The 213784-nt window shown below is 44.4% G+C and overlaps 12 protein-coding genes across 14 annotated transcripts; 4 read left to right on the top strand and 8 right to left on the bottom strand.

The window, feature by feature from the left end:
* Positions 1–402: 402 nt before the first annotated feature.
* Positions 403–20456, bottom strand: LOC118788918 (trafficking protein particle complex subunit 10-like). Its single transcript, XM_036545126.1, has 23 exons — positions 20295–20456; positions 16901–16982; positions 16022–16157; positions 14330–14526; positions 13658–13853; positions 12885–12996; positions 12350–12597; positions 11501–11647; positions 10952–11066; positions 10505–10581; positions 9153–9244; positions 8216–8356; positions 7175–7287; positions 6121–6647; positions 5549–5690; positions 4773–4931; positions 4068–4297; positions 3644–3744; positions 3267–3393; positions 2486–2650; positions 1654–1834; positions 1356–1550; positions 403–1084 (listed from the first exon to the last, which is right to left on the bottom strand). Exons 1-23 carry the CDS (start codon positions 20353–20355, stop codon positions 849–851), a joined length of 3780 nt encoding a protein of 1259 aa, XP_036401019.1. The 5' UTR covers positions 20356–20456; the 3' UTR covers positions 403–848.
* Positions 20457–28979: 8523 nt separating this feature from the next.
* LOC118788907 (1-acyl-sn-glycerol-3-phosphate acyltransferase gamma-like) lies at positions 28980–48467 on the bottom strand. 3 transcript variants are annotated; one of them, XM_036545104.1, is made up of 10 exons: positions 48249–48467; positions 34559–34616; positions 33957–34181; positions 32958–33127; positions 32635–32796; positions 31755–31908; positions 31544–31646; positions 30397–30472; positions 29558–29756; positions 28980–29294 (listed from the first exon to the last, which is right to left on the bottom strand). In XM_036545104.1, the coding sequence occupies exons 3-10, from the start codon at positions 34132–34134 to the stop codon at positions 29203–29205; spliced, it is 1134 nt and encodes a 377-aa protein (XP_036400997.1). In that variant the 5' UTR covers positions 34135–34181; positions 34559–34616; positions 48249–48467; the 3' UTR covers positions 28980–29202. The 3 variants fall into 3 exon arrangements, with proteins under 3 accessions (XP_036400997.1, XP_036400999.1, XP_036401000.1); XM_036545106.1 differs by lacking the exon at positions 48249–48467 and adding an exon at positions 37320–37375; XM_036545107.1 differs by lacking the exon at positions 48249–48467 and adding an exon at positions 35227–35650.
* Positions 48468–54057: 5590 nt separating this feature from the next.
* Positions 54058–79102, bottom strand: LOC118789363 (pyridoxal kinase-like). Its single transcript, XM_036545751.1, has 11 exons — positions 78850–79102; positions 76735–76789; positions 68924–69028; positions 63998–64081; positions 61763–61797; positions 59930–60015; positions 59661–59706; positions 58000–58111; positions 55508–55644; positions 54736–54802; positions 54058–54288 (listed from the first exon to the last, which is right to left on the bottom strand). The coding sequence occupies exons 1-11, from the start codon at positions 78937–78939 to the stop codon at positions 54176–54178; spliced, it is 930 nt and encodes a 309-aa protein (XP_036401644.1). The 5' UTR covers positions 78940–79102; the 3' UTR covers positions 54058–54175.
* A 5214-nt stretch (positions 79103–84316) lies between these two features.
* Positions 84317–93964, top strand: tmprss3a (transmembrane serine protease 3a). Its single transcript, XM_036545596.1, has 13 exons — positions 84317–84397; positions 85027–85285; positions 85887–86006; positions 86737–86853; positions 86982–87105; positions 87724–87852; positions 88410–88456; positions 89008–89173; positions 89900–90069; positions 90172–90267; positions 90964–91106; positions 91378–91527; positions 93920–93964. The coding sequence occupies exons 1-13, from the start codon at positions 84317–84319 to the stop codon at positions 93962–93964; spliced, it is 1647 nt and encodes a 548-aa protein (XP_036401489.1).
* A 3120-nt stretch (positions 93965–97084) lies between these two features.
* On the bottom strand, positions 97085–109316 carry pknox1.1 (pbx/knotted 1 homeobox 1.1). The gene is made up of 11 exons (XM_036545030.1): positions 109241–109316; positions 106355–106463; positions 103746–103876; positions 101678–101849; positions 101066–101236; positions 100173–100287; positions 99759–99856; positions 99413–99541; positions 98565–98641; positions 98022–98185; positions 97085–97513 (listed from the first exon to the last, which is right to left on the bottom strand). The coding sequence occupies exons 2-11, from the start codon at positions 106403–106405 to the stop codon at positions 97317–97319; spliced, it is 1305 nt and encodes a 434-aa protein (XP_036400923.1). The 5' UTR covers positions 106406–106463; positions 109241–109316; the 3' UTR covers positions 97085–97316.
* A 1052-nt stretch (positions 109317–110368) lies between these two features.
* ndufv3 (NADH:ubiquinone oxidoreductase subunit V3) lies at positions 110369–118161 on the bottom strand. The gene is made up of 3 exons (XM_036545485.1): positions 118069–118161; positions 117501–117612; positions 110369–110680 (listed from the first exon to the last, which is right to left on the bottom strand). Exons 1-3 carry the CDS (start codon positions 118111–118113, stop codon positions 110511–110513), a joined length of 327 nt encoding a protein of 108 aa, XP_036401378.1. The 5' UTR covers positions 118114–118161; the 3' UTR covers positions 110369–110510.
* A 2237-nt stretch (positions 118162–120398) lies between these two features.
* Positions 120399–130953, bottom strand: LOC118788871 (ATP synthase-coupling factor 6, mitochondrial-like). Its single transcript, XM_036545044.1, has 7 exons — positions 130867–130953; positions 130736–130779; positions 130098–130210; positions 129023–129125; positions 121514–121577; positions 120952–121076; positions 120399–120515 (listed from the first exon to the last, which is right to left on the bottom strand). Exons 3-7 carry the CDS (start codon positions 130140–130142, stop codon positions 120484–120486), a joined length of 369 nt encoding a protein of 122 aa, XP_036400937.1. The 5' UTR covers positions 130143–130210; positions 130736–130779; positions 130867–130953; the 3' UTR covers positions 120399–120483.
* Positions 130954–131547: 594 nt separating this feature from the next.
* On the top strand, positions 131548–137149 carry wdr4 (WD repeat domain 4). The gene is made up of 11 exons (XM_036545891.1): positions 131548–131630; positions 131793–131855; positions 132055–132201; positions 132296–132452; positions 132879–132991; positions 133132–133192; positions 133735–133839; positions 135443–135507; positions 136023–136209; positions 136322–136391; positions 136876–137149. The coding sequence occupies exons 1-11, from the start codon at positions 131548–131550 to the stop codon at positions 137085–137087; spliced, it is 1263 nt and encodes a 420-aa protein (XP_036401784.1). The 3' UTR covers positions 137088–137149.
* Positions 137150–138317: 1168 nt separating this feature from the next.
* Positions 138318–159063, bottom strand: LOC118789076 (high affinity cGMP-specific 3',5'-cyclic phosphodiesterase 9A-like). The gene is given in 20 exon segments (XM_036545381.1): positions 138318–138620; positions 138981–139042; positions 139213–139308; positions 141508–141636; positions 142043–142147; positions 142608–142721; positions 143286–143442; positions 143741–143823; positions 146795–146899; positions 147004–147090; positions 147830–147904; positions 148054–148114; positions 148490–148574; positions 149648–149718; positions 149866–149920; positions 151432–151439; positions 151484–151507; positions 153354–153440; positions 154081–154151; positions 159001–159063. Coding segments are annotated over 19 exon segments (1527 nt in total). The 3' UTR covers positions 138318–138620; positions 138981–138991.
* Positions 159064–163626: 4563 nt separating this feature from the next.
* Positions 163627–179580, bottom strand: slc37a1 (solute carrier family 37 member 1). Its single transcript, XM_036545431.1, has 20 exons — positions 179458–179580; positions 177818–178043; positions 176868–176949; positions 176038–176143; positions 175479–175557; positions 174716–174851; positions 174493–174569; positions 173441–173607; positions 172893–172945; positions 171993–172091; positions 171195–171320; positions 170573–170663; positions 169013–169075; positions 167903–167988; positions 166869–166917; positions 166401–166474; positions 165732–165810; positions 165184–165281; positions 164807–164871; positions 163627–163963 (listed from the first exon to the last, which is right to left on the bottom strand). Exons 2-20 carry the CDS (start codon positions 177871–177873, stop codon positions 163948–163950), a joined length of 1602 nt encoding a protein of 533 aa, XP_036401324.1. The 5' UTR covers positions 177874–178043; positions 179458–179580; the 3' UTR covers positions 163627–163947.
* A 633-nt stretch (positions 179581–180213) lies between these two features.
* rsph1 (radial spoke head component 1) lies at positions 180214–185968 on the top strand. The gene is made up of 8 exons (XM_036545933.1): positions 180214–180367; positions 180455–180568; positions 181451–181556; positions 181699–181789; positions 182229–182364; positions 182797–182868; positions 185216–185336; positions 185749–185968. Exons 1-8 carry the CDS (start codon positions 180317–180319, stop codon positions 185898–185900), a joined length of 843 nt encoding a protein of 280 aa, XP_036401826.1. The 5' UTR covers positions 180214–180316; the 3' UTR covers positions 185901–185968.
* A 197-nt stretch (positions 185969–186165) lies between these two features.
* Positions 186166–198530, top strand: LOC118788965 (ribosomal RNA processing protein 1 homolog A-like). Its single transcript, XM_036545195.1, has 16 exons — positions 186166–186340; positions 186881–186963; positions 187729–187786; positions 188223–188308; positions 188653–188714; positions 189242–189371; positions 189496–189560; positions 189784–189992; positions 190567–190682; positions 194128–194225; positions 194622–194641; positions 194758–194919; positions 195894–196882; positions 197363–197539; positions 198030–198096; positions 198192–198530. The coding sequence occupies exons 1-16, from the start codon at positions 186211–186213 to the stop codon at positions 198368–198370; spliced, it is 2631 nt and encodes an 876-aa protein (XP_036401088.1). The 5' UTR covers positions 186166–186210; the 3' UTR covers positions 198371–198530.
* The last annotated feature ends 15254 nt before the right edge of the window (positions 198531–213784 follow it).

Raw genomic sequence — 213784 nt, forward strand, 5'->3', positions numbered from 1 at the left:
AAACCTATACAGAGAGTACAGTGATTCCTTTTCTCAACTGTTTAAATAATATCTATGTATATAACAGTATGTACAGTGACCGGGGGGGGGGGGAGGTTTCACAGAAGGGCTTGGCGTGGAGGAGGGGTGATGGCGGGACAGGGGGGCCGCGCAGCAGTTGATTGCCTCCATCAGAGACTCTGAGGCGTTACAGCAGGACTGAAGCGTGCGGCCTGCTCCTGTCGCACGGTCACGGGCGTGTCCTCTCTCCCTCCGCCAATCAACAGGGCTTGCAGACAGGCGTCCGGTCTCGCCTTCACAAACATGCTCGCACACGCACACACTCGTCTGCAGGCGGTGTGATGCTTGTGAATGTGTGTGTGTGTGTGTGTGTGTGTGTGCGCACGTGCACACATTTCATACGGCACATGTCGGAAAAGACATCTGAATTTGACTTCTTTCCTCTCTGAAGGGGATCAAGCCGACCAGGGGGCAAGGAGGAAGGCGGCGCAGCAGCAGTGCATCCTGGGATAGGTAAGAGATGCTCTGTGTCCGTAGAAAGAGGGAGGCCGAGCGGGAAGAGCGCTACAGTCTGACGGACTCTCTCCCGTCCTTCCCCGTCACAAAGAAGGAGGCAACCAGGGAGCAGCATGGAGCAGAGGAATACAGAGAGGAGGAGAATGAATGAAGCGAGTGGAAAAATCAGGGGGAAAAAAAGAAAAACGACAGCGGGTGGGATCTCAGGCTCCAGCGACGTCCGCGGTGCGCCGGGGCCCGCCGAGCGACCGGAGCCCGACCCGCGAGCCCGGAGGGGAGATCCGCCCCCGCCCGGGGGCCAGGGCCCGGGCCGGGGGGCCGGCCCACGGGGGTCATGTGACGTTGACCTCCAGCACGTGATCGTCCGTGCTGGGCAGCACCAGCACCTGCCGGCCCAGGCCACTGTTGAAGACCTGGCCCGGGCCAAAGGGCTCCAGGCGGGGCATGGGGAGGCCGCGCTGCTGCTCGGCCCCGCCCAGCGAGTGCACGCTGCCGCGGCTGCGGATGCTGCTGCTGTCCGCCGCCTGCTCGTCCAGCAGCGAGATGCTGTCGTTCTCCAAACAGCTGTCTGTGAGGGAGAGGAGGGCAGCGTGAGCGGCACACCCACAGGCAGTCAGAAACAGCACTGAGCAAGTGGTTGCCACATGGTTGCCAGTTTGAATCTAAGTCGTAAGCTCACCTTTGCAAGGAAACAGATAAGACTACCTGAAATGTGGTGCAGTAGTACCAGATTCATAGGGATAGTGCAAGTGTATTATTAGTGTGTGGTGTGGAGTAATTTGGTCTACTGAGCAGAGATCAGCACTGTGTGCTGTGGCGTCAGTGGAACTCGGCCGCACCTGTGTCAGGCTGGATGGCGGGCGTGGCGTAGTGGGGCAGGTACTTGAAGAGCTTGATGCTGGGGAAAGGCAGGTTCCCTGCAAACAGGGGCATCACCTCCATTTTGACCTTGTGCGTTGCGCCGGCCGTCACGGGCATGGAGACGAGTCCCGAGCTCTTCCCGCACACAGCCCAGTTACTGCTGTTATCCACCACTGCAGAGAACACACCCGTTAAACACACACACACAAGGACACACACGCGCTCTCTCTCACGCTGTTAGCGACCGCACTGAAGCAGCCGGCGGCGTTTACTCACCCTCATACATGACCTTCGTGGTGTAGAGGCCCCCGCTCTCTGTGAGCGCCACATCCTCCCGCTCCACCTCGCCCAGCTCCGCCAGCCGCGTGATGGAGACCTCCAGCCCACAGAGGGCGCCGGTGTGACAGTGCTGCGCTCCAGACGAGGGCGTGATCTCTGCTCTCACGTAGTACAGCGTCTGTGTGTGAGAGGGGAGGGATATCAGCCAACAGTCGTTGCCCTACCGCAGAAAGCTGAAGGAGGACTGCGTGTGAGGACTTCCGATGAAGATGGTGATTAGAACCCCACTTGTTTCCACGCAGAACAGTGGTTAGAGAGATGTGCTTTGATGTAGAGTGGAGGTTTAAGAAGCTATTTAAAAAAAAGTTTTTGAACCTTTCATCTCATTCTCCTATTTTCAATCTGAGAGGTGGCACTGACTGATGAAACATTCATTGGTGTCACAATGTACCATAGTGAGTAGTGAGTGACAGGTGAGAGCAGTCTTATATTCTGCCCCATTAAGAAAAGGGGAAAAAAAACCCTAAATGTGTGACTGTGAAATGTGAGCAGCCATAGTGCGCTCTGGGTAGCCTGAAAGCAAATCGGTCAGGACCAGAGAGCACTCCGGTACCATGTGACTGAATATACACCCTTTCCCCGAGTTACTCCAAATAAAGCCGTCCTTTAAGATGAACTTAAAAGCCCAGCGACAGAAACTGAGCGCTCTGTAAGACTGTAAATGAAAGAAGGTGGCTGCACAGGTTTACCCTAACAGTGACGTGCCCTAAAACCCCCCGGACGATGTGTGTGACGGTGAGCTGGGGAGCACAGAGAGACTGCTACTCACAGACACATTCTCCAGCTGGAAGTCGTATCGGTACGGCTGGCAGACGGAGCTTTTTGCGCCCGGGGGCGAGAAGCTGACAGAGAACGCACACTGCAGGCAGGGCGGCGGGTCTTTGGTCCACTTCATCTCCCACACGCAGAAGAGGGACTGGTTACTGTACAGCAGCTAAGGAGAGGGGGACACAGTGTCACACACATCACACCCCCCCACGCATTCATATAGACTGCATACACCAGCGGCAGAGAACACGGCATGTTGTCCTATACATGCACCACAACTCCCACACATCCCATCTCCAAAACAACACATCTCCCACACATCCCATCTCCAAAACAACATACCCCCCACACATCCCATCTCCAAAACAACACATCTCCCACACATCCCATCTCCAAAACAACACATCTCCCACACATCCCACCTCCAAAACAACACATCTCCCACACATCCCATCTCCAAAACAACACAACTCCCACACATCCCATCTCCAAAACAACACAACTCCCACACATCACATCTCCAAAACAACACAACTCCCACACATCACATTTTCGACAAATCACATTTCTCGCACTGGCAGAGGCTTGGGAGAAACTTAGATTCCTCTACAGTTAGATGATACCTACTGGAACTGTAATGAGCAGGCCTGATGAGATTATCTGCTGCGTTCAGATCACGTCTCGATCACAAAGTGGTAATACTAGCAGCGGTGATATCGACAGGTACGAAGAGTGCGATCAGGTGTGAGGAGCGCAGTCGCCGTGCTTTGCCGTGTGCCCACCTGCCGTGATTTGGCGTTGAGGGACTGCAGCTCCAGCGAGGTCGCCTGCTGCCGCTCCGTCAGGCTCTGGTCCTCCAGGTGGAAGTTCATCTCCGACATATTCTGCACGCAAACCTGAATGAACTTCCTGTGGGTCGGAGGGGAGAAAACAGCACTGTGATTAATGGTCATATCCCTAGAGTGCAAATGATGGTCTTATATCCTTAAAATCAGGTGTAAAAGACTTTTTCCTAAAATAGATACTAAAGAAAAAAGGAGAAGGAAAGAGTACGTTTGTATACATTTCTACAGAGTTTCCTAAATGTATATGCTAGATTTTAAGGCATCACTATTATCCTTTAATGATTAGAGGACAAACAGAAGAACTCAGACCTCACCTCTTCCCAGCTGATAACAGTGAGTGTTTGGCTTTAAAGGGGATGTGGAACGTCAAGGCTATGAGAGTAGAGTAAATAGACCAGGGACAGTCTATGGAGATCTGAAAGCAGACATGAAGAACAACAGTAAGCCACACAGATACAACGTACACACCCATTAACCAAATCATTCAGTGTATATGTGTGTGAGTGTGTGTCTGTGTTTATTTTTATGTGTTTGTGTGTGCTTGTATTTGTGTCACTGTGTGTTTTATGTTTGCCTGTGCTGTATGGGTATGTGTGTGCCAGAGGGCAGAGGGTGTGTGTGTGTGTGTGTGTGTGTGTGTGTGTGTGTGTGTGTGTGTGTGTGTTTGTATTTGTACGTCATTGTGTGCTTTATGTTTGCCTGTGCTATATGGATATGTGTGTGTGCGTGTGAGCGGACCTTCTGATCGATGGCGGTCATGCCGCTGTCCACCCGCTTGCGGCTCTTGGCCCGGTGCCGGACCTCGCCGTTGGTCAGCCGCTCCGTTTCGGGCCGGGGCGGGGCCGCCGGGATGTGGCACAGAACCTCCAGCTGGAACTCGATGGTGTGGTAGGGAGGGGCGAGGGGCAGGGAGATGCTGGTCACCTTCTCAGAGGACTGGATCGAGAGAACGCTCTCCCCCACAGGCTCTAACAGAGAGAGAGAGAGTGGAGGGTTAGGCTCAGAGGAACCCATGTGCACTCAAAGCTACTGAAAACACAAACACCTAGGGGTGGGGGGAATAGGCGGGTTAGGATCAGAGTAATTTGTCTGCAACAAAAGCAGCTGCAAACACAAATAAATACCTAGGGTCAGCTCCAGCAATTGCCCTTCTGCGTACCATCTCCCAGGCTCCTGAGCAAGGACAATGTGACACATGCCTGGGAAATGATGGTACAGCAACACTGACCCCAGGATTTACACTGACCCCTGGACCTGGGGCCACAGTGTCCACAAGAGATAGCGTGACAATCTTTGCACTGACCTAGCTTGCTGGACTGCCCTCAGCTAGAGTGTCCGGCACAGCACAGTACACACACACACACACACATACACACACTTCCACTCGCTCACACACACACACACACACACACACACACACACACACACACAGTGCACACTGACCTCCGGTGCTGGAGAGGATGGAGGCGGAGCAGCTGGAGGGGTGCAGGATGGGCATGGCGTCTGCGTTGCTAAGCTGCAGGGCGTCCCCCTTCCTGACGCTGTAGTGACCCGTGACGACGGTGAACTTCACCCTCTGCGGGAGGCCCGCCAGCAGGTTGTCTAGGAAGCAAACAGGGTAGAGGTCGCGTAAGAGTGAGAGGTCGCAAGAGGGCACACAAGGTGAGCTGGTCGGCCAGTCACAGCATTAGCATCCACTCCCTTCACGCTGACCACAGTCTCACTCGTCTGATCTTGCAATTAACTGCAGAAAAGCAAGACGAGTGGCCCAGTTGGTCAAGGTGCTCGCACTGAGTGGAGTTATGCAAGTCACATAATGGCTTTGTTCTGCCAAGATAAGGGGGACATTTATTAGGTAGGGTTCCCCTGATCACCACTGTATCAATGCCTTCTGGCAGCTTGTCAGGCACGTGTAAATTACTTGGTTGTAGTCAGTGACAGATGTGCTGGTCCTCCAGCGGGCACTAGTTGTTCTGATGTTTGAGATGTGGATTGTTCAGTGATGAATGGGTACTGGCACTGTGTGTGAGTGCATGAAGGGAGTGCTTGTGCTTTACTTTAACAATGCCTATGTGGCCGTAGGAGGTAGAGGGGCAATTTGACAGGGTCATCAGTTATCCCCCAAAACAGGGAAAAGAAAGGGATGGGGGATGGGGCGTCACCCAGGCTCCATGGAATGAATGAGACAGACAGGCAGGCAGACAGACAGGCAGACAGACCTGCAAGGGGCTCAACGCTGAGCTGCGGCTCCTGGGAGTACACCTCGTACTGCACGATGGGGTAGATGTGGGGCAGGACGAACTGCATGTGGCCCACGGTGGCACACAGCTGCCGCAGGGTGTAGGTGCCCGGCTCCCGGCTCTGCGGGATGGAGGGAAGGACAGTGAGGGCCAAGTCACAGAAGCACATACTGCCCCCAACGCAAGAACAGAGCCAGGGGCTGTGGGCTCTTAGTCAATATGAGACGCTGCTGTCGTACCCCTGAACTAGGCCCTTTACTGCTCTGAAAACCCACTGTAGGAAAAAAAGGTTACACTTAAAGAGGATCAATAACAGCATTATAAATGATATTACATTACTTTCAGTCATTATAAGAGCTATGAGGTAATGTTAGGCCCTCTGTGCCCTGAAGTCCCATGATCCACCAGTGCCACTTAACCTAACACTCCAGTAAGTTTCCTTCTACAACACAGAGGCCAGGCCCTGTCAATATGCCAGGAAAGCACTCAGTCTGTAAAGGCAAATGAACCCATCAGGAATGCGACCGTGTGTTACTGCGCTGCAGTCTTACGGGAGCATTGAACAGGATGCTGTTGCTGCCGGGTGCCAGCGTCACGTCGCGGGTCTTCAGCAGCTGAGCGCCGTCCTCCACGGCGATGCCGGCGGAGCCGGGCGCCTCCAGCGAGGCGGAGCTGTCCTGCCTGCGCAGCAGCAGGTGCACGTTCTTGCAGACCACGCCCGCCGAGTTGAGCGCGTTGTCCGAGGGGCTGCGGTCCTGCATCTCGTACAGCTCCAGCGCCGGGGGCGAGGGCCGCGGGGGCCCCCCCGAGGGCATCTCCTCGCGGAAATGCACCGTCCCGCCGGGCCCCGCCTGCCGTTGAGCCCCGGCCCCGCCGGCCCTCCCCCGCGCCCCGCCCCGCTCCAGGCTGAAGTGCACGCTGGCGGCCAGCTGCTCCAGCCGCACGGGCACGGGCATCAGGCTGTGCAGGCGCAGCTCCAGCTGCAGGGCGGCGCCCACGTGCACCACCGCGGCCGCCGGCCGGAACTGCAGCTGCCGCAGCTGCGCGAACGCGCTCATGCTCAGCACCACTTTGGGGACTGCAGGGGGGAGGGAGGGGACAATCAGAGCAGCACTGCAGAGTGCGCGAACAACACGTCACGAAACTAATGGCGCTATACTGGGCAGCAGCGTAGCATAGCGGTGAGGAGCAGGGCTCGTAACTTTTAAAGGTTGCTGGTTTGATTCTCCACCGGAGCAAGGTATTTAAGGTAATTAACCCATAACTGTCACAGTAAATATCCACCTGTATAAATGGATTACATGTAAATGCTGTAACCTATGTAAGTTGCTCTGGATAAGAGCGTCTGCTAAAAAAAAGACAATAACGTAATGCAATATTGTGAAGACTTCCTCACAAGAACTGTTCGACAAACTGTTCAAAAAAAAGGTCACAGCAAAATTACCCTAGGGCTACCGACGTAATATTCTTGAAGCAGTAAAGGCAGCATGAGAAAACCTCCTTTCATGCAGGAGCACGTCTGCCCATCACTGTGCTGACAGCGTCACGCACTGCCCTACAGCACCACAGCCTGTGTGGCTCGGGAGGCGAAGAGCGACGCCTCACCCTGGCTGTCTTGCGCGTGGCTGGCGAAGGTGAGGATCTCCTGGCAAAAATGTTTCCTCTCCTCGTCTGTCAGGTTGGCATCGCCGGCCAGCAAGGCGCTTGTCTGCAGGTAGCTGGCGGAGGTTGTCAAGGAAACAGACACCAAAAAAGCCCCACCCTCTTATGTGACCCCATTTCTTCTGGCTGGTGTTGTCAGTAGCACATGCACAAGGAGGTGCCATTCACACATATTTGTCTACCATGATCAAAACACTCGCTCTCTCTTTCACAAACACACAGACAGACACACACACATACATACACATATATCTGCATCGTTTCGTTTGCTCTTATCTTGGCTACTTGTAAGATTTCAACTGCCGCTATTAATTTTGCAATCTTTCATTCGTGCTGCACAGTTTCCTGTACATTTCTTGCAAAATGATTTGTATAATTTGAGATGCAGATGCTCCTTATCTGTGAGCTCCAGCATCTCTTCAGAGGAAGTGGTATTATGTAGAGGATGCAGAAATATTGTGAAATACAGCACACTGGCATCACCTTTGAGTGATATCACTACAGTCAGCACTACATCTGCGCTTAAACAGTCCCAGAGAGGGTGGAGGCACAGCTTGTGTTCTAGGGCTGTTAAACTGTTAAACAGTTCTGGAGGAAAGACGGGAGTGTTAAATATGAGTCTGGGGATGTGAAGAGTCTCTGGGCTGTTTAAACAGTGGTGTGTGTGTGGAGAATGGCCAGGATGTGAAGAGTCTCTGGGCTGTTTAAGCAGTGATGTGTGTGTGGAGAATGGCCAGGATGTGAAGAGTCTCTGGGCTGTTAAAGCAGTGATGTGTGTGTGGAGAATGGCCAGGATGTGAAGAGTCTCTGGGCTGTTAAAGCAGTGATGTGTGTGTGGAGAATGGCCAGGATGTGAAGAGTCTCTGGGCTGTTTAAACAGTGGTGTGTATGGAGAATGTACAAGATATGAAGAGTCTCTGGGCTGTTTAAGCAGTGGTGTGTGTACAGAGAAAGGTTGGGGATGTGAAGCACAGTGAAGGATGCTCTTCTGTCTGATTCAGCCGCTTCTGACACTCAGCGATCTGCTTCCTGGTGTGGGTGACGGGCAGCGCCCAGCCCTCTGACACGAAGCTCTTCAGAGAGTCCTGCAGGAAGCCCTCTGCCTGCTGGGGGTCTCCTTTCCTCCTGCGCACACACACACACACACACACACACACACACAGTTACTCCATAATGCATTCACTCTCTGAGTTACTGTATGTCTCTACAGGGACTGTATCACTATCTGAGCTATCTAATGTCTGTCTTTAACTTACAAAATCATAAGTTGCTTCAAATGTGATATTCTATAATTGGCATAATAAATCTTAGCTATTAAACTGAATTATGCATGAAGACATGACTTTTTGAATCCGTAACACTATTTAGAAGCATAACTTAAGAAATAACTCTGAAGGTAAGCATAGTAATCTAATGTGAGCTGAGTGAATCATCGGGCACGCGAGTGTGTGGTGGTGCAGAGTGCAGAGCGTCAGGGCACACAGTGCACCTCTGCAGCCCTGAAACCAGGGCTAAACAAGGTCAACTGCACGGACAGCAAACAACCCACAACCCAAACACTCAAATGTCATGCATACGGATGGCCTTCTATACCGTCCCAGAGACACTGCTCCTCAAATACACACACTCCTGTGTCTGACACACACACACACACACACGCGCGCACACACACTCTCTCTCTCGCTCACCCACACGTGCACACACACACACACACACACACACACACGCACACACACACACTTTCTCTCTCTCTCTCTCTCTCTCTCACCCACACGTGCACACACACACACACACACACACACACACACACACACACACACACACTTTCTTTCTCTCTCTCTCTGTCTCTCTCTCCCTCCCTCTCTCTCTCTCTGAGAGGGGGGGACAGTGAGCTCTCCTCTTTCATTACAGAAGCTCTCACATGTAGAACTCAGCCAGGCTCTTCCCCACCAGCCGGGCCGACCGCATCCTGCCAATGGCTCTGTACATCTCCATGGCAGCGTAAGTGAGCTCCTGACAGAGGGAGGGAGAGAGGGAGGGATGGAGGGATGAAGGGAGCGAGAAAGAGAGACAGGGGGTTACAGGAAGCAAACTAGGTCTACAGAGTGTCTTTGCATAAGGACTGACTCAAACACCCAAACAGAACGTTTGGACTATGACATAACAGGGCAGTTATCATTGATTGGCTGCCAAATGGGCCAATGGTCAGTCAGTGTGGATATCTGGCTCCGCTTTCCTCTTGTGACTGCAGAGCAGACTGTGTAGCCCAGGGTGTGTGTGGGGGAAAGAGGAGGGGGGACGGTTAGGCTGAAAATGGGTCTGACACTGAAGGGCAGAATAGAGGCATTATCTCACAGTTATGTAACCTCATATCCAGTAATGACAAGACTTCCATAACCACTGAAAATAACATTCTGGCGCATCCAGATGAACCAGCTCCCACAGGACATGGTTCCCCAGTCTGTAGGTGCCTGTGTAAGTTTGGGGGTTTCCTGCATCCCTGCAGGTTTGCCAGCAATACAGACGTAAGCATAATTTGTCTTTTTTTTTTATTCTGGCTCCACTTCAGCACAAAGCGATACCTAGAGGGGAAAGTACTGGAATAGACTCTTATAGCCCTTTTTCACCATATAGCTGGAGCCCTGGCAAGCACAAGGTGGAGCCAAAACAGTCAGTCCAGCTACACTGCAGTTTCCTTTCTGTTGCATTGCCCGCAACCAAAGCTGCAGCATATGACATCACACTGGATTCTGATGTTCACCTCATTTTTAGCAAACTGCCTCGGCAACATCTGCAGCCCAAGGCTGTGGTTTTTCCCAAAGAAAACCTAAATTCCACATTCCTCTGGTTACTTGTAATCAATGATGGCAGCATTCTACGACTGTCTGTGTTTACCTCAGTTGTCAGTGTTGATAGATGGAAGTAACAGTTAGTTACACAGTTAGCCGATTCTGCCCACAGCTCACCTGCACACCTGACACCAGTAACAGTACACTACATTACATGTATTTAGCAGACGCTCTTATCCGGACCAACTTCCAGCACAACAGGACATAAGTGCATCCATTCAAGTTAAGTGAGCAACAGTAGCAGGCTGATCTAACATGGGTCATAATCACAAAAAGAAATCCAATGGGAAAACAATAACTAGATGAGTCAGTCGGGTTCCAGCTTTGCAGTGTAAAAGTGGTACTGACGAACAGCTCATCATTTGTACACATTGTGTAATTAGTGATGATGATACACTGTATGTCTGCTCCCTTTAGCTCTCACCAGATAGTGTTTTTCAAAGGCTTCCACGGAGGATAAGGCTTCCTTGAGTTTTTTGTAAGGACTCTGCAGGCTGCTGGCTGCAAGACAACAAAAGAAGCAGAATAAGATGAGATTTTTCCATTCACAGTTTGTGTTCCCACCCCAGAGACTGCAGGCTGCCCGGTCTAATGCAGCCTCTCTGACTGCAGACACACGGAGATGAGATTAATGACCGATCACACGGTCTGTTCATGACTCTTCTCTCTGTCTGTTGCATCTTGTTCTGTTTCTCTATCTCTCTCCCATCTCCATCTTATGCTTTCTGTTTCTCTCTCCATTTCATTTCTCTACATTATTCTCTTTCTCTCCCTCTCTGCATTTTATTCTATCTCCTTCTCCCTCCGTCTTATTCTCTTCATCTCTCTCTCTCACTCTCCATCTCACTCTCCCCCTCTCTTTCTCTCCCACCTGTTTCAGGTCTCTCGGCCCCGAGTCCAGCGAGCAGGTCCACAGTTCTGTTCAGATCCTCGGAGTCAGGCCCGCTCTCCGACACCAGGCCGCACAGGTAGCCCAGAGACTTCAGCTGCGAGAAAGAGCCGAGCACAGAGGGCTGTATGTGAGAAACGGGCATGCAAACTCCTCACAAGAGCAGCGAGCTCTGTGATGGAACAGATGCTGGGGCGAGTATCACTGCAGAAAGGGAAAGGGGACGTGACAACAGTGAGGGAGAAGAACATGGCATTACAAGCAGGAGTAACAACGAGGGGTGAGAGAGTAGCTGAAGGACTGCACTGGGGCATAACTGACGCACTGATACACATCTGATCTGTAACAACAACCTGCATGGACGGATAAGGTGTCAAATATCAACTATGCAAAGCACTGTTCTATTAGGGCATTTGCTCAGCATGTAAATAATGTCAGGTAGTGCAGACAGACAGTAGTGAACACGAGCAACAGAGAATAGAGGGTGAGTGGAGAGGTGTGAGTGAGAAGGGATATGACGCTGCACTTCACCTTCTCGGAGGCGTAGGTCCACAGCCCCACGGTGTGGGAGCAGTTAGCCTCCAGCTGGGCCCGATCACAGCACCCCTCGATTCTCTGCAGCACCTCCAGGCAGCTGAGGAACACCCAGCAGTCCAGAGCCCCCTGCAGCACGGACACCTGCAACAGGACTCAGGGGGTTCATATTTCAGCACTGAAAAGTACCGTGTACTGAAAATTGAATGGAACATTTTTAAATGTTCCTTTTAATCCCCTGCCCCAATGCACTTGGCATGCAGGGAGCAACAGCACAGATACTATCTGCAAAGCCAGTGAAAGACAGAGAGAGGACCCAGAAACCAGCAGCGTGACAGCAACACTGAGTGATGAGGGCTGAGGGATGAAAGAGAGGGAGAGGGAAAGAGACACAAAGAGCACGCGGAGGAGTGAAGGGGGAAGATATGGAGAAAGAGGAGAGACGGAGAGAAAGGTCATGCATTCAGAGAGAAGGATAGAGAGGAGAGACGGAGGGAAAGGCCAGGGACTAAGAGAGAAGGGGAGAAAGGAGAGAGGGAGAGAAAGGTCAGACATTCAGAGAGAAAGAGAGAGAGAGATGGAGGGAAAGGACAGGGATTATGAGAGAAGGAGAGGGGAGAGACAGATGGGAAGGTCAGGCATTAAGACAGAGAGCGAGAGAGGAGAGAGGGAGGGAAAGCTTGGATATTCAGAGAGACGAGAGAGGAAAGAAGGAGGGAAAGGTCAGGCATTAAGAGGGCAGGGGAGAGAGGAGAGAGGGCGAGAAAGGTCACACATTGAGAGAGGCAGAGACAGAGAGGAGAGACAGAAGGAGAGAGGAGCAGGGCTGAGGTAACTGGCCCTCACCTCCAGCAGGTGCAGCTCCTGGATGCAGTTGTGCAGCAGCTCCAGGGCGCGCTGCGTGACCTCCCAGGGCCGCTGCAGGAAGAGCAGCAGGGTGCACTGGCGGGAGAACAGGTAGCTGCGCAGGTCCAGCAGGCTGGCCTGGCCGCGCTGGATCAGGTCCCGCTTCTCCATGTCAATCGGTCTGCGCAGCACCAGCCCGTTCCAGCTGCGCACCGGCTGGCAGAACGAGCCCAGCCAGTTGGCCCCGTCTGCGCAGACACAAAAACGCACGAGGGCGCAGTGTGTGACATCAGCACCTGCGTCTGCCGCAGACTCCGTATGAGACCTGCACAGCTTCCATCTGGCATTATCTCCCCCGACCCCAGACCGATATTTGGCTCAAGTACCCTCCAAGCCTGACACCACCACTTGTAGCATCTAATGGTATGTAGGGTATGTAGCATCTAATGAACTGTCTGGGCTACAGGGCGTTAACACAGTCGGTCAGGGGCCTCCAACCCCAGAGCGCAGAGAGGAGAGACAGCAAATGCGTTACCTCCGGCCCCAAAGTTGAGGACGTACTGGGTGAAGAGAGCGTCCAGCTCGTCGTACTGGACCAGAGCGTCTTCGTACTGCTGCAGCATCTCGAACACAAAGGCCAGCTCCTCCTGAGCGCAGCACAGGGGCAGAGAGACGAATGAGACACTGCATGGGGTGGCAGTGTTGCATAGTGGTAAGGAGCAGGACTCGTAACCGATACGTCGCCAGTTTGATTCCCTGCTGGGGCATTGCTGCTGTACTCTTGGACAAGGTACTTAACCCAGAACTGCCTCGGTAAATATCCAGTTGCATAAATCGATACCATGTAAAAAATTATAACCTATGTAAGTCGCTCTGGATAAGAGCGTCTGCTAAATGCCAATAATATAATGTAACGTAATGCATGTGTTCAGGCACACCATACACGCACAGGCAAACAAAATTCACTCATAGGCCCCACCTATCACAGCTCTTCGAGGGGCTGACAGAAGGAATGGAACACTATGTGACTGACAGCAGTAATGATGTGTGGTCAAAGAGACTGAACGGACCACTTAATGACTGACATAAATGAGGCACAGTCTCAGACAAAATGGCCGGAACACTGAGTGACTGACAGCTCCAATGAGGCAGGGTCTCAGACAGAGAGTGACTGACACAAAATAAGACCTGCTCTGGAAGGCAGTGGCCATTTAAAGAATGAGCAGCACTCCGTCAGCTGATGAGAGGCGTGGTCACAGGGGCCAAGCGGGGAGGGAGATCAGCCCCCTCTGCTGCGCTCACACACACCTGCACCATGAAGTAGTCGCAGAAGCTCCAGCCGGGCTCGGTGCGTTTCTCCCGGAGCGTGCGCATGTCGTCCTCGAACTTGCCCAGGTTCTTAGTGAAAGACATGAGCAGCAGGGTGCGCAGCTTGGTCAGGAAGGAGCTCCAGGACTCCTGGGACCGCGATGACTCCTTCAGGGGGTCCGACAGAACCACACACCTGGGAAGGCGGGGACAGAGAGAGGCAGCGGGTCAGAACTACAGCATGGTGTCATTCAGGAGTACAAACCGAGTCAGGCAAACATTATTTTTAGGGTTGCTAGGATCATTATTTACAATACATAGATATATTAAGATCTGAAAAAGGCAAAAAGTTGAATCTCTGATGATGCAAAAATAAAAGCATCACATCAATCCTACCAGCATTATTCAAAATATTCTGTATGGTACAAAACTCACACACTTCCATTCTATACACAGCTGACTAACTAGCTAGTAAACAAAAATTATCTTATATTATTAGATATTACTCCCAAAATTAAACAAAGCCATCCAGCTCACTGCATACAGCAGCTGCAAGCAAGCTGTATGTTAGGTCTTTCTCACACTCACACACACACACACATACATGCACACACGGACACACCAAACCGTGAGGCCAGTAAAGACCGCGGACCGCAGACACCTTGAGCTCACCTGTCGCTCTGCTTGTTGCAGAAGTCGTTACGGATCTTGTCGACGATGGACGTGCGGGGCAGGATGTTGGTCTTGTTCTTCTTCTTGGTGTCGCTCTCCACCACCACGATGAGCCAGTCCACCGTGCCGTGGGCCCGCAGCAGACTCTGCCAGCGCATGATGTCCTCCTTCACCGATGCCTTGTACACCTCTGTGTCCTGGGGACAGACACAACAACACTGACACTAACACTCTGATACAGAGACCTTGTATATTCCTCTCTCCCAGGGACAGACACAACACTGAAACTCAAACACTATGACTATAACACTGACATTCTCTTACCCTTACACTAATGCTAACACTCTCATACTGTCACAGAGGCCTTTTACATTCCTCTGTCCTAGGGACAGACACAAGAACACTGACACTGTAAAATACTGAGGATGTCACACTGACACTCAAACACTATGACTATAACGATGACAATCTCTCACTCTACCTCTAATACTGACACTCTCATACTGATGCAGGGGACATTTCTCTGTCCTGACAACACACACAACACTGACACTTCAATGCCCTCGCTAAAACACTGACACTCTCATACTGACACGGAGGCCTTGCAAATCCCTTTACCTGGAAACAAACATCACAAACACTGACCCATAAACCAACAGTCTCCAACACTAATAGCCTCTCACACTGACACTGAGGCCTTGTCCGCTTCTGCACAGACGCAAAAACACTGACACTCGCTCTGATAATGAAGCCTCCGATATCTCAGAACCCTTCAGGCATAATGACATTGAAGCCCTGTTTAACTCTGTGTCCGATGGACACAGCACTGTGCTGAGAGCCCTGTAAACCTGAGCTCTGCTTCACCAGAAACACAACAATGGCCCCAACCCACTTACAAGGAAACTGTCACAGTTTGGATTTCTTGGGACAAGAACACAGAAGACAGAATTTCTTAGAACACATCTTCACTCGCAGATGGAGCTCCCTGGGAACGCTCTCTTACAATGGATTGAAAAAAATCAGTTCTTTGCGTGTCTGATCTACAATACCATAACACCCTTCTAATATGTCTAGCTGCAGGTTTTGTTTGCTTTCAACAATTTCTAAGAGGTCCCATTCAGTTCTCTAGGGAGCCACACTGCAGCTTGCCAAGCAAGAGCACATTCTCATATTTCAAAGCATACTGCATAGCAAATCTCAATGATCAGAGACTGCACGGGGTTCAACACCTGCTGCCTGAGCAGAGCAATTCTCAGCAACCTGAGAGATTTTTATCGATTTATTTTTGTCAAAAAATGAATAAATAAAAATAAATCCTTAAAGCTCATGCATCTTATGCAGTTTCATCAACATGGTCAAAAGGGAGGGACTATAATTCAGTGACACTACCTCACTCATCATGTCATGAAAAATAACTCTTCCCACTCTGACACTTTAGTATCACAAAATAAGATGCATTTTCATTCGCTTTAGCTGCAGGTCAGCTACACCTCATACAAGCCAGAGGCACCACCACAGCAAACTGGCCCAGGCTCACAGTGTGTCATCCAAACCAAGATACAACAGCAGGATGGCCTGGAGCAATAACTCTGCTTCTTTCCTGAGAGCACGATATTAAGTAGAGTTTGCCCAGCTAGCTGAATGGCTTGTGGAAGTGGAGGCGGGCGGCAGAGCATTGATTACAGCACTCACACAGCAGTCTGTCCAGTATATGTGCAGGAATGGGAATGTGAGGAGAGCTTTGTTTCCTTCCTTGGGAAGCAGCTCCTCTTTGAACTGGACGAAGTTGGCCTCTAGGTGAATCATCTTTGGTGCACGTCCGTATGACCTGAGGAGGAAAAGCAACAACGCCAGTCAGACAGGCAATGCCTCCACTAATGCTGTACACACACACACACACAAACATGCACACAGAGACAGCCCCCATTCACACACAGACACACCCCCATAGACATGCACATGCACACACACTCATACACATGCACTTATAGAGAGAGTCCCCATACACACACACAGACATACCCATGCACTCATACACATGCACACACAGAGACAGCCCCCCCCTACACACACACAGACACACCCCACATAGACTGGACATGCCCCCAACACGAGTGGAGCATCATTCAGTCTAGTCTCCTGGCTTTGCTTCATGAGATCTAAGAACTCTTAAATCAACAAAGTCCAGCTGAATGGGCCTTTGATTTTATATTCACAGAGCAGTGATTTTGCTGGGAGTGGCCTGGCTTTCATTTTTTATCCTTACAATGCAGCACTGTTCTTATCTGTTTGCACAGGAGGCAATGCAGGAGTAACTGTTACATTAACCACAATGGGATCATCTGAGAGACTTTCTAGACTTATGCAAAGCTATTCACATTGGGGTTAACACTACAAAGACCGAGTCAAAACCATATAAAGCCAAAACACTTTCTTTCAAATCAAAATAAATCACCCAAAATGAGTAAAACAAAAAAAATATATGCAAACAGGGAGATCGATTCTGTCTGTTTGGAATGAACTTTGCTCCGTGTGTACTTTGATTTCCCAGCATGCACTGAGGTGGCTCACCTCCTCCACTCCATGGCCTCCCGGGGCAGCTGCTGCGCCAAGGTGTTGTACAGAGACGTGAACAGCACCTGGTCCCCGGCACCTGAGAGAGAAACAAGGGCAGGCAGGGACATCAGCTCCGTCACCAGCAGAAATGCAGACCTCAGTGTGTGGACTGTCAGTACTGTCGTTGCAAACTGTCAGGACTACCTTAAACAGTTTGATTTTAAACTCAGTGATAGAGTTATTTAGACCACACAGCTCAAGCTGGTTGATTCAATTGCTCAAAAAATCTAACTTCAGCCAACCACAGGGTGTCAATCGAGGGCTGTCTATATTCTTAGAGGAATGCTGCAGTGGGCGGCAGTAGGGTGTAGTTGTAACGAGCAGGGCTTGTAATGAAAAGGTTGCTGGTTCAATTCCCCAAGGTAAGCACTGCTGTTGCACCCTTGGGGAAGGTACTAAAGGTACTAAACCCAAATGGCCTCCAGCTGTATGGACTGATAACATGTAAGATGTCAGCAGATGGAACAAATGTAAGGTAACAGCTAAGATACACAGCTTTCTGTTGTCTTGCTCGACTGTGTTGGTATAAGCAAATTTGCATACCGGTCATGAAACCCAAAAGTACCCTTCCTTACCCACCCCCAACACAAACACTCTCACCCTCACAGTACAGTATACCTGCCTAAACACCAGCTCTGAGCTTAAGATAACACTGCTCCCAAACCAGCGTTCACCTGCAAAAATTCATTTATGAAGGGCACCACCGTCACACTGTGCACCCATAGTGGGATCTCGTAGCTCCGTGAACGCTGATTAGATTTATACCCTAGCAGTGTACAAATCACAAATTGGTGTGACAGAAATCAAATGAGGCTGGGTTATTGCCTGGCAGAGGGAGAGTCTGTGACACCACTGGTGACGATGACATGCAACTTTTTTATTTTGGAGAAAATTGAGAAAATTGCTCCTCGGTGTGGATGGCACATCAGCCTGACTCATCTGGAACTCTACCATGCATGCAGAGGGGTTTTTATCTCCCTCCTCTCGCTAGTGAGGCCTGAGCTATAATTTCTGACAGCAGAGCCAAGAATTTAGACAGGTTGTGCAAACAGCCTTTTCCTCTCCTCCTTAATGGTGTGTCCCGCTGACTCAGGGAAGAGCCACACACAACAAGACATTCCTCATTAAATGAAGGCATAAAAACCGACCTCACAGAAATCATAGGCTAGGATCACAGATCTGCATGAAATGCTACGTTCTACAAAAATCGATGTGAATTCAGTTTGGTTTGGTCATATATCACACAGCTTGCAATGGTTTCCTGTTGTCTGTTTGAACTCTGACCCTGGTTTGCTGTTCCGGGGTTTAACTTTGGAGAATAAGGAGCCAGGCGTCTTATCGCAGGTGAGCGTAAGGCAGTTTTATTCATCGTGTTATCTTCACACAGTCCACCTTTGGATGAATTAGAGTACCCAGGTGGACAAACACTTCTGCAGATTCAACATTAACTGTCCCTTCTGAGAAGGCATCAGCAGATGATGACAAATATAGTGAAGGAGTGACTGAAAGGCATGAATGAAATAAGTGCATAAGAGGCATTAGGAACATGCTTCAATGTCTTGACTTCATGCGAGACAGGTGTCAAAGTTATAGAGCTGCTCAGTTCAGTGAATTTATGCCAAGAAGACAGTGAGAAAATGACAGATCATGTGTTTTGGAACAGTAAAGATAAAAAGTTCAGCTATAATTGGAGGTCACTGGAAATGGAAGAGTAAAAAAAGACTTCGACTGTTAAAAACAACATGTTTTGGCTAGAAACCTTGTTCAAGGTAATCTCTGTGTCAGTTAACTCTTATGAAGGCTTCTAGCCAGTTTTAATGTGAAAATATTTTTTTCTACTGCACTTCCATTGCCCTCCTAACACTGCTGTACTTATTTGTCCTTACTGTTCAACCTATTTTTATGCACCTTGATGGAACTGCGAGTCAGCGCCTGTATCCTTCCTTTTTTTACCTCAAGGTTTTGGAACACACTCTGGTGCTACTATAGGTCTGAGACACCTGTGCAGCTCACAGCTAATAAGCTTGTAAAAGCTTATTAAGCTGAATACTTTAAAAATATTCTTGAATCACTGTGTCATCACCTGATGGGGAAGTACTGTCTATTTCAGTTCAATACTGAGTAATAAGCGAATTACTTCGGAGGAAAATATAACAAGCCGACGTCTGAACAAAGATTTCGGAGGAAAAGCACGTGCTATACCTATTTAGCAAAAGGTTTCTGTTGTTCATTTTCATGAACTGTAGCCATATAATTGCTGCTTCTAGTTCCTTAGAGGCAATGAAAGGCATAAAATTGTCATTTCAACTGACAATGGTAAACACGAACGAAATAGTCTTTAAAAGACTGCCTGTGTATGGAAGGTTAACAAGCCATGTGAGTGTCCGTTGTACTGAAGCTCACTGCCATCATCGAGAGATTGTATCTCAAACAATGAAAGTTAGGCTGTGTAACTATATATACAGTTAAACATAAGTACGGGCAGATAAATAAGGGGATCATATCTTTCCCTTAATATGACGAGGGGGCCCGATGGTGATGGTCTGTCACGGTGAATCAAAGGCACCACCTGTGTCTAGCCAGTACACTGTCAACGGTTTACATTGTACTATGGCCTGCGCTTGGTCTGCAACTCAGTTGCTTTATTTGTAATTAAGGAAGTGACAAAATAATGTCTGGAAAAATGTTGGCCAACTGGATTTTGCATGTATTTCAGCCTGCTTGGTGTGAACCTGATTCATCAGGAACGGACATCACAAGCAAGATGAAACCAGCAAGCGTGCTGGGATGCAAGCTAAATCTAAACACCTAGTTAACATTAGAGTGCAAAATAAACAGCGAACAATGTTCTTCCCAACATCCCTGCGGGCTCTCTGCTTGCTCTCTACACGAATATTAATTGCAAACCTTATCGTGTAACAGTCATCGAAGGCCTTGATGTTTGTTTGGCACATCGATGTGCGAGTGGCATGTCTGCATGACAGCTGCAGGTTGCCGAATCTGCTGCGGGAGCACCCCAGCCGCGAGATCAGCAAGGGTCTCCAGCCTCGGCTATTTTGTTCCTGCAGCTACTAAGTAACAACCTCACCAGCTTCTAAGAGTCGCTGCATCCAGAACATGGATTTACCCCAATCTTCGCCGACTCTCATCATGCAACGCACTGTCTGCCCCCTTTTAACCCGAACCCGCCGCATTCCGTTAGTGTCAGTTATTGCTTTCAGTGCTAGCTTGGCTTTGCCCGCAACGTCCACTGCGCTGCTCGAAGCTCCGAGTGTCAGTACTGTGCTTTGCTAGCTAAAAAAAAAAAAAAAAACAGCCGCAGTATCAGACCTGAAAGAAAAAAACTCACATGTCACAATCGGTTTGTTTTCCATTGTGTAGATTATGGGCTTTTCCTCCTGGGGATCCATGGACTCCGGCTGTCAGCAACCACCCTCCATGTAAACGTCAACAAAATCACTCCTGTTATTATTAGAGCCCTAATGTATGCAGTAATGTACCACAAGGGCCCTTTTCCTCTCCGCTTCCGGTATGTCCCTTACACCATTACGACTTCCGGGAGCTTCGTTGTCCCTTAAAGGAAACGCGAGGCAAGGTTTATTTTTCATTGTTCGACATTAAAGAGCCCTGTGAGGGTAATGTTTCACTAGCCATATCAGCCATAATGTCCCCAGATGTGCTGGGATTCGCAATTGGATCGTCTCATGAGACGGGAAGGAACAGAGACAGAGAGCAGGAATAGACATGTATCTAATCAGCACGTGTAAAACTAATAAGGTTGAGGACTTATGAAGACTGTCATAAAAGACTGTCATAAAAGCCTTTTGCCTTTGTTCAAAAAGTCCAAAAATCTCACACTGGGAACATTAATAATAATTAACACCATGAGTAAAATTCTGCTTTAAGATTTTGAAACATGCTGACAGCAACAGACGCAGCAAATGAACCTTGAGGGGTGATAGGATGAGAGAGTACTCCAGTTTGTGGGGAGTGAACATGCTCAATGTTCAAAGCCACCACCTTGGCAGAATTTCAGTCCATTTAATGGGCTGGTAATACATTATCAAAGCAGCAGTGTTACCCTGATCATCACATTATTAAGGGTCTACGATATAGCATAACAGAAAATGACAGCTGTAGCAGTTCCAGAGATAAACAAAGAACCAAAGAAGGAATTCATTTTCAGCTACTCCAGAGATTTTATTTTATTCATTGAGAGACAAATGCAGGTACAATGCAGTTTGTGTTCCACAGCCCAGATAAACCTTTTGTTTTGCATCCATTTAGAAATGAATCCCTGAATGTCAGACTTTGTCAGTGTGAGACTGATACTGCACTCCATGCAAAGAAATAATAAAACAATAAAAAAATAACACGGCCCAGGTTATGGCCAGGCTATAATTGGTTACAAATGTACAATAGGCATTCATTTCTTTGTTAATTCTTCTTCAGGTAGGAACAAATGTGAATATACAGATTCATTTAGTCCCTTTTTTTTTTTTAGCTTAAACAGAGTAGAAATGTTCTGGCTGTATAATCTATTTACAGATATATTCTGTGCATAGAGGAGACAGACTCTCCTCCCTTTCTGTGAATAATTTAGTCACATTTCACTGGACTCATCAACTAATACACATATTTTCTTTCCCCTTTTCTCTTACGCTTGTGCATACACACGCTACGAAAAGGAGACAACTGCCGAATGCAGCCCTGTCTCAGCTGTGCATACGTACAGTATATAGTTACACTATGGGCGCTACTGCCAAATACAGCCCTATCTCATAAGTGAATACATACAGTATGTACATTTAATTCTACACAAGTGATTTATACATCGGACTGCACATTTGTGACAGATGGGTGCTCTGTGCCATGAATTCTGAGGGCAGAATGGGCATGGGCTACAGAGGAGGGAGGGGGGTGGTGTGATATAAGTGCACGATATTCATGTGCTGATCCAGTCTGATCTGGCATGCTTCAGATCCTCAGTTTCCTGCCAATGAAGAAGCCATTCAGGCTTCATACACCAACATGTGGCCATATTTGGTTTTGATCAGGGGTGTCTAACTCAGTGCCTGCAGGGATAATATTTTATGCTGATTTTTTTTTTGTTGCTCTATCAGCCTTGATGAGTCCAATCAGTTCATAATCTGTTTACATTTACTCTGGCACACAAACCCCAAAACATGGTGCACTGAAATATTTGAACATAGGGCACATGTGCAATCTTCTGATGTAATTTATCCCTTCATTGTAAAATGCAAAACTGGGTAAATGATTGGATTAATTAACATATTAAAAGCGAGAACTGAGTTTGACTTCTCTGGTTTAGAGCAACTGTCAGAGAAACCCCAGCAATTCAGTGGCATTTCTATCTTGTTTTTATCAAAGCTTGATTGTGAAAATTAGTTTTTACTTGTGAAGCTAAATAAATGCAGGTGACAGTATGCTCCAGGCACTCAGTCTTTCATCTTTCAGACAGAAAAGTAGCATTTTAGAGCATCATGGCACTCAAAAGTGTGCAAGATTCACTGATCATAAAATCATCCGGATGGCTTACCCAATTCACTATGCCCGTTTCAGCTGATCCGTGCATTATAAAGATCAGTCAGTCTGCACAGAATGCAGACCGCCCCTTCCCAGGGCTCATGTTTTCTGACCCATTTCACATGTTCTGAGGGATTATGTGTGAGGAATGAGGATGTGTTCATAAGAAAAGCAACGCTGTAGGTCACAACAGTCCCCCTGGTCTCTCTCAGCCTTGAGAAAGGAGGGGTGATACGGACAGGACAGGTCAGGGCTAAGAGATGGAAAGGTTTCAGAGCTGACAGGAACGTTAGTGTGACCTTTTAATCAGAGCCCAGGCCTCTGGTGCATCTGCAGAGTGGCACAATGAATTTTAACACCTGCTGTGTTTGTCCTTGTATTGGATGACAATGGGAATTCTGTGTGGCAGGTATACACATGTAAGGCCGCTGAAACTGTAACAAAACATAAACATCAGTTAAATGGGGTAATATTTCCAGTTTCACAGCACTCTTTGATGGTGAGTAATGTAACAGAATGTTACATTATTGTCATTTAGAGCAACTGACATCAGTTACAATTTTATCCCTTTATACAGCTGGATATTTTTTTCAATTACTTCAATTCAATTTTAGGGTAAGTACCTTGCCCAAAGGAACACCAGCAGTGCCCCAGCAGGGAATGGAACAGACAACCTTTCGGTTACATGTCGTGCTCCTCACTACGCCACACTGTTGCCTATGTACGATGCTGTTTGTACCCAGCTTTTCTGTATGTGACTGGGCAGTAGTGTGGAGAGGCTGGGCGGCTTGTCCTGTGACCCAAATGCAAATCTAGGTTAAGGCAGTACTCTTTACCAAGGTCCTTAACCTAAATTGCTTTAGCTGACGTACAATGAGTAACTGTATGCTATATAGGCTGCCATTGCGAATCAAAGGTGGGGTCAATTCCATTTCAATTCAGTCAATTCATGAAATGAACTGAAATTCAGATGATTTTCAGTTCATTGACTATCATTTTCTATGAAGATAGTTCAATTACCCTGAATTTCAATTCATTTTCAAATGTAATTGACCCCAGCTCTGTTAGGAATGGCAGTCCATCATTGGTTTGAAGAGGACAGAATGTGTGGTTAGCCTTGCTTCACAGTTCCAACCTGCTGACAACCATAAGCACACCTTCATTTAGCCCATCAGTATCTGGGCAAATAAGAAACAAGAGGGTAACATGCAATGGTCCTCCCAGCCTTTAGGGGGCCATGTATAACCAAATGCTTTTTTTTTCCCCATTTTCACACAGGGAAGCAAACTGACAATGAAAACACATAACCATAATATTTAACGGATGTTCGTGAACTTCTACTGGCATAATTGCAAAAACCATTATCCTCTAATATTTTAAATCTCTAATTTGAATTAGAAACAAGTTGATTTATGAACATACCAAACACAAATAAAATTGATGACAGTTCATTCTGTGTAGCAAACTGTATATGGAGCCATCATTTATTGATATTTTTCATTCCAAAAAATATATAACAAAAAAGCAAAATCTACATTAAGTGAGCACTCAATAAAGATTCCCTGCATAATAACAGTGGACAGTAATTTTCCTTCTGATTATATTCCGACCTGGATTCTGTCTCCAAATCATCAGAAGAATGCAAAGATGTCTGAGGGAGCTTGAATGGACCACTTCGGGGGACATGCAGTATCAGACTCCTGTAAGGGATGTGAGTCTTTACTGCCTGCAGTGTCTACAACTGTCACCCTACCCTGATAATTATTAGAGTTCAAACTGTGTAAATGTGTAAAAACACAAAACAAAGAACATGCATTCTCTGTTACAACTTCCATCACTCTGTCCTGTCTGAAGTGGTCATACCTCTGGGGGAAAAAAAAACATACATCATCCAAACAGGAAAAAAGGATGATGTCATTCCAACAAAGGCTGGTATCATCCAATTACTGTGGCTTTGAACTTGACAATATCAGGCAAGAGGGAACATCTGAGTGAAATTAAAATGTCTTCTCAATGCCGTTATGATGCTGTAACCAAGTGTAACACCATTTAAGTGTTTCCACAACATTTGAGGAAAGATTACGCACAGACCTACAGTTTGAGTATATCAATCTGTGTGACCTGATGTCACACTGCTGTGGCAACAGCCTGAACCCTCCCAAAGCAGTGTATTACTGCACCTGTCCAGCAGAGGGGGCACGTGAGTTCTTTGGGGATCTGACACTGCACTCAATCTCACTGATATGGCCTGTGATTAGGGAAAAGATGTTACACTGAAAGAGGGCTGTTCAGTTCACCGTTTACAGATGCTTAAAAAAAGTAGAGACTGCACATGGCTCTAATGCTCATAAGTACAAAGGCAATTAAATATATTTGCATATAAAAAGGACAAAGCTTGAAAGGGAATAAAGTGTTTCCCATTTGGTGCCAGTAAATCATTTTTAGGAGCATTAGAGAAGTGTGCAGATTACTTGTACTACATTTCATGCTAATCCACCCCCATATATAAATTGCCAATTTATCAAGCTCATCTCACTAAAGCATTCTCTGCACTAACGCAGGAGTGCTGGGCATACAGAACACAGTCCTCTGATTTACACGTTTGTATGCCAACAACAACCGCTTTTCACACTACAACTCCCACAGCGCACCACAACAGCAAAGGCCGAACAGAGGAGAGACGTCATCTGAGTGAGCCATAGGTGCCTGATGAATCGCAGGGTGACTAACAGGGTGACCGATGAACATCAACACCTACCCCCATGGAATGAAGGTAATTTGTTCCAGTAACTGTTGGATGATGACACAAACAGGTATAAACCCAGTCTGCAGGGCTCAGCCTGCCCTAAGAACGAGAGCCTTAGACTTATTTTCTCTTTTTCTCACACTGCACCTATTGTACAATTGTAAGTGAGCATGCATCCCTCTGTATTAGATAACAGACATTAGACAAAGCAGTTATACAACAGCCTATGTCATACCTCAGTCCTTGGCAAATTGCATAAATTACACAATGGCCTCTACATCCTAAAAAAATTGTTACGCAGGTGTGTGCTGCAGTGTCTGCGGCTACATGGCACTGCCTCCTACACCAGCAGGGAAAAGTCAGGGAGAGGAGGGGGTCCAGTCCCATAACCTATCCTCTCCCCCTGCACTCAACCAATCAGCAGTCTCAAGTCACATGACACACCTCCCAAATACGTGAATGGGACTAAGCAGCGCACATAGTGCATGTGCTTCTAAGCATATCATACCAAGTCTGACAAATAAATGAAAGAATGAATGAATGGATGGATGGATGGATGGATGGAGTGAGTGGATACAAAAGCAACAACAAAAACACCCACAAAAGAGTAAGCCTCTCACTTCTGAGCTGCCAGTAACTGGCGTTTTGTTCACAGAATTCACACAGCAGTCCGCTAAGCTACACAAACAAGGCTAGTCCAGTAATGAGAGACATTTATTCCACAGGTCAATACAGCCACAGTGGCATCATCTCAAGATCACCCACAATGCTTTGGGTGAGGTAATAAAGAAAGAGGGTACAACTGTGACAGAGTGGAGGGATGAGAGACAGGAGGGGGGGGAAGAGGATAGAGGGGAGGTAGATCTGAGACTTCCTTAACCCCATAAGAGGTAGATCGACTACCTACTGTCTACTTGTCTGAACCAATCAAAAAGCAAAAGACTCTTCACAGCAAAACACAATGACTGGTTCAAATATTCAGTCCTAAAGTAAGTGCGCCCTATCAGAGGTTGAGGAAGACTTCAGGCCTGGTTCTGTGGGAATGAGAAAGACAGAAACAATGGGAGCACCCGATTACGTTCTCGAAAATGGAGTGGCACTGGACAGAGAGCATTATTCGGACACTCTGAACAGCCATATAGTTAAAAATCATTCTGTTCTTTTCCAGACAAACACATATCGCCTACCACATAACCTCTCTGCTTGCTACTAGCGGCAAACTTTACGACACTGATACAATGTTACAAGAATGCCTGCACTCCGTATGTTTACCACCTGGAGTGACAGCAGAAAGAAACCTGCCTTGGTGACATAAGACACACCGTTTGGATCTTGGTCCTAGTGTAGGTCGGGGAGGAGCAGCTTTGTTTGGAGGGGCACCTACACTACCAAGCTCTTTACAACCTTTTGAACATTTAAGTAAGTCGTTTATGATAGCATTTTTTTCCCTATCATTTTGTTAGTAGGTATTAAATAGGATTATGGGGACACCCCCTACGGTTGTCCAAAAACTGCTGGTGGCCAACCATGCCCGGTAGTCACCTGGTGTTTTCTACATGTAATCTGTAGAGCCAATCAGAGCGTGGAAGATGACAGAATGTAGTTGAACAAGAACGAGTATGAGAAGGAGGGCTCACTTTCCTGTTCACTCAAGAGGAAGGATGAAGAAACTTTTAAACTGCAGGTATGGCATCAGTTTGGACTAGGACAATTTGACCAGCTTGGCTGCACAGAGCCTAGTGCTGTAAATTTGAACAGAAAAACTACACAGTAACTCAAGAAATCCAAACACTGGTGAGAGATTAAGGACCATATAGCTAGCACTGCTTAGTTAACTAAGCTATCTGTCCCACACTAGCTAGCTAGTTACATCATTTACCGAAACAATAAAAGGTCAGAGATGATGCTATTGTTTCTGAAGGCGAGAGTAGTATGGGTTGTTTACCAGCTAGTAAAGCAGAGGTGTCAGCCAGAGACTGGTCTATAGGTTCCAGAGTGTCTTTATCAGAGACTATTGGCCGACCCTGACAGACTATACTATTGGACCACTTTGACTGACTGTCAGGCATGTGTGACCATGCACACACACACTGCCAGTAGCAGGAGAAGCAATAAAATCCAAACCGAGAAGACATTTTGCTCTCCTGCACTAGTATTCATTAGGTTTGTTTCCCAACGATAAACTTCATGAGCACCAGGCAATGTCAGTACAAGGAGCAATGCCAGGACGCAGATGTTTTTTTAGTAACCAATACATTAATCGGAGGGCAAAACTGCACACAATATCAGCCAGGCTGTCACAAGTTTACGAGAAATTTTCGGCTTAAAAAAATGGCTGTGGTCCTCTAAGATGGAGAGTGCAGATGTTTATTCATTGCATCTGCTGGAGCTTTTGGTACTCAGCCTGTAGATAAGCAAACAGCTCTTCCCTTCTTTCTCTGGGGGAGAGGGGTGGAGTGGAGAAGACTGAAGTCAAACGGGAGTGCTAAAGAGTCAGAGGAACACAGCCAAGGGTTGAAGCTTCTAAGCTTTCCTGCAGCCGCATCTCACAGACCCATTTCAAATAATTCAAGTTCAATGCGTTCAACATCACCATACCGTCAAAAATAGTGCAAACTTCCATCAGTGTGGGGATAGGGGAAAGGGGGAGGGAGGAGGATGTGTGTGGTATTTAAAACTTTCACCTCAGACACTCATGAATGTGCCTATTCTTTCCTTTGTCGTGTGACCATTTCGGTCAAGACATGGAGGTCAGCGAGGCTTCCCAACTGTGTGAAAATATGTATGAAAATAAAACCATTTCTCAACAGATGTATTTAAAACCCTGTTCTCAGCAGGGAACAAACTTCTAGGTGTGGAAGGAGGATTGGCCATAGATCTGATCATACGACTACATTAGACACTCTAACCCTTCCCCCCTGACAGAAAATCAAAACCAAACAGAACATATACAAATTCTTTTTTTTTTTTTTCTCAAAACAGGAAACAGGAAATTAAACATGGGAGCTGCAGGCTACAGAGTCTCTCAACAGGGGAGTGTTTGTTCACTAGTGGGACGACACGCTCTGTCCCTGACTGGCCGAAGCCTTAAGATTTCCTGTGAAGACAGGTGCTCAGGAATACTGAGCAGCTGCGAGGCCATAATTTGTTTGGATTCTGAGGCAGTGATTAAGCTCAGAACCAAATACATTCCAGGCCTGGCTGCTCAGAATATTCATAGGAACATGGGGTAGTCTTCGCAGGAACTCTTTAGGGACAGGAAGGGGACAAGATGAAGAGGATTCACTGTGTTTGCCTTTATGGTTACCACTGGTGGAAACCAGCATGGGCTCTGACACTGGTTTCCTTCAGTTCTCTACAGAGCACCACCCACCCCTCCCAACAACAAATAAAAACCCTGCCACAATATAAAGGGCGCACTGGAGTGTGTATGTATGGTCAGTCCCGAGCCTTCCCCTTCAGAGGTGAGGGACACAGCGGAGCAACGTCTCATTGGTCAGCTGAAGAAAGTGGAGTAGGGCTGGGACAGGAAGTGGGCCAAAAGAGGTGAGCTCAAACAGGAAGTGGGGTCACTGAAATGTGTGGGTTAGCCTCATTATGTTTTGCCAAGGGACCCCCAGGGACTGTGGACTCAGGGACCGTGGGGTAACCCCCCTTGCCCCAGCGTTGGTTAGCCAGTCCTGGAGTCATCTCTCCTTTGGCCACCAGGGTGGAGAAACACGTTTGTGTCTCTGTTTGATCTCCTTCTTTTTTTTTTTTTTATTCTTTTTTATTTTGTCGTTGACGTCACCCCAATTAATACCTTTAATTTCCTTAAGAATGATCATTGTTTTCCGTATCAGCGTGCTTCCTTGCCCTCTGAGAGAGTAAAAAAGGGCCTGTGACCACACGGTGACCGCACAGTGACCGCACGGTGACCGTACTGTGACCACACGGTGACCGAGACGGCAACGCGCAGACACCTCTAGTTCTGCTTCTTGGCCTCCTGGTTGCCGTAGCTGGAGCCCGTCTTGTTGACCTCAGTAACACCAATCAGCCGCCGCACCGCTACGGAGGCTGCGGGAAAAGAGACGGGACGTTTCAGCAAAGCAGGACTGACCGAGACACACATTCAGAGGAACAGATAAACAGATTTACAAACGGGCTGCAGCTCGAAGAGATGCCAATGTACATCAACCATTTACCTCTACCCTAGTTCTAATATCTGAAACAGGAATGGGGGGGGTGGAATCTATGTTCGCATTTTGTGGTCAAGGGCATTAATCTACCATCGAAACACATCGGGTGATGACCAGAGCCAGATATGTAAGTGCGCTGACCTATGATGATGAAAAGGACGAAGCCTATAATGAGCAGCGGGGAGCCGCTGACGGCGACGTCCCAGGCGAAACTGATGAGGGGGGAGAGCAGGAGGGTGGCCCAGAAGAGGAAGTTGAGCAGCGTCCACGGCCGGCGGGGGGGCAAGATCGTGGGGCCGGGGTAGGAGCCCTCCTTCTTGTATTGCTCCTGCAGTGCGTCCTGACACACGGGGACAGAGAGAAACCCTTCAGCAAAAGACACACTCCCACACCTTTACAGGGAAAAGACTCGCGCACCATTTCAGCTACTAAATATGCAGGATGCCCACAACGTACATGATACATGAGACAGTACACTCAGCTCACAATACGTTTCAGGAAATTGAGCTCCAATACGGAAATTATCGCAAAATTATATTTCCTGATAAATACTGATTATAGGTAATAGCACACTATCAGCAAGAAAAATAGCTGCAAAAATGAACAGGGAATAATGGGCTGAATAGGTACAGCAGGTATTCTACTGACATGATATTTTTTGGAAAATATGTCTTTTACCTTCCAGCCAGTTTATATTCATGTTACGTGGTAATCTGATTTTGCGGCATGCTCTCAGGGCCGGCCACAAAACATTTTCTGATTTTGCAAAATTCGATATTACAATATTTCATTGCATTCCCGGTCCTGAGCAGTCATACCAGTAAAGCACATTTGAATTTGAATTTGAATTTGAGCAAGTGAGAGAGAGAATGGAAAGTGAGAGAAGGGCAGAACAGATGAGAAGCACAGGGGAGAGAAAGACAAAGAGAAGGAGCCAGATACTATCTATCCAAAGAATGGCTATAGCAAAGAGCACCGACCTTTTCCTGGTAGAGCTTGTGGAGCCAGTTTGCACACTCTGTCTCATCATCTGGGATGTCCTCCACAGGGAACCTCCTACGGGACAGACAATAGATTAAAGAGCACAATCAGCACCTTAGCAGCTAGGGGGCACTTAGCCTCACAACCACCAGGGGGCAGCGCAATCAACATACAAACCACCAAGGGCTACTACAGCAATGTGTTTAGATTCAAAGTTGGATTTCTGTAATAAGGCCCCAGAGATCAGTTCAGATTGTGGGACAACAGCAGTCCTAAAGCTACTTAATACAACGACATGCATAAAAATTTATTCTGTGGCACTGGCAGGATATTTTGGAATGACACAACCAGGGCTCCTGAAGATCTGTGCTATACGTACTGGTATTCGTTACATTACATTACATTCATGTAGCAGACGCTCTTATCCAGAACGACTTCTAGCAAACTAGAACATAATTGTATCCCTTCTTTCAAGATGAAAACCAGCCAACTGCACCAATTGTTGTTTAGGCAGCACAGATATATCTTCACTCGCCAGAACACATGCACTTCAGCCCCCAGAGTGTTATTAAGAATTTGGCAAAGCTTGCTAGACTGCAGCCGGCCTGGACCAGGTCTGAAGAGCCCTCTACCAAGCAAGTGAAGCTGGCAGCTGATCTCTTCATCTTATGTTTGCGTCTTCAGCAGAGACCCAGCTATAGGAAACCCAGAAGTGCAGAGGCCCAGAAGCTGTGCTGAAGCCGCCAGGGAATGAGAGCAATCCTACCTTGTGGACATGTCTGCTAATTACTTACTCTTAATAACACAATCACGAGGACATAAATAAAGGGCTCTGTCTGCAAAAAGTACAGATTTGAGATATCAAGTTTTAAAGGCTTCCAGTTCCATATCATGGCACTGTTTCCTGTTACATCACTGCAAGCTTTCACATGCTATAAAAAATAAATTTCAGGCATCTCACCTTTTGTAGAATGTTATCTTAATGACTCCTTTCTAAAATCCATAGTGAATCCTAAGCATCTGACATGTCTACCACACTCTGTCTTGTTCACTGCCTTATCTGACATATGTCTGCCATGCACTCTCTCTTGTTCATAACCTTACCTGATACATGTTTGCCACGCTCTCTTTTGTTCATGACCTTACCTGACACACATGTCTGCCTTGTACTTCTCCCCGTTAATGATTCCCAGCAGTGTTGGGTTCTTCTGGTCTTTGAAGTTCAGCGTGACGTCATACACCGCAGTCACTGGCAACCAGAGGAGAGAGAATTTTTCAGAAGAGCGCAGTGAGGTTCTGAAGCTCTTGGTGTGGGACAGCAGATGAGTGTGTGTGTGTGTGTGTGTGTGCCTCTCACCTGTTCCTTTGAGGCAGTGCAGTGTGGTGGTGAAGCCCTTGGTGCGGGGCAGCAGGTGGTACTTCAGTTTAGGCAGGCCTTTGCTCTCTGCCACCTGCATGCTGATTTGGTGCTTCTTCTCTGTGAAGCGTGTGCCTTCACAGTACAGCAGGAACTGGAGGCACAGGAAGCAAACGTTACATACATGAACATGAAAACACACTAAGCCACACAAACACACACACACACACACGGACACACACACACAAACATACAGACACACGCACGCAAAGATGAAACAAAGATGCAGGGAATGACAACTGGAACCCTTTCTAAGGGGCCTTGATTCAGTTGTTCTGCATGGAATTCTGGGAATTCTACTGTGGGGGCTCAGTATGCAGGCAGCCATTAATCCAGCATCACATTAATCTTTGCCTCAATCTGCAGGACTCATGGAGGCCTTCTGACCAAACCATGCAGTCAGGGCTTACAGACGGCTTACAAAGGCTGGGGCAAAAGTTGGAATAAAGCCTTGCTTGTATGTTAACACCCCAAAGGTGAGTTAGAGGGCAAGGTTTTCAGATATTTTATCCCCATCAACCCCAGTTATTACAAGCTGTACAAGCTGCTACTTGGTATGTAAGGTGGTGTGTGAGTCCAGCCAAGGGTGATTTTTCTTGTCAAGGTCCCCTTTTTGCTTTCAGTTGACATTTTGAAAGGGGAAATTCTTGAAGATAAATTATGATTCTTCAAGAACCTCACTGTTTTTTGCTGTGAAAAACTGAAGCACACTGACTATAAAACTGAAACTCGTGGCCTTTACCCATAAACCAAGATATAATGTACTGCAGTTGCCACGGCTCTGCATATGCACCTCTGTGTATCATCTCCACACACTCACCCACATGTACTCTGGGTAATCTCGCAGTCTCTCCAGGCCTCTGAAGACCGTTTCTCTGTCTACCTCCCACTTCCTCTTGCAGAAGACGATCTCCAGGAAGTACCAGGTCCAGCCAATCAGGGGCACTTTCAGCAGCTCATGTTTTGCCAGGACCTTGGAGCTCTGCGTGGGGTGAGAGAGTAGGGTGTACGATCAGAGAGTCTGTATGTGACACATGTACACAGAACCGCAAACACATACTCATGAATATGCATGGCCACACACGCACTCACACACACACACACACACACACACACACACACACACACACACAGTGTACTGACCCCCAGCACCCCGAAGCGTTCACACATGGTCCACCCGCACAGGAAGTCGATCTCGTAGTTGTGGTTGAGAATGATGATGACATGCTCCGTGCCAAATTTGTCCACCGTGGCCTGGTCAGTGTAGAGCGTGCATTCTGTACACGACCACCATTCCAACAGCATCACCAGCTCTGGGAGACAGACAGACAAGACAGAAAATCATCTACCCTATCAAAACGTAATGTCATTATAAAATACACTCCCATCACAAATTTACTGTCAATACAACATCCACTCTGTCACAACTTACTGTCACTATAAGACACACTCCCATCACAACTTACAATAAAACGGTTTTCTCAGCCACACCACAGAAGTAGCAGAACATTCACTTTATCACAACAGACCATCAACACATCAAAGCCACAGTTTGCAATGTGTATGAAAGCCACAGTCATAACACCTACAGCTCACTGACTCCACATCACAGCACCAAACCTGGACACAGAATTTACAGCATCTTGTGGAGCCTGACCAGCAAAACTCTGAGCGAGCGCTTCAGAAACCAGATAGACTATTCTGCCAAAAACAGCTATTATAATAATCATCCCTGTGTGAAACATATTATACACATATCCAAGAAATACCCTGACAAAGAAATGACTGAAAGATGTATGACACTAGAACAAAATCTAGATGTACAAAAACACTCCACTTCTTCTTGTATTAGCTGGCATGGCAATCTCATCCACATCTTTATGCAGTTCAGCAAAAGCTTACTTAGCCTCGGTAATTTCACAAGGTGAAAGTGCAAGGTTCCAACAGCTGTCTCTCCTCAGAAACAGAGGAGAAGCTAGGTAAGGACACACAGACACACAAGCATTCATTCAGGCACACTCACACACAACACACACACACTTGTACAGACACGCACACTGACACACAAGCACACACACATAGTCACGGACAGTGACCACACACACACTGTCTCACTCAGGGGAGAGTTAAAGAGGGACTCACGGCTCCAGAGAGAGTAGGCCAGCCGGCAGTTGATCCTGCGGTACAGCTGTTTGTTGAAGGGCCAGAGGATGCAGGTGCACAGCTGGATGAAGTTGATGATGAGGCCGCTCACCACAAACACGAAGCTGATCAGCAGCTGCAGGATGAACTGGGTCTTCAGGTAGGCAATGAGACCCATGGTAGGAGCCAAACGCGCGGGCAGGCCCCCTTCTTAGTGTGACTGACCTGGGGACAGAGCAGAGAGGCTCCTCAGTCAGTGTGACTGACCTGGGGACAGAGCAGAGAGGCCCCTCAGTCAGTGTGACTGACCTGGGGACAGAGCAGAGAGGCTCCTCAGTCAGCGTGACTGACCTGGGGACAGAGCAGAGAGGCTCCTCAGTCAGTGTGACTGACCTTGGAACAGAGGAGCGAAGAACTTCTGATTGGAATCAAAAGTGCTCCAAAAAACAGGAAACGGTACTTTCCGCCCGCAACCACGGTGGGCAGGAAGGTTTAGAGTAGCAGCAGACCTTATCGGCGCTAGCACGTAATAAATGTAAACGCTTGATAAGGGGGTAAAAGTGTGAAACCAGAGAGAGACACAGCAGAGGCAGCTTACTTACCACGGTGCTTCAGCTTTACAGGCCCCTCTTACACGGCCCCTCACTCAGCACCACTGACCTGGAGACGGAGGGAGACAGAGAGTGAGAGACGCTTCACAGCCTGCTAACTCATATCCACCAAACCGAATCCACCGAATTGGGGGGGCAGAGAGAGAGAGAGAGAGAGAGAAGGGGAGAGGGAAAGAGAATGAGAAAAGGGGAGGACTATATAGTCCACTATAGAGGACTATAATGTCTTTTGTTTTGTTTTTGTACATGCTTTGCCAATATGAGAATTAACTTGTAAAAATCCCAATAAAGCGGTCTGAACGGAATAATTGAATTGAAAATTGAGAGAGAGCAAAAGACTTCACAGCCTGCTAGCTTACATCCACTGGGTGTGGGCAAAGAGGACGAGAAGGAGAGAGAGACAGAGAGAGAGAGAGAGAAGACTTCACAGCCCAGTAACTCAGATCCACTGAACTACCAAAAGCAAGGGAGAGGCGGGGAAGGGGGGAGAGAGTGAGAGACAGAGCGGATCCGTTCACAGAGAGAGCCGAGCAGCGAGCCATTCCGCTCCATCCCACCCAGAATCTTTCGCTCCACTAACTCCCCCCTTCCGCGGCCTACACAGAATCTCCCTCACATAGCATTTCCCCGCCAGCGCGGCGATCTATCTCCGCGCTCACCAATCCATCTCTCGCCCATCTCCCTCCGTTTTTTTCCTCCTCTATCGGCAGGTTCGTGTCCATCCACTCATCCAGCCACCCGTCATCTCTTTTCCTCTCCTCCGTCTGCCATCAATCCCTCGCTCGGCCCCTCTTCAGTCCTCTCTCAGTGTAGCATTATTGATTTGCCTCTAATCCCCTGCAGTTGACTGCTTTACAGCCAATAACCTCTCCTGAGGATGGCCTGTGTACAGAGTACTGTGTGCTGGCCTGGGTGGCTTTGAATGTTCTGGGAGCCACACATCACACATTCCACTGTCCTCGCAGTGGGGAGCACATGTAACTATTGTGCAGCTGTAAAAAACAACGTCATCTTTCGTCGGGGTTAGCCTCCTTGCATAGAAAGCTGCGCTGTCTCTGAAAGACGGGGGGCGGAGCTGGATGCGGGTCAACCCGACACCGTCCCCACCCGCACGTACCCTTTCCCCCAGCTGGCACAGAGCCCCGGACCTCTTTTACTCGCAGCGGGGCTGTCACGCTTTTGCGCAGGCTCCTCCCTGCCCCTCCCCACGCCCTCCCAAAAGCCTCAGATCTCTGTCCTCTCTTTCACCCTTCACCACCACCCCCCCATAGGGACCTTTAAATACCCTGCTGGACTGAGGCTCAAAATGTCCGCCGCCCGTCCGATGAGAAGTGGCCAATGAGACTCAAGAATCCCCACGTAGCTTGTGACACTCTAGAGTAGTAGCAGGTGGAGTTCAGCAGCAAAAACTGGCAGACCTTCAGAGCAAGGGTACTACACATATATCTTGACACAATGAAAAACATGTGTGTGTGTGTGTGTGTGTGTGTGTGTGTGTGTGTGTGTGCGTATGTGCGTATGTGCGTATGTGTGCTCATCCACCTGTGAAAAGTTCTGAAAAAGTGGCTGAAGTTGGCCAGGGACTGACAGGCCTGACAAATGCACAGTCCATGGCTAAAACTAATACAAAGGTGAAAAGGCACTGCTATGTGACCCACTGATTCGCAGCTTCAGAGAAATCTGGGAAATGCTGTTGACAGTTATGCAATAACGTCTCAGACAGAATAGTTTTGAAGTCCCGCTAGATCCAATATGAGTTAGGCTGCTATTGCAGAGTTCAGATTCAATTTAGCTGAAGTCAGTTTAGCCAACACAGATGTACTCAGTTGAGCTTCTGTAAGTCTCTCTCACCACTCAAGTCTAGACTCCAGAGACACAGAGCGAGGTGTAACTCTGTGTATCCAGGTGCACCGGCACCCCGGGGATTCTCACCTGTGACAGAGTGACTTGGGTGACCCAATAACGTGGCGCGGTATGCGAAGGCAACTCTCCCTTCAGCAAGGCAGCTATCAAGCAAGGTGTCGGGTTACACACACCCAGGCATGCATGCACAAACACGGATCAGGACAGAAATGAACTCTGATAACCTCAGTGCAAACACTTTATACAAACTGTGCTGTCTAAGAACTGTATGCACACTGGAACAATTAATACAAAGAGCTTGTGCTCACAGAACTGACTGTCTATAACAAAGGCCAGGTGCACAACCACCTTCAGCATGTATTTCCTTAACAAATGCATAATACTGATCTAAACAGCTGGATAAATAAGCCATTCCAGCAGAGTACTGTGCATAAACAGCATCTACTAGTATAGGATTCAACCCTGTAACCTTTTGAATATAAGTGAAATTCCCCCTCCACCACAATGCCGCCTTTTCTGAAAACAGGAGTTGTAGCTAGACTGTAGCCATTGCCATACAGGTAAGACTGGCATCAAAGAGGACAGGTACACCTGCTCACCTGGAGCAGGCCATCACAACCTCCCTGGCCTCACCTGCCTCACATCTGAGCTCAAGGCTCTCTGAAACAAGTGCAGAAAGGACCTTTCAGTCTCAGTCCAGCCCAGCAATTACCTCCACAAACACAGTGCAGATCCACACTCACTCAGATCAAATGAATCAGTTCCCCTCAGAGACACACACTACCATGCTAAGAGGAGAGGCACAGCTGAAAACAAGAGTGGAATAATGTTTAGACAGAAACCTTTCCCTGCTGACACCTCAGTAGAAATGGAATGAAATACTACAGACCTTGAGTTGTAAGAAGAGCTCCCAAAAGTTCTGCTCCGACAGAGAAATGAGAGGACTGAGGGAAACAGGCTGAACTCTGACCTGGAGGTCACACCACATCCCCCCCCCCCCCCCCCCCAAGCTAAACTCGTGATTAACCGTGTCGTCTCAGAGTGAACTCTGCAGGGGTCTGGAAACTCCTTATAAGAGTCAGAGGCACTGAGGGGGAGAGAGAGGGGTTGCGAAGTGGAGAGACAGCGGCTCCAAGTCTGCCTGCCAAGAAGCGTCCCGGCCGGGCGAGTGTGAGCGTGTGCGAGGCAGCGTCAGGATCACCTGATCCACTCAGACGAAGGGCCAGCCCCCGGCGGAGCCAGCCAACCCGAGACCTTAGCGAGCTCCCCGCTGACGGGGGTTCAGGAGACTGAGCGTGTCGCGCACATGCCCACACACACAAGCAGCCACGCACACAGTAACAATGTGGAATCTGGTATTGTCTGTCTCGCCCTCATCCCTGACCCAGTGTGTGTGTGTGTGTATGTTTGCATTTGGGAGAGAGTGTGTGTGTGTGTGTGTGTGGCCTCTTTTCTCTATTCTCAGAAACACTGAATAGAAATCAGCAGTCTCTTCTAACACGGTCCACTCTCTCAACATGGCTGTGACCTTGCTGCAACTGCTAGAGACCAATTCAAAGCATGCGCTTTGAGGCGAGAGGGAGGGAGAGAGGGAGAGAGAAAACGCTGCCTTTCCACTGACCTTTGTTGCAGGCCGGCTATAATGAGGCAAGCCGGAGGCACTTTTGCAACAAACTGACAGTATGTTGAGCCACCATAGATAAGGTGAAACGTTAGCCCCAAGTACAAATTGAGTCATGTGGAAGTAGACAAGCTTTTCCTGTGTAAAATGCTATAACCAGGTCATCTTTTTCAACGACATCTCCTTGATACTGATTCACACTAGAAAATTAATGTTACTTTCAGCAGTAAGCCAGATCTGCACATCTAACAGTCAGCATCATCCAGCACCATCTTTGTGCTGCAGCCTTTTCATAGGCCACAATGACAACACAAGCATCATGATTTCTCCCTGTGTAGGCAGTACCAGAAGAGTTTGACACAGTCAGTGAGGGTTCACTAGCTTACATGCAAATCGCCATGCTGGGCTGCAATCAGCCACCGAGCAGCTATGGCAAGTCAGTCGAAACCTGGCTCCTGACTGCACCCATCTCTGCAAGCGCTTCCTGTGTTGCCCCGGGAGACAGAATGTGTCAGGTGATTGGGCGGTGCTGCACATCTTGCACCATCTGTGCATATATCTGCTGTTGGCACGCTGGTATGTGCCAGGTGGCATGCAGATGTCTGGGGGGGGTCAGCAGGACTGATCACAGATCAGCAGCAGGAGGTCAAAGGTAGAAGCAAATCCCATGGCTGTAAAGAGCCACGGGTTTTAGAGAACCCGTCTGGAGTTGGGGGGCAGCACCCACACGGGGGCTGGCATGGTAGCAAGGCCCACTGATGCTAGAGCGCATTATGCACATTTACATCTGAGTGAACTGTTGGACAATTTCAAACAAGGAAATTTTCAAAATAAAAAGCAAATGTGACAATATTTTGACTTTACCTAAAAGGCAGGTAAAATTTTTCCATTTTAAACTGAATTATTTCATTGACTGACTTTCATCGAGTTTTAACTCTGTTAATCTCCCAAGTAGTTCAGCTGGGTAAAGTGCTTGTTTCGCCCTACTGCTCGGGTCCGACTTCAAGTCTGAGGTATCACTTTCCAATTTTAACCACGAGTCTGTAGCAGCGAAACACAGCTGCCTTTGTTCCACTGGGGGTCTGGCTGCCGCTGAGGCACCTGCAAGTCACTTGGATGACATCAGTGGAGATGTGCCTATCCTCCAATTGACATTTGCTTTGCTGTGGTGCACTATGGGATTTGTAGTAAAAACAAACAGCCATTAGATGCCTTGAGGATTGCACTCATCTTGTGTCAGTGCTCCTGCAGAAGCACAGAGGTGTACTACGATTGGTGAGTCCATACTGGGTGAAAAAAGGAAAAAAGATAAATATTGAATAATAATAATAATAAAAAAAACCAGCCAAGAGACTGACAGACCCTGGCTCTGACAGAAACTGACAGTTTCACTGTAACTGAAACAGGGAGAGTCCAGTCAAAATGAAACTGATAAGAACTAACTCTGACACTAACTGATGCCACAGCTGACTTAGGCTGACATACACTAACACCGACTGAAACTGATGCAGAAGCTGAGAATGATGAAAAATGGCAAACACACACTTCAAGCTGTTTTTGGCAGCAAATGCTAATCCTTAATGGATTCTTGGTTGTGGGCATAGCACACAAAGAGGTAGGCAGTTTCTTTAACAATATCAGAAATCAAAGACCACTAGACTTGATAGCAAGTGATATGAATCTAGCCAGCTGGTTAGCAAGAAAGATTGATAGTACAAGATGACAAATACAAAAATGACAAATTAGCTTTAACCTACTTCACTTTTTAGACTCTTGTGATTTTCTATAGCCTTTTATAGACAGTGGGATAGTTAACCACTTTCCATGACATTTCCACAGCCTTCCTGGACGGCCCTTCTCTAGACACTCCACACAGCCCTCCTGCATCAGAACCGGTGCCTCAGATGCACAGGGTGCCGGCAGTCAGCCATGATCCAATCAGAGAGCTGTGGCCTCAGCGGGCTGGGCTGGAGAAAAAACGAATTTGCTGCTGGTGCTGTTTGAAGGATCAGAGAGTAAGAGCGGAAGGAAAAGCTGGGTGCTTTATGATGTCCAGGCCTTTACCCTACTCCTATGGGTGGAGGTTTTCAGACCAGAGAAGCTGAGAGCAGCAGTTTCCTCTTCCCGCATCCCACTTGTCTCTCTCTCTAACACACACACACACACACACACACACACACACACACACACACACACACCACACGTCGGCTTCAATGCACATCCATCTCACTCAATAAAGAATAATGCCGAAAAACCGCCCGCTTTCATTGTGAGGGGGAAGAAATCAATGTTTTAATGAGTTACTGCATCTCCCCAAAGAGCCCACAGAGTTGTGTCGGAGTTTAGCGAGGGAGTGTTGGGCTCCAGACAATGCATGGCATGCCACACAGAAACAGAACAACAGCAATAATTCATCACCTGTGTTCCGTACTGCCGATACCTTCCCGTATTTAAACGAGAAATTCTTATCACCACAACTCCAAGCAGCTTTGAAAAACAAACTTATCCTCCGAGTATGCTGCGTTGTACCCAAACACTGCTGATAATAATAATGATAATGATGTCACAACTTTCTAAAATAAATAAAAGCAGGCCTTCTTTTTTACTACAATGTACTACATGAAAGAGACACAATCATTGAATTACATTTACTGGAAGACACTCTTATCAAGGAAATTTTGGTGAAATACCTTGGCCAAGCACACAACAGCACCCTTTGCCCCCACCACCCTCGCATTAATGTGCAAATTAAAATGAACTGGAATCTTGTATGTGGTGGCCCACAAACAGTGTCCATGTGGAATGCATGTGTATGTGTGAAAGTGCATGACTAACTGATCAGAAAAAAAGAGAGAAATTCACCGAAATTTGGTCTGTACTGTTGTGATATCTCACACTGGACACATTGCACTCTGCCAATGAGCAGTTAAGATAACAGCACTGTCACAACAGGGTGTAGCCCCTGAACACACAACACACACACACACAAACACACACACACACACACACACACACACAATAAGATAATGGGAAACACGCAAGACATTTTGATCTCAACATTTTAAATGCTTGAAATTTGTTTCTTAGACAAATATAAATAGTGAAGTTGATGCCTATGTGTGGTTTTTTTTCCAAAAAAAATTAAATTAATAAAAAAAAACATTTGGCTATTTTAAAGAATCTTAAATATAGAATAGCTACAGAAAATAATCAAAACCTTTCTATGAGTAGTTGTGTCCAAACCATTGACTGGTGCTGCATATGCTAACACAAACACAGACAGACACTGCACTTCGACATACATATGTACATAAAGGTATGGATAAATATGTACATGCAAAAAGGCACAAATCCGTATTCATTATTTTGCACTTCCACCAACTCATATCCTCTTATGCACATACACAAACAGCCAATCCAGGGACATGTCTCACTCCAGATGGATCTTCTAATCTCAAAGACAAAATAAAACTGGACTGTCTGGAGCAAAAAGGCTGTGAATCACATTTTAAGACAGCTGTCAGTCACACACAAGGAGGTGAGGTAAAGAGAGGTATGCGGCCTTCTTCCAGGCTCTCGACTGATCCTGGAACAGCAACTCTGGTCCTAACTGCGACCTGGCTACTGGAGAAATGCACAGAGCTCGCCAACGGAGTCTGGCATTGAGTCAAAACTGAGGCTCACAGTTCTGCGCAAATCTCTCTATTCACGACCATGGCAACAGCGATCCATTGGTGATTCTGGTGAATCCTGCGATTCTGATTGGACAAACCCTACTGTGGCTGGTAAGTAGTAGTTACAGAAAAGTAAAACTGACTTTTGTTCTGAGAGGCAGGAGTATACTACAAGTACATGTTTTGGCTGCTAAGCTGGTTAAACACTCCAGCATAGAGGTATAGTGCAGGGGAGAGTAACTCATCCAACTCAGGAGGGTCCATGTGAGGACAGGCACAGAGGAACATACCTGCCCTCAGGACCTGATACTCTTAACTCCCATGTCACCAGGCAAGACCATGGATTTCCCCCTGCTTTTCCACTGTTTTTCCAACCAGGCCGAAGGAGAACCTAACAACGTAGAACTGTGCGACTTCCAGCCTCTAAGGGAGCTGGTCCTAGCCAAGCAGAGTGAGGGCCATGGGTAGAGCTGGACAACCAAACCACACTGTGCCACTGAAGCTAGTTTGACCAGAAAAAAGATCCACCTAGCTTGTTTTCAGGTAAGCCGGAACAGCTTGGACAAAGGGATGGTTTAAGCACTGCCAATGGAGGACAAATAGAGGGCAGTCTTTAACTGGCCTCAATGGCAAACAATAGCTAAGCCAAGCATTCTAGAAAATGGCCATTTTACCACTCTACCAAGTTGCATGTGTATTTTAGATGCTTATTTTGAATAAATACTTCATAATGTAAACATGCATTCAACAGAAACCCTAGAAACTACAGCTTTATTCTTTGCAACTGTCTTCCATCTTGTTTAAGAAATTTGACACTTCAGAATCACTCTGATTGGCTGGGCCTGATGAGAGGTGGGGCTGGTGCTGTGATAGAAAGCACAGACTGGAGCCTTTATGGCTTTTAGGGTTTATGGCAGATCCAGCTCTGTCTAGCTCTGGTTCTGAAGGTTGAAAATGAGCTATTGATGGCTCATAACCCGCCAAGCTTCAGCTCCTCCTGCCCAACCCTAAACTCAACTAAATACATGCCCAGCACCAAAAACAGACCATCACGCTGACCCCCGCACCCCCCCCCCCCCCCCCCCACACACACACATACACACACACATATAAACACACACACACACAAACAGTGAGGCTACCACACAAGTAAAACAGACACAGTACAAAAAAAGACACAGTAGAAAAATACCCAATATATCCCCACACTCTCACACAAAACTTGTACTGCGGTTGCTATGTATTGCTCTGTATTATATGGCGACTGAATAAAGATTAGAGAGGCAGGAATAAACCTGCTTAGAGAACTGCCAGGCCTGCTTAACCTGATCTGCACACACTCACATCACTCATACACACGCAAACGATCAGAAGCAAAAAGCCCTGACAGCACTCAAACGCCATCTTTGAGATGCCTTCCTACAACTGCCCGTCACACAAAGTGAGCCTCTAGAGGCTGGGAACCAAAAATCCACCCGAGTCTGGTACAACCCAGCCTGGCCTGGGCCGTCCCTAGAGACTCACCAGTAGGTGTAGTAGGCCACCGCAATGACGACCAGGGCTCCACAGATCCCTGTGAAGATCATCACACCACCCTGGGTCAACATTTTCAGTCCTGTCTGCTTCCTCTCCCTTGCCTAAAAAAACTACAACGACAACAAGTCTACTGGAGGCAGAATGGCAGAAGAGAAGGGCGTAGTCAGCATGTGTCCGCCTGGCAGGCCAAGCAAATCCCAGGGCCAAGTATGAAGACAGCAACAAGGACTCTAGAGACCGCTCGGTCGAGGATGAAGATGAAGAGGAAGAGGAGGAGGAGGAGGAGAAGGACTCCGCCCAACTTGCTGACTACGCGTAACAGGGGGATCGCGGTCCCAGAGCCACCGGGCAGAGGCCTGACAGGTCTCAGTCTGATGGGGACAGTGACGAGGACCGGCTTCACAGAAACTCCAGCTTCGTCTGAAAGCAGGCGACGTGATCGGCACGGGCAGGACAGCACCAGCGAGGTGCCCACAGGGTGCAGTCCGCTCCTGAGGAGGCGCAAAACCAGAGAGGAGACGTGGAGGCTCCGTCCAGCGTGCCACACTCTCCCGTAATCCCTACCCCCCTCACCAAGGTCAGATTAGCGCCGATTAGCTGTCCGGCAGCACCCTGGATTAGTCACTTCCCATTTCCATCAATGTTTAAGTGGTTGGGGAGGAGCCAGGGCGAGAGATGGAGAGGGCAGAAGAGCAGCTGCGATTCGGGGACCAGCCACTATTAGGTAATTCCAACTTTGTTCCCGACAACATTCCCCATGGGTTCACCCTGGCAACATTCATTAGGTTGTGGGATCAGTGTGCAAAAGTAGGAAAGCCCACCCAAGTGCAGGGAATGCAATCACACCTGGCAAATTCAAGGAACTGCATTACGTTACATTAATTTAGCAGACGCTGTTAACCAGACCGAATTCCAACACAAAACATGTTGAATGAGCAACAGTGTCAGAACAGACCAACACTCCGAAACCAGTGAATGTGAGCATACCTGCTCTAGAGCAACCTGACTAGACAAGGGGAGCCAAGTGTACTACCATACATCAGAATGCCATTTTACCTGGCTGAGCATAGCAAATACTTTGCAACACTACAGCAGATGCCTGTACAGTAGGTAATCCGCTGTAGCCAGTCATGAAGTAGTCACCCTTAAGAATATCAGGACAAATGGGGTAACCGCTCATCCACTCATATACATCAATCTCCATTAAAATAATAATGACCAAGGCTGCTGGATGACAAATGTATTAGCATACCTGCCTTGGGGTTGGTGGAGTATATATGAACTTTCACTGATGACAAGAAGACCCCTGTAACCCAGTTTTTTTCCAGAAATAAGCAGAAATCTGCAGAAACCTGACAGACTAAGAGAACAGATTTATGATGGTCATTAATTAGGAAAGCACTTTAGACCAATCAGAGAAGACACCTAAGTAATTCACATTTAACCACCCTACTGCAGTATTTTGACAGCTTTTTCTTAAGTCTGTGAGTTATAAGATGAATTTGACAAACTCTTGAGTATGCACTGGCCCAAAATGCATCTCTGAATGGAGGCCAATAACCCTGGGAATCAGACCAATGGAACACTCCAGGATTGGGGCATTCTGAGGCTCAGAGTCAAAAGACTCATTATGCAGTCAAGAGACTTCAGAATTTAAACAGTTATAAAGCTCTGGCATAGGTACCTGTAACTAAACACTGTATCTCTACCCTCCAGCGTAAGGAGGAGCCATTCATGTTTTGTGCCGCTCTTCCAAGAAGTCCCACATTGTTTACTTGAATCAACAAAGGCCCCATCTGGCTGAGGTAAGCAGAGAGATAAGTAAGGGCTGGGAGGAGCGCTTTTCCCCAGACTCTCTCTCTCTCTCTCTCTCTCACACACACACACACACACACACACGCACACATATATATATCAACTTCCCTTCTTCCACCTGCATCTGAGTCAATTATGAAGCAAATGTAGAGCTGTGTGTGTGTGTGTGTGTGTGTGTGTGTGTGTGTGTGTATGTATAAGAGAGAGAGAGAGAACGAGAGAATCACCATTTGTTGCATAAACACCCCTTTGCCTTGCTTTCTAATCCTTACAAAGTTCAGGACAAGTCGACCAGTCCCACTGTTTAACCTCATAAGGCCATCAACCAACCCTAGTGCGACCTCACCACAACGTGGTCGATAAAGAGAGTGAACACATGATGCTCTGTTTGTGTTGTAACTTGCTTTAGCTGGGGATTAAGGCCCCTGTTATCTACACTACAAGCAACACCACCAACATGCCCTAACAGCAGTACACTGCGTTACAGGAAGGAATGATGAAGGAGCAAGTCATGCCAACCCATCACCTGATGGCCTCTGTGACTGAAGAAAACTTCCCCTTTTTAAATGCTGGAACCTGAGACAGCAGGAACTAGAACCACAAACAGAGAACTTTCACCCAAAAAGCTAACAACCTCATTCCAGTTATTTCCACCTCTGCCAGCTGCCGTGCTCGACCAGTCATGGGAGATGCAAAGCTATCAAAATTCTTTGACAAGACAGGGGTCAATATCCCAGTAGAGAAACCAGAAGGGGTAAAAAGCCGTTCCGGGAGGAATGCCTACTTTAATGTTGCTTACAGCATGCAGTATTTATCTTTGAACTGCCCCAGGACTGCCCAGCTAAAATCTGTGCTCACAGCTTGCTACAACTGTAAAACAGAAATTCCCCCTGCCATCATTCCGCTTGCTGAAGTAGTCACTCGCAGCTGAGGTGCCTGCGTTTGCTGCTCCAGCTAAACTGAATGCCAGCTAAGCAACTACAGAAAGTAACGGTGAACTTTTGATCAATTCCAGCAAGCTATCAGCACATATTTAACCTGGCTAATCACTGGATAAATCAAAGAAAGCATACGCAAAGAGGAGACGTTTCTCAAACAGGCATTTGCTTATCGAACACTGCCAACATACTGTTAAGAAAGTTTAATGACTTTCAGTCTCCTGACTGGCTAAAACTGTTTCCCAGTTCCTGCTTGCCAGCACCAGCCATGCTATTAATTGCAATTATACTGTATCAGTTTGCTGACACATCCAAGATTACCTACAATGCACTTTGCATATCTTCAATGCAGAGATTCAGTGCATGAGTTATGGAATATAACAAATGTCAATGAAGGTTTCAACATGCTCTCCTGTCAATCAGTGGGAACATACGCCCCACCCAAAGAGAACACCCCCGAGCCGCAACAACTTAAGAAGGGGAATACAGCTACAGCAGGCGTTGACACCAAGAGGTGACCTTGGGGGAGTCAGGGTCAGGTGAGTCTCTGAGGAGGCTGGGGGACTGGCAGGCAATGAAGTAAGGGCCACAAAGAGGATTAGAATGAGTCAGATTCAGTCTTCCACCCCCCCACACAGCAAAACTCATCCAGAACAGCAAACTCAACTCAAAAAATAAAGACAGTCTAAAAACAAAACAATCATGAACTCCATACCAAATTCATGTGTCTTATAGGAGTTTATTTCATAATTATCACTTTGACAGAAGCGCGGCAAAGATGTCAGTCCTGCACAAGGCTTGTACAAATAGGAATTGACTTGCCAGAGCCTGGTTTCACCACAGTCACCATGTTAGAAAAGACACTGTTCGTGGTTGCGTGTGGTGGTCAGACAGTCACTAAGTAAGCCCACACAAGGTCACAAACTTCAAACGCAGGCTGCTTTCTGACTCTTCGCCTAATGAGTACAGCCTCAGTCGAGTGCGGCTCGTGTGCCTGTGCGTGTGTGTACAAGTGCAACAGAAGACGGCACGCACTCTGGCTGGATTAACCCAGCGGGAGCAGACACAGGGGGGTTTGGGGGTTTAAGGTTTCCACCTAGGTGTCCATATGGCCCCCAGAGCTCCAGATGGCTCAGGCTGGGTTCTCCCCATTCTGAATTAGATACACGAAACAGTGTTTTCAGACAAAAACTTTCCACAGCACACCCGAATAGAAACCGAAGATCTAATTTCCGTTTTGGACAATGTGGAACGCAGCGCGCTAATCCGTATACTCAACATTTCAGACGAGAACTAACAAGTTACCCAAGTTACGGGTATGCTTAGCACGGGTGAATATCTTTAAGCAACAAACAGAAATGCATGCCATATGCACTTCAATCGAGCGTCGAATGTAAATTTGGTATATGTTGCCTCAACAGAACATGGTTTCTGAGTGAAGTGGACAAAACAGCCCGGCACATCGCTGTGCCGCACGCATGCCCAAGATGCTGGGTGAAGTTTTTACGGCATGAAAATCATTAGACGCGATAAAGATCCACGGCGATTCTGCGGAAACGCATGTAACACGCGCAAAAGATCGCCTGCTCTGTTCTCCCGACATGGCACGTGCACTGCAGCACAACTAATGTTTGTAATCACAAAAAAACAAACAAACCATCAAACGGTTTCCGAGCCTTAAATGGATTGCACATTGCAAGGCAGTCCACTCACAAATTTGTAACAGCAACTGAGAACTTGTACTGCGGTACCCATGGTCCGGGATGATATCCGTGGCAATTTAGCGCGACAGGGAAGGCACACTTACAGACCCTCGCGCACAATAGCCCTCATCAGGTTCAGGTGCACAATAACAGCAACCCAGCTAGCACACTTATCACAATGCAATGTCACAATGCAAGCTCCGGCGAAATTAGCAAATATACAACGCTAAAAAGCTTCCTACACAAATGCATTTGTTCTCTAGGTAACCCTCCTAACTAACTCTAGTTAGGCAGTCTAGTCAACCTAACCAGACTCGCTAGACTTCACATCAGTGTTATTTGCTGCCTAACTGGTTCCAGCATCACCCGATCTAGCCGGTCAGTTAAATAGAACACACAAATGTCATTTGAAATATCATTACAAAGCCACGAAAACAGCTAATAATCCTACACGTACAATACAAAAATAGGTAGCAGCCACCACACTTCGCTACTGGCTATTAGTTAGCTAGCTATCGATCTGTTAAATACCTGCTTTTTGGTGTTGGTGTGTGAGGAGTGTCCAGGATGAACGTTGCACGCTTCGTATTTCAAGTCTGCAAATGTCACAAAATAAGGAGAAATGGTTACGTTTAAGACCAGAGCTGAAGTGTAGCCTCTGTTGTTCGATAGCCTTTGTCCAGCACGAGTGTATCCTTCCGATCATCGCACAGTGTAGGAGCAGCAGCCGCAGCTTCTTCAAGTCAGAAAGCTTCCGGTTCACCCTCCCTTACTATTCGTCAGGAAACAAGAGCATTAAACAGTTCCCGTTGCAAATTATATTGCCTTGGGGCATACAGTTTCACAGATGAAGAGAGTATTTTGAACAAAGAAATGTCATTTGACATGCTGTTGTTGTGGATGTCATCGGTAGTCTTTGTAAATCAGGCAGGGTAGCTAAACTTGTGATGATGATGATGATGATGATGCCACCTCATTACAGAGTTAGTCCTGCCGGGTTCTTGACCACATTTGGGTTTGTGCCATTCATACCACATCATCTACACCTAGTAAGGCGTATGTGGTTTATTCTGTGTGTGCGAGTTGCAGGTGTCTTGCATCTTGGGTACAAGTGATGCGAAAAACCTAGGAGAGTACTACAGGATCACACATGCACTTTTCCTAAATCTAAGGGCAAGCAACAATATCACTGAACAGCACCCAAATAAAGAACATGCAGTATGTGGTATCACAGAGGTGAAAACGAATAAGTTCACATGTCCTCAATATTTAACTGTCATGTAAACTACAACTGTGTCCTCAATTTAGTTTTGTTGAAATTCGTATATGTAGCCAAAGTTTATTTATGATTTCTTTCTGATTTCTTTCTTTCTCTATCTGCTTTTAATATAAATCAAAGCAAAATATCACACAGATATATAACTATCGTGTCAACATCAGTTAACATAATGTACAATGGCATGAGGCCACTCATTCCCTGTAATTGACTTTATACTCATATCATGATAAGAATACGGAAACCTGTATTGAAGACTGCTCAATAAGAGTTATGGGCAACCGAGGGGAATAAGCGCATAGAATATGGCCTTAAATTAGTTTAATTCGTAACGTCATCTGTAGATTTGTAGAAATGTATTGTAGCTATGCATGCTCAGTAGTGCTGCAAAGAGAGCTATTTTCCGAGCCTGTTGTGCCCTCTGCTGGTGAATGTTACTACATACAGTTTTCGGCATTTATCTGCTTTCCTTGCTGGAAGTGTGCTGTTAATTGTGCTTGTGTGTTAGGCGTTGTCATGCAGCACGGTTTGATTTCATTTGGTTCGGTTTGGTTTGGTTTTGTTTTATAAACAGAGGGCAGCTCCTCTTCGCTGGATTAAGGGGTTGAAAATCACACTTCAAAAAAGCTGATGAAAAAGAAACTTCTTCCACATATTTTATTAGAGGTTTAGATTCATATACCCTCTTACTCTAACTGAGGAAGGTCGATACATTCTGCATCCCCCCACCCCCAATAAAACGACTTTGTCTGTATCCACTGAATGCTTCTGTTTTGACTTGCACTTCTGTTTTGTTCAATGATTTCATGTCCTCTGTAAACCTCTTTTTTTAGAGCCACATTCAAAAGATAAATGTGCCAGGCAGTAAGAGATAAAGAGATAAAATGCTAAGCAGTGGTAACTACAACTGATTTACTTTGCATAGAGTGCACTTTAAGAGCACAGCAAAGCAAACTTTGCATTGCAAAGCACTAGCTGTTGAATTGGTTTAAGATAAATATCTTGATTCCCCCCCAGGTAACCCCAAGTGGCCTTGCCTTCAAAAATGCTCCAGTCCAGGACATGCTATTTGTGTGTGGGATAAATGATCTAGGGTATTATTTATGTCTTACTGTGACTGTCTATTTTAGCTGATAATAAGCAGCATGGTACTGTGTGAGATGTCATAGAAGAATATGCTCTGTCACCTCAAAGGCAGATGACAGGGGGCGGGGACAGCCACTCAGTGTATAAAACAAAAGGGGGTCAGAATAATATATAGCCCACCGAATTAATGGTGGCATAGCACAGCTAATAAGGGTAAGAGGCTGTCTCAATCAAAATGGCAGTGAGATATAACAGGCTGAACAGCACTGCTGTAGCAAAGATTTATGAGCAATTTTGTTTGCCATCTCACAAATGGTACATTAGCAGAGCTTGGCATGAGATATAATTTCAGGACAATGAGCTGATCATGCCTGGCAATGGAACAAGCTCTTGAAGAGCACTGGGAAACAAGCATGTTTTCCTTCAGGGTTAAAGACAGAAACCCAAGAGCTGAGGCAGCCCACTATGAGGTCATATCGGGTGATTATGACCCTCATTTGAACAGCTGCATGTACTATATTTGGTTTTCCTGTTATTTATTACTTTGCATTTCCTTGCTGACCAATTCAGACAGAGAACTTTACTGAATGGTGCCACTGTCACATCTCACACAGAATTCAAACTCTCAGCCCCAGAGTCCTCTGTGCTTCTTCAGACCAGCCCACAGACAATCCTCCCCCACCACTCACTACACCACACCACAACCGCCACCATCATCACCACCCTCTCCCAAATACACACAAACAACCCAGTGGGGTAGTATAATCATTACTTTATATTTATTGCATCATAACATACATATTATGTATTATAAATGTGGATTTGTACACTACAATCTTTGTTTTAACATGATATAAAATACTGAGACTAAAAAAACCAAATCACTAAAAACTTTACCAAACAGTCATACACTTTTTATTTTTGTTTTAATTCTCCCATTAAGGAAAGAAAATTGAAAAATAAACATCTTCAAATAAGAACTCTGGAAAAAAAAAACAGCCAAGCAAAGACTGGTCACTGTTAAACCGCTAAGGGACAGACACGAACACAAAGGCCAGGGGGGGTGGGGGGGCGCTCACGCGCTTTGGGTCACAGTTCGTTTCGTCTGCGCTGACATCATCGCGCGGAGGTTGTCCGCGTTTGGCCTTTCCATCCATTCCCTGCACATTGAGACACTTCACCACGGGGACCGGCAGGGCAGGAACGCAACATGTCTGCTAGCACAGTGGTCAAAATTAGAGGGGGGGGGGGGGGGGATACAGGTGTGGGCACTTTTTCTTCACTCTGCAAGACTATAAGGAGACCGTTTGGGTTTTCTTATTGCATTTAGCTCAGAAGCCTTCCAAACCTCTGTCATGCTCTTTTTGCCATGTCGAACTCTCCCACCTGACTGTAACTGGGAGGCTGGTTTTTAGTACAAAACTGTCCGGGCAGTTGGCCAGATTCCAGAGCTGGGTGAATTGGCTATTTTCTGTGCCAGGAGGTGCAATAGAGTAATTTGGTTAAGCACAGTAGTCTGGCTTGAGTTTTACTAATGCTCAACAACCATACCGGAGTTGGCATGTCGATCCACACAGTTTCACACTCCACACACAAATAATACTCCCCATTTACATATTTACACATATTTACACAACTTTTTTCAATACTGAAAACCTCCCTTTGCTTTTCCTCCCAGGGAAAGTCACACTGTGTAAACAGTGTCTGGAATGGTTGCCACAGTTTCCTGCAGGGCACGTGCTTGGGAGAGCCGAGCGAGTTTGGTCACATGATTAGGCTCCTGCTTTGCAGATCGTCACGACGCTAGTGGAGGTCTTGCACGTCTTGCCAGAAGACACACATCCACGCACGCACACGCCAACTCACACGCGCTTCACACACGCCGTCGCACAGCTAGCTGGCAGCTTTGGATGCTCCGGTTTGTGTAGGCCGCCTCTGGTTTTTTGGACTCAAAGGCTGGCATAGCCAGCAACCACACCCCCTGCCAGGTATGCTGATGCAGAGACACAGAGAAAAGGTCTCTGAGCTCTTGGGTGGTCCAATGAGAGGCAGAGCTGTTCTCCAAAGAAAACACTTGGGGAAAAAGAAAAATATTTCCTGTCTCTTTAAGTATGGATTTGCTCACTTTTCGTTCTTCTCTTAAGAAACCTTTTCTTCTTACAGCACTTTCTTCCCCCCCAAACCCCTTACATTTAACAGACACACATACACACATACACATACACACAGCTTGAACAGAGATTAAACAGTTCACAGGTTCATGGAAAGCTGAAGAGTCAGTATGTGTCGGTCAGAGCTGCGTTAACCTCTGATTGGTCCTGCACAAAGCCATACCCCCGCGCCCCTGTCTAAGCCCCAGAAATGCCCCATAGTCTAGGTGCAAATTGTGGAATTTTGAACTGAAAGTCATCATGATGATGGAATGGAAACAAGACTGCAGCCACTGGGTAAGCCACACTGAACTGCAATGGATTGTGGGAAGTGTATGCTGGTGAACAGCCAAGAACTACAGCTGACAATGATATGATGAACACTTTCTCCCCCTCTTTACCCAGTTCAGTTTTGACAGATCAATCAGAAACACTGATCATGATACAAAAACCAATCAGAAATATACATCATGGCAACCAATTATTAAATTTATTTACATAATTTAGGCCAATTGGACTTACTCCCCCATGTTACATGACTTAGATTCCCATCACACCCTGCAGCCAGCATCAAGGAATACCTGAACAAGTCTTCTTAACAGAACCAGATGGAAACAAGTTGGTTTGATAAAAAAGGTTCACAAGTTTTATTTGTAGTTTACATTACTATAACAAAGCAGCAAGAGGCAATGTGCCACTTTGACACTGTAAATAGTGACTAATTTGTTGGCAGAGATTTGCCAACTGTGTGCCATCTCTGTTCTTCTGTTCCATTAAACTACAGCAGTAGTTTGACCTTTCTTATATTAATGAACACTTCTCTCTTCCTACGATATGCAATGTGTGAAAAGGATTAAATTAAAACCAAAGAATGATGCTTAACTGTGTGCATTTGTGTGTGAGCCAGCAGTGTATGGCTATCACTGCAAATAGTTCAATCAAAATGAAATGTAAAATGTAAAAAAAACAACACTGTATGTCATCCTAAAGGGATTACAGTAAACAATTAAAATGAACACATCTAAAAATCTTACAGTTCAAACTTTGAAATGCTAGACTCACATTTCAAAGACAATAACAAAAATAAATAACCACATGTTGCTGGAAATGTGCAGGTTAAGAATTGCATATGACAGCCATGATTCAGATGAGTACAATGGACACATTTCCTAAAATCATCCCAGCAATGCTACCGAAAATGATTTCTGAATACTGATTACATTTGAAGATTAACCCAGATAAGAAGCATAAAGTCTGACTCGTCCAGTAATAAAAACTCCCCATGCTAATTGCATTTCATTTTTGTGCATTTGGATTGATTTGTATGAGGGTTATTGGGTACTTGGTGATTTATGGACGGGCCCATTTTTAAAATTCAAATTTCACTCTTGGTGAGTCACAGCCAGCCATTTCATAAATGCTCAGGGTCTTTGACTTTCACCCACATCTGGACCGCAATGGGGGCCTACCTGAAGAGAGCCAATCAGGTGCCGAGGAAGGAGCTACGTTGTCTAATGCAGTGGTTGCCTCTATTGCAAGCAGTCCAAAAAAAGCTCTGACCCATCGTAACCTTTGACCTCTGAACCCGAGGGGAGAACAAACCAGGAGCTGCAGGTATGCAGTCCGTCTGTACAGGCATCAGAGGCTCTCAGTCGAACCCTGTGCCAGGGCAGCCTGGGGCTGTGTGCAGGACACGCAGAGGTTAGAGGAGCTCAGAGAGGGAGTGAGCGAGTGAGGGAGCGAGAGAGAGAGAGATCTGGGAGAACCCCACCGCCCCACCCTTTCCCCCCCAAAGCCGCCGCCCTCCCCCACGCTCCTCTGTCGGTACCCTGCTGATCTCGGCTCATGGAAATGTTGTGCTCTGTTTCTAAGGCAATGTCACATTACAGGTCAAAATGTACAACATCTATACATTGTGCGGTTGTGTCGGGGGGGAAGGAGGGTGCCTATAGCACGGTGGCCTCCACGACTATGGCTGGATCCTCGATGTCCGCTTTGCTCTGCACCATCCGCAGCTCCAGCTGGGCAGGGCTGGGCCTTCGTCCCGGGCCTGCCATCTCTGACAGAGAGGGAGACAGGGGGTTAAAGGGAGGAAGAGGAAGAGGGACAGGGGTGGGGCTGAGAAAAGATCAATACACATACGGTACCAGTCAAAAGTTTGGACACACTACTCATAGAAGGGTTTTTCCTTTTCTCCACATTTTACAATACTCATAAAGAGATCAAAACTATGAAATAATACAAATGGAATTGTGCAGTGACCAAAAACTGTTCAACTTCATCAACTGAAGGCATCAACTCCACTATTTATATTTGTCTAATAATCAAATTTCAAGCGTTTAAGCATAAGTCTTTAGATCAAAATGTTTCTTATTATCTTCCTCAAATGTGTCCAAACTGATACTGTATGTGTATTCTAAAGTGTATAATCTTCTTCCATATGTCATTACTGATGATGAGAGCAATAACTCACACACACAGACACACAAAGACGCCAGCCTCTTACCATGGGCGTAGGAGATGGTTCTCTGTATAACGTGATGCATGACAGAGAACGTCTTCTCACATGCCGTCTGAGAGCAGGAAAGTCAGAGAGAAGAAAGGGAGAGAAGAGAGCTTTCTGGGACTCAGTTTTCTAAAAAATATTCTGGGACTGAGAAAATCTGTCTCTTAATGTTTCATTCTGTTACTTTTTAACTGTTTGTACTTACTATAGCAACACAAGATCACCTGCCATGCAGATAAAATATATCTTAATGTGGATTTGAATTTGAATTTGGGGAAACATATGGAGCTGTGACAGGGTTAGACTTTACTGAACAACAGTCTGTCTCACCTAATATGCTGAGTACACTACGTTACATTACTTTATTGGCATTCCGCAGCCGCTCTTATCCAGAGGAACTTCAATCGGTTACAAGTTATCCAGTTATACAGCTGGATATTTACTGAGGCAATTGTGGGTTAAGTACCTTGCCCAATTGTACAATGACAGTGCCCCAGTGGGGATCGAACCAGTTAAGTTAAGTTAAGAGTTAAGTTTCTTGCCCAAGGGTACAGAAGCAGTGTTCCAGTGGAGAATCGAACCAGTAACATATCGGTTAAGGGTCCTACTCCTTACCGCTATGCTACAACTGCTACCCACACTACTTATTTTGGAGGTGAAAATGATGTTCCTGCAACACCTCTCATGTTTTTATCTCCATTGCAGTAGCAGGGTCTTTCTGAACTGTCTCAGCCCCCACAGGCTGCTGCGGTGGTAGACGTTAGTGCCACACCTTGAGGTCGTTGGGGTGGTAGTGAGTCCAGGCCAGCATCATGGCAGCGAACAGGTCACCCGTCCCCACGAACACGGCGTCCACCTTCGGAATCTCCAGCCGGATCCTCTGCGTCAACCTGGTACCATCCGGTTTCACTGGAGGGGACAGGAACACACATTAACACAGTCACTGCGGAACTTGAGCGGAACCAGAACATATTGGAACTGGACCTCGGGGACCCCACAAGCGTGGAGATTCACACGCACACAAACAGCAACATACACACACACGTTTTCCATGCCGGCAGGGCTATCCTCCAAGACTTCATAATCCCACACGTCATCACTGTAAATGTCGCCCCTCTGAAAGCTGTCTTTCAACACTTAACCTGCAATAATCAAAAACTCACTTATGAGGCCGCAGAGCAGCTCACAGCATTTCAACTTTGATCAACTGCAGAAGAATGCATTTTTCAGACGGCTATCTCAAAAACTGCTTTTGGCTGTTAGGATTTTTGAGCCCAAAAATTTTGCAGTTTTTGGATGTAATAATTCTCCCATTAGATTCTATTCCTGGCTTTGATGAGGAATTAAACCCAAACTAGACAAATACAAACTACATGTAAAAAGAACACAGCAATGCAATGTCATTTAATGAAATTGGGAAAAACCTGAATCTATTCTGTATACAGATTCCTGCTGAACATTTTAATTTACGGCCGTGTTGCTAAGGGATGGGACTGAATCTGACACCTGATGGTGTCAACAGAAGTAAACATCTCTGTCAATCTTCGGGCCTATGTAATTAATCTCTGGTAATTAAAAGCTTAATTGGGATGACTGAGACACCGCGATGGGATAATTGTCTAACAAGTGGCTTCAAAATGAGGCTATATCGACCTCTTGGCACCAGGGAGCTGAAACAGACGCAGGAAAACAAGTTGAGGAAAAACTCCGGGCTCTACCTATGGGTAGCCCGGCCATAATTATGTCCTGAACAATGTCCAATGCAGTATTTTCCTATGACTATTTAAATCCAGGAATGGTACTCTGGGCAGGTACTGGGGATATATTTATCTTTAGCCCTGTATCTCACTGTACTATATCTACACAACATATTCCTTGTTTCTGGGTACACAGAAGTGAGGAGAAACTGAGTCTCCATGGACCACTGATTTTAACCAATTATAGCATTTTGCTGTGGGGTGTTAAGTTTTCTGATTGGTTCCTCACAAGTAACTGATTGACAGTGCATGGCAGCTCCACCCATTACATTTTCACAAAGCTTCAGTTTCCTACTAATAGTGTACGGAAAGGGCATCATCCTGAAGGGACTGCTCAAAGTTTTTAGGACGAGCTAAGATTGTCAGTGGATCTCATTCCAGCTGGACTATCTCGAGGCTGCTTCCGACAGTGTCATGACCAAAATCACAGAGGGCAAAAATAACTTCAGCATAAAGGTCGCACATTCAAGAAAGAAACTGAAGTTACCCTGGATCAATGAACACCTGTGTAACTTATGAAGTTGTGAATGAAACAGAGACTGTGTGTTAAAAACTGCACTTAAGTCAGGGATAAGGTACATTTCAGTGAGTACAAAACAAAGTGGTGAGTGAACTTCAAAAAGCTAAAGCAAACTTCTTTACTGGTATTATAAACAAGGCTAAAGAGAACAGCACATGAATTTGGGAAGATATCAAGAGTTATAAAGAAGGGCAACAAGACAGGAGGTAAAAGGTTTTGAATTACAGGTCCAAGGAAAATTAACACAAGATAAAGACCAAATTGTTACTGTGTTTAATAACATTGTATTGTGTAAAACCGAAGAAAATTATATCCCGCAGTTATGATCTTCCTGTTTTTGATGTCATAGATGTGTCAGAATCCTCTATAATGAAAATTATGGGCCAATTAAAGAAACCAAAAAGGCCAAAGATGTTTTTGAGTGTGACTCAAAGTAGTATAAAACCATCCTATGTCCTCTCATCCTCCACCTTGTTAACCTGTCATTCAAACAATCATATTTCCCCTCTATCTGGAAGTCAGCAGTCATAACCCCCATTTTCAATGCTGGAGACCCTACCAATGTAGCCATCTAGAGACCTATCAGTATTCTTCCAATCATTTCCAAGATAGCTCATAGGGTATCTAGTCTCAACAAGGATGATGCTGTTGATGCAGTATTTCTCAATTTTGAAAGGCTTTTGACATTGTAAACTGCAACACTGCACTTTTCTGTTAATGCACTAACATGGATGGAGTCATACTTATCTACGAATAAGCAGTATACGAGAATCAATGACAAGTGTTCATCTTTTGCTGAGTGTTCCATCGGTGTTCCACAGGGTTCACTTCTGGGATCTCTTTTATTTAGGTTATATATTAATGATGCCTTCAGTCTGACCAGGTGTTAACATCCAGATGTATGCAGATGACACAGCATGCAGATGGCACACACACACAGCTGTATGGCCTGTGCGCTGGTCCCAGAAGAAGTTCCCCTCATCTCACCTGTTCGCAGGCTCCCCAGGGCGACCAGGAAGCGGTCCCCCAGCCGGGAGGGCAGGTCAGAGCTGGTTATGACCACTGTGTCGGGGCCCATGTTGTGGAGGAGGTCCATCACCTGGGAGGGAGAGAACAGCAGGTGGAGCCAGGCCTCCTACAGCAGTGCAGAGTCATGCGCTTCTATCCTGTGTTCCATCCCCCTGTGAAGGAGAACCTTCACCCTTTCCCAAAAGTGTTTCTTAAATTGTGACTTGATGAATGTCTAAGGATTGCCGTGCTTCCATTTCCAATCATGTAAATAACTGAGCTCATTGATCGATTTCATTTCATACAGGGTTAACTGTCAAGTGATAACTGTATCTGTCTGTGTGGACCAGCCCACTGGTTAATGAGCCACACCTGCCTAACTGAAGGCCTATTAAATACAGGCGTGTGGCTGTAGAGCAGAGAGGCTCATTTTGTTCCTGCTTTCTCTTTGTTCAGGCTGGTCTCTTTTGCCAGTTTGTTGGTTTTTTAAAATAAATTATTGTTTATTTTATGTTCCCTCTTCTGTTCTGCTCATTTTTGTGAGAAGTGTTGGCCAGCTTCTCCACACCCCTGTCCACACTTCCATGGAGGTTCTGATTGGTAACGGGTAATTTTCTACGTTAGGTACACTGAGCCAAATATCTGTTCAGCAAACATTATACCAGTATCACTAATGCTTTCACCATGTGCACTGTGGCTTCAAATCCCTGGCGCTCCATCCCTGCTGATACACCCCTTGAATAATAAATAGGTTTATGATTTGTTGCAACAGTCGTTACTTTTTCCACAGATCTTTAAATCACCTGGATGGCTCATGCTATTCACTGAGTCTAAAGCTTTTCCAGTTACTGTGCAGATCAACCTCTACTGTGAATCTGTGCAGCATCCCCACATCATTAATCCAGCAAAAAAAGAAAAACAAGCCCATTGTGCTCAGCTCGTATCACTCCACTAAAGCTTGGAGAGATGGCTTAAAACACATGTAGTGGGCGTGGGACGATACAAATAGCCCTGTGAACAGCCCTGGAACCTGGCAACTACTCAGTGAATAAATTATGGAGGCCTGTGGGTAAATTGACACTGAACTGAACCCTGGACATGCACCTTCACCTGTTCTGCTCCAACAGGAATACAGCACTTCTTCATCTATTCTGGTGCAACTGGCACACAGCTTATATTCACTGCACCAATAGGAATGTGGAACCATTCTTGCGCCAACAGAGAATAAGCTCTTTTTCACCTTCTCTGCAGCAGCAGGGACATTACATTACATTACATTATTGTCATTTAGCAGACGCTCTTATCCAGAGTGACTTACATAGGTTACAATTTTACATATCATCCATTTACACAGCCAGATATTTACTGAGGCAATTGTGGGTTAAGTACCTTGCCCAATGGTACAATGACAGTGCCCCAGTGGGGATCGAACCAGCTAACTTTTGGTTACCAGCCCTACGCATTACCACTATGCTACACTGCCATCAATAGCAATAGAAATATCACTCCAGTAAGATCCTTACCTGTTCTGTACTGTACTGTAGACACAGATGTGAAGGTACATTAGACAGAGTGTATTCAGTGATGTGGACCAATGTGGAAACATATATATCACAAATGTGGTTGTAGTGTAGACCTACCTCTACAGCATCCTTCTCTGTGCTGACATTCTTCCCTGTTAGCAGCCTGAAACACACACACACACACACACACACACACACACACACACACACACACACACACACACACACGAGTTAAAAGCATATACAAAAAATGTACACGTACTTCACACAGACATCACAAAGCTACAATATGAAACCACGTACAGTGTTCCTGGTACATTTAGAAACTTGCACAGCATTCACAGAGACATGGACAGTGTTCCTTGTGCACACACGCTGTTACTTACTCTGCCTCGAACTGGTTGGGTGTGATGATGTCAGCCACTGGGACCACCTTGTTCTTGTAAACGGGATGGAGATTCTCAGGAACATACTGCAGATACAGGGGGAATCCCACACTCATCAATTATGCAAAAGCATACCTTAGTCACTACAGTTCAGAAAGTTTACCAAAATATAGGGTTTCCCAATCATCATATGAAACCACAATTCTTCCTGTGACCCTTCGGCTATACTTTGTTAATACTGATGAAAAGGAATCCAAGCCTTGTTAATATGCATTTGAGTGCTGATCTAAATAACCCATTAGTGTTCTTATGGTGTAATTAGAATGTTCCTTCTCTAATAAACACGTCAAAGCTCTTGCATACATGCAGTTCTCACAAGCACACAGTGCATGCCTGACTGAGGACACTGGGACATACTCCCCTCTGAGTCACAGTGCGCAAGGATCCCTTTTCCACACCGCTCACAGAGATGAGGAATACTCGGGCTATAATCTGGCTCTGTGAAATAAGACGCTGTGACACCCTCCCCCTTCCCCTTCTACGCAATATGTGACATCATAACATGCACTGATTAATCCGCCTCTATCAGCCGGAGGGGAGATCTGGGGAGGGAAAGAGAGGGGGCAAGAGAAAGCAAGAGAGCGAGAGAGAAGGAAAGGGGGCAAGAGAGAGGGAGAGGGAGAAAGAGACAGACCCAGAGGGAGATGGAGAGAGATAGAGATGAGAGAGAGAAAGAAAGAGAGAACAAGAAGGGGGGGAGAGAGAGAGAAAGAGAGAGAGAACAAGAAGGGGGGAGAGAGAGAAAGAATGAGAAAGAGGAAAGAGAGAGAGCAAGAAGGAGTGAGAAAGAGAGAGAACAAGAAGAAGAGAGCAAGAGAGAGATAGAGAGAGAGAATGAGAGGAGGAGAGAGAATGAGAGTAGGGGAGAGAGAGAGAACAAGAGGGGAGAGAGAGAGAGAATGAGAGAGAGAGAGAATGAGAGGAGGGGAGAGAGAGAACAAGAGGTGGAGAGGGAGAGAGAGAGAGAGAGAATAAGAGTAGGGGAGAGAGAGAGAACAAGAGGGGAGAGAGAGAGAGAATGAGAGAGAGAGAGAATGAGAGGAGGGGAGAGAGAGAACAAGAGGGGGAGAGAGAGAGCTGAAGTAAGAAGAGCAAAGAGCCTACGGTTTTGCAGGGTGCTTTCATCCCGACATGCCACATGGCTCTGCAGAGCGGCTTTACTACACGAATAACGCAGTGTGCGGCAGTACGGGGGGAGATGAACAGGGAGTATGGGCAGACATCCCCCCCATTATCACTGTGTGAGACCCACTGTCACCTACCTTACAGGGACATGTTGATTCTGATATTCATTCAGGGAGGATGTAAAAATAGCTTGTGTATGAGCCTATGGCGTTATGTCCATGTGCATGTGCGCGGACATATCTACATCTTTGTGTGTGTGCGTACGTGTGTGTGTGTGTGTGTGCGCGCTCATGTGCGCCTGTATGTTTGTGCATGTGTGTACGCGTGTATGCGTGCACATGAGTATGTGTGTGGGCGTCTCTTTCTTTCCACCTGAAAGCCTGTAATTTCTCTGCCTTGGTGTTGCCCTCACCTCAGTCTGCCTCTTCTGACAGCAGAGCGCTGCTGCGTTTGGCTGTCACGCTTACAGCAGCATCCCCCTCGCAGATTATCACCACATCACAAATTATCGCACGCCGCGTACGGCTCAGAGAGGAGTGGGGGCAGAGAGAGAAAGGCAAAGAGGGAGGAGGGGGAAACAAGGAAGGCACGGGGCTCGGAAGAGCCGGGAAGGGGAGCAGCACAAAGCAAATAAACAGTGGCACTCACCATGGAGCCATGGTCCCCCAGCACTGGATCACACACTGCGGAGGGGAGAGACACAGCACACAGGCTCTCAGCTGACAGCTCAATGCATACATCTAATCTCTCTCGGAGGAGCAGTCAAAATAGGAGAAACCTCACACACACACACACACACACACACACACACACACACACACACACACACACACACACACACACCCCAGCACAGAGAACAATTTGTACACGACGTTCTCTCCATTAAAAGCCGGCCTTATCTGAAGACGTCCTAATAAAGAAATCGTGAGTTCAGTTAGAAGGGTCCACCTTCATTTGGCAACAGGAGCATAGAGTAGAGAGTTTTTTGAATGCTTTTGCCCCTTTTTACACCCCTTTCTTTTCAGAATTGCCAACTGCATACTAGACCCCTTTCATACAGACAGCATCTGTTCTTGTGAAGGAGCACTGGGGATAGTGAAAGCAGTCCTTCGACACACAGACACACCTGTAGCTTCTATTTTTCACACTACGAGTCCCACAGCACACCACAAGGAATCGGACACCAATTGGAGGATAGGTGCATCTCCAACGACGTCATGTGACTGGCTCATGTCAGAGGGTGCCTGGGAGTAGTGAGGCGAGAAGACCCTGCTGACAAACCCACCCCACCCCGGCAGAATGAAGGCCGTTTGTTCCACTGCTGTGGGCTCCTGGTCAATGTGGGCGGAGGGCATGGTCAGGCTTAAACCCAGGCCATATGGAGTGAGGGCTTCCGCTGACTGAGCTATTCCGGAAACCTATAAGAGTGTTTTTTAATAGGTTGTTATGCCAACGGTGGAGGAAACACGCCTCTTATTCACAGATGCCTTTTCTTGCTCTAGTGGCTGTGGGAACTTGACAGCTGCCGGGGGCTTGTGCAGGGAGGGGCAGCGTGGGAGCCCGTGGCAGGCCAAGTGAGAGGATGTCACGGTCACCCTGCAGACAGTAAGGACTCTCAGCACGGTCCTTTGAGCTGCAACCCTGGAAATCCCAGCATGCCCTGCAGCGATCCCGGCCAAGACATCAGGGCCCAGGGAGACACAGGGAAGGAGAGAGAGGAAGGAGCGGAGAAGGCAAGTGAGAAGGAGAGAGTAAGAGAGAAAGGGGAAGAGGGAAGAAGAAAGAAGGGCGGAAAAGCATCATCCTTCCTTCCTTCCGTTTCCCCTTTGGCAGAGAGGGAGACAGCAAAATAGAGAGCAAGAGAAAAAGAGGGTAAGAGGCAAGAAGGCAGGAAGAAGGGTGGATGACAGCGAAAGAGAACGAGGAAGAGGAGGAAGCAGTAAGGAAGCTACAGCTTTATTTATACCCAAGGTAGCTGTTCCATATTGGGCAGACAGGGTGCTGACTCTAGGGGCCAGAGTCAAGATGGGGCTCCAGCGAGAGGGAGCGTGTGGGGTTTGGAGCCAGAAGCACCGGTGTGAAGGGAATGAAGGAACATCAGTGTTCTCGTAAAGCCCTCAATCATCAATGGCTGTTGGCCCCGAGAAGCTTTCAGTGGTTTCTCTGAGCTATCAACTCCAAATGAAATCCATCCAGCTTGACCATTCCAAGAAAACAACTCAATGACCTAGATTGATAATCAATGCCTTGGACGGGACAAAAACAAGACGTCCCTTTCCTGCTGACTGACATAGACGGACAGAGACAACATGCGCAGCACTGGAACAGACTTAACCACATCCACATCGCGATCTAGAACTGGGTCACGAGATGTCAATCACGATTATGTGACAGAATGCTCTTGCACATCATTTAGTGTGAATACATCCAGCAGGGCAGAAATGGCAGAATATTGAAAATAACCATGAACTACTGTCAAAATAACATTACGCCCTTGCTCTCTCTTATACAGAACCAGTCAAAAGTTTGGACACACCCGATTAAGATAATGGGAAACACATATTCACTTTTTTGGTCACTGCATAATTCCATTTGCGTTAGTTTTGATGTCTTTACAATTATTCTAAAATGTGGAAAATACTAAAAATAAAGAAAGAAAAGTGTCCAAACTTTTGACTGGTACTGTAAATCACCTCCAGATGAAGAGCTGAAACAATTGTTTAAAGGGTTAAAAGGGTATTATTCCATAAGGTACTGTGTGACAGTAATATACCTCAAAAGTAAAAATGTGTAAATTTTATAGGAAATAGCTAATGGTGTAGTGGTGGGTGTAAGGTAGTGGGTAAAACACACAGAGTGTAGATGTTAAGGACAGGGACCCACCATACACAAGGTTGGGATTTGCCCTCTTCAGCTCCTGCACAATGTCCACCACCATCTCCAGGAAGGACGTGTCTCTGGTGTACCCTGCGGAAAGAAGAGGATTCTGGGTAAAGACAAAAATTATCAGCAAAGACACGCTGCTCAGGGCTGCAACCACTGACATACATATCAGAGACTAGTGCACTGGCTCATCCGACTATCATTTCACATCTGGCCGACTGGGAAAGAGACCACTCGCTCATCTGAGTCATCATCAGTTAATAAAAACGTCCTTGTTATCGTCTTGTTGTAAAAACAAATCCCCAGAAGGAATATGTTCTTGTTCCCATAATCCCTGATAGGCCGCCTCGGACATAATCATTTGACTTCTACTTTCATAAAAACAATTGCAGTTTCCCACTCTATGGACAAGACTGGTTTTCGGGCCCAAGACGCCATGTTGTCATGGCAGCAGTTGGGTAATACGGCTCACCCAATGATTGCCAATCTAGATACTTGGAAATGTGTACGTCTCCCGCTGCCGCTGTAATAATGGGAGTGTAAGGTCTCACAAAAGCCACAATGGGTGGAGCTAGACATGACCTGTCAATAACTAACAAATACAAGCTTATCAAAATAGTTTCCTTTCCATTGCACATCGCTTCGACATATTAGTGAGTTGCTGATATGACATGATGGCTTCACCTAACTTGAGGTTCATGAAGCCTCACTTTTCCTTCACTACTTTGCTGGCTTTGTGCCATCTAGTGGTAGAATTAGGTACTGCCATTCACTGAGGGATCCATGTTGTCATCAGAGTCAAGCTGGAAAAACTGTATGTAGTTTGAATTCTATTCACCAAGATAATTTACAGTAAACCCAATCTGTGTGCCTTCAGGCACAATTACTGCAATGGCAAGATAATCTCAACATGCAGAATTTACAAAATCGACCAACCTAGACCTGCTTCCATTCAACTCGTTGCAGTTTTTTTTGCACGTCAGCTCTAGAGAGCTGAGATTGGTAGCTCTGGAGATCACTGAGGAGAGGGGAAACCCAGGCCTCCGTAGTGCGCCCGTCTCTGGGACCTGCTATGCTGACGCTGCTGTACGGCACACAGGTGGAAGAGGCAACGAGCAGAGATAAGGACTGGGAAAATTGCGAAAATTGGAGACAGCTGACTCCAGGGTTCCTTATCACTTCTCCTATGTGTGGGTGTGCTTTCAGCAGATACAGTTCACATAGGTTTCCCATTCCTCTTTGTTTTTTCATTTTTTTATTTTATTTTTAGTTTTAAAACAGCTGATATTTCAGAAAAAAGAATTGTTAGGACATAAGTTTAAATTTAGGGGATTTCACAAAAATCTGAAAAAAAGCCTGCTTGAGCTGTCTGAGACCATTATGGAGGAAGAGTGATGACACCGAAACTCGGCAGGCATGCTTGCAGGCATGTGTGTGTGTGTGTCTGCGTGTCTATGTGTGTATGTGTGTGAGGGAGACCGTTGGTCAAGGGATCACCCCAGAACGACTGCATTGCTGGGCAGTGTTTTTGACAGAATACCTCGGTGCTTCCGCTGATGGGAAATAAACACAGCAGCTGACAGATGTTGTGAATGTGGCTAACAATGCCAAAAACACTTTATTGCCTTGTTATATTACTAAAGTACAGCTATTACACAATTAGCAGACTCATTAGCTGATTACAGCTATTTAGCAATCACCACGCACATGATATTCCTATAGCACTGCTATTAAGCAATTAATAGGCTCACTACATTACTGCAGCACTGTTGTTAAATAATTAACGAGCGCATTATATTCCTATAGTATAATTTTTAACAGTGATCCAAGTAGTCAGGGGCTGTCGACTAACACAAACAGCACAGGCCCTTGTTCCAAGCACAGGCTGAGCCGGGCCCAGGTTTGTGTCATTTGCAGGCAGTGACTGGGGGATAACTGACAGAAAACACTGGCTTTTTTCTGACAGGGGCGTGTAGGTTGTGTCACCCAGGGTCATCTTGCTGGGTCACGCTGGGACACTCTTGGTGCCCCACAACACGACGGCTGCCTACAAGTGGATTGGATGACGTAGATATCACGTAGTGGCACACGTGCAAACCAGAATGGAAAACATTTTTTAGTGTCTTGCCAGCATTCATGAGCCACAAAGACGTCATATCCTCTGTCAAAAGAAGCCTCAAGCAGTGCCCCAATGCCCTCAAGGTCATGGCTATATGTATTAGTTTGTGTGATTATTTGCATTTTTCTATTTCATGCCACTCCTACAGCCATCACGTCTTACAAGGACAATCATAATGTGACATCGCATTGACACTCATTCGCATGGCGTAACAGCCGTGTCGCGTGTGACAGACACACACAGGTGTGCAAGCAAGCCGTTCCCTCTGGTCTGTGAATCATACAAGCCCCTTAGGTTGCGCGTGGATGACACACATATTCATACTGAAAAAACCACATTCTTTGATGTACTAATTGCACAGAACGGTAGTGCGAATGTACTACGGCATTAGGGTGCTCACAACCTCGAGTTATGATTAATATTGGATTTGTTACACTTCAGGATTTGTGTTTTAATTGTGTGTTATTGCTCTGCATGTTGGATTGCAATTGATTTGCTATTTTTATCCTCTGCTATAACACTTCAAGCTGCCCGACAATAATAAGGGTTTCTTTTAAATAAACAAATTATGATAATATAACATAGACAGGCACTTTGGACTCCTCCTTGAGGAGACCAAAGTTTAAAAGGTGAAACTGTCAACCAATTTAAGATTGGACTTTTAGCCATGTCACCCACGTGTCCTGTAGCAGGACTGTGGAGACACAGAGCAAGAGCTTCCCTCTCTGATAACTACCTCTCCTTCACTGTCACCTTGAGGATGAGAAAGTGACAGAGAAGGAAAGACAGAGAGAGGCTGAACACAGAGGGAGGAGTCTGTGAAAAGAGGGGGGAAAGATGGAGGCACAAAGGCGGGCGGGGGGAATGCAGATGGAGAGATAGAGGAGACCGGGGAGACAGACGGACGTGACGGATGAAGGGGGCCGAAGGCTGAGCGAGAGAGTGGGGAGGGAGCGAGAGAGCTTCCCCTGTGACATACAGATGTATCGGCTGTACCTATCTATACCCAGTATCTATAGAGCTCCTGTCACTTTCCCTCTTCCCTCCCTCCTGCTTGTCTTTATCCTCTTCCAGTCTCCTGTTCTGTGCCCCCCCCTCTTGTTCCTTTCCCATAACCACACCCCCCCCCCCCACCCACCCACCCCCGTCTCTCTGCTGACTCTAATCTGCGTCTTGCCACACTGAACACTTGACCAATCAGAGACAGATGGGGAGGCAGAGGAATTTAACTCACAGAAGTGACAGTTTTTCCAACCAATCATTTTCTTTGGGGGATAACCTTCAGTTTCCACTGGGGTTCTAGGAGGGGCAGGGAGGGTTGGTGAAGGGTAAAGGGAGCTTTGCTCGGCTCTTGCAGGTGCAGTGACCCAGATTTGAGGAGAGGACAGATTGGGGAAGAGTCACAATACAAACCGACCACAGACCCGTACATACCTGCATATGGCTCAGTTCTGCTCTCTGCACAGCTAGTTATACTCCTATTAATCCTACTGTAGCACCAGTGCTACCTTTCACCAGGACCGCTTGTTATCACTATTTTTCACCTTTTTTAACACTCAAATGCACATTGTACATTTCACCTCATCACAACCTCACCACAACAACTTCTGCACTCACTGCAGTGCAGGACAAGGCAAAGGAATCCTCCAATACACGTGCCGGGCAGCATGACAACTTTTCACACGACAAGTCCCATAATGCACTACAGTGAAGTGGGAGCTAATTGGAACCTAGACACATAGTAACTCCAATTACCATGCCAATTTTCATCCAGATAATTTTATGCAGAGCCGTGAGAAAAACCAGCAAAACAAAAAACTCAAGCCTGTTTTTATCAGCCAGGATGACCCCTTGACAGCCCTAGTGGACACAGGACAATCTAAAAAAAAAAAACCCGCATTTCCTTAAATGACCTTACGGTGACATCAGCTACAGAAGGGCATCAGACTTCTCCCCTTTTTACCTGGCTCTCAGACAGTAGCAAAATACTAGAACTGTCATGTATTTAACCACTTCGACATTCCTTTCATCTACAGTACAGCACTTTAATCACCAGAAAACCTATAACTATCTTCAGACCTCATTCGCTTCAACATATGCTACATTAAGCTTTTATAAAACTATTTCTCCTTCTGCCTCCCTCTGCCCCTTATCAGGACCTGTCTGGTCAATGTGTACAGGTAGCTGGGAGAGAATGGCAAATGTCAGGAGATTAAAACACCTGCCTACACGCAGAATCCGGAAGACTTATTGGGTATGTCTGAGACAATCAGAGATGTGAGTGACGCATGGGGTACCAGTGATGTGTATATTGGCGAAGGTGGGTCTCGAGACTAGTTAATTGCTTGAATGGGCCTAGAACACACAAGAGTGATGTGTAAAAAGAATAACAAAGGCGATACTGCACCTGACTGACACCCTGAGTTTACCACAGTGTTATTCAACATGAGGCGGATAAGTTATTTGAATACGAATTAGTGGTATCTGTCTTTGTCTGCTATTCAAAAATAAAATGAAGCAGCCATAAACTACATTCATAAGGTCAGTATGTAGTGTACTTTTTGTTCTTCTTGTGCAGGCTCAGTAGCAGGACCTTTCAGGACCGTGCAGATTGATGCCCTGAACATCCTCAAAATGCTAATTTGTCCCAATAAACTGGCAGGCAACCAGTATTCCATCAGCTGGTTGTCACCGGCTTGACGTAAAATGGGCTTTAAAGGACTTGGATGATGAGCAGGTATGTCAGCCTTTGGATGGCTCTGCACTCCATTACCCCTCACATACCCCAAATATGCTGTGGATCTCACCTGTCAGCACGTAGTCATAGTGGTTAACATTGTTGAGCTTGATCCCCTCATACAGAACATGTAGCTCATCTGCCGTCAGCACCTGGCCCCTCCAGCAGCCATAACCTGAAGATTTGACAGGAAGAGGTGAGAGGTTAAAGGTCGGCGCATGAAAGCCTGCACGTTGCACCACAGGCACTTTCAACAGACAAAGGCCCTGGTCATTGAAAGTCAGTATTTGATTATACACACACTGCTGGACAGGACCTTTGACTGCCTGCAAGTGTAACTTAATATGTTGAATAACTGTAACTTAAAGTGTAAGAACAATACCTTTGAAATGTGATGAGTGATTGATCTTTATTTAAATACATATTTTTGAGGATTCATTCGAAAAAAATTTTTTTGGAAAAAGGTGATTCTAACATCAAAAATACATAAAATGAAAGCTCACAGCTTATCCCAGAGAACGGATCTGACATTTACTCCCAGCATCCAAAAGACTATGACCTTTGTTACACTGTGTTACACACGCACACACACACGCACACGCACACGCACACGCACACGCACACGCACACGCACACGCACACGCACGCACACACACACGCACGCACGCACACACACACACACACACACACACACACACACACACACACACACACACACACACACACACACAAACACACATACATACACAGGGAGGGACATTTCACAAGAGTCATAGTGTCTACTCCATCACCACCGAGCCCACAGCAACTTGTCAGGTTCACATTTCCTACACTGGACAGATGTTTTTCTCAAGGATACATGGGCGCTCACAAACATAAGCACTGCCACATAAATAGAATTACATTTCAGGAAATGAGTAATCGCCATGCTCCCCCGGCAGTCGTTTTGCAGCGAGCGGACGAGGCTGCGCTATACAGCCTTCCTCCTCTCTGTCTTGCCTGCTCCTACCCCGTGTGTCCCTCGCCTCGCATGTGTTCTCCACTCTTACAGTTGTCAGCATTGTGCCGCCGGGTATTCAAACCAACGTCCCTCCCGCAGAAAGCCTGCCAACCCATTACACCATTGTATCTAAACCCTGGTTCTGTAGGCAAACTGCTGCATGCTGATTTTCATTCCAGCTCAGTTCTTAATTAGGCAGGCTTGAGTGAGCTGCTTGTTGAAAAGTGATTTATATCTTACATAACCTGGCAGGTGTGAGCTGTTAGTCCCTCAGTAAAGAGATGTGTAGGTAGTTGAGGCATTGGTCAGTTACGAGTAAGTTACAAGTAATTCATCTTAATGCTGGGCATTTTTGCAGAAATCACAGTCCTGATACAGATATGAATTCAGCATTTATCTGAATTACTTGTTAAATTAGCTGTTTTAGGGCTAAAAACAAATAGTATAACAACTTTTACATAAAAATAACATTTACACCTATAATTAAAACTATACAGAATACAAAATACAACCCTGACTTTAATAAAGACATGCTGAACAATACTTTTGATTGTATCTTCTCCCCATTAGAAACACATCTCAGAAACTGCATTTCTCTCTTCAAGAGCTTAACAGAGATGTCAAGTGATGTCAGTTCAGCAGTCAATCAGATGAGCAATCAGCTCAAACAAATCTAATTCTTTATAAGCACTTGGGGGAAAAAAAATCCAGTACCCCAAGATCACAGAAGGAAAACACTGAACTACAACACACTGGCTCCCAACAAACCAGGTGTGGAATGGGCAAAGGATCTGTCACCTCCAGAGACTGAGAGAAGGCCTACAAAAAGCCCCCAGCCACAGTGACAGGATCCCTGACTGAGGGGAGGGAGGGATGGGGACAAAGGCCGTGTGTGAGCTGTGAAGACCATTCCGTCAGCAGCTGCTGTCGTTGCCACTGGAAGCATGATGTCACAATCCAGGTGAGTCACCCAGCCAATCACACGGTATGGTACCCGTTGCTTAGTAACACAACAGAAGGAGGCCTGAGGGCCAAGAGCTATGAAGAGTGGCCCTCCCCCTGAATGAGTGTGTCGTGTGTGTGTGTATGTGTGTGAGTGTGTGTGTGTGTGTGTGTGTGTGTGTGTGTATGCCGGCTAGAGAGACTGCCTCAGTCATCATTCTATGCCTGTGCATGTGTGTGCATGTAAATACATGTGACTGTATATGTGTGTGAGTGACTGAATGCGAGGGTAATCTTTGTGATAAGCTTTTCCTCTGTCGTCACCACTTTATGCTGCCGCAAATCTAAAATGACTCTCTGCTTGAAAGAGCTTTTTCAGTTCTCCTGTCCACACGTGTACACACACACACACACACACACAGACACACACACATACACACATACCGCTCACACACAGGAAGAAAGCAAGACTGCAAGAATGAAACAGACAGGGATGGAGCTGGGAAAGAGAGAGAGAGAGAGAGAGAGAGAGAGAGGGAAAGAGAAAGACTTCTCACCCAATCTGGCTAAGAGCTGATTTTATTAAAAAGGCTATGCTGCCTCCTCAAACAGAAATTATCACAGACACACACACACACACAAACAGAATGACAATACATAAATATACATTAACCCTCAGACACCACCATCACAACTTACACCGGTCCTCTCATTCTCGTTAGGCGGACACAGAGAAAAGCCATAATCAAAGCCCCCAGTAGGCTGGAAGAGTGACTAATCAGATTCTCATGAATTTGTTTGTAATCCTGGCTCAAGCACGAGCCAAAATAACTGCACTGTGATGAATGGCAATAAAGCAGTGCTTTAAATCACAAACAGACTGTGAATGACCTTCACCTGGCGGAATAACTGATGCAGGTACCTGCGTTCACTGGGCACCAGCCTGCCTAGCAGTGTAACAGGCACAATTTTCACAGCTTTAGAAACAATGAAGCCTTGTTAAGCGTAACCGTGGCTGACTACCCCACTTATCACTTGTGTATGATTGAATGTATATTCAATTGGAGATCAGGTAAGGTTTCTGATAGACAAATTAAGCATATGAAAATGAACCTCTAATTTTCAGCCTGACATACAAAGTGCATGAGAAGTAACGGAAATTTCAAGGCAAATATGTTTGCTGTGTCCAGCCACAAACCCTCCTTGAATTTTATTTTCTCAAACTGCCCTTTCACTTGGTTCAGCACCAAAATGACCCTTCTCCTGCACTGGTGCAGAGTATGAGGTAGAGGTTAGAGTGGTGGACTTGTAAACACAGTGCTGGAGGTTCAAGCTTCAGTAATATCCAAATGTAGACATGGATAATATGTCCAATAAGGGCATCTGCTAAGCATATTATCTTAACTAGAGCGCCAGTTGGAACATCACATTCTTTGCCTGCTTCACAGTCGTTGCCTTAGCTTTCAAATCAGTCAGTTCACCAAACATTTCACATGGACATTCACATAATTACCTCTCTACCAACTGTCCATTTTAATCATGATTTACTGACGTGATTTCCTCAAATGAGCAACAAGGAATTCGAATTTGAAAATCACCTGGAACAGAGAGATCATTTAAGTGTTTGTTTTTGGCAGACATTGGTGCGTATTTGTGCCTAACATCCAATCAGAAAAAAGCAAATTGAGACACTTGTGCTTAGAGGTGTATTTGCACAGCTACAGGCAGAATAAATATGATATTCAATAAAAATTAAAATTTGAGGGGACTTGGTAGACTGTGCATTTCGGGCAGTGAGAACAGATCAGTAGCCTGCAGTGATGTGAGAAATAGTGGTGATCATTTGTAACTCTGGAACTCGTGGTCCTCTCTTGGTGAAAACAAGAAGACTACATTTATGTGATGAAAGTTGTAGGGACCTGTATACGCCAGAATAAAACTGTCAGGTTCTGTTGTCACGGCTCCCTCTATTCTTTTATGTAAGCATATTTAGCATCTAAACACAATGTGCTTTCCCCAGTGCTTTGTGCGCTAAGCTAAGCAGCGAATGTTACAATGACCACAATGATTACTCACTGGTCTGGTTAAAAGCAAAACCCTTAGATGGAATTTGGTGGCCATAGTATCACATCCACACAATATCTGCATGTAATTAGTAATCCCCACTACATTTTGCAAAATGCTAAAATGAGTGGATGTAGCTATCGGCTGAATAAGATGTGTAAGCATGAGCTAAATAAGTCTGTAATGTGTAGCTACAGGCTAGAGGATGGTCATTTACTGTGTGGCCTGTACAGAAGTGAATGGTCGTAAGGAGCCAGAACTCAGGCTGGGTGTTTTTATTTCTGTAGGACAACCAAAAAAGGGCATAACTCCCTCTGTTAAGTCTAAAATTTACGTGTAAAATGTTAGACAGAGCCTTGTGGTGGGGGAGAAATGTTATTAAGATAATTAACAATGACATCAAATTCCTGTCATTGGTAGATATTAACTGAGCCCTTCTCACTCACTCAAAAAGACAGCGCATCCAAATCAGGGCAAGAAATGAGATGACTGCTGTCTAAAACGAGCAATTTTTAATTAACTACAGGCAGGGCGAGGAGGCCGGATTAGCTCGGAATAAAAGGAAAATCTATGTGGAATGTGCTTTTTTTTCTCCGTTGGAATTTAAAGAAGGAGACATTTCAATAGAGCAATACATAAATCGTTGGGAGAACGTGCCAAGAAAGCGATTTGGCAGAGGTGTGTGGAGGGAAACGGACGCAGCAAGATCAGCAGCGAGTGGCAATTTTCAACAGCTGTTGGCCCCCTTCGTCTGAATCGTCTGCTGATCACATAATGGCATCTTTAGCAAGCCACTAAAGAGAGCTCATAAAACATTAGTGTCCTAGCCCTATGTCTGTACTTAACACCTGCACATATTTGGCTTAAACCGAAAAAGTTCATGAGCGAAGTCAAACAGAAAGGTAATAAGGTTTGTACAGCCGCTGTGTGATTATCTGCAGTGATCTAGCCACAGAAATGCAGGGGACACCACGTCCACCGTGTGGCACTAACTGGATCCCTCCATGTGCCATACAGTGCATTTCCATCCTCAGATTTACTTTATTGTTAAGAGAAGAACTGATTTAAAATCTGAATCAAAACCAATATATTCTGGCAAATAAGCACCTGTTGTAATTTCTGTAATTTTTGATTTATGTATGCATTCTACTTGCGTTCAATCAGGGCTTTCTTTAAAAACATGAAAAAGCTGTAATGATACTTTTAACAAGGTTCACATTGAGTCCACAAGAAAATCTGTCAAGCTACATCAGTAGCCCAGCGGTCTTTCCCTGACCATCACAGAGCAGCACCTGCTTCTCCAATGCCATTACTTTAACATCTCTGCTGACATCTATACTGATGTCTCTACAGGCACTCTGATACAGACAACACTGCCCCAACACCAGCCATTCCGCGAGTCGTTTTAGGCACTGAGAGATCATTTTCACCATGTGTCATCTCCACTGTGGATCCTTGCTCCCCACCTCTCCTTCTCTCTCTCTCAATTTTCTTTCCCTACAGAAATATCAAATATGTCACCGTCACACTTGAAGAACCAAAACTAGGTAGGTGCTCAGCCCTCAGGCAAATGCGAAATATGGCTGAGAAACAAGGAGGGGGAAGCAGCGCTCATAAAAACCAGCCAATCTGAGTTAGCGATTTTACTCTCTTTTGTCCTTCATCCTGATTTTTGAAGGGTCAAGTGAGCATGCAGATGACCAGCATTTCAGTGGTCAGCATCTGTCAAAGGTGTTCATGCGTGTGAATGCACAGGTGTGCAACTAAAATGACAGCCGAATGGAAGAAAGGCTGGAAGAATAACTCACTAAATAAGACTTTCAGTTTTACAGACACCAGTTTGCCTTCCTTTGTAGGCCAAGGCTGTACATGACTTCATCACATCTGCTATTAAACTATTCACAGGATGACTGGAAATTACCAAGGTGGACTAACAAAGGAGTATTTGGAACTACAGTGGATGATTTTTGCTTTAAGATCAATAGAGCAATATCTTTGTCCGTTTTCTTTTATCCTGCATACAGTCTGAACCTGCCAATCATTTACTGTGTGCTCCCAATCTGTTTTGACTTGAACAATTAGGCTAAATGTCCATTACACCAAGGCTCTGAGACAGAACCACAGTTTCAAAAAAAGGGGCCTGGTAAGGCCATCATATCCCACAGGCCAGAACATTTACTCCTGAATTAAACTGGTTCACAGACACGTTCACACCAGCTCAGACCATTTTAAACTAGTTCATCACAGAATGCAGAAATGTGCGGGGATATCAACATGATCAATGAGGCAGGAATAACACTGTTGTCCTATAAGACATGTATTGTAATGCAGGGTAACATTCCCTTTGGAACACTCTTAGCAGAAAACAGGCTGTTTACTAGAATGGGATTCATTCATATGTTAAAAAAAAACAAACTGTGCATTGACTTGGGATTTTCAGTATACATGGTGATGAGCTATGACTTGTGACAGCCACACAGAGTGACAGTGCTGTAGCCTAAGTAAAGAACACATAGCCCCTCCACTCTCCCCACAATCTCATCCCACATACCGAACAAATGGCTTTGGACCCCCTGCCGATTGAAAAATCAGTTCCACTTTCCAACAGGAAGATTGTACATTAAAAAAAGATCTAGGACAAACACAAAGTGGCCGAACATCCTCAGAGAGGAACTAGGACAGGAAGCCAAGCTACGAGGCTGAAAGGTGAAAACCTTTGAGGTGAGCATATACTGATGATATCACAGCCCATCAGCCCGTTTCCAGAAGCCCAAAATAAGAACCAGGCTGAACTAGAACCACAAACGACAAAGAAAAAAAAAAAGATGGCAGGGATCCGTTTCATGTTCTGTTGTATTTCCTTTTGCAGCACTGCTCCCACCCACCACCAAGCCAAAACCAATCAGAGGAGACAAAGCAGTATCTAAATATAAATTGGCAGAGAATACATAGGTACAAAAAGCAGAAAATAAAGTGAAAATGTAAGGGAAATGTATTAGAGAAATGTATTAGTCTTAGATTTGATACCAGTATGAAGTATTGTATCTTTTTATATTCTGAAATTTGTCAGGGAAAATATATGTTTACAGCTTGCTACAAAAATACCACTGAATTAGAAAAGTAGCTATGATCACTGCTTACTATCGATAAAATAAAAGATCTACCCTCTGTGAAGCTTCCCATGAAAGTGTCTGAGTCCTATAATAGTTTCTTCCACTCTTTATTTTACAAGCGCAACTAAGTAATACTTGGAATGTCAAATTTCAGATTGCAACAAAAAAAATGGTAATTTTACTTCACAACTACACATCTGCAAAGAACTGAATGAACACAACTAGGCTACTCCTTCAACCACTTATCAAATAAGAGTAGAACAACGAGACATTCTTCTGGCATCTTTTACACCTTCACTTTCACTGATTTTTGTCCTTAAAAATGCAGAATTCATATATTAAGAGGGGGTCAACAAAAATGGGGCAGCCTGAAAGCAGAAGTGTTTTGTAGCATTTGGAAGACTTGTCCCTAAAGTATTTTAGAAATACTTATATTTATACAGGGATTAAAATTGAGTGCAGGGTGACTTTTCTAGTCAAGGTCATATTTCATTTTTTGGCTGGTTTTCACCCTGTCACAACTACAAGGTGAAACTTTCTACTTTTCAAACTTCTAAGTTTTAACTTATTATTATTATAAGTGACTCACTAAAAAAAAGTATCTCTGTAAAATCTGACACACACAGGCTACCAACCTTGCATACTTGAAATGGAATTATCCAACTGTACTTTTAAACTAGCTTCACGAAGCTGGACTGGAGATGAATGTGGACAGGGTTCTGTGGAAAGACACAGTGTCACCACAATTGTCCTGTCCCATACCTGTATGATTGGAGAACTGCACAGAGTTAATGGAGTCCACCTCGAACCCCAACACCTGTGTGACAGATGGACAGGAGGGAGGAGAGGGTTAGAAAGCAGAAAGAGAAAATACGTGTGTGGTCTCTGACAGAGCAAAGCGCTTTTGATTACTAATGGCAGAGACAGAATCATGCTCTAGCGTGTACTGACAAAAGCAGCGATGCCACTGAACCAATTTTGTCACCAGATCTAAAGACTTTTAGAGCAATCATGTGACATCCATAATCAGAGCACACTTAATTTTCACTAACTGCAGTTTAGGTCCTTTTTAGATGACAGTGTCCAGAAACGTGAGACATGCAGAAAGCAAGCTGCAGTTCTCTCTGTCTAACCCCATGCCCTGGGTGTAGCACCTTCTGCCCACTAAAAGCAACTTCTGGAGGGCAGTCTGGCAACTGTCAGTTGTGAAACTTTGGCACTGGCAACACAAGACCCAAACTCAGAGCACCCATATGTGCGGATGTGTCTGCATCATTGTGTTAAGGCTCAGTGTCTGTGCACTGAAAATTTCACTGAGGGGAGATGAGCACAGAGGGGAGAAAGGACACAGAAGTGCACGGTAGATGGAAGCAATATGGAGTCCGTTATTTATTTATTTTGCTGTCTGGGATGTGGGTGGACTTCTGTCAATGTCTGGTCAGTTATTTCAGTCACAGCAGACATCAACAGTGCGAAGGCATTGCTAAGAATCTGGCTGTACATAATGCAGTGGATAAGGAACCATCCTGTACCAGGGCAGCCTCCACTTCAAGCTAGCATGGTTCCAGCTCTAAAGTGGGGTATGTGTGACACCTGTTCCGGACCTTCATATCTGTCTAGCAGCTCCACTAAAATCCCTCTGGGTCTTCACTCCTAACTGAACTGACGAAGGCGGTTCTGCCCCCAAAAAAGAACACCACAATACCTTGCTTTGTTTTTAAAAATCATATGCTTTCAAACTTGCTCGGCAGCATGAAGGCAGGGTATGACATAGCATGCATGATACTCCATCATCAGTATTTCATACACGACCCAAGAACGAACAGAATCCTCAATTTCCCCCCTCCCCCGGCCAACCCCCGGTTGTGACGTCAAGTCTAGCAAATAATCAGCCATTTACATTATGGCTAGGCATACGGGCAGCATACCCATGGATGATGCCCAGAGATCTAGCTAGCCACTCGTCTGTCTCTCTCGTCTTCTTGTCGCTGTCTGTAACAGTCGGAGTATTAACTGCCCCCCAAATTAACCAAAATAAATGCAGCGGACAAAATAAATGCAGCCTTCAAACATTCTCCTATCCTCTGCCAATTAGCTCACTAGCTGCCAAACTAACATGTTTGAGAAAATAACACAGCTGCCTACAACCTATAACAGTAATTTTGAGTGATATTCTGCGAGCCAGTAGCCGGTTTGCTTTATATGACGATGACGATGATGATGATGATGATGATGATGGTCATGATGACGATGATGACGATTTTTGCAGTAGCTATGGATGTTGGAATTCTCTTAAGTGAAAAGATGCCCGGGTATCTGGATAGACAGATAGTGAGTTTGCCAGGCAAACAAGCAGCTGGCTAGCGAGTCACACACACACATAAGCTAGTTTGAGAAATGCTGACAATACCCGAGTGTCATTCATTAAATCGAGGCAAAATCCCGCGTTAAATGGTTCTTGCTATAAACGGATAATTAGCAATATAGATAGCTACCTGTTACCCTCTAGCTAAGAGCAGTAGTTGCAAGCAATCGTTCTGAATCACATGGTCAATCTAGCTGGTTTACTAGCTACGTTAGGACAGTAACGATTGTCATCGCAGACACCCCCATACAAATTCGCAATGAAATTCCATTTTGCTAAGATCCTAACACACCGTGACATTAAGATCTCAAATGTCATAATCGTAATAAGGCTATGTTCATTTACACATTCATCACTATGCGATAGCTGAAACGATATTTCTAGCTACCATGTGACCTTTAGCTAGCTGCTAGTTGCTATCTTCTGCTCCGTCAAATCATGCAAACTGCTTCCTCCACGAAAATGACAGCTAGCTAGCTAGCTAAGATGGTATATAAATGATGTGTTCTTACCTGCAAAGGGAAAGATGCCGATTTATTTCCAACGTATCCCCTGACAACATGACTCTGGATTGATAACACTCTGCATTCCATTTCGTGCATACAGTTTTGTATCAGATGTCGGTAACGATAGCTGACGCGAGTGTAACGTTTGCTCTGTGTTGCTAGCTGCAAAGAGAGCAAACTCAAGCCGTACAGTCTGGAAAGCAGCTAACCTGCGATGATGAAAACAGAACCGAGAGACAGGACTGAAGGACACCCAACACACGCACAGAAACACACATTGATGAGACAGACCGAAATTCTTCAGGCAATTTAGACAGATACCTAAGTGCGCTGACATCACAAGGATAATTACGAACTGGCGTGACAGCGGTGTTCAGATTGCTATTTTAAACTCTATTCATTTCTGTCTTCGCTGTGTATATCGTGTAATCGTTTGTATTCTGGATGAAATATGATGTGTTTAAGTGACAGTGAAACAGCTTGTCATTTTGTTTTTGGACAGCCATCAACTAATACAAGTTGGTCAGAAAGGATAATTAGATAACTAGACTGTTTACTAGGAACTTGCTAGTTATTAGCAAAGTAACGTTATGCTAGCAAAATAATCATTGAAACATTTGTAAAACGCCTAAAAACAAGTCCCTGAAAAGCATCTCTTACTTTATTATTTATCATTCTACTGATCTGTCCCTTTACATTCTTTGACTTCCTTAACTGCCCATTCACCTGAAAAATTTGTAATTAGAACTGTAAAGCCACGCAATATATAATAGGAATGAAGAAATCACAACTGTATTACAATTTGGAGCCAGCAATCCCTCAGCGACAAATTTGTAGTGAAGGTTGCGGTGTCGAAGAGGGGTCCTTCCTTGCTAGAATTTGTCGCGCTGTGGAAATCCTCTATCTACATGAAAGCGGCAGCGGCTGACTCAAAGGAGCTGTTTGACGTATTCTGATGAATGAGAGGTTCGTGACGTTATCGGTATTAGGCAGCAGCACGTGTCTCATCAAGACCCTTGTCAATGGAAGGCAAGACAGATGATTTATTTACCTGAAAGACGCTCCAACGCGTTTTACAGTTAATTTGGTGATACATTAAATATGTTAAACAGGAGCAACAAGAACAACAATATTATAGGTATATGACAGCTGGAATGACAGAAATTGGCGTCAAGATGAAAAACAGTGCCGAAAATTAAAGCATATAACCCACAGTAAAAACACAGTACCTTATAATATCTTGCTGGATGTGTACAAATGTCCATAATGGTGTTCGATAATAAGGATATTGGATAATTCCTATAAGTCCTATTTGCAAAAGTAGCCTGGCATTATGCTGAGTATTATGGCCTTTAAATGTATAATCTGTATTAGAATCTGGCCAGGCTGTGATTTGAATTAACTGCTTATTTAATAGCTGTAAATCCACCATGTATTCATTTTTTTTCAGTATGTTTACACTGGTCTGGACGGATATGAGTGTTGAATGCAGAGGTCAGATGTGTGACTCAGGAGTCTCTCCCCATTAGCCCTCGCTGCAGTGACTCACGCAGTCTCTGAGCTGTTTCAGTGGCCTGTTCCAGCAGCATGGCCTAGTAACCTCTCTGAGCATCCAGGTAGTGTTCGTTAGCCAGTGCCCGAATGTTTTCTCTTGGTAGCCATTCACTAAAGTGGAGTCAGTTGTTCCAATTAATTTTCCAATAAATAACATTACACGAAAAAAAAGCATGAATATCAGCACAGATTTGGGGCTGCATGTTGGAGCCCCAGCTGTGCTAATGTACTTGATAATTATAGATATCATCACATGATTTATTAATGTATGACCTTATTGTTGTATTTTAATACATTTTATTCATTAAATTCATTCATTAAATTGCCTGATAAATTGAAAAGAGGAGGTGCATTACATTTTTAACAAGATATATATTGTAAAAACATCGAATTGCTATCACAAAACTAGAGCAGACATCTTAAACAGAATACTGTGATTAATTAGCTAATTAGCTAATTGGTGAACAGGGTGTGCATTGTGAATCTTGCTAGCTGTCATATTTATGGGTCTTAATAGCTAGTCAGCTTATATAGCATGAAGACCTGATGTACACCTTACACATCCACCTACTTTTATTGCACAACTTGCTAAAAACCATGAATAAACCGTGAATCAGTTCAAAAAGTTAAAAAGTAACTAATATCAATGAGCCCCTCACCCATTGTTAGGGAGTTGTTCTAACTGACCAATTCTGGTTGCCATGCTGGTGATGTCAGGTCAGAGAAGTTAATGAGGTGAAGTCTGCCACTTCGTCATTTGCTGTCACGATGAGGTGAGCAGTTCAGATATGTGTTTGCTGTGATGAACACACAGTGAAATAGTCCATCTGTAGTCTTCTCTTTATATAACCTAGAATTAAATTCCTAGCGATCTGTGGGTATGTTGACTTTTGATTCAATCTCTGTGCTCTTAAGAACTTAGTCCAACCATTACTTGTACTGTTTTTGGAAATGTTATAAGTTGGTGAGGAGCAGTGATGCTTTTCAAGTGAGACACAAAGTGCTCTTTTTTGTTGGCTAATGCTCTCTTCCTGCTTCTAACCCTTTAAATGAATGTTGGACACGAAGGAAACACGAGTATGATTCTGAGTGGCAGTGAAGGTTATTTCCCGAGCCCCAGCGTAAGAGATTATAATAATTTCACATGAGGCGCTCAGAGACACTTTCAGGGTGAGAGACAGCAAGGATCTGCCCATTCATCAGTGGGTCGCCATCGGTCCCGAGTTCGCCGTGCAGAGAGCAGACGAGGATGAAATGGGATTGGATGATTCGTTCTGCTCACAGCTGCTGAGTCACTGAATCCTCTTTATCTCCGTAGTCGTGACTGAGAATGGAAGAGGAGGAGGAGGAGGAGGTGGAGGAGGAGGGGATTAAGAGAGAACATGTGCTTGGTTTACTCTACCAAATCGTCCCGGGAATGAGTCATTGTGACCAATTGCCCAAACTTCAGCTCCATCAACTCTCAGCATTCCCTGATTTCTGGGCTAGGTGTGCGCTCTATATTAAAGAGGAAAAAAAACAATCACACAGACACATACAAAAAAATGGATCATAGTGAAGGCTTTACTGTCATTTGGAACAGCGTGCGATCCGGGTGTTTTTTTTCTGTATTTATGAGTTGTGAAACTCACCCTATGGTGATTATTGCAAAAGCATGGTTTGGAAGTAGCTAATGCAGATTGTTGTTGCACGTCTCTGAAACATTGCAGTGATTCTCGGTAGAGCACAGCAATGGCACAGCATCATTGTGAAATTCCGATGAGCTAGATATGGCAATAGAATCAAAACTATACTGCAGAGTCTAATCTCTGTCTTTATTTGCAAGAAATTCTAAACACTTACTATAAGACTCTAGAGTTTACCTATCTGAATTTTCACTGAACTTGAATAGGGTGTTGTGGAGTGACACAATAAATCATAAAAATGCAGTGTTTTATGATTCTTTTGTTTATTTGACTTGTGATGATGACTTAAATCTTTTGATATCAAGCTTGGCTTTCATCAAAAACTCCAAGCCACATTATTCATTCCCTCATTTGAACCAACTTGAACTACAAAGTTTCCAATAAATATTTAGAGACCACATAACATGTTTGAACATTTAAAGGTCTTATATATAGAAATGCATATGGATATATGTGTGCATCCTCTTTGAGCAATTTAACATGTACCTTTTCAGACATTCTGAGACACTCTTAGGCTTCTGGATAACTGCCAGTCTTTATCCCTGGTGGGTTACTAATGGCCCTTCTGTGTTATCCAATGGTCCACTCTGAGAAAACTCCACCTTGTCTCTACCCCGATTCACACCACAAACTCATACTGTCAGTAGGGAGGAGATGAACAGTGATGACAGGGTTTGGGTTTATGTGTTCTTACCTTCTAAAAACCAACCTGCGTTATTTCCTCAGATGGCCAATGAAATGCAGTAATAGAAGGTGTTGCTGACACCTTCTGGCAGGATAGTGTCATTGCATGAAATTGGACTGGAGACTTCAACCCCCCTTGAACTCATTTCTATGTCAGAATCAGAATCAGACTTTACTGACCAAGCATGCTTTTACACATACAATGAATTTGGTTCCAATGTCTCTCTTAGTGCATTCATACAATGATTTTCAAGGTGACAACAACAAATATCATCCAACAAACAACAAGAGTAGTGTAGGACACACACCTGGAATGGCATAAGGATGGAATAAATGAGGTATATAAAAATTAAATATGGTCAGACCCTGTACAATAAGTTACCAGCTACTGCACAATAAGTTAAAGAGTACAGGAGTGCAGGCTGTGGGTCTGTACAACAATTTGTTATAGATAGCTATTGCACTGTGTTATATACAATGCTTGAACTCAGGTGGGATATCATAATGTGGAAGTACTTATTATCTAAAACATACAACACTGCTGTCATCACTGCTGTACCTTCTCATTTCCCCCGAAAGCAATCTGAAGTAATTCAAGAACAAACTGCATGGACGTTACCTGACCTGGGAAGATTACAAACAAGTGCACAGATAACATTCAGGAGCATGCACGCAAACATTCACACACACACACACACACACACACACACACACACACACACACACACACACACACACACACACACACACACACACACACACACACACACACACACACACACACACACACACACACACACACACAAACACATACACATACACATACACATACATACATATTAAATAAGCCATGAATCTCGGTCAGCATGACTCAGGTTAAGAGGAAACAGCACTGATACTGGTTTCTTTTGCACAATCAGTGATGCTCCCAGTACATTGAAAGGGATGTCTTCTGAGCAGATAATGTGGAATACAATAATAATAATAATAATAATAATAATTTTATATAATATAACATGGAATATAAACCTGTATGAAGTATTTTAACCATTTGAGTGGCTTTGGCAGTAAGGGCTAGCCCCCGCTGTGTGGCACCTAGGGCCCCTGTCCAAGCCCCTGTTCAGCTCTGTAACTCTACCTGGGAGATTGGAGGCATGTGGTCACTTGATCTCCCCTTGGAGTGGTGCAGCTCTTCAGCGGTCACCTGCTCAGGTGTCTCTTTGTACCTGAGCGGAGCCGTGACAGCCGCGCAGTCCTGGAGACTCGGCCGGCTTGGTCTGCAGACTCTGCGTGTGTGTGCGAGCACCTCTCCTCTCCTGTCCTGTTCTACAGCAAGCTCTCTCCTCTCCCTCTCCCTCTCCTCTCTTTCCTCTGGTCTCTGTCCGAACCTTCCCCAGAGTCTCCGGTCTGTCTGTGGGGCTTGCCGTGAGGCTGTCGGGGCCCTCTGTCTGCTCCCTCTCCTCCTCTCTCCTGCCTCTCTCGCTCTGATGGCTCAGGACACTGTCTGCCCCTCAGTAATGAGGTTGAAATGAGCACCTGCGGACTGAGCCATGGCGGAGCCTGAGCCGAGCCCTCCCAACACCGAAGAGGAGGCAGCGGCTGCTGAAGTCAGCTCGCCCGCAGAGGAGCAGGTGTGTACACCAGATAACTTGCTGTGGCTGTTTTTAGTTTGGACAGGAATGAGTTTTGCCGTTAATGTATAGTCAACTTAAATGGATACATATTCCATTTCAATGGATGCACTTATGTTCTATTGTGCTGGACGTTGCCCTGGATAAGAGCATCTGCTAAATACATATAATGTAATGTACATATTAAGTACTGTTTAAAAATATAAAATTTAAGGTTGTATATCTTGGGTATGAAACTGCGTATTACTTTGTCTTGTTTTAAAGTGATTTCTTGATTTTCTGATCCTGGTGAGGTACCACTGAAATTTATTTCATACTTGTGTCATTATTGTAATATTTATTTTACTGTAACATATGACTCAGTAAATGTCAGGAATGGGGGCAGGGTTGTAAATGGGTGAACTGGCTAGGGTCACAGCGGTCTATGGACCAGTTTCAAGGACCAGCGATAAGGTGTCAAATATCTCCAGACGAATGTAATTTATTTAAACTCTACTCAGGGTGTAACTAACTCACATATGTAACATCTTCAAGGAATTTAGGAGCCATTTTACGATTCATATCCAGATGGAATGGGTCTGAAGTGGAGACAGTCAGGTTGAAGTCAGTTGTAAACCCTCTCCCTATAGGAGACTGCAAAGGAGGAGCAGGACCCCTCCCGGATTGAGGTGGTGTCAGTGACTGACGAGGACCTGCCGGCTGTCGAGACCCCCAATACCATCAACGTCAGTCCCTTCAGCAGCCCGGACGGCACCCCGCCTCCAGACGACAGTGCCGCCGAACCCGAGAACGCCTCCTCCGCCGAGGCCCAGAACCCCCCTGCGGACCCCCCTCCACCCCCTCCCAGCCCCGGCATGCCTATCACCAAGGTGCAGCCTTTCATCAATGGTACGGAGACCGGGTGCTGGAGCAAATCGAGAGCCTCTCCTCTTGTGAATAGCCCCTGAAGTCTAAGTGAAACACAATGTGGAACTAGCACGGCGCTTGGTGGAGTGCACACCTTCACCACTTTTTACAGTTGTAGCAGGGACCCTAAATTCAAATAATTTCTTGTTTGTTCCAAAGGTTTATCCAAATTCAACCACGGCTTTTTCAGCTAGTTCACAGACAGATTTACATCTATGCAGACAGATAGACAGACGGATGCAAAAGGATGATCACACAACCTCTGTTCCACTGACCAGCAGTGGCAGAAGTAATTAGCTCTCTTTATATATGATATATCTATCTACCCTCCTTTCTATATGTCCAAGATCCTATTACATATTTCCTGTAATATATATTTCCTACATTCTAGCACTAACTGGGTTTGGTTTTAAGTTTTGTAAGATTATGGCTTGCTTGTAACAATAACAACAACAGTAACAATAACAACAACAACAGGATTTCTAGGGGAAGCAGTGGTCAGATTTGTCTCATTGACAGATGTATAGTGCTTCACCTCAAGCTTCTCCATCCCCCTCCGTTCTCTCTCACTGCGCCTCCACAGAGGACGACTTCGCCGAGGAGAAGACGTTACGCGGCCGGCTGCTGGCGCGCAGGATGGAGCTGCTGATTGCCGCGTGCGTGGCGGTGGCACTCATCCTCTCCATCGGCATCGGGGTGGGAGGTGAGCGCCATGCATTCGTAATGAGCCGATATAGAAGGAACCACCGCGGTCGCGTTAATATTTAATGGCCCATATCCAGTTATGCGATTGGGGAGGAGGAGGCTCAGTTTGTGAAGTTTGCCGAGGATGTGTGTGGGGAACTCGGGTTGCGTTCGGTCCAGCGTTGGGCCGGCGTTGGGCCGGTGTCCTGTTATGTCGTTAACGTGGCATTGACATAGGTTCTGGGAAATAGTGAGGTCATCTGGCAGCCATGAATCACAAAGAGGTTGTTGAAAGTTGGAATCATCCAAGATAAATTCAAAAACAGGACTCTGCAATGAAAAATGGTGTGTGTGTGTGTGTGTGTGTGTGTGTGTCTGTGCTTGTTCATTTCTCTGTAGTGGAAGAAGAAAAGAAAGTGTGTTCAAAGTGAACCTGTTCAAATTGTGTGCATGCGTGTGTGTATGTGTGTGTGTGTGTGTGTGTTTGTGTAATTGTGTGTGCGAGTGAGTGTGTGTGTGTGCGTGTGTGAGTGTGTTTGTGTGTTTGTGTAATTGTGTGTGCGAGTGAGTGTGTGTGTGCGCGTGTGCGTGTGTGTGCTTGTGTGTGTGTGTGTGTGTGTGTGTGTGTGTGTGTTTATTTGTGTAATTGTGTGTGCGAGTGAATGTGTGTGTGTATGTTTAAATGTGTGTGCGTGTGAGTGTGTGCATTTGAATGCGCAGTTTAATTTCCTCGGCTCCTCTCTCCACAGTGGGTCTGAGCTGCGCTGGAAAGTTCCGCTGCGGTTCATCCTCCCGCTGCATCAGCCGCTCGGCGCTGTGCGACGGTGTGATCGACTGCGAACGCGGCGAGGACGAGCTGCGCTGCGGTGAGAAAGAGCCTGACCTCGCCGTCCCTCTCAGAACGCACTCTGACCAAACACATAAACGACTCCCCCTCTCACCCACCCACCCGTCTACCTCCCTGACTTTCCCTGTCCGTCTGTCTGTCCCTCAGTGCGCCTCATTGGGAAGAGCTCCGTGCTCCAGGTCCTCAGCGAGGGCGTGTGGCGGACCGTGTGCTCGGAGGACTGGAGCCCAGTCCTGGGAAACTCTGCCTGCAAGCAGCTGGGATACTCCAGGTGCCAGAGCTCGTGATCATTCACTGTCCCGTTATCTCACGATTACCCAGCATGCACCTCCCAGTTCTGACAGGGGGAGCTGATGGGTCTCTCTTCCCCGAGGCCACATTAACTGCAGTGTGACTCTTATAATCAGCCCTGACAGTAAAAGCGGTGGGTAATCATTATCACACGCTCTCAGTATGAGCAAGTGTGTCACGACATTCAAAATCATGCTGTACACTAATGGCTTTTAAAAGCCGCGTTGTAATGTGCACCGTGTTTCATTATGTCGTATGTCCATTGCCAACTATTTCAGGAATCAGAGATTATTTCTTGCTAACCAGTGAAGTGAGATTATACTCTTGTTGAAGCCCCTTCCACCCAGGCCCCTCCTCTAGTCCCCTGTATAAATGTTGTTGGAGGGTGTGTCTGCCAGAGCTGGTATACCTACTTTTTCATGGTACAGCTCTTTTTTCAGGTTTTGTCAGTGAAAATGTGTGCGTGTGCGTGTGTGTGTGTGTGTGCGTGTGTGTGTGTGTGTGCGTGTGTGTGTGTGTGTGTGTGTGTGTGCTACAGCTGTCTCTGCACCCCTTCACTATCTGCAGTAAATCCATGATCTCTCTCCCCCTCCCACAGCTATGTGAACTCCAGTTCCCTCCCCCTCTCCTCCATTGAGCAGGACTTCCAGAAAGACCTGGTGTCCATCAACCTGAGCCAGCCAGGCTCCCAGCAGGCCATCAAAATCCACAACTCCACCAACCTCAGGTGGGTCGGCAGCCCGGGAGCATGCATGTGTTTGTCAGGAACATTTCAGCTGGAACCACTCCAACAGCAAGAGACCCCGCCCTCAGATGAGCCCATACACACCTTCAGCTGGAGGAGGCTGACCTGTCAGGAAGATGACTTACGCGGAGTACTTGGGTCAAAGGTCATGTAGTCACAGCATCTCATGTTATAACCAGGCAACATTAACACATGTTCCTTTTCAGAGGTTTCAGGTTTCAGGATGTGATTCATCCTTGATCCACGTAATCTACATTCATTGCTTGAACACCAGTTTTTCCACAAAAAAATGTAATTCTACAGTTCAAACGCACAAGCGTATTTTGATTTTCCTTTCCATTTACATTCACACCTTGGCAGAGGAACTTTTGTGTGAGAAACACACACACACACACACTCACACACACACTCACATACACACTCATATATAGTGTATGACACAGACAACAGAAGTAAATCGTTCTGGGTACAGGTAACTTGCTATCTGTTGAGCTTCTCACCATTAATTCTGCTTTTCTTTCCGTGGTGTGCCCCTGCAGTAAGACAGAGTGCAGTTCGGGGAAAGTGACAACACTCAAGTGTCTAGGTGAGTGGCACATGAATCATCAGAACTGTCCAATGCAGGCTCAATCCCACATGTGGCTGTTGGTGTTAGGGTAGAGGAAACATCTGACAGTTTGCAAACGTAAGGCAGTCATGGTAAATTTGAAGATTGTTTTGTGTCGATTGCAATCCAGCCTCAGTGTAGCTCATTCATTTCAGCTCTGTCTATCAGATTTATGACTATGGAGATATGAATATTTCTTTTTGCTGACAGTGTAATATGCTTTGTATGATCAAAGTCAGAGATAAGCACTTTACCGTGATTTATTTTCTCTGGTTGTTCTGAGGTTGGGGTTTCTGCACAAAGGTTCAGGTTTGGTTGTGTGCGCGTATGTATATGGTCATGTGTGTTTCTGTGTGTGTGTGAGACCATGTGACTCTGTTAGTGTGTGTCAGTTTGCGTGTTTCCGTATCTGACCCTGTCACTGTGTGAGGGGGGTGAACATTGTATGTATGTCTGTGTTTGTGCGCACCTGTGTGTCTATGAGTGTTTGTCTCCTGCCTCTGAGAGCCTGTGTGGTCCTCCCTCTGCAGAGTGCGGCATCAGGCCGCGGTTCACGGCCCGCATTGTGGGGGGGAACCTCTCCAGGCCGGGCCAGTTCCCCTGGCAGGTGAGCCTGCACTACCACAGAGAGCACCTCTGCGGGGGCTCCATTGTGTCGCAGCGCTGGGTCCTCACTGCAGCCCACTGCGTCTATGGGTGAGTTTGCCTCACACACGCGCAGATTCATGCGCACACACACACGTGCGTACACACACACACACACACTCACACACATGCACACATACACACGCACACACACGCAGGGGAGCGCACATGCACACACACTCAAACAAACATACACTGTAGATAGCAGCTGAGGTGCCTATTTCCCACAAATCAACCAAATAAACCAGTATTTACAATGAGTATGTGTCTCCCTGAATCGTTTACAAAGAGTCTCGTGCTGCTTTTCCATTGCAGAGCTGGAACCTGACTGACCTGCTTAGTTCATATTCAGAATGGATTTATTCATTTTTGTCATGCTGGCCTGTTAGTTTGTTACTCACTGTTACTGGTGCTGGCCTACTCACAAGGGAGTTATGAGTGGAGTTTGCAAGCTGTGTAACTTTCTGCTTCTTTTGGTGTCAGTCCTTAAACCTGAGATGCCCCACTCAGAGGGGAGAAAGGAGAAAATCAGAGCAAAACAACTGCTAAACATATGTTTGGCTTCTAGTTTTTCAGATGAAGCTCAGTCAGTCATCTGGCTCTGGCTAGCATTCAGTGTTAACATCGTGGGCTACAGCTCTGGTTGTGGACAACTCCATGAAAAACAGTTGTGTTATAGCAAGCCCTCCAGTTTTGACTCGCTAGCCTGTCTCCACCTCCACAGGTGGAAAAGGGGTATTATGTTCGCAAATGTGTGATTGGTCAGTGGGTCCCCAGGTTTGAGGACCCATCGCTGTGGGCAGTGCTTGTGGGATTGATTGAGCAGCCAGTCAATGGGGCGCAGTATCTTGCCGTGGAGAAGATCTTCTACCACAGCCGCTACAGATCGAAGGGCTTGGACTATGACATCGCCCTCATGAAGCTGGCGGAGCCACTCACTTTTGATGGTAGTCTTTTTCCTTCATCTCTCTCAAAGGCCTGAAGTTCTCTTTCCCAGGTGTTGCTGGGAAATGTAAGGTGATCTGACTCTGCTCAGCTGTCCCGCTTAGGTCTCGTGGAGCCCATCTGCCTCCCCAACTTTGAGGAGAAGTATGAGGATGGGAAGATGTGCTGGATATCCGGGTGGGGGGCCACATCAGACGGGGGTGAGTCTGGGGGTGGAGTAAGGTGGGGTGGCACCAAGGATTGACTGCCATTGACCATAAATGTCACTCTAGACTGTGGAGTATATGAATATAAATTAAGTATAACACATTGATGAACACTGCTAGTGGACAGTAATGTTAGATGGCATATCTGTATGAATTCACACAATCACTAAGCATTGTATTCCTGAATTTCAAAACTGATTATTAAAGAGGGTGTTTAATTAACATACACATTACACAAATTATTTGCACAGGTCTCTGGCAAAGAGAAAAGTCAAATGTCTGCTGTATATCTATGGCCTGAAAAGAAATTTTTTCAGATGAAAATTAGCACTTCTGTTTGTACTAGTAATCTTGCTAAGCTGTTCTACAATGCTCTGTCCCAGTCTTCACAAGCAGTGCTCCTTGAAGCCCTTTGCAGAAAACACTGTGCTGTATGCATTTGAAAGCCATACCACTGACTAACACAGGAGAGAATGAGATCCCTGTTCCTGCTGGGAAGACCCAAATGCTTAAGCTTCTTCCCTGTCCCAACCTGTAGCCATTTCCCCAGGCTGAGTTAACTGCTGAGTAGAGTGCAGGCCCTCATTCCGTCTCTCTTATGCGGATTTGTTCTGTCATGGACTGAATGCAAAGCTGTCTGTTGCTGCTCTAACCACGAGGCCCTGTCTTTTGTTGAATGTCTCTGGTCAGGTGAGCCTAGCGTGTCCCTGTACTCCGCCCGGGTCCCACTGATCTCCACCAAGACCTGCAGTCAGCCAGGGGTGTACCAGGGCTTCATCTCTCCCTGGATGATCTGTGCTGGATACCTGGAGGGGGGCACTGACTCATGCCAGGTACCAGAAAGTGTGAAGTCATGGGGGGTGGGAAGGTGGGGGTGTGAGATACAAGTCCTCCAGAAGCTGGAAGAACACATTCAACTCCCTCAAAATTCTTAGCTGCAAAATCTTCATTTGTACTGCATTCACAGGTAGTGAAAGTTACTAAGCATGTTATTGCCTGTATATGAGGTATTACTGTTAATACATGTACCACAGTGTATGCCAGGTATTAGTATTACTACCTGTACCTCTATGATTTCTTACCAGCCTATGTTCTGCCTCCCAGGGGGACAGTGGGGGCCCCTTGGCCTGTGAAGACTCAGTATGGAAGCTGGTGGGGGCCACAAGTTGGGGCCAGGGCTGCGCAGAGAGGAACAAGCCCGGCGTCTACACCCGCATCACCCAGGCCCTCGACTGGATCTACGAGCAGATGGAGGTGTGTGGCCACGGGGAGCGGTGGGACGAGGCTGAAGGGGTTTAGATGAGGGAATGGGAGGGGGGCAGGGGCAGGAGCGGAAGCAGGAGGGGGGCAGGGGTCTTTTCACAAACTGCCTGACCGAGAGATGAAGGCCTGCGGACTTTCTGTAACAGGTCCACTGTGCCTCAGCCAGCGTACGGGCGCATCGTCCGCGGGCTGCCAGGAACACATAATAAAGCAACACGATGACTCTAAAGGAAACATAATGCCCTCAGTGTTTGGGACAGAGCAGATGGCATGAAGAACCCTGACTGCCCCGGGTGAGAGGGACACAGAGAGCAGAAGAGAGAAAGAGAGTGAGAATGAATGGATGAATGGATGAATGAACGAAGGAGTGAATGAATTCATGAATGAATACGTATCTCTTCAGCGCGGCGGCTCACAGAAGCGTTGCGGGGAGTTATTAATGAGAGTCGGTGGCAAGGCAGCTGTTTGGGAAAGAGAGCTGGACGCCTGCCCTTCTCCTTTCCCTTCCCAGCTGTCTCCCTAATCACTGATGCGCTGATGTATGACTGACAGGTGTGCCTCAGTCATTCCCCTCTCCTCCTCCTCCAATCATCTGTGGCCGTGTGGCATCAGTCAGCCCATGTCACGATACTGTCCTCTAGTGGTCAGAGTGCTGGCACTCTGGCAGCAAGCATTAGAGCTCTGTCTGGGATTCTTGGGACCATATCTGCCATATCTGTATCATTTTGTCTCGTTTGAAAAGAACCAGCTGGCCAAAATGGGCACCAAAGTTATTCAAGAGTATCCCAAATAATCTTATGAACCAACTGCTCATAAATATTTGAACCTGCGCATGTTCTTGAATATTTTACCCTGTAGTGTTTTTGTGGGTGAAGGACATCTTATAAGTAATCAATTGTAAAATGACCACCAAAAACATTTCTAAATTGAAAGCTTAATCTTGTTATTCACTAGAGAGTCTGAAATAAAGAGAAAAATAATGAAAAAAAAAAATCTATCAGCCGTTTCTAAACAGTGAGCAGGGGAATCATGATGCATGATACATGGGAATGTGTACACGGAAACAAGGGCAGTACTGTAGAGTAGTGGTAAGGAGCATTGCTTATTATTGAAAGGGTTCAATTCCCAGCTGGGGTCACTGCTGTTGTTCCCTTGGGCAAGGTACTTAACCCACAACTGCCTTGGTAAATATCCAGCAGTATAAAAAGGTAAAATTGTAACCTCTATAAGTCCTTCAGGTTAAGAGTGTCTGCTAAATGACAAAAATGTAATGTAATGGGAAGTTGTCACGCCTGTCACCACACAAGCAGACAGCTAATTGCATCTCCACATAATCTCACTGAGAAGCAGCTTTTCTGCTGTGAGGGATGTTGTCCTCATGGTAGCAGTGGGAGAGAAAGAGCCCATTTGTACAGACAAGCAGTCTACTGTCATCCTGTACTAAACCTTACTGCTGTGGAGAGCTGGCGGCAGCCGGGCACCAAGCCAAGCGGAGGGGTGCGCGGACATGGGACGCAAAAACTGCCATGTTTAAACTCTCATGGTGTCCCTCGCACCCCACCTGACGCAGTCAATCATGTGTGAGTGAGACGTATCAAAGCTCTTTAGAAACATGGCATGGCATGGCTTCTTAGCAAACAATCTGAAGAGAAAGTGATACTGGCAAATAATTGAAAAGAAAAAAAAAAACATTTGACTTTTAGAAGTTAATTTCTGATTTGTCATATGGGTAGTTGCCTCAGACATGGGCAATTGATTGCTGCCAATGCCAGTAAGATACCACTAGCTATCTTTTCCCAAGTGGCAGTGTGTAAACTGTGACCAGAACTTTGTGGGAGGACTGCTTTTCTACATTTTCTGTGTATGTAAACACACAGAGAGATTTCATGAACACTGTTATGGGTGGAGCTACCACAAGCCGTCAATCATATAAACCGGTCGAATGACCCTGCCCTCCATTCCAAACATTGTGATTGGTTCAGAAAAGTGAGTCACAGCTAACACATGATGAATCTACTTATCCTGAGGCCCATGAAGCTTAAATCTCCCATCACTCTTTCATGAGTCTGACTTAATCTTTGTATCATCACTTTCAATGGCTCTTGTGGTGTTATGATTTTGCATGCTCCATCATACGATGCAGCCAGCAATTAAACTGGTTATTCCAGCACAAATTAAAAACCACAAAACCCAATTCAGTAACATTAGCCAGTTATACTTTGAACATTTTCTGCCTTCCGGAATGCAAATTGACTGCTGATACCATCAGGTTTTGTGAGGATTGATTACTGAACCACTATCTGTTTGAGTCTAACCACAGTTAAAAAGTATAATTTTTAAGTATGAAAACTCTCATCCTGAGCTCATTTCTCTTTTTCCCCAGAGAGAAGAGACACAGGACTACTCCACGATCAGTACGGATAACTAAGTGTATTTGTACATATATTTATTTTTTACAAAGCTGTTTTATTTTTTATCTAATCATTTTGCCATGTTGTATTTGTAAATATGCAATGTGCTCGACAGATGGTGCTTGCTAGCCGATTCTGTTCTCTCCCTTAAAGGGTCTCCTGTATACATGTGCAAGCTGCAGATACAGTAGATCTGCAAAGATGTACTTAAGTGACATAGCTGGATATTTCCTCCTGTTCACCAAACGCATTTGCTAGTCCATATACTATGAAGATCAGTGGATCATGGCCGGATGCAATCTAGACCTGACCAAGATAAATCTGTCCGAAGTCTCAAAGTTGATATGTGATTATGTATATTTTCCAAATGAATATGCGGAAAATGTATAATTTATTACCCATTAACACTATTGTCATTGATCCGAAGTGCATGTAATTCTTGCATTTAAAATGATAGGCACTGAGGTGATTTAGAGAAATTGTGGCAAGAGTCCATTGGAGTTGTATAATTTGCAAACAAACTGAGAAATGATATCTGAGAATTCAATCTAATCTCTCTGGCACTAAATACTGAGTAACAGATTTCAAGAAGTATTACATATTTTTTGCTCCTAGGCATCATATTGTGTTTGGAATTCACTGAAAAATTAAATATAAATGAATATTTTCAAATTACAAAGAACAATAAATCACCATAGTAAGCAGACTGACTGCATACCCCCATCACCAGAATTACCAAAGCTGCAAAAGAAGCATTCAGAGTCTGAGGTTAGGTATAGTTTATTCCAAAATAGAAAGCTCTAAGGCAAACAGTTAGCAAGTGACCAGAGGGGAAAAAACGAGAGATAGCTAAAAGCAACAGAACTGGACACATACAAATTTGTGGGAGCTCTGAAGAGCCTCATATTCATGGAGCCATTTATTTCTACTGTCTGAAATGGCATCACAAGACCAGGCAAAGTAAAAGCACATGAAAAGTATAAAAAGCACATGTAGGAAATATATATATAATATATGGCCCTAATTTATGTAGTGATTTTTTAGGACAGTTCATATGGTTTGCTGTTGCCAGTTTTCTTTTAGCTTTTTTCCTCAACAGCACACAAACACATTTTAGAGAAGCTTTTGACTGGTTAGCGGCACCCTTGTGTGGCTAGGTTAAGAGCTGCTTAAAGCACATGGAAGGTTCACTTTGTGATTCCATAAATCGTTCACGAGCATCGCGGCTGTGGAGGTTTAAATAAAACGACCACCAGATGCATCTTTGAGCCCCTCGCGAACAGAGGCTAAGGTACTGCGATATCCTGTTCCAGCCTGTTCCGTTATCAATTTGTTCTGGTTTTTTTGTAGTAATTTACTCGTTCATGTATATAAATAAAAACTACCGTGTGCAATGTACCCTTTATTTTTTGGAAGGTTATTGGTCTTTGTCCTTTTGTGATTGCAGATCTACTCATCACTCTGTCTGCTTCGGCCTTTCCCCCTGGCTGTGTTTTGTGGGGGGTGAGACACATAGACAGTGACGAACACTCTAGGGTACAAGTGTATGTTTGCGCTGGTAACAGAGAACAACACCTTTCCTCCCCTACCATACCCACCGCGGTAAAAGTTATGGTGCAGTTTTACGTTCGCGTGAGGTTGTGGAGACAAGACTATGTCCTGGTCTTCAGACTCACTCCATTACCACTAAGGTACAAAATGTAACAATCAGTCATTTTTTTTTCACTTTACTATCTTCATCAGAAATATCATTCTGTATAATCTGAACACATACAAGTAAGGTTTCCTGTGCTTCTGGACTAGTTTATCATACAAAACGTAAGGCCTTATTAAAACCAATTTACATATCAATATTTGAACCTTTGAAACCTTCTTTTTTGGTGTTTGTAAAAAAAGAATTCCACCAGGCCCTGAAAAACAGGGCAGATGTCTTTTAATAATGAATCTATACATAAATACTCCTTACAAAAAAAAAAACAAAAACAAAGAAAAAAACATCACAAAACAAAAATCAAAGCCACACCCATTATTTTTCATGTTCATATAAAAAATAACTTCTTCTGCGGTTGGCCTCGTAAGCTGGACTCCGCATGGGCGCAGCCGGTCAAACACAGACATGCCTAGTGAGGGAAATCAGCACCCCAAAGGAGAGGTGGGGGAAAAGTCATCCCACGTGTATTCGCCGACCTTAAAACATGTTTAAGGCTGTTTAACGCTTCTGTTTTAGTTTTCTTTTTTCTCATGAAGCTTACTGTATAATACAAAAAAGTGCACTCTTCTAGAACTACATGTAAAAAAAAAGACAGTTTCTGAAATGAAACTTCTGACACACAGAGCACTCTTTGTGTGCGTGCCAAAACACAACGGGTGCTCCTGTGTGTCCTTGTGGTTGTGCTCGGTGTGTGTGTGTGTGTGTGTGTGTGTCACTTTATGAGAGTGTGCGTATACAAGGTCATCAACCCTTACAGAAACGTCCTACAGGACAGCAGGATTTGGCCTATTCACATAAGGCGCAGGTATCCAGATTTCTCTCAGTATCTTTTATATTGCTATAAAAATACCTTTTTTAAATGTTACTTCCTGTTCCTGGTCCTTTTGGCAATGCTACAGACAGCTAATCCTGTCTCCACTTGCATGACCACAGTCACATTTTCCCAGCATTAGTAACAGAAAGCTTATGAGGCCAATATTACCACATTACCAACCTCTGAATGATTCTGGTTTGAAAGGGGCAAGCAATAACACCAAGAGTAATTTAAACAGGCCCCGCAGTTTCAATCAGAGTACACTTGACCTAGCATTACAACAAGACTGTAAATTTTTAAATATTTTCATTTGACAGTAAAACCCAACATGGGCTTTTGTTTTTTTTTTTAGAGCACGACATTAGCTAGTTTTTCTTCCACTGCAAAAAAAGCATTCTTATGCAGCAGTTTGCCTTCCCTACAGGGAAAAAGCCTGTCCTGTACAATGTTTTTGTAAAGAGTGGTTTGCACTGATGTGTATATCTCAAGCAGTATGTCAACTAATACGTGTTTCAGTGGGCGTGGTGTATGTGTCCTCATGTGGGCCTCAGTGCACATGCTGTGTGTGCGGCGTCTGTATCTGAGTGAGTGTGTCAGTGTTGTGCTGTGTGGGTTGTCTGTGTCGGAGTGAGTGTTTCAGTGTTGTGCTGTGTGGGTTGTCTGTGTCGGAGTGAGTGTTTCAGTGTTGTGCTGTGTGGGTTGTCTGTGTCGGAGTGAGCGTTTCAGTGTTGTGCTGTGTGTGTGTCGTCTGTGTCGGAGTGAGCGTGTCAGTGTTGTTTTGTGTGTGTGTGTTTCTGTGTGCATGCTGCGTGTGCCGTGTCTCCGAGGGTCCCAGCGTCCAGTCCTACTGCAGCGAGTCGCTGGTCTCCAGGCCCAGCCCGGCCATGCTGGAGTTGGACAGGTCCCCGTCCTCGTCCTCCCCGCTCTCCCCTGACTCGTCCTCGCTGTGCCCGGCCCCGATCATCACCTGCTGCACCGCCAGCGTCGCCCCGTCCGACGACAGCGACTGCAGGCCGTCCATGCTCACCGTCACCATGGTACCTGCAGAAAGACAGGGCATTACATGCTATTCACCCAAACAGTGCTCACCATCCTTCCAGTGTGCTACCCACATTTTGCTGAGGCAGGGTGCATTGACTGGTTACTGACTCTTACTCATTACTGATATAGATCTACACAGGTTTATACTGAACGTCACATTCTCCATTCACCAAAACAGTGCTAACCACCATTCCCCATCCATACAGTGTGTTACCCAGGGGTAACAAGCAGGGTGCATTGACTGGAAACTGCTGGTATCTCCTACTCATTACTGATATAGATCTATACAGGTTTATACTGAACGTCACATTCTCCATTCACCAAAACAGTATTAACCACCATTTACCACCTAAAAAGTGTGTTAACCACTATTCCCTGAAACCCGGCGTACTTATGGGAAACACCTGGCATATCCTACTCATTACTGATAGACCTGTACATCTTTATGCTGAATGTCCATTTCATCCTCTCCCTTCGCCGGGGTCAGCACGGCGGCGGGGGAGCGTACCGTCGGCCATGGTGACCTGCTGCTGAGGAACGCCCGAGGCGAGGGAGTCGGGCCAGAAGCGCTGCAGCGGCCGGTTCTGTGCCGTCTTCTTCTTGGTCTTGGGCGTCTCCGAGGAGCTGGCGTCCAGCATGGGCTGCAGGATCCGCCGCCGCGCGTTAATGAACCTGAGAGCGGGGAGGAGAGGGGGAGGGGCTGAACCACGCGCCCGAGAGCCGCACGCAAGGGCGGGTGCCCGTAAGACGCACACGAACTGCAATCCCGGCTGTGTTTCTGTATTAGCTGCTCGGAAGGCAGGGCGCTGTGAGCGCCATTACACGTACAAAAGAACCCAGTATCAGCACCGTTTCATCTTAACCTGAGTCATGCTGACAGATTTATGGCTTACTTAATGTGTGTGTGTGTGTGCGTGCGTGTGTGTGTACGTGCGTGCATGTGTGTGTCTGTGTGTGTGTGTGTGTGGTTGCGTGTGTGTGTCTGTGTGTGTGCATTTGTGTGTGTGCATTTGTGTGTGCGTGTGTGTGCACGTGCAGGTAAGAGACCCACCAGTTGTTGACCTGCAGCAGGGTCAGGTTGGTCTGGGTGGCGATCTGTTTCTTCTCGTCTTCAGTGGGGTATGGATGCTGAGGGCCCAGAACAGTGGAGCTCAGTGTAAGCAGGGTTAAAAGCCATTCACTACCCATAACCTGCCATGCTAGTCCAAACCTCCCTCTCTCTTTAGTAGACACAGACCAATAAGAAACACACAGAGGCAGGGAGAGACGCTGCTGATTTTCATAAATCATTATTTTCATTGATAATTATTGATTTACTTCGCATTGCCATACATCCATTTATATGACTGCATTTCTGTTATATCCATTTAACGTTGCTAAACACCAACCACGTCCTGTCAGTGACATTGCATTTATGGTAACTGCTATTGTGGCCTTGTGTGCCCGTATCAGGAGAATACAAAGGTAGAATATCAATCACAGAGCATCGTGACACACTTTGAAACGAAATGCTGCCTTTTTTTCTTTACACACACGCAGGTTGTCCCTTGGCATAAATGGTAAAGGTTGCAAAGACCACTACATTATGCTGCCACCTGATAGGCTGTCTCTGGCCAGGCATGTCAGGCTGTTTTCAGTGCAGACTTGGACTATAACGTCTGAAGTCTGTGAAACACCAGTCTGCATTTCTGCAAAGTCTTCACAGATGAGGCGTACTGGAGTTCATCCACTGCTCCTCCTCTGTCCATCCTTGTCCCGGCTCCATCTTTTCCTCCTCCCATGCCCTCTACTGACATACCCCTCCACCACGTCACCGCTGCCATCCCCTCCTCCTCCTCCGGCTGGCTACCCCCTCCTTTGTGCTTTGTGCCCCCTTTGTGGCCCCCTCTGTCCCCTTACCCCGATGTGCTGGAAGAGCCAGGAGCGCATGACGTTGGTGGCCTGTTTGGGCAGCACGCCACGCTTGTTCTTGGACGACCCGTCGTCGTGGTTGAAAAAGCTCAGGTCTTGGTTTAGCTGCAGCTGGAGCTGTGGGGAGAGGACACCACCCTTTATGAGGGACGGGAGACCCCCCTCTTGCGAGTGTCTGTGTATGAACACACGTCTTTGTGCATGCGTTTGTGTCTAGGACAGAGAATGCGTGAGTGAGAGATCAAAACTGCGTGTGTGTGTGTGTGTGTGTGTGCGTGTGCGTGTGCGTGTGTGTGTGTGTGTGTGTGTGTGAGAGAGAGAGAGAGAGATTTACCTGTGTGTTCTGGATGCGTATCGTCCCGGGCGAGAGGGCTTGAGTCACCACCTGTCCCTGTGGAGTGACAACTGTGACAGGCTGGTACACCGTGCCCCCTGAAAACAAACACACATTCTCTCTGAATTAAAAGATACTGAAATGCTCCCAGGGACATTAGAGGACATGGAAGGAACAAAGGTGCTCTGTACTGAAACCAACTGTGTAGGAACATACGCTTTTTTGGAACACACTTCAGAACAACAGAGCGGCAACAGACAATTACAGGCACATTTATCTTTCCTGATGTGGAGCAAGTCACAGAAAAAGTCCTTTGTTAGCTCATCAGTTGTAAGAACGAGACAGTAATGGGCATCCCTCTGCAGACATGGGCAGATACGGTGCCTGTAAGGGTTGTACGCCACGGCAACGCACCTGCCACCACCTGTGTGGGGTTGACGGTCGTCACGGTGACGTTGCCTTGTTGCAGAGCTGATGCTGGCACCACGATCCCCTGGGGGCTGAGCGTTCCTGTCAAGGCGCTGGGAGTCTGGGGAACACACATACATACACTCTGAACCTGTACTGGAGGATCTGAGAACCTGTGTCTGTGCTGGAGAGTAGGAGGTGAGTACCTGTGTCTGTACTGGAGAGTAGGAGCTGAGTACTTGTGTCTGTGCTGGAGAGTAGGAGGCGAGTACCTGTGTCTGTGCTGGAGAGTAGGAGGCGAGTACCTGTGTCTGTACTGGAGAGTAGGAGGTGAGTACCTGTGTCTGTACTGGAGAGTAGGAGGTGAGTACCTGTGTCTGTGCTGGAGAGTAGGAGGTGAGTACCTGTGTCTGTACTGGAGAGTAGGAGCTGAGTACTTGTGTCTGTGCTGGAGAGTAGGAGCTGAGTACTTGTGTCTGTGCTGGAGAGTAGGAGGCGAGTACCTGTGTCTGTACTGGAGAGTAGGAGGTGAGTACCTGTGTCTGCACTGGAGAGTAGGAGGTGAGTACCTGTGTCTGTACTGGAGAGTAGGAGGTGAGTACCTGTGTCTGCACTGGAGAGTAGGAGGTGAGTACCTGTGTCTGTACTGGAGAGTAGGAGGTGAGTACCTGTGTCTGCGCTGGAGAGTAGGAGGTGAGTACCTGTGTCTGTACTGGAGAGTAGGAGGTGAGTACCTGTGTCTGCGCTGGAGAGTAGGAGGTGAGTACCTGTGTCTGTGCTGGAGAGTAGGAGGTGAGTACCTGTGTCTGTACTGGAGAGTAGGAGGTGAGTACCTGTGTCTGCACTGGAGAGTAGGAGGTGAGTACCTGTGTCTGCACTGGAGAGTAGGAGGTGAGTACCTGTGTCTGCACTGGAGAGTAGGGGCTGCCTGGCTCTCCACTTAGTAGCGTCTCGCTGTTCATCTTGGTCTTGAGGCAGGCGATGTAGCGGCTGCAGAAATCCTTGCACAGCTCGCTCACCTTCTCCAGCTCCAGCAGATGGATGCGCAGCACCTGGATGGCCTTCACCATCTGCCACAGAATGGGGGAGCAGCGGAGGAAGAACAGAAAAGAGGAAAAAAAGAATGAGTCATTCAAAAATGTCCGACTTACCTAAAGCAGAAAAGCACAGACACAGAGGGGTGTAGTGAATGCAGAACTCGACTTTTATCATAGGGTTAAAGCTGAGTAAGAATGTCTGCTAAGCATAAAAATCAAAAATAAACATGGAAATCTCCATATCAGCATTAACTTTTCACCATGCTACATTTCATCCCTTGTAAAAAAAAAAAAATCATTTCATCAATGATGAAATTTGCTCCAGTGACATCAGCAGTGACCGCATCAAGTGACATCAGCAGTGACATCAGGAGTGACAGCAGCAGTGACATCAGCAGTGACGTCACTGATAATAACAGCAGGGACACGAGCAGCAGGAGCGGCGGTAACCGTGCCGACGGGCCGGCTCCTCACCAGATTGTCGAGGTCCGGGTCGTCGCTGAAGAAGGCCTTGCCCTCCTTCTCCTGGCTGCGGACGAAGTTCTCGATGTCCACGTCGAAGCTGGCGGAGGTGACGCAGTCCGAGCCCTGCGTGGACTGCTCGCACTTCTCAAACAGCAGGGCCAGGAGGGGGAACAGGGGGTGCCTGAGACGCGCAAAGAGGCGCAAAGAGGTGCACATGCGCGCAGACAAAGAGGAACATTTTTTAACACCCCTGCCGGCTAAGGATCGGTTATCTCAGTAGCACATCACATTTCAGTCAACCGAGCATCACTCGCGCCTCTTCGGTTCCTCATCCTCAAAGCCACATTCTAGAGTTATCTTCCACGTGACAGACTCCCCTCCGACGACTAAGGCTGTGAGAACCGGGAGACCTATGCGGACGGGTGCAGTAGGATGAGGGTTCACGTGACAGGCCTTTAACTGAGAGAGACAGCCTTATCCCTTAGTGTTAAGTGTGAGAGTGCGTGTGAGAAGGACTTTAGCTCAATGAGCCAATCATATCCCTTAGTATGCACTGTGAATGGCAAGTGCCTCTTTTGTTGGCTATGGAGCACTGTATCTTAATACCACCTATTACATGTTATAGCCTCCAGGGCGGAAGTTAGCTGGGTAAATTCATCAGTATTCATGTAATTGGTACAATCTGTAAAACCAGTTAAAACCAATCAACCCATTCTGGTCTCTTAAACAGTGGACTGAGTATCATGCAGAGAGACCCTCTTTAATCCCCCAACCCCCAAATAAAAAAAATCACTTTGAGGGGCAGCATTGAAGTACATTCATCTGGGGGTGCTACACGACCATGGGATGAATTTAATACAGCACATTTTGCCACAATACCAGGGTGTGTTATATGGCAAATGAGCTGACATTATTCAGCATGCTTTGGGTTGAATGTTATTTAGTACATTTTGCCCTTAGTGTTTTGCCAATGAGATGTGATCATGTACTTAGTGCACCAACAAATAGATGTCTCGAATAAAACCTTGGCACAATGGCACATTGAAAATGAATGTTCTGATGCAAAGCCCAAAATGAAAAAAGAAGTAGATCTGTGTAACCATGTCCTGGATTTTACAGAGGCATTTGCAAGTGCACACATACCCTGCGAAACATGATCATCTGAAACTTAAAAAGAATTAATTAACACACAAGTAATTAACAGGGTAGAGTTGGGATAGCCGCCCAAACCTACTGACTCGTGAGAGGCTACAACATTAAAGGAGTCCATGAATAATGCTTTAAGACCTACAAAGAAGTTACTGGAAAAAAATGATCACCTACTACAGCCTGGATTAAAACACAGGCAACGCTGACTCATTATTCAAAGCTCCAGCTGAGTCACCCTTTTCTGAATTTTAAAGAGGCTGAATGAAATCTGGGACCAAATGAGTTCAGTATGTTTCTTTTTGTATTTGTATAAGGCATGGTTATTATGATGTCCTGGCATGACATGTATTATCATGTTAATGCACAGAGTTTTGATGATACAGTAAAATAAAGCAGGCCGATGGCTCTATGTTAAGGCATTAATTAACTGCTCATGACCACAAGTAGGGTCAATTCCATTTCTGTGCAGTCAAAGTAGAAAATGAATTGAAATTAAACCAGGAATTAAAAATCGCCCATCATCTATAATGAAGATTTTTAGTTAATAAAATGCATTTCAATATAATTGGCTGAACGGAAGTAGAACTGACCCCTAACACGCTGTCAATATACATATCTTAGAGCCTTAACTGATGTCACTGAGGAGGGGATATTCTCCCCAACTGGCATGACTGTTAACCCTTAAGCAATCAGTGATGTGGAAACAGGACACACATCAGCAGTGAAGTGACAGCAAATGAAAACCGCAATTGCAAAAAAAAAGGCAAGTTGTCCGGTTCACTAGGCCTTCACAGCTACTACCCAGAAAACACACCAGCGGAAAATAACAGCAAAGCATGAGTCAGAAAGGCAGTGCAGACAGCAGGAGAGCAGGAAGAGAGCACAGCGGGGAGGGACGTGGGGGGGACGGGGGGAACAGGGGGTGTACCTGTATATGGACTCCTTGTCGGCGTCCATGGGCGTCTGCGTCTCGGCCGGAGCAGGGCTGCTGGAGCCCGCCGTGCCCCCGGCAGGAAACCTCTGGTCTGGGTCGCCGTCCGTCTGCTCCACGACTTGCATCTGCGAGAGGAGGTGGAGGGGGGGGGGGTGAACAGGCTGAGGCTTATGCTCCGGGTGGCGAGCAGCGGAGCGGGAGCAGCGGCGGCGGTGGCGGCCCGCCCGGGGTCCCGAGCGGCCACGCCCCCCCTCCTCCTCCTGACTGCCAGTGTGACGGAGAGGTTGCTACCTGCCCCCTGGGCTCTCGGAGAGGAACACTGCCTCTTTCACTCCCCGGCCGCACCGTCGGCCGCTGAGGGAGGAGAGAGGCTGGGGGAGGGCCTCGGGTTCGACCCTATCCGCGGAGCCCAAAAGGGGGCAGGGCTAGGGTCGGGGGTCACGGTTACATATTCACACATCTTAGACACCAATGGGCGACTTTTGCCGGGTTAAAAACTAAAACCCTCACACATTGCCCTCCATACCACCTACACTGCTACCATAAAGCTTTCACCCTTGCATGTGACAGCTTTGCTTTAATTGACTTCTGTCACACTGCTTGCTGATTTCTGCCCTACCAGGGGATAAATCCACTTGTTGAAGGTGAAAGCTGGACTATCATGTACCCAGAGGCTTGGTGAATCGCAGTCGCTCCTGTTAACATGCAGACCTGTGCTGTTGGTAAACCTCTGCCCCCTAACACTTGCTACATCTAGTATCTGATGTTTATTTTCCATGTAGTATTGAGATGCATTTTGGATTCTGTGTTCTAGTGACTGATGTATCATAGTATACTTGGCTTCCTATGCCTAGTCAAACTGCATAAGTTATCTTAGGGTAGGGCTTAAATGATGATATGCTCACACTCACTGGTCTGGGAGTGTTGTTAGTCTGGTCTGACACTGTTGCTCATTCAACTTGAATGGATACACTTTTGTTCTCTTGTGCTGGAACTTGCCCTGGATAAGAGTGCCTGTTAAATGCATGTAATGTAATGTAAACAGCATCTACATATTAATCACCTTGATATGACCCAGTACATCTGCCCTAAGCCAGCATGAAAGACCACAGATACGGGGCTGCATGGATGTTTAGATGACAGGTTATTGGGATGGTGGGCATTTATAACTAGGAATATTTTCATGAAGAAGCAATCTACTAGAGTTATTTGTCAGGAGCTGATATTCTAAACAACATATGGCAACTTATATCTGATGAATCACCTCTTTGCACAATTCTGAGGCAACACACACAGTGGCTCTTTATTGGGTGGAAAAGATGATGGATGAAGGTTGGCTGACCAATCACAACTCTGATGTTGCACTTTCAGCCTCTCGGCGCTCATTCACAGAGCAGCTCATCTATCACCGGGTGACAGGAAGTGACACACGTTTATGGTAGAGGTGGTTGGTGGTGGTGGTGGGGGGGGGGGGGTGTCTGATAAAGGAACTTGTTGCTGTCTGTCAACAAGTTCCTTTATCAGGACGCAGAACACAGCTTTGATGATTTTCTTAAATTAGAGTACTATTTTCCACATTCACTTAAAGACATTGTGAATGCTGCAAATAGCGGCCAGTATCATAAATAAACCTGAAAAGTGCATTACTTTCACTGATATTACTTTTTACCACCACCCCCACAAAAAACATATGCATATCCGCACATTTTAGTGTGCATTTGTTACCGAAGGCCAACCCACCTCTCTAATGCAGAAAGCTTCTTTAAGTTAAATTACCTTTCTGTACATTTTATGTAAAGCGTTTTCTGCAAAGTTTTACAGTCTGGTTCATGAGTCCTAATCATCTCTCTCTAAAGGCCTTTACTTCTTCTTCTCTATCTCTCTTCCTGGTCTGCCTCTCTCTCTATCCCTCCCTCTCTCCTTGCTCTCATACAGAGATAGTGGTTTGGCGTGGCCATGTGACTGCAGCACATGTGATCCTGCAACAATGGCATTGATTGAGGGCAAATGTGTTAAAAATACTTTTTCGCCAGAACTGTAAAATATCTTGTTAGTCACGGAAACCCTGTATCTGCTTATCCCAGATTCTGGCAGCTTGAATAACTGCCACACACACACACACACACACACTTGAGGCAATTTGATTGTCCTGGTCTATGTGAATTTAAGTTTGTCAAAGAGTGTCATATTTGTTTGAAGCTACATCTGCCAAGTCATTTGGGAATTTTTCAAACACAGAGCTAAAGTAATCAGAGAATTATAACAATGATTTCCCTGCCTTGCTTAACTGCATTAAATTTGCTGTTTTGTGTGGCTTATAATTATTTAAATATGGAGCATGTTGTGTTGAGAATTTATTCTGAATGTAGGTGTGTCCGTTGCCTTTTTTACTCTGTTGTCAAGAGAAGACAGGCAGGTAAGTTTTTCAATTTTTCAATCCAGTGCATGGATTATTTTGCATCAGCCTTTTTATGTCTGCTTTGACGGCATACCCATCCGACATTTAAAAGGTGCTTTGTGCAAGTGTCTTGTTTTTCTGTTATTTATCCAGGCAGATGACCTCTCGTGACTGAAGGGGGAAACTGAAATTCCACACCACCCACCTGCTCTCCCTCCTGGTATTCCTCTCTGGACACCGACTGGGCCGCCATCATGATTAATGCAAATGTGGTGAGCACTGAAGCATTATAGACTGGAGGGACAGCGGCAGTCCTGAAAAGACACACCCACATACAAACGCACACGCTAATTAATACGCAAGTGACTACCCGATCAAAAAAAGAAAGGGGCACTTTGTCATTGCTATTACTGAGCCCATCAGCACAAATCAGGTTTATGATATTGAGCTTTTCGGACTTTCAAAAAGCCTTTGGGAATGTGGCAAGGTCATGCTTAAACTAAAATTTCTTGCTTAAAGGGATTACTGCCAACTGTGCTCAAAATTGGCTTTGGAGTAACAATGATACAGACTGTGTCTGAGCTTGGCTGTGTGAGACGAGGCGTCCCTGACAGATCTACGTAGGGACCTCAGATTTTCCCTTTGTAAGTAAAATGCTCAGATACTGACAGAGAGGGCAATGTATCTACACTTGTGGACAGCATCAACCTAATGGGAGACAAAAAGAGTTTGGGAAGTTACTCAAATAATGTTTCTCATTCTTCATGTCTATGGTAGGTTTTCAGTACACACATACATGCTTTATCAGTAGTAAGGAGAACTCTCCTTTGTATTAAAAGTTCTGCCCAGGCATATCTGAATCTTAAACTTGGCAGTGAAAGCAGGTGTTCATGAATATGAATTAGCAGTAAGACATTTACTGGTCTGGTTCCTCTTCAAATAACTGTAGAATTGCTGTATCAGTCAATTGTCAAGGACCAAAAACACATTCCAGGCTTGACTGCTAATGAATATTAATAGAGTGGCTATCGTAGAACTCTTAAAAGCATCTGAATCACAGAGCTATTATGCAGTTTGTGTGTGAACGCCCTCTTTTTCGTGTTTTGCTTCGTATACCGTGCTAGAGAAACTTCAGGGGTGCAACTGACTGGATTTATTTTTGTGAACAATTTTAATACCTGACCCTTATTTATCAACCGTAACAGCTGGCAGGAGAGAGATCCAAGTATCAGCTGAAAACTCTGCTCCTCTAGGAAATAATGTTCACTAGAAAAAGAATGCTGCAGATAGACTTTTAAAAATACAAAATACAATCCATGTGTCATACAACCTTGTGGAAAATGTTAACTGTGTCTTTATTACATTTCAGAGCACCAACTGAAAGCAAAGGACTCATGATGGCTAACTTTCATAATTCTCACCTCCACAACCCAACCCCAAGTCATATATTAATCATGTGACGTAACTGTTCACATATTGTTTAAACGTGACCTAGTTCGTGTGTATAGGTAGCTTTATATAAAATACCAAAACAAGCCGAAATCTCAGTGATGTATAGTTATGTGGTAAATCCCACCAATCCGTAACTTGACGGATGACGTACCTGCCATCCACCATGTTTAGAGTTAACACATAAAATTTTCAGAATTGGCTTGTATGATATTTCCTCTATTGTAACCACATCGAATGACAGTGAGGTCAATGTTCATAGGCTGTCACTTATTTACTATCAGGAAGACAGTAACGACAGCGAGTTGTAGGTTGGTAATTTGATAAATGCTGCACATTACAAAAACTGACAGATTCATCTTCACACTTCCACACATTTTTTTATTACTGTTGCAGAAAGTACAGTGTGACATACACATCACATAGGAACTCGTAGCAAGGATTCACCCGCACTGTTGTAGTCTGCTACGGGCCTACATATTTACCGTTAGCTAACATCACATTTAAGTTAACATTTCTGAGCCAAGCCTTCACCGGCTTGTGGCTTTCCTGTGTACCCATCTAGCAAGTGTAAACCCAGTTAATTTTACATACAACAACAAACGTTATGCACAACCACAGTGATGGATGATTAAATGAAATGTCTGCGCAACAACGTACCCCAAACTAACAAACTGTAACCACCAATGTCATAAACGTGGCTAGCGAATTAGCTTGCTACTGTAAAACGGTGATTGTTTTTACAGTCCGTTGCTAGCTGTATTTCTATATAAACATAACTCGCCCAAGTTAACCAAACGTCTGGATGTTTTGTCTGTAGAAACACATCCCGCAAGAGACTTTAGCCAACAGCTAAAATGTGGTCTTCCGGCGGAGTTAGCAAACTAGCTAGTTAGCGTTAGTGCAGGACCTAACACGCGACCAGATTGCTAACTTAAATTAGCTATGTGCTTGCTAACATAACTAGAGACGATCATGAATTTATTTCATCAGAAAGAAAATGAGAAAGTTTGTTTTGTGAACTACGCGAACCACTGGGTTCCCACCGTACTCGCTAGGAAGTCCGCTCCTTTCGCTGTGTTGTACTGACTGAACAGCAGGCGGATGCACGCAGCCGCCATATTTTGTCTTCCGAAGCAGCAACAAAACAAAGTTAGCGAGCTAGCTTGGCATGGACGGTCTGCTCATCTCATCCCGAAAATAAAGACTACATTGTAAATAATACCATGGAAACCAGATCTACAAGCATATCTTCTCAAGTCAGCTACGTTTTTAAGTCACCCTGTACCTTTAATTGTAATAAAAATCCTGCCCACTCGAGTCTATCAATCAAGCTTGGGACAGCTGCCCATCCCTCCCCTAGCGCAATTCGCGCCTCGGCCGGAGAACGGATAAAAAAAGAAACTGGGCCTTGCTTCTACTTCTCGTCCTTGATTTTCCAGCAATTTCCTTTCCCCCATAAGAGCGGACATTTTTTTCCCTCATTGCAAGGATTTCGATCTCCTCCTCGGCCTACCGCCTCGCCGTGCCCAACCTCAGTCACTCTACACTGCTCCCTCACTTGGCCCACGGCATTTTTAGCGCCGCTCATATTGTTTGATTGATAGGGAACGGAAAAAGAAGATTTTGAGTGACAGCTTACCTGAGTGCCAATCTTCGTCACACTGACAAGCGGCTGCAGCAATCGGGACCCGCAGTTGTCGCGTTGCGTCATCGCGTAGTGACACGCAGGGTCGCGGTCTCTTGAATATTCATGAGGTGGGAGGAGATGTGACGTCGCAGTTGTCTTGTTCTCGCCCCCGGAGACTGCCGAATTGTGGAGATGGTGGTGGCTTGCTTTACACTAGAAAGGAGCGTTAGCATGAATATGAAACTGATTTTCTTGTGGCTCACAATGCTAACCGTGTCACTACAGATAACCTTGCACCCTCATAATGCATCATATCATAATCAGCATCAGGTGGAACACTTCACACATTGATTCATGTTGGAGATAAATGATTCAGGCATGTATCCAGAAAGATGCAGGTTTGCAGCCTTGCCCAAATCGCTTCTGTGAATACACGTATTAATGGATACTGTGCAAGCTGAAAGCTGTGTGATTTTCCCCATATAAGGATGTCTCTTCAGTAGATTACTAAATTATAACCCATGATCAAATTATAATTACAAATGTCACAGAGAAGTGCAACTACTGGACAATATCTAGGTGCTCCACAAGACTAATCCAAGTGCCACTTTATAACTTATTCTCACATTTTGTGAATCACAATGGGTAAGAGCTTCTGAAGGATGTCAAAAATATAAAATGCTAAATACATCTTGTTTGTCCCACAGGATAAGAGCTTTAACTAAGTGACTAAATGCTCTGGTGATACATTTTGACAGTAAAAAATCTGTGCAAAATTCACACAAGCTGTCAAAATGGAACATTACATAATTAGGTGAATTTTATGACTAAATTACCTATGTGCATGGAAAGTGTGGTTTCCCATTTTGCATTTCTGGTAGGTTTTGTGAGCAGCTTTTTAAAAATCCTGAACATTGTCAGTTTATCACTTGGTGATAGGGCTCAGTGTACAACATATATCATACTGTGGGTTTACCCTATCCTCAAGAGCAACACAAATGCTGTCTCAATCTCCATAACCCATAGATAGTTAACAGAACAAATATACGAAACTGCTCACACATCAACTTCAAGCTGGTTGGTCAACAGTAAAAAAAAAAAAAAAAAAACCTTTCTGAAAACAGAATATAAACACACATCTGTATTTAAAGTCTTTTATTTTTATTTTATAAGCAGGATTACAAGTGTCTTTGAGGAGATGGGGATCTATTGGGACATTTAACTTAAAGGACACACACAGACACAAAGGGCCTCTGTGGCACCCGGACGAAGCTCCGGGGGTTCAGTGCCTGGGGGAAGGTCGACCCGAGGATGGCTGGGGCAGCCTGAATTTGGCCATCTCCACGTCCATGTCCACGAAGGTGTAGAGGTGGTAATGGTGGTGCTGCAGGTTCTTGTAAGTGCTGTTGTCAAAGGGCTCAGGTTCTGGTTCTGGAGGAGCTGGGGCCGCTTCTGGTGAGGAGAAATGAGGAGAAATTACACATCTGGCACTGGTGCACATGCATGCTGAGCATTCTAGAACTGTGACCTCATCATAACACCTAAAGATTTCCAGAGCTTCATTCTGTGGACAGACTCTTCCAATAGGTGCTTCTCTTGAGTGAAACCTGATTAGGAAAATAAATCGATAAAATAAAACGAGAAGGCCAAAAATCTGATGTCTCCAGTTGCAATTTCTATTCTTCCGTAGGTTGTTTCGTCAAGGCATTTTAACTTTCTTTACCCACACCTCAAAACACCCACATCGCTATACAAAAGTACAGCAATAATAGAATGGACATCTACAGTACAATCACAGTGCTGAAAATGTACCACCACACAGGAAAACAAAAGCACAAGCCTGATTGACTTTTGGTTGTATGAACTAGGGTATACAGTAGTTAAATTCAGACAAAACGAATTTGAATTTTCACACAGGTTTGATAAAGAGGGGTGTAATGGGGCATTTCCTGCCGGGAATGAGCCACTTCCCCAACTGCAGTTTCACAGCTAGGAGACAAAGGCGTGAACGGCCTCATATACCTTCCTGCCCCACTTCAGAAATCTACCAACTGTAACTCTCAAATGGCCACTTTTGTGGATTCTTCAAAGAATCTACATGAAGATGCCTAGCAACACACTGATGATGTCAATAATTACTTTAAACTGAGTACTAGAAGCAGTGCTGAAAATGCTGAATAACTGCAGAGTGTTCAGGGCTTACATGTTAAATGAAGGAATGCTTTATACACTGCCACCTTCAAATGAGCATATCTACATCATGTAACACAGTTAGGTGGGATATAATCACAATGCAGTGATTGGTTGGCTACATTACACTGAATTGTGCATTAACTAGATGCCAATGTGGTATGGTTGAGAAACTGGATTTGAAAATCAGTAGCAAGGTTGACTCCCAGGTATCTCCCACTAATGGGGCACCCTTGAGCACACACAATAACCTGAATTACCTGAATTCCAGCTCTGTAAATGGATGATAAAGAGAATGGTAAGATACAATTCCCTGTGGATTTGCAAATAAGCATTAGGGGCAAGTGATACTTCAGCCCACTGCTCCAGGAAACACTCTCGTCTGAAGCACGGTTAAATGCTAAGGACATCAGCAGTACAGAGCCTAAAATTTGAATGATGTTAAGCTCCTGGGTTCCTACTAATGGAATTAGTATACAAAAGGCCCTTTCTGTAGCCTTTGCACTGTACAGAGCCGTCACGGGGGAAACATAAACAAATCAACAATCCTGAGGGATTCAGGAGATAAAAATGGTACATTTCCAGCACCCTAACTTGCACATAGATTACAGCACATTGATATTGGTTATTGATAGCATGCATACCACTCTTCCAAAATACAAGTGACAGACAAAGAAAAAGGGACAGAAATGGAGAGAGGACAGACTGAAAACTCATTCAAATTCAAAGACTCCTCCACAGATCTCAGTCACTTCCAGGAGCTGCTCCTCACACTGGGGCAACAAATGGGTGAGGGGATTCCCTAAGAGCTAAAGTCTTCACTGTAACTTTAACATTAACACATACACTGTTACCATACAATGAATAAACCATTAAACATTATCGATAACTTTTCACCAACAACTGAATATAGATTAAGATTTAACCCATTTAAAATGGACCTTGCCTTTAGCTTAAACAAATGCATCATAACATCACCACACACTTAAAAATACAGGTATTCAGCCAAAATGCAACAGGTATAAAAAAATAAATTTTCACCAGGTAAATGTTCACCAGACAGAACCATCTTAGAGTCTAGATGTTAAATAGACATGAAAGAGAAGAGGAGACAGAGAAAGAGAGAGCACCCTTCTGACATAATCCTCTGAGCATGAGGAAAAATGCCGTCTGGAGCGAGAATGAGCCAGAAAATGAGTTTATAGTAGTTTTATTTCAGAGATTCAAGAGCATTTGAACGTGAACCAAGCAGAGAGAAAATATCATTTTAAGAGACTGGAGCAATCTTAGTGTGACCGTTTCTGACTATTAATACGTGCTTGTATGTGTGTGTGCGTGTGTCAGGGGGGTTATATGGAAGACTGAAAAATGCAGGCAGGCACTAACAGGTATAATAGGCAATAAGGAAGATTCAAATGAACCATAAACCCTCAAGTGAAGACGAACGGCAACCAGAGAGGCAGCAAGGCAGTGCAAGGCAAGCAGGCAGTGAACAGAGATGTGGTGGGATCAGGCAAAAGATCATGCTTACAGATACAACCCATGCAAGGAGCATGCAGTGAGACTGACTTCATGAGCTAATCAGCTCCCAAAGCATTCTGTTGTGTAGCATGACACTGTCTGAGCTGAGATTACATTGGGCTGATCAAAAGCTATAGCTACATGCTGTAAAAATTTATATAAGCTGTAGGCAAAGCAAGATCGCTTATGTTAGATGTTGTCTATCCCTTTACCATATGTTTGGTGACTACAGATGTGTGCTATGAATAAAAATATGAAAAAATGATAGAAATATGACTGTGAGCTGTGGGGTCCATAGAGCAAAGAAAGTTTAAAGGGGTGTGGTGTGTACCCTCAGGCGACTCCACGGCTTCAGCTGGGGCCTCTGCCTGAAGCTCCTCTCCTGCAGCTTCAGCCACCACAGGAGCTGGGTCTACCAGCTCCTCAGAGCTCACAGCAGGAGCAGCTTCTGCAGCTGCTTCAGCAGCCGCAGCAACTACAGCCTCAGCAGCAACCTCAGCAGGAGATTCAGACACAACATCAGCAGCAGCAACTTCCGGAGCAGCTTCAGGGGCTGGTGCAGCTTCAGCTTCTGCGACAGCTTCAGGGGCTGGTGCAGCTTCTGCGACAACTTCAGGGGCTGATGCAGGTTCAGCTTCTGCGACAACTTCAGGGGCTGGTGCAGCTTCAGCTTCTGCAACAACTTCTGGGACAGCATCTGGTGCAGCTTCAGTGGCCAAAATAACAGGGGCTGAGTCGACTAACTCTTCAGCAGCAACTTCAGGGGAAGCTTCTGGAGAAACCTCTTGGCCTGCTTCAGATGCAACTACTGGATCTTCTGGTGCTGCTTCAGAGGGAACCTCTGCTGGGGCAGCATCAGGGGCAGCTGTCAACACTGGTGCATGGTCAACTAAATCTTCAGAACCTGCTTCAGGGGCAACTTCTGGGGCAGCTTCAGCAGCAACATCTGGAGCAGGTTCTGAGGCTACTTCTGCGGCAACTGCAGCTACTTCTGGTGCTACTTCTGGACTGGCCGCAATTACAACTTCAGGAACAGCTGCAGGAGTGACTTCTGAAACTGAAACTTCTGGTGCAGCTTCAGATGGAACCTCCGCAGCATCGGCTGGTCCAGCTTCAGGAGCAACTTCCGCTGTGGAAAACACCACAGCCTCTGCCTCTGGCTTGCTGGCTTGGTCCTCTGCTGGCTCTGTCGCCAAAACCAAAGCTTCCTTCTCCACCTCTGCTTCTGGATGGCTCTCGGCGTCGGCCTTCACCTTCACTTCGGCTTTCTCATCCTCAGAGTCAGAGTCAGAGTCTGAGTCTGAGTCCGAGTCACTGGAGGAAGAAGAAGCTGAGCCTTCATCGGCAGGGGGTCCAGCAGCGCTCGCTGCAGCTGCAAAGGGTTCGGCAGTTGGAGGGGCTGCGGCCGTGGTCTCTTCTGCGGTAGGGGCTTCAGCAGGCGCGACTTCGGCGGCAACAGGGTCGGCGACAGCGTCAGCAGTGGAAGCAGCCGTATCTACAACCGGTGCAGCTGTGTCACTGATGATGGGAGCGGAGTCGGCGAGCATGGTCTCCTCAGCCACAGCTTCAGCAGCCACGGGGGGTGCAGTGGCAGGAGCTGGATCGGCGAGGGCTGCCTCTTCTGTTGCAGGGGCCTCAGCAGCCACTGCTTCAACAGCGGCAACTGGCTCAACGCCAGGAGCAGCACTGTCTATGCTGGAAGTCTCTTCAATAATGGGAGCTTCAGCAGCAACTGCTTCGGTGGCGACAGGTTCAGCAGAAACTGCTTCTGGTGCCGGGGCTTCAGAGGCGACTGCTTCAGCTACAGTTTCTTCACTGGCAGGGGCTTCAGCAGCAACAGCTTCGGCGGCGACTGCTTCAGGGGCGACTGCTTCAGCAACAATTGCTTCAGGAGCTGCGGCTTCAGTAGGAGCTGCGGCTTCAGTAGCAACTGCGTCGACAGCGACAGCTTCATCTGCAAGAGCCTCAGTGACGACTGCTTCAGGGGCCGGGGCTTCAGTGGCAACTGCTTCGGTGACGACTGCCTCAGCGGGAGGTGCTTCTGGAGCAACTGCTTCAGCGGGAGGTGCTTCTGGGGCGACTGCTTCAGCCGTAACTGCTTCCGTGGAGGGGGCTTCAGCAGCGACTGCCTCTGCGGATGGGCTTTCAGGCGCTTTTTCAATGGTGGCAGCTGCTGTGTCAGTGACGGAGGGGGCAGGATCGACAAGCGTTTCAGCATTGCTTGCCTCTTCTGGACTAGGAGCAACGGTAGCCTCGCCGGCAGAGGATGTGGAGGCGGCTGGCTCTGTTGCTGCTGCCGCTGCAGCTACTACAGCCTCCGCAGTGAGGGGGCCTGCCCCTGGGTCAGAGTCACCTAAGGCCTGCGTGGGGGGAAATCCGGAGGCGGAAAGCTTAACGGGAAAGGCCACAGCGGTCTTGTAGGCCAGCAGGGCGGCCCGCTCGTCGGGAGCCTCTACAGCTGAGGAAATGGCAAACAGGGGGGACAAAAGGGTGAGACTCTCGTTCACTCAGTTATTTATGCATTCATCGGGGCTCGCACGTATCCGCACGTATCACCTTCATGGCAACCACCCACGCCAAAGGACACAGGCAACTCACCCAGTAGTTCCGACACAAAATGGCTCCTCCCAGAGCCCTGGAGGATGTCTCTCAGCAGGACACTGGAAATACCCTCACCTCATTATTGTGCTTTTATTTTTTAAAAACCAGGAAGCAAAATGTCACACCATAAATCTTCATGCATTTTTACCATACATCACCTACTATGTAAACAAAGTTTTTAGGGCATTTGACTCATTTAAGTTTATTTAATAAAAAAAGGCCAAGATAACCGGCCACAACATTTATCCTCCATAAAAACATGCACCTGTACCCAGTAATATGCCTGAGCATGTACACAACTCATTTTTAAAAACATAAGTGACCAATGGCTGCACCATGTTTCCAAAAATAAGACCCATAAATGTATTTCATAACTGTATAAATTCCTGCATTCAAAATGCACTGGGTATATTGATTCAGACTGTGGCCTGCATGTTTACTCACACCAGAGATAAACTGTAACAAAAACATGAAACAACAGAAGAAATGCAAGTATTGTAAGCCTGCAGAGCAATAGCATGTTTTCAAATTAAAATAAAAAAAAAAAAAAAAAGATGACATTTCTCCACATCTCTGCTATCGGTATCTTTGACACCCTCCTTTGACTTCGATGACACTGAAAATAGCACTTCATGTAATCTTCATTGACGGTCACACATTTCTCAAAACGAATCTTTGACCACACCTATGGCAGATCTTGTCCAGTTTCTTCAAACTTCTTTGTTTCTTGCTTGTGAACTGCAACTTGTCATTGAATTTGCATCTAGAGATTATGATGGCCACTTCAAAACACCTCTTTTTGAGTTTTCTTCTGGATTTGGATGCTCTCTTTGGCTCAATATCATGCTGAAAATTCCTTTTATGATATCGTTGAAGCTTCTAAGCTGCTAAACAGCTTTCTAGCCAAACATGTCTTCATATATATTTGAATCCATCTTTAGCAAGGGCACCACACAAGCCCGAAGTAAAACATCACTCTTCACATTTCACAGAGGAAATTAGGTTGTTATTAGCAGCTTGTTCTCAAATGTGTAGCTGATGAGTCATGTTGTAGTGGCTTCAGAAAATGCTCTTTCTGTGCAACTCTGCTATGAACACAAGGTACATAAAGTCATATCACATTTAATGGTAGTTTTTGAGACAAACACTGGATTCAAATCTGCCTCCCAAGCTGCATTTCTCAGTGGATGCTGCTGTATCTTCCTCCTGGTATGGCAACATCCATTCCAGTAGCTCTGGCCCTGCAGACCAGCCGGTTCAACTCCATCTGAATATTTCTTGCTATGATGTGACTTGTAGACATCAATAACTCTGAAACTCATCAATACATGATGTTGACCAGTGTACTGAAGGGGTAGTAGTCATACTGTTCATTGTTTTATTTTTCATCCATGTACAAATAAATGAACACATTTTAAAAAAACCAGCTTGCACACTTGCATTTCTTGTGTTAAATCATCTTTCCATTAGTTTATCAATGAGCACATCTGAGAACATATTGCTAATTGATACCTTGAAATCATACATTAAATGTATCAAACATTAAATAAGTCCCTACTCCGACTCTATATATAGCTTGTATGTTTTCGATCAATTTACTACATCAAAAAAATGCCTTTATGCATTAGCTAAAGCATGATAGTATCAAGGTGGATCATAATGGATCAAGGAGGTTTATAAATGTTTATTTACAAACGTCCTTAGAAAGACAGTCCATAAAGTTTCCACCTTCTTGAGTTTTCTAATATTATTAGATTGAGAGGTCAATGCTTTGTAACCATCAGAAGCCAACTGCTGTCGGCTTTTGTCTCAACAGTAGAATACTCGCGAAATTAAAAGGCATGTAGAAAAACATTATAAATCTCATATCAATATTCAAAAAGAGCTTTCCGTATACCTATCCAAAGAGACATGTCCTATATAAAAAGGGGGGAAAGGAATTTTTAAAAAGCGTCCTTACTCTTACTCGGAGCCTTTGCCTTTTTGGGCGTTTTTTTGGGTTCGTCTGCCTTGGTGCAGAGAGCAGCAGCCGGTGCCCTCCTCAGAACGCTCCAGGTCTCCAGCCGGAGACACTGCAATGTCAAGTGACGAACAGCTAATAAACATATACTTGCTAATCCTTGATCTGATTTGAGCAAAAACCGTGGGCTGTCAGGTACAGTTAACTGGCTGCCAGTCTAGCTATCCGATAACTTTGGACATAACATCATATAATTTGATACCATTTCAACCCTAAAGTAATGTCTAACTTTGCAAAGACTCACTTGTTCTATTAGAATGGGAAATGATGAGTTCGCTAGCACGGACCGGAGAATCAGTAAGTTAACTAGCTAAGGTATGCTAACGTCCTAGACTAGAGTACAGTTAAGGCAGCCAAAACTCTGGTGCTAAAGCGCTCGGACACCAGGAATTATCTAACAAAACGACACCATATTTTCTCAAAACCATACATGTAATGTCATCATCATTAATTCATCACAATACAGGTTTATACAAAAGTTCAAATAATGACAATCTACTGCTGTTACCTTGAGAGACCCAACTCGTCCTAATCGCAGCAAGGAGGCCGCCATCTTTGCGCTGCTGATGTTTTTCTGCCCCCACGGAAACACTGGAACTTAAACACTGTGTTCCTTCAGTGTCCTTGTCCAGTGTCCTTGCACAATTTCGTGTTTACTGCGAAATATGCATTAAAATGACCATTCAAACAAAATTACTTTATCTGAATATGCAGATACTGTTCTCAACATATCTGTGGGAAAGGGAATTTTTTTTTTTAGCTCGGACAGTGCATCAAGTTGTAGTTTGATTGCTAATTTCTTGCTCACATAATACCTCTGTATGATCCTGTTTCTGACATGAAAAAAAAAAAACCTAACAGAAAAATACAAAAATGTTCAATGTTAGCTTTGTTTTCTTAGTAAGATTGTTGATTTGTGAATTTGCTGTTGTACAGTATATTAACTTTAACAGTATCTCTTATGACAGGTGGAAAATCATTGATAGAAGCACCAGAAAAACACACGTGTGTAATTGCTGTATATTCAAATCCAGCAAACCCTAAAGCTGCTGCTTCTAGCTTCACTGCCACAGCTGCCACCTGCCGTGCTAGAACCACCTGTATTAGCCTCCTTGTGGTGGGGGGGAGATAACAAGATGTCATCAACATCAGCTTTTCCTCTTCTTTCTCAGAAGGTAAGGGCTCCCAATTCATCATCCTCAGCAAACCAGCAGAGTACAGCACACACATCCATCCACTCACACAGTACGTCACACACCTCACCCTACGCTCTCATGAGACAAGGGACAGCTGGTCCAGTGGAGGGTAGAGGTATCAGGCATGCCAGACACAAGGCACTGCCACCTAAGACTGGCACTGGCACCAAGATGGATGGGATAGAGACAGAGGAAGTTGGAGAGAAGGGGAGATTGCCTTGCTGACTTGCCCGAGAAGCATGTTTGAAGGCTATGCCCCATTTTGAGGAAATGCTGCAGGCAAGTCAGCAGCACAGAGCTTTCCATGAGCAGTTCTTGCTGGCATAACTGTATTGAAGGAAAAAAGGACTTATTGCGTATTAAGAGAGAGAGATGGGAATAGTGTTGACAGGCTCTCTGCAGCTTTGCAAACATCACAATTTGGCTCATTAATATATATATAAAAATCAGTCTGTCTTTGACCTCATTTGGTGCCATAAAAGTAACAACTTTGAGTGAGTCCAAAGGTTTACAATACTTTTTGGGGGAAATCTGTTAAGTCTGTACCATATAAACTGATATCCCAATATACTCAGTGCCTGGGGTTTATAGAGGGTGGAATTACCATGTGATGTCAGTCCTCTGCCATGGCCTTTTGTTACCACCAAGAGCATCGAATTGCTCCCAGTGTCCCACGGACCATCTCTGAACAGCGTGTTGGTTTATATTGCCAGTGAAAATGGGCACTGGCTCAGTGTAGCTCCCATTCAATACACATAAATGATCATAGCCTTGAAGAGGTGTCATTTTTTTTGAAGTTGTTTGCTGCTGAACGAATAACTATAGCAGCTCACCTCCCCTTATTCATTAGATTTACCACAGTGTACATTGTATTACAATTATATATCAAGATATATATGTGCTGCTTTCTGGAAGGGCCACTTATCTTGTTCACATCACTTCTAAGCCATTACCCACAAGTGGTGGAATGAGATCCTTACAACTGTCATAACAGCAAGATCAGAACCCCTGTTTTTAGACGACACCTGGGCTCTCCAAACTCTGACTGCTCTCCCTCCTAACATTAATCTAATCTGGCAGTTGGAAACATACAGTTTAAGCATACAATTTGAAAGCCAGATGGAACTGCAGTGGCGAAAGCTCAGTGGTAAGGCACGTGGTGACAAACCCAGTACAATACAAACCTGGCGATTTCAAAATGGTGGTTGCAGTTTATAGTTGTACACCGCATGATACCACATGCTCACACTGTTGCATCACGTCCCACAACAGCACTACATTTCAAGGATGATACTAATGATTCTGATTCTATGCAGCCAATTCTCTTGATCTACTGAATGCATTTCTTGCAAGCCACTCAGGACAAATGTAATGCCAACGAATAAATGTAAACGTAAATTTTAAGGCATCACAGCACTCTGTGAAGGGCTGACACACATTTGAATTGTCGGGTGTCTCCTATACATAGTCTGTCGTACAAATTCATTCGGCGCACTTTATAAGAGTCCGATAAATGATAAAATGTAACATGTACAGTATATTATCACTTCTACGGTTCAATCACTGCATCTGCACCTTTCAGCAATAATATTATAACGGTTTATTAGGCAAACAGATGACTCACAGATGGAGAAAATGCTTCTGGCATTGTACCCCTTTATTAGACATCTTTTACCTAACAGTACTGACACGAAAAAAGACACGCCAAAAGTGTTGACTGATGATCTTCACTTGGGGGCGGCGTCATCGAACTTGGGCTCTGGAAAGAGAAAAGTCAGAGAGTGCTGTGTTAACGCTGAAATTAAAATTTACCATGACAGCTAGGTGTGATTATATAAACCTGCATGATATAAACCTTTTTAATGATGGATCTGTTAACAGGAAGAAGGAAGTCCACTCACTAGACTGGACAGTTTTAGCTGTTTTTGTAATTCAAACATGCCTGGGGGTCAGCTACAATTCATTCCTGCACTGTCCAAAAATGAATGAAACAACTTAGGTCTCATACCTTTAACCAATGCATCTACAAGGGTACAACCTTGACATGACAGCACGAAACAGTTAGGCAAGGCTTCATGAAGGCTCACTCTCCAACCACTAAATAACCTCCAAAAATGATCTAAAAACACTATTGGAAGAAATCCTCCGATGAAATGCCTATCCATAGCCTACTCTAGAACCCAGTTTCAACTCACCAGCGAACTTGAATTCTGGGAACTTGGTGAGGTCCCCACCACCGTACAACCGCTGAAGCTTGGTCATCTCCTCAGACAGGTTCTTCTGATACTCTGGGCCTGCATCGACCAGCCCACCTGTCGACCTGCGAGGAGGAGGAGAAATAGGGTTTTAAACAACAAGCAGCGAGGAAGATGAGTGGGAACCAGTGAAGGAAAGACGAGACTGGTTTTGTGAGTGTTTGAGAAAGGCTAAAAATACCAAAACAGTTACTCTGTGGCTTCCATCAGTCAGCGACACTAATCTCTGATCTGGACTCACCACATCACACAGAGAACCAACACACTTCTTCCATAAACTTTACAACAGCTAGTCAGAACTGGTCAGCATATTGTCGTCAAATACTGAAGGGCAACTCCTGATATATTGTACATCATAGTTTTGGGGGTGTGGGGAGGGGGGGGCTGACTGAATTATACAAGATTAAATAATGAGATTCTAGGGTGTAACAGAGAGGATAGAGGACAGTAATGGGGTGGTGGGGAGACCGAGAGAAGAGGGAGCAATGGCAGTGCAACTCACTTGCTCTTGGCGGAGTACTCGCGGATCTTGTCCAGGAAGAGTTTCTGTATCGGGTCCAGTTGAGCTGAGAGTCAAAGAAAAAATTACTCCCCATTCACTCTCAGGGTTTCAGACCACGTATCCATGTGCAGATGTTTAATACATGTGGGATGAACAAAAGCAATAAAAATCAAAAGACTCCATTTACTAAACCCTCATGCACAAACACAGTACCTGGGAGAAGATACAGTAGGTATTTACAGGGTAAAAGGATGTGGACTGGGCAAACAGACTATCAAGCTGCAGTGAGTACCCCTGCTAGGCTTCACATTCCATACAGTGCTTAAAAGAACACTTAAAAGTTAAGTGTTCAGCTCATGGCACAACTGAGTGCTGAGCTTTCTCCTTTGCTCAAAGCAGGGTTGTTCTATTTCTCAAAATGAATAATTATGCTTTCGTTACCCAGACAACACTTTGAATAGGTGGTTAAATAGGTTTTCCCTCAAGACCTCTGCATTACACACACCAACAGCATGTAAACTCAAACACACTGAGTGCATAAGTCACCGATGTAAAAAAAAAAAAAAAAGTCAGACATTTCAAGTCATCACACACCACCAAACAAGAGGGACCTCCATTGACAAAGTGAATTACTGGTAAATGACATCATGCGACTCCCAAGGTGGGAGACAGTGCTCGAGGGAGAAAGGAGAGAAAATGAGAGCAGAGTATTGGAAACCAAAGAGCCCTCCACAGATCTCAATCACTCCCAGCAGCTGTTTTTGCTGGTAGCTCCCAGCTTTGCACCTCAAACAGGGGCAAGAGACAGGTGAGCATATTCCCAGAGAAAAATACCCACCAGAGCTCGTCTTCACTGTAACCTTAAGTCTTAACTTGAACACATGTAACATCTTGTACCTTTAACCCATTACCACTATCTTCAACACGTACAAGCACTGATACAACAGTAATTATACCAAAATATATTTTGATCAGATTTTATTATAACTGGGAGTGGAGATGAGCAAGACTTTGAGACCTTTTGAAGATTCCAACGCAAACTCGCCTCCAAGATGTCATTTTTTTAGGGTCAGTGGCCATCTCAAAAGAGAGAGGCAGGAAAGTAGTAGAGGAGAGGGTCGGGGGAGGGAAAATAAAAGCACAAGTTTGGTATAAGTCTTGTCAAAATCTCCACACTGTATCGTGGGCTTGTGAGGGCAAAAGAGGTGATAGGAAGAGAAATTGGAACAGGTGGAGACAAATGAAAAGAAATGAAAGTAGGCACTGCCCAGAGTGGAGGTGATGCAAAAGATCTTGGCAAAGCAGAGCCATTCCATAGCCAAGCAGGCGTGCAGGCAGATAAGTGCAAATTACCAAAGAGGATCTTTGCAAGCATGATGATGCTGATGTTATGGAACAGATGGATGCAGTGCAAGCATGCATTATTTCACATGTTTCAGCAACTAAATATAAGTCATCAGCAGGACCCAAAGTGCCCCTGAGTGTGTGTGCATGTGTGTGGCGCTACATGGCAACAATGATGTTGAGCAGGGTTAAAGCTAAAGCAAATGTGTTATGCATAAATAAAATGACATAAAATAAAGAGGCTATGCGTAACGTAAAAAGGTATTACGCTTTTGTAATCTGGAAACTTTAATGCAACATGGAATGGACATATGGCTGGCTGTGGGGGTCCACAGAGGAAAGAGAAGGGTTAAAGGGGTGTGGTGTGTACCCTCAGGCGACTCCACGGCTTCAGCTGGGGCCTCTGCCTGAAGCTCCTCTCCTGCAGCTTCAGCCACCACAGGAGCTGGGTCTACCAGCTCCTCAGAGCTCACAGCAGGAGCAGCTTCTGCAGCTGCTTCAGCAGCCGCAGCAACTACAGCCTCAGCAGCAACCTCAGCTGCCGCTTCTGAGGCAGTTTCCGGGACAGATTCAGGGACAGCTTCTGCAGCAACTTCTGGGGCTGCTTCCACGGCAACTTCTGGGGCAGCTTCAGGTACTGCTTCCGCAGCAACTTCCGGAGCAGCTTCCACAGCAACTTCTGGGGCAGCTTCAGGGTCTGCTTCGGCGGCAACTTCCGGGGCAGCTTCAGCGGCAACTTCTGGGGCTGCTTCAGGGGCAGCTGCAGCGGCAACTTCTGGGGCTGCTTCAGGGGCAGCTGCAGCGGCAACTTCTGGGACTGCTTCAGGGACAACTTCTGCAGCAACTTCTGGAGCTGCTTCAGCGGCAACTTCTGGAGTGGCTTCAGGGGCAGCTGCAGCAACTTCTGGGGCTGCTTCTGTGGCAACTTCTGCTGCAACTTCAGGGGCAGCTGCAGCAACTTCTGGGGCTGCTTCTGTGGCAACTTCTGCTGCAACTTCAGGGGCTGCTTCTGTGGCAACTTCTGCTGCAACGTCAGGGGCTGCTTCTGTGGCAACTTCTGCTGCAACTTCAGGGGCAGCTGCAGCAACTTCTGGGGCTGCTTCTGTGGCAACTTCTGCTGCAACTTCAGGGGTGGCGGCAGCAACTTCTGGAGCAGCTTCAGCGGCAACTTCTGGAGCGGCTTCAGGCACAACTTCTGGGGCTGCTTCTGTGGCAACTTCTGCTGCAACTTCAGGGGCAGCTGCAGCAACTTCTGGGGCTGCTTCTGTGGCAACTTCTGCCACAACTTCAGGGGCAGCTGCAGCAACTTCTGGAGCAGCTTCAGCGACAACTTCTGCGGTGGCAGCAACTTCAGGGGCTGCAGGTGCTGCTTCAGCAGAGACAACGGGTTCAGCTATGGGCGCGGCAGAGTCGACAACGGGAGGAGCGGAGTCGACTATTGGAGCGGCAACGTCAGCGACGGGGGCCTCTGCTGCAGCAGGGGCTTCGGCAGCGACGGCGGCAACGACTGGCTCGGCAACAGGCACAGCAGGTTCGGCAGCGGGCGCTGCGGGCTCGGTGGCAGCGGCGGTGCCTGCTACGGTTTGCGCACCCGCTGCTTCTTTCTTGGGAAACTCCACATATGTCCGGTGTTGCATGAGCTTTTCAATATCAAAGTAGGTTTTGGCCTTGGTCTTTTCCTTCTCTAGGGCGGGGAGGAGGGGGGGGTAAGCAGACGAGATTTATTCATTTATATCATGTAGATCATTGAATTACCCATCGCGCTCGAACCGTTCGTCCCCCACGGCGATCACCCAACATCACAGGACAGACAACTCACCCGGTGGCTCCAACAGCTCACCCAGAGATCTGGAGGGCGTCCCCTGGCACAACACTGGAGCAACCTACACTTTAGTGCTTTCACCGTTAACAGGAAGACATGCCACAACATATGGCTGTGATATGAAAAATATGTGCAAATCTATTAAATAACCGTTGAAAGTATTCAAATGACATCCTTAACATTACTGGGGACTAAATGTTCTTCAGCAACAACTCTGCTGTTGTTTCTCTCAGGCCATCTCTACTAGACCTGGACCAGTTACATCACATTATAATTGGGTAATCGAGGACCTGTACACATCTAGGCTGGTAAAATGCCCCTGTGTGGGTTCCAATTTTCATCTTTTCAGATAAAACCTCTCCTTTACTAACATGCTGAAGTGCACCATGCCTTGCCTTCTCATTTTACTGGAAATCAAGAGACTATCTGCTGTTTATCTAGAAGGATCATGTGGGGGACTACAAAAGTATCTGTTTCCTGTTGGGTAGCTAAAATGCTACTGCTTAAATCAAATAAGAGTGATTAAGAGATCTGTGTTCACATGCTACAACTCTGTGGACTAAAATTACATGGACTTCCCACTGGTATAATACAAAATATTAATGGTCCCGCACCCTGTTGGTAGTACCCACTGAAACTATTTTTTGTCACCTGTTCTGTTTTTTTCTTTTGGAAACTTCAGAAACCTGCAATAGCTATGTGTAACTAGTTAGCTAGATAAATACAATAATAACTGCAGCATTCAGTTTGATCAAACTAAGCACGGTGTAGTGCTCATTAAGAGCACTTAATTAAAAATGAAGATGAAAGAAACACCCGAGTACATCTGAGGATAGTTCTCAAGCTTAGATATGCTTAGGTAACATCTGTGGCTATAGCATAAGATATTTGTACATCTCACTAACACACTAATCACTCAGTATGCAATGCCTTCAGTCACATTCAGGTACACCAAAGATACCATGAAACAGAGCAAAAATGCTGATGAGCAATTCATTTTCTACAAATAACAATTTGATAAAATTTATATGTCACAAAACATAGTCTTTCAAATTGTCTTTACTATTGCTGTCACTTTGAATGTCTTGAAAGTAAACAAAATGCAGCTCCATTGGTACTCAGCTTGCTCAGCCTTTGGTTAACATTCTGACAATATTTTCATAATATACACAATATTAAAAACTGTCATCTAGCTCTTTATTAAACCCAATATTGTAACCTGACAGCACAACAGTTAGCAAGATATTCATAAGTGCATCAAGTCTCTCCAAACACATTAATTCACTCCAAACTCAAAACTGCTAGCTAAACTACTTTAAATTATTTGTGGTAATGTTTCAACATTAACTAGCTCCCACAAACACCGGTACAGACCTGGTAGTAGCCCTCTTGTTATCTTAGCTTTAGTGAAGCCATGTACCCATCAAAGACACATTGTGTGACACCGGTCTGTAACTCTTGCTTGAAACTGAACTACACAGAGCTTCCATGTCTGTCATTCTGTGCTGTAAAGTGTATGTTTCAAAAGTGGTGAAATTTTGAGTTAAATCAAAGACTGAACCCTGGCCTCCCCCGCCATCTGGCCAAACGCAGTAGCCACAAACAATTCTAGTTTTACAATAAGTGAAAGAGACTCACTGGGACCCACCAGCCCTGCCCAATCCCCCCACCAATGAACCAGGTTAGACAAAATGTCAACTTTTTAAAGGGCATTACAACTTGGCTGAAAATTCTCACAATATATGTTGTTCATTAGCTTTGTTGTATCATTAGCTTTTAACATGGTGGAAAAATGCAATAATGGACAAAACTGGTACTCTTTAATTTCAACTTGACATTTCAGTAAGACAGAAAATGCCTACATACGTTTATTAAAACAAGGTTAAAATAAAAACTGCACCGTTTTATACAATTAGACAAAATATCACAGATGACATCACACTGGCCGAAGAATCTTGTACTGCCAATTCTTGGAGATGAACAGCATTACAGATAACCCCATTAACATCAACCCGTTTACTATCACAACCGAATGTCACATTTTTCCCAAATTCACTTGCCACACACCATTGATTGTACTCATAGTATCAACGGGAAGCCTGTTTATTGGTACCTTCAGAAAAGCAAATTAAAGCCCTTTTAATGTATAGTTTTAAAATAATGCATTTAACCAGTAAGACAATACGCACTGGAAAACAAACTAGAAACAACAAATTGCCATGTAATACTGTAACAGTTGTAAAACATGGCAATAAAACATTCAAAATGCAATTTCATTGGGTTTCAGTTAAGTTACACAACATCCAAAAGTATCCATATCCAGAAGTGAAGTACTAATTTACACCTGCCATAATGAGTTGGATTGTAAAAATGGTGATACCAGCACCAGTACACTGACTAGTATAGGGTTATATATTTCAGGAAAAGAAGCCATTTTAAAAAATGAAAGCTGCCATTTTATAAAAAGTTTCCAATTTCCACTATAAAAATACAAACATTCTAATTAGTACCATAAAGCTGACAACAATATTTCTTTGAGGCAAGTAGAAAAAACAATAACCATTCAATGCTCAAGAGACACTAACACTTCTGTTGAGTTAATACTTCGACTTCCAGGAAATTTTACTTCATTCATCCTCTTTGCATTGAAAGATCTAATCTTCAACTGCTACCACCAAAGGTGGAGGGCAGCCACTTCTTTCATTGTCTCTGTTCAAACTGCTCCTGTTGGCTACATTCAGACTGAACACTTCTGCACAGTTCTTCATCCCCTTTGGCTGAAATAAATGACGTTTTCCCAAGCTTAGTGGCATCTGTTTTCCTTGGAGTTCTGTATCCTATAATCAGTGCTCCTCTCCAAATCTTCCTTGGTTTCCCCAACTCCCAGGAATGAAGTCTACTTTAACCACAGGCGGGCCAGACTTTTGGGAGTATTCAATGCTGGGCTACTCTGAACTTTATTTTCAGTGTGATGGGGTGAAAGGCCTCCATGTGTCGATAAAGGTTTGATAGGAGTCTGGCTGGATGATGTTCTGCAGGATTCAGAAATGGAAAAAGAAAAAAAAAAAAAGCTCTTCTAGGTCTTCACATTCTCTGAAGTGACCTTAATGGCTTGTCTGGCCTTGGAGACCGTCGGAATTACATCAATCGTGTCATTCCTTCTACGCTTCCAGTGTTGTCTTCATGGATATCGTTTGACTTGTGTTTCACAATTAGCCTCCGTTTTAATGTCACACAGCAACTGCAGAAACTTCTGGAAGATCTTCAGTGGCAACCGCTGCAGTCTTGTTTGCAGTGAAGGAAATCATTGTTTCAAAAACGGCCACAGCAGTGTAAGCGAAGGCAGGTACTTGACAGTTTTTCTTTAATTGAATACATTTAATCTGGTCTTTTCCGAAAGGTACTTCAAGCCCTGTTTTGGGCTGGACAAGGTGGAAAAACTAGGACATCTTCACAGTTTAAGACCTCAGCTGATACTTAACATATCCATCTCCTTGAGGACTTCTCCCTATCAGCTCATTGCAACAGGTAAAAAAAAGATGCCTGCTTGAGTCATCTTCAATAGATGTGGAAGAAAAGATGCTACAAATTAATCAGACATTTAGGTAACTGGATGTACACACATTTGGTTTCTCCTTGCTTCTTTCCACACCCATTTTTAGGGTTATAGCGTTTCCATCCGTAAACTGCACTGGGAGGGAGGGAGATGCTCCATGGAGGCAGTGCTCAGGTGATCTGGAAAGATCTTCATAACCTCCCTGAAACTTCACAACTTCATAGCTTCCCTTCTTCTGCTTTCCTGAAACAGCAACTATGGGATTAATCATTCACTTCATTCTTCAGATCACTGCTGGGTTGTCATTCAGACCACAGAGTCCTGGGCTTGGGGGTAATATCTTCCTTTGCTTGGGTCGCATTCCAGAACTCCATAATACTGGACAGGAACACTTCTCAGCCTTCTAGAGTCTTCATTTTTAGCGTACTAGGTCAAATTGTAAGGGACGGTAAACGTGTCTTCCTCCTCTCGCTGATGGTGCAATGTTATTACTTAGAAAGCACTGACACCTGATTGGCAAAAATCTAAACACAACCCAAAGACCTACAGAGCACTTCATGTCTCTTAGCATTGGTACAAAAGGCAGAAAAATCTATTTTAGTATAACTAAATCATATAAAAATAGCTTCTTTCCCTACATAAGTAACCCAAGGTGCTTGTATCACTGTTTGCACAATCTTCCTTCGAAAATTCTCTTATCTTTACAATAAGAATATATAGCAAAAGGGTAAATCTGTAAAATAAAAGAAGAAAGCAAAATGGTTCAAATTAAAGGGCTACAACTTACTAATGCTCGTCTTTTTCGCTGGTTTCTTGGGATCTCCAGATTTGGTGCAGAGTGCAGCAGCAGGTGCCCTTCTCAAGGTGCTCCAGCTTTCCAGCTGCACACACTAAACAGAAGACCCACAGCATCCCCAAAAAACACATTAGATTCAATTTCAAAATTGCATTTGAATTTAATATCAATTTAATATGTTTTTGTATTGCCTTCACTGTATGTGTTGTGCATTGTGTAAAATATTTTTATATATCGTGTACACTGTACTGCTGTTCATCTTGCCAGGTCTCTCTTGCAAAGGAGGTTTTGAATTTAGTGACACTACTCTGGTTAAATAAAGGCGAGATGAAATAAAATATCACACACACATTGAAAGCTTGTGATGCTCTCACCTTCCCTATCTTACACATTTTGATCGTTTCTCCATTTATTTATTAATTTTTTACTAAACCAAATTAGGTCATTAAAAAAAAAAATTCATAACTAAACTTTGGAAAATATAGCCAGCAAAACCTAAACTCCATTCATATATGCGTTTTAACGCACGACTGCAAACATCTGAAAATGTGAGCATTTATGCCGCCATTCGAATACCGAAAAATAGGTGAAATGGTTGCCTTTATACTTTTGGAAGTAGCACTTTTTTTTAAGTGGCGTTAAATGAATCTTCCCTACTCCCGGTCTGAGCCGCGTGTAACCGTAATGGCCTTGCAGCTTAACGTTATCTCGGTAACTGCCCGAGTCGGCCGAAGACACCATTTAGACGAGTCGACGCATTATTCGGACAAATGTACAGCTGGCACAAATATCAAATAAAAATGATTGCACTTGTTGTGCAATATATTCTACAATACTAAGGTACCTAGCTGACAAAATATAACGGATACATTTTCGTAGTTTTGAGGATAGCAAGACAGCAGCAAGTGGATACGTTAGGCTAAGCTACTTAGCCAATACGCCGATATCTCTGTTACATGTTTGCGTGCACAGATATAAAACCCTAAGCATAGGTATAGTAGACCAAGCAAGTATGATAACAAAGAATCATATAATTTTGACAGTAACATTAATGACATTATGTTACCTTGAGGGACCCAGCTCGACCTAATCGGAGAATGGAGGCCGCCATCTTGACGCTGTTAAAACGATCCCTTCGGAAACACGAACTTAAATTCTTCGGTCCTAAGTTCCACCCCTCTTGGTACAAAGCGTAAAAGCAGGTATTATACAGTAATTTCGTAATTAAAAAAATAAATAAATAAAATAAATTATTGTAATGGGGAAATCACAGACCCGAAGAACACTAAGGCACGACTTATGTCACCTAATTTTTATCCAAATTCCAGATAAAATTAAGTGATCTTCCCCCTTTCAGCTACCATTTTGAGTACAACGGGAACCCGGTAGTAAAACAAATGATGCGCCTTCTGTAATAAACAAAGCACTTTCACTAGAAACTCTACAAATACATTTTATAGGCATACAGACAATGGGATTTTTTAATCACCAGCTGCCATAAAACAGCTGGCATTAATGGAAAACAAATATTTCGTTGTTTGACAACGTCAGATGACACAATCCACAGAAAGCTAAATTATATGCGGCTGATAGATCGAACGCAGACAGGTAGGCCGTCCACTTGTTAGCTAGCGCCAGACTTTCCTCTCCCCTTGATAATACTCTGCAACATTATGACATTGCCAGAAGTACTGTGCAAGTTACCACTTCGGAGAGGTCAGTGGATCCGCGACAGAATTGATTCACGGCTGTGGAGGAAACGCAGTCGTTAAAATAATAACAAATAGGGCTGCATACGTTGTAAATACAGCTATAAATCTTAAAATGTACATTACATTGATGAATGTCACCAATGCCGGCGCCGTGCCCTCCTGCACAGTCGGGTACAATTCCACTTCACGTTACGTAACCGCGTCCCTCACTCAGTATCAGCGACACGCCCCCTCAAGACAAGGCGGTTAAAGCCTAGGCGCATATAGCACTGCACTGCGCCGAGCAGTAACCGTAGCGTGGTAGAAATAACAGTAAAAAGTTATCATTTCATGGATGTTATGATTGACATCACTGAAAAACAATCGGCGCTGGGTTTTGCACAGAGAACAGTGATATCCTGTTGGTCAATAAGCATGTTAGCAGATTATGTTTTTCGCAAAATATTTATTATATTTATTCCACGCACATTTCGTGTTTTGTGGATGATAAAATGATTTGTTCATGATTTCACGCCACACTAAAATGCATGAATACATAGGGATAGTACAATACATCAGCGCAAAGAGAATGCGCCTCTACTACATGAAGTTTGCCTATGAGAATATATAATTCGGTAGTATAATACCTAATCACTCGTGATTGTCTGAAAAGGCAAGCAGTTCCTCAAGATCTAAACTTGCTAATACCACTGAACTGAATAGACTTTGAGATCTGTAGAAAATACGTGTTGCAGTGAAAGATGGAACTACGATTTCGATGACGTATTAAACAAGCGACACGATTCTCTCCACGTGAAAGTAGCCATGGCGTCTCTGGCAGCCGGTGGAGAGAGTTTAGCGTTAAGCAGTGGGAAACATCTGATTTCCGTTTACATTAAACATGACAGGTTCGTATAGATAGTACCTGCCATGCCGATTCAATTCTTAACATGACTAGCAGACGGCCACGTAAAAAGAGGACGTGACACCGAATGAATTATTTACTTTGTCTGGCTCATGTCAAGTGGTGATAAATGCTGATTTTTTTCTGTTCCATATTTGTTCATTAGAGAGCCATTTGTGTACGACTGCAGTAAAGCGGAGCAGAAACCCAAAGAGAACGAGGATAAAGGGTAAACCATTGGTTGTTAACTAACCAGCTGACTGTTGATGGTGCTCGATTTGATGAGAAATTCAGGTTTACAGTCTAGCTAGTTGGGTAGCTTGTTATGATATGTGATGTTATCACTGTTTCTGTAAATGTTACTGCATGCTTTGAGCAACCCAACACATGAGGTGGTTAATCTGCTTCGGCTTGCTTTCCCCCGGTAGCGCCGAAGGCGGATCGGACGAAAAGGGTAGCGACAGAATTCTAGCGTTTGCCTTCTCCAATTCGAGGAGGCTGCTTGCGCTAACGGATGACAACAAACGCCTCGTTCTCTTCCGCACCGAGCCATCCTGGGAGTGCATCAGTACCAGGTAATGGTACGGCAATAAACCATCTCTCTTTGATTTCATCACATCTGTACAGTTATAATTGACAATGTGCGTTCGAATCAACCTCACTCTGCAGGTGGGTAGTAAGGAGATGTACCTCCCTGGCTTTCACCCACGCGGAAGACCAGGTTCTGGTGGCAGACAAGTCTGGTGATGTGTACTCCTTCTCAGTATTGGAGCCACAGAGACCAGGTGATCTGAAACTCGGACATCTTTCCATGTTGCTGGCCTTGGTAAGAGAGTTTTTATAACAAGACTTCATTCAAGGCATTCATATTATTGTTCTGCGCTAATTATATACATTTTTAAAGAGTAAGTAATAGTTCATGTTAAGATGTACTCTTAATCTCTAACTATTATTGAATGAAACACTTTTCATACATTGGGCCACTCAGGTCCATTAGCCTTTTGCACATGAATATCCCACCAGTCAAAAATATGTGGTCCACAAGTCTCATTCCAGACCTGTGTCTGGTTGAGATGCCACAGTGCTGTGACGAATGATGAATACCGCTGGCTCAAGCCCAGCTTGGCATGAGTGTCTCATCGATGGCACAGAGTCAGGTGTCATGGACCTAGCCATTATATCCCCTGGCTATAGTGCTGTATGTATGTCCATGACTGCAGCAGTCACTATGGACTATCTTTCTCCACTGCAGGTTGTGAGTCCAGGCGACAAGTATGTCATCACAGCCGACCGTGACGAGAAGATCCGGGTCAGCTTTCTGAGGTCACCCTACAACATCCAGTCCTTCTGCCTGGGGCACCAGGAGTGAGTGCCCCTGTATTCTGTCTTCCCTCACAAAGCTGGGCCCAGAAATGGGAGCCGTTGAAGTGGCAAAGAAATACAGTGATTTGTTTGAACTGGTCCTCTTTTTAACGGTTGTGTGTCTTCCTTTGCTTTGCCCGTAGGTTTGTCAGCTGTTTGTTTGTCCCTCCGGCATACCCACACTGGCTGCTCTCGGGGTCTGGGGTAAGAGTGTTGGGTGCTGAAGGTGAAGAACCATACTGTAGTAGCTGAGATGAGTCCAGCGTAGAAAGTCCCGGGTTCAAATCCTGTGTCTGCTGTTGTGGTTCTAACCTTGAGCATGGCATCTGTACCAGGTTGCTTTACATCTGTAAATGGGTAATATTTGAAATATTAGCTGTGCCTTTCATCTTGGGCAGTGACCTCTGCTAAGCAAATTAACTCTGTACAGTGGTGTAATATAATGGAACCAGACATGCATATAACCCCCCCCTTGTATGATGTGTACACTAAGTGACACAGCTCAGTGCTGTAGGTGATGTACACATGTCTTTTAGTGTTAACTAGGTCTTCCCTTTCTTTCGGTTGTTTTCAATTTTGGCTCTTAAAGCACAACCATTTGTTTTGGATCTGCCATTGGTGATGTTCTGGCCTGCAGCAGTTCTCCCAGAGAGGGGAAAGGCCATGGCCTGGGCTCTTGCTGTGAGAAAGCGTGACCTCTCTGCTTGTCCCTGGTGTGATTCTCGCGTTGTTGTGGTTGTGTGCAGGATGGGACAGTGCAGCTGTGGGAGTACGAGTCGGGGAGGCGCCTGCAGAGCTGTAACCTCAATGAACTGATTGTCACACAGCCCTCAGACTCTGACACAGACAAGGTAAGGACAGTCGCTCAAACACATGTGAAGTGGACATGTAACGGGGAGCCACCACAATTACAGTAACATGGGGGATGTTATGTTCTACTTCTGTGCACACTTCTGTTGGCTCGACTGCTCAGTCAATCAACAGCGTCCACAGCTGTTGCATCGCCACACATACATTTTATTGATGGTGCAACAGTACTACTGGACTCTAAGCACTTTGCAGTGAGCTAGCAATTACTCCCATGTTCATAGCAGGCTTAACCTCAGTCCCAAGGCTTGCAAATGTAAACAATCACATGCACTTCATTTGTAGCATTCTACTTCCTAACTTAACTGACTGGTCGAAAGAGATAAGGTGACGGTGTTATTCATTGTTGCAGAATCAGATCAGACATGTGGCTCTTTCATTGCCTTTGAATGTAATGCTGCTTTGTTTCATTGAGATAGCAGAAGTTTTTCAGTCAGCATCCACCAGATGTGATACGTCCAGTAGTCTATCGCACCCTCTACTGGTCGTTTTCTCTATCTCCATTCACACGTGTTTTAACAGAGAGTACCAATAACCACAGTGTATGTATAAGTGGTCCCACTACTTGCTCTGAGCTGGTAGTGAACACCATATCATCTCTCCTGCTTTATGTGTGGCAAAATGCATATTTAACACTAAAACGTAGGGCTCGCGATTGGCTCAGACAGCAAAAGCGCGGCCCAGGTATAAAACCATGCTCGTAATTTGCTGACAATGACCAGGAGCCCATATGGGATAAATTTGCTTCGCTCTACTGGGGATAGGGGTGGGTAGGTAGGCACCCTGGGGCTTGTGTGGGGTACCTATGAGTTACTCAGATAGCATCGTAGGAACACGCCTATTTTCCAATGGTGTTTGCCTCCTCCTGCACTGTGAGACTTGTAGCGTCTTAGTTGTGGTAGGTGCAGTAGGCTTGTAACAAGATGTAACAGAGGATTTTGCGTGCCTCACCCCACGCTACTGAGTCGGTCCAACGGCTGTCATTGTGGTGGTGATGAGCTTAGATGTATAAATCATGACTACTAAACTTGGGTGAAAAAGAGGTAAAATCTAAAAAACATAAATAAAAAATATAAACAATAATGCACGTAAACATGGTCACACCCATATTTTGTATGTGTGTGTGTTTACATCGCCAAAGCTGTATATGTCAGTCAGTGACACAGAGAAGTGGGACTCAGTCAGTAATGAACACATACACACAAGGCAGGTTCAGCTCACACAGTCAGGTTTATCTCTGTCAATCACTGAAAATGACAAGTATATAAATACAAATGACATGGTTCAGTTGATTTGTGTCAACCTTGAAAGGAGACGTGTTACGACAATTAGGCCTGTCCGTCACTGACATAGTTTGGGTGGCCAGCATTCTTTAGTGAGTGGTGAAATAATGCCAACAGTACTGACAGTGCCGCCTCTGCTGGGTTCTGTGTTGTTTTCTTTCCCCAATCCCACAGGGTGCAAGGTTTTCACCTTAAAATTCAGTGGCAGCGGGTCACTGGAAGGTCGCTAATTACTAAGGTGATCATCTCATCACCAGGGCTGTCACATTCTTGCTCACACTCGCTTTTCTCCCTGCGTGTCCAGAGGTTTGCCGTCAGCAGGATCGCCAGTTCTCCAGATGGCTGTCACGTGGCGGTTCTGTGTGAGAGGTCAGTGTTCTCTTCCCCTTTCCCCTGATAAATCCATCAACAGCAGCCGTTTAACTCCTGTGAGTTCCAGGAAGAACGGGGCCCAGGCAGAGTTTTATATGTGGCGCTAATGTTTGCATTGGTAAAAGGGGTTGGGTGAAAGAGAGATTTAACATGCCTTCCATCCCTGCATGTGGATCGCTCCATAGATGGAATCTGTTGAAGCAGTGATTAAGGTGTCAGTGTGATTTCATATGAAGCAACCGACCACTTATAGAAAGAGTAACGATCTAGTACATGATCTAGTATATTGTTGTAATTACTATGCATATGCAGCAAACCATCGCTCTGTGCTTGCGTGCGTGTTAGTGCAAGAGTAAATGTCTCGTGAATAGCGCATGCAGTGAAGCACTTCTCTCTATATGTTTGTTAGTTAGAGAGTTAAGATTTAGACAGTTTGAAATGCAGTGCCTTTAAGCATAGCCTTGTGGGAGGGAAGAGTTTGAAACAGTGATGTAATTTCACTGTGGCATCAGTGTTCCCACAGTGCAGCTGTTCCGGGTGGAGAAGGGCACAGAAGGACAGCTTGTGCCCGCAGAGACACTTACCCTCCCCCACTGTGCATGGGACCTGACCTTTGACCCTCAGGGACGGCTATGGATCCTACAGGAAAGCCGGGACGACCCTATCCTGCTGTACTCGCACACACAGGACCACTGGAAGGTACACACACGTGGATATATATGACTCCATGCGTGCCTGTACGTGTGCTGCTCTTCACATGTTGTTATGAGAGTAAACTCATGTTTGCTTGTTCTTGTTTCTCCAAACGTAGTGTGAGGTCGAGCACATCGAGCTACAGAGAGCTGTGGAGGTTTTACGCGCCCGGTGGGACACACTCCAAGGTTAGGACTTATTACTCCCCCTCTCCTACCTAGCCTCTCCTGCAGCAAGCATAGATGGGGTATCTGCAGGGCTGACCTGATCGCTATAGAACAAAAAACATGACGGAAAGGTGACTAGGAGGTGAACATGAGTGACCACGCTGACTACATGCACATATCAAGTCCCTGTGGTCTCAAACTGGACTGTGCATCAATCAGTTGAGTCCCAGCAGGAAGCTTAATGCAAAGCGAAAAAAAAACATACTGCATTGAGAATTATTGTGGGTGTCAAATCTTATTAAGACTGGCTGCAAATGGGGTAAAGACAAATGGAGGAGTTTGGAAAGTGCAAAAAAAAGAAGCTATTTTAGTCATCTAATCTGCCGTTTAGAATGCGTCCCTCGACTTCTTTGCTCAGATTGCCCTGTCCTGTCAAATTGGTGCAAACATGATTTGATTTGCTGTCAGTTGTGTGTCTGACTTTGCGCGTGTCGTTCTCCGCCAGACTCTGTGGGTGTGGAGAGCCGCTTCCAGCACCTGTACAAGGTGAACTTCGACAACATGGCGTCGTACCTGCAGAAGAAGCAGGAGAGGATCCAACAGCAAAAACAGAAGGGCAGCAAGAAGAGGGCAGGGCAACCTCCACAATCTAACGGGGCCAGCAAAAAAGCTAAGAAGATGGGCAAAGCGGAGCCCGTGGCCCAGGCTTCTAGCTGAGACTCAGGGGGGATGTGGAGGTGTGCCTTTTGGTCTGGCTACACTGTGGACTTACACGGTCACTCGATTTTTATGACCATGTTAATGACTTCAGAAAAAGAAAAAAACTGTCTTGGAGGCGAGAGAGTAAAGGCCATGAGGGCTGATTCATTGTACATCACCAGAGAATATTTTTTTCAGTTTTGCCTTCATTTTTGGTAACCAATAGAAGTGAATGAGTTAGGTCATGCAGTATTACATTGTCAAAAGAATATTCTTGATTTTTTTATTTTATTTTGTTTTAATAAACTTTTTGATCTCTGGCTTACTGTTTTGTAATTTGTTAGCTTCTCCTTCGCCTGTTTGAATGTTTGTAATGACTCTGCCTTGTCAAAAATATATTTCTACAGAAACACAGAGATGTGCGTCCATCTACATTAATAACATTTTTAAAGCCTACTTCCAAAAGAGGAGTATGGGTTAAAGTTGTCGAAGCATCTGATTCCCTGTGTGATCCAAAGTAGAGGCTACAGATTTTGCGCTCAACTTGGGGTGAATCAGACCATGAACGTGAACACAGTGGCAGATTTATGGCTGCTCCTTAGACTGTGTGGTTCTGACGAGTGCGGAGAGTAAAAGCCAGACCTAGCTACAATGCTGTATCCCCACCCCCCAGTACCTCTCCCCCTCTGTCCCACAGAACCAGTCTGCTGGGAAGTGGCGATTGTAGATGGCAGTTCTCGATGCCGAGCGCCTTCCTGCTGTTTCAGAGCTGTTGTATATCCTCTCAGCAGTCCACTCTCCACCATGTTCCTTATTTGGTATGCTCTGTTTAATTGCAGAAAGTGCATGTGCAGAGAGAATGGCATTGGAGGGGTGTGTGGCAGAACAATACACTATGTACATCTCCCATGTAGAGCACTGGGCCATAAAACACTCAGAATGATTGGAATGTTCACAAAATGGTGTGCAAGCAATAACCCATCTCTACTATAGTGAGGTAAGACACTGAACTACAAGCGCTGCCATTTTCTTGTTTCAAGTGGGCAGCACTTTCTGATAATAAAGCACTACAACTTGCACTTGGCAGCAATTTACTACGGGAAAAATGCAAAATATAGTTCAAAGGACTAGAGAACTGAAGGCAGAATAATCATACAAGCGTGTCAAGCACACCTGACACCACGCATCTTTTGGAGAGATAATAAAGCACAACCGATGTGCAACAGCTGCAACAAGAATTTTGTCGTTATAGCATTTCTTTATTTGTAGCAAAGACCAAAAGTGACTATGTATAAATCTGTACATTCTGTATAAAACAAGACATTAAAAAACAACAACAAAAAAAGACTATAAAAGCTGAAAGTTGTTCAGTGAAGTTTTCTGTGCTGTACAGTTTCACATTCCCTGATAGAGGTTTTGGATTGTCAGTCAGTCGGTCCAGTCCATCCACTGCCTGCTCCCCCCGGCCCTGAGTTCATCGTCTTCCATGCTGAGTATCCACTATAGCAGAGAAACTCACGTTCACTGGTTCCAAGCTCTGGCAAGTCTTCCCTGTTGGTGCACAAAAGAAACACGAGTATTATATGCCAACTGGGTTTCACTCATACGACACATAGCCACATGTTTTGAGATTTTTAGACATTTGTTTGCCATGTCTTAACTTGGGCCAGAGCAGCTTGGCTTAACAACTGTATGTCAGGTCTGCTGGCACACGTGGAAGCAACCATGTACTAAACTGAGATAATATGTGCACAAAGCCTGGGCAATCAAAAGCAGCAGGTGTTTCACCGCTGCTGTCAATCTGATTGATTGGTACAGCAAATGACTGGGCTATTTGCCTGACTGTATGACTTGTTACAGTATACAGGGAATAATCAAACAAAAAAATCAATTTTCAAAATAGATACCAACCTCCAAATCCCTTATTTCTTCTTCCCACCCATGGTTAAATTCTCACTTTTCTTTTTCTGCACCTGAGAAGGATCACAGTGTTTGCTGCAGAGAGTTTCTGTCACGCACATAGACTGATCCATATAAGGACAAAACCCCATGCATGCACACACAGCACACAAAGCCAGACACGCCCGAAAACATGCACGTACACATTCACAAATACACACCATGCAACCACGTACGCACTCACCTCGTTCATGGCGTCGTCGATCTGCTTTAGCTCCTCGTACCTGTCCCGGGACTCCCTCAGAGGCTGCACCATCACCTCCTCAATCTGGGGGAACAGCTGTAAGAGAGGATCACAGAGAGGAGCGGGTCACTCACACCTCACCGCTATCCTCATCAGCATCAACATCATCATGTTCTGGTTGTTCTATTCACACAGGGTTCCTATTATTCTTCTAATTAAGAGTAATTTTCCAAGCATTATAATTCTAATGTGCATCAATCGGGTTATAATTCAGAGGAATATGCTAATAACAATCATAAACAGTCGCAACCTTTATCATAATCACCGGCTCTGTTGTCAGTTGATACTGTGATATTAACAGGAATGGCTGCTGTGGGACAGTGCAGTGGGACAGTGCAGTGCATTATTGATTACAGAACTGGGCCCTGGCAGTAAAGGTGACTAAAGCAAATAGCAATCTATTACAAAAAATACTGTATCTTGTTCTCAATTAAACAAATACTACAATAACATATAAAGCTAAAACACTGAAATTCCTAACATCCTACATCTACTTAGGATAAAAATCAGCTCAACAGGGACCTTAAACATGAGAGTGAAAGAACTGAAAGAGAAAGTTTGCCAGGCATTTTATGCTATATAAAACCCAACAGACAGGGGGATGACAGACAAATTACAAAACAGAACAAATACCCACTGTTCTGAGAAAATAAAATGAAAAGGAAAACAACTGACAATATATACCGGGCAGAATTAGGCCAACTTTGCTTTCATCCAACATATGAAAAATTGGCAATGACATTCTGGAGTAATTTTATAGAAGCTGATACACCCTCTGATCACTACAAATCCTGCAATACCAAGAGCTCAAAAGCTTCAAAAGAGTCCCTGGCCAGCCTTAACAACCCTTAACAAGAGTACCTTCAAATCACACAAAATTGAGATGCATACACAAAAAGAAGACAATACCATCTGTCCATGGTGAAAAATATAAACAAATGTACAAAAGCGTGTCTGAGAGGTTCTGAGATTCCTTTATTTTGGTGAAGCGCACTGGCCTTGCATCTCTGTGCTTTTCACATTTAGTCAGGAAATGCAGCTATTGAAAATGGATGAGCACAGCCAATCCTCTCTGGGCTGCCAGGTCTCCATGGCCAGACTGCACTTATTCAGAGGGAGGTGCCACTCTTACTGTGAGAGAAAAGGGAGTGTGTAGCACTGCAAGTGTTTTGTCACTCACTAGATCCTGAGGGACGGTGAGTAACAAAAAGAGAAAATACAGACATATCATTTGTGGTTTATGGCTATTATGACATTGATGATATGTTTTGTTACGTTTGGCATATGTTATTTCAGCTCGTGCTTTGGCAACATAATTGGGTACTTGTAATGACAATGAAGACAAAGGGCCTGAACTGAAAATTGAAAGGGAGCGAGACAGAGAGTGAGCGATCAAGAGAGAGGGTGAGAGCTGAGGGAGAGTGAGAGAGAGACAGAATAGAGTAGAGAGACTACAAGAAAATTTCAGGAAAGGGGATGAGAGGATGGAGGGGTGAGAGAGTAACAGAGAATGAGAGAATGCGGGAGGAGGAAAAAGAATTGAGGGGAGAGAAACAGATTAAGAGTGACATTAGGGACAGAAACATAGATAGACAGACAGATACAGAGACAGAAAGAATGAGAGACATAGAAGGTGGGGGGTCAAAAGAGGGGGAGGAGAGAGAGGGACAGAGGGCACAGGGGAGGAGTGAAGGCGTTACGTCCTGCTGAGGGTGCTGCGAGGCATGGGTGTCCTGCCAAAATCAGAAATGGACTTAATTTGGTTAATTATCACTATCCTTATACACCTCCTCCTTTGCCCTGGAAACTCAGAAACTCACTGCCCCCACTGCTCTCATTATCATCATCTCCGCATGGATCCTTCCTGGACTGGCAAGCATTCCACTCGCCCACTGTGACATGTCATTTTGGCTTGGAAAAGAGCCTGCATAAACACATGATATTTCAACAGCAGTATTGCCTCAGTCTATGAACTAAGCATTAACAACATTGTGTCATTATCTATGACACAATGGACAGGAGTCTGATTCAGGTTTGTGGATGTTCTCCTGGAACAAGAGCAGGCGGGTTTAGGAAGGGCTGAGCTTGCAGTATTTGACTCTATTTGGCTGGGAGATTTCCAAGGAAGCCTGAGAAGGCTTCCAGTTTCTGGAAGACCTGGATCACTGAATCTTTTTTCATCATCACTACATCCTGTTACACCATCGGTACGCCACTGCTGTGGAATGCCCTTACCTTCATGACGGTCTCAAACATAGGGATGAGGACAAATTTGATGAACCCGATCTGGGCGGTGGGCTTGGTGACCTTTTCCCTGTCCATGAAGGGGGCAACCGGGAGTCCCTCTAACTTCTCCCTGTCACTCTGAACAGGCGAGGGAGGAATATAACCATAGGAATTTAGTATCCAGGTGAGAAATTAATCAGACAGAGTTACTGAAACTGGAAGGCAAAGCATGACATGGTTCTAGATCAAGGTCACAAATGATTCTCCCTACAAATGTACATTACAGCACAGGGGTGGGGAAATATGACAGAAAGGCAAGATAATGCTGACTCAGTGATCGATGAGTAAGTGACAATTGAATTGTCATGAAGATGAAAGATAGGTGAGTTACTGTACCAGTGTGAAACAGGTTTGAAACCAGTGAATTACTGCATTGCTGACAAACAAATGTGTTATAGCACAAGTAACAGACAGGCAAACCAGGTGAGTTACAGCACAGGTAAGATGGAGGTGAAGTACCTGAAAAAGCAGGAGGAGTTCTTACCTGCATGAAATACTCCTCTAGTAGGCAGTCCACCCAAGGTTCAGCCACCTCCATGGGACGTACCTCATTTGAGATGTCGCAGCATTTGATCAGCACCATCTTCAGCTGGGGTGGAAGACCGCACAGACAGAAGAGCACGTTCAAGTTAACATACACAGAGCAAAACAATCAGGCAACATACGCCGGGGAAGAGTCACATACAAATGGCTGCACAGCTAAGAGACCACATTTATGACAATATACACAGAACAACACATAAATGTGATAGTACCAGAAAAAAGGTGAGAAAAAACAAAGTAGCACAATTAGGGCATCTGTATAGTTTAGCAAAAGTCTTTGTGGTTGCAGAAAAGGTTCACTTGTAAGTCGCTTTCTATAAAAGTGTCTGTCCAATGAATAAATGTAAATATAAATAAGTGACATGTTCAATGTCAAATGATGTCAGGAGAAGAGGTTTCTCTCAAGGTTAGAGATAAGCTTTCTCTAAGGACAAGAATTTAGAGGTAAACAGCTAGGTATAACAACTCATGTCTTTTGAGATGGATCCCCCCCAATGGGTTCTTACACAGGTGACGTGCTCCTCATTGCTGAAGTCAAAGTTATCCACTTTCTGCTTGAAGGAGTCCAGGATCTCGCCATGCCGGGCCATGTCCGTTGCCAGGATCAGCGTTATTGTTCCCTGAGACACAAAGGGCAGGGGAGAGGAACCATTAAATCACCATGGTTTCATTACTGTTGTGATCAAATCTAGTGGTAACAAGCAGGGCTCATAACCCAAAGGTTGGTTCCATACCCAAGTTGTTGTACTCTTGGGCATGGTACTTAACCCTAAATACCTCAGTAAATATCCAGCTGTATTAATGGATAACATACAACATTTGTAATATGTGTAAGTAGCTCTGGATAAGAATGTCTGCTAAGCAAATGTAATGTAATGTGAATTATACTTTGGTATAAATACATAAATCAAAATAAATTTAAACTACATACACAAATTACACCAAACTCATGTCACTGAGCAAATAAAATCAAATAACATGGTTAGGCAGCCACTAATTAAAAGCCATAAAGAAAGCAAAGGTAATTCATTTAACAGACATACCCACGCACATACTCACACAGACACAAGCACACACATACAGGCAGAAACACACAAACAGGTACTTGCATTTGTAGCCCCACAATAACATACAAATACAAACACAGTCACACACACAAAGGCTGAGAGTGAACAGACGCTCACCTGCCGTATCTGCTTGAAGGCCTCGGGGTCGAAGTTGGAGAAGATGTTGCAGTCGGGCTGGGAGAAGATCTGGAAGGCCACGGCGCAGTGATGGTTCTCCAGAGGAGAGATGTCATTGTAGCGCACTGCTAGCTCTGTCCTAGCATTGATCTGGTACCTGAGGGACAGGGACAGGGTGGTGGGGCGGGGAGCAGAGGTGATTGAGAAAGGGAAAGAGGGAGGAGGAGGTGGAGAGACAAGGGAGGATAGAATGAGAACAGAGAAGTGGCAGAGAGAAAGAAGGGGACAGTAAGGTGGGGGTATGCAAAGAGGATGAGGAGGAGAGCAAAGGCAGACAGGAGAGTGGAAGGAGGAAGGCGAGAGTTATGACAGCAATGAAGAGGGAGAGAGCAGGCAGCCTCTGTAGGCTTGTTGCCATGGCAACCAGGAATGTGACAATGCCGGCGCTTCCTTACGTGTTGTTGTAACCGGGGTGATCCAGGTCGTGGCACACAGCAGCGGTCATCAGTATCAGAATGTCCACCTGTGTGAACTTCTCCTGTAGGAGACATGTGGGACGCTTATCAACCACACCACTTAACAAGTGTACAACAGCAGCACCCCAGTGGGGAAGTGAACCAGAAACCTTTTGGTTATGAGCCCTGCTCCTTACCACTACACCACACTGCATTCTGAGCAACCACTTTACCACTTTTACACAATACTGTAGCACTCTGACTGGCCACACAATTTCCTACTTGCATTCAACACCATTACATTTTTTTACCTTTTCCCCTTTATTCACCTTATGTTAGAATAGCCAGTTGTATATTAGGACTAGACTCACAGCTATATCTACTGTGTTCACTCAGGAGCGCTGAAGTGAGGTTTATGCAGTGCTCAGGTACACCCGCTGGCAGCCAATGGCTATTTTTTGCACTTCAAGTTACACAGCACACGACTGCATGATTAGCACTCATTGCAGAACAGGTGGTACTCCGCTGATGTCCTCTGAGCAGCTCATAGGTGCCTGATGAATTGCGGGGTGCTTTGAGAGCAGTGAGACAATGAAACCCTGGCAACCCTACCCGCCCCGTCCCCAGCGGAACAAAGCCAGTTTGCTCCAATGCTCCCACGCATTATTGACAAATAACACAGCTGAGACTGGGCCCCGGCCACAGAGCTCAGCTTGTACTCAAAGTGAACGCCTTAACCATTGAACTACTCAGGAACCCCAAAAACCATAGTCAACCATTTTAACATTCTCACACAACACTGTAGTATTCTGACTGCCCATTTAGTTTTGCCCTCACACACTACATCATTTCAGCCTCTCATATCTTGTCCATCACAGTCCTGGTTACTCATAATTTGTCCATCACAGCCCTGGGCATTCCCTCAGGATTAGACAGTCATAAACTCAAAATCTGGGTGATTTTGATGGCTCCACACCCCCCAGGGTGCAGTGGGGAATGATGGGCAAAATGTTCCATCTTGGGTTTTTCCTACATTAGCTGGGAGGAATAATACTGGCCCCATAAGATCTGACTTTGACAGACTGTTCACTCGTCTGTTCCCAGAGGAGTGCATGAAAAAATTACTTTCGGGTTCATTAATCTGAGAATAAACAGAAATCACAGTGACTCATGTGTGCCAGCTAAAAATGTACTTTAGGGGAAATTTGAAGAAAAAAAAAAGAAAAGACAGCCTTTCCTTAAATAACCCCAGGAAATTGGAAGCCATCTGCTCACCCCCGAGATCGCAACCCTAAAGGAAGCATTTCAGGCTGGCAGGACATCTGTGACGGAGAAATCAATCACGCCATTATGCCAACATGGGCAAACCTGATATTACTATTTCTGTGGGAAGCGAACCGCACTTGATCATGGCTCACTCCTTCAGCTCCTAATTACTTTCGTTCTGGCCATCGGTGTGATAAATCGCCCGCATAATCAGACGAGAGATCTCCACGATAATGAGATTTGTTCTTTGCCTGTTTCCTCTCCTCTCGTCGCTCAGATGGGAGTGTGTCTGCTTTCCCAAGTGTGTGTATGTGTGTTTGTGTTTGTATACGTATGTTTCAGTGGAAGAGGGGATCTGATTATCCAATGTACACGACCGCTGGCGTATGTCTGGTTGCCAATGCGTGTCTGCGTACCCTGCTCTATGTGAGAGAGAGAGAGAGAATCTCCATCTCACAATGACTCAGCATGGAGGAGGAGGGGGGCATCTGGTTCTAGTGACTCAGCCAATTATAGCACTAGTGATTGTTCCAGAAATCAAAAAATTCCTTATTTGCCTGGGCATGCTAGACAATGTGGAAACAGGAGCAAGGAGAGAGGCTTTTAATTCTCCACACTGACTTGTCTGTTCTATAGCAAGTGCTGCTCTTCAAAGAGAAATGAAAATTTACATTCCATTCCATCTTTGCCATTATTTCAAAGATTGAAAACAACACGTAAAAAATAAAAGGTCAAAAAAGGTTTGACTGTCACAATCACAACAATAGCAAATGTTCTAACTGACTTGTCATGTTCCTACTCAAGAAGGCTTAGCTTAAAAGGCACTAGTTTTTAAATTCAAATGAGTGGAATGAGTGGAGTGCTGGTCAGTATCAGAATAAAAGAGGCAGTGAAGCTAAAAGAATGAGACAGAATTACAGAGAGGTAGAAAAACAAAATGGAAAATAGCCAGAGACAGTGAGAGATGAGTGACAAAGAAATAATTATCTGAGACCTTCACAGAGCAAGGGGCACAGAGAAAAGAGATGAGGGTATGAGTCATACTAGACTAGCTTTAATCTGAGTGATACTGCACATTTTAAAGAACACTGTCATTTGTTTCCATTTTTAAAATGCATTTTCATTTCTTTTCACAAGCGGATATTCTTGTCCTTGGGCACATTTGGAGCTGTTTTTTTCTAAATAAAAGATTCAAAATGGATGTTACTAGCATTTGCAAGAGTGAAAACATTTGAATGAGTTGTCAGCTTGTAAAACAAAACCCTGAGGGCTTGCTGAGAAGTGCTGAAAAACTTCATAAAACGGGCAATAAAATTGTCTTGGGTAATATCAGGAAACTTCCCCAGCTCATAAATTTCACATGGGACCACAGTTACTGAAGTGTAAAGTGGAGAGGAAGTCAGTGCATTCTTCTGGGACCTCATTAGAACTTTCATTAGTCTATTTTGGATGGTGCTGATGAAAGAGGTGTTGCTGACAACCCATAGTAGGGAGGAGAGTGCCCCGCCTGCTGCTGCTGTGTGTGTGCGTGCGTGCGTGCGTGCGTGCGTGCGTGCGTGCGTGCGTGCATGCATGCGTGTGTGTGTGTGTGTGTGTGTGTGTGTGTACCTGTAAAATTAGCAAATTAGTAAGAGAGAGAGAATAAGGGTTACCAGACTATATGAAAGAGAGGGTGTGGTATCTGCAAACTGTAGCATGGGGGGGTGTGGTTATCTGCAGGCAATAGTTTGAAAGAGGGGGTGGTTAGATGCACTCTGTAGCATGAGAGAGAGTGGGGGGTGGGGTTACCTGCAGACTGCAGAGGTATATCATGCTGTACATCATCTGTGTGACACAGAAGCAGTGGCGGAAGTTGTGGAAGGGATTGTTCCTGTAGTTGTCATGGATACAGAGCTGCCAAGGAGGAAGAAAGAGAGAGGTGTGGCGCACTGTCTGGCAGAGGTGTCAGATTTGATGGGCGAGAGTGTGCTGGGATTTCTGGCACTTGCTGCTCTTACCAGCCACCTCTTCAAGGTGATGGGGTTGATGTTGAAGTCCTTGACCAGGCCGAGGTCATGGTACATGTGCTCCAGGCAGCTCAGCATCTGCAAGGAAGCAACAGTGTGATGTCACTTCCTCTTCCTGTAATGCTCACCCATAGCCAAAACTCTCATCATGTGTGGTGGGGTCATGCTGATCTTTATGGAGCGTGTGTGTGTCATGGGCCCACGGTAACAATTACAGTACCGGAAACAGTTAGACGTAACACACTGACACTGAGAGACAAGAACAAGAATTTTCACAGATATACAGTAAACACAAATGGCTCAATAACACAGACATGAATGTGTGACATTTGTGACAGAAACAAGCTACAAATATTTACAACAAGGGCATCAAGGGCACATAGTAGGTTTAAAAATGTAAATATAAATTCCACAGGATGGTGTAAGAAAGTGCAGACTGGTTCATAGTGCAACAGATTGTAGCAGGAAGAAGCATTTTATATATCATTTATTATTATAGTAGTGCAATACCATGTGTACAGACTGTGAACTATAAAACAGGAAACACAAACTTTATAGCTTATGTTTCCAATCATCCATCATACACTGATCTGTATTTACCATCTTTTCAAAAGTGTTAAATTAATTTGATTTGTGTTTGGTAGGTCATACTTATATAGTCATACACGTGAAGAGGCTTATTCAGCATATTCGGATCACTGTTCATCTTACGTAACAGCTCAATGGTGGCGAACTCACTGAGAGCTCAGGTAAATGACAACTGACATCTGGTCGAGGACCCGGAAACTCTGCTTTATATCTGAAGTGCAAGTCTCACCTCATTGTGTTCCCACTGCCAGACATCGAAGACCGGCTTCCTCAGAGCCTCCATCGTCTCCTGGGACAGATGGTACTGTGCACAGCCACACAGATGCACACAGACACAGAGGGAGAGATAAGAAACACAACATTGTGTGAATCGTTTCATACATGTGATCTGTTGTAAATGCATGAAAAGGTGCAGTGAGGGTGTGGTACGGTGAAGCTAAATGCCTGCAGTACCTTAGGATAGGAAGGCACATCTCTGCGGGGTGTTAGCTTCTTATTCTCATCAAGGAAGCTGCTGCAGTGCGGGGGGAAATTATCCCATTAATCGATTGCCTGATTAATCAACCAATCAATTAATCAATTAACACTTTCACAGTCACATAGGGATAGAAAAAACATCAGTCCTGGTTAAATGAACCTCCCCCACCCTGTGATCAGTAATATGCTACTCAGGGAGACTCCAGGACCAAGGTCTGAAACCCAGCTACTGACCAGACAAATGAACACTGTCTTCTTTTATGGACTTGATGAATTGATTAATCTCTAAATTTGGTCGTAAATTTGTGGTGTAAAGCCATATGATTTTGCGAAAACAAATAAATCCTGCCATCATGGACAACTACTTCCAAGCACGCACACACTACTTCCAAGAACGAGGGTTCAAAGTCACCTGTTGTTCCTGGAGGCCATCTCTTCCCGGAGCTTCTTAATGTCACTGCGACACTTCTCAATCTCCACCACCTTCAACCCCTCCACTGCAGAGAGAGAAAGAGGGGTGAGGATTAGAGCTGGCAAGTCTACGCTGAGAGTATGAGCGAGAAAGAGAGAAAGACAGCTATGACTAAGGGAGAGAAAAAGGGAGATGAGTAGTGGCAGGTGTGCTGGCCACGGGTAACCAGGTAGCAGGTTGTGGACTATGCTGTTTAGCTGCAGCAAGAGCAGTGATGAACAGACAGACTCTGCAGCTGCCGGGCAGCCAGTTCTGCATTTCTCCAAAGCAAACACATGGGTAAGACAAACAGGTCCTCCACAGTACAGTCACATTGTGTAATTTACTCTGTTCCCAATGCTATTAATGTTAACTGTCACATACACTACCTTGGGCTGAAACTAATGCACCAAGCTTTTGTCAGAAACATTTGGCATTTTCGCTCCTTCATGTACACGCTTAACACAGTCTCCTCCCTGCCCCTCCTCCCTCCTCATGTGTGCTGGGTTTTTATGGCTCGGGTCACTGTGGAGACTGAGGTTAGGAGGGGATTGCCATAGAGACAGAGGTTAGGATGGGTCTCCATGGGGACTGAGCTGAGGATATATCCGCATGGAGAGTGAGCCTAGATGGGGTCTCCGTGGAGACCGAAGTCAGGAGAACTCTGAACTGTGGAACACAGCTGCGTGATTACAGAATAGAGAATAGATGTTGAAAAGATGAGAAAAGATTTAATGCAAGCTCATAACCACAAACCAGTTTCAAGATGGTAGTGAAACCTACATCGCAGTTCTAAAAACATACTCAGAAGAAAGAATGTAGTGAATGTACTCTGAGCTCCAGACAGGGCTATGTAAGGTAAGGGCTGCCCTTCCTAACACCAATTATAACCCTGCAACTCTTAAATCCTGGCGCACTGAATTGCATGATGTATTCTAAAGTGTATTTTGCTGCATACATTTTCACATGAATAACCTTCATATGGAAGTATTCAGAATGCAATGGCTAACTTTACTTTGTCCATTGAAATAAAAATAAGACAACAGCAGCAAAAACACACACACACACACACACACACAGTTGGGTCACACACATGGAAACAAACAGTAGATCACCTACACTCCACTCTTTTCTCCAGCATGGCCAGGCGGTTTGTCACGTCGGTCTTCAGCTCGTTTATTTTGAATGCCCTGCAGAACGCACACAGCGAGGACACGGTTAACCACAAGTGATCACATTCATGCAGTACAAAGCCCAGTGATGGTGATAATGATAGCAACAATAATAATAATGAAAAACTATGCAGGTAGAGTATAGAGAAAATAACAGGAGCGTACCTGGAAAACTGCTCTGCCACCTGAGTCAGTACATTCTGGAAGAGCTCCTCTTTATCTGAAATGGAGGACCACAATGCTAAACCGCATTGCACAAAATTCAAATAAAGCTGCAAATAAATACCTTTAATATTGTGATAGATTTGACGCACACGTCTAGCTGAGTCTACCTCTTTTGTTCCACAGTATACTGCATGAAACTCAGAAAGCAGAACCCTCTTTCCTTCTCTCACTCTATGCCTCTATCGCCTTCTCTCTCACTCTCTCTCCCTCATTCTCTCTATCTCTCTCTCTCTCTCTCTCTCTCTCTTACACACACACACACACACACACACACACAGGCACACACACATAAACACTCAATCATACACACATACACAACGCAATCAAGTTAGAATGCTTTATTGTCATGGCATTATATGGCTGGCATGTTAGAAACAACAATCAATGAAAATCATACATTACCCCTCTCAGACCCATCTTACTAAATCACAAAAAATCACAAATGGTTAGCAGTATAGTATATATATAGTATAACAGAACACAGGTGAACAGGTGCCTGTTGATAACAGTAATGGACTTTTATCTTCTTTAGCTTTAAAAATATCACATAACATTGAAATAATAATTATAATACATTTATGTATACACATGCAAACATACACACACAGATAACCTTGAGACTCTGTAAGCAGCTCACTCTTTATCTATAGCGGAGAGGAAGAGACTGACAGAAAGAGAGATAAAGAAAACGGGAGAGAGAAAAAGTAGAGAAAAGGAGGCAGACCTGATGTTTGCTTTCAGTTCTTCACCTCTCTCAACACCACAGACTCAAGCCCCCAGAGAGAAACTCCACTGATCAAAAGCCTTCAAGCGGTGACATGCATCTCTGCTCCCGCAGATAACAAACACTCAGGCGAGGAGAAAACAACCGTCGGCGATTACAGAGCCTGTCATGTCCTGGACAAAGTTCACTGGAAGACCAGGGACAAACTGCGCAGTGCAGAGTGCTCTTCTTCTTATTCTCGCCTCTCCATACATCGAGCACACAGCGTGTTTGCCATCAGGGGCCAGAGTTCAGGGGCATCGCCGTACCCACCTCTCAGGATGTAATGAGCGTGCCGTATGAGTATGTTGCTTGTGCGAGTGTGTGTGTGTGCGTGTTTGTGTGTATGTGCTTGTGCGTGTGTGAGTGTGTGTGTGTGTGTGTGTGTGTGTGTGTGTGTGTGTGTGTGTGTGTGTGCATGTGTGTGTGTGCATGTGTGTGTACGTGTTAGTGTGTGCTTGTGTGTGTGTGTGTGTGTGTGTGTGTGTGTGTGTGCGTACGTGTGTGTGTGTGTGCGTGTGTGTACTGAAACACTGCCGGGAAGCCATGTTTTATGATGGCACCCGAACTAAACCAGTTAGCACTGAGACAGAGAGGGCTGGTTTTATGACCTTTTTATGGGGATGTTCACACCTGCGCACACCGGACTGCCCATGTTTGTGCAGTCAGTTGTGGGAACTCTCCGAGGTGACCTACAGGTAAGGGGCCGGTCAGGATGTTATTGAAACATCCTCAAAGCAAACCTCCTCCTCTGGGAAAAATACAGCATTGCTATGTGACTTATAGTCAGCGCACAGAGAGCTGTGTCCCACTCCCTTCCTGCCACCTTATGTTCTCACAATGTTCCTGATATGATGTGTCCATGTGGCATAGGTCCTAGGCACTGTGCTGTTCTGGCTGTGTTCCGAGAACATTATTGTGCAAGAGCAAGTGCATTCACACCTCAGCTTCTGCTTTTCATTCAGACTTTTTTATTTTCCCTGCTTTTCCCACCCTAACGTTGGAGTCACCAATGGAGCGTTAAGCTCACCTCAATTCTACACTCCCCTCTCCTTGTGCTACCCACTCCTCTCCTTGTGTGCTCTGAGACCTGCTACCGCTGCCAAGAGGTATTTGTCACTTTTACCACAAGCCACACAGTGTACCACAGGAAAGCTAATGGAGCAGTGTGCTGTTTACTGACAACAACCTGGTAAAGTTCTCGGCTCATGACAAGCTACTAGGAGGTGTTCATACATTGGCGAGGAGAGTACCCTACAGTGGGACAAAGCCACTAATGTGGACCCCAGGTTATCGTCGGTTAGTGACATACCCAGACTCAGACTAGTGACTTAGAGCTTACTGGGCTCAGCTTGTGCTCGGAGTGAGAGCATTCACAGCCTGAGGCGCTCGGCAGCCCAGTTCCTCGTTCCTCCTCTCCTCCAGCTGAGTGCACAACCGAGGGACGCACACCAAACACCTTTTCCGTTCTCTGAGCATCATGCTAGCGCTAGCTAGCTTAACCAGGCATAGACTGACTGTGGAAAGGTTTCTACCTCAGGAGGTGTCAAAAATAACTTTCAAAGACATTCTTAAGGTTTGATATAGGACCATAAAGGCCATTTTCAGGACTTTACCACACTTTCAGTAGCGAAACAGGACACATCAAAAGGGTAGTCAAGAGAGAGTGAGGCTTCACATACCTAGATGTGAACTACAATTTACTCAGCCACTGACTTATTTGAACTAATAAAAAGTCATTGCTTTCTGAAAAAAAAAACAGGATTGGTTAAAAAGTTAGCCATGATAGCTGTATGCATTCTGGCCTTCATGAAATACTTGCATTACCGCACAAAGGAAATCACCGCTACCCATTTTAGCTCTTCAGCATGAGCGCAGACGCAGTGCTGTAATCATTAAGTGAATCTGTCAGAGCTGTCTGCAGAGACTCACCAGCAAGCTGTCCCCCAGTTAGAGGCACCACTCGGTACGGCGACCTTGAAAACGAGAGGACACAAACAAGGCCACTGAGATAGGTAGCAGTGTGACACTGAAATATGCCCCCCTTAACACGTTATCCTTTCATTGCCTTCCATTCAGATTCTCGTCGATTGTGATTTAGCAGTGTTTACGCCAAAATGTATGTATGTGTGTGCCTGCACATTTGTGGATGTGAGTCTGGTAATTCTGTGTATGTTTGTATGTGAATGTGTGTATTAGTGTGTGTGTGTGTGTGTGTGCGTGCGTGTGTGTGTACTGGGAGAAGGGGAAAGGGGGAGGGGGTACTGTAGACTTTGAAACCAGCTAAATGAGTTTCCTCTTTAGTCGAGACTTGTCATGTTTACTGTACAAATACAGATGGTTTGGATAAGGCCTGTGTCAAGAGATAAGGACATCATCAAATATTGCACGGTACTGTTAGACCGCCTCGAAATGACCATACGGAACCCATGTTAAAATAATACTGCAACCGTGTTACGTGTACCTCTTTCTATATCCCTCTGTGAAGACTGTTCCTCTGTGACAAGCACAGAGTAAATTTGTGGTTCTAAAATCTGCATCCTGCAGCTAGTGGTGTATATAGTAAAATTATACACCTGTACCAATGAACCATGCGAAAATCAATACTCTCTCTACATGCAAGGACAGGTGGAAATCAATAGTACCTCTATGCACAGGTGAAAACTGACACTACCTCTCAGAGTTGTGTGGCATAGTGGGGTCGATGGACACCATGGCCCCCGTCACATCCAGAAGGCAAATGTTCATGTTCCTGTAAGACAGACACATCACACTTGCCTTTAAACCACATGTAAGATGCAAACAGAACACATATACAGAAATAATGCTACTGTCAATCACATCAAGTTATTTGCATCATATATAATTCTTTCACAGATCCCCTTAGCTGGGAGAACTTACACAGCACACATCTTTACAGTAAATTTATATAGGTGGATATTCAGCTTAGGTAATTAAGCTTCAGGGCCATGCAAGGGTACCATTGCAGCATCCGGCCTGGGCACGTCCCAGTGTCTTCACAACATTATTATTTTTTAAATATATTTAATTTACCCTGGAGGGTCAACTCAGAGCTTTTGCAGTGATGGAAATCAAGGTGTTTAAGTAATGAAAGGTGTAATCTCACAAATGACTGATGTATTTACATTATTTGTTTGTATAATAAACAGCATTACTGAGGGTAACTAGCACTTACAGTAGTTTAGACATTTAAAAAACTTACTATCAATTTATATAGCAAGATACTCATGGAAACAATCCAAGTTGAGTACTTTCTCCAGAGGTACAACAGCAATAACCCCAGCCAGGATTTGAACCTGAAACCCTTGTACCTACAAGCCCACATCCCTAACTGCTGTTTCACACTGAGGACAGACAGCTGGAGCTCCTACCTGGGGACTCCAAGCGCCGTGCAGAACAATTCCTTGATGTCACAGGGGCTGCAGAAGCGGCTGAACACAACCTTGACCGAAATAAAATAAAAATGTGTCTCTTTCATTCCCAAAGCAGCCCATGCGCCCTGATCATGCCTTTAGGAGTGCAGCCGATTCACAATCAGCAAGGTCTCTATTTAAGCTGGTGTAAAATGGGAGGATAAATACATGAAATTATCCTTAATGTGACAGGAAGAGTGAATGTGCATATTCAAGGAGCAAAGAAAAGGGCTGACAGCAGTTTCCCCTAACCACCTTACTGAAATAAACAAATCCCTGGAGAAAGGGGTATTAATGAAAGCTTATTTGGGGCCTCTTGACTGATTCTAAATATAATATGTTCTCACTACATTAAATTTTTCATTCATTCAACTTAGAAACAGAGTGATTTTCTCAGATTTGATGGGATTTATTTTTAGCGTTATACCACAAAGACAGATTGCCAGGACCCCTTTGTGAAAGTTAAAATAAACCTCTGATCCCAGCGTGAAACAGAACAAGGTGACAAAAATAGATTGTGAAGGGAGGTCAGGAGGGAGTGGGATGGAGACACAGAGAAAGTCACGGGGGGTGGGGGGGGATGTGGTTGGGGATAAATGTGGCATGACTGAGAGCACTCTAATGCCTGGAAGTGGCAGCTCTACGCAGCTGCCAGAGACATAATTCTGGCCCAGGTCAGGGTCAAATGTGGACACTGTACAGAGAATACTAAAGGTATACAGGTGCCTTGTAACTTCACCGCCGGATTGCTGTCTTAATTGTTTAATTGCTGATTGTGATTGTCAGCATGTGTTTTTAATTGAACAAAACCAGCCATTGGTTAAGGAGCCACAATTGCCTAATTATAAGCATATTAAATACAGGTGTGTGAGTGGGCAGCAGTAGACTTGCTGCTCCTCTGCTTAATTATGTGTTCAAGCTTGTTGCTTTTGTTTGTTGGTTTTTAAATAGCTAGATAAAATATTGGTTTCTTGAACAACTGCTCTTTCTGTTTATTTTTGAGATAGGTGTTGGCCAGCTTCTTCACACTTTTGCAATGCTCATTTTATGTTAAGAAAATAAAATGTTGTAAACTCAAACTCAGAAGTATGCTCTTGCTGCAATTATGACAAAAAAAATTCCCACAGGGCAAATTATAATTTTAAAAATGCCTTCAAAATAATGGTATAAATTGAAAAGAACAAACATTTCACTGTGCCTCTTAAACTAGCTATAATTTCACAAAAGCAATGAAATAAGCATAATCATTACCAATAAATGATATGAGTAATAGATATTGTATCTTTGGGTGGAAGATTGCAGCTTTGTTACCTGATAAAGTGCTTCCACTCAAACCGCACTGTAAAAAACTGCTGACAGCCAATACTGTATTCCTTTGTTTATACTAGAGCTTCTCTGAGCACAGAATTATACTGTCGCTGCAAGCTTTGAGCCTGCTAAGTCCCTTATTAATGTTGTTCTTCATTCATTATTTATCAAGGTGAGTCATTCTCATGTTTTACATTTCCTACAGCCCACATCAGAGCACCCACTCCGCCTGTTCCACTGCTCATTTTCAACAACAACATAGTTACACCATATTACTGCTGTTGGACAAAATTTCATGTTTTATTTACACATTACACATTTATATAGCTAGATGTTTCCTGAAGCTGTTATGGTTACGTACTTTGCTGTAGAGTGCAACAGCAATGTCCTAACAGGGAACTAAATTTTTAATCTTAGGTTGCTCACCCATTTTCGTAACCATGCTCCATAATAACAAGCAGTTTAACAAAGAATACAACATAACTGAAAAGCAAAGCAGCCCTATAAAACCAGCTAATTCCCATAGGAGAGCGCTCCAGGCAGAAGCATTGATGTTCCTTTCAGGTGGCCTTCACTGCAGCAGCGGAGAGCTACACTGTGAGGGGATCTGTGCGGCTTTGTTCAGCGGTCTCCTTTCTTACACTGGTGCACGTGTACATGTGGGTGCAACTCAATGGCAAGTAATAACCAGGGTGGCAGTGTGGCATAGTGGTTATGCAGCCAGACACGTAACCTGCAGGCCATCTGAATCCCAAGTGCGCACCCCTTGAGAAACGTGCACTGTTAGAATTGCTTCAGCAAACGTCCATGCATGTAACTGAACGGTATATGTGTGTAAAGTCTGAGCCACAAACTGTAACCACAATGGCTCGGAGTGCCTGCTTTGTAAATGAATGATGCAATATGCAAAGGTGTTTGGCACCCCGATTCAGACCACTGCAGGATCTGTGAGTTAATAAATGCATGCAAAATACTACTTTGCTTTGTCTATGATCATGTGAAGAGAAAAAAAACAGACTGCAAAAAAGAGACATTTCCTGCCCAGAGGGCGAAAAAAAGAAAATCCTCATCACTGCAGGTGCCCTCCCAAACAGTACATGTTATCCAGAGAAAGCCTCAGAATAAACTAGATAAACTAGACACTAAATCCTTCAGATATCAAGCCAAACAAAATTCTAAATGTATACTGTTTTAACATGTTTCACCCACTGGTAGATTTTTTAACATTTAAAAAAGAAGATTGTGGTCTCCGACTCTTTGGTTCCGTTTGTGTGAGTTCAGGTCTCGTCTGATTAAGTGTACCTTGACCACATAAAACACTTTAAATTGTAGGAGTTTTATTCCAGCCAGAATGCCCTGACCCTTTTATGGCCCCAGCATTTCTCACCAATATGACACAGCCCACATGGCAAAGATGCAGAGTAGGTGTTAGGTACTCAAAGGTGCTAGAAATTGCCTGTAAGTGCCGCTCCAGGACCAGCTGCTCAAACCTAAAATCTAACCTGAACCTTTTTGAGATAAACAGCAAAATTAGTCCTAAACCAGCATTTATGGGCAACCTCTGCCTTGAGCAGATTAGGTACAAAGGAGCAGGGGACTCTTACTTCTATAAAATGATACAAATCCACCCACAATTCTCTATTCTCTGCCATAGAGGATCTACATAAATCATTTCCCCATCCTCCTTGAAGAGGATCAGAGCTGCTGCATACTGTCATTGCGGCATATTGTTGCCTGCTATAACACAAAAGCGCATATCTCACACCCTGAGCGCTTAAAGTCTGTAATATAACATTGCATTTTTATGTTTGAAATTAAGCTTCTTTCTTATGAATTCAACTTCTTTATTTGCCCAATCAACTACAGGCCAATGAAGGAAGAAGCTGAGCAAACGTTGTCCTAGTGTTCTTTGTATTCTAGGAACATTGTGTGTTTCAGGGGTCATAACATATGCTCACTGGTGAAGAGCAAATTTGTTTATGCAATTTTATTATGTCCACCTCATGGACTGCTCCCTTATATTACCATTACAAGCAGAACTATGCAAATACCCTCTCGTTAGGAGCCCTTTAACATGACCAAGATGCAGTGTGCAAACTTAATAAAGAGGGACCATGACTGATTGTAAAAGAGCTTATTACAGAATGTGTTAACTTAATGTCCGATAGTACTGCACTTCCCTGGTGAGGCGTACACTCCCACTAAAGAGTGTTCAGGTTGGAGAATCAGAGCTGAATTGGATCACAAAATATGGAAAGTAGAGTGAAATAAGAGGTACAGTCTCTCCCAAAATGCCACTGTACCCACGATTCCTAGCCCTGCACGACATGGACAGACTCTTGGGGGAGGAACACAGGCGTGCAGAACTGGCAGCCCAGTATGCGGCTTCCTGCTACAGCCCAAGGCATAAGGAGTACCTCATTTGCACTTTTAACTTTTAACCAAATCATCTCTCACCAAACACCGCCATTATACCTCAATAATCCTACTTTAATTTAATTTATCTATTATATTACTATAATACTATACTATAATATTCGTAATAGTTTTTGCCTATATTGTAATGAAGTATGTAGGTGTGTGTGTGTGTGCTGTGCGGTGCTGTGCTGACATTAGAACTCTGTGCTCTCTCTGTGGCGTTGTCAGAAAGGGTAATTACTGGCCCACCTTCCCATCCCCCAGTCATATTACAATTATCAACCACCCTCATCTTCTTTGTACACCACACTGAACCTTGTCACTATTGTGTATTTGATGGACATATTAGATATAAATAATAACAGGACCATAATGGCAACAAGACAAATTGCCAAAAGAGATAGTCTGTACAGGCTGGTACTGATCTCATCATGATCTTACCATTTCATTCATTTTCAACCATTGCACCACCTTTCACCTTGCACCCAAGAAAATTTCACAGTTGTAATTATTATTATTGATTATATAATATACATAGATCCCCCCCCCCACACACACACACATACATTATTCGACCGTCATGATAAAAAAGCACCGTCACGAGTACACTGTCACGAGCGGGTTTAAGTTTGAAATTTGCTTTTAAGTGACAGCGATATAGCAATAAATTTCAAGATGTGCTGGTGGGTAGAGACAGACACATGAGGTTGCTAGTTGCAGGTACACACAGTAGCACAGAACAGCGGCGAAAAGTGACCTGTTGACGCCGTTAGTAGTAATGCACTTTTAGCTCTTGCTGCTTTGGCTTTAAAATAATGTACCGTAACATACCAAGTAATAAATATTTTTACACACATATACGAACATTTTACATACTCATCATACAAGCCTTAGAGGCTACCGCTTTTGCTTTCGTCACATAATCCTTCAGTGATTTCAGCTTTCAGGTTTGCCTTCATTCTTTTTTCCCTTTCCCCTTTTAGTTCTCATTAAATAAATAACTTTGATGAGGTGATCATGAAGTGGCAACTCATAATACACGCGATCATGCCTTTTTAGGACTCTAACGTTACTGCAGTTTGTCCAGGGACAATAGAGAGAACGACTACAAAGAGCAGTGGCAGAGAATCCCGCGGGATGATTGACGGTTACCTTCTGGATCCTGCCATCGACGTCCAAGTAGATCATTCGGTACGCCGAGGACGCGGACCCCATGTTTACCCTGTCCCACTCGGTGAAACCCAAACAGCAGAATAATGTTTCCGCGGCTGTCAATCGGGAATAAAATCCGGATCGTCAATTTGAAAGTCTACCGGGAATTAATTCGTCGACCCAGCATCTCTCTACCCCTACAACCTCCCCCCCTCCCTCTCTTCGCAGCTGCGCCCGACAGTGTGAGGGTAGTTACTGGGAGAGAGGAGAGCGGTGAGCATCCCTCTCATCGCCATAGTTACCCGGCTGTGCAAGAACATTACAGTCCGGGCAAAAAGGTTGGCTGGAGTCGTGCATACAATGTCACAATGTTTTATACAGCACATATAGTTTGTCAGTCCGCTGGAACACATGATGATGTATTCAATTTTTTTCCAATATATTTCATGAGGAGAATGTCTTTCAAGTATTATTCGGGGAGTATACTGAGCAGATCTAATCCAAATAAAGAAAGGAAAACAGTACAAAAAACAAAAACAAACATCAAAATCTTAAAAAATAAATTAATGGGACCATATGTGGGCGGTGTAAAATTGACCAATCAGGTGGAACAAGAGGATACAAAAGCAATTTAGCATGGTTCAAAACGTGGGCGTCCAAAGTGCCTCACCAGACGTCAAATCAATCAGAAAACTCGTTTAGGGCTTGGGCTTGATATGGAGGAGTGTGATGATGTGTGTGCGAGAAAGAAGGAGAGAGGGAGAGAGAGGGTGGAATCTAATGTGCATTATAATGCTTTTATATTATTATATATTTTTATTTTATAATAGACATTACAATACTTGTTTTATTGTGCTTTTGTTGCAGCTGTTAGCTTTTAACTGTTTAGTCATTTTAGATATTTCTGATGCTCACATAAATATAAATTATATGTAAACTGCTTTATAACCAAAATATTTTCTTGATTTACTTAATAATAGAAATATTATTTTAGTTATTATTTGCTTGACAACTTTATTAAAACTGGCAATCGCTGAAACTGCTCTTTATGCAGATAAAGCATGTTTGAATTTACCTGAGTGAGCGCGTGTGTGTAGTATGCATGCTTGTAGGGAGAGAGGAGCTGTCCATACTAACTGTACCACCTGTCACCTTCACCTGGACAGGAGACCAAAACAGCATCTATCCTCAGCTCTTCCCAGATATTTTAATGTCAGACAAATCAGTTTCCTGGCCCATGTTATATTACAGTTTGAGCCCACATGCTGGAATTAAAATGATCACTCATTCTGATTAGCCCTTGCCTGCAACTATTACAATATCTTACAGCTGAATACATTTTATCACCTGATCTCAGCTCCTGAGTTGGGGGTAATTGTAAACCAACCAATGGTGCTTGACAGTGTCTTAACTTAGAACAGCTATACCTATACATCCCTCTCTTTGGAACACAGGATGTAATCATCACCCCCTAATGTGTGACTTTATCCTCCAGGGACTTGGTGCCATTTTGGGAATTACTGTACACTGCCCTGATTTAACAATGTGCATAAGTGAGCTTGTTAATTGACCTCAGTAACCAGCATCAAATATGTCAGCATCTTCATTATTATTATCAATGAATTAGAAGTGATTCTGGCAGGGAAGTTTGTCAGATAGGCATTAGGGTTTTAATAACAATATGATTACTGATATTCCGACATATTTATATTTTGCTGTACAGTAAATGGCTTTATCCAGTATAACTTGAATACAATCAGGGAGATGAACAGTAGCAGAGAAGTAAAAATTCTCCATAACTCAACTGAAACATACTGAAACATTGTATAACCTACTGTTATGATCAACATACAAAAGTGTCTCAGTGAGGAGGATGACACAAAGTGAGCCAAACACAGAAGCAAAAAAATCAATAAATAAAGCAAAAACAGAAGAAAATAGCAATCATAAGGTACCTACAGCAAACATTTTATACTGTTACCTTATAGTGCTTTAGAGTGTAAGAATACAAAATTAGAAAGCAATTAAGAAACAGAAACAAATACAGCCTAAGTGTGAAATATAGCTTTTTTCAATGGTAAAATATCAATTCAAAAGACAGGATTAAAAAGGGAACAGAAGAAAAGATGAAGGTTAGATTTAAAATGTGCAAAAGACAGGAACCCAAGTAAGCACCTCTGGCATGATGAACTAGCTAGGCATAAACCTCACAATAACTGTTTGTGATTCATGGACTCAGTTAGCTTCAATTAGCTCAGTCTATTCATACCAAAGACCTTGGAGCTTATAGACCAATACGGGAAGGACTGTGAGTCAGTATTTCATATATTTATTATTTTCAGTATATTTTCTACTTGCATTATGAAAGACTTTATTGTAAAAACATTGCTTCAGAATTTGCCCATCACCCTTATACCTGATATATAAAAGTGTCTTTGTATGTATGATTGTGTATCACATTAATCATTAACATGTTATGTATGACACATTGCTGTTTGTCACATGTGCTCAGTGGTGTAGCAGTAATCAAATAATAATCTAACTGAATTGGATATTCATGTTTAGAAAGGATTCACACCACTGTGAAGTCCATCTTCATTGCTTCATTATCTTCATACATTACTCTTACATGTGGGCCAACTTCACAGCCATATATTATAGTATATATTATTATACATTATAATGTACTTCTAATAAAGTTCACAATGACCTGATAAAACATTTAATATATTTATCTTGAAATGTTTTGCCTTTATGAAAGCAATAAGACATTGTTTTCCGCCATGAGAGAATAAACCTTGAAGATTTTCAGTGGTCAGTAAGTGAGCAATTCTTCTACAAGCTTTGCTAGTCCAGCTTGTGCACCACGCTATGCGCTGTGCTTACTGTGAAGAACATACTGTGGGTGGGAATTGAAATGGGATTACACAAAACCGTAATGAGAAAACAAGATGAATTTTCTTAATTTTCTTTATTATCATGTGAGCGCAGGTCTCCCGCTCCCTGCGGTCTCCTGAGAGAGCAAGCAGGAGGCAGTCCTGACTCAAACATCAGACAAACTCACCAAATCAAATGAACAACCACAGAAGAAAAACACCACCCACTATCCACAGCTGAGGTTGAAAACTATAAAAAGTGGAAGTATCCGTTGAACTACGCCCCTTATCTCAGTCAACCATGAACAGCTAAGCCTGATTATATTTACCCCTATGAAAAAGCCAAATAGGCCAACATTTGTGATAAAAATAAAAATGAGTATATTATAATGTGTTTTATATGTCAAATATTACACATTTGTCCTTTATGTAATCATATGCATATTGCTCTGCATATGCCATAAACTGACAGTACCTCCTGTACTATATGCTCAGTTTTATAAACAGAAATATTACTTTTTCATAAAGGTATGCTTTCAGCTTTGGTCCTCAATGTCCTCAGCTCTGAAACAATAACTCAGTATTATGAATTATCATACTTCTCCTTGCCACTGTACAGGGACATTTTGTAACAACAATAAATAGAACAGCAAATACACAATAATATGTACTCTAAACTGCACAATTACTCACTTCATATGCCTTATTCTTACTTTGAATCTGAATATGGTGTACATTTTTTAAAGTATTTTTACTCTAAATTGTTCAGTCTTTCAGTATTGCACAAAGGACATATCAAGAGAGCACCTGCACATTTGGCAAGGCTAATTGCAGGTGTAAGAGAAACCTCCCTCACTCTGCTTCACACAGAGAAATCATGCTGTTTCAGGGAAATCTCCCTGACACTCCTTCAGGGAGAATTCTCCCTGACACTGCTTCACAGAGAGAATTCTCCCTCACTGCATTAAGTATAACATACAGGAACGTAAGTGACTGACCATTATGTCCTGGCTACTCTGAATAGCCAGAAAGAGAACCCCCCCCCTTACACTGTTTTGTACGGAGAAATCTCCCTCAGGCTACTCCAGAGAAATCACACTGCTTCAGAGAAATCTCCCTGATGCTGATTCAGGGAGAATTCTCCCTCACAGTGCTTCAGAGAGAGATCTCCCTTACAGTGTTAAGCATGACATAATTGAACATAAGTGACTGACCATTACACAGAGAGATCTCCATCACACTGCTACACACCAAGAAATCTCCCCGTCGCTGACTCAGAGAGATCTCGCTTACAGTGTTAAGCATAACAAAAGTGAACATAAGTGACTGACCATTATATCGTGGCTGCTCTGAATAGCCAGCCAGAGAACTCCCCCCCCTACGTTGCTTCACACAGAGAAATCTCCAGTGTTCTGTTTTTTGCAAACTCAAAACAGCCTGCAGATGGAGTATGTAACTTCACTACCAGTTCCACTTGGAGAGGTTCCACTTAACAGCAATGAGCAGACTAATCTCTACATTACCGCTACCTGAGAACGATTTCACATACAGAATGTTGTTTGGCAGGATTACATTCAGATTACATTATTAAGACAGACAGATAAATAAATATTCTCATAATCCTTCAATTACCAATTTCCAGATATGACCAGACACAGAACACACAGAAAGTAAAACTCCAAAACTGAAACTGATGTTAACAGCTCCAGAATAAAATATATATATATTTTATGTTAATTGCATACGTCATGTGATCTTTGGCCCATATAAAAGCATATGAAAGTCACAACAAAACATACATTCCTTACAATTACAAAATTCCTTACAAAAGGGCTTACAAAAATATGTGCACAGAACGAGAGTGGCGTGTGGGACGCATCTCACTTTCCTTCGCTGCTTGTGCTGGAGGCACCATCTCTGAGGTCAGAGGTCAGCGCAATGTGTAGTCTGGACAGGGGTCACAGAGAGGTCACGGGGTCACTGTACGTGTTCCCACTCCTCTGATGGAGAAGTTGACATAGACACTCTTCCCACTCGTCTCTCTCTGTTTCTCTCTCTGGACTCAAAGTGCTCAGTGCTCCTTCAGCCTGGGAGGAAACAGAATCACAACATGAGCTTTCAGCTCATCTCATAGCTTATCAAAGAAACAGCAGTAGCATGTGCATCTTCTGATTGTGTCGTGTGTTTCATGTGTATTTGTGACTGAAGAGTGATTGAATTGTGTGTGTGTTTGTTTGTGTGTATGCTGCTACTCCAGCTTGTGCACCATGCTATGCGCTGTGCTTACTATGAAGGACATACTGTGGGTGGGAATTGAAATGGGATTACGCAAAACTGTAATGAGAAAACATTGAATTTTCTTAATGTTCTTTATTATCATGTGAGCGCAGGTCTCCCGCTCCCTGCGGTCTCCTGAGAGAGCAAGCAGGAGGCAGTCCTGACTCAAACATCAGACAAACTCACCAAATCAAATGAACAACCACAGAAGAAAAACACCACCCACTATCCACAGCTGAGGTTGAAAACTATAAACAGCAGAAGTATCCGTTGAACTACGCCCCTTATCTCAGTCAACCATGAACAGCTAAGCCTGATTATATTTACCCCTATGAAAAAGTCAAATAGGCCAACATTTGAAATAAGTGTATGCTGCACCTGCAGGCTATATGTATGTACTTACAGCCTGGAGGTTGCTGTAATGCCAGTCCTGGCCTTTTTTTGTCTGGGGGGGGTGTATGTTTGTATATGTGTGCTTGTGTGTGCTCTACTTATGTACCTATGTGAGAGTGTGTGTGTGTGTGTACACGTTATACCTTGTGTCTGTGCACATAGGGGTTTGTGAGCATATGAGTGTGCTACATCTTGCATGTGTTTGTGTGTGTGTGTGTGTGTGTGTGTGAAAGAGAGAGAGATAACACAGCTCCACTTACGGTAGAACAGGTGCTGGGCGGGGCTTGCGAGAGTCAAGCTCCTTCAACACCAGACGAAGCAGTAACTACAGGCCAAACAAAACAACACATCATGTCATGACACCACAGTACACACAGCATTTCAGGGACAGTAAATTAATGTCATTGTGGTAACCTACTGGGAAGTGATTAGTGCCAGGACTGGTGTCAGTGTCTGAATCTGCAGTTTGGGGATTTGTGCTGTTTTCAAGACCCCATTAATTAGGGAGGGGCTATTAGAGACAATGCTGGTGTCAGTGCCTCAGTCAGTGGGGAGGATATTAGCATCAGTGCTAGTGTCAGGATCTCAGCTTGCAGGGGGGCTGATTAGTGTTAATGGGTCGGTCTGCAGGCCTCACCAGTAAAGCGAAGGCATCGGCTGCCATCAGCATGTAGAAGACATGGTTCCAGCCTCGCACAGACAGCAGTCCAGCCAGCAGGGGGCCCACTGCTGCACCTGAGGGGAACAAAGCGTCAATATGTGTCCAAGTGCACCGCTGTCACCATCCACAGGGCTGGGTGTGCCACAGCCCATTCATGTGGGCCCGTGACTACAGGGAGCATAGAGCAATAGAGCACACAGCAACACATTCAATCCCTTATCTTAACTGTACTTTTGTATGAAACACAAGTCCCTGACCATTGTATCCTAGCTGCTTTGAATGGAGAGCCAGCATGTGTAAATGCTGTTCTGGTGAAGACAATTAACAGGGAATGGTTAGGTTAGACTTCTTATTAAGGATACCCCTGATAAAATGAATGAACAGCATGGAGGGCAAATATCAGGCACAGCAGATGTTAAAGGTCAGAGAGGGAGCAGAGGTCAAAGAGACCAGACCACAGAGGTGAAACGTGAGAGAGAGTGAAAGGTCAAAGGTCAGAGCCGTGGTGAAAAGCCTCTACTGACCGACTGATCCGGTGCCGTCAATGATGGCAGTGACAGTGGAGAGGGCCCTGGCGTTGCCCTTCAGGCTCTTGTGTGTACCCTGGGACACAGCGCGAAGAGGGGAGAGAACGCGTCAGGACACAGAGTACATTTACACTCACGCACACCCACTGAGAGGACAAAGCACTGAGCAAGCACACTTACCCACATGCGTACACATACAGCGCCAGTCAAACGTTTGGACACGCCTGATTAAGATAATGGGAAACATGCATTCAAAGACATTTTATCTAAAGATTTATACTTAAATGCTTGAAATGTGTTCCTTGTGTTCCAAATATAAACAGTGAAGTTGATGCCCATGCATGAATTTCTTTCCAAAAAAATAAAAAATATATTTTTTGGATACTTTGAAGAATCTAAAATATAAGATAGTTTTGATTTGTTGAATACTTTTTTGGTCACTGCATAATTCCATTTCTGTTATTTCATGGTTTTGATGACTTTACTAATATTCTAGCATGTGGAAAATAATAATTAAAAAACCCTTCTATGAGTTGGCATGTCCAAACTTTTGACTGATACTGTAAATGCAGACAGACACATGCGCATACACATACACACACTGAGGGCATAGTTATCTGCACACACACACACACACACACACATTTTCTCTCTGTCTTTTCTCACCAGATCTGCAGACACAGCAGTTGTGATGAGGGCATAAGGTCCATTCACCAGACCTCCACACACCAGTAACATGGCTGTGAAACAACATTAGCACAATGTTACACCACCGTAACACCACACACAGAGCATTAGTCCACTGTGATGCAAGAATAGATTCTTGTGTTTTCTGTTCATCCAGAGAGACACAGTAAGAAGACTCCAAACCACAGAGGAAATACGGTAGTGTACACTTAAACACAACTTTTGTGAATGCCATTTTAGCAGATTTTAATCTTTATGCTTTTTCCACAGACAAGTTACCTCCTATACATTATTGTGGCTGCTCTTATGACATGTCTTATATGTATCCTACCATGACAGCAATTGCTCTGGATAAGAGTATTAAATAATAAATAAATGAATAAATATTGATTAACATGGCCTTTGAGAGAGAAATGAGGGCGATTAAAGGGAGCAGAGCCTTCTCACCTATGGTGGGTCCCAGTCCAAGTTCACTGATCATAGAGAAAACGTAAAGCTGTATCACAGAGAGACAGAGAGCGAGAGAGAGAGAGGCAGAGACAGAGAACAGATATTAACCAAAAGCAGGACACTGACTCAAATTTAAACTGAACTTTAAATAAACGTCATTTAAAACCAGTGAACAAACGCTATGTAAGCAAATAACTACTGGTTTTCTCTCATAATTATGTACAAATTATACCATTTTTGGCTTACCACTGTTGCTTTCTTATTGTGTTATCGTACATAGTTAATTCTCAGTGAATACATGGGGAGCAAACACTAAAAGTAATATATTATGCATATTCAATTTTCCTGAGACATAACCACATATCTGGGATAAAAGAGGGACAATTCACCAACAAAATTATGGAAATGAATCTTATTCTAGGACAGTGTTTCAGAATGCTGGTCCCGGGAGAATGCTGTGTACGGTGGGTTTTTTTTTCCATCTGTGCTGTCAGTAAAGTCTGCTTGATTTAGCTGTTGAGAAACACTGTTTCAGCTGTTGAGAAACTCTCCTGCTGCCAGGAGATTTCTGCACGTGGGTTTTACATTTCATATGCTTCTATAGCAGAGGTGTCAAGCAGAATTCCCATGGGGCCGTAGCGCCTGTACTGGTTTTGTACCAACCTTAATTTCTTAACTAATTATTATTATTTACTATTATATTACTATTTTACTACAGTGAAATAAATGTACTATTTATTTAAATTATTATTTACTCAGTACAGTACTCATTTTTTAAAGAAAATAGACTGCACATGTACTCTAGATTCAGATATTTAACTGCAATATAATTTTAGTGAAGGCAAATATAAACAGCAGTGTAACTGCCTAACTAGACTAATTAAGATGGAGTAATTGGTATGAAAACTGCACATCAGTATATATTGGGGTGCTGGAGGGAATGAGTTTGACCTCACAGGCCAGCTGTGTGAGCCGCTGTTGTGCAAGGTCTGTGTTTCTGCATGGCGCAGACTCCGGAGGCGGAGACTCACTGTGGGAGCAGCCAGAAGCAGCATGACCGCGCAGGTGGTCGCCCTCTTGCCCAGCTTGTCAGAGATCACACCAGCCAGGACGCCCCCTGCGCAGACGCGGAGCGACAACCGTCATTCCCACCGAGCACCGAGCTGACGCAGCAACACCCCTAACAGCCCCCCCTAATGGTGGGAGGAGTAACCTCCCCTCCCCCAACCATGAAAACAGAGCAGCAGTGTACCTTGCTACATACCAGTGGGGTCCACATGTTCACACCCGACCAAGCCTTAGCCTTGAATGTGTGACATGAGAAACTGGGGGAGGGGGCTTTCGGTCTAACTATCCTTTACTTAGAACAACGCCGAGAAGCAAACAGCACTTTTATCATTGCACAAAAACATCTTCCTAATTTCAGAGGCGGACAAACTTGAAATGATGAGCAGTAATTTTTGAAAATGCCAGGGGTGCTATAAAGAATTTCCCCCACTCCCCACCCCTTAGTCTCCTAGGACTTTAACCTTCAATTCAAGCCCTCTTTCTCTATACACATCTGGTGCAGATCTCTCAGCTGCTGGTTGATATGGAATACAGTATTGATTACGTCTTGGACTTTATACTGTTCTTGTGTCTTTCCCTTCCATAGACTGCATGCTCAGCACATCGACCAGAGTAAGGGGGCATATTAAATACATACAAAAAATAAGTAAACAAGAATAAGTAGTTAATACAGCAGATTTCATGCGTTCATGATAAACATCACCCAAAATAAAGTCAGCAACATAAATACTCAGATACTCATGGGCCATTTGTTGGATAATATGAAAATCATATGAATAATATGATAAGATGAAAAAATAAAAAGTATACATATTTGATAATAATAATAGGAACACTCCTACACTCCTAATAATAGGGTAGAGTTAAAATCTTAAAATCTACATTTATTTGATGATAAATTAACAGCAATTCATGAACAAAAAGTTCAGCCAGACAGGCTACAGCACTGCTCTATGAGATCTCTTCCTAAACGGTACAGATCTTAAAGATCAAATACAACATTAATAAAATGGTGGGCAAAAGGTTGCGCCTTGTCTGATAGGCCCAAGAGCAAACAAAAAAGCACCTCTTACCCACAATGCCTCCAACATCAAACAGTGTGGACAGATCCCCCGCCCTCTTGGCATCCAAATGCGCTGAAAGAGGAAACAGGAAACCACATGTCAGAGAGAGCAACCGCTTCTCCACAAGCATCAGTTTACAGCAGGCCTTGCAAAGGTTCGCATTCACTTAACCACGCTAATCTAATCAATAATTTAATCATTGGTGTCGACTGTCAGATCATCCACATGACAAATGACTGGGAAATGCACACAGCCCATGTGTTGAGAAGATGGCTGGTTTTCCCATATAGCAGGCGTCAGAAATCAAGATATAAAATGGTCATGCTGGTTCATGAGCCAGTTCTGGGTTTAGCACCCTGCTACACTGGTTCATCTCAATCATCTTTAAAACTAAATACTCAAGCACAGATTAACACTAAGCATAATTTGCTTTATTTCACCCTATCCTATTGAAACACCAGCTTCCTTTAAAAATTTTTGATACCCATTTAACTGCTTTTCTTGTTCATATCCATCACTGAGCTTGTTATGTCACATACATAGTAAATGAGAGGAGCACTTCCTTAAATTTTTCACCCAAGGGAAAACATGTGGTGCTTAGATTGAATCTGGCCCTCGATCTACAGCCCAGGAACTCTGGATTTATGTTCTACCCCCTTGTTCATAATTATTCCTTCAACCACAGGCATGTTCTTTTCGAACAAAATCCCCAAGTCACAGAACTACAAGAGCACCGTGAGAGAAAATAAGAGGACATATGGTGGCTTGGTAAGGAGAACGACAGATACAATTTGCCACATCAGAATATAGCATACTGTGGATGTGTTTCTGTTATTTAAAACTGCTCCAGAAAAGGGGTTTGACCTTTTCTTCTAGTTCAGTTTTTAAATTTACATCCTATAGAGGATGAAAGATGACCAAGGGACCAAGCTGTTAGCTGAAAGAGTAGCTCAGTCAAGCTCTGACTGGAAGTCTACTTTATACATGTTTAACAAAAAAGCCACTTATTTAGAGATACTTACTGAACACATCCATTCTGTCCCTCACAGACCACAGGCTGTCTGATGGTATGAGAAAACTACTGTATGCAGACGAGGGGAAAAGGCTTCTCTTGTTAAGGCAGCTGTGTGTGTGTGTGTGTGTGCTGTGTGTGTGTGTGTGTGTGTGTGTGTGTGTGTGTGTGTGTGTGTGTGTATGAGAGAGAGAGGGAGAGACATATCAACCTTGCTGCATCTCACTATGCTGCACTCATTCTAAATGGGTGGGAGGTGGCATGAGGAAGCACTGGCTTAGATGGGGGCAGAGAGGGAAGTTCTCTACATTTATGCATATGCTTGAGCAGAGGGGAGAGAACTTGCTTTTGTTTGAAGGGGGAAGGGGGGAGCTTACCTGCTTTCGCTGGAGTGGAGGTGGGTGGGTGGGGGGGGGGGGTGATAGACAGGAAAAGTGCCTACTTTGGTTCGAGGGGGGGGGGGTGGGCAGAGAGGAAGTACCTGGCTTTGGTATCTTGGGTAAGTATGGGGAATATGTTTTTTTTTGGGGGGAGGGGGGTGTAGAAAGAGGAGGTACCTGCTTTAGTGATGTAGAGAGGCAGCCAGAAGAGGAAGGTGTAGCTGACCAGCTTGGCAAACAGCAAGCACAGGGAGAACTCCACCACTCCCTGGGTGAAGAGAGACAGAGGGGAAGGGAGTCAGAGACAGAGGAATGGAGCCATACACATATTTAACTAAGGTCACACCGGTGTTACAGCTCAATCATTATGCAAAGATAAAGACAGAGACTCCTTATGTTCAACAGCATCATGACGCATACCTTCATCAAAGCCTGTTCTAAGTTTTCACTGTATCTGTATTGCAATTTTGATTAGAATTGTGTAACTTCCATTATGTCACACCTGCCACTTTAATTCTGAAATGATCATTCAATGCTAATATTACCATACATCAGTAATCATAGTATGCAATGCTGTTATCTTAAAATAATGAATTATAGAATGTTGTTATAATATAATATGTTGACATTATCATACACTTCAGATATTAAGATATTATTATACAATTCTGTTATTATCAAATAATGCGGATATTATACTATTAAAATGGATATTAAAATGCTGATACTAGATCACATAATGCTGGTATTATTAAACGGTGTGGGTAATATCATAAAGCGGATTACAGCTGGGACTGACCGGGATGCGCAGAGCTCCCAGGAAGCTGATGGCCGACGGCTCTGCCTCGCTCTTCACCACCACGACCTGCTGCACGGGCACACACACTCCCACGCTGTCCGGCAGCAAGAGCTCAGTGTCCCAGCTCTGCAACACACAACCTCAGGTCAATCTCTCTCTCTCTCTCTCTCTCACACACACACACACACACACACACACACACTCTCTCACGCTGTCCGGCAGCAAGAGCTCAGTGTCCCAGCTCTGCAACACACAACCTCAGGTCAATCTCTCTCTCTCTCTCTCTCTCACACACACACACACACACACACACACACACACACACACACACACACACACACACACACACACAGACACACATACCCGCGCACACACACAAACAGACACACACACACACATACGCACACGCACACACGTACACGCACACACACACACACACACGCACACACGCACACGCCCACGAGCCCACGCTGTCCGGCAGCAAGAACTCAGTTTCCCAGCTCATCACACTCATACCCCTGCATCGTACTGATCTCTGAACTCAACACTCTGCCCTCTCAAGGCTGCATCAGAGATAAAAGGCAGCAGGTTTTCCAGCGATCAAGAAATCAGCTGCTCAACGGCTGGGCGGCGGCACTTGAGAACTCTTATTCTGTGTGTAATGCATGCATAAACATGAGCTCATGCCACTTCTGTTTTCGAGTGTTTCTGGCCTCCGTCTCAGTGCTACGCAGAGCTGCAGGATGATGTGTAGGATGCTGAAAACTCCCACGCTTCGCGATGCAGGTACACTCTCACCTGTGTTTTACTCCCCTTCTTGTACTGCAGGTATGTCTCTGCATGGCCGTTCAACCCGTTCCAGCTCTTTGGGAGTTTCTGCAGAAACAGGAAGTGGCTCTGTTAGTTTACCGCCCCGGAGTCGCGCAGACAGAAAACTGAAAGGGGAGATGTGTGGGAGCAGCCAACAGCGCTTTCAGCTCCTGTTGCATCGTTTTGTGTGTGTGTTTATGTGTGTGTGTGTGTGTGTGTGTGTGTGTGTGCGCGTGTGTGTCTGTGTGGGGTGGGGTGTTAAAGGAAGGTCCACAATGCAATAACACCCTAGCACACTTATACACAGGTTTACACAGACTGATAGAGTGAAAATTTGGAGGACTTCACATGGATATTTCTACTAGCTTTATTTACCCCTTATAATACGAAGGCGATTCTTGCACAGAGCTGAGAAAACTGTGCCTTTGTTTTCACTAAACTACACAAGATTTATGCATGTATGTCCTTAAACAGACACAGGTTATTTTATTTCTTATATTAACACAAGAAAGCAACCAAATTCTTTCAATTAAAAAAAACTGCTCGAGTGAGAGGACCAAACTCTTAGAAAGCACATCTTAGAGTTCCTCTAAGCCGTTTGGTTTGCATACCTAAGACAGAGATGTATTTTAAAAGCAAATGGCAATCTTCCAAACCTACACATATCACAAACGGAACAGCAAAACAACCTCTGTGGGTAACACACACACAGACATGTACACACACACACACACGCAAATATCTGAGGATACAAGTCTGCTACTTCACTACACCCTACAGAAATGGGTCTGTCATGTGATGATGATCACAGCTGACACATGATCCTTTATTCATATCTGAAGAAAAGAAAACATCTAAAAGAGGAATCAATAAAAGGGTGGTACTCACAGAATTACTGCTGGTGGGGTTATGTGCGGAGATAGATTTCAAATCATTGGGATCTGTAGAGATAAATTCCAGACCAGATTACCACAAAACTATTTCAATCACACACACGCATACTCATTCTGCCATTTAATTCCTCCATATGACTATATGCACCACAGTTAGAGTGGGCATAAGAAGGGTCTGGCTACAGAGTGGAGCTGGAGCTCATAGTTTGGAACTCTCACTATATACCTCTAGCAACATGGCTGTGGTGGGCATGTATCTTATTTTACAGACCAACCTTTTCACTGCATTTGGGCCACGTGAAGACTGCTTACCCTAACCGTCAGACTAATATGGGATTGTTTTTCCCCCCATTTAAATGATCTTGACCCAGCCTGAACACATAGATTGCTGTAATAGCCCACATTCTTGATACCCGTGTGGAGACAGCTCAGGTTGTACCCCGCAGATGGCTGCCCCTGTATCTGGTGAGGTACGGGCTTTGTCCCCTTTCCCCCTCGCAGGCCCTGAGCGAGCAGCATCAGCATACGGGGCTGCGTACTCACGCTCGATCAGGAACAGGAAGCAGACCACGCCCATGCCGGCGATGATGAGGCCGGGCACAATGAAGGACAGCCCCCAGTTGGAGTTAACCCAGTAGCCGGCGATCAGGGAGCCCAGGATGTTGCCCACCGAGGTGTGGGAGTTCCACAGACCCATGATGAGGCCTCTCCTGTGGAAACGGGTGGCAGTGTGGCATTTCGATCGTAACCGAAAGGTTCCTGGGTGAAGTCCCCAATAGGGAACTGTTGCTGTACCCTTGGGCAAGGTACTTATCCTAGGATGGCCTCAGTACATATTCAGCTGTACAAATAAATAACATGTAACAATTCTAATCTATGTAAGTTGCTCTGGATAAGAGCACTGCTAAATGTCAGTAATGTAATGTAATGAAACACAGAGGTCAGAATGACATCCTCCCCCCAGTGCCACGCATTAGAGTGCCAGCAGCCTCTGGTACGAATCTGTCCCCTCACATGTACTCGGAAGAAGCACAGTGAGTGCAATCACAGTTTCTGTAGGACTCGTTTGCACTCATTTCACTTGCAAATCAGCAGTTTCAGATTCACGTTACAGGTATATATAGTAAGGGGTGTGGCTGACTTTCACAGACTAAAGAGTATGCAAACCAGAGTCAGCTCAGGATACAAGCACTGAATGTTCTACTGCAGTCTATCACAGATTTGACTCCCCGTGTGTCCTTTTAACTGATCAAATTTGATGAGCTCTTTGTGCAACACTGATCCACGCTTGCCCTGTAACAGTTAGGCTAATTAATAACACATTAAATCCAGGGAAAAGAAAAAAGGCAAATCTAGACCACTGTTCAATAATTAGCTCAGCAAACCAAATTAATAAAGAAATAACTCATTTTACATAAACGGGGATACCCAAAGTGCCAGGACTGGGAAACACTGCTCTAAACTGTGGGTTCTTTCTTGTTTAGAAATCCAAGCAAGCAAAACTGTACCCATTTGCCTGTAACTATGAGGCCATGTTAAAATCCCTTTAGCTCTTTCAACCAACATAGAGGATGAAGCAAAGGAGAATGGCTCACCTTCCCTTCCCAAACCAGTTCCCAATGCAGGTGACCACACTGGGCCAACCCGTGGTCTGGACCAAGCCATTGGCCACCTATGCAAACAGAAGAAGGAAAAGGCACAATTCTTCATTCAGCTGCTTCATATACTGAACGATACCGGACCCTAATATTTCATCATTGCAGTCTCCAAGCGATTGCATATGAACACAGACCCTGACCCCCAAACCCTATCTCTTACCTGGACAAAGATGTAGAACCCCAGGCTGTGGATGTTGTACACGTAGCCGAGGCCAAACAGACAGGTGAATAAGCCACTGGTCACCATGCCAACCGTCAGGTAAAGGCGAATGGGCAGTCGCTCACCAATAATGCCACTGGAAAGGGGAACACAGCTCAAATAAATACTGACCTCAGTGTATCACTAACATGCTTCAACAAGAGCTGGGATCGACAAACATCTCACACATGCTTAACGGACGCTCAAAAACAACCTCAAACTCAGATGTTGTCCATGCTATGCCTTGACAGTGCAAGGGTTTCCAGCTGTGATTCCTCATAGGTGTTACCTAACACAGCAAATCCCTCAAAAGCTACGCCGGGTGATTGTTACACACGAGGCTTCACAGTGCCACAACACAATGGGTACGAATGGAGACATGCTGTGAGCCAAGCCATTTCAACAGAAACTGGGCAGAAAAGCAGTCTTGCAAAGAGGACGTCAGGTGTATCCTGGTTCACGTTACACTTTCTGGAGGCAGTAAACAATAGCCTTCTATCTCTCTAACCTCTAACACACACATGCCCTGTATCCTCAATAAACATAGATTTGATGCCAGAAATAGCATTTACAATTTAAATGCGGACCTGACATCACAGATGGCTTTTACAATTTAATGATGAGAGAATGATAACATTCTCACGTGACTGGCCTGACACACCTACCCACTCCAATAAAACCATTCATTAAGTCTGCGTACTACAATGCAGTGCGTTCACATTACCTGAGATACATGCCCACCGCATAGGCACACAGGAAGGAATAGTCCATCGCTCCCAGTAGCTGCTTGTAGTTGCTTTTGTCTGAAAACAGAGGCATTTTGTAAAAGACTGTCATTTAAATGCAGGTTCACACATGTCTTTTGTTTCTGGAGTGGAGGGCTTGGTGCAGAAGATATTAGTGAGAAAGGGGGTAGAGAAAGAAAAAAAACATAGTGAGTCAGAATTTCCAGCATATGTGCAATGCCAGTAGGAAAGAAATTACCATTTTTACATATTTTAGTGGCTTAGCAACAATAATTATCATGCTAATTTAACCAAAATGAAGGATGGGGAGAGACAGGAAGAGAGAGGCCAAGAGCAAATACAAGGGGGAGAGACAGCATGACATCAACGGACAGGGGGAGGGGGAAAGGAGAGTAAGCAAGAGGGGGGGTGAGAGAAAGAGGTGAAAAGAAGAGTTGAGAAGACTGAGATAGAAAGGGTGAGACAGAGAAGGGTAAAGAAGAGCCAGAAAGATGGAGTTTTAATGGATGGGTGAGCGCGAGGTCAGACATCACGCACCGAAGGGCTTCCAGCTGCAGTCTACATCAGCGTGGAGGAGGTGCTGCTGGCTGCTGCTGGACGCGGAGAGCTCACTGGTCTGGGAACAGTTCTTGTGCAGCTCACTCTGTACACCCACAACAACATGGCGCCACACCAGACAACACAAACAGCATTCAACATAAAACACAAAATACAGAGGCACACATCATACCACACACGACAGTACACATGCACACCCATAAAAACAAGATACCGCACAAACACACAACAAAACACAGCACACACAGAACAACACATGTAACACAAAAAAATAATAATCAATAACAAAAACACACTGTTAAGGTCATCTCAACAACTCTGTGGGGCACATTACACATGTATCTTTTAGTTTGCTTTAGATTTTTTCACTCCTGCACCATTTGTGTTTTCACAAGCAGAGGTAGATGCACCTTATATACCGTATGTACACGTACATTTTGCTGAACCAACTGTATTGCAAACTGAGATAAAATCTCCACAAAACCAAATTAATCAAAAGCAGTAGGTGCTGTACACACTCTGTAAGTTCACAGTAGGCATTTCACCTCACATAAGGGATGAGTGGGTAATATGCAGTTAACTGCATGGTTGTCAGTAGAGATGTGCTCTACTGTGGCCTAGACATTGTCTAGTCAAGTCCCTTCTCATATAGTCAGGCCTTCTTTGAGATTGGTTTGGGTGCCATTTTAGCATTAGCATTCATGCATTTCTTCACCAAAACACCAGTTCTGCTTTCCATGCCACTTAGGCTTTTGCTCAGTGAAGGGGAAGCCCCAGGGAATCAGTGAACAGTGATTTTGTCAGCCTACCTTGACAATGCTGATGGGCTTCCTGGAGAGATGGAAACTCGTGTAGAGCAGGAAGGTCAAGGCAAACGTGAAGGCTCTGTACCTGTTCAAGGTGACACACAGCAGCAGCAACGTGAGCAGACAGAGACCTGGACTCTGCACCTGAGGGTCTTTGGTTCAAGCGAATGGGTGGGTCTGAACTTCAGCCGCCCCAGTTACAAACCCCAGCTGGATCCACAGACAAAACTGCAAGACCGACTGATTCAAATCATTGTACTTTGTCTGGTACCCACGAATCAGCGACTGACAGCACATGTTAGCTGCATCCACAATGGCAACTCCTGCAGCCCCACTCTCCAATCACTTCACAAAAGTACACAGGCATTAAAAATAATCACTTTGAGCTTATGCAATTGGTAAACACTGCTGCCTTTGTCCAGCTCAATAAAGAGGTGCGTCACCCACTCCAGGGTGTGAAGCACGGTGGCAGACCAGCATCAGGCAGGCCCTGATGTCAGGGTAGGGTAGGGAGTGGCCACTACTGCACATGGGTGTCAGCAGTCAGCACACACCCAGGGCAATGACCTCTGGTATTCTCCTTTCCTGAGATGTGTGTACTATCCGAGGTAAAGTTTTATGCTTTTATTTAAACTGCTGGGAGAACTGTGAGTTTCTTTTTTTCTCATGCTGTATTACAGTCATTGACATTATAAAATAATTAAGCACAAAATGTTGAATTACTGTATGTCAAACACAAAGACATAAGCAGTATAATATAATGCTTTACACCAATGACGACAGGAGATAAAGTTTGGAACAGTCTGCCCTGCCCTAACTACAAGGTGCCACAAAATGTGGAACAGCTGATAAATAAGAAAAATTAGTGTGAGTCTGGATGTTCACTCACACACACACAGACACACACACACGCATACAGTCGAAGAATGGCTGAAACGAACACGCACACTCACCACTGATCTTTGCTGAAGGAAGAGAGAAAGCGAATTCCCGGAGGAACGGGGGCCATGGCTGTGGGGCTTCTAGCGCTCAGTTTGGATGGAGAAGATCTCTCAGAGCGGCGAGGAGGATGACGATGATGAGGAAGACACAAAGCTCAGGTGTGACCAGGTGCAGAGGGGTGGCAGGAGAAGGACATGGCAGCAGGCTGACGTCTCCTCAGGGCATGGCTCCTCTGCCCTGTGCCCAAATGGAGGGAGACAGTGTCATGAGCCTCAGCACTGAACCCCATGCCAGCCTGACCATCTTCAACAAGGCATTAACAGCAGATAGCTATCAACTTCATAACCTGTTATTACCCAATAAACCTAAAATACAACTTTAAAAGCCCTGAAATTTTATGTCTTACTAAAAATGAACTGATTGCTAAACTTTCACCGTGTTGCACAAAAGACAGTTTGTGGTGTCACATTACATAACTATAGCAAGGAGTTCCTAAAACAGATAACTTACAGAACTGGAGCGCAGGGAGACAGTGTTGTGCGCAGACTAATGTATCAGACTATATGCTCAGCATTCAGGTCGATTGTCATTGCATTTTTAAAATGATCTTAAAAAACGATAAATGCTCTGGTTCCCCGTTCAATGACTGGGCCTCAGAGCCAGGGTCTCCGCTTGATGCGCCGCGGCATTAAACATTAACACATACATGGCGAGGGTCACCGTCACCCTCCAATGACACAGGAACGTGCCTCAGGAAACACACTTAGGCGTGAAAAATTCGCTTTTTAAAGGGGACGGTTCGTCCGCAGATCGTGCCCCTTGCAGCACAGAGGAAAAACCTTCTCATATCTACGTGGACACCCATCCCACTGGTAGTGCCGCGTGAGGAGACTTTAGAGTTCCACAACTTTCAGACAGTTTGTCCTCTAGCACTTTCAAGAGTAACGTTAGCTCTAAAACATTTTCCGTAGAAATATCGTGTATTTCCGTTCTGCGCCGTCTTCGGCGAGGAGCATAAAGTTTTTTTTTATTTAATAACATTCAACTGCATGCAAGAATTCACGGGGCAAAACAAAAACTTAAAACCTTATTTCGCACGCTAGTGGCCTATGGCTTAGCTGAGTATGATTCCACTGGTCTCTCTCTCTGTATATGAAGCTACCTAAACATCTAATATATGCATCGTCTACTTATCGGTAGCTCTTTCCGAAATCACTTATCTACATGCACTCGATGTATTGTCATCAAGATATCCATGAAGAATCCGACGTAGAAAATACATCCACTTACTTTTCTGCTAAAAGAGCTGAAGGAAGAACCCAATCTAGTGTACAAATTTAGGGACCTAACTGTAGCTCACGCGCTAGAAATTACGTTTTCGGTCTCAGACAATCAAGCCGAGGGGGCTTGTATCTACTGATCGAATGTCTCTTTAGGTGTCAAGAGTACGTAATATAATTTGTAATTATGTATCTTACTGCCGAGGTAGCTAGAAAACTCGCTGTGGTTATCTGCTTCAAACTCTTTCATACAATTTCCACATAGGCTACTAGAAGCGAGGGAGCGAGCTGCCATTTGGCGCAGCACCACCCCCTCCATACACATCCAAACACTAACAGTCTATGTTAAAAAGATAGTCCTGTAATCTTACCGCATCAACTGACGAAGGAAAACACACACGATCTCAGGGTGTTTTATCACGGTGATCTTCCCAGGGTACCAATCCTTCCCGATTATCAGACGGCACTGAGCAACGAGTCTGACAGCCTCGGCATACAGAGTCTTCCTTACTGACGTCAGAACAAGGAACCGGTCTGTCATGAGTGATGTTTGTAGCCACAGTGTGGCTTGCATTGGTGTGGCAGAGCGGACCTCAACAAGGAAATAACGCAGTGAAAAATTCTGCCATTTATCAAACAGGCTCTATATATTGAACGAGGTGCTGGAATTCCGGTAACAAGTGTTATCGCTTACGGTCCTGATGAATGATTTACGAGTTGTATATAGATTTTGATACGTCATATTACGCATTACTAGTTTCAAATTCAAACATAATTAGTTAACGGTTAACTTAATGTCCAAATATGTATATTTGACCGAGATCTTTGACTATTGACAATCTCCGACAATGTTTTTATGACAATTGCCTCAATGCCTTTCATTTTTTTAACGTAGCCTACCCTACAAGAATTAACTCTGTTCTCTTAAAATTGGACACATATTTTGTCAAGATGCTCTAGTAAAATTGAAAAAATAAGGTGCAAGTTGAACCTATGTTTTCTAAATATGGCCTGCGTTACCCTTGTACTGAAAATTATTGTCGTATTTGATGTCATTTAAAACAATGTGCCCGACTTGCTTCTAGTAATACAACGCCACGTCTGGCCATTGCCTTGGCAACGTCAAACAAACGAGTTTGAGCTGCAAAGATACGGGAGGCTTCGAGCGGCCCCTTGAACCTTTTTACCGCGTGTATACAAAGTTACCGAATCGTTACAATCGTTGGAACAATGTCGGACGTGGGATCTGAGGATTTTGATGACGAGCAAGGCAACATTGGAGTGAGTATTTGAGCAGTCTTTTATTGAATACAATGACTAGGCGTGTAAGTATGATAACAAGAGAACCTGTGATGTCTCTAAAAATAGGAATATGACGGTGACCGAAACGAAGCAGGAGAAAGACACGGGGTTGGGAAAGCGGTGCTACCAAACGGAGACACTTATCAAGGACAGTATGAGAACGGTAAAAGGAGTGGCCAGGTAAAATACTATGGAATTTGAATACATGAAGATTCAGCGATAAATGGCTATGTTCTGTTCCTTTTTGTTTTGGATGGGAACTTTTTGCTTCGGCAAGTGAAGTTGCATACCCAACTACGTGGCTGATGAGAAATCCCATTGCCTCTAGCTTCAGCGTTAGAAAATTTGGTTGATTTCTTTAAGGCTAAAAAAGAAAGAGTCTTATCAATCCATCACGTATTTCAAAGAAGGAGTGAAAGACACAGGACAGGTGCTTTCTTCCCTCCTTTCGTTCCTTTTGTTACCTGTGCAAACTGTGAATGACAGTCCATAGTAGTGCCAAATAATGAAGCATTCCCATTTTAGCTATTATTATTATTATTATTATTATCGCCCCACCCCCAAAAGCCATCAGTATTTCATAAACGAAAGACAATTTTATCTAAGATAACATACAATGCATTTATTTCATACTGTATCACCAGCAACGGTATTCTGTAGTCACAGATTACTTAGATCATTAGGTAACACATTAGCGATCAAATGTTAAGCAGTGTCAATATTTAGGCATACTATAGCAACTACATACAATGTCTAATTGATAGAGGGCAGGGAGGAGCTACATTTTGCCAGGAACCATACCACACTGAAGTGGTATAAGCATCCTGGTAGTATCAAGTATCCTGGGTAAAACTATGCTGGTGGCCAATAGAGGGCACTCTTTTCTCTGTGCTATGTAAATTCAATGCCCCAGTGCAGTGATGGGTCCACTGTGATGTAGAAAGTGCTATACTTTGGATGAGAGAACAGAGAAGATAGAGAACAGTTTATTACAATGCACAACTCAGACATTGGTTTAGCAAATCATTTGACGGCATGAATCTGTTTGTGTCTGTTCACCAGGGCACATACCGGTTTAAAAATGGGGCCCGTTATGTCGGTGAATACTACATGAACCGGAAACACGGCCAGGGAACCTTCTACTACCCCGACGGATCCAAGTATGAAGGTGAGGGTGCTAATAAGTGAGATGGCCCAGGTTATGCAGTGCATGAGCACTGCTTGACATTGCTGACGATGTGAGCCTCTGTCTGCCCACACGCCATCTATGTGAGCCCAGTAGAAACACTGTTTGTGTGTCTGCCTCCCAGGCGGCTGGGTTGAGGACCAGCGGCAAGGCCACGGCATTTACACGTACGCCAACGGAGACACATACGATGGAGAGTGGATGCGTCACTTGAGGTATAGCCTTCGTTGCGTTAACATGCTGCTCGCATCAGGAGTGGCCATAAAAAAACACAAAAAATAAAAAAGAGCCGCTCAGAATGGAATATGTGCATTATCATAATAAAAACCAGAAGGCTATCAAAGAAAGATCACAATTTTGTTGATGAAAAGTGGGGAATTTATTGTATAAGGACCTCAACCCTCTCTGTCCTAAATGGAATACAATTGTTTCACACATTCAAAAAGAAACACAACAACAGAGAGTTGAATAACGCAAGAGTTGAATAACGCAATTCTTTGTAATAAACGATAAAACAATGTAGTTTTTTAAAACTCACACTCAAAATCACCTATTCTTGCCAACAAAGGTGTATTCATAGTGTTACATCTACTGTCTGGTGTGTGTGTGTGCGCACACGTTTGTATGTTTGGGTGTGTTTGTGTAAGCGTTCAGGCATGGGCAAGGCGTGTACACCTACCATGATACAGACTCCAAGTATGTGGGCACCTGGGTCATGGGAAAAATGGAGTCTTCCGGCGAGTTCATCCACCTCAACCATAAATACCAGGGCAACTTCCTTAACAACAACGTAAGTGAGCCCCGACTCTCACTTCCATAGCAATGATGTAGGTGAGACCTCACTCCTGGCAACAATGTGAGTCCCCTCTCTCACTCAGGGAGAGAGACACAAAATGACATTATTGAGCTAGAGCACAATGGTGCAGGTCTGAACTGAACGTGGCTGTGATTACAGCACTGTTTAACTGTCACAGTGCAGCTGCCATCCCTGGGATGTTCTTTCAGGTCTCTTTCTAGTTCTCTTTCAATATGGGTGTTTGGCACAGTTTAAGGTGTAGACAGTAACAAAATACAATGCATTTAGTTACTGAGCCCTAAAGGAAACACTGCATCTGTAGAGCTGACATAGATTATCATGTATGCTAGTTGTCTCCAAACCTGACATGTAATACCATGTCTGAATTACGTAACATGTCCATTTACTCCTCTGAATCCATTTCAGCCCTCTGGTCCTGGAAAGTATGTGTTTGACATTGGCTGTGAGCAGCACGGGGAGTTTATCCAGCTGGATCAGGTAACGTTGATACCAGCTGAGGAGATGTGTGTGCGTGTGTGTGTGTGAGACCCTGTGGGGGTCAGGAGGATGTTGATGGGTTTATGTACTCTGCTGTGTTTTTTTTCACTCAGTTTTCCGAGAAACACGAGTCAGTGTCACCCCCCCCCCTTTCACCCTTTGCCCTCATTTTTATATACATGAACATGGAGCTGGACCCCTTCAAAAATGACCATTATTATATAAATATGAGTGCTTTCCATTCACCCAAGACATTTATCCATAGGTACACACAGGTAGCCTAGTGCAGTGCAGCTCCTAGTATTACAGGATAAGACTTACTGTGGGATCCTGATATAGTTAGGCCTTTCCTGGAGGACATTGTTGTCATGGTAACGCTTATGACAAGAGCATGTAACAAAGGACCTTTTTCCCCTCAATGAAAATGCCAGCCCACGGAAAGCGAAGAAAGCGGTAAGGATGGGAAGACGCAGAAGACCAGGTTGCCCCGCCCAAGCCCTGGCGAGGGGTTTTTCTCCATAGGGGCCTCTGGAAACGAGGTGCCGTGGCAACTGGACACTGTGCTGTGTCGCTCACCTAGTGGATTAGGTTCTTTATCTGTGCATTGCATGATGGCACAGGCAAAGGATACTCAAAAAGATTGGTTGCTTTGCTAGTCACGGGCAAGGGAGGACTCCTAGACATGTACATTAAGGGAGAGAATGCAACTGCCAGTTCGTGTCAAGGAAAAATGATCAGAGCACAAATTTGAGTAAGGCACTGACAGGTTACTGACAGCTCTGCCTATTGAAATGTAGCCTCTCTTGCCCAGTGGTAGTCTTTCATTTGGGCACCATTGACAGCACCTTAACAGGAACATTTCATAATGTCTGATCAGTTCTGATCCATTATCATCATCATCACCATTGTAATTATTTTATTTGTTATAGCATAATTAAGAAAGGAAATGTCACTGAGTGCTTCTCAGAGTGCATTTCATGACAGGAGGAGCAGTAACTCTTTTTTAATAGAAAAGAAACCACCTAGAGGTGGTGAAAGCAAAGAAACATCATGATCATTATGGGAACTGTGCTCAATCTAAGACAGCAATGTCCTGTTCTAAAGTGTTCTATTGGCAGCAACAGAACACTTTAGATTTACATCTAGGAAGGTGTCATAAGAGATTTGATCGTGAGAGCATGAAAAAACCCCCATATGTTTTTGAAAAAGAAGAATTGGATTTTCCCCTTGGCCCCCTAAATTTAAACAGTAATATTAAATGTGCTTTGCCTGTTTTGGTGGACTACTTGAGCTAACTCCAGAGGAAACTGAGCTGTAACAGATGTATGCAACTCCCAGTATTATCAGTTATTGGCAGACAAAGCAGCAGAAAGCAGGGAAAGGCTCCAGAATGCAGCAGGGTGGCCGTGCACATCAGGGAATTGAGTGTAAATAACTTTTATATATATGGAAGTGAAGTGGGGGTTGTAGTGGATGTGAGATCTTGATGGCAGCTTACTTTAGGGGATCTATGGAGGAATGAAAGAGAAGAGAGACACCTCATAGCCCCAGAGTAGTGAGCGTTTGTTGGGGTGTGATCAGTTTACAGTATGGAAATTCAGCCCTCACAAAAACATGAAGGAGCCTCAATAACAGCTGAACTATGCCACTGATACGCATAAAACACACTACCAAGAGACACTTGGAAAAAGTGATTCAGTTCACTGCAAGGGCTAATTGGGGGTCTGTGAAATACTGTCCCTGGAAGTATCATTTTTGTCCAGATACAATCCATTAATTCCAATTACCCATTAGAGTATATATGAAGGATATAATTGATTGTAAATGGGAATTTACTGGCTTTAGAAACTGTACTGTAATAGAATCCAATGTCTGTCATTTGGACCCATTTGTAGTTATCTTTGGCCAGTTCATCCATAGTTGAGATCATTTTTAGGATGTCATGCTGTGCTGTGTACATGCTGTGTAGCGTCGATCTTTAAATTACCAAGATGGATTTTCATATTCACAGCCCCCACAGTGCCAGTCAGTCAATGAACCATATAGATCAATTAACATGCTCAGCATGGCACCCTAAAAGACTCGCAGTGTGAGTGTTCACTGGCACTTCAGATGCTGTTTGTACTGTAAATCTGAAGCCACTAAGCAGTATGTGTGAGGTGGAACTGGCTGAGTTTAAAAATAAAACATTCCTGAAATGGACTTGAGAAATTTGATTGGGAGAAAAAAAAACAACAGAACCAATACAAAACGTTCAAAACATCTCACTTCTGCTTAAGGCTAGTGAAGCGTTTGGTGAGACTGTCCAAGAGACATCCAGGCAGACTTTTTTTTTTACCTGCTACAGGATTCAGGGGATGGCGATGAGGAGGAACCCATCAGCACCACGGTTGTGAAGTGGCAGCCCATGTTGATAACCGGCATCACGCTGCTGGGACCTGCCAAAGACCAGAAGCACTCCTCACCAGGTGATTCACTTAAAGCTAGGGATGAATGCTTTGATGAAATGGTTTACAAGGTCAAATATTTGAGTAATTGGAGCAGAATTTTACGAGGGGGCAAATGGCAGGGCTACATTACCTGTCTACTTCCTTCCCAGCACAGCTTTCTTTCTGAACAGTCGGCTGACCCACATACTCTGGAGGATCTGTCAGACACAGCTTCAAAAACTGCTTTTAAAAAAAGGGGGGTTTGATTTTCATTTCTCAGTGTTCAGCAAACATAATTCTGCCGAAGGGCTTGATACTCTTGTGAATGTTGGCATTAGGGCCAGCATCGCAGCATTCCTGGGGAACAGGAGGGGAATGGTGTCAGGAGGTGTCAGTTGTGTTTGTGTTCTCTGACTCCTCTTTTACCCAGTCACACCTGTTTTCTCTGCAGACCCTGGGAAGGTGGAGGAGGGTGAAAAGGTAGAGGCAGTGGACCCTGAGGAAAAAACTCTTACAGAGGAGCAGACTGCGAGAGCGAAGACTCCCACAACCCCAGAGACTGGCACAAACAAACAACTTGAGCTGGAGGACAAGCAGGATTGAGAGTCCAGACACGTGACAAACAGAGACACCGTCAACTAATTGTACTTCAGTGCTTTCGTAATAAAATATCAACGCATGTCTCCTGTCTTTCTCTGGTTTTACTGCGGGATGCAAGAGAGACTACAGCCCCAGTTCCTTGCATTTCTCCGCCACTCACACATTCGGCGTCCATTCAGCTGTTGTCACGTAATCCACACCCACTTTATAGTTCGACTATGACGTCATCAATCTGCGTCGCTTACACAAAAAACGTGTTTCGGAGAAAGTCGAGTGACACGGGTATGCTATTCCACATGTGTACAGTGGAAAGATGGCGCCGGTGTTACAAGAACCAGAGATACAGTTTGCACAAAGATTGGCATCAAATGAAAAGCCCATCCGTACCAAGGCCATCAAGAAGCTAAGAAAGTACCTTAGCGTTCGATCGCAGAAACCCAAAGGTATTTAATTTCATAGCGATGGAATGTTGGTGTAGCTAGCGAGAGATTCAGATAGCCAGTTAGCTAAGTTGCTCCATGAATATTGTTAGCCAGCAAACTAGCTAGCTATCAATCAACCAACAACACCGACTGTAAATATGTAAAGTTATGTCAGCTGCTGGCTAGATAGCGGTATTCCTTATGCTTTCGTCCATGACGATGTCTGTAAATCAGCTAGCTAGCTAACTTATGAGTATTCTAGCCACAGGTTGGTGGCGAAGCATCTGAAAAGTGTTTTGCATTTTGTTATTGGTTGCTGTGTAGTTGGCGAGCTAAGCTCTGTTTAAAACGTTGATTGGAAACAGTAACGTTACTGTGGTGCTTTTAGCTTCGCATTTAGCTGATGCGCATGTACTTGTGAAGTTCGGGAAATGCGTTGCCATCAAAATATGTGGCGAGCCAGCCTTTAAAATGCCTTATGAGGGAGGCAGCGTTTCAACTATTTTTGACAAGTATTTTCCTAACCTCCTGAATTTACGACCCTTCTCACGTCTCCTTTAGGTGGGTTCACCATTGATGAGCTGCTGAAAATATGGAAGGGCCTATTCTACTGTCTGTGGATGCAGGACAAGCCACTGCTACAAGTGAGTTTCACCTCGTGCCTGAGTGCCTGTATTTTATAGCGCTATAGAATCTGTCCGTTAGACCTTGTATCAGTCCACTCAGGTAACCCGGCTTAAGCCCTTCTAAGCAAATCGCCACACTGCAGTCATTGCTGCTGTCATTCCCGGTGCCTAAATTATAAATACTGGGAGAATAAAATACCGTATGTGACGTATTGTCACGTCCTTTCATCCAAACTGTGCAATTTCAGGATTGTTTGATTGGGGCGGCTTTGATTTGCAACATGATTTCTGTCCTGGACTGTGCCAGAAGGGTTATTGCTACGATACAGCAGATTTAGTCATATGTTTCAAATGACATATTTTTCAGTGGTTAATTTGTTAATGAGTTAATTGGTTAAATTAAACGGATGAAGTACTCAGAGTGGTGATGTTATATGGTATCACTTAGTCCTGCATCCTGGCACCTATTGTGTGCTCTTATTCATGGTCCATCTGAGTTCTTGATTGATATGGTTTGACCAAGCAGTTAATTTAATGCTGAGATGAAATTCCCAATACCTGACAGTTCACTATACATCCTTACTAGCTGATTTTGCCAGGTCCTGGAAAAGAGCTAGTAATAATAATTAATACTGCAGTTCTGAAATGACAGATTATAGGGGAAAAATGAATGTAAACATGTTTAAGGAACACAATTGCTGGAAGTTTCTGATTGCACAAACTCATTTCTCTCACAAAGGGTGTCAGAGAAAGTATTGTAAAGGATTGTTTCTCTGTCCACAGGAGGAGCTCTCGACTCAGATATCCAACCTGATCCATTCCTTGCAGAACATAGACAGCCGTAAGCACTTCCCTTCCAAACAGTACAGTACAGACCGTATGGTGTAGACGGGGATGTTCCTCATGGGCTTCTATAAATTGTTAGTTGCACTTTAGGGTTCAGGATGAAAGGGGTAGTAATATTGTGAAAACGTACAGTAACATTGCAACATTAACTTACAGGTGCCCAAACGTCCCCTGTTACGTGTGGACCTTTACATAGAAATAAAGTTATAATGAATTTAAATGCTATTATTGATGTAATAGGGTAAACAGCTGTTTTCGTATTGGTACATTTCAATCAGTGCCTTTACCCCCCACTTGCAAATATACCGGTAAATTATTAAAAAAAAAGACAGGGGGTACCCCTGGTGTTGTCTCTTTGGATTAATATTCCCTAATGCCTGGTACTCTCATGCACGGCTCATGGTTTCATGTCTGTATATATTTTTCTGCAGAGTTTCTGTTTCTGGAGAGCTTCCTAATGACGATAAACAGGGAGTGGAATGGTATTGACAGACTGCGCATGGACAAATTCTACGCGGTAAGTCAGTGTACACTCATGTCCCAAAGAAGTCGCTAGCATTGTCAATGATGATGAGAAGTTATGAGTAACTACAATGAAACCGCCATATTAAAATAAGTTAACCATGCTTTCCCCCCATTACAGTTATGAGGCTTATGAATATGTGAACATGAATGTAACTGTTACAGAGTAAAGTACTTAAATGTCATCGTCTTAACACGTATAGCTGTGTATTTCATTTTGCCTCGAAAATGCAGTCACTGTCAATGGCCTCCGTTACTGTTTAAAAGGATACTGTTTTTCCATGTCTTTATGAACTCAGAAAAGTAACGTCAGTGGTGATTTCTCTCTGTCCCTGGCAGCTCGTGCGTTTTGTGTTCAGGCAGATGTTTGAGATGATGAAGAGGAGAGGCTGGGAAGCAGGGTGAGGACTGGACAACTGTCTCTTGAACATTGGCTGGTTTATGCTTTGAAAGGAGGCATGCTGAAGTCCTCCCTTCCTTGTTGCTCTTAGCCAGTCTACATAGAATCTGCAGTACTCTTTGTAGAAAAGTGAAATCCAGCAGTATTCCAGTGCATGTGGACTATACAATAGACCACAAAAACCTGTCTGACCGTGAGCACCTTGCACACATTCTTGTTTGGAGTAATTAAACTGACCACTGTCTCTGTCTTCCACTGTGAATGTAGACAAATGCCTTCACTTCCTATCTCTCCTTCTATACTCTTATGCAGAAAGCAGACATGCTAACCTCACTCTTGGTCTCCTTTACTGTCTAAGCACGGTTATGCAGGCAGACACAGGCACTCTAACCTCTGGCTCCCTGTGCTCTGTTACACAGAGAGACAGGCCTTTACTCTGCGCTCAGACTGATTCTAACACCTCTCACTGTCTCTGTGCTGTTACGCAGACGCACACTGAGAGACCAACCTCTTGCTTTCTCTCTGCAGAGTGGTAGACAGGTTCACGGAGCTCCTGTCGGCTCAGATCCTGCGCAGCACCAGCGGCGCTCCCGTGGGAGTGCAGCTCCACGTCCTCGACATCTACATGGCCGAGCTGGCTGGGGTCGGGGCTGCGGAGGTACAGAGCAAGTGCGATGGGGTGGTTTTGGTGCGGGAGGGGCGGTTATGGTTTAGAAATTTGCAAGTGTGCCCTTGCTCAGCAGCATTGGTAACAGTCCCGCTTACCTGTGTTTTAACCATAGCTCACAGCAGAACAGAACCTCACGTTCATCGACCCGTTCTGCAAAACGGCAGCGAAGACGAAGGAGTGAGTATAGAAAGGGGATTGTGTGCCTCCATTGGAACTGTGTTCAAAAACTGAAATTGGAAGTTGTCTCATTGCCCCTCTCCTGGGGATTTGAACTCTTCCTCTCACTTTATATCTGTTTTGCTCTTTCTGTCTCTAATGGCCACCACTTCTGTCTGTTACTGTTTCCTGTTTGTGTGTACTTCGTGTCTGGTCCAAATCCATTTCCCGTCCCTCCTCTCAGTCATGTGCTACTGCAGGCCATCTCTAGCAGTATATTCCATGAGATTGTGGATCAGGCCCCCTTTGCCATAGAAGACCTCATGAGGGAGGTGCGCAAGGGAGGTGGAGGAGAGTCTGACTCTGACCAGGAGCAGGACGTGGAGAGTGAGGAAAACAAGAGGAGACCCGTTCCCAGCAAGGCAGGGAACACCAAAGGAAAGCGAGTTAATGGTAAGGGCCTCTTACTCTGTATAATTAGTTCCTAGAATCTGCTGCCTGAGATCATTACAGCTGCTCTTTACATAATTAATTTTTAAATCAATACTAAAAACATATCTTTTCAGTCTTGCTTTTAATGGTAAGCAAATGGCTTTTTAATGTAATTTTAATAAATGTTATTTTACTACTGGTGCCTGTCGGTTTATCTTGTGGTTATGCGTTGTGATTTTTATGTTACTGTCTGTGTGCTCTACTTTTCTACTGTGGTTTTACTGTTTGTCTTCTTCATTTATGGTTTTATTGTTTTACCTTTTTTTGTGGAGTGCTTTGAGTGTGCTGTATGAGAAGCACTACATAAGTAAAGTTAATTATTATATTTACTAGATAATCCAACCTCCTATAGGCCCCTTAGTCAGCCTGATCAAGGGCCCTCAGTTAGCTTAATGTAGGGCACTTAGTTAGCCTCTTGCAGTCTCCTGTATGATTCTTACCATGCCCAGTCGAATAAATCAGGCTACTTTAAGCTGTAGCTGCTGCGATTGTTTTTTCATCACTTCATTTTCCCTTGTTATGTCTGCCCTTCCAGGCATCAGAGCTGCTGCAGAAGATGAAGATGAAGATGAAGAGGATGATGACTTGTTGGGTTTGGAGGAGGACGCTGGTGTGCCCCAGGGTGATGATGGCATAGGGCCAGTGCTCCAGGTCAGTGTGGCTCCACTGGCTCATACAAGCTCAGCCATGCAGAGTGAACCAGGCTGTTCCTTTTGACACCATACACAGCCAAGGAAATAACTTTCTGCATTGGTCCACTGGGTCGTGAAATTTTAAATCTAATAGCTGACAAAAGTGTCACGCTGGCCAGGCTGCACATGCATATACAAGGAACTGTAATTGGTTTGCTGGGTTTTTCACCAGGTTGTGGGGGGGCTTCAAGTGCAAACCTCATCACATGATTGAGTGTCCTGCTATTCTTTTTTGAGGTAGCTATGAATTCTACATCGATGAGTCACGGTTATTAGTAGGCACAAGTACCATTATGACCAAGAATATATTAGAGCAGCAATGTTCTTTTTGAGAGAAGGCGTTTTAATTCAACGTTGACCTTGAACTTTGCCTGTTGAATATTGTTTGTCTCACTATGACTCTTCCCGCACAAGCATTTCTGAAGCAGCATGCACTCCAGGAGAGCCAAGGCCAATAGAAGGGTTTGCTCATCTTTGACTAGCAACTTAATAACCTAGTAACTTATTTGTATCCAATCGAGTCCTAGGGGGCCTGATTTAGCAGTCAGTTAAGAATAGTGGTCGCTATAAACCCACCTGACCTCAATGGAAAAAAGCCATTCCTGCCCTGCTCCTGAATACTTTCTTTCATATTTACTCAGATGACTTTCAAAAACAACAATTTCCAAAAATATCATAATTAGGTTTGGAACTGAGACCAATTTTGTTTGCTCCTGATTACATGTATTTTATAGACTGATTGAAGAGTTTACAGACGTTAAGCATATGACCAGTATGTGCGCACTGTACTTAACATATCCCTCCAGGCTTCATTCTTATTTTGTGTCTTACGCAAAATTTATAATGAACATTAATTACAAGGATTGTGGTAATTTTTTGTAAGAACCCCCACAAAAAGGCAAACCACTGTGTACATATTTGCTATTCCCTGGCCAACGTGAAACTTTGTCGTTAGCAATAATTTACCTGCTATTCTAACTAGCAGTAGTAATTATGAAGATGACAGACTATTGTATATAGGCCTGTTTGAACTAGCTAGGCACACTTCTAAAATTCTTAGCATTAGCTCTTCTACTTAGCGAGAAATTCTAACCAGCATTTGACATACTATGGCCAGTGTGGTTAGCTCAGTTTAATACATTTTTCTTTTGCAACGTGTTCAGGGCTCGATAACCAGACACGCAAACTTGCGCGCACCTTCGCATCAGATTGACTCTCAGTCGTTAGATTGAAGGTATTTCCCCTCTCCTTGCTATTGGCTGACTCAGGTGACCAACTTCGTGATGTCATCATCAAGTCAAGTTTAGGGGTCTCCGGTTTATGAGAGGGGAGGCAGATTGGGACGCACCTTTCTTTATAAAGGTCTGTAATTTATGTATTGGTGACTATAATGTATCCAGTGTTCGGTTGGTAAAGGTGTGTAAAAATGGGAACAATGTAACGACATATTTGCAGGAGGCATTTTTCAAATCCACTTGTGACATTTTTAAACGGAAAAGCGTGGTTTTCTGTGTGTGTCAAACATCGGGCATATAAAAAAACAGCGCATTTTTGTAGTTTCTTATTTGCGATTCATGACAGAAAATGAATGGTGTATAACTTAGACACACGGCTAAACTTTTGGAAAACTGTTTTTGCAATTTAACTAAATTAATCCACTCTTGGCTAAACTACATGTAGCCAGGCTCGTTACCATGGTAACGCATTCCGGATTGGCATGGCTCGGCAGCAGGCTCATGTCCTGTTCACACTCAAACTGAGCAGGTAACTATATATTGCCAATCAACAGGCAGACGGTAGTTTGAGAGCAAAAGCAATTAACATACGGCTCTTGCGGACTCAGGACCAATGGAATAGGCCGTCTCTTGTGCCTCCTGCCGTCCTCTGAAAAGGCATGACGAAACCCGCAAATGACTGCCTTCTTCTCCGGCAGAGCTTTTGATCTGTTTCTTATTGTGGAGTAATGCACCAAATGTCAAGCATGAAAGTACCATCACAGCGTGCTACCTTAAATCCGTTTGCCCTGTCCTTTTGTCCCTAGATGAACCTATCTAGCTACCCAGCAACATCTTAAGGTAGGATTAAACGAATAAATGCAGAGCTGAGAAGGCATGGAGATCATTTACCTTGCGACATTTAGTTTTTCTTAGTTGATTTAGTTTTCCGATTTCACTCTTCAGACTCTGGAATCGGGGGCTAGCTAGCTAACACGACTAAATTGCTAAAATCAGTTTTATTTGGGTAGAGGAAATAGACCTACCAATTATATATTAATGCAACAAAAGGAAAACACTTACTTTCAAAATTAACTGAAAAGGAACAAATTAAGCCGGCTAGCGAGGTGGTTTGAATAGGTGCTCTTTAAAGGTCACCAGACGTCCCAGTTTGTCCGGGACAGTCCCTGGTTTGAGCCGGGTGTTCCGATCGGTCGGAACACTTATTAGAAAAAAGATCAGAAGAATACTAAAATGGTCCACTCATCACCTCGTCCCGCAAGCGTCTTGATTTTCAGCGCAGTTAAATAAACCTTTACTGTCTGCATCTCTTTCATTTGTACTCTATTGCAGTCTTCAAATTACGTGACATTGCGTGGCATCAGTATGCACATGTCGGGTTTTTTTGACATGGAAAATGATCGACTTGTTTTCCGTCCCGTTTCTCGGTTTTAAAAATCTGGTCGGGCAATCTAAAAGGCGTTTTTGGAAGAAACTGCTTGCAGCTTCCAAAGATTAAGACAATCCCAGGACTGTTGAGAAGATTTAAATTACCGACAGCATCAGCACTAGGGTTTTCAGGTTTGCTGTATATTTAAGCAAGGGAATTATCCTCCACTGATGCAAACCGCTTTGTTCTCATGTGATCAGAACAAAGTGACACATAGAGGCAAGGGCGGCTAACTGGCTAACTAAATAACCAGATATTACCGAAGAGAGGAAAGGTGGTGCTTTTTTTTTAGGATATGAACGACCTGCTATAAACACAATATAAATGGATAAATCCAGTATAAATACACACTTTTTAATGTTGTCTGTGTCATGTAACAGTTTCATAGCTTGGAGACAGAGATACTAGTGTTATAGGGGGAATGTGGTATGCCAGTCTTGTCTTTATCCAGTAAAATGTACACTGATGGTGGCCCAGGAAAAACAAATAAAAAACACTCTATGGCCAGATGGCCAGTTGTGTTGCCAAGCCCTGCAGTATTCCTGTACTGTGGTGCTGTGCTCTTGAACACAGTATTCTTGTACATTTCAGAAGACTGTTGAGGTGACGTATGTGCACCGGTTTGAATTCTACCTTTCAGTCTCTGAGCAGCGCTTTGACTGCAGCGCCTTGGCGGATTGGTTGTTGAGGGTGTGTCTGTTCCAAACTGACCGCTGTCTGTCACTATCTCTGTGCTGCAGTTTGACTACAGTGCCCTGGCAGACAGGCTGTTTGAGCTGGCCAGCCGCAGCAACACGCCCAGTTTTAACAGGAAGCGGCTCTACAAGGTGATCAAGATGTAAGTGATGGCTTTTGCCCCTCATGCAGTCATCTCTCACACAGAGACAAAAGCACACTCAACCCCCCAAGTTCATACCATCTGCAGTCATTTACTCACTTTGTGCAGCTCACAGTCACATTACATTTCTGTCATTTAGAGGACGTTCTTATCCAGACATAGGTTACAGTTTTACGTATTATCCATTTATACAGCTGGATATTTACTAGGAAAAGTACCTTGCCCAAGGGTACAATGGCAGTGACCCAGCGGGGAATTGAACCAGCAATATTTCGGTTATGAGCTCTGTGCCTTACCATTACTCTATACTACCAACTTCATTAATTAACAAAAAGAACAAAATGCAGAATTTCATCTCCCTGTCTGTTAACTTTGATAATATCTTATCTCTTTCAGATTCCGTGATCTGAGCGAAGGTAAGTGTTTCATTGCTCGAGAAATATTCAAATAGTCAGAGTTGCACATCCCCCTGACAATGAGGTGTGTAAGAGCGCTGGGACAGTATAGCATTCTGTATGCCCTGTCCCCCCAGGGGTGTTCCCACAGGATGAGTACCCTGAAGAGGTCTCGACAGACGAAGACGACGATGAGATGTTTGGCAGCCGGAAGAGGTTGAGAAAGAGGAGGAGAAACAGGGAGGAAGAACCTGAGGAGGAGGAGGAGGAGGGAAGTTCAGCGGCAAAGAAACGCAAAGGTAGGCCCACATAGCTGATGTGGGTCCCAAACTGATCTCCATCTTGACAACAGTTCCCTAATATGTAGGCAAGTGTTGAGTAGCTGCTATATCACAATCACAGTGCAGGTGATTTTGGGGCGGGGCCATGGGTTCCTGTCTTTGGAGTACAAATCGTAAATATACAGCTGTATGAAATGGATAATATTGTAAAAAAGTGTAACCTATGTAAGTCACTCTGGATAAGAGCATCTGCTAAATGCCAATAATGAAATAATGTAATGTAATGTAAAAATGGCCAATCATTAAAGCAGAAATTGAATTAAACCAAGGTGGGTGATAAATGTGTGGCAGGGAGAGGTTAATGCTGCAACAGTAGGGGGCAGTGTGGGAAAACATTATTGACTAATATAATCAACTGTGGCTTTTTTTAACCCACTAAAATCATACATTCCTGTTGAAGGGATCTCTGTAAATTATTTTTCCCTGTAAGTTACTAGACCACAAAGGCTACTTTAATTGTGTGAACCAATAAATTTGAGTCTCATATTATGAAAATGTGTCTGTGTGGACATCATTGTATATATTTTTTAAAAACATATGAATTGTTTTAAAATATTTAATATTTTAAAAAATAAGTCTTCTAGTTATTTTTTAAAAGTGCATCTGATTGGTACTTGCTACAAAGCAAAAATTTTTTTTGTTTGTTTTTTTTGGAAAAAGCCAAGTGTTTGAAAATGTCCTCTGGTTGAAGTTTTTAGAATATGTCAAGCAGGCATCAAAGAATTGTCCCTTTCAAGAGACATTAATAAATTCTGTTTATATCCAACTAAACATTTTCCCTGAGTTTAATTCTTACATAGTCAACCCTGGAAGCTTTTAAGTATAAACCCTCAGCTTTCTCTACAGGGAATGAGCGTTTTTCTGTTTGTGTACATAATCATAGCTGTACAGATATTTCACATCTCACCCTGATGTTTGATTTTCCCCTCCAGACAAAAAGAAGGAGGTCAAGAAACCATCCGATAAGCAGCAGAACACTGTGACTGGACTGTCGAAACCTGCTACCAGTCCAGCAGAAACACAGAGCGACACTACCACCAAGAAAAAGAAAAAGAAGAAGAAGAAGAAGAAGGCAGGAGAAGCTAAGGCTGGAGAAGAGGGCAGTGGGGAGACAGAGCAGTCAGAGGGGGAGAAGGTGTCCGCTGAGGGCGTCTCAGAAACACAAGAGAAAATGGATGCAGGGTCGGCGCGCCCTGCAGTAGCAACAGCGCCCTCTAGCACCAAGGAGACAGACACACAGGCAGCTAGCACCGCCCCAGCAGAGTCCACCAGTAATGGGAAGGTAGCAGAGCAGGGCAATAGGACAGTGCAGGAGGACAAGGGAGAGAAGTCATCACCTCATAGAGGAACCTCCGAGATGCCAACGGAAGCCCAGAACGGTGCAGTCGCAGGTGCAGAAGCCCAAACGAAGGTGGACACAGTGAGTCAGACCCAGACGGAGACCCTCTCCACCAAAAAGACGAAGAAGAAGAGTAAGAAGCAGAAGACGGTCACACAGGAGGAAGGAGTGGTGCTGGAGCTAAAACCTGACGCAGAGGTGGAAGGAGCCGAGCCCAGGGGCCCGTCGTCAGCAGCAGGAGGAGCGGAAGGCGAAGAGACCCAACCTGCTGTGGTGGAGGAAGGTGGGGACATAGATGGAGTGGCTACAACACCCACATCCTCAGGAGCCAAGAGGAAGAAGAACAGGAAGAAGAAGAACAAAGAGGAGCCCGAGCAGGCAGAGGAGCGGCCCACCGAGGGCGAGGCCGAAAGCTGCGCAGATGAGCAGCCAGGGGACAGCAGCTCTGCTGCGCAGCTCAAGAAGACTAAGAGGAAGAAGAGGAAGATGGCTGCCGAAGAGGGCGCGGTGGCTGAGGGGGAGATGGTCCACGTAAACGGACACACGGATGAAGCAGGGGGCAAGAAGGCCAAACAGAGCACCGTGAGTCCTGGTTTTAAACCCTCCACCACTGTCTATCAAAGCCAGCTTCACTACCTTTCCCAAGTGAAGAAGGGAAGTGAAGTTAAGAAGTGAAGACCGCATAATTAACAAGCAGCATTAACACCTTTCCTGAGCGTGTGTAAATGAAATCTTTATATTTAGTACAGAACACTTTGTATTCTTGTAATAGTGCTTTTTTACCTTTTAATTAACTATAACAGGAGGAGTAAGAGGTCCAGAATAAGAGCTGTTTAATTTCCTTCACAAACTCCAGTCAGTAGATAAGTACCATTAAAATATGCTCTACATGTTTCAGTGAGTGAGGACTAGGATTTAAAAGCCTAAGTACGTATCAGTGAAAATAATACAGTTTGTTTTTTTTTGGTCATAGAAATTGAAAAAGGTTTTAATGGCAAAATATAATGCTTAGCTCGTTCTTCTCAAATTAATTATGGTTTCTTTTCTTGGTTTCTGTTGCAGGGAAATGAAATCCTCTCCACCCCTGTTAGTACCAGCAAGCCCCAGAAGAAGAAAAAAGTGGCGAGCCAGTCTGAGACAGGCTCTGATTTTGTAACGTTCCAGAGCCCCTCCATCCCTGCACCCCTGTTCTGCAGGAAGGCTAAAGGAAGTCCCAGCACACCTGTTACCAAAAAAAAGGTAGAGTGCAGGACAGCACATGGCATGACACATGTAGTTTGAACTGCTGTAACAGATTGCACAGAACAAGCGCATAGCTGTCATACAGTATACATTTCACTGGATCTGCCCTACATCTATACTAACTGTGTGCGAATGAGGTTTCCTGGCGCCCAAAATATGTGAAGCTAATGTGCTATCAGTGACTCACTAATTAAAACCGAGAATAGATTTTGGCTTTTTAGACAAGTCTTTTGATTGGTTTCTAAGAGTCAGTGGTGATAGCCCACAGTACCTCCACCTATTATTATATGGGGTTTATGAAGCTAGCTTAGTTAGAACATACTCTAGTGTCTATGATGAAGGAACATAGGGCCTAGAGCTTCTGTGGTCACGTAGGAACTGGAAGGAGACAGGGCGTTTTCACCTGAGCCTGGAGAATGAAATAAGTGTCTCAAAGCTGAGGAAAGACAAGCTGTCTTTTTTTTAATTACTGCGCTTTGTCTCTTAGGTCTGCAGCACACCACAGTCTGAATCCAAGAAGGTTACCTTCGGCCTGAAGAACAACAAGACCACAGGTAGGTAATGGCTCGTTTGCGAGCAAATAGTATTTACTTTCCCTAGCTGTGCATTTTTTTCAGATGGTTCTCTTCTTTATTTTTTCTTCATCAAGAGTTTAGGAAGACTGACCGCAGTCTAATGGTGAGTCCAGAAGGGTCCTCTCGTGTACCCTTTGACCCCCAGCAGAAGCCCCGGGTCGGCGTGCTAAAGTCTCCTGCGAGGCCCCTGGTAATGAGTAGCAAGACCAACAGCGCCACCAAGGGAAGGCCCAAAGCCTCTGATTTCTTCTAGATCTCACTCCTGAGAGACTTACCACTTCTACAGACTATTTTGTGTTTGACAGCTTTTCCGGAGAAATATTGACATGGACCCTTATATCAGTGGGGAAAGAAAGATGAGTTTAATAACCTTTCTATGTTCAGTCTTGTTTTGTTAGCAAACATTTCAATAAAATTCATCTCTGCTGATGTCTTCTTTGTGTTTCTTTCATTCCTTTATGGGTGTGGTATGAAACTGGATTCTCGATCCCTCTCATTCTTATTAACCCCTCAGATTTTACAGGGGTGGAGGTGTAAAGCAGCAGAGCAGTTGTGACTCTGTTACTTTTCATGATTGATTTGCTTCATTGCAGTTCTCCCCACTCTACAATGTGTACAAAGAAGGCTCAAATACAAATACCATGTCTTTATGCAAAACCTGTTACATTACAACAGCTTTCCTAATTGTTTTAAAATCCATAGTCATTCTTGAACCATTGGGAGATGACGCTGAGTAGAACAGGAAGAGGGATAGTTTTCCTTGCATACATTTTTCACTTTTTATAACGCAAGAGTTTAGGGATTGGTGCAAATCAGGAAATGCACTGTTAACTTACACTGCTCAAGTCAAGGAGCTGAGAAAGTGGATGACCAAATAACCCTGTGAATAGAAAGAACAGTCCTGATACAGTGACATTTCAGTTATCCAAAGGGAGCATCTACAGGCACAGCGTGACCACAGCACAAATTAAGCTGTTGATTAAAGGTCAGAGAATTCTCAGACTCTGCATGTCTTTTAGATCGTGAGTAATAACGGGCTTGGGGAATCATTGCATATTAGATTAAAAAAAAAATTAACGAAATACATAAGCAACTTAGTATACTTAGGATAGTTGTGTTTTAAGACCCTTTAAACAAAGTTTTAGTTACAGCCATAATAAGGAAACCTGGGTATGAATAGATTCATGTTATGTTAGTTCATGTTATCCTGCAGTCCCTGCTCACATTCAAACCTTGACCATTTATGGTTAGTTCCATTCACTGAATTCAGAAAAGAAAATCATTTATTTTTATCAATAGTAATAAAGAGTCATTAAGGCCTCTGGCAAGGCGGCCCCGTCAAAGGCGTTTTTAAATGACGTGGATGAGTCACTGGCACTAGCAACCGCAAACCTACATTGCAGTTGAAGAAATCCATAGGGGTAAACAATCAAGAAATGCAAGCGATAAAAGCCAACCATATAATCACAAGAAAAAGTAACAAGACTACCACCCACGTTAAAGTCCACACTTCAATAGCTTGTGATTGAGCTCTTATGGGGTCTCTACACAGAGTGGTGACAGTAATCCCACCTGACCTGAGAAAGGTTGTGCTGATCAGAACATCAATATTTTCTGCAGAAAGAAGTTGAGTGTGTGTATGTGTGTGTGTGTGAGAGAGAGAGTTGATTGACAGTATAAGTGACTGTCAGTATAAATGACTGCATCTTAAAAGTTGAAATGGAGAATACGAACCAGTCACAATTTTTAAAATATCAGGCCCATAAATGTATAAATACCCTTCATCATTTCACAACAATCCATTCCTGGTGTCAGACAGGATTCCCTATTGTGAAAGCTAAGATTAACGGACAAATATGAAGAAAATTTACTGCACAAAACATCTAACACTGGATAAAACAACACAAGAAGCTAATAAAACTATTTTTACACTCAATATAAAATAGAATTAGAATTTGGGAAAGAGAATTCCAACGAAATGCATCATGGTCAGACTAATGCACCTACCCTAAAGAAAGACTAAACTGAAACCCATAAAGGTACTATGTAGTAAGAGAAACATAGCCTTGCTAATTAGCAACATTGCTACAGACCACTGAATGAATATTTATCACAAACCTGGAGAAACACTGTGAAAATCTTAAAGAAGTCATAAAAGTATACAAAATATAGTGACAAGATGTTTGTGTGGGTCACACAGATTAACATGCTACTTAGTCTCAAGACAATGGGAGCAAGGATACAAATACGTACAGACGAACCTGAAAAATGACTGAAGGTGCAAACACATATTCATCCAGATGTACATGAAATGCAGTATTCGCCTCAAGTAAAGGAGCCAGTAAAACAGACTTTCAAAGTCGCAAAATTTTAACTCATCTTCAAACTGTGCTTCATCGTTTATTGTTTTTTTTATGATCTTGTAAAAATTTGAATAAAAGCATTTAAAATCATATTCTGATGTGAAAATCTTGTGGAACTGGCCACCCACAATCTGTCCACTGTCACAAAGCCACACAAACTTCAGAAAACTAAATTAGCTCACACAGGCAAAAAGGAGAATACTGAAAATTGGATGGAAAAAAACTCAGCAAGGAGCTTTCCAAACAAGGCCAAGGAAATTCTGCTCGGCTTTGCTCTACAGCATACAAATGAGGAGCTCTGAATTCTATTTCAAAGTTATTTCTGCGGCGCCTTTGTGCGTGTGGCCTTGCAGTAGCCAAGATTGGGGTGACAATACATCCGTGACCGTTCCAGCTTTGCTCTTGTTTAATGATGCAGTTTATGGTGGATTGGCAGGTAATGGGAATGGTGTGCATTAGTTAGTGATGGCCTTTGACTTATCAGTAGGGAAAATGCCATCAGTGGATCATCTCCATTTTCTCCACCTTTGGGCAGAGCTTTCCAATTGCTTCCAGACATGCCCCGTTTGTTCCTTGTCTGCCTCTAGGTCTCCTCTCCAGGTGTTCCTCAGATTTCTCTCTCACATTGCTTGAGGAGTCCAGACCAGGCTTTGACAGGGAGTGTTGGAGGACAACCATCTTAGTTCATATCAAAGTCCATCCTCCATCTCTGCTTTCAGATCTCTCCTACACATTTGATGTTCTGCCACAACTTTTTTATATAGACTCTAACATGTAACTTAGCAAAAGGCAGCACATACTGTCCAGTGAAAACAGGAATTCTGAATTGTAAAAAAAAGTAGCATTACAAATCCTAATCAGAATTACTGGCTTTTGCACATCAGAACTGTATAAAAAACAACAGCAGTCAACTGTGTTTCTGGGCCCTATTCTAACCAGCAGTTTGGAGCTGATCTGAGCTGGGCAGACCCAGGTGTAGTGAAATCTGAGTAACTGAGTCTTCAGGTGGGGGGTCAAATTGGAAGGTAGTGCCTTGGCATGAATGACTGAGGCAGCTACCTCATTACACCACTAGAGGGACAAAGCTGAAAATGACGCCACCCATTCTGTGGAGCCTTAGGGTGACTTAAATCAGGAATAGTGATTGTATTCGATATATGTAACCTTTACATATATAGCTAGCCAGATTAGTTCTGGCTAGCTACACCGACCTTGTGCCCGGCTTCAGCATTATCTGCATTGTATGACCTGTTCTCATCTTGCCCTTGTGCCTGTTTGCCCACTATATGCACTTTTGAATGTAACTTTGGATAAAAGCGTCTGCTATATGAATAAATGTAAATGAATAATTTTAACACACATTTAAACTCCTATATTCTTTGATCAAGAGCAGGCATGGCCAAAGTAATCAGGAGCAGGAGCCAGAATTTCACTGCACCATTGTGAAGGGACCGCAGTATAAATGTTTTCACCATTTAAATACCCAGTTCAGGTCCTCTGTGCTTACAACTGAATGTTTTTTTCAATCATCCATCCCTATTTAATTGGTATGTGAAATTGCTTTCTTTTATACATGATATGAAGGGGACGTGATGGCAGTAAATACCTAGTCTCGCTGTTTTATGCTTCCAGCAAAATGACAGATTTCTAACACTTGTGTCTACACTGTAATAACGTTTAACATATTTTGCAGAATCCAACAATTAAATTTGTAATGGATTTTTTTTCCCCTAACAATCACTTTAGCAGCTACACATGAAGCTTCAAGGTTGCCACCCCTGCTCTGGAGCAAACCATTAGGCTCCAGAGGTCCAGATATGTTGTACGTATATGTTGCGTTGGATCCTGACAGAGTAGTGTGTGAACTGAATCATATTATCAGGGTAGTGCTGTTGGGGCAACTGAGAATGCCAGTGTCAGTGATGTAAAGAAACATTCTCTTTTTTCAGTTCTGGTGAAATGTTTGTCCTTTGCTTTACCTGATCTGATGGCATGATATCTATCGTACCTGGCTGGTGGATAAATCTGTATTCTGTTGAACCACTCTACATGTTTTTAAATGCTTGTTTACTGTGGCCCACTACCAGCGCAAATCTAGGCTCTGATTTTTCAGTTCTAATTTTTTATATCTGACCATAAATCCTTATTTTTTATGCAGGTTTGATCTCTTCTATACAACAGACAGTTAAGACTTACTTTAAGAGAGTATTAACTTTTCCCCCAAGTGCACAAGTGACATAGGAATTAAATATATTTTGGTTGCTTTACAGATACTGACAACTGATGTCCACATACATTTTAGACCATATTATATAATTAAAACTATTTCTGACATAATTGCCAACTCTGTAGTCATTCATGCTGGATGTTTATTGATTACTGGGACAGTGCTCAGTCCATTCTGCATATTGACAAGCTTTACCAGGAAGAAACCGGAAAAAAAAATCAATCAACTCCCAAGCAGACATGAGCGAGTGAGGCTTTGTGATCCTCAAAATGTCACACTCTGTGATTTGAACCAGTCTTAGTCTGAGCGGTCTTTTAATTCGTCCGCATGAATTAGTGATTTAAATTCTTATGACAGCTCTACCCATTACGGGGTTTATGAAACCTCACCATCCTGTCATGGCCTCAAAGATAATGTTTAAGTCTGTTTGAAGGGTTTATCTGTGCTGACTCCCTCTTTTTATTCTGTTTCAGTTTACTAAAACTAATTCTTCAATAAAAGAAGACTGTGTGCTACCCTAGATTAGCAGAGCTGCTGGCTTTAAACATGTTGCTAGCATGTGCAGCAAGGTGAGTATTTGTTTAAACAGATGATTTGTAAGCAAAGAGTGAATATGCAGGTAAGGAATATCTGAAATTAGAAGAAGGATATCAAGGAAGGAGATGTAGCTATGGTTACATGTTCAACGACAGTAAAAATCAAGATGATGTTGAAGACAAGTTTAACTTCTGGAGTCATGTCCACTGTACACGCGTATTCCCTCCGTACTTTCAGCGCGGTGTAATATACCCTCTTATTATCTTTATTAATTAATCTATTACTTATTCTATCACATTTTAAATCCATAAACACAATCTGTTTCTTTCTCCATGACCATCTACACACTCTCTTTCCCTCTTATTCTCACACACATACATCTGCACACACTTCCTCTCACACTCAATTTCTTCCTCTTGCTCTCTCTCTTTATATGTAGAAATTATTTTTATTTCATAGTTAATGTCTACATTTACCATGTATTGATGTTAACAAATATTAATGTTTATAAATACATAATATCACAGCTGGATGGCAGGATCAGTGGGTGGGTGAAATTTCTGCCTGACGGAAGCAGTACTCAGCACAGGCAATAATTTTAATGCCTTTTCTCTTCTTCTACAGATTTTAACTCCCAGAGCTAAAAGGGGGATATATCTATTGTTTTACCATTTATCATGGTTTATGGTGCCTATATTACTTTGACTATTTGGCAAAAATTCTTACTCAGAGTGCCTGCTCTATATTCCAGGTAAGTTTTCTCCACTCCAAGATCTCTATCACATTGGACAAGACTGCAGTGTATGCCTCCTAGATCACCATGAGCCTTGGACTGACACTGGAAAGCAACCTGTCCTCCATGGTCTTGGTAAGCAGGACAGGCAGGTTCTTCCTCTGTAACATCGGAACATTCTGCCCCTTCCTAACCCCTTAGTCTACTCAGCACCTGATCCAAGCCCCGATCCTCTCCCTCGAGATTCAGCCAGAGGTCAGGACAGAATCATCCTTGGCCCCAGAATAAAGATTCATCTCGTTGTAATGTGTCTTGGCTCCCCCTGTTCGTTGTCTTGCCCTTTTGTGTAGAAGCTTGGGGGTATTATAGCACTGATTTATGCATCTGCATTAATCATGGTTGGCGCTTTTATTATTGTAGCACCTAGTCTTTATTTCCAGCATATCATCTATTATTGCAGCACTGAGTAACGCCATGACACTTGATCAGATGTAGTCTGTATGAATTATTGTTCAAGTAGCCTTGTTACACGCACTTATGTGCCGTTGTAAATCACTCTCGATGAGACCCTCTGCCAAATGAATAAAAGTAAATATAGATGTCAGTGTTGATCTAAGCAAGATTTATTGCAAGATTTATTGTTTCAGCCCTCCAGTGCCTTGGTCCATTTATTCCAATTCACGCGACCTTGATATGGACTAGTTCGCCAATATGATTATTAATTAACGAGGACACTGAGCAATTAAACTTAAAGTTTTCTCTTTCAACACGGAGTTATGGTTTTCCGGCATTCCTACGTTTCGTACAATCGCCCGTGTGCCACTACCCGTTATCTACTTTTCCCGGAGAGCCACTGAAAGAGTTAAGGGCGGGAGGGAAAGAGCCATCACAGCTTCGGATATTCTGTATTCATCCTTCTCCTCACTTCTCAGACACAGATCAACAATCGTTGTTACACTTCTTGCACGGCAGCAGCTGGCCACTGGAAATAATTTTACTTAATGCGTTTTACCTGTGTTTTGAAATATGAATGAAGAAAACGTGCGGTTCCGCGAAATGGAGCTATTTGCCAAGAGACGTCGTTGTGAAAATGTGTGAAATACCTGCGCTTTAGGTGTCTGTCTTGGACGGGGTCCAGGCGTGTTTCCTGTGGAGACACCACCGATTGAGGTAGTGTGGCCAGGTGGTGCACAGTCATACATTTGCACGGCATTGTTTGTTGTATTTAACCGGACAAAGAAAGGATGCTCATGTGCAAATTTGTCAGCGCATCTGTCTCCTGTGTGATGTTCTAATGGGTTTCAGTAGTTTCTCGTTTACCCTAGCTGTTTTTATGAAATAACCCTGTAACGAGCATTTATATTAATGACAACAGTGATATTACTAGTCGAAAAATGCTTTTGAGTGATATCGTTGTTAATACTGAAATTCATTGTCACGTTTCTTCCTCTATAGGATATTCTCAAAAAGATGACGGTCGACAGTTTGTTTCTGTCAGCTGAAACGTTGCTGTTTGCCATTGTGTCTTTTGCTGCCGTTCAAGGTATATGTCAAGAACTTTTGGTTCCTTGTGCAGTGTTCAACTGTTCGCATGCTGAGAATCGCAAATATTGATTTCACATGTTCTGATGTGCAAATTAAGAGTAAGACACGAGAATACTGAGAATACAAAGATTTTGACCAGAACTGCTCCTTATCTTTCCTACAGAGTCTAAGAGGGTTTATTTTAGTGCGAAAAACGTTCATACTGCCAGTGTAAACTTTCTTATAGTTATACTTGAGACACTTCAGGAAAGAGATTTCTGTGTAGATCTTTACACTGTTACATTATTACGTGTTATGCAATGTTACTGTATTGCTTAAATACAACATTTGGTGATTAGGCATCCTTGTGTTTTTATGTAGATGTTTATGTCGTGAAACACTGTATCTTGTTCAAGGCAATATGGCAAGGTCCTATTTAGCATTTTAATTTTGCAATCTTCTGGACTGAAGCCTAAGTACATTGTTTCTTTGTCAGTTTATCAATACACAGAAGATGTGGGGAACTGACCTAGGAATCCTGTTTAGAGACGAAGCTGAACAGGAATTAGGTGGCATGCTGTAAAAAGTAGGGCACTGTATTCTGAGACATCCTCCTTTTGATCTGCTGTCTTAAACTCAGCCATTTAGACATCTGGATGTTGGATAATGCACTATTCACAACACAACAAAACAAAGCAATTTAAAGAGAAGCAGAAAGTGATGCTTTTAGACGAAGCTATTAATAGACTATGTCATAAACCGTATAAAAGATCTCATGAGAAGAGATTAGATTTTGTATTAGACACGTTCAAAGGCTCGGCTGCTTTCACGGGTCATGGTGGTTGAATTTCATTATACTTTTCCCCCAGGCACCACCACTCAGCAAGTGCCACTCAGGCTATATGTTCTTCACTATTCCACCTGAAGTTAGCTTATTTTCATCAGTCATGCCTGGCTTTCAATGAAAAAACTATGTCCTTCTTTAAATTTCACACTATTTCAATTCAACTATCAGCTCTTGCATTCTCTGTTCAAGTATAAATTACTGTCCATCAGTCAGGTCAAGTTCTTTGGAAAGAGAGATGGAGGAGGAGGTTGGTGGTGGTGATGAGATGGGGGGGGGGGGGGCGTAGGGAGAGGAGAGCAGCTGGGAGGAGGGGTATTGTTATCTGTGGGGACAAAGACAAGTATGAGAAATTGGAACAGCACACTCTCCACCCCATGTTGCTGTCTGAGCCAAACATGGAAATCATCGACAGTTTCTTCCACCTATTTCTTCATCTTATTGATCAGATGCAGATTGCTGTTCGGAAAGGTCAAGATTAGCACCCCTCCCCCATATCCTCCTCAAGGGAGTCTGGCTTGCTGCTGACTGTGGCTGTGAAGTAGTCTCTGTTCTCTCTGAGAGCAGCCAGTCCTCACTTCTCATACCTTCTATGCGGGAACAGCTAGTTCCATTCATACTGAATGTGAAATGAAGGACAGAAGAAAGCGTGCTTCCATCGAGCTGCCTTGAAAACAGGTGAGCTATTGTTGAGGTGAAGGCGGAGGTGTTTCCACTGACTCCCGTTAGCTGTGGGTCAGCTGCACCTGAGGCGAGCCAGAGGCGTTTGTACTGACCCACCTGCGCTGTGGGTCAGTGGTACTCGAGCTGAGCCGGGGGTTATTCCACAGTGAATTAAGCTGTGCTGACAGAATGATATGATGAGAAATGATTGTAGGCTGGCCTGGAGTCGTGGGGTCAAGCTACAAATTCATCCTGTGTAAAATGCCACAGCAAGAAAAGGCTTTTTTCAATGCTTTCTTCTATGTAGCACAGCCAATAGTATACTTGCAAGTAAATGTTTAACCCCCTGATTTCACCAGAAGGAGAGATGTGTAATCATCAGCTGCCAGAATCTTTTTGTTGCATCCTCTCCAAAACAGCACAAGAAGCACAGCATTTCCTCTCTCTCCTTAATTACGCTCAGACACGACATAGGTGGGTGTAACCAGTACCAAAAAATAATGAAAGGTTCTTTTGTGTTGGCAGCTCTTGAGCAGTTGTTGGGCATCCATCAGTTGAAATGACAGTGGCTGTCTTGGGTCACACTGGAATGTGGCAAAGTGAGGAGAGTAAAACAAGCTAGAAAGAGAGGCCTCATTTTAGAGGGCAAAAATGAAAGAGATTTCATTTTTAGAGGGCTAAAAAGAAGAAGATTACAGAGATTGTGAGCTGTCACTTACCGCTGGAGTGTTTATTGGTATTATAAAAAGACAAATGCACATCTCACACCTGTAACCTGTTTGTTAAGCAATTAAATTAGAGTACACTGTAGTGCCTCACAGTAGCACGTCACCAGAGATTCACAAAAACATAGGTCAGCAGTTCCCTGTTCTCTCCACTCTGTTGACAGAGCACAGGATAACACAATTTTAATTGTCCTCCTTTATTAGTTTCATTTATTAAGGACTTAACTTGATGAGTGAGTTTACTCGTCTGAGTGAAAAGTGCTAATTTGGTCTCTCCCCCAGCACACAGTTACACTTGACATACTGTTCTGAGAGGAGGGGAGGGGGTATTTATCAACCATTTAATTAACTGACTATTTATGATCTTTTCTTTTAAGCGCCTGCTGGTGCTGGGACAAAGAAATAGGTCAGTTTGGATTGGATCTGATGAATGTATTGTTTTAATCAGTGTGTCTGTCTGCACATAAAGTTCCCTTGCATCAAAGAAACGAGGAATTTCTGTAACGCAGAAATGTTTTTTTTTTTTTTACTGCCAATTTAATGTTTCCGAAGCCACTCAATGGATATTTTCTAGGCCATAAATCTTTCCATTGTAGGAAATGATAATGGAAATTGCTTGTGATTTATTTATTTTAATATCTATTTATTTTTATGACAGAGTCACTTTATGAATTCTAATAAATAACGGACACTCTGTCTTAGCCTAGATGAACATGTACCACTTTAAAAGGCTTTGGTACAAGGGTGACACAGTTGTAACTGTGACTGTGACACACTGACTCCAACCGTGGGCTGAGCCACCAAGCTCAGACCCCGCTCCCTTGAGTGTGGAATATGGAACATGTCATTAGTCAAGTATGTTTGAAAGTCCACAGCAACAGGATATCATTGGCCTCTTCCCTGTGTGGAAAAGGTGGGCTCATGACAGCTAAGGTCTTTCAAAACACCCTATATCAACACCTCCCACTGACTCTCCAGGTGCTGATAAAGTGGTTGTTTCTCAGTGGGCACTAGCTCTCCTGTGTATCTCAGTAGTGTGAAGCAATGTGGTGTCATTGTCGGGAGAGTATGTCAGAGGAGCATAGGCAGAGGAGTAGGGCTTCCTACACAGGCATGGGAGGCATGTCGGTGAACCATACAGTTTGTGGTCAGCTGCCAAACTCCAAAGTCAGGGTGAAAAAGGCAGAAAGGTGTCATGATTGGGGACTTGCCTGCCAAGATTACTCTGAAGCAATGCGCTGCAATGTATTGTTTCATGTCCTAATTCAACTTTGAATGAGACAACTGCGGTTTTGTGGAACATTCAGGCGTTGTGTAACACTGAGATTATGTGAGACATGAGCTGGATTTGCATCAAGATGAAGTATTTAGAAAAAGCTCCTGTGGTGGAAAATATGTCACTTACTGGCACAACAATATCACTTTAGGTCGGGATAACTATTACAGGGAAATGACTGAACAGAGCATGTATAATAAAACCTTGCTGCACAAAAGTTATAAAGTGCAAGCTGTAAAATGTTAAATGTGCAGATTAGATAGGTTAGGATATCAGTGCCTGATGTCAGTGTTGGCTTGTGATATTGAAATACAGGAGCCAGCAATGTTACCCGTGATCATTGTTCTCACCTGTGTTTGTTTGTTGACCTTGATGAACATTTGTACCAACCAACTATATAATCTATATATATATATATATATATATATATATATATATATATATATATATATATATATATATATATATGTATATATATATATATATACACAATATCCTTTCTCTTAATTGTGTCTCATGTATCTCATGATACTTCCTCTTAATTGTATCTCATGTGGTAAAGCAAATGTTAAATTTAGAAAAAAACATCAATTTAATCATGACAAAGGCACCACTTAATTAAAAGGCAGAACGTACTGTCAGGGCACATTGTGTGGGTATTGAGGTTTAATTGTGTAAAGGGCATGTGAACAAGCTCCCTTCCAGAAAGTAAGGTATTTCCCTGGGAATTTCAACTGTACAGTTAACTGGACTTGCTGTTGTCAACATACCCTGGCTGTGGACACAGACAAAAAAATCCATCCACACATCTTCAAAAAATAATGTGCTGATAGATAGCAGATTTGTGCAAATTCCCCACAGGTTTGTGATGAGGAGAAAAGGAACACTACTTATGATCATATAAAAATAAGAGAAAGGGGATTAACTACAGAATGGTTAGTGTTATACAGCTAGTTAATCTCTTTATTGTTAATGAAATTACTAAAACAGGAACACACTTTGTGAGATGATCAGGATTTTGCCTCTACTTCAAAGTCAAAGGCCACCACTGAAACAAATACACAGGGAATAATTTCATGCGTATCTCTGATTAATCAAAGGTAAAGTTACGAATATGGATCACAAACTGCACTAACGGTGCAAATAAATGATCTGATCGAGTACAATGACGTGCATGTCTGTATATGAAACTGATGGTTCCCCAGACAGCTATAATCACAATGTGTTGTACGGTCTTCTGCCGATAATTGCATATCCTTGTGACTGTTGTGCACATGAGAGTATGCACCTAATGGGAGCAATTACGTCACTGTGATTAAAATGGGAACAGTTACCTACCGTGCATGTGGTAAAGTGATATGTGTAATGATTTTCAATTATTTCAAGCAAATAGCATAGTATTTGTATGGCTGCACAGACAGAACTTCAGAACATAAAACATAGTATAATGCAAAAAAACTGGCCATCATTCAGGTGGTTTTAGCTCAACAACGGCCTATAATTTAATATATAATCTGGGACTGTGTCAAATTTAAAAATCCCAGTCTATGACACTGTAAATACTCGCAAATTACATGATGGTTATAATTTATGTGGGAAGAAATACTTTTCAATGTTGGTGTAAAATGTACTTACATCTAATTGTAACCAACGTTCTCTGAATCTTTTCACAGCACAGCACTTTCATAGTATTCTTGCCCCACACTATTCTTTTTCTAGAATGATTGGATTATCTTTATAGTGTAGTTACCCAAGGGGGACACAGTTCTCTAAAGGTGTTTCAATTGGGATGTTGTATAGCTTACGAAAAATATCATTAAATGTATGCTCTTTGCCTTTTGCAATATATAGTACATTGTCTAGTTTCTGTCTGAGCTGAATTAATTTAGTGCAGAATGGTATGACATACAACGTATACAACATGCCTTTTTCACATTCTTCTCAATTGGCCCCAAACGAATGAATTTCCATAAATTTGTGCCAGTATGTAGAACATAGTATTTGGCTAAATGTAGTTGTGAGTTTCATTTCTCCAGTTGTGTATGTATTGCACAAAGATTTCTGTTCATGGCCCATGGTTCAATTGTTAATGGCAATGGTTTCTATTACTGAAGATACCATCCACTTCTGAACCCTTACATGTTCCATCAGGGCCAGATGAGGTATCCGCATATTTTCCAGTATGTCACCATGCTTTATTTCAATATTTGCTAATTCTTTTGTAATTCTCATCGCTGGCCTGCCTGTCGGCAGTGCACTGGTTAAGACCTTAACCATCATGAGTGAGACCATGTGCTAAATGAATAAATGTCAATGTAAATGCTGAGCTCTCAGCAAAAGCAGGTGTTGAGCGTATCTGCGACATCTCTGCTGAGGTAAAACTGAACCCCCCCTTACCTTTAATGCACCTGAAATCTCCTTGCTCGCCTCTTAGACAGAGATGCATTTGCAGAGCAGCCAACCCACCTGCAGTTTAGCCCGTTGTATGTGCTTATCCTGACGGACCCGGCTCTGTCTGCGATAATTACACCCCTGTCAGCATCCTGGTGACTGATGTCCTTTCAGATCAGGAAGAGTCTCTTCATCCTCAGCGCATGAAAAAGGATAATTGTGCATTGAAGAATTCATACTGATTAGTCAGAGAGGCCCGAGGTGGAAACATTGCTGTATGGGAATCGTTGAACATGATAATGATAGATAATCTTAAAGAAAAGAACAGGCTGTTCAGACCATGTCCAGGGTTGAGTCACAGAAGAGAAGATAGGTCGATGAGTCCAATGCAGGATGTGAAATGTCCCCACCTTAGCTAGGTGTTAGGGCTGGAAGTGGTGTCAGCATTGGGTTGAGGGCAGAGAATGTGGTAAGGGTTTGAAGTGGAGTTAGGGTTGGAGTTAGGGTGAGTGTAGAAGGGGCTGGATTCCTGAAGGGCTAAATTGCATAGTCTCCTTGATTCCTATAACCTCACATTCTCTGCGACCCAGAAATCGATAAGGACTTAAGGACTGTTCCAGTTCCATAGGAGATACATGAAAGAAGCAAGACATTTCCCTCATTGTCTACTCTAATGGAGGATGTACTAATATATACTCATTCAGAAGAGTTTATCAAAGATCTGTGGTGTTAGCCCCCACACATGTGTCACATTCCTTAGATTCCAGGCAAAAAAAAAAAACATAGATGCAGAAGGGAGAAGAGGGGCATGGAGTATGGGTATGGAGTAGCATTCCAGGAAATGAATGTGTAAACAGATGTTTGTAGGTTTGAATCCCAGCAAGAAAACTGCTATTGTGCCATGAGCAAGGTACTTGTGTGGTGCTGTAACAAACTTAAATCTGTACAGTAGAAAAGGAACCAGGGGTACAAATGGGTGCTGCAACTAAATCAAACTAAAGCAATGTGATTGGAAGGAGTGTGTGTCTAGGCAGAGACAGACAGAGATGAGGTGAGGCTGAGCTCCTTCTGTTAATCTCACTGACATCTATTAGGAGACAAGGAAACCAATTTAATGTGTTGTGGAGCTTCAGGCAGGCTTAATAGGGAAGCTGTACAAATTCATTCCCCAAGGCTTGCGAAACAGATTAAGATCTACAGTGGCTTACTCCTGGCTCTTGGTTGCGAACAGCTCAATGTAAGCACCCCACTGCCCCCCAATTACACCAAGAGGGCTACATTTAAATGCAGTGCTGTGCTTAACTCATACATAATGTTGTTAGTACCAAAATGATAACTCTGTGTGAAACTGCAGAAACATGGAGATTCTGGCTACATCGCAAGTGTATGTGAATGAAAATGAATATGTGTTCCCAGCTATGCAGACAGATTGCAGCCAACACCTCCTCTGTGACTGCGTTTCTTATTCAGTCTTCCAGAACGTTGATAGAAGCTTCACTATTCTCCAGGGAGTTCACTGTGGCGAGTGTATAGTCATAGTTTCATCCATGCTAAAACGGGCTTTTTAGGAATATGGACCTGATATTTCAGCGTCTGGGTGCCAGCATTGAATGCAAGCCCAGGCCTGTCTCGGGACTGAAAAAGCCCCTCTGCAAAGCAGTCAATTCACACAAGGATGTCAAATGAATGAACGAGTGTGACTTTGGGAACAGTCAGAGCGTGGAACTGCACTTTCATATACGGTCATTCTGTAAGGGAAGGCCACTGTCCCATAGCTGGTTACAGCAGAGACATTTTCATTCAGCACCAGCTGAAAAAAAGATTGCCATTTTATTTATCTGTTGCCGCTTTGTGGAATCCGTCATTTCAAATTGTGATGTGATTTGAAGTGCAAAAAAACGCAGTCTCGCAAAACGTTGCCTCTTCGCTCCCCGCTGAAACTGTTGTTAGAACATGTCGCAACCTGTCAGCGCGAGGCTCACACGTGCCAAATAAACAACGTCTTTGGCGCTTAAACCCGAGATGCATTTGATTGAGAGAAAATTACTGTGAGAGGCGTAAAGATCAAACAGAAGCTCCATCTCTCCGGCAAATTTGAGGATGTTTTTGCCCTCTTTCCTTCATCTGGCAGAAATGGTCCGCCTCCTGTTTGGTGCTCATTTCTAGCCCCCCCCAACCCCCCCCACCACCACCACCCACTCATGAAATACAATTACCTTTTTATTAGTTTATTATCAATCTCTCAAAATGACCGACACCGAATAAGGGTATCCGGCAAGCACTGACAACAGACACAATAGCAGTAATTATTAATAGTACAGTCATTTTTGTTTTTCAGCGTGTGTTTTTTTTTCTCCTCGAGGCCCAGGAGTGCTCTGCTCAGT

The sequence above is a fragment of the Megalops cyprinoides genome, chromosome 14 (assembly GCF_013368585.1).
Source record: "Megalops cyprinoides isolate fMegCyp1 chromosome 14, fMegCyp1.pri, whole genome shotgun sequence".
Taxonomy (NCBI): Eukaryota; Metazoa; Chordata; class Actinopteri; order Elopiformes; family Megalopidae; genus Megalops; species Megalops cyprinoides.

Coding starts and splice junctions, on each gene's coding strand:
- LOC118788918 (XM_036545126.1), bottom strand. CDS start 20,355: ATGGATCCCCAGGAGGAAAAGCCCATAATCTACACAATGGAAAACAAA. Junction 3,394..3,643: donor CTGTTATCAGCTGGGAAGAG/GTGAGGTCTGAG, acceptor TCCGACCCACAG/GAAGTTCATTCAGGTTTGCG. Junction 1,085..1,355: donor CGCCATCCAGCCTGACACAG/GTGCGGCCGAGT, acceptor TCTCCCTCACAG/ACAGCTGTTTGGAGAACGAC.
- LOC118788907 (XM_036545104.1), bottom strand. CDS start 34,134: ATGGGTCTCATTGCCTACCTGAAGACCCAGTTCATCCTGCAGCTGCTG. Junction 32,797..32,957: donor AACGCTTCGGGGTGCTGGGG/GTCAGTACACTG, acceptor CACCCCACGCAG/AGCTCCAAGGTCCTGGCAAA. Junction 31,909..32,634: donor ATTACCCAGAGTACATGTGG/GTGAGTGTGTGG, acceptor CTGTGCCTCCAG/TTCCTGCTGTACTGTGAAGG.
- LOC118789363 (XM_036545751.1), bottom strand. CDS start 78,939: ATGCACGAAATGGAATGCAGAGTGTTATCAATCCAGAGTCATGTTGTC. Junction 59,707..59,929: donor CCCAACCAGTTCGAGGCAGA/GTAAGTAACAGC, acceptor TGTGTGTTTCAG/GCTGCTAACAGGGAAGAATG. Junction 54,289..54,735: donor AACCATCTCCTACGCCCATG/GTAAGAGGCTGG, acceptor CCTCTCTGTCAG/AGATGGCAGGCCCGGGACGA.
- tmprss3a (XM_036545596.1), top strand. CDS start 84,317: ATGGCGGAGCCTGAGCCGAGCCCTCCCAACACCGAAGAGGAGGCAGCG. Junction 87,106..87,723: donor AAGCAGCTGGGATACTCCAG/GTGCCAGAGCTC, acceptor CCCCTCCCACAG/CTATGTGAACTCCAGTTCCC. Junction 90,268..90,963: donor GGGGGCCACATCAGACGGGG/GTGAGTCTGGGG, acceptor GTCTCTGGTCAG/GTGAGCCTAGCGTGTCCCTG.
- pknox1.1 (XM_036545030.1), bottom strand. CDS start 106,405: ATGATGGCGGCCCAGTCGGTGTCCAGAGAGGAATACCAGGAGGGAGAG. Junction 99,857..100,172: donor CCCCACACAGGTGGTGGCAG/GTGCGTTGCCGT, acceptor GTTTGTTTTCAG/GGGGCACGGTGTACCAGCCT. Junction 97,514..98,021: donor GCAGGTCACCATGGCCGACG/GTACGCTCCCCC, acceptor GTCTTTCTGCAG/GTACCATGGTGACGGTGAGC.
- ndufv3 (XM_036545485.1), bottom strand. CDS start 118,113: ATGGCGGCCTCCTTGCTGCGATTAGGACGAGTTGGGTCTCTCAAG. Junction 117,613..118,068: donor GACGAGTTGGGTCTCTCAAG/GTAACAGCAGTA, acceptor TTGACATTGCAG/TGTCTCCGGCTGGAGACCTG. Junction 110,681..117,500: donor GGCAAAGGCTCCGAGTAAGA/GTAAGGACGCTT, acceptor TCTCCTCACCAG/AAGCGGCCCCAGCTCCTCCA.
- LOC118788871 (XM_036545044.1), bottom strand. CDS start 130,142: ATGGCGGCCTCCATTCTCCGATTAGGTCGAGCTGGGTCCCTCAAG. Junction 129,126..130,097: donor GTCGAGCTGGGTCCCTCAAG/GTAACATAATGT, acceptor TCTTCTGTTTAG/TGTGTGCAGCTGGAAAGCTG. Junction 121,077..121,513: donor GAGTACTCCGCCAAGAGCAA/GTGAGTTGCACT, acceptor TCCTCCTCGCAG/GTCGACAGGTGGGCTGGTCG.
- wdr4 (XM_036545891.1), top strand. CDS start 131,548: ATGGCGTCTCTGGCAGCCGGTGGAGAGAGTTTAGCGTTAAGCAGTGGG. Junction 131,631..131,792: donor GTTTACATTAAACATGACAG/GTTCGTATAGAT, acceptor TTTGTTCATTAG/AGAGCCATTTGTGTACGACT. Junction 136,210..136,321: donor ACACACAGGACCACTGGAAG/GTACACACACGT, acceptor CTCCAAACGTAG/TGTGAGGTCGAGCACATCGA.
- slc37a1 (XM_036545431.1), bottom strand. CDS start 177,873: ATGGCCCCCGTTCCTCCGGGAATTCGCTTTCTCTCTTCCTTCAGCAAA. Junction 174,852..175,478: donor GCGGTGGGCATGTATCTCAG/GTAATGTGAACG, acceptor TCCCCTTTCCAG/TGGCATTATTGGTGAGCGAC. Junction 169,076..170,572: donor TCTCTACATCACTAAAGCAG/GTACCTCCTCTT, acceptor TTCCTCTTTCAG/CGCATTTGGATGCCAAGAGG.
- rsph1 (XM_036545933.1), top strand. CDS start 180,317: ATGTCGGACGTGGGATCTGAGGATTTTGATGACGAGCAAGGCAACATT. Junction 180,569..181,450: donor ACGGTAAAAGGAGTGGCCAG/GTAAAATACTAT, acceptor TCTGTTCACCAG/GGCACATACCGGTTTAAAAA. Junction 185,337..185,748: donor CCAGAAGCACTCCTCACCAG/GTGATTCACTTA, acceptor TTTTCTCTGCAG/ACCCTGGGAAGGTGGAGGAG.
- LOC118788965 (XM_036545195.1), top strand. CDS start 186,211: ATGGCGCCGGTGTTACAAGAACCAGAGATACAGTTTGCACAAAGATTG. Junction 186,341..186,880: donor TCGATCGCAGAAACCCAAAG/GTATTTAATTTC, acceptor CGTCTCCTTTAG/GTGGGTTCACCATTGATGAG. Junction 187,787..188,222: donor CTTGCAGAACATAGACAGCC/GTAAGCACTTCC, acceptor ATTTTTCTGCAG/AGTTTCTGTTTCTGGAGAGC.